The sequence below is a fragment of the Passer domesticus genome, chromosome 21 (genome assembly GCF_036417665.1).
Source record: "Passer domesticus isolate bPasDom1 chromosome 21, bPasDom1.hap1, whole genome shotgun sequence".
NCBI classification, from domain to species: domain Eukaryota; kingdom Metazoa; phylum Chordata; class Aves; order Passeriformes; family Passeridae; genus Passer; species Passer domesticus.
In genome coordinates this window covers 471,183-737,354 of record NC_087494.1, presented here as the reverse complement: position 1 = coordinate 737,354, position 266,172 = coordinate 471,183, and the positions used below count along the sequence as shown (strand labels likewise).

General features: G+C 55.2%; 14 protein-coding genes across 28 annotated transcripts in view; 7 read left to right on the top strand and 7 right to left on the bottom strand.

The window, feature by feature from the left end:
• Positions 1–3,976, bottom strand: part of ISYNA1 (inositol-3-phosphate synthase 1) — a 4,641-nt gene extending 665 nt beyond the window's left edge. The window contains exons 1-10 of the mRNA XM_064396037.1: positions 3,694–3,976; positions 2,657–2,781; positions 2,417–2,578; positions 1,369–1,498; positions 1,105–1,298; positions 874–1,023; positions 581–796; positions 340–504; positions 157–270; positions 4–64 (exon numbers count right to left, since the gene is read on the bottom strand). Coding sequence (XP_064252107.1) covers positions 4–64; positions 157–270; positions 340–504; positions 581–796; positions 874–1,023; positions 1,105–1,298; positions 1,369–1,498; positions 2,417–2,578; positions 2,657–2,770 — 1,306 coding nt within the window. The 5' untranslated portion in view covers positions 2,771–2,781; positions 3,694–3,976. The remainder of the gene's footprint in view (positions 1–3; positions 65–156; positions 271–339; positions 505–580; positions 797–873; positions 1,024–1,104; positions 1,299–1,368; positions 1,499–2,416; positions 2,579–2,656; positions 2,782–3,693) is intronic.
• A 7,776-nt stretch (positions 3,977–11,752) lies between these two features.
• Positions 11,753–61,958, bottom strand: ELL (elongation factor for RNA polymerase II). Its single transcript, XM_064396071.1, has 12 exons — positions 61,781–61,958; positions 38,129–38,176; positions 33,230–33,351; positions 31,783–31,946; positions 28,679–28,932; positions 25,579–25,703; positions 22,646–22,742; positions 19,463–19,964; positions 16,947–17,013; positions 14,226–14,397; positions 13,357–13,401; positions 11,753–12,372 (listed from the first exon to the last, which is right to left on the bottom strand). Exons 1-12 carry the CDS (start codon positions 61,913–61,915, stop codon positions 12,268–12,270), a joined length of 1,836 nt encoding a protein of 611 aa, XP_064252141.1. The 5' UTR covers positions 61,916–61,958; the 3' UTR covers positions 11,753–12,267.
• Positions 61,959–63,778: 1,820 nt separating this feature from the next.
• FKBP8 (FKBP prolyl isomerase 8) lies at positions 63,779–70,354 on the bottom strand. Its single transcript, XM_064396629.1, has 9 exons — positions 70,231–70,354; positions 69,440–69,736; positions 69,155–69,324; positions 68,775–68,863; positions 68,382–68,599; positions 68,136–68,308; positions 67,977–68,054; positions 66,020–66,157; positions 63,779–64,145 (listed from the first exon to the last, which is right to left on the bottom strand). The coding sequence occupies exons 2-9, from the start codon at positions 69,720–69,722 to the stop codon at positions 64,059–64,061; spliced, it is 1,236 nt and encodes a 411-aa protein (XP_064252699.1). The 5' UTR covers positions 69,723–69,736; positions 70,231–70,354; the 3' UTR covers positions 63,779–64,058.
• On the top strand, positions 70,218–72,695 carry KXD1 (KxDL motif containing 1). Its single transcript, XM_064396635.1, has 5 exons — positions 70,218–70,429; positions 70,716–70,816; positions 70,899–71,051; positions 71,685–71,731; positions 72,232–72,695. Exons 2-5 carry the CDS (start codon positions 70,722–70,724, stop codon positions 72,465–72,467), a joined length of 531 nt encoding a protein of 176 aa, XP_064252705.1. The 5' UTR covers positions 70,218–70,429; positions 70,716–70,721; the 3' UTR covers positions 72,468–72,695.
• A 1,165-nt stretch (positions 72,696–73,860) lies between these two features.
• Positions 73,861–75,254, top strand: UBA52 (ubiquitin A-52 residue ribosomal protein fusion product 1). 2 transcript variants are annotated; one of them, XM_064396638.1, is made up of 5 exons: positions 73,861–73,972; positions 74,332–74,449; positions 74,544–74,630; positions 74,719–74,821; positions 75,114–75,254. In XM_064396638.1, the coding sequence occupies exons 2-5, from the start codon at positions 74,347–74,349 to the stop codon at positions 75,205–75,207; spliced, it is 387 nt and encodes a 128-aa protein (XP_064252708.1). In that variant the 5' UTR covers positions 73,861–73,972; positions 74,332–74,346; the 3' UTR covers positions 75,208–75,254. The 2 variants fall into 2 exon arrangements, with proteins under 2 accessions (XP_064252708.1, XP_064252707.1); XM_064396637.1 differs by having other exon boundaries at positions 73,906–73,981.
• Positions 75,255–76,014: 760 nt separating this feature from the next.
• Positions 76,015–78,394, top strand: REX1BD (required for excision 1-B domain containing). Its single transcript, XM_064396636.1, has 5 exons — positions 76,015–76,034; positions 76,614–76,696; positions 77,131–77,335; positions 77,410–77,498; positions 77,874–78,394. Exons 1-5 carry the CDS (start codon positions 76,032–76,034, stop codon positions 77,944–77,946), a joined length of 453 nt encoding a protein of 150 aa, XP_064252706.1. The 5' UTR covers positions 76,015–76,031; the 3' UTR covers positions 77,947–78,394.
• An 88-nt stretch (positions 78,395–78,482) lies between these two features.
• On the bottom strand, positions 78,483–86,634 carry CRLF1 (cytokine receptor like factor 1). 4 transcript variants are annotated; one of them, XM_064396628.1, is made up of 8 exons: positions 86,499–86,634; positions 81,960–82,238; positions 80,802–80,931; positions 80,336–80,505; positions 79,961–80,118; positions 79,721–79,889; positions 79,299–79,481; positions 79,000–79,155 (listed from the first exon to the last, which is right to left on the bottom strand). In XM_064396628.1, the coding sequence occupies exons 1-8, from the start codon at positions 86,578–86,580 to the stop codon at positions 79,139–79,141; spliced, it is 1,188 nt and encodes a 395-aa protein (XP_064252698.1). In that variant the 5' UTR covers positions 86,581–86,634; the 3' UTR covers positions 79,000–79,138. The 4 variants fall into 4 exon arrangements, with proteins under 4 accessions (XP_064252695.1, XP_064252698.1, XP_064252697.1 ...); XM_064396627.1 differs by having other exon boundaries at positions 79,303–79,481; XM_064396626.1 differs by having other exon boundaries at positions 79,013–79,481.
• A 4,142-nt stretch (positions 86,635–90,776) lies between these two features.
• TMEM59L (transmembrane protein 59 like) lies at positions 90,777–96,902 on the top strand. 2 transcript variants are annotated; one of them, XM_064396630.1, is made up of 8 exons: positions 90,777–91,023; positions 92,068–92,173; positions 92,385–92,482; positions 94,021–94,167; positions 94,260–94,365; positions 94,656–94,768; positions 94,865–95,005; positions 95,178–96,902. In XM_064396630.1, exons 1-8 carry the CDS (start codon positions 90,853–90,855, stop codon positions 95,337–95,339), a joined length of 1,044 nt encoding a protein of 347 aa, XP_064252700.1. In that variant the 5' UTR covers positions 90,777–90,852; the 3' UTR covers positions 95,340–96,902. The 2 variants fall into 2 exon arrangements, with proteins under 2 accessions (XP_064252700.1, XP_064252701.1); XM_064396631.1 differs by having other exon boundaries at positions 90,778–91,023; positions 94,656–94,767; positions 94,888–95,005.
• Positions 96,903–104,281: 7,379 nt separating this feature from the next.
• Positions 104,282–123,453, top strand: KLHL26 (kelch like family member 26). 2 transcript variants are annotated; one of them, XM_064396624.1, is made up of 3 exons: positions 104,282–105,299; positions 117,904–118,086; positions 120,664–123,453. In XM_064396624.1, exons 1-3 carry the CDS (start codon positions 105,253–105,255, stop codon positions 122,243–122,245), a joined length of 1,812 nt encoding a protein of 603 aa, XP_064252694.1. In that variant the 5' UTR covers positions 104,282–105,252; the 3' UTR covers positions 122,246–123,453. The 2 variants fall into 2 exon arrangements, with proteins under 2 accessions (XP_064252694.1, XP_064252693.1); XM_064396623.1 differs by lacking the exon at positions 117,904–118,086 and having other exon boundaries at positions 104,410–105,299.
• An 11,111-nt stretch (positions 123,454–134,564) lies between these two features.
• CRTC1 (CREB regulated transcription coactivator 1) lies at positions 134,565–180,505 on the top strand. Of its 5 annotated transcripts, XM_064396618.1 has the most exons (15): positions 134,566–134,756; positions 153,349–153,465; positions 154,798–154,845; positions 157,485–157,622; positions 159,033–159,094; positions 159,829–159,923; positions 161,018–161,103; positions 161,470–161,513; positions 162,741–162,958; positions 166,316–166,449; positions 167,339–167,590; positions 169,660–169,761; positions 175,578–175,664; positions 177,007–177,187; positions 178,536–180,505. In XM_064396618.1, exons 1-15 carry the CDS (start codon positions 134,580–134,582, stop codon positions 178,745–178,747), a joined length of 1,953 nt encoding a protein of 650 aa, XP_064252688.1. In that variant the 5' UTR covers positions 134,566–134,579; the 3' UTR covers positions 178,748–180,505. The 5 variants fall into 5 exon arrangements, with proteins under 5 accessions (XP_064252691.1, XP_064252690.1, XP_064252688.1 ...); XM_064396621.1 differs by lacking the exon at positions 169,660–169,761 and having other exon boundaries at positions 134,565–134,756; XM_064396620.1 differs by lacking the exon at positions 175,578–175,664 and having other exon boundaries at positions 134,565–134,756.
• Positions 180,506–184,428: 3,923 nt separating this feature from the next.
• COMP (cartilage oligomeric matrix protein) lies at positions 184,429–219,836 on the bottom strand. Of its 3 annotated transcripts, XM_064396617.1 has the most exons (26): positions 219,729–219,836; positions 217,730–218,826; positions 216,999–217,120; positions 215,685–215,808; positions 205,983–206,086; positions 204,717–205,743; positions 201,091–201,141; positions 196,752–196,829; positions 194,922–195,007; positions 194,028–194,079; positions 192,938–193,110; positions 191,412–191,549; positions 190,500–190,577; positions 189,951–190,118; positions 189,032–189,136; positions 188,807–188,914; positions 188,265–188,424; positions 187,733–187,851; positions 187,403–187,455; positions 186,900–187,093; positions 186,288–186,466; positions 186,079–186,127; positions 185,694–185,890; positions 185,415–185,587; positions 185,112–185,251; positions 184,429–184,968 (listed from the first exon to the last, which is right to left on the bottom strand). In XM_064396617.1, exons 9-26 carry the CDS (start codon positions 194,985–194,987, stop codon positions 184,922–184,924), a joined length of 2,199 nt encoding a protein of 732 aa, XP_064252687.1. In that variant the 5' UTR covers positions 194,988–195,007; positions 196,752–196,829; positions 201,091–201,141; positions 204,717–205,743; positions 205,983–206,086; positions 215,685–215,808; positions 216,999–217,120; positions 217,730–218,826; positions 219,729–219,836; the 3' UTR covers positions 184,429–184,921. The 3 variants fall into 3 exon arrangements, with proteins under 3 accessions (XP_064252687.1, XP_064252685.1, XP_064252686.1); XM_064396615.1 differs by lacking the exons at positions 201,091–201,141; positions 204,717–205,743; positions 205,983–206,086; ... (2 more) ...; positions 217,730–218,826; positions 219,729–219,836 and adding an exon at positions 199,597–199,697; XM_064396616.1 differs by lacking the exons at positions 196,752–196,829; positions 201,091–201,141; positions 204,717–205,743; ... (3 more) ...; positions 217,730–218,826; positions 219,729–219,836 and adding an exon at positions 199,597–199,715.
• Positions 219,837–220,345: 509 nt separating this feature from the next.
• On the top strand, positions 220,346–244,744 carry UPF1 (UPF1 RNA helicase and ATPase). 2 transcript variants are annotated; one of them, XM_064396613.1, is made up of 24 exons: positions 220,346–220,889; positions 227,255–227,397; positions 227,773–227,862; positions 228,342–228,509; positions 229,306–229,486; positions 229,944–230,105; positions 230,684–230,768; positions 230,902–231,000; positions 231,189–231,306; positions 232,065–232,224; positions 232,352–232,470; positions 232,721–232,885; positions 233,057–233,171; positions 233,680–233,823; positions 234,832–235,045; positions 235,881–235,998; positions 237,752–237,908; positions 238,797–238,939; positions 239,592–239,766; positions 240,414–240,495; positions 241,311–241,472; positions 241,559–241,776; positions 242,097–242,219; positions 242,426–244,744. In XM_064396613.1, exons 1-23 carry the CDS (start codon positions 220,665–220,667, stop codon positions 242,214–242,216), a joined length of 3,363 nt encoding a protein of 1,120 aa, XP_064252683.1. In that variant the 5' UTR covers positions 220,346–220,664; the 3' UTR covers positions 242,217–242,219; positions 242,426–244,744. The 2 variants fall into 2 exon arrangements, with proteins under 2 accessions (XP_064252683.1, XP_064252684.1); XM_064396614.1 differs by having other exon boundaries at positions 220,347–220,889; positions 231,198–231,306.
• GDF1 (growth differentiation factor 1) lies at positions 244,052–248,987 on the bottom strand. Its single transcript, XM_064396639.1, has 2 exons — positions 248,441–248,987; positions 244,052–247,487 (listed from the first exon to the last, which is right to left on the bottom strand). Exons 1-2 carry the CDS (start codon positions 248,985–248,987, stop codon positions 246,691–246,693), a joined length of 1,344 nt encoding a protein of 447 aa, XP_064252709.1. The 3' UTR covers positions 244,052–246,690.
• A 1,677-nt stretch (positions 248,988–250,664) lies between these two features.
• On the bottom strand, positions 250,665–265,773 carry CERS1 (ceramide synthase 1). 2 transcript variants are annotated; one of them, XM_064396632.1, is made up of 7 exons: positions 265,380–265,773; positions 256,286–256,445; positions 254,757–254,937; positions 254,006–254,167; positions 252,232–252,379; positions 251,230–251,342; positions 250,665–250,803 (listed from the first exon to the last, which is right to left on the bottom strand). In XM_064396632.1, exons 1-7 carry the CDS (start codon positions 265,602–265,604, stop codon positions 250,761–250,763), a joined length of 1,032 nt encoding a protein of 343 aa, XP_064252702.1. In that variant the 5' UTR covers positions 265,605–265,773; the 3' UTR covers positions 250,665–250,760. The 2 variants fall into 2 exon arrangements, with proteins under 2 accessions (XP_064252702.1, XP_064252703.1); XM_064396633.1 differs by having other exon boundaries at positions 251,230–251,366; positions 265,380–265,767.
• Positions 265,774–266,172: the final 399 nt, after the last annotated feature.

The following is a 266,172-nucleotide window of genomic DNA, read 5'->3' as shown; positions in this document are numbered from 1 at the left end:
TGCGCTGGCACAGCTCCGTCAGGATGGCCAGGTCCAGGATGATGGGGCTGGCCAGCAGCGAGTCCTGCGGGCAGTGAGGGCTCAGCAGCCGCCGTGGCACTCGGGGGGCACCCGGGGACACCCCGGGGACACCCCGGGGACGGGCCCTGCACGCACCTCGCAGGTGTTGTGGATGACGATGGTGTTGGTGCCGCCCATCATGATCTCGGACGTGTACTCGTCCAGCGCCCGCTTGCTGTCCCCCACGTAGGGCACGTACTTGATCACCACCTGCAAAGCACGGCCCGTCACCCCCGCCGTCACCCCGTGTGTTTGTGACCCCCCGGGCCCCCAACTCACGCAGTGGTCGGGCTTGTCCTGGGGGCCGTAGAGGACGGGGTTGGCCTGCACCGTGTCGTCCACCACGTTGCTCTTGGAGATCTCCTTGGAGCGGAACTGCTGCGGCGCCGACAGGTTCTTGCCGTCGTTGTTGCCCAGGTGGTTGTAGCTGACGATGGACTTGGTCTGGGCAGGGGTGGCACGGGCGGGTCACCCCCTGTCCCCTGCAGGCGGGGACACCCCCCCTTGAGCCCCCACGCACCTTGAGCCCGGCGCCCACCAGGAAATCCACCAGCACCGACTTGAGCTTGGTCTGGCCCGACTTGAAGTCGTCGCCGCCGATGAAGACGCGGCGCTGGGCGGCCAGCTCCACGGCCCCCGGCACGAAGGTGTTCTGGGGGGAGCCGTTGATGTAGGCACAGCCCTCCAGGATGCTGGCCACGGCGAAGAGCGTGGACGGCGACACCTCCAGACCGCGCTGCGGGGGCACGGGGCGGGCTCAGCGCCACCGCGGCCTCGGTGCCCCCCTCCCGCCGCCCGCGCCCGCCCCCTGACCTCGATGGCCCTCAGCAGGTTGTCGGCGGTGTCGTTGAGCCCCGGCACGATGTCACAGAACCTCTCCGTGTTGGCCGTCCACAGGACGATGACCTTGTCCACCCCGCTGCTCTCCTTGAAGTCTCGGATGTCCCGGCGGATCTGCTCCACCTGGGACACGCGGGGGACGCGTCAGCTCGGTGTCACCCCCCGTGGTGGCCCTGTCCCCTCCCCGCTGCGCCCTGCCAGGACCTGCTCGGCCATGGAGCCCCGCAGGACGTTGTCCGCCCGCTCCTCCTGGTTGGCGGCGATGAACTCGGGGATGTAGATGGAGGCTCGGGGCTTCATCTTCTCCATGTGCGGCCAGAGCTGCTCCTGCAGCGGCCACTCCAGCACCTCCGCCCGCCTCATGGCCTCCGCCAGGTTCAGCGAGGAGATGTCCCAGCCTGGGGGGCACGGCGTGACCCAAGCGCCCGGGCGCCCCGCGCCGCCCGCGTCCCCCCCGCGCCCACCTACCGTCAAAGACGATGTCGTTGGGGTGCACCATGGGCAGCAGGTCCCGGAAGGGCACGTGGACGTCACCCGAGGGGCCGGTGCCCAGGCACACGGTGGAGGCTTGCAGCAGGGAGCCGTAGTAGTTGGCTGTCTGGGAGGGGACAGGCGGGGATGGGGCGCTGGCAGGGGGAGGAGGGGGCCCTGCTGGGGCTGCAGAGCCCCCCCGAAAGGGCAGGGAGGAGATTGGGGTGCAGGCAGCAGTGCAGCTGAGCTTGGGGTCCCCATCCCTGTGGGATGACCCCAGGAGATCACTGGGGTCTTTCTGGGGACACCCCAGGGACATGGGCCTTGCAGGGGTCACACTGAGGACACCCACCCCGCTGGGGTTACTCTGGGGACACCCATGACACTGAGGTCACTCTGGGGACTCCCATGCCACTGAGGTCACTCTGGGGACACCCACGCCACTGAGGTCACTCTGGGGACTCCCTCTTAACTGGGGTCACACTGGGGACACACCTCTTGCAGGGACCCTGCTGGGGACACCCACCTGGCTGGGATCAGCTTGGGGACATCCCCTTTGCTGGGGTATCTCTGGGGACACCCACCCTGCTGGAGTGACACTGGGGACTCCCCGCTCCCCGAGGTCACCCTGGGGGGACACCCACCTTGGAGGGGTCACCCTGGGGACACCCACCCCACTGGGGACACCCACCTTGCTGGGATCAGCCTGGGGACACCCACCCTGCTGGAGTGACACTGGGGACACCCACCTTGCTAGGATCAACCTGGGGACACACACCTTGCAAGGGTGACACTGGGGACACCCACCTTGCTGGGATCTCTCTGGGGACACCCACCTTGGAGGGGTCACCCTGGGGACACCCACCCCACTGGGGACACCCACCTCACTGGATCAGCCTGGGGACACCCACCCTGCTGGAGTGACACTGGGGACACCCTCCTCACTGGGATCTCTCTGGGGACACCCACCTTGTAGGGGTCACCCTGGGGACACCCCTCTCACCCAGGTCACCCTGGGGACACCCACCTCGCTGGGGACACCCACCTTGCGCCCGGTCTTGGTCATCCAGGACAGCCCCAGCCTGTTGGCCAGCACGGCCGCCGTCACCGTGGTGCCGTTGTTGCCCCCCCAGCCCACCAGCATCACCCCCAGGCGCGGCACCTGCCGGCCCGTGCGGAAGGTGAAGCGGGTGGAGCACGGCCGCACCTGGGGACACACAGAGGGCACAGCTGGCGACAGCGGCGACGAGCAGAGCCCCCCCAGCCCCCCGGAGCCCGTGCCCACCTTGGTGACGCCGTTCTCCTTGCAGACGTGCACGGTGCTGTAGGTGTACTTGGCCTCGATGAAGTCCTTGCTGTAGGTGACGTCGGGGCTCTCCACGAGGAAGGGCTCTGCCATTGTTCCTGGAGCTGCGGTGGCAGGAAATGGGTGTCAGCGCCGCTGGCCTGGCACGCCGGGCCCCCCCCCGGCCGTCGCCGGGCCCTCCGCCCTGCTGGGACGTGGCTGTGCCGCCCGTGGGGACCTTGGCTCGCCGCCCTGCGGGGTGGTGGTGGCGCTGGCACGGGCACCGCAGCCCCTTCCCACCCGGGCCGCGGTGGGTTTTGGGGGGGGCAGCCTCACCCCAGGAGCTCACGGGGGGCCCGGAGAGACTTGGGGGGCACGGTCCCCGTCCTGCTCCGGGCAGGCAGGGACTGTCCCCGGTGTCCCTTCGCTGGGGGTGGCACAGCGAGGCGTGGGGACCCGGGATGCTCCCAGGGGACAGGGGTGTCCCTGCACGCCGGGGGGCTGGGGGCGCAGGGGGCGTGGGAACTCGGTCTTCGCTCCATCCCTGGGGGTGGCAGAGGTCGCTTCCAGGTGACGTGGGGACAACCCCGCACGCTGCGGTGGTGCACAGGGGACACGGGGACAGAGCGGGGTGTCCCTGCTCCTGAGGGTGTCAGCGTGCAGGGGACATGGGGACAGAGGCTGTCCCAGCTCCAAGGCATGCAGAGAATTTGGTGACAGGGGCGGTCCCTCCGCCCTGGGGTGACAGATGGGGCAGGGGACGTGGGGACCAGGGCTGTTCCCACTCCCAGCGCTGTCCCAGGGGACATCGCGACCGCGACTGCCCAGCTCCCAGGGGTGGCACAGGGGACACGGGGACACAGGCTGTCCCAGCACCCCGGGGTGGCACAGGGGACGTGGGAACAAGGGCGGTCCCTCTCCAGGGGAAAGGGCACTTGGGGACAGCGGTGTCCCAGCACCCCGGGGTGGCGGGGCACGGGGGGACACGGATCCGCGAGCCCGGACCCCTCCGGGGGTCAGTCCCGCCCCGCACTCACCGGACCGGGCCGCGCCGGGCGCGCAGGAGCCGGAGCCGGTGGCTGAGTCTGTGTCGGTGCCGGTGCCCGGTCCGCGGTGCCAGTGGTTGTGCCCGGTGCCCGTTGTCCGGTGGCGGTACCCTGTGCCCGGTGTTCGGTGCCCAGTGCCGACAGCCGGTGCCCGGCGTTCAGTGCCCGGTGTTCAGTGTCCGGTGTTCGGTGTCCCGTGCCCGGTGTCGGTGCCCGGTGCTGCCTCGCGGGGACGATGCGATCGCGCCGCGGCCGCCCCGGCTCCCGCCGCTTAATCGCCTCCGCGGCCCCGCCCCGGCCCCGCCCCCGCCCGGCCCCGCCTCCCGCACGTGCCCACCGGCACCGGCAGCCCCGGACCCCCGGACCCCCGACCCCCGGTCCCGGGGCACGTGCGGGGCTCCCCGGCCCGCGCCGGCCGCTCCTACCGGGGGGTGACGGGAGCGGGAAGCGGCCGCTGACCCGGGAAGGGGAAGTGTCGCCGGGGCCGGTGCCGGGCCGGGAGCGGGGGTCCCGCCGCCGCCTTCCGGCCATTGACAGCCCCGGGCCGGCGGCTTCCTGCGCCCGGGACCCGCGGGCGCCTTCCCACGGCGCCGCTCCCACGGGGCACCGGCACCGCGCTGCCCCGGCAGGGGCACCCCAAAAATCACAGCGCGCTGGAGCCCCCGGCGTGGGCACCCCGGAGGTCATGGCACCCCGCAGCCCCCGGCACGGACACCCCAGAGCCCCCGGCGTGGGCACCCCAAAAAGCCAGGGCTCTCTGGCAGCCCGGGCACCCCGGAGCCCGCAGCGCCCTGCCCGGCTCCCCGGGGCGCTGCCGGGGGGCACCGACCCCTGTGTGCGGCCGCACCCCCCGCGTGGGCCCGGGGAGGGCGCAGAGAAAGGGGTCGTGGCCGCCCCCCCGCTGGCGGCCCCCGGGGTCCCGCTGCCTTTCAATGGCCCGCCCCGCTTCAAAGGGGCCCCCGGAGCCGCAGCAACGCCCCGGCCCCCTCCCCACCCTCGCTCCCCGCAGACACGGCGAGGACAGCTCTGCCCTCCTCCGCCACCCACCCCGCTCCTCGGGGCTCGCTGCCATCGCCACCCACCCTCCGGCACGCAGCGGGACGGGACCCACCGGGACCGAGCCCCGAGGGCACCTGCGGCCGGGCGGCCGCGGGGAGAGGCGGCGGTGGAGGGCACGGCGGTGCCGGGGGGCCGCGTCCGGCCCCTCGGCCATGGAGGAACAATGATCCCTTGGTGCCGGGCTGGAGGACAAAACGAGCCCCGCGCTGGAATGCCAGTGCCTCAGCAAATTATTGAAACAAAAATAACATTTCTTTGTACAATAATCCTGGGGCGGGGAGGGTCCGGGCAGCGCTGCCAGGGGCCCAGAACTGGTATTTTTCCACTGCTTTCCTCTTTTTTTTTTTTTCTCCTTATTTTTTTCCCCCTTTTTTTTTTTTCGCCCCCCTCCCAGAACTCCCACCATTGTTCCTTCCCCCACTCCCTTCCCACTCCTCCCACGCTCGGCACCGCATGAGCGGGGCTCCCTTGTTCCCGCTCGCCCAACGCGTCCATGGGCCGGGAGCCCGGGCCGGCCGCCCAGCGCCTTCGCTCCCCAGCTGCCGGGGGCTGGCCGGGGGCCAGCGGAGCCGCAGCGGAGCCATAGCGACCGGCCCCGCTCCCCCAGCAACGGAGCCCACCCCCGCTGCCGGCAGACCCCCCGCCCCGGCCCGGGACGGGGATCCAGGCCCCGCAGCCCCCCCGGGCTCCCCAGCGCTTCGTTCCCAGCAGGTTCAGGGGCTGCTCCTGCAGCAGCCCGAGGTGCCGAGTGCTGGCACGGGCCGGGCCGGGGGTCCTGCCTCTGTCCCCCCACCACAACAGGTCGAGGCCGACCCCGCCAAGCGCGGATTTGCGCCTTGCAGCAGCCTCGGCCTTCCCTTGCCACGTTTTCCTTCCTCCACAGTTGGGTTTTTTCCCCTCGTGTAACACAATCCCAAGCCCTGGCCCTTCATTATATCCCTGCTGGCAGCTCCTCATCCTCCTCCCTCTCGCTGTGCCATCGCCCTGCCGGCGCTGCGTGCCCAAGGTCGGACCCACGCCTGCAAGGGAGGGGGCAGGGGGCGGTTTTGGGGGTCGTGCCCGGCGCTGGAGGTGCAGCAGCTGCCCTGGGAGAGGGACCAGCGCCATCGGAGCGTGGCGAGGACAAATTATTCTAATGAGCTTCCTCCTGGTAAACGAGCCACGAGCGCTGAAAGGTGCCCAGGGAAAAAACCCACGAGGGAAAAATCCACAGGGGAAAAAACCCATGGGGAAAAAAACCACGGGGGAAAAAACCCCACAGCGCTGCCATCGGTTTCCAGCATCCCTAAAACCTGGCCAGGGCCTTCCCACGCCTGCGTGACCCCAGAGTAGGGGCAGTTTGTACAAGATGCGATGCAAAGTGACTTTTCCCAAGTGTGACCTGAGTCATCAGCGGATCACCGAGCCCAGGGCTCCTCCCGAGCCTGCAGCCGGCTGCGTTTGCCGCCGGGGGACCGGGGATGCTCCCGGTGCGGCGGGGCCGATAAGGAGGCGGCGGCGGCAGGAGCCCGGCCGGCTCTGGCACAGCAAACGCAGCCAGTAAATTTCCACTGGGGCAGCTCCGAGTTAATGAGCTCAATGCGTGACCCCGGGCAGCGCCGGAGCTGCCAGCGGTTGGGAGGAATTCCCCAGGAAAGCTGGGAGGGGATGGGGACCCTTCCCGTGCGAGCCGCTCAGCGCCCCGGGGGAGCTCAGAGGGTGAAGGGGGCCTGGGGTGCAGAGCTGGGCTCAGAAGCCACGTCTGAAACTGAAACTGGACGATTTGGGGATTTGCAAGAGCCTGGGCTCAGCTCCTGCTCCGTGGCCGAGTCCCTCCGGTGTCAGCTGCAAGGACAAGGACACCTTTTAAAATACAAACCAAAACGTTGTAAAAGGTTATTTGACCCCTGGCCGATTGTCACCTTCTCCGCAGCGTGCTGTTTGGGAGGGACAATCCCGAATGCAGCACTTTCCCCAAGGGAACACGTTATGGGCACAGGGGATGCAGGGCCAGCAGCTGCGGCCTCCAGCCCCGGGTTTGTGCTGCTCCCCCTGCTCCGGGAGGGAGGCAGCACCAACACAGCCACTGCTCCAAAGCCAGTGCACTCCTGGGTAGCTTCACCCTTGGTTTTATTTCGGCTGCTCCATCCAGCCCCAGGGATGCTGCTGAAGGCAGGCCCAGAGCAGCCCCCGGGGACAGCAAGGGACGCTCCCGGCAGCAAGGGACACTCCTGAGAGCAAGGGACACTCCCGGCAGCAAGGGACACTCCCGGCAGCAAGGGACACTCCTGACAGCAAGGGACACTCCTGAGAGCAAGGGACACCTCCTGAGAGCAAGGGACATTCCCGGCAGCAAGGGACAACTCCTGAGAGCAAGGGACACTCCCGGCAGCAAGGGACACTCCTGGCAGCAAGGGACACCCCCGGCAGCAAGGGACACCTCCTGACAGCAAGGGACACTCCTGAGAGCAAGGGACACCTCTGACAGCAAGGGACACTCCTGAGAGCAAGGGACACCTCTGACAGCAAGGGACACTCCTGAGAGCAAGGGACACCTCTGACAGCAAGGGACACCTCTGACAGCAAGGGACACTCCCGGCAGCAAGGGACACTCCTGAGAGCAAGGGCCACTCCCGACAGCAAGGGACACTCCTGACAGCAAGGGACACCTCTGACAGCAAGGGACACTCCTGACAGCAAGGGACCCTCCTGGCAGCAAGGGACCCTCCCGACAGCAAGGGACACTCCTGAGAGCAAGGGACGCTCCCGGCAGCAAGGGACACTCCTGACAGCAAGGGACCCTCCTGACAGCAAGGGACACTCCTGACAGCAAGGGACACTCCTGACAGCAAGGGACACTCCTGACAGCAAGGGACACTCCCGACAGCAAGGGACACTCCCGGCAGCAAGGGACCCTCCTGAGAGCAAGGGACACTCCCGACAGCAAGGGACACTCCCGGCAGCAAGGGACCCTCCTGACAGCAAGGGACACTCCCGGCAGCAAGGGACACCTCCTGAGAGCAAGGGACACTCCTGACAGCAAGGGACACTCCTGACAGCAAGGGACACCTCTGACAGCAAGGGACACTCCTGACAGCAAGGGACACTCCTGACAGCAAGGGACACCTCTGACAGCAAGGGACACTCCTGACAGCAAGGGACACTCCTGACAGCAAGGGACACCTCTGACAGCAAGGGACACTCCTGACAGCAAGGGACACTCCTGAGAGCAAGGGACACTCCTGAGAGCAAGGGACACTCCCGGCAGCAAGGGACACTCCTGACAGCAAGGGACACCTCCTGACAGCAAGGGACACTCCTGAGAGCAAGGGACACCCCCGGCAGCAAGGGACACCCCCGGCAGCAAGGGACACTCCTGACAGCAAGGGACACCTCCTGACAGCAAGGGACACCCCCGGCAGCAAGGGACACTCCTGGCAGCAAGGGACACTCCTGGCAGCAAGGGACACTCCCGACAGCAAGGGACACCTCTGACAGCAAGGGACACTCCTGACAGCAAGGGACACTCCTGACAGCAAGGGACACCCCCGGCAGCAAGGGACACTCCTGACAGCAAGGGACACCCCCGGCAGCAAGGGACACTCCTGAGAGCAAGGGACACCTCCTGACAGCAAGGGACACTCCCGACAGCAAGGGACACTCCCGGCACAGCCCGGGCCCGTCTGCATCCCGAGCTTTTCTGGGGTGGTCCAGCCAGGTGGGAGGAGGTGAGAGCTCCAGCAGGGCCCGTGCCAGGCTCGGCCCCAGCCCTGCTCCGGCAGCACCCCCGGGCTGAGCCTGTCCTGCAGCACCCCTGGGTGCACCCTGAGCACCCCGGAGCCTCCTCCAGGGCAGCTTTTCCTCCAGGAAGCCGCGGGGGCTGCGCTGGGAAGCCCCCGGCAGGGCTGGAGGCTGAGCCAGCGCCGCGCTCCCCGCTCCAGGCACCTCTTCCCTCTCCTCTTTCTTACCTAGTCCCTGCTCTGACACTGAGCTCGCTCAAGTGACCCGGTTCCTTCCCGTTTCCTGCTTCCAAGCTCCACGCCAGCCATTTATCACCTTTCCCTTTTGAGTCTCCTTGCAGGGAGAAGCACTGAAAAGAAATCCACAACCTTATTGTCTGCTTGTTTTCCAATACAGTGAATTTATTATATGTTGCAAAATCAGCATTCAGCTTTTTTAGTGTACAAAAAAAGGACACTAGCTCTTAAGAAAAAAGATTAGGAAAGCTGAAGACTATGCTGCCTTGAAATTGTAACATTTTGGCAAAGTGAAAAGCTCTTTTGTAAACTCCAACTCCATGGCTCAATATAGTTTTTATCCACAGTACAATATTACAAAGTAAAACACAGTATCAATAAGTTAAGATCATACTTAAATCACCTAGAACTGGTTTCTATTAACCCAAAAAGCACAAAATTTTGCCTAAGCTTCGTCGTCTCTAAAAAGAAAAAAAAAAAAAAAGGAAAAAAAAAAAAGGCAGATTCGACTACAATTCTTTAACACAGTCCAAAAGAAAAGTGAAGCAGGAAGTTGGTGGATGCTAATTGGGTCTCACAGTTTGGATAATTAATTAAATATTTTCAGGTTTTTTTTATATTCAAATTTTTTAGAAGTTCCAGAATATACATGTAAATGTACACAATACATCTTTGTATACAACTCTGTTTGCAAAAATATCTTATAGCAGATGTATAAAGATTGAGATCCATCTCTATCCCCCCCCTCCCCAAGCAACAACAACAAAAAAAACCCCTCCTTTCAAAATCTTAAGGATCAGGAGAAGTGTTTCCATGGAAGAATTTACTCATCCTGGCTTTGGAGCTGCTGCCTCTTCTGCCATCCCGAGTTCCGCCTCCTCCGCAGTCGCAACGAAGCCCCCACCAAGCACTGGGGAAATTCAGATTTTCCACCCCAAAATCCCAGCCTTGGGCAGGGCCGGGCTGTGCAGTGACAATCCCAGAGCAGGGCTGAGGATTTGGGATGTGCCAGGTCCCCCTATCCCTTCCCACTGAGGATTTGGGACAGGCCAGGTCCCCTCATCCTGTCCTGGATCCCCAGATTGGGGCTGAGGATTTGGGATGTGGCAGGTCCCCCTATCCCTTCCCACTGAGGATTTGGGACAGGCCAGGTCCCCTCATCCTGTCCTGGATCCCCAGATTGGGGCTGAGGATTTGGGATGTGCCAGGTCCCCCTATCCTCTCCCAGATTGGGGCTGAGGATTTGGGACAGGCCAGGTCCCCTGGTCCCCTCATCCCCTCCCAGATCCCAAATGGGGCTGAAGATTTGGGATGTGCCAGGTCCCCAGATTGGGGGATTTGGGACAGGCCAGTCCTCTCATCCCCTCCTGGATCCCCAGACTGGGGCTGAGGATTTGGGATGTGCCAGGTCCTCTCATCCCCTCCTGGATCCCCAGATTGGGGCTGAGGATTTGGGACAGGCCAGTCCCCTCATCCCCTCCTGGATCCCCAGATTGGGGCTGAGGATTTGGGACAGGCCCGTCCCCCCACCCCTCCCAGTCCCCTGGCTCCGCTCCAGGCCGGAATTCCCAGCTGTGATTCCTGGAGCACCAGGACTCCCAGCCCCATCTCCCTGCCCCCAGAACTGCCGTGGTTCTCCAGGAGCACCAGAGGCAGGAGGTGCTGCCCCAGGGCTCCCGGGAGCAAAGCACTCCTGACCCCGGCGATCCCAGCAGCAATGCCCTGGGGGTTCTGGGGTGCTCCCCCTGTGCTCCTGGGGCAGGAGGAGCCTTCTCCACCCTCCTCCTCCACAGGTTTGGGGCTGAGGACTGGTGGCATTCCGAGGGCCACCATGTCACCCTGGCTGTCACCTTTCCCTTGGAGAGGGGGATGGCAAAGCCCTGCTGAGCACTGGATGCACAGGGAGAGACCCCAGAATAAAGTGACAAAGCAAAAGCAGTGGCCCTGGCTGTGTGACAACAATGAAATTATAATATAATAATAATAATTAGTAATTTTATCTCCTATTTTTAATACAGCAGATGGACCCACGTTTTGTTTGGGGCAAGGGAAAAAAAACCAACCCAAACTCAAAATAACTCCTTGTTGTAAGGAGTGTTTCCCTCCTGAACTCTGCCATTCCTCTCCTTGAAAGGGTGAAAGGCTCTTCAGTGCAACCTCCAAGGGAAGGAGACTCCACAGGGAAGGAATCCTTTACTTTGAGATAAACGGAAGCAGGGAGAAGTCAAATCCCACAGGCTGGCAGGATTAAAAAGGGGAGAGGGGAGAGAAAGAAAGGAACAGCAGAGTTAAAGGACACCTTTGTGCTTTTTGGAGTGTTTCTCACACCCTGGCCATACTCTGAAACGTTCCCTTCAACCCAAAGGAAAGAATTAAATAAAAAAATCAGGAAGCAGGACTGCAGGGAGAAGCTGGCTGAGATAAAGCACACCAGTGGAAGGGATCTGCGTGGGAAAACAGCACCTTACTGCTCTCACAAGGATTTGCTGCTGCCTTGCAAAGACACACACACAGACACAAAAAAAAAAATAAAAATACCCCAGGAGAAAGCAGAGCACCCCCACCCCCTCCTCTCATGGATCAAGGAATAAAGTCACTCCTCGGGTGACTCCTGGGTCAGTTTTAGCAGTAAGGAAAGGGTCCCAAGCACTTGGCCTAAAAGGAAAAGGGAGGCACAGTTTTACAAAAAAGATGCTTTTTTTTTCCTTTGATATATAAAAATAGACCATAGTCTCATTAGCAATTAACAAAATTGGCTGCCTTGGTAGAAAATTAGAAAAGTCAAAGCCAGACAGGTCTCCATCTTCCCAGCACTGGAGGCTGGAGGTGAACTGGGCAGACTGGGCAGGAGGTTTGCACCCAAAACACAAAGCAGGTAAAAAAAAGGGGATTTGGGGTTTGGTTTTTTCTTTTTCTTTTTTTTTGGGATCCACCTCTGCCCTGGCCAAAGTGCTGAGCCCCAGGGGACCCCCCGTGCTGGCAGCACCCCCCAGCCCCAGGAAGGCAATGACAAAGCAGGGCCAGACAAGGAGAGCTCGGGGAACGTGGTGTATTTCCGCGGAGCCGGGAGCACAGCTCTCATTCCAAACAGTCCTAGCAGCAATTCCAGTTCCTCACCATGTGTAGGACAATTTGTAACCCACGTGGAGCTGGGGAATTATTACAACTTCATGCCAAACTTTTAATCCATGAAAACTACAGATTCTTAACCTTTGGGAGCTTCGGTCACTTTAGGCAAGTTTTCCCTTAAGTGTCAAACGCTGGCTTCAAATAAGCAGAATTTTTTTTTGTTTGGTTTTTTTTTTTTGTTTGTTTGTTTTTTTTGTTATCCATTTGTTACATTCCAACATTCAGAGAGGCTTAAAAACTCGGGAGGAGCGTGCTGGACGTGGACATGACAGATCTGGCATCTTAAAGTCATCCCCAAGTTCTTCAACCACGAGGAATTAATGCTCGTCTCTGAAAGGGATTTTGGGTGTATAAAAGGGAACGTAACGTCCAGGGTGACTGGATTTTGGTTTGCCCTACCCAGTCCAGGGGTGAGTGGCAGCTAAAACTGCTGCTGGTCATACTCTGCTATCAGTTTTTTGATGTGGGCCAGTTTGTTGTGGAGGTATTCGCAGCGGTTCTTCTCTTGGCTGTAGTTGGGGTTTGTCTGCAAAATAAAACAAAACAAAAAAAAGGAAGTGCAGAGGTGGGAAAGGTTCTGGACAAATCAAAGCTGAGCCTTGAGAGCACAGAGCAGATCATGGGATGGTTTGGGATGGAGGGAATGCACAGATCTCATCCCATGGGCAGGGACACCCTCCTGTGCCAAGCCCCATCCAAGACTTCCAGGGATCCAGGGGCAGCCACAGCTTCTCTGGGAATTCCCTCCCAGGGAAGAATTTCCTCCTAAGATCCCACCTAAACCTCCCCTCTTTCAGCTTCAAACCATGGAAAGAAGCTTTTGTAGATCCCTCTTTAAAACAGTCCCGCTCTGATCAAACCCAGGCAAGAATCAAATCCCTTCTCAGCATCATCCAGCTCCAGGAGCCTCCTCACGGGGAGGGAGCACACCTGAGTCAGGCTCAGCCTGACTGGGCTTCCAACAATCACCACCTGCCCTCTGCCCCCACCTCTGGAACAAAGATGGACTTCCAGCATGCAGGGAACATCTTCAAAGAGCTCCTAAATCCCTCAGGACAACAGGGCTCAGGACCACATTCACTTATTTAAAATAAAAAACCCCAAATCCCCACTGGTGCGTGGATGCTCCGCATAAAAATACTGAAACTTTACGTGGCCCAAACTCCAAAAATGTGGGGACAGAGCTCCAGACAGAGGCTGATCCCAGCTGGGATCCTGTTATCCCTCAGCCTGTGCATCTGAAACACAAACTGTTCCTTCCCTGGAGAGATAAAGCCTGGGTGAAGGCAGCCATCGTGCCACGGCCACGGCTCAGCGAGCCCCAGACCCAGGGGCACTCCCAGCTCCCCCCAAACCCTTTCTGAGCTGCTTTTAGGGACGGGCTGGAGCTGAACAAAGATCTGCTGGAATTGCCTCAGAGCCTGGGCTTGCTCTTGGCAAGGGCCCATCTCTTTCAGTCACACCAGGGGCACCACCCAAAAGCCTTCTGTGGCCAAGGACATTCCCTTACCTTTTTAATTTTTCGATATTCCTGTAAAATTTGATCGTGGATGGTCTAAAAAAAAGAAAAAGAGAAAATAAATAGGGCGTTATTTTCAGTTCTGCAGTAGGTATTTACTCAATGTACACAATTCCTCCAAATTCCAAGCAAAATCTGCTGCCTCCATGGCTTCCCTGGGCAGATCCAAAGGCTACAGCCAGCTCTGAGTCCAGGGATATCCTGGAGCTCACACAGAAGGGTGAAACCCCCGTCCCCACCTGTGACAAGCACCTGGATTCCAGGATAATTCACATTTCCAAAACCCCAACTGATCTTTTTTTTTTTTCCCCCACCAAGATCTAACAACAATCCAGTGAGGAATTTTGCAAGGGGAAGGGCAGGAGGTTTGAGGGAGGACGCTGTGCTTAGCACAATAGGTGCTCTGTAAAAATCTGTTTATTATCCTCGACGAGACTCACTTTTTCAAGCTAATGAATAGCTAAAACTCTTTAAAAATCACCCTGACAAGCCCAATAATGCTGCATTATTAAGATCAAAGATTGCAGAGGAGCAGATGACCCCGTGCTAACTCCCCTTCCAGCCCTGATACGCTCCCATATGTGCAAATATGAGTTTTTCTGGCTGGGATACACTAATAGCTTCCAGCAGCTTTTGGCTAAGGACACCAATTGTCTCACTGAGGCCTTTCCTTGTCAACAAGTCCCATGATGTGGCTCCAGCCTGAGAAAGGAGCAGCACAGAGCTGGGTCAGGAGCACTCCCCGGAGCTGTCAGCTGCGCGCACGTTCCCCAGCAGCTCCGGGGCTGCAACTGAGCCACGGCCCAGCCCCGAGGGAGCAGCTCAAAGAGCCGCAGCCCCGAAAGGAGCCCTGCTCCCACCTTGTACTCCTCGGAGCCCTGCAGAAGCTGCTTCAGCTTGGCATCCAGCTGGGTGAACCGTCGGGTTATGCGCTCTATCCGGGCGTGCAGGTCCCGGTACTCGCTGTACTCCGCGTTGAAGTCGTTCTTGTAGCTCTGGCGCTGCTCCGAGGAGGAAATGGCTGCGTATTTTCTGCAGGGGAAAGGCTTGGGCAGTGGGTTCTGAGGGGGGCATTGGTTTGGGGGCATTGGTTTGGGGGGGATTGGTTTTAAGGGATTGGTTTTTGGGGGGGATTGGTTTGAGGTGGGGGATTGGTTTTAGTGGGGGATTGGTTTGAGGTGGGGGGGATTGGTTTGAGGTGGGGGGATTGGTTTGAGGTGGGGGGATTGGTTTGAGGTGGGGGGATTGGTTTTAGGGGGGGGGGATTGGTTTTAGGGGAGGGGGATTGGTTTTTTGGGGGGGGATTCTCTCCGGGTTGCCGAGCACGGGGGGATGAGCATGGAAATAAAATCATGGATAATCTGGGATCATCTAAATGGGGTTTTGGGAAGGAATTCTTCACTGGGATGGAATTCCCAGAGAAGCTGTGGTTGCCTCATCCCTGGGAGTGTTTGGAGCACCCTGGGGTAGTGGAAGGTGTCTGTGCCCGTGGCAGGGGTGGGACTGGATGGGTTTCAGCTCATTCCAGCCCAAACCATGCTGGGATTAAAGCTCAAGATCAAATCCCAGCACTGCCAAGGCCACCACTAAACCATGTCCCCAAGTGGCTGAAATCCCTGCAGGGATGGTGATTCCCTGTCCCAGTGAAGAAATTCTCCCTAATATCCCATCCAAACCCCCCTGGTGCAGCTCGAGGCCGTTTCCTCTCATCCTGCCTTGCATTAAAGTAGCAAATTATGGAGGCAACCACCAAGGATTGTTGCCTTGACCTCCTGCAAAACAAACAATGTTTGCTCCCAAAACTTCCTATCTCTGCCAGATAGGGTGGAATGGGCAGGTACAGCCAAGGCTGGGGCAGCTGGGGTGGAGGAGGACACTCAGATAGTGCTGCTACAGCTTCTCTGGCTCCTGCTGGCCCGCAGAACATGGAGTTCTGCATCTGTGCCAGGCATTGGAACAGCAGGAATATGATGCTTCCAGTGTTAAGAGTCTTGAAAGGAACACAAAAAGCATTGAGCCATCGTTGCAAAACGCTGGCAGGGTGATTATGTGGCAAGAACACGACAAGAAAGCACGGTGAGGAGTTTTGTGCAGTTTTTTTTTTTCCACCAGCAACTCTATTTCCAGCACCTTCTAGAGACACTTGATGTGTCCTGAGCTCAGGTTGAACTGATGTGCCTTTGGGGGCCTTTTGGAAGTTATTCTGCTCAACAAAAAGCCATTAAAGCTGATATTTACAGCTCTCTCTGAAGGTAAAAGTCATCTTTTGGTAGGTGATGGCTCAAATTTGCCTCCCTGCTCTGGCTGCAGCAGGGCCAGCGTGGTGCCTGAACATGGAAAAGCTGATTTAGGCCTCAAATTAAGGGGAAACTTCCAGTTTTTTTAACATTTTCTGTGCTCTAAACTTCTAGAATGGACTCCTTGCCAGGGGCTGGGATAAAGAACCATCCACTCAGGATAACAGTGACAGGTCTTAGAATTTGAGGAGCTGGGCACAAACCACTCAGATCACACTGGGTGAGAGCACAGAGCTCCCAGAGCTCAGAAACCTCTCCCAGTTTCTTTGGGAGGGGCCCAAGGAGCTGCAAGATCCCACTCTCCAAGATCCCACTCTCCAAGATCCCACTCTCCAAGATCCCACTCTCCAAGATCCCACTCTCCAAGATCCCACTCTCCAAGATCCCATCTTGGGAGGGATCAGCACGTGGCTGAGAGAAAAAAACCACCCCCAGCCACATGAATTCAGTGGGATAACCCTAAAAAAGTCACCTTGAAGGGGTTGTTTGTATGGCTGATCCAGCCCAGCAGAGCAGAAACCACAGCAGAAACCTTTATCTGCCCTGGAGCTTCCTCCTCCTCCTCCTCCTCCTCCTCCTCCTCCATCCCTTCCCTCCCAGCACTCCCAGCACAGCCAAACCAGCTCTGATGGAAACAACCCCAAGGCTGGGACATGCACAGGGAATTTTCCCCCCCAGATACAAGTTTTTCCCTGCCCCAAAGCTCTGTTTAGAACAGGTTTGGGTTTATGCAGATTCTGGGCTTCCTTCACAGGGATTTTTGGGCTTTGGTTGTTTAATTAACCTCGAGGGGATCTGATTAAAGAGTCAAGAAACAACTCAGATCCTAACCCAGGGGTTAGAGCCTCCCAGGAAAGAATATTTCACTGCTTTATGGAGAGGATCTTGGCTCTGAAGAGGGCAGGAATTAACAAAGCACCCCAAATCCTTCCTTGCCCTGCCTTCCCCAGCACAAAAGCAGATTATTCCCTCTCCAAGTTCCCAGCTGGAACGTGGAGATGTTTAATCCTCACAAACCCCTCTAAGGTATGAAATGTTTCTTGAAATGCTTAAACAATTTCTAGGAGATAACCTTGAACTCCTCAAGGAGGTAAAAACCAGCTTTGATATCAAGTTTAGTCTCAACTATTAATCTGCAGAGCTGGGTTTGCTCTTTCCTTTACTCCCACCTAACAAAGTTCTATCAAATAACACAAAAAGTCCAACAAAAATCTCCAGCACGTTGTGATTTCTTAGCCTGAAACATGATCCCAAAGTGATGAAGCAACTGATAAACATACTTACAATAAATAATCTGGCATTTCTGAAGTTGATGTTGGTACACTAGAATTATTGCATGTTCCATTTAAACCTGAAAAAATAAAGATTTGTTTACAGACGTTCTTAAACTTCAAAGCTTTTTGCAATTCAGCTTCAAACTCGTAAAACTTGCCTGCAATATAGAGTTTATGGAATTCTAAAGGATTTCTGTTTTGCTTGGAACTGACAGAGGCAGAGGAGCCACAACAAGGTGGCTGAAAGTTCAAGGCTCCTCCAGTATTTGTCTGTCAGCAAAACAACACCAACAGCAGCCTGTGCACCGAGCAGGGAAAAAATCTGAATTTAATTGGTGGGTAAACAGTGCCTGGAGTGGGAGAACACTGAGAGCACCACTGGGGAGGAGGAAAACACAGCCCTGAGCCCAGAGAGCTGGGCTGGGCAAGGGGAACCCTCTGCTCTCCTGCTCCTACACTCCAGAGATTCCTCTGGCATCTCCAGGGTGAGAATCCTGAATGAATATCCCAGAGCCCCACAGAGAGGGTTTTAGGGAATGCAGCTCCAACCACAAATCCAGGCATTAAAGAATGGTCAGAAACCGAAGGAAGAACAGAATAAACCTAAAGCAGGCTCATCTCCACATCCACCAAGCAGTGCAGGGTAAATGTGGAGGGGAAAGCAGCTGGATCCACGTTTGGAAAGGGACATTTTCCACAAATTATTATCTATGTGTCTTACATTCCAAACCTCAGCAGATGCAGCTGCACAACCTGAGTCAGCAGTACCCTGCCTGCATCCTTAAAAAGATGGAATTTCCTCTGAATTTCCTGGGAAAAGCTTTCCTGAGCAGGATGGGAGAATGGCACAAGCCCAGTTTCTGAAACCATCCCAACCCCAAACTCCTGCTGCAGCTCCTCCTGCTTTTCCTCCCTTCCTGACCACAGTGTGGAAGATGCAGAACGGGGTTTAAGGATGGTGGAAGGGACACAGGAGGTTTATTTTGCCTGTGAGTGCCACCTACTGACTGAAAGGACCCCAAAGGTCCCTCCAGAGGCTCTGGAACAAAATTCCTGGGAGAAACTCCCACTCCTGGCAGGTGGTGGAACCAGAGGAGCTTTAAGGTCCTTCCAACCCAAACTTTTTGTGATTTTCTGCTTGCCTACAGCTCCAGGGGGGACTGTGGGGAAGGAGCAGGAGGAGGCTGGTGCTGCCCACAGAAGGAAAACATCCCAGTTGTGGCTGTCCAGGATCCAGGCAGGACTGACCACATCCTGTTTATGATTGCTCCCAGCCCAGCTCGTGTTTGTTACCTCAAAACAGCAGCAGGAACAAACCCCAGCTCCCAATAATTAACAAAAATCCAGGAATTAAACAGTAAAGTGAAGCAGAAAAGGTGGTGGAGGAGGCTCAGCAATTTCCCAGGAATTTGGGTATTTATAAGTCAAAAAGAGAGAATGTGTGAGTGTCTCTCCAGAACCACTCCAGAGGCTCATGGGGAAGAGAAACAACATGGAAAAAACACAACATCCACAGAAAAACCCTGGGATTGACACAAAAGTGAAGAATTCTCAGTCCTGCAGTGCCACAGCCAGCAGCCCCACGGACTGTCCTGAGCCATCAAAATGAATTTTGTCACTGCTGCAAAGCCTGTGGGGAAGGGGAGGGCTGGGAGCAGCTCAATCCCAACAGCCTGAGAAGTTCCCCCTTTCCAGGAATCCAGCAAACCAGTGTCCATTTTAAAATATTGTCCTTTTGGAGCCAAAGCTGGAGGATTTTCATGCACCAAGGAGGAAGGGAAATGTAGAAAATAGTAACAGGGTGAAGGAAAATGCACAAAGGAATTTAACAGATATTCCCAGAGGCTGCAGGGAAAGTCCCAGTGCTCTGGGGAGCTGTAACCAACAGCAGAAAACATGGAAACAGCAGGAAAAGGAATGGATGGGATCAGCCAAAAATACTCTCTGCTCTGACTTCTGAGAGTGCACGGACCTGACTTTGGAATAGTGGCTTGATGGAAAATGTTTTCACCCCACCTCAGTGAGATTCACTGCTGTGTCAGCCCTTGGATAAATAAATCCCCAGCCCAGTGGGACGTGAGGAAGCTTTTCCAGCCTGGAAGAGCTGGTTCTCCACTGCTCTAACAGCATTTATCACCAGCTTTATCTATCATTTCTTTTGTAGCCAATTTTAAAAGCTTTTGTGAGTAACTTTTCATTAAAAACCCAAACAACAGTCATCACAACAGCCAACACAAGCGCTGCACTGCTCTTCCCACTGCTCCCAGCCTTTCATCCCCACACATTAGCCCAGCTTTTAATTGAACCAGGAGAAACATGACACGCTCTGAGGCAGCTCCAAAAGGTTAAACAGGAAAAACCTGATAGCCTGTGTGGAGAGGAAGCACCTCTGGTGATTTGGAAGGAGGACAGCGCTGGCATTTGGGTCCCCAGAGCGCCTGGCGTGGCCCAGGACGTGCCCATTCCTCCAGGGAATCCTGGCATCACACCCAGCCAACACCACAGCACCTCCGGGCCCCCACTCACCTGGGACCTGCTCCTGGGCAACACTAACTAAGTCAGCATTTTTTATTACTTCACAGTTCTGCTTCTCCTCTTTGCACTTCTCGTCGCCCTTCTTCTCCTTCCTCTCCTTCTCCTTGTCTTTGTGCTTTTTGGATTTTTTCTTGGATTTGACGTAGGAGCCGCAGTTGTGTTTGCTGCTCTGGGCACAGTCTGTGGGCAGGGGGTGACTCAGTCTCTCGGGAGGCTCCGTGCTGCTCTCACAGTCTCTGCCGTTGTGAGCCAGGTCGTTGCTGACATCCGAGAGGGGGTCGTGGGGCCTGGGCAGCTCCAGGGCCGGGAGGGAGGAGCTGGAGCTCACGGGGGGCTCCAGCGCCGGGGGCAGGGCGGGGGGGGCCAGGCTGTCCTTCCCGTTGGAGGAATTCAGCTTCCCGTTGAGGGTGGGTTGGGTTCTGTGAGCCAAATGGGAGATCCTGGGCTTTTTGTTGGCCAGGGGGTCGATGAACTCCACAGGTAAGGGTCGTTTCTGTTCGGGAGAGGGGGGAAAAGGAGGAATAAATCGGGGTGAAGGCGCAGGAGTGGAGCTGGCTGCTGCCACTAGGTGGTGGTGCAGCACAGGGGAGAAGGATGAATGTCCCCGGGAAAAGCAGATTATCCATCCCAAACTGCTTCCCGGAGCCCACGCTTTGGTGGGACAGCTCAAAGAGTCCCATCAGCAATTCCTGAGCTGCCCTATTATCCACACACAGCCCCAGCCCGCTCTCACTGCAGCTTCTTCCAAACCCAGCCCTCTGGAACTCAAACTGCAGCCTCCCTGCCCCTGTCCCAGGCAATCAGAGTGGAAATATCCCTGGAAGTGTCCCAGGCCAGGCTGGACAGGGCTTGGAGCAGCCTGGGACAGTGGGAGGTGTCCCTGCCCATGGCACGGGTGGCACTGGATGAGCTTTAAGCTCCCTTCCAACCCAAACAATTCCAGGATAAAAACATCTGTCCTGAGCACTGCAAAATCCCTGTGAAGGAAAAACGTGCTCAGCCCTCTGGAGCAGGGAGGGATTCATCAGTTCTGCATTTTATTCCCAGCTCTGTGGCCAAGAGCTTCACCCCTTCCCTGCTCCTTCCCCTTGTCAAGAGCGCGGCATTGCCCGGAAGGGGGGAGGAAGTGCCAAGTGCTCAGAACTTCAGTTCTCAGAAGTTCAGGCAAAAGGGGACATCGAGGAAGCCACGTCACAGGGGCCAACGTGACCTGAGCAGCCCTTTTTTGAGCAAGGGTAGGGAAGGAAGTGGTTCCCAGCTGTGCCCACAGCTCGGAGGCAGCTGCCTGCAGCCTGGACAAGCTGCTCCATGGAAGAACCCATCCATCAGGCTCAGCCCAGCCAAAACCACCCTCACTGTGTGCCCACCTGGCAGCCTGGGGCTGCAACAGCTCTCAGCCAAGGAGGATTTTTGTGCCCAGAGGAAAACAAGCGATAGCTCTGGGTATTTCTTTTGGATAATCCATTATTTTCTTTCTGTCTCAGGCAGGATGGCGACGTGTTTGCGAATGGAAATGTTGTTCCACCCAGCTGCATGGTGGCTGCAGCAGCCCCCAGTTCCCTCTTTTTCACCTGGATTTCTCTCTCTTTGCTAACTCAGGGGTCTGGAGGACACTGCTCAGTGCCAGGAATTCTTTCCACCTGTCAGGGTAATTAAGGAAGAGCTGCTGGTTCTGCCACTGAGCTCAAGGGGCAAGGACAGCACGTCCGACCGGCTTGGCAACATCACCTCCCCAGGAGGGGCCATCTCCCTCTGCAGGGCTCTGAACGGGTGACAGAGCTCCAAATCTGCCACATTTTACAACCTTTCCTCTGAAAACAGCCAGTATCAGCTTCTCCAAACTCAGCTCTCTGCTTAGGAGGGTTATATGCATCCATTTTCTAGAATTACCAGACCAATCCTCTTCACCTTCGTTCCACAGCTGAACCTTCCCAAAATATTCTGCATTCCAGCCTACCAAATCCCAATCCTCTGCTGGCACTGCACCCCTTACAAACTATTTCTCTAAATAGAAACTACAGCCAGGGAGTATTAAAAAAGTGACAGCTCACAATGCTGTGGTTTGCTGTCTGACACGACAGAATCATGCTGGAAACATTCATATTCCACGTTGGGTTGTCCCTGTTTCACCACCTTTCCTAAATCCAAGCCAAAGTTTCAGCTGGGTCATTCTGAGAGATCAAAACCTCACCCTAAAGACCTCTGAATCTTTAAAATATGGACAGCCAGAGAAACAAGATGATTTTTCAGCCTTAAACAACGACACAAGCCCAGGATCTTTCAGAGCTAACTTGAAGGTGATCATTCTTCATTCACCAGGAACAAGCCCACAGCAGAGCAGCAGAGGATCTGGAATCAGCTACCTGGCAAACAAGTTACACAGTCCTTGTTCTCCACAGAGAATTGCCTCTCTCTCAGTGCCAGAGAGCACATAATTTCTTTACCTGTTAATATTCTTTGCCACTAATCCTCGGTGCGTCTGTCCAGACAAGCAGGCATTACACATTCCATTGGCAGGAGAAGAATAAATACTCAACTTGTCTGGGCTGACCCACACTGGAAGAAGGGAAGGCAGAACGTTTCACAATGCCAGCAATGCCTGTGCTGGGAGATCCTGGGAGAAGTGGGGACAAAGCTCTGCTTGACACGCGTCAAACGTGGCTCCTGGGTGGTTTATGGTCATGGAAAAAACAGGCAAAATGTTCTTTTCACAGCTCCCTGCTCTGGCTTCTCCCAGGCAGGAGCAGCCCAACCTGCCCCTGATCTGTCATGGCAATTAGGCTGCAAAAGGTCAAGGGTTTTAATAACTCAGCCATGTTTGGGAGCTGCTTATTACAGCTTCGTTCCACTCAATTATTAGTAATGAGGAAAACACAAGCTCCTTCTCCCAGGAACTCCAGGAGGGATGGAGGCACTGCAGAAGGAATTTAGCCCTTAAAACTAAACCTGAGCCTCTTTGTCAGAGATCCTCCCCACAGGCCCTCGCTGAGCCACGGCCAGAGCAGAAACAGATGCTGAGCAAAGCCAGAAGGAGACTCCAAGTTAATAAAAGAGAAATAAAAGCCCAAGGAGCTCCTGACCCGGCAGCAGGTGATTCCAGGGTGCAGACAGGCCCAGCTGAGCCTGGAGCCAGGGCCAGCAGCCAAATCAGGGGCTGGCAGGGGCATCACCCACCTGAGGGGGAGAGCTGGAGCTGAGGGTGTCCTTCGGAGGGCTCAGGGAAGGAGCTTCTCCCTGGAAAGCGCCGCTGTTCTGGGGCTGGCACAGCTTCCTGCAAAACACAAAGGGCTGCTGCACCCTGTGCCCAGCTGGCACTGCACACCTGGGGCTCCTCCTGGGCTCACACCCTGCTGGAAGGTGCCGTGAAGGAGCCGGGTCAGGCTCTGGTCTCGGACAAAATCCGGGGAGGAGAAACTACTATGGGAAAATGTCAAGGAGAAATTGGAATTTCTCATCTCCTCCTTGCTTTCCCATGAGTTTTGTGGCTCTTTGGCAATGGAAGGAACACCTTGGAGCTCTTGGACACATGAAAGGAGTCCCTGTTGAATTTGGAACTCATTTTTTAACAATTTTACTTTTCTTCTCTTGAACTGGTGACGTAAGAATTAAAACAAATTAATTCCAGCCTCAGACACATAATTCACAGAGAGATCAGTGAAAGTGGCACTGAATTTGAAGGTGTAAAGGATATCAGATATTATTGCTGCTGATTGAAATACAGCTCAGGGAGACATTAATTAAACAAATTTCTGCTGAGTGTTTGCTTTCTGAGACAGCTCAGAAAGCAAAGCCCACTGAAGAGGGGCTGAAACTCAAGCTCAGATGAGGAGGAATAAGTTCTGTCACTCATTAGCATCATTAAAACAACATTTTATGGCAACAGGAACCCTTTCAGCAGCGAGCTCCTCTGGGTCCAGGAAAAGCAGCATTGTAACAGGAACTGCTGAGGTATTATTGGTCCACCAGGATTTACATTTTGGGCTTCCCAATAATACTTTTAAGTTGCATCATGCACAACAGAGCTACTCTGGGCTGTATTTGTGGTATTGGACAAATAAAAAAAACTTTTGTAGCAACAAAAAGCACAATTAGAATCACTTGAATTCCCCTCCAGGCTGGGTCTCTGCTCCTCTGCAGATCTCAGAGTATTCTGACACCAGACTGCCCCTCAATTAATCATCCCCCCCAAAAAAAATCCCCTACTCTTGCATCAAGTTGCAGCTGACAAAGTGAAAAAAAACCAGAATTCAGGGTTAAAGGTTTTAATAAAGCAGCTCTGCAGTCAGTTTGTCAGGAGCTGTGGAGCCTGAATAATCCCACTTTTAGATTGTCCCACAAGCACCTGGAATCAGCATTAAAGCTCACTCATATCCTTTAAACACTGGAAGATTTATCTCAGAGATAACGCCCAGGACTTGACAAGATCTGGCTTTTACCCTGAGCTTGAACCTTGGGCTGTGCTGCAGCAATATTTAGACATCTGCAGTGTCACCACTGTCCTGGCTTTGTTTAGTTTTATTTAAAACAAGCTCAGCAGCCACAGATCAACTCAAGGAAAGGACCTGGGGATTGTGAACACGGGGCACTGATACTGCCCACACAGCCCAGTGAAAGTGGCTTTTGGAGCAAGCCTGTCACACCTTCTAATTGTTAATTAAGGATTTAAGGAGTCATGAAAGCACTGAGTTCAGCAGAGGAAAGATTTCAGGGAGTCCTGGAATGGTTTGGGATGGAGGGAGCTGAAAGGCTGGGACACCTCCCACAGCCCAGGCTCCTCCAGGGTGACAGAGGGAAACATGGAAAACATAAAAAAGGAGAAAAAACGAGCTGGTTTAACCCAAGCCTAGTTAGACCCAGCTTTAGTAGCTGCAGAAGTGTGAATTACTGCAGCTGCTGAGTGGCCACTGGCCCTGCAGTCCAGGAGGAGCTGGAACCATGGGCTGGTGATGCACCCCTGTGCCTCCTGTGCCCTTTTTTTGCTGTTTTTCTCCTGTCTTCAACCCAACATGTTTTGTTCCCATTTTGGAGCCTCATTACCTGCACAGCCTGAGCAGGGTTTTGTTTGTACAGTTGAATACATCCTTCCCAAGGTCTATTTTTAGACCCTCGCCCAAGTGAATGCCACAATTCTAGAAAAAGGAGTAAACATGGCTTTTCTACAGGGAGAAATTCACTTTGGGTATTTTTTTGTTGAAAGCCATAAAGATGGCATGGCAGCTGTATTTTCCCTTTTAATTATAATTTCACATAAGGCCATTTAAATGATTTTGATTTTCCCTGAGCACACCTTGGAGTGCAAGTTTTCTGTTGTTTAAAAAGTCTCATCTCCAAGTCAATTGTGCTTTTAAATCATGGGAAGTGCTCAAACAGAGCATGCTGTGCTTCAGCTTAACCAAAAGTGCAATAAAATAAAGCACAAGTAAAAGCTCTGCCTGCATGACAAAATCTGAACCAAGGCACTGAAAAATACCAACACTGAGAGCAGAATTCTGTGTAAAACTGGAGATTTCTTTCCCTGCCAGCCAGAAGCTTCCAAGCTTGGAGCTTCACCTAAGGAAAATATCTCTAGAGGGAAAAAAATTTCAGCAGTAAGGATGAACTGAGTCAGTTAAGGGCTGCTCCAGGAAGGAACATGGGAACAGAGATCACACTCCAAGCAGGACAACCAGCAGCATTTGAAAGGATTCATCCCTACAGAACAACCTCTTGCTTTTCCACACATCCATGATTTCAACCCAATCTCAGATTTAGGGATGAAACACTTCAGCCTGCACAGGAAGATGTGGAAAAAAGCAAGGAGAGTTTCAAAGGACACACTTCATCACCTCATCTCCCAGGATTTCAGACCAGCAGTGTTGACCCTGCCAGCTCTGCTCCCTGGCAGCTTTCCCCCAGGCTTTGCCTGTAATGATTTAAGGACAGCCCAGGATGATGTGAAGAGTGGCTCCACTTGGATTTTCAAGTTTATTCCACTCCTACAGGTGCCTGGGTGATGGACAGTTTAAAATGAAGTCAAAAGAAGTCACACACTCAACTTCAGACCCTGGTGACCCTGATTCACAGAACCTTCCCTGGGTGATATCACAGGGAAGAAAATGGATAATTACCTAACGAGGATCCTCTTCAACAACTGCTGATCTCCTTCTGAGTAGCCAGGCCAGTCCTTCTGCACCTCTTTGTATACACAATCTTTCAGAGTGAAAGTGCTGTCCTTGGCACTCAGATTTGCCACCTGCAACAGAAGGAATTTGGAAAGCCATCATCAGGGTTTCATTTTCTCACTTCCTCCACCAAACAAGAGCTAAGATGAAGGCAAAATGTGAGCAGACTTAGCAGCTGTTAGTAGTGTCAGAGAACAAGGAGAGACTTTAATATTTCATTTCCTTATTATTAAGATTATTTAATCAAACTGTGCCTTGTCACTGCAATAATTCATAATGAGCTTCTAAAGCACATCCAGTTGAGTGGGAAATAAGTCACATCTAAAAGAGATTATTCAGCTGGGGGAGCCTGGACCAGCACAACAGCACTTGATGGAAACACCTGGAAATGAAGCCTTAATGGAACAGGCAGTTCACTTATCACACCTGTCCCACAGCCAAAATGGGGCAGTTTATGGCCAAAGAGGAACTCTGGGGCGATAACTTGGTTAACAATTGCCAGGAGATAATTTCTCACTAATGAGCCAACAAAGCAGGCCCCAGAGAGCTGCTTTCTCAGGGAGCTGTGAGGAGAATGCCCTGGGACCACCTGGATTTTATGGAGAACTTCAGAACCTGGCATTTCCAGCCTCAGGCCAGCAGAGCACTGCAGCAGCTCAGCACACTTGCAGCAGCAGCTGCCTGACATTTTATCCCACCCTGCCCGTGGATTTCCCCACAAAAGCCTGCATGGTGCCTGCACAGAGAGGAGAAGCTGCTGGAATGGGCAGAGCTGGATTAGAATGGAAACAAACTGGGAAAGTGTTACCCCACTTGGATCAGTCTTTCCACAGCCTGACTGAAAATTTAATTTCTTGCTGTTGGTACATGAAAATCCAGAGTTGGAACAAAGCAAAGAGCCCCAGTGAGGCTTTCACAGAGAGTGAGCCTCTCCTGGGTGATGCAGTGTCGTGGAATGGTCTGGTCCCATCAGATTCCAAGGGCAGGGACACCTCCCCCTATCCCAGATTGCTCCAACCTGGCCTTGGACACTCCCAGGGATGGGGCAGCTTCTCTGGGCAACCTCAGCTTGCAGAGCAGTGCAAGTTTCAAATGAAAATAAAGCCTTCAAAGTGTTTGTGAAGGGGGATAAGGAGGCCCAGGTGCCAAATGCTCTGCCCACAGCCAGGCACAGCCAGCAGCTGCAGCCCCAATTCCCTGCTGGAGCCCCTCAGCTCGGGGACTGCTACCCTTGAAAGTGGAAAATGCTTTTATTCACTGCTTGGAGATCTTGTGCATCTGTTTAGGGATTACTGTTCTCCATTCAGGACCTGGCTGTGCTCAGGGATTTCTATTATCCACACAGCAGGAAAATGCCTCAAAAACAAGCAAAGGAGTGTGAAGTCTTGAAAGAACTGAAGATGCTGCTGATTCCCCTGCTTCTGCTTTAGGGAGGCTACAACCTAATATAAAAATATTAAAAATCTAGGCATTTCACAGCAAAAGGCTGCACAACCACCGTGGCAAACTCTCCTGATAAGCAAAAAATAGAAAGCCCAGTTATCAGTTTACATGACAAACACTTTGTTTTTCCTTTCAGTCCTGTCAGCTTTCCAAAATCCTGAGCCAAAATACAACGAGAATTTGAGCTGTGTTTTACATCGAGGTATCCCTGTAAACACACCCAGGAGACAAATGCCAGCCCAGGTTCTCCTCTACCAGAAAAAAACCCAAAAACCAACTCTCCCAGAATTTCTCTGTTTCCTGCCTGTTCCTGGAGCCCAGGAAGAACAACTTGGATTTTTTTCTCTGCACAGAGGCTGAGAGCTGCTACCTCCTTGTTTTGCTCGTGTGGGACTCTGCAAGCTCCACCCCAACCCTCCCAAAAATAGAAACCTTGCAAAATGAGGCAAAAAGGCCGCCAGGAACACGGAGTCCTGCGAGAGAGATGCAAGAGCACAATGAAACCCACACCTAGACAGATTTAGCTGGGTAGCTTTAACACAGCCTGTAATTTTTAGCTTATCTGTGTCTGCCTGTGGATGGGAGCCCTGGGAGGGCTGAGAGGGATTAACTTTAGGAGCTCCACGTTCACAGCCAAAGCAGCGTTCAGCCCGAGCAGGGCAGCACCAGGGCCTGGGCACAGCATCCACCAAAGCCACCAGCAGAAACAGACTTTTCTACTCTGAAACTCAGGGAGAGAATTGGAAAAAGTGCTGCAAAAAGCTGCTGGGAAATGAAGGGCTCTGGGATTAAAGTCTAAGGAAGGAACGAGTTGTGCCAGCTGTGACTCTGTTCTTAATACGAGCTGCCCTGTGCCCTTGGGCAAAGTGAACTCCTGTCTCACTCTTTGTGAAAAGCAGGAAAAAAGAACAAAAATAAGGGTTTTTTTCCAGAATCTATTCCAATCCAGAAGAAGGCAGCTGCAGCATTTAAGTAAATAGCCATGATGTGTTTAATAAAGCAATGAAGGTGTTTACTGCCAGGCCTAAAATGGCACCTTTAATGTGACTCAAGTGCTAGGAACTGATTCAGCTGGGAGACAGCTTTCACACTTGACACACAAATAATGTGCTTGGCAAGGAGCTGCATGATCTTCACACCTGACCACTGGCACTTCCAAGCAGGAAAGGCTCTGAGGAGTACAAAAAAAACCTGGGGACATCTTTTCCTTCATACACAAAACTTGTACCAATACAGAGCGTTGCTCCTTTACATCCGTGAGAATAAAACAGAGATTTAGAGGTTATAATCAAATAATTTATAGATCCTCTGTTAAGAGAATCCTCCCCATGACCAAGCAGAAGTGTCCCTCTAAAAGGGACTGATCTGGAGAGCCAAAACCCTCCAGCTTGGTTGCACCCCCAAAACCCGAGGCGTAGCCAGGGGAGGCTCCTGCTATCTCTGCACCAGCACTGGGAGCTGAGAGCTGTGTCCCCCACAGCCTCCAGAGTCACATTCAGCTGCAGCCTGGAGATAACATTCCACTGCCACGGGAGGGTGGGGGGTGCTGAGAAGACATTTTTTTTCCCTTTACCTAAATCGTTGCCTTCATCAGAGTACAAACCTGTTGCAGAAGGTTATCCAGCAAATCCTTGTCCTGCTGAGAAAGTCCATCCTTCTGCAATCTGAGAATAAGTTCAGGTTTCTTATAAGGCTTTAGTGCCAGTAAGTGCACAACCCTATCTTTGAAGGGTCTCTGGGAAATGGCACTATTGCCTCTCTTTATTGCACTGGCAAGGTTGACTGGCGTTGGGCGCTTCCTGGAGGGAACAGCATCGGAAGCTCCTGGTGCAGGTTTACGCACCTGAACCTTTTTGCCTAAAATGAGATGAGAATAGTGAAGTGCAGCAGTCACCTCGCGAAGGCCGGTGGGCTGTCACCACCAATCTGGAGCTCAGCACAGCCCTGGGAAGGGCCACGAGGTGACAGGGAAGGACAAACACCACCAGCACACCCCCTCGGTCCCGACGAGCATCCCGTGAGGTTCATGGTTCATGACAAGCTTGTAACAAGCAAACAGCAACACCAAGCTCTGGAAACCTGAGCATTATTGGCCACCAGCTCACATAAAGCTCCCTTTGTCTGCCAGCTTTTCATTTAGCCCAAGTGCACGTATCCCCCACGGTTAATCGAGCTGGTTTTTGCCCTCCCTACGAGAGGAAAATTCTGCATTATTATGTAGAAGAGTGGGAAATACGGAGTGGAAAGCCCAGAACTGGTCAACGAGCGGCTCCCCGCTGCTGAGCTCAGCAAAAACGCTCCTCCAGCAGATGTTTCTGCTTTTAGAACAATAGGAACTTTATGGGGCTGGGTCACCTCCCTTCCCCCTCCAAACAGGCCCCATGAATGGGGCTGACATGGGCCATCAGCCTATTCATGAGGCTGCTGATGGAATAACCCCTTCTCCTCTGCAGATAAGGGACAGCATCAAGCTGCCTCTGAGGTGCATCTCAGCTCCATCCCCACCGAGCTTCTTGGCTGCTGACAGCACGATCCAACACCTCATTTTTCCCATTCCTACTGAAAACCAGAAGCCTCACACCATTCTCTCAGCAGAGCCCAAATCAAGGCACAGGGACTGCTTCAAATACAGGAGCAGGTTCCTGCCACCAAAGGCAAACCAAGCAAAGCTGAAAACAAAACGTGTGGGTTCCAAGGTCTGGAAACCTGGAGATCCAATCAATAATCACTCGGGCTGGAGAAAGTGACCTTCACCAGGACAAACAACATCCAGCATTTACTGCAAGTGTTTGGGAGGTTTATTCCAGCAGGGCACTGCTCCATTGCTAGGAAGCAACGTTTGCAACTGAGTCATCTGAAGATACTGGGGATTGTCTGCACTGTTTGTTTTACTGAGCTGCACATTGCGTAACCCAGGCCCCATTTCCTGGCTTTTTATTATACACCACAGTGCTGGGAGAGGAAGCACGAGCCATCCTCAGCAGGGCTGAGGGGAGGTGAGAGGGGGAACAACAGCAATTCGCACGTTAAACATCCCACAATCCAGAGGGCAACTGGATTTTGTTTCCAGAAATGGGACAAGAGAAGATTCGTCAGCTTTCTAGAACTGCCTTAACTCCTGCCAGGTCATGAACAGTAAAAACATCACGTTGGGAGGTTTCCATTTAAAGGCTGGAGCCAAAATGTGCAGTGATAGGAAAAGAAAAAACCAAGTTAAGCCAGGACACAAAGGATTTTCAAATATTTATACACGTGCATGTCCACGGCTGCGTGCACACGTATTCAGTGTGGCTCCAAGCACACATCCCCTGCAGCTTTACCTGCAGCTAGCTATTTACATATCTACTTATTCAAGTGTCAGCTCACATCTGTAAGCTCTGCTGCTCTCCAATTTCAACATTTCCTATAAATTTTTCCACATCTGAGCTGCCTGGAAGGACTCCACAGGCACTCGAGTGCTGAGTGCGTGTTCTCCTGGAAATGTGAGAGGCAGCCCTGTCCCTCCAGCCAGGCTGCAGCAATCAGCTGATGCTGCTGGCACACCAGGACCTGCAGATCCCACACCACCACTGTCCTTCCAAGCCCTTCCTTCTTGGACCAGAGCTCTCCTCCTCAAACACTGACATCTTATCTAGGAGCAGTGTGAGCACAGGCTCTGCCCCTGCTGCTTTCACAGGCTCTGTCTCCATTGCAGGGCAGTAAAAGGGTTTTAGCCAGGAGTATTTTTAATTTTAAAAAGTTTTGCTCCATCTTTCCAGGAAGCAAATTGCTTTGAGAATCTTCTCCCTCAGAAGCTTTAACTTCAGGCACTTACTGTAATGTTCTCAAAGAGGAGCTAAACAAAATAATCTTCTGGCCTACGGGAAATCAATGCATTTCCTTCCTGATTACTATCTCCTTTCTCAGCTTTGAGCACTTGGCTGCTGTGACAATGAGTCTGGGTCAGTTCTACATTTTGCAACTCAATCCTTCTCATCACAGATCCTCTGAGAAGAGACTGGCTGCAGATCACATGGGCTGCAGGAGAAGCAGCTGCCTCAGGAAAAAAAAATAGTGAAACTGCATTCTGGTTTCTGTTTGTGCCCAAAGTTTGTGAGCTGAGCTTAAGCAGGGCCCTGAGCCCTGGCTCTCTGCAGCCTCCCTGTTATTTGCCATGGTTTTATCTCCTCTGCTAAGGCTTTCCTGCTGCTGTCACGGTGAGAAGGGCTGTGCCAGGCTGCTTCAGTGCCAGTGTTTATGAACAGAGGGCACTGCTGCCTGTGTCCTCCCTGCCAAGGTCCCGTGGGGCACAGCTGTGACACGGTGGTGGCAGTTTGAGCTGAGCTGGCCAGGAGCAGGGACACTGGGAGGGCTCAGCAGGGAGCATGTGACAGCCGTGACCTAAGGCCAGAGCCACTGCACATGGACAGCCCCCAGTGCTCCAGCCTGGGTGGCACCTTAAAACCACCCAGTGCCACCCCCTGCCACGGGCAGGGACACCTTTGGGCTGCTCCAACCTGATCCTGGACACTCCAGGGCAGCCACACTTCCCTTGGGGTGACGATGGAAGTGAAGACACCACAACACAAGAGCAGCCCCCTAAATCACCCACGAAGAACTACCAGAACCTTCCAGACTGCCACAATCAAGCCAACACCATCAGGATTTGCCTCCAGAGCCTGCCGAGCCCCACATGGAGTGCAGAGCCCAGGAGGAGTGGCTGCTTACCTACATATCTGCCCCCAGGTTTAATGACTATGGCGCTCCGGCTGCGGGTCTCCTCCTCGGCCTGGGCCATGCTCTGCCTCGCCTTCTGGTAGGAATCATCCGTAGCACACACGGTGATTTTATCCTGTATGCTTCCCAGGCAATCCAAATGGATGTTGCCATTGCTGCAAGAGAAATGCAGTGGAGAAGGTACTGCTGGCACTGCAAAGGGACAGCAGGCTGGCACGGGGGACACGGGGGGTTAGCTGAACAACAGGGGGGACACACGGGAGCTGAGAGGGAACCAGGTGCTTCCCAAATAAAACCACACCAAAACAGATCAGAAAGATTCTGAAAATGAAGAACGTGCATTAAGCTTTGTTAGGGGAAAGATGCTCCAGAAGAGAGGGTAAAAAAAAAAAAACACCAAAACAAAACAAACAAAAAACCCCCCAAAAACAAAACAAAAAAACCCCACCAAAAAAACCCAAACAAAACAAACAAACAAAAAAAAAAAAAAAACAAAAAACCAACCAAACCAAAAAAAAAAACCAAAAAACCCCCAAAAAACCAAAAAAACAAAACAAAATAAACAAAACAAATAAACAAACAAAAAAAAAAACAACACAAAAAAAACCAAAACAAAAAACCAAAACAAAAAAACAAAATAAACAAAACAAACAAACAAAACAAACAAACAAAACAAACAAACAAAACAAACAAAACAAACAAAACAAACAAAACAAACAAAACAAACAAACAAAACAAACAAAACAAACAAAACAAACAAAACAAATAAACAAAACAAACAAAACAAACAAAACAAACAAACAAAACAAATAAACAAAACAAACAAACAAAACAAACAAACAAAACAAACAAAACAAAACAAACAAAACAAACAAAACAAACAAAACAAACAAAACAAACAAAACAAACAAAACAAAAACAAACAAACAAAACAAACAAACAAAACAAACAAAACAAATAAACAAAACAAATAAACAAAACAAATAAACAAAACAAATAAACAAAACAAATAAACAAAACAAATAAACAAAACAAATAAACAAAACAAATAAACAAAACAAATAAACAAAACAAATAAACAAAACAAATAAACAAAACAAATAAACAAAACAAATAAACAAATAAACAAAACAAATAAACAAAACAAATAAACAAAACAAAAAAACCAAAACAAAATAAACAAAACAAAATAAACAAAACAAAATAAACAAAACAAAATAAACAAAACAAAATAAACAAAACAAAATAAACAAAACAAAATAAACAAAACAAAATAAACAAAACAAAATAAACCAAACAAAATAAACCAAAACAAAATAAACCAAAACAAAATAAACAAAACAAAATAAACAAAACAAAACAAAACAAACAAAACAAACAAAACAAAACAAACTAAACAAGCCCAAAAGCGCTGGGTTTTCCCCGGCTGCCCACTCACCTGGACACGTACTGCTGGATGCAGTCGAAGCTGCCCTGGGGGCTGTCCTTGCCGATGTTGGAGAGATAAAAGGTGAAGGTCCGCACTTCTGCCGGGCGGTCGGGCCTGGGGATGGCGATGTGCTGCTCGGGAGAGGAGGGCACACGGACAGCATTGGTCACTGGGCTCGGCCCAGCCTCAGCTGAGCCCGGCTCCCCTGCAGCACAGCACGCTGCTCCAGGCGTTGTGCAACAGGGAAAGCACCGGGCTGCTGCACTGAGGAATTCACTGCGTGCAGGGCAAGGAAAGGGTGGGCAAGAGCAGCTGAAGGTGGATGTGGCTGTGAGAGAACAGAGCTGAGAGCCCACAGCCACCTGGTTCTAGGAATCTGACCCAATCCCACTGATCCAGCCTCTAAACAGACTCGCTCCCACTGTTTGTATTCCATGGAAACACTCGAGGCTCGTTTCTTTACAATTACTGATCCAGCACTAAACATAGCACAAGCCAGGTCACTAGGTAGCATGCTCATTCTTTTTTAAGAAATTATAATTCCATAACAAGATTTCATGGCTCACAGTAGAGTGTGACGCTGCTGCTAAATTAAATATTTAATCAAGCATTAAGTGTGCTCCACAGACAACTCCACAGCCATCCTGCATTGTTTTTTTCACCCCCCCACAGCCATTCATTTTTCAAAAGGGAAAACTGTCTCCCCTCTGCATGCAGGATCCAACAATAAATGTCAGCATCTGAGCTCTACTATCACATCAATATTTGATAATTAAGATGGCTCCCAGAAGCTGAGACAGAAGGAACACCAGCCCCAGCCTATTTTAGGCCAGGCTTTACCACACGGGTTTATATTTACCCAGATTGCCACATCTACGCAGAAAATCCACACTCGCAGCAAGGCAGCCCGTGGCATCCACACATGACTGAGCTGGGACAGGAGGGGTTTTGGGTGGTTTCCCTCAGACCTCGGGCGTCTCCAGCAGCCTGGAAAGTCCAGGGATCTGTGTCCCTGTGCTAAACCACAGGATGTTCTCAGAGGCAGCAAGAGGCTCTTGAGCCGAGCCCGTGCACGGCGTTCCCTGCCCTCAGACAGAGCTCCCTTCTTCCAAAAGGAGCCAGAAACCCAGACCTGTGCCTTGCTTCATACAGGAGGACAAGTCATCCCCGGGATCCAGGTCTGAAAATACTGGGAGCAGATTTTTTGGGTGCTGCTGGACCCACCCTGAGCAGCCTCATTATCTCCCCTGCCAAACGTGTGCCACAGCCCTTGAGCCCTTTTAATCTTTCCTGGCATCCTCTGCCCCCACCCAGGCAGGGGGAAGAAAATTCCCTTCTGCTTTGCCAGAAGAGGCAGAAAGGCAGAGTTATGTAAGCAGCAGACTTGGGGGGGGATTTTGCAGCTGGAAATTTGGTAGGGATGGGAAGAAAGAGGAAAACTCAACAGGATTGAGCTGTGCTGCACCTGAGCCTGGAAAATAAAACCTGCAGGATGTCACCAAATCACAGCTCCACACACCAAAGAGCTTTCTTTGCTTTACCCACTGGAAAAAGCAGCTGCTCCAAAAGGCCCAGGTTTGGATTTTTGTAGGGTTTTTGCAGCGTTTCAGAGGCTGTAAAATGAGGCAGAGTCACTTTAGTACTGAAGTCTCTCATGTGCAAGCCGGCCGTTATCTAGGAATTATTTTTAGCTGAAAACAGAAGGTTTCTCAAGCCACCAAATCAGCATGGTGACTGCTTTGAGGGAGCCCTAATTTTGGTGCTGGGTACTGCACCAGTAACCAGAGACACTTAAAAATAGCTCAGTACAGATGTAACTTCTGTTTTCTTCTTTCAAGTAACATTCATCTGTGGACAGCTCGCCCTGAACTGAGATTTCACCTCCCTCCCTTAATACCAAAACTTCATCCCAAGAAGCAGGGGAAATGCTGTGTTTCCCAAGCACAAAGCAAAGATGTTTTGCTCCCACCAGTCATTCTAAAAATGCTGCACACACACGTGGGTCTGGCACCTGAAGGGTATTTTTCCCCACTCAGTTCAATTCTGCCCCTGCTTTCACCACCCCACAAGCACCTGCAGATTTCAGCCAGCCTAAGCTCTGATTCTGCATGTATTTTCACCAAAATAGAAGCATTTTCAGTAATTCTAGCACAGTTCTGCACACAATTTGTAATGCTGTGGTACTCCAGCTCTTAAATTCTAATTTACGTGCACACTGAAATGAGAAAAATGCTCAAAACTCCACCAAACTCATGAAACTACCCAAGAAAATCCATGAGGAAATACTGCCAGCCAGGTGCTGCTCCTAAGGAACTTCCACGGTCCCACTTTAGAGGAACACTGGTAAAAACAACCTGGTTATAACAACTGAAATTCTGATTATTACACAGAATAGAAGCCATTAACAAGAGCAGCATCCCTACAGAGAAACACATCTCAAAGCAAAATCCCCAAAGTTTTTATCAGCTGCTGTGAGGCTGGAGCCAGAGCAGGATCCAGCTTTTGTCCCCTGTCACTGGAGCAGCTGTTTTATTTTGGGCTACAACCACTGGCTTCCTCCTTTCTGCTGCCACCTTGCTGACCCTGGGTTTTATTCCAACACTTCCCTTCCCTGGTTAATTAGTGTCTCAAACATGGAAGTTTCTTTTTCTGTGTATTAGAAACTGAAAGCATTTTTGACAGCTTTTAGAGTAACACTGGAACAGGGCAAAACACATGGACACAGTAATTTAAAGGCTTCTGGAGAATTAAATTCAAGAAGCAGCACCTTGTTTAAATTCTTATTTGATGTCCTGCCTCCCTAAATCATCAAGTGAAGCTTTTCCCTCTTGAGAGGGGAATACTTGCACAGAAATTCCCACTATTAAAACCTCACTGCTTTAAATCACACTGACACTTGTGCTGTGCACAACCTTCCCACCCCAAAAAATTAATGGGATTCTCCAGAGCTGCCTTTTTTTTTATTTTGTAAACAAAAAGGAAGGCAGCAAATTGGGGAACTGAGGAAAAGTGGAAGAAATCATTTAAAAATAAGCAAGTAAAATGTTTTAATGTTTAAAAGTAAAATATATTTTAATGCCCTCCTCTGGATGAGAGAGCCTGGCAAATTCCTGGAATTCTCTCTTCAGCCCAACGGATGGAGGATCCCTCGAAAGCATCTGAGGCCTCAGCTCCTTAAAAAGCAGCAGAATCCTGACGTGCAGAGTCCTACCCTTAAAAGCAGATGGTTCCCAGCTGCCAGCTCCTTGTCATACCCAGGAAAAATAACAATAAAGGGACAAAGAGCTCTTTCTGTGTGCTCTCTTCAAAGCTCTACCTTTGGCCCTTCCTCGTCAGTGCCACTAATTAAGCACTGAGGAGGAGCAGGCAGAGGGCAGCTCTGGCTGCCACCTCCTCCCTGAGCCAGCCCAGCCCTCCTGGCTGCTCTCCTTCCCCAGGCAGTGACACTGCAGGGGCCAGGCAGCTCCTCACCCCTGGCACTTCAGGGCTCCAACAGAATTCAGTTTTGTGTTTTTAAATAAATTTTGTATTTTTAAATAAATTTTGTATTTTTAAATAATTGTATTTTTCTATTTCTAATTTCTAGAAGCAACTGTAGCACTTGAAAATATGTTAAATTAGCCCCAGAAATTAATACTTGTTGTTAATCCTTGTCCATATCAGATCCATGTGGAACCCACCACGAGCAAAGGCTCAGGGCAGAGGAGCATTTGAAGCTGTTTTCATCTCTTTTGCTGCATTTCCTTGAAGGAAAAACATTCAGAGGAGGCATTTCCAAAACTTAAACAGCTTTACAGGAAGAGTCAGGTGTAGATCCTGCTTCCAAAGGGAAAGGAAAGCACTCCCAGAGCTTTCAGCCTCTTTATTCCTTGAGCAAAGCTCATCAAGTAAAGACTCCTCAGCCACCCTTCAGCTCTCCTCCTCTCTTCTGACTGTGCCCAACCTCAGTGGCAGATTTTAATCTCAACTTTCATGCTGAGCTTTCAGGGAAGTTTAAGTCTAAACAAAGTAAAAAACCTGGAAATTGCTCCTTTCTTTATTTCCCAGGACAAGGAGTTTGTATTTTTCTTCTAAACTTACAATAACAATCATGTCTTTCCTGCTGTATTTTCTGTGGGCTGTTAGTGAGAATAATATCACAAAGTAGGATGTGGGCAAGGACAATGTGCTGGGTTTAATGTCCACTCAACCCAAGCCTTTTTAAAAGCTTTCATGTGCCAGTGCATAAAAAATAACCAGAAGTTACAGCTGAATTCAGATTCTTGAAAAAAGAAATTTAAAAAATTAAACTCCCCTTCTTTGTGCAGAAACTAAAGTTAAACACGGGCTTTTTTAGAAATAAAAGGTATCTAAATGACATTTTTCAAGTTCACTGAAGGGCTGCATTGCTTTACCAGAAACACCAGCACGTAAATCTCAACGTTGTCAGCACTGGCATGACAGAGTGCTCCAGGGGCTAAAAATATCCCAAGTTCTGTCATGGGAGCACAAGTTGGGGAAGGAAAACTCCTAAATCTAAAATAACTTCTGGTACTCCCAGAACTGCAGCGACACTAAACAAACCCCCAGGACACCCAGAGCAGCCTCCAAGCTCTGCTGCTGGAAGGAACTGGGACCCAAGAAGTCTTGCAGTGAGTTCAGCACGGTGTTTTCTTGGGATGCAGCATTCCGTGGATTTCTGCTTCCTTTCCTTTTCCCTGCTCTACCCAATTCATAAATCTGAATTTCCCATGGATTTAGCAAGGTTAGGAAATAAAAAGGAGGGAAAAGGTTTTAGAGAGAGAGACTCTGAGCAAACACCTTCCTGGAGCTGCATCTGAGCAACCACAGCATCACTCCTTGAGCTGGAGCAGCCCAAGTTCCTCACTCCCATTACATGGAAAAAAAACTTTCCAGGGACAAACTTACCCCTTGGCTTCCTTGAAACTGGATGACTGGTTTTGACGTCACAGCATCCTACAAAAACAAGTGGAAAAACAAAAATTACCTCAGAGAAATTCTAAACTCAGCCAAGTTCACCAAGCCACGCTCAAGCTTGATTTTTCACCTGGATTTTTTACTTTGCTTATTTATTTTTTTCCAAGGGGAAAGGTCAGGGAAGTGTGTATTTCAAGTAAGAAAGCAAAAAAATTCCTGAAGTAGTGATTTGTACCAGGAAAAAGGAAAAGCTAAGGTCACCCTGAGCTCAGGAGAGGAGCAGCTCCTGGTTCCTCCTGACCCCTCCACCACATTTTGGGCACAGAACAGCTCAGCTTTGGTGCTTATGTAAGTTTTGAGTTAAAAAATGGACACTTGAGGGGAAAATTTATTCCAGTTCTCTGCCTGAGAGGACGCAAAGAGAATTTTTTCCAGGAGAAAGCTGGCAATCCTTTGGAAAAGCAAACTGCAGCTCCGTTGCAAAATCCTGTTGTTACTTTGCCTGTTTCAACAATTGGCCTCTTCCTCCAGGCTCAGCTGCTTACATTTAAAAAATTGTATTCCTGTGACTCCAGAACTGCTCCATTTCAGCCTTTTTGCCTCGCTGTCATCTTGGAGATCCCAAAGACATTTCAATTCCAGGTCTCACCTGAGGTTTTAACCGAAGCAAAAAGAACCAGAGCCAACCCAAGGCAGGCTGAGTTTGGATTTCTCCAATTCCAGCACAATTGGGGCTGTAGAGGTTTTCCTTCCTAAATCACAAAGCATCCAAGACAGGAATTGTGCTCCTTGGGGCTCGTGGCACAGAAGAATTTATAAATAAGTTGAAAGCATCATTTATAAGTGAAAATATTGTCATGTGTATGGGAGACACATTTCCATGGGAAAACCACCAGGAATTTGGGAAAACGAGCCCAAACCACGAGTTGGATTGTGCTGTTTGTGTCACCCAATTTCCAGTGGATCAATTTCCAATAGATTAGAGAAATAGATATTTAAATTTTAGCAGCAAGGAGTTAAACAGCTTGGAATTCATGAAGTTAACCTCATAAAACTTTTCCAGCCCAGCAGTGAGGAATCTCAGGCACGACATCAACAAAAAAATGGATAAATTCACCAGCAAAATAAAAATCCTTTCAGCCCAGATAAACCCGAGCAAACTTGGATGGATAAACCCAGCCCAAGCCAGAGTCTGAGTCTCTGAAGAGCCCATCCAATGGGATTTCCCAGCTCTGCATCACACCCAGGATCATTACAGGACATTTATGATGCTGAGGAAAGCAGGAACACGCTGACAGCACTCCCTGAGTGCTGGATAAAGAATTTTATAGACCCAGAAGAACCTTTAGAAAAGCACCAATAAACAACATCTTGCTCTTGGTACAGAGATCACTGAATTCCTCGAGTGCCACGACACTGCATTCCTCAGCACTCTGTTCATGGACAGCCTGGCCAGCTTTTTGTTCCCCCTGTCCAGAAATTCACAGCAACATACTTGAGCAAACAAGCATTTGAAACACGATAAAAATCTGGATTTAAGGAAAAAAAAACCCAAACCAACTCATGTGGTTCTTGTACAGCAAATTACAGATTTGGGAAGTTCTGTCCTTTGGTCTGGGAAGTTGTTCAAGGGGAATAAAAAGGGGGTAAGGAGGATGGAAGTGGAAGAAGGAGGCAGGAGCAGAAGTCCTGATGCACAAATCAGACACGGTTTAATTACAGAACTTATAAATCCCACAACCTACAAATACACTGTGAAGTTAAGTGGGTAATATCAGCTTTATGCAAGTTCAATGGCAAAGCTGAGCTGCATTTCCCAAAATTCAGCGTTTCTGCTGTGCCTGTTTGGGATCCCTGTGGGGAACAGCAGTGCTGGAGCTCCCAGGCAGGCTCTGAGGAACACAGGGGACAGATGGGTCTGATGGACACTGCACATCCCAGGCCCCTTGGAGGCAGGGAAGGATTTTTGGCATCTCAGCAGCACATCCCTGAACCTCCCCTGATGTCCAGGTCCTGGGCTACAGCTCCTCCAGGATGCTCATGGACACCCTGAACTAATGAAGGATGTGACTCTAAGTACCTTTATTAGGTGAAATTAAATCCCTGCATGGACACCTTCATTCAGAATAAAAAGAACACATGAATGAGCTAAACCAAATTAAAACCACGTTTCCATTTCTATCTTCATTTGGATTCACTTCCTTGGATGTTTTTGGATGAACAACCCCGACTATCAAGAGTTCCTGCTGCCCTTTCCAAAATCCCTCTGGCATTTTCTGAAGAGTCACCTCAGAGTCACTCCATTCCTCTTCCCCAGTGATGCCATGACTGAATTTCCTGTGTTCCAGTTCCCAGAAATGCCATTCCACCCCTTCTGAGTGGGAACCAGGTCTTTGCCCCTGCCTTTCCAACCACAGCAAGTCACCTCCTCAGCCCAGGGTGCAGTGAATCCCTGGCAAATCAAGGATGCTGATCAAACCTCATCTTTGTGCTCAAACAAGAGGAAAACAAGGCAGATTTGTCCAAGCAAAGGGGCACAACCTCATCCCCTCGCAATGAATTCCAGCTTTATCCCTCCAGGACACCCTCTGGGGTTAAAAACAGCTGCTGGCAGCTGACTGAAGATAAAAACCTGAGGAAGAAAAGCACAGCTCAGGTACTTCCAGCAGGAAGAAAAGCACAGCTCAGGTACTTCCAGCAGGAAGAAAAGCACAGCTCAGGTACTTCCAGCAGGGTTTATGCTGCTGCCAGGTACCAGGTACTCATCCCTGCAGCTCAGCCATGAGGGTGGATGGAAGGAGCTCAATTCCTGAGATTTGTGGGATCAGGGAACACAATTCCTGGGATCTGTGGGGCCAGAGAACACACAGGAAGGAGCACAATTCCTGAGATCTGTGGGATCAGAGAACACAATTCCTGGGACCTGTGGGGAACCCCACAAGAGAATTTGCATTTTCCAGAGGCAGCAAAGCCCCTTTAGACACAGCCCAGATGCAGGAATTCCATCCCTGCCCATGCCATTGTTCCAGCTGAATGCTTCCTGAGCAGCTGGAAGGTTGGCAAAGCATTCCCCAAGCTCCAGAGGCTGCCAGGTCCCACAAGGAGCTGCTCAAACTTCCTCTGGAACAGCCAAGGAAGCAGGGCCCAGGCTGCAGCCCAAAGCTCTGCAGGAATAACTCCAAAGGAACATCTGAGATCTGCCCAAACTGGAATTCCCAGCTTCAGCCTCTCCACCTGACTGCAAGCAGACCCTCAGAAAGAGCCTGGGTACACCCCGGCATCTAGTCCATAAAATTTCATTGATTTCTCATCCAGAAAGAGAATTTCCTCACATCCATGCCCAGCTCCCTGCTTTCTCAGCTCCTGCTGCATTCCCTGGCAGTGATGGAGAAATGAAGCCCTCAAAGCTCTGCTCTGGGATGCCAACAGGAATAAAACCCCACAGACCCAAGAGGTTTTTGTCAGTCCTCCACATACCGTAAGATTATTTCAAAAGTCATGAGATTAAACCAGAAAAACCCCAAAACTCATCCCCAAAACTCCCACAGGATCTTTGGCTTTCATTATCACAGTATTACGCTCATCCTTTGGTTTCCCCAGGCTAGAGGGGAGCAAGAAACCCTAAAGGGAGGCTCTGAAAGCTCACAGAGGTGGTGGCAACACACAAACAGCTCCTCACACTTCAACATTCCAGGTATGGCACATGGAAGCTGAGGAAAGAACAGGAAGAACAAGAAAGTATCAATAAAATATGGAAGAATTGAATGTAAAATGAATTATTTTATCAGGGCTGATTGAAGCTGGCAAAGGGTTTTCAACACCTTTAGAGGAAAAGCTGGATGGGATCAGAAAGGACACTGGAAATACTCAGGTCAAGGAGCCAACTGGAAACCTCTCTGTTTCTTCAGGGAAATACATATAATTAAAGAAGACATCATTTTGGGAAGTTCTGTCATGTATTTACTGGAATTTATACTGCAGGCTGTGTTCTATGGAAAATATTTGCCTCAACTTAGTATTGATGTCTTTGTTGGATGTTCAGAGCCACCAATGCCCAGAGTGCAACTGAAAATTTACTCTTATTTGTGTTGGAACAAGGGGATTATATTCAGAATTTAAAGCTTCCTACAAACAGTTAAAATTAGTAGCAAGAATTCCAATAAATACGCAGAGAAACTCTCAAACCCTGCTAAGCAAGGCTGGCATCAATGGCACGTTTCCAACCACCCTGTGCAATTCCAGGTAAAACCAGTGCCCAGGTAAAGCTGCTGCACCTCAGGAGGCACTTACAAAAATGGGAACAACCAGAAATTGCTTAAAAAGCACAAATTTCTGACTCTGTAGTGCCCCAGACTCCAGGTTCCTCTTTAATTCTTTGGTTATGACTGGTTTATGTTTCTTTAGCCCACACAGCAAGGACCAAATATAGGCAAGGCTCCCTCCCCTGCTTCCTCTGGCACAACTGGGCCAAGGGAGGGATAAAAAAGCCCCAAACCCAGGAGGATCCTGAATTTAAGCACACCTGGATACCTGGCAAAGCTCCTGCAGAGCTCCCCAGGTTTCATTTTCCATCTGTGTTTTTGCTTTAAGCACCCCAAGAGCTTGCAAAGCAAAGCAGAGGCCAAAGGCAAAGCAGATCCACCCTGTCCCAGGAGCCAGCTCCGAGCCCCTGAGCTCATTAGCAGCAAGAAACACAAATCCCAGGGGGAGGAAGACCCTGGAACAGACCCACAGCCCCAGTGGGGCTGTGTGAGGTTTGCTGGCAGCCAATTAGCCCAGCTGGCCCACTGAGAGCCACTGAGGCTGCTCCCAGGCTATTCCACTATTCCAAGGCTTGTATTTACCTCCTCCCAGAAACTCAGCAGCCAAAAAAGCCTCCTGAATATTCCTTTTTTCATGTCCCATCTATTACTTGTGGAATTCAAACGCCGTCTCCCTGCAACACAATTTCCATCTGCAATTTGGGGCCTCTCAAGGATCCTGTTTGAAGTCGAGCACAGATGGGCTGGAGTTCTGCTGTGACTCGAAAATGACAGTTTTGCTATTCAAATCCAACATTCTCATGGAAAGAGCCTTGGAAATTCCATGGAAATCCAGCACTGGTTGAGGCTTTCCACTGGAGAGAGGTGCCAGCAGCCCAGGTGAGCCATGGGGATGCTGCTGGAGGATTCAGGATTTAGGATTCACCCACCTCCTTCCAGGGATGCTGAGGGGATCCTGCAAACCCCAGGGAGCAGAGCAGGGTGTGACAGGAGCTCCTCAGGCTGCAATCCCCAAATTACCCCACAGACACCTCTGCTCACTCCTCCTCTCCAAGATAATCCCATTTATCACCCTGATGATCCAGTGCTCTCACAGACCCCCCTCATTTTCCTCTCCCCAACATTTAAAAGAGTTTATTTGGGGCACAATTGAACACTCCAGCTTTTAACACAAATAATTATTTAAAATGTGCTTTTGATGAAGGTTTAAGGGCTGGACTCTCACCAATTACTCTAAACTGTAGTTTGTATTTATTATTTATCATTTGCCTAATAGGCATTAATGGCCACATTATCACCATAACATTAAAGCACCTACAAATCCTGCCCAGAAGTACAAGCAGCAATAAAATGCTCAAAAGCTTTTATGTCAGCCAAAATGCTAGGCTGTATGTTTGAAAGTTTTTAATTGCTAAACTGCAAAAGGCACACTGGCTTCTTTGGTTCTAATTGCATCATTGAAAGTGGGCTGTTACAGCACAAATGTTGCTTCCTCAGTAGTTTAATTTTCCAGGGTTAAAAATCGAGTGTGTTTCTATAAGATCGAAAACAAAGGAGTTTAAAGTGTCAGCTCAAAAAAACCCTCAACTTGATTTGCTGAAATTTATAGTTATGTTAAAGAATTTTACCATTCCCAGCTCCTCAAACTTACAGAATTTCATTCACGATTTCCAGCTCCAAAGTTACAGAATTTCACCATTCCCAGCTCCAAAGTTACAGAATTTCACCATTCCCAGCTCCAAAGTTGGAGTTTCACCATTCCCACTCCAAAGTTACAGAGTTTCACCATTCCCAGCTCCTCAGAGTTACAGAATTTCACCATTCCAATAAAATTACCAATTTTAGCAGGAAGCACCAGCAGCAGGCTTTGACACCAGCACACACTGAGCATCTCAGCTATGGTCCCGCTTGAAATGCGGCAAAACTCCACCTTTGTGGAAAGTTTAGAGAGCAAGACACATGATCAAGTTAAAAACCAAACTGTAGCCTAATGGAAATGCTTTGTGCTGCCCTGTCCAGCAGAAAGCCAGGCCCTAAATGGACAATAGCCTGTATCAGCAAAGCAGAGAGCAATTAAACTCCACTGTCATCAAGATGTCACCCCACAGGCACGAGAGCTGAGCCAGCCGTGCAGCCGGTCCCTCTCGCATGCCTGGAGCTTCTGATCTCAGCTAATCCGGGTTCAAAAGCTCCTCCTGAACGAAATGCAGGGCATTTGTTGGGTCCCTGCTGCAGAACTCAGCTGGGGCTCCAGCTGAGCCGGGCTGGGCAGGGGTGAGGCACCCCCAGAGCTGCTCCAGGCAGGAATCAGGGCAAGGAGATGGAATCAGGGTCCAGGAACCCCACGGCTCCCCAAATATCCATCCCAAAATCTCAGGGCAAGGGATGGAGGTGGAGGCTCTCCAGCCTCGGCGATGGGCTGCAGCACATGGTGATTTTTGCCAGATTCCCACTGTTTTTTTCATGGAATAACAATGATTTGTGTTGGCAGGGACCTTAAACCCCATCCAGATCCACCCCCAGCCATGGGCAGAGACACTGCCACTATCCCAGGTTGCTCAAGCCCAGCAAAACTTTTCTTGTTTCAATTTGGTAACTCCAAGTAAAACTTTCCAGCACTTCAAAGGAATCTTCTGCTTCCTAGCACATCACTAAGTGATGATTTTTCTGTATTTGCAAGGAAAAAAAAGCTTTAAACTCCCGAAGAACAGACAGCTCTGACACAGTCTGATCCTCTGGTCATCCTTGGGAAAGGTGGGTTTGGGAAGGGAGCTCCAGCTCCCCACACACCCCAAAACACCCTGGGACAAACCTGGGGCTCTGCTCCTGACCATCAGGATGCTTGGCCAGCACAAGGTGCAGTAGTTTTCCACCAGGAAGGAAAGCTGGGCACAGAGGCAATTTAGGCAATGCTTTCAGGAAGAAAATTAAAAGGAGGTTCGAATCCTTGGAGAAATAATTAAAGTATTGTGAATTGGTGTGGAGTTTGCTCAGCCCGCTGTGGAGCAGAGCCTGGCCCTGGCAAACAGAGCAGCCCCATCCACGGGGCTGAGCCTTCCCCAGAGCAGGAAGCACCAAATTCTTCCTGCAATCCCTGCTCCCAAAGTTCTAAGGCACTGCAGACACAAAAACTGAGGAACTCTTTCATGAGCACAGTTTTGGACAGGGATTTGCTCTGCAATAAATACAAACACACAGAGAAGTGGCTGCAGGGAGAAAATGCTGCCTCCAAAGGGAATTCCAGCTTGTTTGTGCAGAGCAGGCACCTGCAGAGGACACTGAAGAGTTAAATCCACCTGGCTGCAGGGAAAGGCTCCCCTGCCAGGGCGTGGGGAGATACACTGCAAGAGGACAAGAAGACAGGTTCATTTCAAGAGCTACAACATTTTTATTCCCTTTGGAATGGCCAGTCAGCCACTGGAGTCATTGCTGCTTCCTGGACACCCAACTGCACTGCTGGATGGGGCTCTGTCTGCCTGGAGATGGAAAGCAGAGGAAAACCACCCCAAAACCAGAGGGGACCCCAAACCCAGCCCCAAAACCAAGAGGGCTTCAAGCCCAGCCCCAAAAACAAGAGGGCTTCAAGCCCAGCCCCAGAAACAAGAGGGCTTCAAGCCCAGCCCCAAAAACAGAGTGGTCAGGGGAAGGTGGGTGGCAAGAAAGAGGAAAAGATCCAAGAGGGTTTGGGGCTCCCCAAGAACTCAGCCACGACCCCAGAGCAGAGGCAGGAGCTGGCCTCCTGTGGGAATCCAGCTTGGGAGACTCCGGGCACGTTTCCCAACGGGACAGTTCTCCTTTTTTTAACTTCGTGTTTTCCCTCTTTGCTTCTGCACTGAGTTAAGGCAGAGCTGCTCATTAAGGAGAGCAATAATCATAAAGTCTCATCAGCAGGCTGCCACAAGGGCTGTAAGGATGATTATCTGCAGTTTAATCATGACAAACTCCCACCAATCCCACTGTTAACAAGACGGGGCTGCTCAGGGAGGCTTTGTCAGAGGACAGGAGCCAACTCCCACCACTTCCAAAGGCTCAGGGAGGGAAGGTTTTTGGAAGGAAAAAAGCTCCTTTGCATCCCTGGGCAGCTTCCAGTGTTTAGAACTGATGAAAGCAGGCAAAATCAATTAAAAATGTCTATAATGAAGGAATGACTAAGCCACAGAACACAGCGCCCATTTTTTAGTGCAATAACCCAGGAGTTTCCTTCCTGCAAGTAAAAAATCCTCCCAGTTTTGATACAATTACTGCATCTCCGTGAAAAGGAAGTTTCATTTGTGTGAGTGGATTTCTGCATCCGGTACTCCCTGCAGAAGGGTGTTCAGCCCCTCCCTGACACTGAGAACCAGCAGCCCTCCTTAATGAAATTAAGCTATTTTAATTTCATTACCCAGTGCTGCATTCTTGAGTCAAGACTGTCCATTCAAACACCTTCACCTTTATTTCATCTTGTCCTATTCTCCTCGAGACAGAGGTTCAAGGATCCCTTTCCCTTTTCCACAAGCACACCAGAAATCAGCAGAATTCTGCACTAACTCTTCTTTTTATCACCCTTTTTCCTGAAGGGATTTTTCTCCTCTAACTCTGACTGAAAGCAATAAAAGGTAAAAGTGGGAAAGCATAAAACAAGTTGCAACAACATTTCCCAAAGCTCTCCTCCAAAGATAATGCTGTGCTGGCAAATTCATTGCAAAAAAAAAAAAAAAAAATCAAGTACAAACCTAGAAATAAGTCCCATTGTTTTATGACTTGCAACTAATTTGAGGAAGAGTTAAATGAACAAATCCCAATGCTCATCCCTTATTAAAAGTAGCAAATCTAGAGTAGGTTGCTTACACAGGAAAGGAGGAGTGGCTGAAGTAAAATTAATTTGAATTTAAGTCTGCTCACATGGCCTGAGTCTGCCCCTCTCTTGCAGGGCTGCACTGCCTGGCTTTGAGCAGTTACAGTAAATTAAAGACAGGGGAGAAAAAAGGAAGGTAAATATTGGTATTTCTAAAGTGCAGGCAAAGCAAAGCAAACCCTTACATTTGTTTTTCTAACACATGGATTTGCTTTGAAGCACTGTTTTCAACAAAAAACAGTATTGCAGAATGAAGTTTCCTGTTCTGCCTCCCTACACTGGAAGTACTAATAATATTAAATATGATATTAAATAAGATATTAAACATGATATTGGATATTCCTCTCAGAGAAGTCCAGCAGTGTCTGCACACATCTGCATTGCAAGGCAACTCAGAGCCCTCATTTTGGCAAGAATCCACTGAGACATCCGTGCCCAACATTCCCTGGGTAATCAGCTCTTGCATGCAACACTGCTTGTTTTTGCAGCAGCGTTTTACTGGAGTTATCAGATGATCCTGTTAAATTGGGAAAGGACAGAGGGGAAGAAAACAACACCACAACAACAGAACTGGCAGAAGGAAACGGAATCATCCAAAATTCCCAACTCTGCTAAAGGTGACCAGCAGTGCTGGTTTTCCCTGGAGGATTCACTTGTTACGAGCCAAGAACTCAGGAGGTTTGGATGTTCTCAGATTAATACTTTAAGAGTCATTCCTGTCAAACAAGACACCTTGAGTGAAGCCTTCTGAGCTGTCTCTGGCACAAGAGGGAAGTTTGCTGATTTTGAGGTGCTGGAGTTGTGGCTGCCTCTGCAACAACCCCAAAACCTTGTGGAAATGACAAGAAAAACAAATTTCCATCCCACAAATCACTTGGCTCGCTGCTGTCCCTCTTGGAGTGGCACTTTTCCCTGATTTTAGCCTTTCTGAAGCAATGCAGCAATACAGTTTTGGGGCTCAGAGGGTAAAATAATTAAAAGCTTTTCCAGAACCAGCTGCATCGAATGTATCTACTACAAGTATTTTGCTTTCTGCACTGTACAAAACGCCCAACTGCCAGAAGAAAATGTTTCCCAAATTAATACAGAAAAGTGTGTCACGATAGCACATCTAAACTCCCCCTCATCCCCACCATGGATAAATAAAGCTTCCAGAACTGATTAAGACACCCAAGCTCCTCCTGAGGGCCACACGAGAGATGGGAGTGACTGCAGAGGCACACTGAGGCTGGGATTGGCTCCACTGGCCCCTCCAGAAGCTTTCCTCAAATAAAGCATTTCAGCCCAGGTTCCAACTGCCCCACCTGTCAAACACAGGCGATGTTTCCCAGATGGAAGGCAAGAGCTGGATCAAACTGGTACCTGCAAACCAGGGATCCTGAAACCCTAGGAAAACTACAGAATCACTGATTCCCTGAGCTGGAAGGGATTCCTCACAAGGAATACCAAGGGCCAGCTCTGGCCCTGCACAGACACCCCAACAATCCCACCCTGGGCCTGCATGGGATCCTTGCAAACAACCACAGAGCAGCAGGAGACACACGGAGGAAGAAAATTAAAGTGTATTAAGAACAGCTTAATAAACAACTTGGAAACAACTTTTCAGAGACAACAGCTCGGGCACAATTTTAAAACCACAACCTTTAAGTTAGACTGAAAAGTAAGGATTCATTTAAATCCCATTTATGCTGGAACGCCCAAGGATTCCAGCACTGGCTGGCTCCAAGTCTGCCTGAGAGAAAGAAAAAAGGAGACTCTTGAATTACACCAGGTGGATTCCACTGAACACTGAGGCACCTCAGCTCACACTTCAAGTACCATTCCAAGAATAGTTTTATAAAAACACTGAATGGGTCCAGTCAGCTACAACTCAGTTAAAAATAAATCTCTTAAATGCCTTCCAATATAGCTGCATTGCTGTGTTCTTCAGCAACCTGTGGGTTTCCAATTACTATTATTATTGTTTTTAAGCTGTTTTTATTTAACCCATCAGGTTACAAAGCCACACAGGCACAAAGAGCTGGCTAAGTACAGCTCCAAAATTACCAGCAAATGTACACTTGAGAGAGAGCTGGTGGAAAAGTCTGTCAGTTTGGCATTTCCAGCATTGTAGGTAACAAAAGCAGGTAATTCACCTTTTCAGCCCCAATCGAGGTAACACGGCTGTTACAGCAAATGTTATTTGGAGCAGTTTTACTGTGTCAGGCTGCTCAGGCAGAGCGAGCTGAGACACTTCATAGGTGAAAATTAAAGCAAGAGATTAAACACAGCAACACTGGGTTACAACTTATAAAACAGGAACAGTGAAATATCAGAAGCTGACGGTTGTTTCTGCCCTAGTTTTCACTGGAGAACAGTCAAAGAGCCCAAAAGGCTGAGGCGAGGCTGAAGGTGCTGAAATTCCAGTAGTGCTGGGGAACAGGATTAGAGGAAAAGCCGTCAGACATTCAAAGGACTGAGGGAGTGCCACGCAGAACAGGGAGGTTCAGGAGCTTGGGATCAGTGGCAAGTGACATCCTGGGGAGCAGCAGGGACAGCAGGGCTTCGGCCAGCTGGGGGTGAAGTCAGAGGTGTCGCAGGACCTCCTCAATGGGGCAGCAGGAGGCCAAGGTGGGGAGGAGAGAAAACCTCGAACACAGGAAAGAATCATTTTCAAAAAACATCGTGCCTGGATTTTCAGGAGGTATTTTCGTTGCTTTTCTTCTGAGAACACAAATGTGCTGTCAAACACCTGGGCTCATTTGAATAACAAGAGGAAAAATTAAACCCCTTTATGCAAGAGAACTGCAAGTACCCAGGAGAGATGCAGGGAGGGGGGCTGGTGTGAGCAAAGCCAGGTGATCCCATCCCAGTGAGCTGTTCACATGTCTCCCTCTATTCTGCAGCTCCAAATTTATTTCCACCAGGCAGCTCCACGCTGGTTTTAAGCCTCATTAAGGAGCAGTATGTTGCTGGGCTGACATGTCAGATTTTTAAATGACCTTTGTACCGACAACAGCGTTACCAAGCTGCTAGGAACAGGGGGACAAAAAAAAAAAAAAATAAAAGCCAAACAAGTGGTTTTCCATGATTAGGAGAGGTACGTGGTGGCTGTTTGCATTTATCTGAGTTCCAAAAAAACTCCCACCTGTCAGTAAAGCCAGCCATAAAAAAAAAAAAAGCAATTCTCTCTGAAGGGCAACTGTGACGGCATCAGCACTGCTGGCCATTCTTAACGTGGGACTTATCACACAAGGTAAACAGGAGTGACTATCAGTTAATGAACAACACAACCCCGAGGCTGAATTTTAAAGAGCGTTTTCTCCACTGCAATCTTTTAATGAAAATACAGCAGTTCAAACCCACCGAATTTGCTTACGAAAGTCTAATTTATTTTAGGACATATGAAGACACCAGGGCTGATTCACTTGCCTATGTGCTCATAAGGTGGCTTAAATGAGCTGCTGAAACATCAGAACGATCCTTATCTTCCACAGGGCTTTACTCCTTTTCTTGCAAGGGAAAAATATAGAAAGACAATTGAGAGATCAGATTGACGAACCCGTTCAACCATCCCGGAACAAATCTCGCCTCACACTGCTGAGCCCAGGAAAACAAGCCTGGACCAGTTCTGTTTTCCTTGTGCCCAGCTATATCCTATTGACACTCGGAGGGAAGGGTAATTACTAGTCTGAGAAAGTTCTGCTGAAGATGATCTTCAGATGTTCCTCACACAGTCACAGACAGTGCTGCTGGAAGAGGCTGTGATAAACCAGTCAGAGCCTGGATCCTGAAGGATCCCAGAGAAATCCCACCAGCAGCACCCCAGGAGCCAGAGCAACCTCAACATCTAAAGCAAGATGCTCACACTCAGATTCTTTTGGCCTCCAGGCAAACAGAGGTGCTCCGATGCCAACCAGGACAGAGGGAATACAACCTGACAGACACCTGGAATTCAGCAGGGCTGTCACCCAAACCTCCTGCCATCTCCACAGGGGAGACAGCAATAAAGCACTCAAATAGTCCAGATTTTCTCCTATCACTGAGGGAAGCTGCCCAAGAAAAATCCAGCTGAACATGCTGAGCAAGAGAACCTCTCTAGATTCCCTATGATAGAGCCTTGTGTTACATACCCTCTGCTAAGAGCCTCCTCCAGCTTCCAGGGATGCTTTCTCCAGGAGAAAAGTGAAGGCAGTTGCCTGAAGAAGTTAAATTAGGTGCTGCCTTCACTTCAGCAAGAAGCACAGAACCTGCACTGTTTCAGCTACCTCTGTATTTGCACTGCCAGGCTGGTCAGTAACAAACCTGGTCCAAAAATAAAGCGACAAACAGTGAAAGAAAGAACACACTCTTCTCAACTGGCAAAAATCTACCTAAAAAATAAGTTAGATGTTTCTTTGCTCTCCGCAAGGACACCTGAGAAAGTTCAGGTTACAACGAATTCCAAAAATAAACATGAAAAATTTTCAGATAAGAAGAGGAAAAACATACCAGGGCTGCTGACCAAACAGGGAGCGACCACAGTGCCACGAAAAGACTCCCCAGGTCTGAGCCCAAAAAGCCGCAGAGAATTCAGACATTCAGACAGAGAATCTCTCTTGCCTGACACAGGCAGCTCAGCCAATTCACACATGCAAAAGAAGTGGTGTGGCCACTGAGCCGGCACTTAATTGTCTGACCAGAATTTTTGGTCTAAATTTAACAATCCAGGCAAGTCATAGTCAGCTGGAACGTTTTGCTCTCTTAGCCCATCTGAGTTAGGGTAAATGTGTTTCTTCCTGCTGTCAGCGTCAGTAAATTTAGTCTTAATGACAAGTAAAAGGTCTGTAGATGCAGTTAAATGGCTTTAATTGTAAGAGAGCTCAAACTTGCAGCCTGATGCAGGCAGCACCCACATTAGGTACAGCTCCAAATGGTTGCAGGAAGGTTGTGGAAACATGCCTGGAACTATAACATCAAACCTTCCAGGTAATAAATCTATTTCTGCTCCCCCTTCAAGTTAAGAAACCCCAAAGTGCTCTAGATTTTAATGCATTAAGAACAAAGTCCGTAATTCATGAGCAGAAAAATGTTTGCTGTTGGTTTTAATCACCACCACGTTCCACGTCAACCCCAGCGCCTGCTCCAAAGAGACCCAAGATATCCCATTTACGTCCCTAAAGGTTAAATATGTTTTACTTTACCCATTACTGCCTCCCTCTTCCCATTTCCACATTTGCAAAGATTAAACACGAAGCCGCTTCCTGAGCAGAGCTGGGTGTTTGGGGACTCTCCACCAGCCCCAAGACTCCAGGCTGGGAGAACTGGTTTGTGACAACGCCTGGCTGCATCATTCTCCTCTAGAAAACCACACTATTTCTGGAATAAAAGCAAGGATTGGGAGCTGTGACATGTGTCAGGAACACGGGAGCTTTTAGGTGCTTAGCCACCTCAGTGGCATTAGGGAATGAAGACCTCAAGGAGGCAGGAGGCATTTGGGATTTGCAGCAGGAAAAGCAGCAGCAGCTTCCCACAAAACACTCAGATAACCAAAGGTTCTTTTCAGCGTTGATTAAATGAGAGAAGGAAGCAGAGCCTGTGGCCAGGACCACCAGGCTCCCATGAAAACACAGCTGCCCTGCAAGGACACGGGGTGGGAACAGCGAGCAAGGTCACAGCCACGGGTGTCACTGAAAGCACTTTTCAAAAGAAATTGGTCACAGAGCTCCTACGCACTTCTTAAGGGACTATTTATGGGAGCAGAAGTTGTTCTTAATTCTGCGAGAAGCAGAAGCAGAGGTCAGGATTGGGGCTCCGGCAGCTCTGAGGGCTGAACATCCCTGGCAGGGGGAACAGGTGCTGCCAGGCTTTTCAAAAATCTATTTTAATGCCACAGGAACTGTCGTTTCAGAGCAAAGTCCTGCTCAGCACTGGCTGCAGTCAGCAGGATCTGCCTCAGACGCTGCTGAAGGAAATGAAGACACCCTGTGACAGAGGCTCCGACCTTCCCAGCTCCGTCATTTTACAGCAGTTTCACTCTGAATCACGAATTTCCGCCTCCGTTTGGGGCCGGCTGCTGGAGCCCCACAAAAGTCGGGGAGTTAATGAGCTGCTGTCACCTAATCAGGGCGTCCCTCTGGCAAGTGGCAGACGCACAGGGAGCACTTCAAAGGGCCTGCAACTCTCCCTGGGAGCGAGGGCTGCTCCCTCGCCAGCATCCTGCTGCAAGGTGAGCCCAGCCAGAGCCGGCTCCCCGGCCTTATATGGCTTCCAAGGCAAAATTTCCGCTTGCCCAAGCTCGGGCAGGGTGGAAAAATTTGCTTCCTTGCTACTCCGCCCATGCCGGGCTCCAAAAAGCATCCACCGAATCCTGGATGGGGAAGGAACGGAAGAATTGACTCTGCTCAGCTCCCTGGAAGAGGTGAAGGCACGGCTCTGGCAGCACCCTGGCTCACCTCAAACACCGGGGGAGCAGAGGGAGCCCGACGTGCAGGGAGAAGCTGGAACACTGCTTGTATTCTCTGCATTCCCTGCGAAAAATTCTGATTTTTCTTGCTATTCAGCTGCACTTAAGCCTTTCACATTTGATGGCAGCAAGCTTTACAGGTTAACAAGGAGTTGGGAACATGATTTCCTTTCACTGACTTTGCCATAATACACTTTATTATATACCAGGAGCACAGAAAACAGCCTTGGCTCAGGGCTCCACAGTTTTCTGCACAAGTCAGTATTGTTACGAACAATTCTGAAGCCAATTCTACCTCCTGGTCACAGTGAGGTCCGTGTTATCCAGGTTTGGTGTCATTATCAACTTCTCTGAGCATCACAAACTGACCACCCCTCCTATTCACTAAACAAACACAGCCACATCCATCATCCTCAATATCCACAAGTGCTCGCAAAAAACAAAGCCCAGTGCACGCAGGCAATTAAAAAGCTGCTTAATTTTCAATAAATGCTCTCCTTCCGTGGATTATAAAGTTGTTTTTTACCAAAAAAGTCTGCACAGTGACTTTCTTCCCAGCCTTGCTGGTCTGTATCAAGATCATCCCTTTTTTCACAGCACATTTCTCTCAGGGCAAGAAGCAGGCAGAGATCGATCTGCAGCCATCAGTGGCTTGCCCTGGCTCTCACCTGCTGGCCACCAAATGGCAGAACCCAGCTCATCCACACACAGATTTTCTCAAAAGACAGAAAAATGGTGGCAAAGGAGCTTATAAAACCAAGTTGTACCCATTCCCTTGCTCCCTTCTTTTTTGGGGACTGGGAAAGGCAGAAACACAGCCCGTTTGATTTTCTCATAGAAACCAGGAGCCAAAACCAACTGAAATCAGCGCCGGAGCTGGAAAGGTACAACAAAACTCACACAAACATAAAGTCTAGACACTGAAATGTGGAAATATGATTCAAATAACCACAACTGGCACATAACACACTGATTGCAGCCCATCGCAGAATGGGCCTCAGTGGGGAGGAATAGAGAAGGAAGATTAAATTAGTTCTTCCACCTCAGCTCTAGAAAATATGGATCCTGTGGGCACAGTGATATGGATTGAGCCGGAGTTCCTTCCGTCCTGCTGGGATTTTTGTTAGGATTTTAAGTAACACACGTCTGCTCTTGCTAAGTAACAACAATCAGCTTAAACTGTCCTACAGAATCACAGAATGGTTTGGGTTAGAAAGACAACTAAATCCAGTTTATTCCACCCCATGGGGACACCTTCCACTATCCCAGGCTGCTCCAGGCTGACCTGGGACTCTTCCAGGGCTGGGGCAGCCCCAGCTCCTCCAGACCTGCTCCTGTCTCCCCACCACTGATCCCACATGAACCTGCCCCAGCTGCCACACGGCTGCTCTTATCAAAGCATAAATGAAATATATGAGCACATACGAGTTCAAAGCTGAACTCATACGTGCTCAAAATAAAGAGCCAAGTAGCCAAGAGGATGTTTGTGCTGATGAAATCTAAATACTGCAAAGATTTAGGCAATTGGTCGCTCTCAGGAAGTTTTGTGGTACCTGCTGAACTGCATCACGTGTGGACACGAACCTCAAGGACAAAGTCTGCGTCTGCCATTAAACCCAACAGCACAGAGTGGAGCCCAAAAGGAGAAATATCTCAGCTTTCCACAAAAATGTGCACTGAAGTGTCCTCTCCTGCATAAAAGCCTGCACAGAGGGAGAGCAGAGGGTTAACCACGATCAGACTGGACCAGACCAGGGAAGATTCCAGGTGGGTGGAGGTGGGCAGCTCAGTCAGCCCTGCTCACCAGAGCTGACCTCTTTTTGAGTTAAACAAATGCTGGTTTCTTTAAATTAGAAAAAGGCACTAGTCCAATGTAAAGAAAGGAGAGACCAAGTGCATGGAGCTGTGTTTTTTCTAGACTGTAATGCAAAAAGGATTGGATTTTGGGAAGTCTGCTCTCCCAGTGCAGCAGGGATACACAAAGCACTCAGCAAACCAACTGCTGAGGGGTTTAACATGCTCTTTAATATATAAATGCCTGAAAAAAAACCCAAAATCCCCAGTCAGAAGGCAATACCAGATTACCAGGGTGTGCAAAAGTTGCCTTATAGCACATGGGATGTTTCTAAGCAACACAGGAGCTACTCCAGAAAACTCTTATCAGCAAATCCAACCTCCTTTCCTGGGTAATTCATCTAGGTCAAGCTAAGGCACGTTGAACACCAAAGCCCAGTTCTGGTGATGCCTCCTCTGTATCCACCCTGGATGAAATATTAGCACAGTTCAGGTTATCAGCATCTTTTCACAAGCACTAAGTTCACTGCAGATCATGGTTCCTCCAGAAACAGCATTAACCTTAATTATTCAGAGGTAACTCGATCCCAACCTTCCTGACGTTGTGACGCCGAGTGACCGCTTTCCCCTCCCTCCCCAAAAATCCAAACAAATCCGGGATATCACACACTGTGATCCCAAATGAGGGGATCCAGCACAGATCCCAGACACAGGGTATCCCTTCAAAGTCTACCTAAACCCGTGCAGCCACTCCATCCATTCAAACGCATTCTCCTGTGCATTAGCAGCAAAACCACCAAGTCAGCCAAAATGTATTCTTCTCCCATGGATTAGCTGGCACAAATTAGTACGGGAGTGACGCATGCAGTCTGTCCCTTCCCATTTTTCAACATGCACAAACACCAGGGATTTGGAGACGCTTCACAAGTTTCTGCTTACAAGTTACAGGCAGAGTTTAAATGGCCTGAAACGTGCAAATCGTTCGGGAGATAACACGGCCATTTACCGAGGAGACCTCAAATGCTCCCTCCGACAAAAGCTCCCCTCCCTCGGCAGCGATAAAGGAGCTGCTGCTGTCCCAACAGCCACCAGCCCTGTGCCAAGCTGCACCAGGACAAAAACCAAGTGAGCAGGACAGAGCACTTCACACGGCCTCAGAAAAGCCCTGATGCTGCAGGAGCACTCCGAGCTGACCAGCAGCAGCCACTCCACGGTCCTTGGAGACACATTGCTCTGAAGAGACTTCTATGCTTCAGACTGAAGTTAAAAAGGTATTATAATAGCTTTGCTTTCTGCTGTTTAAGTGGAGTAAGAAATCAGAATATGCTGAAAAAGAGAAAGGTTTAATTTTGCTGGGTAAGGAACAGAATCACCACATCCAGCTGCTACTGATACAACTGATGAAATATCCCACCTGAATTAAAAAAAGAACAACAGAGCCCCATGTAAATAACATAAAGGGTTAATCTTCTACCTTGCTTCCCCCTGTATTGCCAGAGAGCAAAAATTACTAATTCAAATTCAACCTCTCCAATTAATGGTAGGGTATGTTTTGCTGATAAAAAGCAGATCACGTTTGATTAAAAAAAAAAAAAAAAAAAGGCAAGCCCCATCAGTCACAAGGATTCTGTCACAAACTTTCTATTTTCCTTTGGCACATCACCAATTAGACCTAGTTCTTTAGTCTGCTACCACCAGTATAAAAAAAAGCATAATGGGTTTATAATTTGTCACCAAATCCCATAGCAACTGTACGTCACTTTAGATGTAAATTACAGACAATTCCTTCCAACGCCGTTTGAAAACTATAGAGATGAATCTATAATTTGAGCAGATCCAAATGCTGTATGGCTGAGAGAAAAAGCTTCCCTAAATAATTGAAAGAAAACTGCCACGGGCCAAAACATTCCTGGTGCACAATGTTCAGTGTCTCTGTGTCCCCTTCCTTGCAATGGGAGGTGCCACACTGGGGTCAACGTGAAGAACAGCGAGCAGGAGCTGGGCAGTTCAGGGTGTTCTGCAGATCCTGTCCCAGTTCTGCTGATGAGCCGTACGTGTGCCATGAGCTTCCTCTCCAGCCTCTCTGATTCATGCAGTCATGTCACCGACTCATGCTCCCGATGTCGTAAGAGCCTCAATTTTGACGGACTACAGCATCAGTGAATTAATAGGACAGGAAAAAACAGGTTACAGGCAAGGAGGAATGATGCAAAAAGCTCTGAGATAATTCAATGAATTCTGATTGGAAAGGCGGATTGTTCTTCTCCTCCTGACACCTGCAAGCAGCTTTCAATTCTCAAGTCAGCATGAATACGCATTACCCTAAAGACCCTGTAATGACAGCACAGCCTTCATTTTGTGTGTCGTGCTTTGAACACAGCAAGATGAAGGAATCTCCACAACCTGCTCCAAAAGCCAAGGCTGGAAAGTTATTTCAATAAATAGCAACTCCAAGGGGTCGGGTTAACCCTCATTTCCAAGGGATTGTTTCTCTCACGGTTGGTCTTTGAGCAGCATGGGGAAGATGATTTGGGAAGCCACATCCATCAGACCACAGTCCCAAAACTCAGCTGGGCGAGCACAGGGACAACGTGCTTTGGTTATCTCAGTTATCCCCAATAAATATTTGTGCATCTGCCAAAGTTCACCAGCGAATCAAGCGGTGCCTGCAGTTCAAAACACTCTGGGGTAGCAGGGGCACAGAGGGACCACGGGAGCAGGGCGTGCTGCTCAGCTCCACCACCACGGGATGCTACAACCTCCTTTAACCCTCCTAAAACCACCAGGCAAGGCAGGACCAGAGCAGAGTTCAGCCACTGTTAGGTCAACACATGAAGTGACAGGGAAAGGTGTGCAAGTGCATCACGTTGCCTGTAATCAAAGAAACACCTCTCAGCCACAGAGAGGTTTATAGAAATACGTGGAAGTCGGGAAATTCCCAGGTAAGGGTTCCAGGAACAGCCCTAACACTGCTTATGTGACATCAGCACCTTCGCTGTAAGGGAGACAGAGCTACTGCCAAGGGACACTCAGGTCTGCCATGTGGCATCTGAATCAGGCAGGATGATGGGGACTTACCCAGGATGCTGCTAAAAAAACCAGATGTGAAAAATAAAGGATGAATGATAACTAAGGGTATAAGGTGAGGATGGTAAAATATTTCCTCACCAAGGACAGGAATGAAAGAGGAAAGCAAGGCACAGGTGTGAGGAGCTCCCTTCTGCCTTGACAGGGGCAGGAGCAAAGTTGGGGGGCACACAAGAAGTCACAGAATCATCTAATCCCAGAATGGTTTGGAAAGACCTCGAAGACCACCCAGCTCCACCCCCTTGCCATGGGCAGGAACACTTCCCACCAGATGAGATTGCTCCAAGCCCCATCCAACCTGGCCTTGGCCATGCCCTGCCTTTTTGGGGGGAGTGGCAATGCCTAGCCACACACACACCCCCAAAAGGAAGGCAGCAAGCTGCAGGCTGCTCTAGAATTACACTCCAGGAGAAGCCAGAGCTGTTTTAGGTGAGCACACCAGACTGGCTCCATTTCATCAGTGGACAAACCAACTTGGGACACACTTCCCACTGCTCAGCCCTCTGAGCTCAGTAGCCAGAGCTCTCAGTTTCACAACTGTGGGGAAACAGTTTCAGGGACAGCAAGTTTCACAAGGAGCAGCTGGGTGACATCTCACTGTGTCCCCTGTGAAGGCAGTGCTAATTCTCTTGTTAAGGCTCCTATTTCTTTCAGGTGAGCTACCAAAAAACCCTTCCCAGGATCAGAAGCCAGCAGCCCTGTGAGCTGGAGCTCCTCAGCAGCAGCTCCTCTGTACCCGACACAGGAACAGCTTGCTGGAACATAAGAGTTGGGGATCAATAGCTCAAAATCACAGAATGGTTTGGGCTGGGAGAAACCTTAAAGCTTGACATGTTTCAACCCTTTCCACGAGCAGGGACACCTTCCACTAGACGAGGCTGCTCCAAACCCTATTGAGAATTTGGATCCCTGACCACTTCCTTCCCTAGGACGCAGACAATTCAGCAGAAGCGCAAGAGCACAGCTCAGCAGAGGCCCAACAAGACAAATATCTGTTTCTCCACAGCCCTGCTGCCTGATCCACACATGGTGCAGCTCCACACCAAGCCTGCAACTGCTCTGGCACCAGGGACACTCCAAACAAATGGCAGCTCGCCCGGCTGGGTGATCATTTTTGGATTATGTAATCCCAATACATTATTATTAGACCAAGAACAAACTCAACCAAGGAACTGAAGACATTTCCCTGCCCGTTCTGGCAGAGGGACAGAGCCCTGTGGCAGGAATGGCACGGACGTGCTACCCCGCTGCCCCGAACAGGTCAGACTGCACATGTTGGGCTGCAGGTAGCACAAAGAGCAGCACTGGATTCCAGGCCATTATCCACATTACACAACCGGCGCTTCCACTGCGTTTCAAACCAAACCGAGCAGAAGGAGCCTGAGCACATTTTTTCCATTGGACTACGGCAGCCCCAAAGGAAAGCAGGGCTGGAGTGGACAAACAGAAGCTGCAAAGGTGTGTTGGAGGTGGCTCCTGGCAGGGCCGGGCCGGAGCTTCCGAGGAAGCTGAGATGTTCAACAAGCTGGGGAAACTGTTTATAGAACCCATGCAGAATGAGCATATGTGTTTAATAGCCCACTAATTGTTGCGTTATTCACTACACAAACAAGCAGCTCTTCTGCCCTTATCCCTTCCTGCCCAGTTAATCACCAGGAGCCTCTGACTATTTCTCTTTTGGGTGGCGGTGAAGGAAGCAAAGTTCATTAGTGGCCATTGGCCACCAAACAATCCCGAGCCCAGACTTCATTTAGAAAATAAACACCACTATTCATGTGTGACATGGACTCGGAATAGCTTCCCAAAATATTTAACGCAGCTGCCTGTAGTCTTCCTACTCTCCCTCGCCCAAAATAAAAGGCTTTCCCAATATATAGGTAAGAATTATTTGGATTATTTGTTTCATTTCTCAGAGAGAAAAAAAAGCTAATAATTCACCCTACCCAAGTCACTTATTTCTTCTGACTTCTCATAATGCTGATAAACACTCATTAAAATATAAGTTGATAAAACCCTGGTACAGTCATTACCTTCGTCCTCATACAGAGATTGCCCAATTCAGTGATGTGATGTAACCAACACCCTAAATTAAAAATAGTGTTGTGACAACATATGGTTTATCCTACAGAAGCTGGCAGGCAGGACGCTCCTAATGACAAACGGGTTTAGGCTCCCAGCTTCCCCCAGCAAGGTGAGGAGACAGAAATGCTCGTCGCAGGATCAGAGGCGGAAAGAAAAAATAAAATAAAAATAAAATTACACTAAAAAAATGACAGTTTTGAACCCCTCTCCGGTCCATCCCAACACCAGCTGCCGAGCTCTGCCATTATTCTCTATTTACATGACTAACAAGCTCTCTGGATGCATTTCAAGGAAACGGCACGGAAAAGACAATCTGGAAATTTCAAAATACGGTCTGAACGTGTCTCCCCCCACCACTCCCGGGAGGGGAGCACCGGGCCGGCGGGGGATGAACAACCGGCCGTCCCGGCGAGGGGACAGCGAGGGAGAGACCGCCCGGCCCGGGATGGCAGCACCGGGCACGGACCCGCCGCCCCCCCGGCTCTGGAAACCCACGTCACGTTCACCGGGGAAACGGGGGGGGCACCGACGTCCCTTCGCCCCCCTCCCCGGACACTTGCGGGGACTGACGGCAGCTCCTCGTCACCTCCCGGGGGGGCACCGAGCGCCCACCCCCGCACCGACACCCGGGGGGGGCACGCGGGGGTCCCCGCGCACCCACCGGGGGGGCGGCACACCGGGGGTCCCCCCATCAGCAACCACCGGGCTGGGGGGGAAGCACCGACACCTCCCGGGGCCCCTCGGGCACTCGGCGGAGACCACGACCCCTCCCCGGTCACTCACCGGGGGGCCCAGAAACGCCGCCGGGGACGAGGAGCACGCCGGGGCGTTACCGGGAGGGGCACCGCGGGTCCCCTCCGGTGCCCCTCAGGCACCCGGCACCGGGATCGCCGCCCCCCCCACCCCACTCCCGGTTCCCCGGTCACTCACGGACGGACGGGGAGGGGGGGCCGGGAGCCTCCGCACCCCCTCAGCCCCCCACCAGAGCCCCCCCGCCCCCAGGCCACGCACCCGCTTCACGAGGAGCTCCCCCCTCTCACCTCCCCTCACCTCCCCGCCGGTGCCGCCCGCAGGGCTCCGTCCGGGGGCCTCGTGGCGGCCGCCCGCTCGCCCTCGGCGGGGCCGTGCCCGCCGCCCCGCTCCCGCCAGCCCCGTACCTTACAGGCCTGGTAGCTCTCGAAGGCGCGTAGGGCGCTCTCCGTGAGCTTGACGTGGAAGACGGAGACGCGGGTGCCGCGGCCGAGGCGGCCGCAGGACAGCCCGTACCCGCGCTCCGCCTGCAGCGCCGCCATCTTGGGACCGTCTCCCCCTCCGCGCCTGGGCCGCCGGGGCCGCCCGCTGCCGCCACGCCCCTCCTTATGAATTATTCATGAAGCGCAGCTCCGCCGGGCCACGCCCACGCCGGGCGCCTGTTGCTGGGGCGAGGAGGTGGGCAGCGCGCGCGGCGATTGGCTGGGTGATACCCGGCGCCGCGTCGGATTGGTCCGTAGGGAGGGGGAGGCGGGGATATGTAAATAAGAGCGCGGGGCATGCTGGGGAGGGTGGTCTGGTGCAGCCGGGAGCGCTGCGGGAGCGTGGGGAGGGGGCGGCGGGTGGGGGAGCCCGGGATGGACCCCCTGATGGACCCCCTGACCCACCCCGGGCACCGAGCCCTCCGGGACGGAGCCCCTGACCCACCCCGGGCACCGAGCCCTCCGGGACGGAGCCCCTGACCCACCCCGGGCACCGAGCCCTCCGGGATGGACCCCCTGACCCACCCCGGGCACCGAGCCCTCCGGATGGACCCCCTGACCCACCCCGGGCACCGAGCCCCCCGGGACGGACCCCCTGACCCACCCCGGGCACCGAGCCCCCCGGGATGGACCCCCTGACCCACCCCGGGCACCGAGCCCTCCGGGATGGACCCCCTGACCCACCCCCTGACCCACCCCGGGCACCGAGCCCTCCGGGACGGAGCCCCTGACCCACCCCGGGCACCGAGCCCTCCGGGTGCGAGCTCCCCGCAGCCCCTTGGCATCAGTTCCCCCGGCATGAGACCCCCAGGCATAAACCCTCTGTACCCGCTGGGCATGAGACCCCCGGGCGTGAACCCTATGGACCCCCTGGGCATGAGACCCCCGGGTATGAGACCCCCAGACATGAGCTCTCTGTACCCCCCTGGCCATGAGACCCCCGGGTGTGAGCCCCCCGGACATGAACACTCTGGATCCCCCAGGCATGAGACCCCCGGGTGTGAGCCTGGAGGTTCCAGGCTCCCTCCAGGGCTGATTTTGGGGTGCCAGGCTCCCCCCAGAGCACTGCCCCCCCTGCAGACTCCATGTGTCCCCACGCGTGGCAATAAACAGGCCCGAACGTGAAGGAATTGTCCTTTATTTGGGAAGTTCACAGTCAGTCTGGGGTGCAAGGACAGTGCTACGACCCCCCCGCGAGCAGAGCTGAGGCTGGGCAGCGGCAGGCCGGGGGGCTGCGGGGCAGGGAGGGACCCCCGAGGGGCTTGGACCCACAGCAAGGCAGCCTGGGCAGGGGTCCCCAGCGCTCCCCTCCTCCATCCCTCCCACCATGGGTTCTTTGGCTTCCTTTGGACACTGCACGCTCCAGGGCTGTGCACAGGAGGGCAGCGGGCACCTCCAGGAGGGCTGAGTCCCTGGCAGCCCCCCAGGAGTCGGGGAATGTCGCTGCATCTCCCCCCGGGCACATCCACATGGCTTCCCACGGCTCCCTTCTCCATGCCTCCTCCCGCTGCCCATCCTGTCCTGGCAGCAGGGCCACAGCACCCGGCATGGGCACGGCCAGGACGTGCGGTGAGAGGAGCTCCTGCTGCCCCCGACACCCTCGGGGCTGGGGCTGGGACCCCCCCAAACCCTCGGGGCTGGGGCTGGGACCCCCCCTGATACCCTCGGGGCTGGGGCTGGGACCCCCCCGATACCCTCGGGGCTGGGGCTGGGACCCCCCTGACACCCTCGGGGCTGGGGCTGGGACTCCCTGACACCCTCGGGGCTGGGACCCCCCCAAACCCTCGGGGCTGGGGCTGGGACCCCCCCGATACCCTCGGGGCTGGGACCCCCCTGACACCCTTGGGGCTGAGGGCTGAGACCCCCCGACACCCTCGGGGATGGGGCTGAGACCCCCCCAAACCCTCGGGGCTGGGGCTGAGATCCACCCAACACCCCGGGGCTGAGACCCCCTGACACCCTCGTGGCTGGGGGCTGAGGCCCTGGCTGCCAGGAGGGTGCCCGGGGGTCCCTGCACCCGCCCAGCCAGGGGGGATGTGGGGAACGTCGGGAGAGAGATGCGGCACTCCGGCAGGGAAAGCATCCGTGCTGCGGGGGCTGCGAGCCCGCGGCAGGGCTGGCAGAGCCCCGGGGAGCCCCTCGGCAGGGCGAGGCGGGAGCTGGCGCCGGCGCCGTGCCAGGGGCCGCCCCGGCCGTGCCACCCTCAGTTCCTGGCCGCGATGACCACGGACAAGGCCACGCCGCCGAGCGCGATGGCCGTGGCGCCGAAGAGCCACTTCCAGGGGATGGACTGCGGGGCAGAGCACGGGGCCGTGAGGGGCTGTGCCCAGGGCAGGGGACGCGTGCCGCCCTGCCTGCCCTGCCTGCCCTGCCTCGGGACAGGGCAGCCCAAAAAGGCAGGGCCGTGCCCGGCGTGGCGGCAGGGACAGGGACAGCGTGTGCCGCCAGCTGACAGAGCTGGGAGCAAAGTGCAGAGCCTGCAGCTGGCATGGCTGGGATCCACAGCCAGGACACAGGCAGGACACAGGCAGGAGCACAGGCAGGAGCACAGGCAGGAGCACAAGCAGGGACACAGGCAGAGCACAGGCAGGAGCACAGGCAGGAGCACAGGCAGGACACAGGCAGAGCACAGGCAGGACACAGGCAGGGACACAGGCAGGAGCACAGGCAGGACACAGGCAGGGACACAGGCAGGAGCACAGGCAGGAGCACAGGCAGGAGCACAGGCAGGACACAGGCAGGACACAGGCAGGGACACAGGCAGGAGCACAGGCAGAGCACAGGCAGGGACACAGGCAGGACACAGGCAGGAGCACAGGCAGGACACAGGCAGGGACACAGGCAGGAGCACAGGCAGGGACACAGGCAGGAGCACAGGCAGGACACAGGCAGGACACAGGCAGGAGCACAGGCAGGGACACAGGCAGGAGCACAGGCAGGAGCACAGGCAGGAGCACAGGCAGCACACAGGCAGGAGCACAGGCAGGAGCACAGGCAGAGCACAGGCAGGGACACAGGCAGGACACAGGCAGGAGCACAGGCAGGACACAGGCAGGGACACAGGCAGGAGCACAGGCAGGGACACAGGCAGGAGCACAGGCAGGACACAGGCAGGAGCACAGGCAGGACACAGGCAGAGCACAGGCAGGACACAGGCAGGAGCACAGGCAGGGACACAGGCAGGGACACAGGCAGGAGCACAGGCAGAGCACAGGCAGGACACAGGCAGGAGCACAGGCAGGACACAGGCAGGAGCACAGGCAGGAGCACAGGCAGGACACAGGCAGGGCACAGGCAGGACACAGCAGGAGCACAGGCAGGACACAGGCAGGACACAGGCAGGAGCACAGGCAGGAGCACAGGCAGGAGCACAGGCAGGACACAGGCAGGGCACAGGCAGGAGCACAGGCAGGAGCACAGGCAGGAGCACAGGCAGGACACAGGCAGGGCACAGGCAGGACACAGCAGGAGCACAGGCAGGACACAGGCAGGGACACAGGCAGGAGCACAGGCAGGACACAGGCAGGAGCACAGGCAGGACACAGGCAGGACACAGGCAGGAGCACAGGCAGGAGCACAGGCAGGAGCACAGGCAGGACACAGGCAGGAGCACAGGCAGGACACAGGCAGGACACAGGCAGAGCACAGGCAGGACACAGGCAGGAGCACAGACAGCACACAGCAGGAGCACAGGCAGGAGCACAGGCAGGAGCACAGGCAGGGACACAGGCAGGACACAGGCAGGAGCACAGGCAGGAGCACAGGCAGGACACAGGCAGGGCACAGGCAGGACACAGCAGGAGCACAGGCAGGAGCACAGGCAGCACACAGGCAGGAGCACAGGCAGGAGCACAGGCAGGACACAGGCAGGAGCACAGGCAGGAGCACAGGCAGGGCACAGGCAGGACACAGCAGGAGCACAGGCAGGACACAGGCAGGGCACAGGCAGGGACACAGGCAGGACACAGGCAGGAGCACAGGCTGTTATCAGTGATGCTTTCTGGGCACAGCTCCCAGAGCACAGCCCCCTGCTCCCAGCGGGATCGCTGTCCTGACCAACCACATCCTGCTTGGGATGTGTTAAAACGGGCTGTGTCCCTCCTGGGGAACACTGAGACACGCCCTGGGGATGCCCACCCGCTCAGCCAGCCCCACCAGCCTTACCCAGGGCAGTTTGTCTTTGCACTTCCTGGGGGTGCTGGCGGCGCTGGGGTTCCCCAGCATCTTCCTGTACATCTCCGTCTCCACGTTCCTCTGGTCCGCGTGCTTCTTCACCAGCTTGGAGAGCTCGGCGTGGATGGTCTGGGGAGGACAGCTGGTGTTACCAGCCCTGCACCATCCCTGCCTGCCAAGGAGGGGACCTGCCACCCAGGAAGAGCTGAGGGGGTGATGTGGCCTCATCTCGCCCCACATCCCAGCGCCATGGGGCTGCACCAGGGGACACTCTGGGGCTCCAGTGCCCCTCTGTCCTGCTCGAGCCACTCCCCGCCTGGCAGCAGGGAGCAGAGCCCAGGGCTGGTGCCAGACACCAGGAAAGGGATTTTATCCTTTAATCGAGACAGGAAAGTGTCTGCCTTGAGGACAGACATGAGCCAGCTCTCCCACTTCTGTCTGGGAAAAAGGGCTTAAAACTCAGCCTGGTGTGAAGGGGGATTGCAGCAAGACCTGCAGCGTGTCCACACCTGCTGGGGCAGGACAAGGCTCCGAGTCCTGCGTGGGGCCCACAGGCTCCCCAAAAGCAGCAGGAAGCACCAGGGAGCTGGGCAGGGCAGGGTGGCAGGAGGCTGTTGTGGTGGCCCTGGTGGCACAGCCGTGCTGTGCCCTCTGCTGGGGGACACATCCCGACAACACCCGCTCTGCCAGCCCAAAACGCTGCCTCCAACACGAAAATTTGGGCGTCTGGAGGACAGAAAGCTCCTGCTCAGAGCTCACCAGGGCTGTCTGACAGCCCTCAGCATCCCACAGTGCCCCCGGAGGGGTCAGGAGAAGGGATGTCTGTGCCAGCCTGGCGGCAGGCAGGTGGAGCCAGCATTTCTGGAGTGTTTTCAGCACCGGTAGCCTGGCCCCTGAGTCACCCACGCCGCGACTGGAGAGGCAGCACCACTTCCCAGGAGCCCGGGCAGAGGCTGGGGAGGGCAGCAATTTGCTGTACTTGTGGTTTCACTGGACACGTCACTGCCGGGCACTTGGATTTTCCAGCCCTCTCCAATTAAAAGCTGCATCGGAACTCCTGGGGAGCAGCTGCCCTGCCCAGGGATGTGCCAGGGGAATGGCTCCCAGTGCTGCTCCCTCTCCACCCTGACCTTGATGGGAATGGAAGGGTCTGGGGTCCTGCTCAGCCCTCCAAGGGTGCTCAGATCACCTCTGAAGGTGCTGTGGGGCCACCAAGCACCTGCTCGTGCCACATCTCACCCGTGACCTTCAGGGGCTGGACCACGACATAAATCCAGACAGTCTGGTGAAACCCCCATGAAAGGAATGGATACAGGAGATCCAGACAAGGATCAAAGCCCATCTGGAGAGCCAAGACCCCCAGGACGACCCCTGTGCAGGCAACAGCTCCCTGTCTCCTCCCAGCCTCGCTCCTGCTGGGGTCATTTCCTGGCACTGGTTTTTGATTTCTCCCGAGGCTCCAGTCCTGCAGCTGATCATTAACTGACAGGAAATTCCTGACCCAGAGCTCGCCCTGCCCGGGCGCTGGACCGAGCTCTGGCTGCTCCCAGCACCCGGTGATTCACTCTTGGGCTGCTCAGCGAGTTTGTGGGGACTCAGCTCTGCTCCACCTCCCCCAGCCACAGCACAGAGTGCCCGAGGCACCTGGAGCAGCCTGGACCCTCCCCACGGCACGGCCGGGCTGGCAGGGAGTCCTGCCACCGTCAGGACCGAAGGTCAACAGGGAACCTCACAAGGTGGAGATAAGGCTGGAGAGCAGCCCAGCCACGCTGCACGTGGGGCATCACTCCCAGGCTCTGGGGGCTGCTCCCAGCCTCCCTTCACAGGGCTGGGGGCAGCTCCAGGGAGTCTCAGCCTTCCTGCTGGGGTTTGTAGGGACATGGAGAAGGGAGAAGAAGCAGCACCCAGGAGACCCCCAGCTCAGGGGGAGCACACACCTCCAGCCTACCTTGTTTGAAGGCTCCAGCTTCAGCGCTGCCTTCAGGATGGGAATGGCCTCTCTGTACTCCCCCTGCTGAGCCAGCACCTGCATGGTGACACAGGGATGGAGCAGTGAGGCCTGTCCCCCAGCCCCCCGCCACGCCGTGGACACTGACCCCCTCCTCACCTTCCCCTTTCGGAAGAGAGCCTTGATGTTCCCCGGCTGGTGCTCCAGCACCTGGTTACAGGACTTGAGAGCTGCCTTGAAATGGTCCAACTTCAGCTGCGAGGCCGCCAGGTTGTTGAGACACTTCACCTTCACGTCCAGCAGCTCGGCCTCCTCGTCCGGGCTGAAATGCACTGCACGCAGCCCGCGGCCAGGTCACAGCAGGGCCGGCAGCCCCGGCCACCCCGCCTCGGTGGGGACAGGTACCTTTGGAGCTGGAGCCCAGGATCCTGAGGGCGATGTCGTAGGAGTTGACGGCCAGCACGTAGTCTGCCTGCTGGTAGAAGAAGTTGCCGCGCTCGCGCTTGCGGTTGGCCAGGCGGATCTTCTCCGTGCCGCTGAGCAGCTCCAGGTCCGGCGCGTCCCGAGCCGCCAGCAGCTCCACCTCCAGCGTCAGGGGTGCATTAGGGGGCACGTCAGGGCTCCTAAAAGCCAGGCCGCCACCGTCACCTCTCTGGGGTGTGTGGGTTCAGCACCCCGGCTCAGAAATTCCAGGGGCAGGGAATGGCGTGGGTTTTTGAGGCAAGCCACGAAGCAGAGGTCGGACAGGGGGCTGGGGACAGCTCCCCCACCCTGCCCAGGTGGTGTGTGCCAGCTCACCTGCCCTGGGCTCCGTAGCAGTACTTGGCATCTGCCACGATCAAAGCTGTCTCCCCCATCTCCAGCAGCTGCACGCACAGGTCCAGAGCCTGCAGGGGACAACGCGGCAGAACAGGAGGGGCTGTGAAGGTGCCCCCGCTCCAACCTGCTGCCACGGGCAGGAACATCTTCCACAGGACCAGACGGCTCCAAAGCCCCTCAAACTCGGCCGACACCATGGGGAGGGAGCACGAGCAAGGACAGAGGGGCCACTGCGACCCACAAAGGGGATGTCACTTCTAACCTTTATAGATTTATAGGTTCCCCCACCACCGACCCAGCCCTCCCCGCGCCCCTGAGGGGAGGTCGTGCCCCCACCCCAGCTGGCACCCCCTGTTCACCTGCAGGACATCGCAGTCCCCCAGCGTGAAGGTGAGGCCGGGCTCCTCCTCCACCACGGTGCCATCCTCCAGCGTGGCCTTCAGGCGGATTGTCACGTCCTGCCCCTTCTGGGGACGGCTCTCCGCACCCCGACCCGGCACCAGCGTCTTCTTCTTGAGCAAACCATTCCCTGGCACAGAAAAACCATGGGCACCCGGCGGGGGGGGGAAGCCCGAGTGCCCCCGCCCTTGTGCGGCCCCGCGGGAGCCCGAGAGGCCCCGGTACCGGGCCGCCGGTGCTCTCACCCAAAACATCGAGCCACTCCTGGGGGTCCCCGGCCCCCGCGCCCCCCGCGCCCCGCTCCGGGTGCTGCGCGTCCTCCCGCGCCGGGGCCGCCGGCCGGCCCACGTCCTCCAGCGGCGGCAGCTCGCTCAGGTCATCCTCATCCTCCTCATCCTCCTCCTCCTCCTCCTCCAGGACCTCGAAATCCTCCGCCGTGTCCGGCTGAGCCGCGTCCGCCGCCGCCCCGGCGCCGGTGCCTGCCGGGCCCGGGGAGCCGCTGCTCGCTTCCTCCCCGCTGGACGCCATGGCGGCGGCGCAACCTGGAGCGGGGGCAGACGGCAGCGATCGGGGCTGCTCCTACCGGCAGAGAGGCTCCGCCGGCACGGAGACCACCGGGACCCTGCGGGGGCGGGGGATGCGCAACGGGACGGGGCAGAGCCGGGAGGGCCGGGCCCGGCGGGGCGGGGCTCGGGGATGGGGGGGTCCCGGTGGGATGGGGGGTCCCGGTGGGTTGGGGGGGGGTCGCACCCCGGCCCGGTACCGGGAGGGGGGGGGGGCGGCCCCGCGCCCCCCGCCCGCCCCACGTGACCGCCGCGCGCCCCCCGCCGCTCCCACCTGCCCCGCGAACGCGCGGGCGCGGGCCCCGCCCCCCCGCTCCTATTGGTCCGGCCGCGCCCACCGCGCGACGCCATTGGGCGGGGAGCACGCTCGTCAGCCGCGCGCCCGCGGCGCGCCCCGACGCCTTAAAGGGGCCGCCAGCAGCGCGGCCGCCCCGGCGCGGCGGGCAGCGGGGGCCGGGGCTCGGCACCGGTACCGGAGAGGCTCCGTGATGCCCGCAGGCGTCGCCACCCTCTCGGCCGGCCGCTCTCCGGGACTTCCGGCTCGGCGCGGTGACGCGGCGGGGTCGCGCCGCACGTGACTGCACACCCGGAAGCGGCGCGGAGCGGCCGCCGGTGCCGCCCCCGGTGCCGCCGCCGCTCCCGTCATGTGAGGCGGCGGGACGGCTCCCGCAGGTGCGCGGGCACTGCTGGTGGGAGGCCCCGGGGACGCCACGGGCGGTCCCCCAGGGAACGCGGCGCTGCCGGGACCGGGGGCGGCCGGGGCACCCCCGTTACCGGCGTGCGGGGCCGCCCCGAGACGGGGCACGGCGGCGCGGTACCCGCTGCTGGGCGCATGGCAGGGCGGAGGGGTCCCGCTATCGCGGAGGGGAAGGCGGGGGGGGGGGGGGGGTCTCCGTTACCCCGTTACCGGCACCGGGGGCTCCGGTGCCCCGGGCTGAGCCCCGCCGCGGTCCCGCAGGTCACGATGGAGCCCTCGGCCTCGCAGGTGTTCTGCGGGCGGGTGCTGGGCATGGTCAACGCCGAGGACGTGAACGCCATCATCCTGGCGCAGAAAAACATGTGAGTGCCCGGGGGGGAGCCGGTACCGGTACCGGGAGCCGGCCGGGATCGTTGGCGAGCCCCGCGTGCCTCCCCCGCGCAGGTTGGATCGCTTCGAGAAGACCAACGAGATGCTGCTCAACTTCAACAACCTGTCGAGCGTGCGCATGCAGCAGATGAGCGAGCGCTTCCTGCACCACACCCGCAGCCTGGTGGAGATGAAGAAGGACCTGGACAGCATCTTCCGCAGGATCCGGTGGGCAACGGGCTGGGAGCCCCCGGGAGGGCTGCGGGGGTGGCAGAGCAGGGCACAGGTCAGAGTTTGGGGGGCTCTGAGGAGGGAGATCTCTTGGGGAAGGGAAGATGTGTGCTGCCCATCTCCCGCAGGATCCGGTGGGAGCGGGCTGGGAGCCCCCGGGAGGGCTGCGGGGGTGGTAGGGCAGGGCACAGGTCAGAGTTTGGGGGGCTCTGAGGAGGGAGATCTCTTGGGGAAGGGAAGATGTGTGCTGCCCATCTTCCGCAGGATCCGGTGGGCAACGGGCTGGGAATGCCCCAGGAGGGCTCCGGGGGGCCGGGTGGGGTTTGGGGGTGTTAGAGCAGGGCACAGTTGGAGTTTGGGGGGCTCTGAGGAGGAAAATCTGTTGGAGAAGGGAAATGTGTGATGGAGTGGAGGCTGGAGCTTTGGGTTTCCAGGGCCCTGCTCCGGGTGGGATGGGCTGGGGTGCCCACAAAAGGTGGGATTGAGAAGCCCCCCGTGCTCTGGGCAGGGCGGAGGGGCTGCTCTGGGGGTTTGGGGTGGGAATCCCTCAGCCTCGGGGTCTGCTTGCGGTGCCAGGGAGCCGCGGGGCAGCTGAGCTCCCCACGGACTGCCCTGCTCTCCCCTCGCCAGGGCGCTCAAAGGGAAGCTGGCAAAGCAGTACCCGGAGGCTTTCAGCAGTGAGTGCTTCCTGATGTGCACGTTCGTGGAGCTGTCGGGTGGTTTGGGTGGGGAGGCACCTCAGAGCCCACCCGGTGCCAGCCCTGCCATGGCAGGGACACCTCCCCGTGTGCCAGGCTGCTCCAGCCTGGCCTTGGCACTGCCAGGGATCCAGGGCAGCCCCAGCTGCTCTGGGAATTCCATCACCCTCCCAGGCAGGAATTCCTGATTCCCAATATCCCACCCATCCCTGCCCTCTGGCACTGGGAGCCATTCCCCTTGCCCTGGCACTCCACGCTCAGTTTCCCTCCTGTGGGAAGAGTCTCTGTTCCTGAGGCATCCCTCAGGAATCACAAATCCACGTGCTGGACCCAGAAAACTCAATCCCATTAAATCCACTTACAAGAAATGACAACCACCCCCTAATTTACACTCTGGCGGCTCGCTGGGTTTTTTTAACCCCTGCAATCACTCTCCTGCCGCCCCAGCACAAACCCACCACCTCCCTCTCCCCCGGCAGACATCCACGAGTCCCCCATCCTGGAGGACGACGACGACTTCGACCCCGTCCCCAAGAGCACCACGACCACCATCGCTACCTCGGAGCAGAGCACGGAGTCGTGTGACAGCAGCCCCGACGTCATCTCCCCCACCACCAGCCAGGATTTTGAGGATTTGTCCCAAGGCCAGTACGATGGCCCTGCCCTGAACGGACAGAGTCTCACGGACGAGGACACGGCCAGCGGCCTGGACTAGGAGCCCTGAGCTGCCCCTGCGGAACTTTCTAGCCTGTGTTTTATATTGGTGTGTCGCTCTTTGGGTTTTTGGGTTGGTTTTTTTTTGGTTTTTTCCTCTCTCTCTCGGGAAGAGGAAAGCCAAGGCTGGGAGAAGCTGAGGGAGGAAGGTGCTGCCTCCAGACTGCTGCTGAGGTGTAAAGGCAGCGCTGGCTTCAGGGGGGATCAGTAAACCCTGGGTTGGAAATGCCTCTGCTCCTGTGCTCCCTCCGCTGCGCCCAGGACAGCCGCTAACCCTCACCCTCCCTGTAGATTTCTGGGTGCACAAAAGCCGTTTCCGGGGCGCGGATGTTCGTGTTTTGTAAGGAGCGCTGGCTCGGGGGCTCTGTGAGCCCACCGGGGTCTGTCCCTGCTGCTGCTGGGCCCGTGCTGGCTGAGCTCTGCGCCGCTGGGACGGGGCAGCGCCCGGGGAGAGCCGCGTTTGCCCTGGTGCCGACGCTCAGCTCCTCACGGCGCTGCTGGCAGCTCCACGGGAGCAGGAGCTGCCCAGATCTTCCTTTTCCACCAGCACTGCGCCGTGATGGAGGAGCTGTGCGGGTCTGGGGTCCTGAAGGGCTGGGAGGGGGTGGGACTGGGGCTGATCCTGCTCCACGGGCAGCCCCGGGAGCAGGAGCTGCCCCGGGTGTTCCTTTTCCACCAGCACCACACCATGATGGAGGAACTGTGCGGGTCTGGGGTCCTGAAGGGCTGGGAGGGGGTGGCACTGCAGGGCTGGGGCTGAGCCTGGAGCTGTGGGGCCCGTCCTGGGGTGGTGGAACAGCGTGGGGATGGCTCCGGGGCTGTGGGGCCGCTCTGGGGCCCGGGGGTCAGCGTGACCTGGTCTGGCACTCGGGGGCCGGTCCTGGGTCCAGTCCTGTGGCCGTGGGGTCAGTGTGGGGCTGGTCCCAGGGGCTGTGGGGTCAGTGTGGGTTTGGGGGGGTCACTCCTAGGGTCACTGCCAGGTTTGGGGGGTCAGTCCTAGGGTCAGTGTCAGATTTGGGGCTCAGTCCCGGGGGCAGTGCCGGGTTTGGGGGTCGCTCCTGGCCCTGTGCTCAGGGCGGGGCGGGTCCCCGGTCCGTGCAGCCGCTCCCGTGCCCTGTCCCGCGGTGCCGGTGTCACCCCGGCAGTGACGGAACACGCGGGGCTGTCACGGGGCGGTACCGGAGCCCTCGGGGGCGGTACCGGAGCTCTTCGGGGGCGGGGCCGCTGTCCCCGGGGCGGTACCGGAGCCGCCGGGGGGCGGGGCCGGAGCTCTCGGGGGGCGGGGCCGCTGTCCCGGGGCGGTACCGGAGCCGCCGGGGGGCGGAGCCACTGTCCCTCGGGGGGCGGAGCCGCTGTCCCCGGGGCGGTACCGGGGCTGTCAGGGGGCGGTACCGGGGCTGTCAGGGGGCGGTACCGGGGCTCTCGGGGGCGGTGCCCGTGCCCCGCCGGCAGTGACGCGGGCGCGGTTCCGGCCCCGCCTCCCTTTCCCTCAGCAGCGCGGCCGCGGTGCGCGCGGTGCGGGGCCGGAGCGGGCCCGGGCGGGGGGCCTGGATCCCGGGATGGGCCCCGGAGCCCGGGAGGGGGGCTGGGATCCGGAACGGGGGCTTGGGACCCGGGAGCGGGGCTGGATCGCGGGGCGGGGGCTGGGAGCCCGGGAGGGGCCCGGGGCCGGGTCTGGGTCCCGCGGGAGGGCCCGAAACGCGCGGTGGGGGCTGGGCCCGGGAGAGCGGGGCTGGGTCCCGGGAGGGATGCTCGGCAGCGGGGCTCTGAGGGGCTCTGAGGGGCCGGGAGCGGCGGGGCCCGGCGGGGGCGGGACGCGGCGGCACCGGGCCCGGCCCGGCGTGACGCGGCCGCCGCTCCCGCAGTGACACGGTGCCAAGATGCAGATCTTCGTGAAGACCCTGACGGGCAAAACCATCACCCTCGAGGTGGAGCCCAACGACACCATCGAGAACGTGAAGGCCAAGATCCAGGACAAGGAAGGTAGCGGCGGGGCCGGGAGCGGCGGGGCCGGGAGCGGCGGGGCGGCCCCGCGGGGCCCCGCCGGTGTCCCCACGGCCGTGCTTGTGTCCCGCAGGGATCCCGCCCGACCAGCAGCGCCTGATCTTCGCGGGGAAGCAGCTGGAGGATGGCCGCACCCTCGCGGACTACAACATCCAGAAAGGTGCTCCCCGTGGGGGGGCTTTGGGGGGCGTTTTTGGGGTGCCAGCTGCGGTTCCCCCCCCCGGTGTGACACGGATCTCTCCTCGCAGAGTCCACCCTGCACCTGGTGCTGCGCCTGCGAGGGGGGATCATCGAGCCCTCCCTGCGCCAGCTGGCCCAGAAGTACAACTGCGACAAGATGATCTGCCGCAAGTACGGCCCCGTGTCCCCTCCCCGTGTCCCTTCCCCGTGTCCCCTCCCGTGTCCCTTCCTGTGTCCCCTCTCATGTCCCCTCCCCGTGTCCCCCCGCCATGTCCCCTCCCCGTGTCATTTCCCCATGTCCCCTCTCATGTCCCCTGCCCATGTTCCCCCTCCTGTGTCCCCCTCCCGTGTCCCTTCCCCGTGTCCCCCCTGTGTCCCCTCCCCATGTCCCCCAGCCCCATGTCCCCCCTGTGTCCCCCCCGTGTCCCCCAGCCCCGTGTCCCCGCTCACCTGTCCCCCCCAGGTGCTACGCCCGCCTGCACCCCCGTGCCGTCAACTGCCGCAAGAAGAAGTGCGGGCACACCAACAACCTGCGCCCCAAGAAGAAGGTCAAGTAGAGCCTCCAGCCCTGCCCGCGCCGCCCAATAAAGCATCGCAGTGCTCAGCCCCCTTTTCTGGTGGTTTTTTACCCAAAGTGTGGTTTTCAGTAAAGGGGGGCGGTGCTGGAGCAGCGTGGGAGGGTGGGGAGCGGGGATGGGGATGGGGGTGCTGGTGCTGGGCAGGGCCTGCAGCAGCACTCACTGGGCCAGCAGTGGGACCCCTGCCCACCCACGGGACCCCCGGCCGTGTGCACACAGCAGATGGACACGGGGACCCGGCTGGGGACTGGAACAGCACCACACACAGAACCCCCTGCTCATGGACTGGGACCCCCAGCCATGGGGGTGTCACCAGGACCCTCTACACACCCTGGGACCCCCAGCCATGGGGGTGGCTGTCACCAGGACCCCCTACACACCCCTTTTTACACCCTGGGTCCCCCAGCCATGGGGGTGTCACCAGGACCCCCTACACACCCCTGCTCACGCCCTGGGAGCCCTCTGGTCACTTCTGCAGGGTCTGCATGGACACTGCCCCCCCTGCCCACTGCTGGGACCCCCGGCCAGCCGTGCACGGGACTGGCTCGGTCCTGGGCTCTCCCTGTTCGGCGGCAAACCCACTGGGACCACCTGTCCAGGGACCGGCACCGGGACCCCCTGCTCAGGGAGCCCCCGGAGCCCCCGCTGCCCATCCACCGGGCCCCCGGCCGTGCGTGCACAGCACCGGGCAGCCGGGGCAGGGCAGCGGGAGCGGCGGCGCTGCCGCTCGGTGCCTGCAGGTGGCGGCGGAGCCGCGCTCCGCCCCGCGGGGCCCGGGCCTGCGCCGTGCGGCCGGGCCGGCCATGGTGAGCGGCACCGGGAGCGGGACGGGAGCGGCCCCGGGGGTCGGGAGGGGCGCCCCGGGAGCGAGCGGGTCACGGAGGGTCGCGGATGGGGGGTCCCGGTGCCCGTGCGTGTTGGGAACCGGGGGATGCCGGTGCCGGTCCGTGCACACGTGGCCGGCGGGCTCCCGGCGCGTTTGCGGCGGGCCGGGGGCACCCCGGGGCCGGGGGGGTCCCGGTGCCCGCCTGGGCTGTGTGAGCGCGGCCGGGGTCCCGGTGTGCATAGAGAGGGGTCCCGGTGCCCTTCGGTACCGCGGGCACGTGTCCGGGGGGGTCCCGGTGTCAGTCCGGTTCGTGCACGGGTGGCCTCGGGTCCGGTGGGTGGGCAGGGGGATATGAGGGGTCCCGGTGCCCGTCTGTGCTGTGCGCACACGGCCGGGCGGCTCCCGGTACCGGTACCGGGCTCAGCTCAAGCACCGCGGCCGGGAGCCCCGGAACCGGAGCTGGGCGAGACGCGTTGCCCCAGCACCGGGGTGATCCTCCTGCCCGGTGCCCGTTACCGGCTCACCGGTGCCGCCGCGTCCGTGCCCTCCTGTCCCGCAGACGGGCGAGGCCGTGCGGGAGCTGCTGCAGCGGCTGCGGGAGCTGCAGAGCGAGCGGGTCGAGACGTACCGGCTCTTCGAGGAGTGAGTACCGGCACCGGCACCGGGGGGCGGCACCCACCGGGACACGCGGCACCCCCGGCAGGGAGGCGGATCCCCCGCGCCGATTGTTTTGCATCCTGTTGGGTCGGGGCCACGGATGGCTGATGAGCTCCAGCTGGCAGCGGGGCTCTGCGCTGGACACCTGAATCCTATTTCAGCATCCAGCACATGAGGGACTTCCCGGGATGCAGGGCTGAGAGTGTAAAGGGTGAAAAAACCCAAACCCCCGACTTTCCCCCCACAAAAAGCAGTTTCCAACGCTGTCCCGCGTGAGGGGTGGGGCTGCGTGGTCCTGCTGCCAAATCCAGGCAGGAAAACCCAGGGAAACCCTGCTGGTGCTGCCTGTGGCGGGCTCAGCTCCAGGATGGGCACCCCGGGGTGGTGACAGTGGCTTCTCCCCCCCGACCTGCCCGCAGGGGCCACCGGGCGTACCTGAGCAGTGCCCCCCACTATGACTTCCCGCGGTACCGGCAGCTGGTGCACGAGGTCACCGTGGCCTTCAGCGGCATCTCCCGGGAGGTGCTGGGCATCGCCGGGCGCCTGCGGGACCAGCTCGGCCGCCCCGACCTGGCCCAGCACCTGGCCCGCCTCCAGGACAGGGAGCAGGAGAAGCTGCAGCTGGTGGGTGCTGGGCTTGGGGGGGGGTCCCTGGGGCTGCCTGGGGGGGTCTCAGCTGCCGTGGTGTCCCCCCGCAGACGGCGCAGCTGCAGCTGGCGCGGCAGCAGGCTCAGGAGCAGCCCGAGGTGGACGCCCATCAGCAGGAGGTGCAGGAGCTCAAGCACAAGTAGGTGGTGGCCCCGCTGCTGTCCCCCCCCCTCATTTTGGGAGGGCAGCATCCCCCTAGCCTAGAACCCCCAGTGCCATCCCCTTGTGCCCCCTGTTTTGGGTGGCACCCCCTCCCCAGCCCGCGGGATCCTGGCGTGTCCTGAGCTGGAAGGGACCATGGAGTGCAGGCCAGGAGCCCCTTCCCCGCGCTCCCCCGCCCTCCCTCTGGCCCAGGGGGGCCCAGATGGTGCCTTCAGGGTCTGGCGGCGCTGCGTGGCCGCGTCCCCTCGGCCTCCCCAGGCTGAGTGTTTCATAAACAGCGCGGGGAAGGCGAGGCGGCCCACATAATACGCTCCATATGGGCTTTATTTATAGTTTCCATCCGCTCTCGTAGGCTAATTAAAACCATTGAGGCAATCAGCGAAATTCTCCAGGACCTTAAGTACGATTCGGAAGAAGTTGAGTGATGGGTGTCCCCGTGGGAACGGCTGGAGGGGCCGGGCTGGTGGAACGGGGGCCCCGCTCATCCCCCACCCGCTCCCGGCGCACCTTGGCAAGGTGGGCATTGTCCTCGGGGCCCCTTTTCTGGAGAACCGGCTGGAAGGGGGGGAGCAGCTCCCTCTGGGACAAGAGGGGTCCCCCTAAATCCTGAGTCCCCCTCAGCAGAGTGGGGACTGGTTCCAGTGGGGCTGGTCCCCCTCCCCGGCTGTGCCAAAGGCAAACCACACCCTGCAGTGCCAAGGGGCTGCCACGCTGGGCCTCCATCGAGCTGGGCACTGTCCCTGCTGCCAGCTGGAGCCCCATGGGCAGCAGCCCCCCCAAACCACGCCTTGGGGACCAGCTGTGCCCCCAGCCCCACTGCAGCTCCGCAAGCGCTTTTTCTACGGTCACCCCAAATAAACCTGTCCCCACGGAGCTGGCCTGAGCAGTGTCATCTCAAGGGTTCGTGTGGCCCCCGCTGCCCCAGTGCCACCCCCTCCGCCCTGGCTGGGTCCCCTGGGAGCCCCGGGCTGGGGTGACAAGGGCCACGGGCCCCACTTGGCTGCCCGCTGCATCCCCGTCCCCGCGCAGCGCTGCCGCTCCGCTGACGCAGACCCCGCTGGGCTTTCAGAGGTTTATTGGCATTAAGCTTAAATCTGTTCCTAATTGACTGAAATGGAACCAAAATAAGGCTGGTTTGAATCAAAACTGGAGCAGGCACTGGGCAAACCCCAGCAGCCTCCAATCAGCCCGCGTGGCTCCCTGGGGACGGACCCCTCCGTGCACTCGCACGTGGGGACCCTGGCGAGAAAAAGGCCAAAATCGCTTCCCGGGGGGAACTGCGGCGAGGGAGGGGTCACCCGGGAAGCCCCCGCCGCCCCTTTCATCCCAGAGGCTGCTCCGGCTGGCGGAGCAAAGCCTCGGTGCCTCCCCCGGCCGGGCAGGGCTGGGGGGTCCCCTCGCTGCCGCGGGGCCAGGGTCCCACAGAGCCCCCGGGGCTGGGCCAGCCCGGCCCCCCAGCCTCAGCCCACCCCATCCGCCAGGGCCGCGGGGCCGCGCTGCGCCCCGGCCGCCTCCCAGCGCCCCCGCGGCGGGGCCGGGGCGGGCGCGGGCGGTCCCGGGTGGGCGCCGGGCGCCCCGTGCCATCCTGCCGGCGCTCGCTCCCCCGCGGGCTACAACTTATCGCCGGGAAGAACCTGCGGAGAGGAGCAGAGCCCCGCGTCGCCCCGGGGTCGGCGTCACCCCCCAGCATCCCTGGGGTGGGGGGTCACCCCGCGTCCCCCCCCCCCCCTCCCCGTCCCCACCCAGCCGGGGAGAAGAAGTGCGAAAGGCTCCTTACCTACCTGGTTGCGTGTTTTGTGCGATTTCTGCAGCCACACGCGCCACTGGTCGTAGAGTTTGATGCCCAGGTTGGAGCAGCCGTAGGCGTGCTTCTTCACCCAGCCGAAAAACTGCTTCAGCTCCCGCCGCAGCGTCGTGTTCTGCTCCCCCCCTTTGGCGTCGCAGCCCCCCGCCACTCGCTCTGCGGGGACAAGGGGCTCGGTGGCACACGGGGGGGACGCGCCTCGCCCCCTCCCCATCGCCGCCGTGCCGCGGATGAGGAGGGCCCAGAGGAGCACGAGCAGGTTTTGGCTCCCGGCTGGGAAAGCCGAGCTCCGAACTGGCTCCTTTGGGAGAAATCCGGGTGCCGGGCAGGGCCCCGCGGCCCCGGCGGCCCCGGAGGCACCGGTGGCACCGGCGGGCGCTGCCGGCCGCACTCACCGCTGCGCGGCGTGGAGGCGGCCGTGGGGTTGCTCCAGTCGCTCCAGATCCCGGCTTTCTTGGAGCCGTAGATGCTGAAGGGGTTACAGCGCACCTGGACGAAGTAGACGGTGCCGGGGCGCAGGCCGGCCAGGCGGCACGAGGTCTGGTTGCCCACATCATCCACCACCTGCGGAGCGAGGCCATGGGAGCGCCCGGCCCCTCGGCCGCCCCCGCCGCCCCCCGGCCGTGCCCACGCACCTTCCACTCGGAGCTGTCCTCCACGCGGTATTGGATCTGGTACTTGGCTTGGAAGAGGAAATCCTTGAGGGCCGGCGGGGAGCTCCAGCGCACGCTGAGCTGGTCCTCCAGGTCGCCCACCCTGCTGACGTGCACGTCCGACGGCGGGTCCGTGGTCACTGCGGGGACAGCGCAGGGCTAGCGGGGCAGCGCCGCGGGGCCGCGAGGGTTAAGGAGCCGCGGATGTAAAAGCGACTCGGAGCAAAGCAGCCTAATTCGATTAGGAGCAATTCTGCTCACATATCGCCCATTTCCTGCTGCCCCAGCGCAGCGCAGCGCGGCCCCCCCGCCGGGTCACCGGTGACACGGTGACACGGTGGCGGTGGCGTGGCTCACCCACGTCCAGGATGTCCAGCATGACCACGTCGGACACGGCCACCCCCAGGCGGTTGGACGCCTCCACCCAGATCTCGTAGGGCGTGAAGAGGGCCAGGTCCTTGGGGATGTGGCAGGAGTAGGTGCCGGCCGTGTGGTACTCCTGGCAGGTGTTGTCCTGGCCGTACCACCTGCGGCAGGGATGGCTGAGCTGCTGGCACCGCTCCCCCACCCCCGCGATGCTCCCGTGGGTCACTTCTTGGTTTTTCCACGCTGCCGGAACTGGGGGAGCGGCCCCGTGGCTCACTCAGGGATTCCCCACCCGACCAGACCCACAGCAGCTTCTCCTCACCCTCCCCAGCTCCAGGAGGAAACTCATCCCAGAAGCAGCACCCCAGCCAGGAGGCACGGAGCTGCCCCTTCCCTGCTTCCCGTTGAATCCCACTCCAAATTTTTTAACAAAACAGGGATGGAGGGGAGAACCCACCTGCGCTTGTACTTGAGGGTGTAGTTGGTGTGCAGGAAGGTCTCCCCTTCTGTCCCGGGCGCCCACTTGCAGGTCAGGTCCTTCATGTTTTTGGACCAGCAAGTGATGTTGACTGGTTTTTCTGGGGGTACTGGGAGAGACAAAAACCAAAGAACAAAAGGTTCCAGAGCTGTTTTTTTTCCAGCCACGGAGACGCAAACCCCAAATCCCAGCTGCATTCCCAGCTGAGCCTCTGCATTCCCGGGAATGCGTAGCGACCCAAAAAACAAACCCGAGCTGCATTCCCTGTTCTGATCCCATATTCCTGGGACACAGCATTGTCCTTAAAATAGCCCGAGATAAAATCTTACGATTATTGGTTCGGACAAGCGCGTTTTAACCGAGGCTGTGCCGAAGCAGCCTCTCAGCTGCCTGCGGGTCAGGGCTCCACCAGAGCAGCTCCTGGCACGCTTTGGTGAGAACCAGGACGCTGATTCCTCTGTGGGGATCCCTGGCTTCTCTCCCATGGGGGAGGCACAGCCCAGTGCTGGCCAGACCCCGGTACGGAGCGGCTGGACCCTGACACAGAGCTGGACCCTGGCACTGAGTGACCAGACCCTGACAGAATGACCAGACCCTGACAGAGTGACCAAACCCCGACACAGAGTGACCAGACCCTGACAGAGTGACCAGACCCCAGCACAGTGACCAGACCCTGACAGAGTGACCAGACCCCAGCACACAGACCAGACCCCAGCACAGAGTGACACAGAGCAGCCAGACCCTGACACACAGTGACAAGACCCTGACAGAGTGACCACACCCCAGCACAGTGACCAGACCCCAGCACAGAATGACCAGACCCCAACAAAGAGTGACCAGACCCCAGCACAGAGTGACAAGACCCTGACAGAGTGACCAAACCCCGGCATACAGCGACCAAACCCCAGCACAGAGTGACCAGACCCTGACAGAGTGACCAGACCCTGACAGAGTGACCAGACCCCAGCACAGTGACCACACCCCAACACAGAGTGACCAGACCCCAGCACACAGTGACCAAACCCCGACAGAGTGACCAGACCCTGACAGAGTGACCAGACCCCAACACAGAGTGACCACTCCCCAGCACAGTGACCAGACCCCATCACGGCGCGTTATGCACACCCCATCACGTACATCCAACATAGAGACAGGAGCCGGCCAGGATGCCGCCGTCTCTGCTGTGGCACACCAGGTTGTCCCCCGACTGCTGCCTGGAGCCGTTGAGGCGGGCCAGGGCCACGCTGAGCGTGGAGGGGCCCAGGGCGGCGTAGGAGGCGGCCGGGAGGCGCCGCCCGTTCAGCGTCCAGTACAGATCCTCGGCCTTGAGCGGGATGTCCGGGCTCACCGTGCACGTGGCCACCAGCGAGGAGCCGATCAGCAGCGTGGGGTCCTGCGGGGAAATCACCGCGGGGTCTGCAGCCGGGGAGACAGAGAGCACGGCGGTCAGGCAGGGAGGCTTTGGTGCTGAGCTGAGCTGTTTAAGCATGTCTCGTGTGTGTTTGAATACATTTTATATCTGGTTTGCATTGGTTTCAACGCCTTGGTGTCTCTTCTGTATTCATTTAAATACGTTTTATATCTGTTTCAGCGCATTGTTTTGCTAGTTTACATCAATTTAAATCATCACGTCTATATCAATTTAAATCATCATATATGTTTTGTGTTAATTTAAATACATTGTTTGGCTATTTTACATCGATGTAAATCATCGCAAGCCTATACTGATTTAAATCACGTATCTATTTTGTATAGATTTAAATCATCACGTATCTATTTTGTATCAATTTAACACACTGCTTTCCATTTTACATCCATTTAAAGACACTGCTTTCTATTTTACATTGGTTTAAATGTGTTTCATGTCTATTCTTTACTTCTGCATATTTTATATCCATTTTATACCTAAAGACATTTTATATATTTTATATCTCCTTAAGTAGTTTTTGTATTTATTCTGTATCTCAATACACACCTATTTTTTATCTATTTAAATACGCTTTACACCTACTATTATCTACATACATTTTATCTCGAAACACATTTAATATCTATTTTTTATATCAACATCTATTTTTTTAACTTTTAAAATACTTTTCCTATCCACTTTTTCATCTTTTTTTTTTTTTTCCCCAGGGCTGGGGCGGGGCTGGGCTGCAGCTTCGGAAGTTTTTCCGCGACAAAAGCATTTCAAAAAAAAAGAAAATTGGAGGGGATTTCCCCCTCCCCATTTTCCCAACACTGCCAAGGTCCGGCATTCTTCCCAAGAGCTCCCTCCTCATCCTCACCATGCGCTCCCCTCGCCATCCCGGGGGTGCCGCGGGCTGGGGGGAAATTCCCCGCTCCGCCGGGAGAAATTCCCGGCGCGGCTGGCCCCGGGCCCCCGGCGCGGGGTGTTCCGTGTCCGTCAGCCCTTCCCGGCTCCCTCCGCACGCGCCGGGCTAACAACATCCCAAATTACCTCCCGGAAAGTGCCGCGACCTCCCCGCCCCTGCGACCCGCCGGCCCCGATCGGCTTTCAGCGCCCGGCTCCCTCCCGGCCACCCCAAAATCCCCGGCACGCATTAGGAGAGACCCTAATCAGCGCTCCGCAATTAGCGCTCAGGGCCCTCCTTGTGCCGGGGACGCTTAATTGGGAATCGCCGCCAGCGCTCGGGGGATGCTGGAGGGAGGAATTCCAGGGGAGAAGCGGCCGGGGGTACCCCAGAGAGCCGAAAGAAGAGAGGGTACCCCAGAGAGCCCAGAGCAATCGGGGGTACCCCAGAGAGCCCAAAGCAATCGGGGGTACCCCAGAGAGCCAAAAACAGCCGGGGTGCCCCAGAGAGCCCCGGATTTGTACCAGGCACCCCAAGCACCCCCGGATTGGTGCCAGGCGCCCCAAACACGCGCGGCACGGGGCTGGGTACCCCGGACACCCCGAGCACCCATGGGTGACCATGGGTCCATGCCACCCCCCGGAGCAAACCCTCCCCAAGGCCAGCCGGGCCTCTGGAAACCTCAGCCCCCCCTCGGTGCCACCCCGCCGATATCAGACCCTGCACTCCCGGCCCTGATTCTCCTCAATCTTAATCTAAACAGCCCCAGAAACTCACTCGAGCACCGTAAAACAGACACGTTTCCCATCCTCCGAGCAGGACCCTCTGGAGGGGCCAATTTTCTCTCTCTCGGTATTTTTTTTTCCCCTGGATTTTGGTGTTTTTTCCCTTCCTCAAGCAGGAGCCTCTGGAGGGGCCAATTATATACATATATATATTATATTTTTTTCCCCCTGGAATTGCTTTCCCCCCTCAGCACGGCCGCAGCGCCGAACATGTGTTTTAAAAGGGAAAAGTGTGAAGTTTTCCGATCGGAGAGGAAAGGGCCGGAGAGACGCAGGCGGGCTGTGGAATGTGCAAGTTGCAACGAAAATACCTGCTCGGGGGTTTTATGGCTTCTCTATTGCAAAAAAAAAAAAATGCTGATCAGGTGCTAAGTAATGCTATAAAGTAAAACCACATTTCCAAGGTGTCGGGAACGTTTATGCTTTTCTTCCGAAGGGCCGGATTTCATTTTAGTTTTATATCGGAGTTTGAAGGGGTTGGCAAAGAAAAGGGGGGAGGAAAAAAAAAAAAAAAAAGCTCCGATAAGTGTCAGAGATCACGCAGTTAAAAAAGATTTATTGAGCTGTGCAGGGGGTTAAAGGAAAATAGAAATAATTGCCCTGAAGAACAAAAGGGAATTTGGGAAGCTCTGGATTCCACAGGAAAAATAAAATTAAATATATATGTGTAGTTTGAGCTCTTCTAAAACTCGAGCAGCGAGGTTTGCGGGCAGACACGGTACCCAAAAACGCTTTATCCCTCTTTTGTGCTCTGCTCTCCGGTCTTTTTTTCCCCTTTTCTCATCCCCGACTGGCATTTCTCGTGCCCATCCCTGGGCTCGAGGAGGGATTTATAAAAAGCCCAGGCATTCCAGCGCGGCCGAGCTGCACCGAGGGGAAACTTTCGCTCTCTAAAAGGAGATTTGGCTTCGCCTTCGCCAGCGCCGCACGTCGAGGGGCGGCGGGGCCAGCGCTGCCCCGGACCCCCGTGGGGAGGGGGAAATGGGGGTCCGGGGGGGAACCCGGCCCTTTGGGGGGAGAAAGGAGCGGGCCCAGCCCCAGCGAGGGTCCGGCCGTGGCCTCGGCGGCTGCCAGCGGGATCAGCCCCGCCGGGCACCGCCTGGGCACCGCGCTGGGCACCGGAGCCGCCGGGACTGGCCGCGGAAGGGGTTTGTGGAGCGCTCCTTCTCCCCGCCCGATGGCTCCAGCAGTTCCTGCCCCAGTTAAGCCCCGCAGGAGCCCCCGATAAGGACGTGGGGGGCTCCGGGCTCCGCGGCGTGGCCGGGACCCCGCGGGAGCTGCCGGGCGAGCCGTGCCCGCCCCGGCCGGTGCCGTCCGCGCGTCGGAGCGAACATCCATCGCCTTGAGAAATTCCCATCATAGGGAGGAAGCCAAACTTCCTGCTGGGGGAGCGGGGAGCGGGAGCGGGACCTCGCCCTCCCCCGGCTCGGGCCGCAGCGGGGGCAGCGCGGCCGCCGCCGGGACCGGGGGTCCCTGGGGTTTGGGGCTCTGGGGAAGGGGGGATCCCTCCCCCGTGTGTGCCCCCATGGACCCCGATCCCCGCGGGGCTGGGGCCGCTGCACAGCCCAGCCCACAGGTGGCACCTCCCGGACCTGCCGCCGCCGGGTGGGGCCCCCAAATTGGGCATCACTGCGGGGCCCCCAGGGGGATTATTTTTTTTTTGGGGGGGGGGGGGTGGGTCGTTGTTTTTCGTGGGGCGGGGAGGGAGATCCTTATTGTTCTGGGTGGGAAAAGGGGATTCATTGTTCTCTGGGATGGGGGGGCGGCTCTCCCGGGGGAAGGGGGACCCCGCTGCTCTCGGCAGGGGGAGGGGGGGGTCTCAGGGGCTTTGGGGGGGGAAGAGGGGGGCGATGGCCCCCGGGGGTGCGAGGGGGTCGCGTGGGGAAGGGGTTGGCTATTGTTCTCCGGGCGGAGGCCGGGGGTTTCCATTGTCCTGGGTGGGGAATGGAGCCGCATTGTTCCGCGGGAGGGGGGGCTGGACGGCGGGGAGGGGGACAGGGGGGGACCGGCCCCTCTCGGGGTCCCCGTTCTCCGTGGGGAGAGGGAGCACTCGCCGCTCCGGGGGAGGGGGGCTCTCCTCGCTGCGCTCGGGGATGGGGGTCAGCACAAAAAAGGTTCCTCTATTGTTCTCTGCGGGGAAGGGGCGGGGGGGTCCCGGCTGGGCTGCGGGGACGGGGATGGGGGGTCCCGGCTGCCTGTCGGGAGGGGATGGGGGGTCCCGGCTACCCTCGGCGGGGGGGTTCCCGTCCTCCTCCGCAGCAGCAGCCGAAGCGCAGCCCCGAGGTGCGCCCGGCGGTGCCCCCGCCGCGCCCGGGACCGCTCCGCATCCCGGGCCGGGGGGGACGCGGGACACGGAGGGGAACGGGCAGCCCCGGGGGGCTCCGCATCCCCGCACCGCTGGGGGGAACGGGACACGCGGAAAGGAGCGGGGGAACCTCGGGGGGCTCCGCACGCCGGGGCCAGAGCCGGACGGGAGAGCCCCGGGGGGCTCCGCGCAGCGCCCGCGTGGCCCCGACGGGACCCCCGCCCGCCCCGCGCCCACCTTGCGGGAGCCGCCCGGTGCTGCCGGTACTCACAGGAGAGCGGGTCGGCGCGGGGCAGGCGCGGCCAGAGCAGCAGCAGCAGCGGCAGCATCGGCAGCAGCAGCGGCGGCGGCATGGCCTGCTCCGGTGCCCGTCGGTGCCCGGGGCGGCGGAGCGCACCGGCACGTCCGGGGAAGTCCCGAGCAAGTCTGAGCAACCCCCGGTTACCAAAGCCCCAACTGCCGCCCCGGCCCCGCCCCGGGACCGCCCCCGGGGGGGCAGAAAGCCACCGGCCCCGCCACCCCCCCCCCCCTCCATCGTCCCGCTCCGGTACCGGCCACGGGACAGACCCCGGCACCGCCCCGGGACCGGCCCCCGCCCGGTGCCCGCTGCCGCCGCGGGATGCTGGACCCCCCCAGCCCTCCCCGGGGCCGGTGTCCCGCTCCCCCCGACCCCCCCTGTAGGTGAGTAAGAGCCGCTCCGGGGCCGCCGGCCCACGGGTGACTCACGCGGGACCCTCCCGCGCCCCCGGGGCCGCTCTCGCCGCCGAACGGGCCCCCCCGCCGCGGCTCCCCCGCGCTCCGAGCGCCCTCGAGATCCAAAGCCCTGGTTTTGCTTATTTCTGGGCTGAAAACAGGAACATCATCCCATAAATCCCGATGTTTTCTAGCGAATCCATCATCTCGGGGCTTTCCTCCTCAAAACCCCGAAGAAGTGGAAAAACCACCCCAAGTGGCTCCGAGTCCCCCCAGACTGGCGGTGTCCCCAGGGCTCGTGGCATGCCCGGTAGTGCCACCAGCATCGGGACAAAGCCACCCACTTGGGCACCCCCAGCGTCCCCCCCCGTGCCCCCTCCCGGGGTCTCGGTGGCACCGAGAGCTTTGCAGACCCCCAGAGAGGTCACAGACCCCCGGGACAGCAGGTCCTGGTCACGGCACGGCCACTGTCCCCACGTGTCCCCAGCTGGGAGGGGAGGGGACAGCGTTCCCTGCCGGGAACGGAGCGCGGAGGGTGGCAGGGGACACCTGGGTGGCCCCGGGTGCCCCACGGACTCGGGGTGGGGGGGTCGGGGGTGACCCTGAGTGGGGCTCCGAGGTGTTGGGCACCAGCGGGAATCGCAGAGATTAGAAAACACAATAAAAAACGAGAGGGGGAGGCCGCCCAAACAATGCCTTTTCCCATCGTCCTGTTTTTTGGAAGCTTCTGAACTGTTTTTGTTGAAATTTCCCAAAAATGTCAGGCTCCGGGAGCCACCCAGCCTGAGAAACTTCAGCCCCAGCGGCCGCAGTCTGGCCGAGTGAATCACGGCTGCCCCGGGGCCGGCGGCCGCCCGCGGTCCCGACCCACCGCCCGCGTCCCCCGGGAGCCGCCGGGGACCGCGGCCAGCGCTGGGTGCCGGGGAAAAGCAGAAATTCCCCCTCCGGAGCAGCGGCCACCGAGGCCGCCCACCTGCGCTGCCAGACCCTGCCCCCAGCGCCGGCCAGGCGTGCACCCCCAGCTTGTGGGGTTCAGGGGAGCCGGGCGCGGGGGGATCCCGGGGAGGGGGTGACTCCACCCTGGGGCTGGCAGAGGGGACGTGGGTGGCTCTGGGTGGCAGAGGAATCGTCAGGAGGTGGCTTGAGGCGTGCTTGGGGTGCAGGGGGAAGATGGGGGGACAGTGGTGTCGGGAGGGGAGGGTCGGTCCCCTCTGGGACATGGTGGGCTGTCACCCCGGGCGGCACAGGGACCTCGCAGCTCGCAGCAGCGCCTGTGGCACGGGGACAGGGCGAGGGGCCGGTGGTCCCCAACCGCGGGCAGTGCCCGGGTGGCGTCAGGACCCGTCCGGGGGCAGCCGGGGGTGGCCGAGCCGCTGTCCCGCGCTCTGAGTCAGCGGCGGCCGCTCGGCGCAGCTGCGCTCAGCGCTGCCCTTTGACGGTGACCTTTAAAGCTGCTCCCTCCGGCCCACGAGCCGCAGGCACCGGCCGGAGGCAGGAACCAGCCCGGACGCCCCCTCTGCCCCCCGGCCGGGGGTCCCCCGAGGCCGGCGCGGTCCCGCTGTCCCCCGGGGTGGCTCGGTTCCCAGGGCCTCGCTGCGGGGCAGGATCTGCCCGTGGGGCCCAGCTCCCTGCCACGAGCTCTCTGCTCTGCCCGGCCGGGACGTGGCTCCTCCCCGACGGACGCGGGTGGCCCTGGGGACATCCCCAAAGCCGCCCGGAGCATCCTCGGTCCGGCTTCCCACCAGCCGCCACCTTCCCTCCCTCCCTCCCTCCATCATGTGTCACCAGGGCCCTGAATTAATCTAATTACTTGATTTCCCAGCCAGAGCTCACTCCATAAAATCCTTGGACGCAGACAGCATCTGGCTCAAGGGCCAGGGTGTAAAAAACAAACAAGGGAAAAAAACCCAAACCCCGGGAAAAGCGGGAGGAGAGGCGCAGCGGAGCTGCCTCGACTGCCTGCATCCTTTTAAAGTGACCTGGGGGAAAAATAAAGAGGCAAGAAATGCAAAGAATCCAGCAGGCAGAGTTTGCTTTCTATTCCTCTCAGTCACATTTCCACATCCAAGGGTAATTTATAACCCGCTTAACCCCTTCCCTGCCGCCCCCCCGCACCCTCTCCCTGCAGAGCATCCTCGGGGCGGCCGCACCTTCCCGCCTCTGTTTGCTTTGGGAAGCACAAAGAGTCCCGTGACGGAGCCTGAGCTGCTCCAGAGGAGGGCAAGGAATGTCAAGAGGGTGCTTGAGCACCAGGGATGGGCTCTGCAGGGCTGGGACACGGAGTGAAGGGTCCCCTGCCCGTGCGAGAGACATCCCGGGCAACGTGGGGGGAGCCCGAGGCTTCCCGAAAGGCTCCGAGGAGAAATGTAGGTCAGTAGTGATAAATGCCAAAGGCACCGAGTGCTCCTGGAGCGGGGAGGAGGGAGGGCGCCGAGGATTTGCCAGCTCGGAGGTTTTTGCCTGGGAAAGGCTTTTCTTTTTTTTTTTCCTGTGGAAAGGTGAGCGGAGGGAGCGCGGGCAGGTGCGGCGGGAGCAGCGCCCACCGGCCCGAGGCTCCCGGTGCCGCCGGGGGTCCGGGCTGCGGCTCCCGGTGCCCCCGGGGGTCCGGGCTGCGGCTCCCGGTGCCGCCGGGGGTCGGGGCTGCGGCTCCCGGTGCCCCCGGGGGTCGGGGCTGTGGCTCCCGGTGCCCCCGGGGGTCCGGGCTGCGCTCTGCCCCCGCCGCCGGTGGAAGCCCCACCTGCGCCGCGGTGATTTACGGTGACAGCCCCCAATCTACCCCATTTACTCGGCCATCCGTCAGCGGTGGCGGACCCGGGGCCGGGGCTGGCGGGGCTCCAGGAGGGGGAAGGGGAGCAGCCCCGCCGGCCCGGCCGCAGCTCATTTTCTGCCGGCCCTGCTTTGATTAATAAGATGAATAAACTGGCGGGGAGAGGGGAGGCCCCGCTCGCTGCTCCCGGCGGGGGGGGGGCACGGGCTGCGCCCCCCAGCACCCCCAGCCCACCCCAGGGCACGGAGCACCCCTCAGTGCTGAGCGGGGACAGGGAGACCCCCCCTCCCCGCGCCGGGGTCTCGCCATGTGTTCCCCATTAGGGCCGGAGGTTAGCGGAGCCCCCAGCCCGCCCCCTCCTCCCCCCGGGCCCACTCTGGGGTGCTGCCATAAATGAGGGGAAGGGGCAGGGGTGAGGGGGTGTGGGGGTGCCCCTGATGTCCTGTAAAGCCGGGGAAATCACAGCTGTGAATCCGGGGTGTCAGGGAGAGCCCAGCACCGGCCGGGGGCCCTGAGGAGTGAGGATGAGGATGAGAGGCGTGAAGGTGACTTGGGGAGTCCTGGAGGCACACAGGGGTGGCACAGTGGGGTCCGACACTGGCTGGGGACCCTCCTGAGGGGTTGGCCCACGCGGGTGGCATCGAGGCAGCCCTGTCCCTCCGTGTGGCACCAGTGCCAGCGCGACACGGCTCCCGGCCATCCCCTCAGTGCCCCCTTCAGCCCCTCTGTGTCAGGGTGACCCCAGGTCCTGCTGTGTCCCCGCTCCTCCTGATCCCTCCCGCATCCCCCAGAGCCTCCCTTAGCCCGGGGTCCCCTCCGCTCTCTGGTCCCCATGAATCTCCCGGTTCCCGCGTCCCCTTTGTCCCCCCCACTGCATCCCCGATCCCGCTGCATCCCCGGACCTTGGACCCCCCCCTTCTCCGCACCCCTGGGTGCCCCTCACCCCGCGCTGCCCGGGCATCCCCCATCCTCCCGCACCGTGCTCTCATCCCCCCGCCCGCTGCCGGTGCCGGTGCCGGTGCCGTGGATCTGCGGCAGGCTGCGGCGGCTCCCCCCGCCCCCGGCTCCCCCCGCCCGGCGCACAGCGCGTCACGGCGGGGCCGGCGGCGGCGGCGGCGGTGGCTGCGCTCGGCTCCGCTCCGTTCCGCTCCGCTCCGCGCCCGCCATGGCGGCCCCGGCCCGCCGGCCCCGGGCCCTGCTCGCCCTCGGCCTGGCCCTTCTCGCCGCCGCCGCCGCCGCCGCCGCCGCCGCCACCGACCCCTTCTCGCCGCAGCTGGGAGACACCGGCGGGTGCCGCGGGCAGTGCGGCCGCAGCCTGCAGCGCCGGGCCGCCGCCGTGAGTCGGGGGGCACCGGGGCACCGGGGGCACCGGGAGCTGGGGGGGCAACGGGGGCGTGGGGAGCATCAATATCATTGGGGGTACCGGGAGCATCGGGGCACCGGGGGCACCGGGGGCGTGGGGAGCACCAGGAGCATTGGGGGTACCGGGAGCATCAGGAGCATTGGGGGGACTGGGGGGCACTGGGATTACTGGGAGCACTGGGGGGCACCAGGGGCGTGGGGAGCATCAATAGCATTGGGGTACCGGGAGCATCGGGGCACTGGGGGGCACTGGGGGGCACTGGGGGGCACCAGGGGCGTGGGGAGCATCAGGATCATCGGGGTCAGTATTGGGAGCACGGGGAGCACCAGGAACAGCTGGCACGCTGAGTACCAGGAGCAGCGCTGGCACCGGGGGGGCACCGGGGGCACTGGGAGCACTGGAGGGGACTGGGGGCAGCAGAGGCAGCAGGGCCCCCAGGAGCAGTGGGGGCACCCCTGGCAGGCATCTCTGCCAACGCAGCCCCGCACTGGGGCACCCCCCGTGGGACAAACACGGGGGGCACCGGGGCACCCCCAATGGTCTCCTCCAGCAGCTTTGGGGTGCCCCAGTGAGGGCATCCCCACGGGTTTGGGGTGCCCACAGTGTCACCCCTTTACCCCGAGCCTGCCCAATCCCGGTGACCCCCGTGTGGGCTCTGTGTGCCCCCCACACCCCCTCAGTGTGTGCCCGGCCCCCCAAATCTGTACCCCTGCCCCAGAGCAGTGCACCCCACCTCCTGCCAGCCCGTGCCCGGCCTGGCTGCTGTCAACAGATTCGGGGGGACCCTCCACACCCTCCACGGGGACTCGGCCCCGCGCAGACCCAGCGTGGGGGGCACGCGGGGGGCTGCAGGCAGCTCTCCCTGCTTTGGGGTGCCAGCCCTGCCGCGGTCCTGGGCGGGGGCGGCGCTGCCCGGTGCCCCCCCGCTGGATGCGGGGGCCGCGTGGGGGTGTCCGGCCCCGCCACCGGGCTGAGCCCGGTGCCAGCTCCGCGCTCTCCTCCTCCTCCTCGCCGCAGGATGCTGTTCTCAACGCCTGTTACCGGGGCTGCCGGCTGTTCTCCATCTGTCACTTCGTGGATGCGAGCGCCGAGCTCAACACGACCAGAGCCGAGTGCGAGGCAGGTGAGAGGAGCCGCTGGCCGAGCGGCCCCCAAACGCCGTCCCGGGGGCATCCCCATCCCCAAACCCCACCGGGAGCAGCGCCACACCCGACACCCGACACCTCTGGAGCGTCCCGCCCCGCTCAGCCCCGCAGCCCCGGATGGCAGTGGGGAGGGGCACGGGGGTCGCAGGGACTGAGCACCCCCCCACGCTGACCCCTCCTCTCCCCCAGCCTGTGCTGAAGCCTACGGAAACGCAGAGGAGCAGTTTGGGTGCGTGACCGGGTGCCGCAAGCAGCTGCCCGAGGTGGAGGAGAGCAGGAAGGAGAAGGTGAAGGGAGATGGGGGAATCCTTCCTCGAATGGAGCTCAGCACAGTCCCCCCTTCCTTGGGATGGGGGACACCCCACATGTGCAACCCATCCATCCCCTCATCCATGGATCCATCATCCATCATCCATCATCCATCCATCCATGGATCAATCTGTCCATCCATCCATCATCCATCCATCCATCCATCCATCCATCCATCCATCCATCCATCCATCATCCATCCATCCATCCATCCATCCATCATCCATCCATCCATCCATCCATCCATCATCCATCCATCCATCCATCCATCCATCCATCCATCCATCATCCATCCATCCATGGATCAATCTGTCCATCCATCATCCATCCATCATCCATCCATCCATCCACCCATCCATCCATCATCCATCCATCCATCCATCCATCCATCCATCATCCATCCATCCATCCATCCATCCATCCATCATCCATCCATCCATCCATCATCCATCCATCCATCCATCCATCCATCCATCCGTCCCTCCATCCCTCCATCTGGATGGGATCTCCAGATGTGCCAGGCTGATCCAAGCCACCACTGGTTGCTTTGTCACAAATCTAAGGAGCAAATTAAGGGGGCTGGGCTTGGCTTGGGCCAGGCAGGGAGACCACGGGGAATTCCTGGGGGAGAGGATCTGACAGACTCCCCCAGTTTTGATTTGTTATCCTTCCCAGCAATCAGCAACGCTTTCCCCTCCTACATTTAATTAATTCAGCTTTTGCCCAATTAATGAAATTAGACTTTGGCCCAAGGAAGAGGCTTTTGGCTCCGTGCACGTGCGGGCAAAGATGAATCCGCGCCATAAAAGAGTGAAAAGCTCCTTTGAACCCCCTCCTTTGCAGCCCCGTTTTGAGACCTTCCCAGGGCCTGATCCCACTCCCCAACCCCTCTCCGAGGCCAGGGATGAGCATCCGGGGGTGACTGGGGGTGACAGGGAGGGCCCTCACCCCGGCCACCCACCCGAAGCATTTTTCCTCAGGTTCCCAGACGAGCAGGCAAAGCAGATTTAGCATAATAATTAGATACAGAATCTGACCTATTTATTTCCTGTTTGCTGGTTTGACCGTGCAAGGGGCTGTCGGAAAATGTTCGGAGCCAGTGGCAGGGAGCAGCCAAGCGGATTCCAGCAGGGATGCTTTAAAAATAACAAACTGCCGCGACGGCCAAGAATCCAGGGCACCGAGAGGCTGCCAGCAGAGGAACGCCCTCGGCACCGCGGCCGCTCCGCTCCATTGTCTCCGGCAGAGGAGCGTGATCCCGCCCCAAAGGGACGCTCCTGGGGCTGGGTGATGGCCCCAAAGCTGGGTGGTCACCCCAGGGATCACAGCCCCCGCTGGGTGACCCTCCTGGGAGTGGAGCATGGCCCTGGCACATCCCTTTCTGTGCCTGGGAGAAGCAGGCTGAGCCCAGACCTGAGCAGCCGGCTCAACCCAGCCACGACCTCGGGGTGGGATGTTCCCCAGCAGGGTGGTGACGAGGGGACAGCGCTGAGGTGATGTCCCCGTTCCTTTGCAGAGCCTGGAGCTGAAAGCGCCGTCGTTTTCCATGTTGGATTTGGTCTCCACCTTCTGCAACGACATCGTCAGCTCTGCCCAGAGCTTCATCTCCTCCACCTGGACCTTCTACCTGCAGGCGGACGATGGCAAAGTTGTGGTGTTTCAGGTGGGGGTGTCGCCAGGACCCCCTCTGTGGGTGCCCAGAGGGGTGGGGACCCCTTTCCTCACTGCCTTCTCCCTCTCTCCCTGCCCATGCAGTCCCAGCCCGAGATGGAGTACCCAGCACCCGAGGCCCTGGAGATCCAGCCAGCGCAGCCGGGGTCGGGATCGGGACCCAGCCCTGCTGTCCCCCAGCCCCACACAGGTGCGGGGGGGTCTGGGCTGCTGGGAGGGGCTGGGAGCCTCCGAGCCCTCCTGGCTCCCTTCCGAGTCCTCCAGAGCTGAACAAATTTCCCATTCCTCGGGTCTGATCAGCTTCCCACACCCCCACCCACGCCGGGGGGGCTCTGGATGGGACCCTGCCCCACGGAGCTGCGGGGATCCTCTGTGCCCCCTTAGCGGAGAGAGGGGGACCCCCACCACGCTGGCACGGGGACGGAGAGGGGAGGGTGTGCCCACATGGGCGCCCATGTTCAGCATCCTCTCCCCTCCCAGGCCCCCGGGCAAAGGGGGACAAGCCCCCCGTGAAGGAGCCGCGGGGCAAAGCCAAGGCGCACCCCCCGGAGCCCCCGCAGCAGGAGCACGACTTCCTGGGCTGCATGTCCAAGTAGGTGCTCTGGGACCTGCTGGACGTGGCACAGCAGATCCCCCCCAGCCCCAATTCCCAGCCCGTGCCCTGCCATAAACTCGTGCCTCCTCTTTGGCGGGGGCTGGTGGGGTGCTACAGGCGCTCGGGCCTTCCTCGCTGGATCCTGGCCGCCTGCCTCTTCCTCTCCGTCATGGTGATGCTGTGGCTCAGCTGCGCCAGCCTGGTGACCGCCCCCGAGCAGCACGTCAAGACCCAGGTATGGGTGAGCGCAGCCCCCCGGGTGTCAGGGACAGCTGGCACGGCTGGGTGGGCATTGCCGTGCCCCGGTACACCGTGTGGGGTGTGAGGTGCGCCCACAGCCAGCCCCAGCGTGTCCCCAAGCCGCACCCCGTCCTGGGGCTGCACTCTTGTCTCTGCCTCTCTTCCAGCCTCTGAGCATCAACGGGGACAAGGAGTACCTGGAGGACCTGGGTGGCCCCGGCGCCTTCCCCCTGCCGCCCGTCATCACCGTCACCCTGTGCCCCGCGCACGGCGGGGACGACGCGGGGCCGCTGCCCCTCAAAGTCGACCTGGACAAGACCATCCTGTAGCGCTCCCGCCCCTTCCACCGCCTCCTCCGACCCCTCACATCCCCACGGCATCGCCCCCGGCCCCGCCCGGCTCCCCGCGCCCCCGGCCCCGGACGGGCACCTCCCGCTCCCCTCCCGGGCACGGCCGCTCTGGGCAGGCTCCGGGAGGGGCAGCGGCTCTGCCTCCCCCAGGGATGTGCCGAGAGCCGGGATCCCGGCTCGCAGGGCCGAGAGGGGAGCTGCCGGAGCGGGGAGGCCGGAGGGAGCCCGGCCCCGGAGCGGGACTCTGCCTCCTCCCGCCCGGAGCCGCCGGGGCCCCGCAGCCCTCCGGGCACGGCTCCAGCGCTGGGCAGGAGGGAGCCGGCTGCGGTGGGGGATGGAGAGTGTCTGCAGCCTTCTGAGCTTTGGCTCGGCACATCCCCGGCCTCCCACCTTGGGCTGAGCCTCCGAGGCGCCGGCCCCGGCCCTGGGAACTCCCTTCCGCCGGCCGGAGCCGATTGCCTCGGGGAGCCGAAACGTGGCGAATGGATTTGGCGTTGGCAGCCGGAGACGGGAGCGGATCCCGCCGCCTCCGTGCCCACGCCAGCACCCGGCCAGCCCCTTCCCGGAGCTGTGCAGGGGCCCTGGCATGGCTCCTTGCCCTCCCTGCCCCGTGATGCCCTCGGGGAGCTGGCCCTGGTGCCAACAAGCAGGGGATGAGGCGGCGTTTCCCTGACTCCGAGCTCGGACGGGAGGTGGGAGCTGCTGGGACGGCTCCATCCCGGGCTCGGCATCCCGTAGGGATGGCTCCATCCCGGGCTCGGCATCCCGTAGGGATGGCTCCATCCCGGGCTCAGCACGCCTGCCCCGTGCTGAAGCAGCCTGCGGAGCTGTAGCTGAGGCACGGCCGTCTCTGTGTCCCTGGGCTCACAGCGCTGCCCTCAAAGTGGGCGGTGGGCCCAAGCACGGCTCCCCTCGGCTCACCTGGCCCAGCCCCTGGCCATGGAGGTGCCTCCCCGCTCCCCGTGTCCCCCCATCCTGCACCACTCGATCTCATGCATCGTTCCGTGGTTTGATTCGCACCGGCGCGCGGCTCCTCGCGCCCCACAGGGACACCCCTGTGCCGGTCCCGCCACCCCCGTGTCACCTAACGCGTCTGTACAGATTAACTTATTACCCCCGACCCTCCCCCGGGTGCTCGGGCTCTCTCTGTGCGCCGCCGGCTCCCGGGGACCGTGGCGAGGTGGGGCCGGGGGCTCTCGTCCCCCTCCCCGCCGGTTTTGTGCTGCTCCGTGTCACTTCCACCCATCCAACATATCTGGCTTTGGGGAACCGGGTTGGGGGGAGGCGTGGGGGGGTCTCGTGTCCGTTTTGGGGTCCACTTTTCGTTGTTGCTTTCCGGCCGCGTGTGAAGCTCGGTGGAGTCTTTGATGTTCCAGCCACGGCAGCTCCCCCGATCCCCGGGCAGCAGCTCCGGGCCCCGGTGGAGCCCTCCCGGCCCCGGTGGAGCCCTCCCGGCCCGGCGGAGCCCTCCCGGCCTCGCCTCCGAAGGGCAAACCCAGCCCTGAGCTGCGAGGGGGAGTAGAATAAAAGGTTTGTACCAGAGCTGGGCGAGTCGGTGGCTTCGTGGGGCGCTGGTCCGGGGATGGGAGCGGGTTTGATCCCCCACGTGGGGCCGGCAGGAGGGCGCGGGGCTGTTCCCGTTCTGCAAACTGAGCCGGGATGAAACCTCTGGCAAACCAGAGAGAAATCCCTGCTGGGCTGTTTGGCATGGGCACAGAACAAAGCTCCTCTCTGCTGCTGGGCTGAGAGATTCAGCATGGAGAGCAGGGGGAGATGCCGTGGGGCAAGCCCCCCAAAGCATCCCCCTGCGAGCTGCAAGGAGGGGCTGCAGCCTCAGGGAGGGCTCCGTGCTCGTGGAAGGGTTGGGAAACGAGGGCTGTTCTCACTGAAAACACCCGTGGGCACCGTTTTGAGGAGGAAAAGTGTGAATCAGGCCGGGCTGATGTCACCCCCGGTGTCACACACACAGCACTGGGGGGCTGGCGTGTCCCACCTTTCCCTTCCCCGCGGCGCGTGTTTGTCCTGGCGCCGTGCCCGCGGCACAGCCGAGCTCTCCCGGTGCCAGGCACGGCAGGCCGGCTCACGCGAGGGGCTGGAGCCTCGTCTGCAGCACTTCAGTAGCTCAGCAGGGTCCCCAGCTCGGAGCCAGCGGCGGCGGGGGGCCCCCGAGGAGCCCCCGTTCGCCCCGGGACGCGGAGCCAGGGCTGCGGAGGTGCCGGGGATGGATGCCGGCGTGCTTGGCAGCAGTCACGGCCAAGGAAGGCTCTCCAAAGGCCTGCTCTGCTCCCTGCCAGGAGCACGTCCCTGCCTGTCCCTCCGTGGGGGTGCGGTGTCACCCCTGGCCGTGCTGGGGAGCGCGGCTCAGCGCTGGCACCGCGGGGACAGGAGGGGCTGTCCCTAAATGGAGCGCAGAGGGATGGCGTTCCCGGCTTGGGGGAGGATGCTCGGGCAGCCTCGGCCCTGTGGGGCTGCCATGGCAGGCACTGCGGGCGCCATGGCCACGTTTCCCAGCCCACAATGGGATTTGGGGTGTCCTCAGCAGCGCCTCGGGATGGGAGGCAGGGAAAGAGGGAAGGGCTGGGGGATGCAGCACGGAGCAGCTTTTGAGGGGGGCACAATGAGATGACTCCCCCCGGCCAGGCCCAGGCCACCGAGTGCCCCTCAGAGGGCAGGGACACTCTCAGGGGGTGTCTTTGTGCTGAATTTTCACAGGGGCTGGTGCTGGCAGATCAGTGCAGACAGCTGGCAAACCCAGCCCAGCACGGGCAGAGCCCCGAGCGTGTCCCCTCCTGGGATGGGAGCGGGCTGCAGACCGTGGACAAGCTCCTCGCCTTTAAACTGGAGTCAGATTCCTCCCTGCTGGCTCGGGGGGCAGGAAGCTGTGCCCAGGAGCAGGTGAGGAGGGACCCCACTCTAACAAGAAGGAGACGCATGAAATCCGCTGGTTCCACTCCCCCCAGCAGGCAGCCAGGCCTTTTCCACCCGACGCCTTTTCCTTCTCGCTCCCTCTTTCATTTCTTCGCAGGGGAAGGGAAATTCGTGGTGTGTGGCCGTGGAAGCACCCTCCAGGCCCTGGTGGTGGTGGTGAGGGCATGGGGGCACCCAGAGCCTTGGGGTGAGCATTTGTGTGCCCACGTTCACACCCATGTGTCCATCACCGTGTCCTTGTGTCCATCCTCCTGTCCTCGTGTCCTTGTGTCCATCCTCCCACCCTCGTGCTCACCCTGATGTCCTTGTGTCCACACTCACCTTTATGGCCACACACCCTCGTGTCCACACTCACCCCCGTGTGTCCACGTGTCCAACCACAGCTCCACAACTAATCCCACACGCGTCTCTGGCAAGAAGTCGCCTCAAAAAGTGGGAAAAATCCAGCAAATTCCCCCTGCACTTCCACCACAGACCCCTGTGGCCTCTCCCCCCTTGGCTGTGGCTCGGTCTCCGTGCCAGCAGTGGGTGCTGAGGGTTGTGGGGGTCTCACCAGCTGTAATCAGGGTCAGCAGCCCCCCTGGCTGCTCTTGGTGGCTGCACTGGGCTGCTGTTGTCCCCTCCAGAAAATCTCAGCTGCTGGGAGCTGGCCTGGCTCCACCAGGCTGGGCCAGGCACGGATTTCCCTCCCTCTGCCATCTGCTCCCCAGCGTGCCTTTGTCCCTGTTTCTCACCCGTCCCCCCAGGAGCACTCACAGCTCCTTGTCCCGGAGCCCTGGGGTGCTCCCCCAGGATGTCTCTGCTCTGGGGGAGCACTGGGGTCCCCGGGATGCCTCAGAGGGCAGAAATCCCAGGACTGGGTCAGCAGGGAGGAGGAGTCCATGCGCCAATCCCCCTTCTGATGGTTTGGGACCAATGATCCCCTTCCCTCATCCCAGGGACATTCTGCAGGACGCCAAGAGGTCAGGGCAGGTTTCTAAGTCCTGTCTTGTAGGAGGAAGGGGGTGCTGGCTCTCATTCTTCCATGAGAGTCGCAGGTTTGGAGCTGCAGGGCTCCTGGAGGTGATGGAAGCAGAGCTGGGCTCCTCTCTCACATGGGAAAGGATATTTTCCAGCAGCTCCAGCTGCCTCTCCCTGCTCCTGGCCCAGCTCCTGGCAGCACAAAGCTGCAATCCCGAATTCCTGACCAACACTCAGAGCTGTAAATTCACTTTTAACCCCAATGGAGATAAATCCCCATCCAGGGACGGAGCGAGGATGAGGAGGTGAGATGAGGAGCTGGGCAAGGCCTCAAAGCACCTTTCTGGCCCCACGTGTGGAGCTGAGCCCTTTCCCTTACAAATTCTCCTTTGAATCGTGCCTGGAGCCACCACAAAGCCCACCAGGCCTTCAGAGATGGAAACCCCAGGGAGCTGCTGGCGCTGGCCAGGGCAGCACCATGCCAGGGATGGGAAAACACAAACACATCCATGGCTCTGCCCTGCCCGTCCTCCTCCCGTGACCTACCCACCGAGCCGGAGCCACGGGCCATTCAACAGCAACAAACCCAAGGAAAAACAATCTCCTCGTGCTAATGGGATTGGTTCTGTCCCTACCACGCACATTCCAGCTCGGCTCGAGGGACCCCTCGGGGGGCGGGGGGGGATAATGAAGCCAAATTATTCCTCGTCTTCAAATGTCAGGGCTGAGCGCGGTGCCGCCGGCCGGGCCTGGCGCAGCTGCTGGCCTGGCGCTGCCGTGGGGACGTGGAGCACCCTCGGAGCTCAGCCAGCCACAGGCATTTTCCATCGCCTGGCCCTCGTTTCTGCTTGGAACGCCGCGAGGGGCTCCTTCGAGTGTTCTCCTGCCAGGTGAGGAGCGCAGCCAAGCTGGTCGGGGGAGCTGGGCTTTGATGGGGCGGATGGGAAGCAGGCTCCCGATGGGCTGGGGGTGCTGCAGCACCTGGAGCCTCCCTGCTTTTGGGGGATGGCACGTGCTGGACACGGAGGGGACCTGCGGGGTCGTGGCCGTGGTGCTAGTGGAGCTGGGAATGGGCAACGGCGCCAGCTGAGAGGGAGCCAGCCCCGAGGGGTCAGCTCTCCGTGTGGGGCTGGAGGAGCCCAAGATTCCTCCAGAAGGTGTTGATCCTTCCCCCAGGGCAGACCCACGTGCTCTGTGCTCGTGTCCTGCAGTGGCACAGGGCACGGCACTGCCACACTCCGCGTTCCATCCCTGGCACCGCTGCTCCACAGGGTGGGGGGCACGGCCTGGGGTGGGCACCCAGCCAGAGAACCAGGCTGGCTCCGTCCTGGCACGGAGGGGATGCTGCTGTCCCCGTGTTCTGTGCTGGTTGTGTTGGGTTCTCTCTGAAATTGGGGAATTTGGGACCGGTGGGGCTCGGCTGCACCCCAGGATGGTGGGAGCCCACAGAGCTCCTCGGAGGGACCCTGGTATCCCACATCCCTGGGGGTCCCACATCCCTGGGGGTCCCAGATCCCTGAAGGTCTCACATCCCTTGAGGTCTCACATCTCTGAGGGTCCCACATCCCTGGGGGTCCCACATCCTGGCCTGGTGGCCGCTCTCCACCGTGGAATTCTCCCTCTGCCGTGGTGGAGCTGCAGGGGGAAGGAGGGGCTGATCCCCCTCTGCCAGCCCACAGCAGATCAAACATCTCCTGGGGAAACGCATCCAGGATAAAAGGGACAGGGGGAAAGGCTGGAGCATCCTGCTGGCACAGCAGACACCCCCAGGCTCTGCTTCCCCGGGCTCCCACTCTGTCAGGATTAGCAGGGATTAGCAGGGAGCAGTGGAGCAGAAATCCAGAGGGAATAAAAGCAGGGAGAAGCACTGGCACTGAGAAACCCCGGCACACCCTCCGGGCAGGCAGGAGGCAGAGCTGGGATATCACCAGGGAAGAGACAGCGAGGTCACGGCAGCCTCCTCCGCAACAAGGGAAAATAAAGCAGCCAAAAATGTAACAAGAATTGGGAAAAAAAACCCTGTGCTGGGAAAAATCTAACAAAAATTGGGGGAAAAAATCCCTGGATGCTGGTGCTGGGAGCTGTGAGGAATTCCTGCTCCTGAGCAGATGAAATGAGGTCTGAGGGAGAGGCAGAGCTGCCAGCTCATGATTTTGTCATGACTCTCCCAGTGTTGGCTGTGGATTTTAAAGTCCAGCTGTGGGAGCCGTGGGATACACAAGAGCTTGGCTTGCAGCAAAAGGTACATGGAGAGACCTCATGTTTTGCAAGGGGAAAAACAAATGAGAAAAAAGGTGAAAATATGACTCAAATAGATCCTGAAGGCTTGAAATCAAGATCAGAAAGAAGAAGAATGTAAATAGTTTGGAGTTTATTCCTTTTTTTTTTCATTTTAACCCAGTCCAGCTAGAGTTGGGATTTTCCAGGCAGACCACTGCTCTCCACAGTAGGAATTCCAGGCCTGCCTGGACGTACTGAGTGCACAGGATAAATATATTACAGTTGTGTGAGTTGCTCGGATTGCTGTGCTAACACTGGTCATAAAATTCACCTTAGATATAAGGCAGGCTGCTCGGGGAAGGGGGCTAAGTGCACTCAACAAATAATGAAGAGAAATAAAAATAAATATCAAATGGCTCATAAAATCAAACAATAATGGTAACTAAAAAGTTCCTGGATTTGCTGCCAGAGGTAAAATCCCATCAGCAATATGAAATAACAAGAAATACCCCCCTTGGTTCCTTCTCCACATGACACAAGTCAGCACGCCTGGTCACCAGAGTCGTTATGGAATACATCTTCCTTCCAGGGTCTTATAAATGCATTTTTCCTGCTTTGAGAGACCTTCTGGGGTTCAGTTTAACTGGGATCTGGGGAACATGTGAAAGGCATTTACAGCATCCAGCCCGGCCCTGCTTTTCCTGCAGGGGAAGCAGAGGTGTAACATTCACAGCTCCACTGCCACCACACCTGGGACGGAGAGGGCACAGCCCTTCAGGGACAGAAATAGCTGCACTTCAGATATCGGGGTGGACCTAAAAATACCAGGGTGGACCTAAAAATATCAGGAGGGACCTAAAAATAGCAGAGGGGGAGCGTTTGTTTGGAGTCTTTCGCAGATCAGGGTGTGCTGATCAGGTCAGGGGAGGCTGAGGGAGCTGGGGAAGGGGCTCAGGAGGAGAAAAGGAGGCTCAGGGGGGACCTTTGGGGTCTGCACAGCTCCTGACAGGAGGGGACAGCCAGGCTGTGCTCCCAGGGGACAACAGGACCAGAGGGAACGGCCTCAGGCTGGGTATTGGGAAAATTTCCTCATGGAAAGGATGGAAAGGATGGAAAGGGTGGAAAGGATGGAAAGGGTGGAAAGGATGGAAGGGATGGAAAGGAGGGAAAGGGTGGAAAGGAGGGAAAGGATGGAAAGGGTGGAAAGGGTGGAAAGGATGGAAAGGATGGAAAGGATGGAAAGGATGGAAAGGACGGAAAGCAGGGAAAGCCCTTCCTCTGGAAGGGGCTGCCCCGGGAGGTTTGGGGTGCCCGTGCCTGGAGGTGTCCCAGGAACTCGTGGAGGTGGCACGCAGAGCTCTGGGCTGGGGACAAGGGGGGGATCAGTCACAGCTTGCACTCGGTGGTCTTGGAGGTCTTTTCCAACCCAAATAACTCCGAGATTCCACAAAGTGACCCCCAGAGAAAGGGGGAGGTGTCAAATGAAGCCGAGCTGGAAGCGGGACAACCACAAGGTGTTGGGAAGGAGGGGCAGGACCCCCCCAAACACCAGAACAACAAAAAGAGCACCCCTGGAGAGGGGGGACAGCTGGTGGGAGCTCCAAACTCCAGGAGGGACCGGGGATGGAACACCAGGAGGGCCCGTGGTGGCCTCTTCCCCTGCTGACATCTCCTCCTCTGAGCAGGTCCTGTCTGGAATAACAAGGCCCCCAGGTCCTGGCCGGGGTCTCGGTGTGCTGCAGCAACACAAATAGCAAATTAATAAGCACTGCTTCCCTTTCTCCCCAAGGTTTTGCGAGGCTTAATTAATGAATGTCTGTAAAACGCATTTGGAGCTGGGAATGAAATGTGCTGTGGAAATGCCAAATATTTTTAATGCTCCAGCAGATTTAGGGGGTTTAAATAAGAAAAATACACAGCTTTTCCTCTTCGAAACAGATTGCTCTCCTTGAAGCAAAGAGCTCCAGAACATGAAGTTTTCATCAGGCTGACTTGAAAGGGAGTTTTCACGGCTTTCCAAGCGCGTTTATTCTCATGTACGAATTCCCCCCTTTCCCTGCTACAGATGTGGACACCGAGCCTGGGAAATCAAAGAACTCTACCCCCGGCCGTTGGCAGGGCCAGCGCTACGAACAATTTCCTGATTCCCCCTGATGGCTGGAATGCCCCCCGGAGCAGATGCGAGCCGGCTTTAGGAATTACACGGACCCCGCGTGGCCTCGGTGGCTCCGGGGAGGACGGCAGGGCTCTGATGCCGACCATGTGTGGGGACGGAGGCGGATTTTGGCAGCGGGACGCGCACGGAGCTCCGGTGACAGCACTGCACCCTCTGGAGGGTACTGCTGCTCCTGCACGTGCGGCTGGCGGCCAAAATCCCGGCTCCACACCGGCCCGGGTGGCCTTGTCCCCGCAGTCCTGGCTGGCTGCACGTGTGGTGGGTCCTGCAGGTGACACTGAGTGACCGCAGGTGGCACTGAGTGACCGCAGGTGGCACTGAGTGACCTGCAGCTGGAATCCCGAGGGACATACTGGGATTTCCAGGGCAGGCTGCAGCAAAGGACATCGGCTGGACGATGCTTGGAGGGACCTGGTGGCATGCGGGGTGGGGACAGAGCCCTGCGGCCCCGCAGCTGCAGGGCGGTGACATCTCTGGGGACATCCCTGCGGACAGAACCCCAAGTCCTCTCAGCCAGGAGGCAGCGACAGACCCCCAGTGTCCTCAGTGGGGGGTGGCAGAGTCCTGGTCCCCGCAGCCTGGGGGTGACAGAGTCCTGGTCCCCACAGCCTGGGGGTGACAGAATCCTGGTCCCCACAGCCTGGGGGTGACAGAATCCTGGTCCACACAGCCTGGGGGGTGGCAGAGTCCTGGTCCACACAGCCTGGGGGGTGGCAGAGTCCTGGTCCCCGCAGCCTGGGGGTGACAAACACTTGATCCCGTCTGCCTCGGGGAGGTGACAGCCCCCAATCCCCCAGCCCTGGAGGGAGGTGCCGTTCCCCGGTTCCCCGGCCCGGGGAGGGGTGGGGTGCCGTTCCCCGGTTCCCCAAGCCCCGGGAGGGGTACCAGCTCCCGGTTCCCCGGCCCCGGAGGGTGCCGTTCCCCGGTTCCCCAAGCCTCGGGAGGGTGCCGTTCCCCGGTTCCCCAAGCCCCGGGAGGGTGCCGTTCCCCGGTTCCCCAAGCCCCGGGAGGGTGCCGTTCCCCGGTTCCCCGGCCCCGGAGGGTGCCGTTCCCCGGTTCCCCAAGCCTCGGGAGGGTGCCGTTCCCCGGTTCCCCGGCCCCGGGAGGGTGCCGTTCCCCAGTTCCCCGGGCCGGGAGGGTGCCGTTCCCCGGTTCCCCGGCCCCGGAGGGTGCCGTTCCCCGGTTCCCCAAGCCCCGGGAGGGTGCCGTTCCCCGGTTCCCCGGCCCCGGAGGGTGCCGTTCCCCGGTTCCCCAAGCCCCGGGAGGGTGCCGTTCCCCGGTTCCCCGGCCCCGGAGGGTGCCGTTCCCCGGTTCCCCAAGCCTCGGGAGGGTGCCGTTCCCCGGTTCCCCAAGCCTCGGGAGGGTGCCGTTCCCCGGTTCCCCGGCCCCGGGAGGGTGCCGTTCCCCGGTTCCCCGGCCCCGGAGCGTGCCGGCCGCGCTGTCCCGCGGGGCGGTGACACGGCGGTGGCGGTGGCGGCGGGGCGGCGCCAGGCCCGGCGGGCTCGGAGCGGAGCCCGCGGCTCCCGGTGCCGCCGCTGCTGCGCCTTTAACGCGGCGGCCCCGCCGCCTCCCCCGCGGCTCCGGCGGCTCCGGCGGCGGCGCTGGGCGATGGCGGAGTCCGGCGGGGCCGAGTTCGGCGCGGAGCGGCCGAGCAGGTGAGCGGGGCCCGCGCGGCCTAGCCCGGGCAGCGGCGCCGGGCCCGGCGGCCCCGGGCTCCGCGCCTTCCCCGGGCCGGGTCAGGAGCGCCGGCCGGGCCGCGCCCACAGCCGCTGCCCGGGGGCGCTGGCGGGCGGCAGCACGGCCCGGGGCTCGGTGTGCCCGGTGCTCGGTGTGCCCGGTGTGCCCGGTGCTCGGTGCCCGGTGTATCCGGTGCTCGGTACCCGGCGCTCGGTGTGCCCGGTGCCCGGTGTACCCGGTGCTTGGTGTGCCCGGTGCTCGGTGTGCCCGGGGCTCGGTGCTCGGTACCCGGTGCTCAGTGCCCGGTATACCCGGTGTATCCGGTGCTCGGTGCCCGGTGTATCCGGTGCTCGGTGTACCCGGTGCTCGGTGTGCCCGGTGTATCCGGTGCTCGGTACCCGGTGCTCGGTGTACCCGGTGCTTGGTGCCCGGTGTATCTGGTGCTCGGTGTACCCGGTGTATCCGGTGCCCGGTGTACCCGGTACTCAGTACCCGGTACCCGATGCCCGGTGCTCGGTACCCAGTACTCGGTGCCCAGTGTACCCGGTGCCCGTGAGCGGGCCCGCGGGAAGGGAGCGATCGTGATGGGCAGCGAGGCTGTGGCTGGTGGGGTGTGTGAGGAGGGAGGCTGAGGTTTGGGGGAGGCTCCAGAGCAGAAAATAGTGTGAATCCTATAGTGGATCCTATAGTGAATCCTATAGTGGATCCTGTAGTGAATCCTATAGTGGATCCTGTAGTGAATCCCATAGTGGATTCTATAGTGAATCCCCACTGTGAATCCTATAGTGAATCCACACTGTGAATCCCGTAGTGGATTCTATAGTGAATCCACACAGACACCTATAGTGAATCCCATAGTGCATCCTATAGCGAATCCACACAGTCAATCCTATAGTGAATTCCACGGTGAATCCTGTAGTGAATCCACACTGTGAATCCTATAGTGAATCCAGACAGTGAATCCTATAGTGTGCCTGCAGACACCCCAGTCCCTGATTTTGTGGGGTCACTCAGGCTTTGGATGGAGCACAGGGGGAGGTGGTACCTGTCGGGATGATGTGATACCTGTTGGAGTGATGTGATTTGGGGTGTATGACACCTGTCAGGGTGTGTGGGGTACCTGTTGGGATGATGCTCTGGGTGTTGCAAGTGGTACCTGTTCACGGAGGAGTTTCTGTTCCCGTGGTTTCCCTGTCTCCATCCCGGGTTCCTGTCGGATGGTGCTCGGGCAGTTTGGTGTCTGTCTCGGGCAGTTTGGTGTCTGTCTCGGGCAGTTTGGTGTCTGTCCCGGGCAGTCTGGTGTCTGTCTGGGGCAGTCTGGTGTCTGTCTGGGGCAGTTTGGTGTCTGTCTGGGGCAGTTTGGTGTCTGTCCGGGGCAGTTGGGTGTCTGTCTGGGACAGTTTGGTGTCTGTCTGGGGCAGTTTGGTGTCTGTCTGGGGCAGTTTGGTGTCTGTCTCAGGCAGTCTGGTGTCTGTCTCAGGCAGTTTGGTGTCTGTCCGGGGCAGTTTGGTGTCTGTCCCGGGCAGTCTGGTGTCTGTCTCAGGCAGTTTGGTGTCTGTCTCAGGCAGTTTGGTGTCTGTCTCAGGCAGTTTGGTGTCTGTCCGGGGCAGTTTGGTGTCTGTCCCGGGCAGTCTGGTGTCTGTCTCAGGCAGTTTGGTGTCTGTCTCAGGCAGTGTGGTGTCTGTCTCAGGCAGTTTGGTGTCTGTCTGGGGCAGTCTGGTGTCTGTCTCAGGCAGTTTGGTGTCTGTCTGGGGCAGTTTGGTGTCTGTCTGGGGCAGTTTGGTGTCTGTCCCGGGCAGTTTGGTGTCTGTCCTGGGCAGTCTGGTGTCTGTCTGGGGCAGTTTGGTGTCTGTCTGGGACAGTTTGGTGTCTGTCTGGGGCAGTTTGGTGTCTGTCTCAGGCAGTCTGGTGTCTGTCTGGGGCAGTTTGGTGTCTGTCTGGGGCAGTCTGGTGTCTGTCTGGGGCAGTTTGGTGTCTGTCTGGGGCAGTTTGGTGTCTGTCCCGGGCAGTTTGGTGTCTGTCTGGGGCAGTTTGGTGTCTGTCTGGGACAGTTTGGTGTCTGTCTGGGGCAGTTTGGTGTCTGTCCGGGGCAGTCTGGTGTCTGTCTCAGGCAGTTTGGTGTCTGTCCCGGGCAGTTTGGTGTCTGTCTGGGGCAGTTTGGTGTCTGTCTGGGGCAGTTTGGTGTCTGTCTGGGGCAGTTTGGTGTCTGTCCGGGGCAGTTTGGTGTCTGTCTCAGGCAGTTTGGTGTCTGTCTCGGGCAGTTTGGTGTCTGTCCGGGGCAGTTTGGTGTCTGTCCCGGGCAGTTTGGTATCTGCCTGGGGCAGTTTGGTGTCTGTCTGGGGCAGTTTGGTGTCTGTCTCAGGCAGTTTGGTGTCTGTCTCAGGCAGTTTGGTGTCTGTCTCGGGCAGTTTGGTGTCTGTCTGGGGCAGTTGGGTGTCTGTCTGGGGCAGTTTGGTGTCTGTCTGGGGCAGTTTGGTGTCTGTCCCGGGCAGTTTGGTGTCTGTCCCGGGCAGTTGGGTGTCTGTCTGGGGATGTTTTGCTGGTTCTGTCCCGGGCAGTCTGGTGTCTGTCTGGGGATGTTTTGCTGGCTCTGCCTGGCTGTCACTTCCCTTCAAAGCCTCGTTTATCCCCAGCTTTGCTCAGCGCTGCCTCCTGAAACAGCCCCCCATGTGTGTCACACCACGGAGGGAAGCTCTCCCAGCATTGTTCATTCTGGAGAAGCCTCTCTGAATGCTCACCTATAGATATATTCAATTTTCCCCCGTAATAACCATCTGTGCTCTGTGGAGCTCCATGCTGTGTCACCTGCAGCATCTCATTTTATCCCTCTGCGCCTCCCTTTCCTTTCCCAGACAGGAATCCCAGCACTTCTCACTCCAGGTGTTGGTAGCACTTCTCCCCTGGCACTTGGGAGTTCCCTGGGTGTGCAGCAGTGAGAAATGGAAGTAATTTGTTCCAGGGCTGTGATAAATCACCCAGGCTGGAGCTGCAGCAGTTGTATTCCCCCGAGCTGCAGCTCTGTCATGTTCCCTATCGCCGCGTGTTTATTTTCTTTGGTAATTTTAAAGCAATGCCCGTTTAGGTTTGGATCCTGCTTCTTGTTGGTCGGCAGTTTAAAGGTTTTTTTACTTGTTTGAGGGTGGATTTATTGGGGAATACCAGGAGAAACCTGGTGGAGGACTTTGGATGCCTGTGGAGCGTGAGGAGGATTCCAAGGGCATTCCCTGTCGGCGGTGATTCCTTGTTAGGTGCTTCCACTTGTGACTTTTTGCACTTCTTTGCTCTCTGAGGCAGGAGGACAGAGGCTCCGGGGCTCTTTCACACATGCCATTTGGATGGTGCACTGCAGCTCCAGCACCACGGGCACAATTTCCATCTTTGGAATTGCTACTGCTTGCCCGGGAGCTGTGGCTGCCCCGGAGCAGGAAAATTCACTTCTCTGCTGGATCCTGCCCTTTCATTCAACACAGAGCAGGCTGTGCAGGACCACGGGGACAAAATGATGATGGCATGAGATAAAGCCACTCCTGGGCATTGAAAAGCAAATTGCCCCAATCTTCTATTTTGAAATAAACTTGGGGTTTGGGTGGTTTTTTTTTTTTTTTCCTCTCTCTTCCTCTTTGGGTAGAATTTCATGGCTTACAATTAGGTTTCATATTTTACTCCCAGCCCTCTTTATTACGTAGAGGGAGAGTTTCAGGCTGCAGCATTCTGCATCAGTGGGGATGTGCTTTGGGATCAGGGAGAGGAAACGTGGAACCCTTCGGGACCCTCAGCAGGAGAAGCTTCTGTGCTTGATCCATCGTTGCTGCAGCCTTGGTGAGGTGGGGTTGTGCAAAGCAGGGTCACAAAAATCTGGGAAAAACATCATCCCAGCTGCTGGAGAGAACGTCCCTTTGCAGGCCTTTCCGTGGGAATCAATTGAGGTGTCCAGACAAGCTGCTGAGGAATTAATTGGGAGTTACCCCTTGAAGGACACAGCAGAGTGTTTGCTGTGAAAACCAGGATGAACAGGCAAGGTCCTGTCACCAATGTCTGGCTTCCCATCAAGGGGGTGCTGACCTGAGCTTCCCAAACTTTATTCCTTCTGAGAAAGGGTGGGAAGGAGAGGAATGTCCAGGGGGATGGAGTAAAACCACAAAGGGGGGAAGACAAGGGCCGTGAGCCTGCCTTGCTTTGGTGTTCCTGCCATCTCCTACAGCCTCACCCTTCAATCAGCCTTGGTATTTTTTCCCTTTTGGAGCTGGAGTTTTTGTGGGGTTTCTATGATCTATCCTCTGCCACATGGCAAGTTTCAGACAGATTTAGTTGTTAGATCTGGTAGACGTGGTGTAAATGTTTATGCTCGAACTGAATCACTGTAAAAATAACTGCTGCCTGCTCTTGCAGTGTTGGGAGAGTCCTGAGCTGGGGTTTTATTTAGACCAAAATGAAACTTGGGGGATGCTTTACAGGTTCCTGTGCTACCTCTGAGTGTTGTGTGGCTTTGTAAGGAGGAGCCTTGCAGAGCAGGACGTGGTTAAAGTGCCTCTCCCACTTTCTCATTTATTAAGAAATGCTGGAGTTGCACAGAAATTTGGGGTCTTTAGGAAAAGCTGTTCTGGTGGCCTTGGGTGGCTCTGTTCAGGGCAGGGTGGCACAAAGCCTGTGCAAGGCACAGCTGGGAGAGAAAACAGAGTTGTGATGGGGACAAACCTGAGTGCAGAGGGTTCAGGCAGGAGAGGAAGGGGCTGCAGGCAGCTTTGAGCTGGAATTTGATGCCGAGTGCTGGAAAACACCAATTCCTTCATTTGCTGCTGCTCTCTGCTGTTCCATCACCTTGTGCTGGCTTTTCCCGAGCTCCCTGGCTGCTGCCAGGCTGTAATCTGCAGGGTGGAGGAGCAGGGAGGGCAGAGCAGCCCTGCTCTGCACGTACCTGCTCCTGTTTTATTGCCGCACTGCCCGGCTGTGCTGCACGAGCAGCCTGGCACAAGCTCTGCTCCTGCACCTCGGACATCTGGAACTTTCCCTGGTGCTCCCCAGGTGTGCGGCGGGGGGGTGGCGTGGGACAAAGTGGGCATGGTCTCCTTGCATGGGCACCCTGCCAGAGCTGCTGGCAGAGCTGGCACGGGCTGTCCCCACAGGGAAGGTGACCCAGAGGTCGCTGACCTGTGCAGAGCCCGGGCAGGTCCTGGCAGATTTTGGGATGGGCATCGTGCCATGGATGAGCTCTGCAGAGGGGCAGGGTGGCACTGGGGCTGGCACAGGGCAGGAGGGCAGTGTTCAGCAGTGTCTGTGTGGCAGATTTTGGGATGGGCATCGTGCCATGGATCAGCTCTGCAGAGGGGCAGGGTGGCACTGGGGCTGGCACAGGGCAGGAGGGCAGTGTCCAGCAGTGCCTGTGTGGCAGGTTTTGGGATGGGCATCGTGCCATGGATCAGCTCTGCTCGGCTCCCAGAGGTGACAGGGTGGCACTGAGGGTGGCACTGGGGCTGGCCCAGGGCAGTGCCCAGTAGTGCCTGTGTGGCAGATTTTGGGATGGGCATCATGCCACGGATCAGCTCTGCAGAGGTGGCAGGGTGGCACTGGGGCTCAGTGCCCAGCAGTGCCTGTGTGGCCCAGGTGACACTTCTGGGGTGGCCTTGGTGGCTCTGCTGTGCTCCCTGACACCACTAGGTGCCTCCCGGCCTTTGCACTGCTGGAGAGGCTCGGGAGCGCCCGCTGCTCCCTCGGGCTGTGCCAGAGCAGGGCCCTGCTCGCTGTTTTGGGTTATTTTGGACATGGCACCGCTCTGATTTCACTTTTTGCACTGCAGGGTTTGACCCTAGGCTGGGGAAACGTGCAGTGTTTAAGGCAGAGCTGTCAGGGAGTGCTGGGTGTGAAATGAGCCCCAGCTTGGGGGTGTACATGGGTTTTACGGGATGGAACTCCACGCTCTGGGGTCCCTGTGTGCCCGGCTCTGCCACTGCTGCCACCCTGCCTGGGCCTGCCACTGCCATGGACACGCTCCGAGTGATTTTTGGGTTTGCTCTGGTTGTTCCTGGCTCACAGGGATATTTGTGGCTGACAAAAAGCAATCATCAGGTTTGTGGGGTGGGGGAGCATCTTCCTGTTTTCAGTCGAGGTGTGACAGGGCAGGGATGGCTGGTGGTGCTGTCACCTCTGCAGCTCTCACCTGCACTGGGGAAAAGCCCAGCACAGGACAAACCCCTCTGTGGTAGCTCTAAATATGGAAAAAGAGAAATGGCAGATCCTTGTCATTAATCTCTCTGTGACGTTTCTGCCCCTCCAAGCCCTGGTGTCCAAGCCTGGCCTCAAGGACCTCTCTCTCACCTGAGGGTGCACTGCTCCTGAAGAACCAGCACCAAACTGCTTTTCCCACTGCACCAGCACAAAGATGCCTCTGGCTCTGTCACACAAACATTTAAAAAATCCGATTCTGGGGTTTTTTTGTTGCTGTTTTTCTCTCCCCCCACAATTTGTCCTGGGTACAGCATGTCCTGCCCAGAGCCTCACGTAGGAACCCCGGGCGGTGGCAGAGTTGAACATGTTCACATCTTTCACCCTCCACTTTCTTGCTGCTCTGTTTTACCAGGCCAGCCAGCTTTTTGACAGCTATCCAGTTTTATTAGTGCAGAAACCAAAATCCCACCTCCTTTGGCTTGCAGACAACCTCCTGATTGATGCCTGGGAGCAGAATAAAATTCGTGTGTGTCTGCTGGGCCCCGAGCGAGCCTGGCTCAGAAGAAAAGAAAAACAGAGATTTTGGAAATGTCTCAGACTTCTAAGGACATAAAAAAATAACATTTAACAAATAAATAAATTGGAAAGCTTCTTGCTGCTGTACCTTTGGGCTCCAGGGTGTCCTTGCTTCCAGCCTGGAGGAAATGGGATGCAGATAAAGAAGTCAGGGGATCAGCAGGACCTGAGGCAGAAAGCACTGGCAAATGAACCTGGCTTCTGTAAAATCCAGCTTTAATTGCTGTTTTCACGAAGTCTCAGGGCTGGGTCAGCCTGGGCTGGCCGGCAGTGGTCAGTGTGGGAGCACAGCAGTGCCCAGCCCCATGCCAGTGCTGACCAGTCCGGCTGCTGGGAGAGGGACCAGCCTTTGGGGCCTGAAACAGAACTCAAGAAAAGCTTTGTTTGCTGGGCTTTGTCCTTTTTCTGTCTTAAATAGTGAATGTTTCTTTGCTCTCCCTTTGCCAAACAATAAATTCACTTAAACTTTGAGGCTGGAGACTTTTCAAAGTTTCCTGTTGCACTTGAGGCGTTTTCCAGAGGTCCATTATTTTCACACAAAGTATCACTCCTGAAACTCAGCCCCATTTGTAATCTCTTTATTTGAGCCCTGCAAATTGCCAGGCACTTTTAAACAGCGATATTAGTCTCAGGCTCTCTCCTTTTATTTCTTGCTTTGATGAAAGAGATGGTGTCAGGAGTGGAAAATGAGTGGAGGCAGAGGAGGGAAATGGGAGAAATTAAGGGAAGGAGTTGGAAAAGGGAACAAAGAAATCGATTAAACACTTTTTTTTGGTGCCCATATCTTTCTTGAGGATGATTATGTTTCGCTGGAAAACATCCCCTTCATTCAGAGTGTTAATATTTAATTAGTTGCTAATCATTAAGTGCTTGTTGTGGTTTTCTGATTTGGCCAGGAAACGCTGTCAGTGCTGTTGGGAACAGAAGTGGGTTATCAGGGCAGGTATTTTTGTGCCTCATCTTCCTTGCCCCCAAACTTCCAAGGAAACTCCTTGCTGTGTCTTCCTAGAGGGATGCAAAGGCCACAGGAACACCTCCCAAAATCCCAAATGAGAGTCTGGGAAGCAGCAGATCCACAGTGGAGGGCTCAGCCCTTCTGCCCTAACTCTCATTTGAGAGTGTGAAGTGCTGAAATCTCATTTTCATCGTTTGGGCATGTGATATAAAGCCTCAGGATCTGAAATATTACAGTCACCATGGCTACCAGTGACTTATCTGAGGGAGTTTGACTTTTGTTTTGATTTTAAGTGTCTTAATTGTAGTTTAAAAATCAGAATCTAAATGTGTTTTTTTACTTAGGCATGAAACTAAAGGCATTAAATGATTTGCATTATTAAAATATCTATAATGCTGCCTGTCAAAGGTTCCTAAAGAAGGTCCTTAATATTCATACCTTATGTTCTAAATAAAGTTACTCTCCAGCTTTATGGGAGTTCTGCTTCTCTCACCACAAAAAATCCCTTGCAGGTGCCTCGCTGGCTATTTTGCAATCACAACCCTTTTTATTAGCCTTGGAAAAGCTGTGCCCCTCCATACCTGGTGCTTTCCCACACATTCTGCTGCTTTCCCCCTTCCCCTCCTGTCCCCCAGCCGCTCCCTGCAGGGTCCCACCTCTGGAGCTCTCGTGGAAGAGTTTGGCTCTTGGAAGTTTGCCCCGCTCAGGAATCCTGCCAAACCCCCTCGAGTTTCTCCTGGATGAAAAATTACCCAGCACCACCTGCCCAAAAAGTGGGGAAATGTGGGGATGCTGGGCTGGGATGGAGAGCACCAAGCTGCCCCTCCTTCCATGCTGCAAAAGAAGAGGAGGAACACGACAGGCAGTGGCGCGGCCAAAGACTTTTCTCCCTTAATTCAATCACTGAAATGTTACAATCTGTCCTGCTCCAATTCTCTCCACTTGTGCAGTGGTTGCAAACATGCTGAAATATGAACTCATGCTTGGTAAGCCTTTAATTCCAGCTTTGATGTTTTTAATCATCAGCACAGATTTGGTAAAAATGATTCATTAGCTCCAAAGGCATCTTGGGTTCCACGTGACGCCGTGGGGGACGGAGGAGGCAGCGCCAGGGGCCGCTTCTTCTTGGGATGTTCTTTGTGCCTGAGCTGATTCCCGAAGCGTGGCCCTCAACATCTCAGCCTCAGAGGCCTCTGGGGTGTCCAGGTGCCTCCTCTCTGCATCTGGTTTTGGTCAAACCCCGCGTTCCCTGCTGGGAAATGCGTGAGCCAAGCGCGAGCGCGGCGAGCCGGGCTGAGGGCTCCTCTCTGGGTGCAGCAGCAGGAGGATTTCTGGCCCTGCTTGCCTTCCCTGGTGGAACCACTCCCTCAACCCTCCTGGGCCACCTCCACGCCCTGCCCGGGCAGGGGCTCAGCCTGGCCTTGGCTCCCCCACGCTGAGCTCCATCCCGCAGAGGGGATTGAAAGCAATCTGGCTTCAGCGCAGCGGCTGCAGACAAATCCTCAATCCCGTTACTCGTCCCTGGCTGCATGAGTGCCAGGATGCCAGGGGTGCTGCAGAGCCTCCGAGGCTGCTGCCCAAGGGCATCGCCCTCCTGGCTCGCTGTGGGACTCCAGCTGCCCCCGCCGTGCGTGCCAGGGCTGCAAAGATCCCTTTCACAGCTGTTTCCATGTGCAAAGTGGCAATCCTGTCCCTGCAAAGCCTCCTCTGTGCCAAAACAGCCACGTGAGAGGCCCTGCTGCTGGCAGGGAGCTGGGGTGCCCGCCGTGGCACGGTGGTGTGGGTGTGATTTTTGTGTCCTGCAGTTTCCCAACAGAGAAATTCGGGTGCAGCCCTGTGCCTGACCCTGCCCTGAGCCGAGCTGATGAAGGATCTCTGAGCACAGAAACACCCATGGAACTCCAGGGTTTTGAGGACTCCGACCACACAAACCCCCGTGAAACTCCAGCTTTTTGAGGATTCTCTGACCATACAAACCCCCGTGAAACTCCAGCTTTTTGAGCACAAAGATGAGCATCCCAAGGAAAATTCCAGAAGCTCTGCAGCCCTGCCTGCCGAGGAAAGGGAAGCAGCGGAATAAACACTTTCTCCCTGTTGTGCTGAAAGGCTTTTATCTCCCGGGGCACGTTCTGAGCTGCGAGGAGGAGACAAAACTCTTCCCAAGTTTTGTCTTCCAGGCTGTTCCTGCTGTAACAAATTGTTGAGCAACAAGTACACGGCATTTGGAGATCTGGGATGAGATAGCGACAGCCTCACAAAGGCGCTTCACATGTTCAAGGCTTCCTTTTGTGCTCCGGCGTTTTATATATTTATTTTTCACTCTCTGGCATCCCACTGCTGCTCCTCTTCTTCCTTCATTCCCAGTGCTGGAGTGGGAGCCAAGGCCGTGGATTCAGGGTGCTCCCGTGTCCAGCCCAGCCTGCTCTTATCACAAATCCCTTTTTTCTCCCCGCAGAGCAAACACTGCCTGGTGCTGTTCTCTCACCTCTCCTCCTCCCTCTTTGTTTTCCATAAATCCCTTACTTGATTTTTCGTGCTTTGTGTGGATTTTGTTTTGTTCCCAGCTTTTTTTTTTTCTGCCTTAAAATCCCTTTGGGTTTTTTTCCTCCTTAAAATCCTTTTGGTTTTTTGCTGGACATCAGCGATGCTTTTCTTTTGTTTTATTTTTTTTCCTCCTTCAGAGTATTGTGTAATCATTGGATCCTTTTATTCTGTCCTTGTAAATAGACAGAGGAAGCAGAACACGGAGTTTTTCCTGGAGTAGCTCTTCCATTACCTGTTGACATGAATCCCACATCCAAACACCTTTATTCCACACAGATGGGCCAACCCGCCCTGAGCTAATCCAGTAGAAGTGAATTGAGGAGAAGGAAAAAAAAGGAATATTTGTGCAGGTGACCCTCGTTGTTTGAACCTGTGCTGCCTGTGGATCCAGGGACAGCATTCCCATAGGGATGAACCCCAAGGCTGGGAAGAGGAATGTTTGAAATCAGTACCAAAAAAAAATAAAAAATTTGAGGAAAATTCCCACGAGGAGACTCCTGGAGGAGATGGAGTGTGGCAAAGTCACAACAAACTCAGGAATTTGGGCTCCTGCTGGATCCATCCCTGTGGATTTTACCTGTCCAGCCTGGAGCTGTGGCTTTGCTGGGTGCTGATGCTGTGGCCAGAGGGAGCATCGCTCTGTGCTGCTGCTGGACCTCTCCTCCTTCCTCCCCAGCAAATCCGGGTTCCAGCGAGGAGAGGAAAGGGGTTTGACGTGCTGAGAATCCCTCCAATGTCTCCCCTCTGTTTTCCTCAGGAAGAGCCGGAGTGGACAGACATTTCTTGGCTTGCAGAGTGTGGATAAAGGTCCTGTCAGCAGCTGCCTTTTTGCTAATCCTTTTTATTCCAGCGAGGAATGCTCCACGCTCTGCTCTGAGGCTCTCCAGCGTGCTTTGATTTTAGGGTGGGGGTTTCAGACCACCCTGGCCCAGCTGAGCACCACCAGCCATCCCAGCAGGAGCTCCCATGGATTTGGAGGCGCATTCCCAAGGCTGAGGAGCTGGACCAGCCTGCCAAGGTTTGCTCTGTGCATCCCAGCGAGCTCCAGAGCCGCCTCCCAGGGCTCTGATGGACATCCCAGATTTCCCCTCGCTCCCTCTCCCCAAAGCTTGCAGGAAATTGCAACCCGATAGGAGCGAGCCCCGTCCCTTGTCCCTCATTGTTTGAGGATTGTTTACATCCCCTTTTTTGTTATCCCATCTCCCTGACTCTTCCCTGACCTCGCCGGCTCCTTTGGTCCATTGTGTGTGGCTGTTGTTGTTCCAGGGAGTTCTTAGGGAGGAGCGTTGGAGCAAACCCTGGGATTACTCAACGCAGCCTACTCCTTTTTGGCTCCGTTGCTTTATTCCACCTAAATAATAATAATAATAATAATAATAGTGATGATAATTCCTCCTAAGTGCAGTCCTAAGTGCACTCTCCCACTGTGGATTTGGGAGCAGCTCACACACCTTCCCAGACTCGGGATAATCTCCTTGGGATTTTTTTTGAGGTCACGTTTCCATAACACATTCCTCAAAAACGCAGGGACCAAGCAGCAGGATGCTCCTGGAAACATCAGCCCCATCCTGAATATTGATCCCTGTGCTTTCTCCCACAGGGCCTTGATCCTGAAAAGTCGGTCAAAGCTGGATTAAACTCGCAAATGCATTTGGGATTTCCCACGAGTGGGAACCTTGCAGTGGGTTCTGAGTTCTTTGCAGAGCATCCCACAGCAGGGCTCCTGCTGTTCCCCCTGACAGGTGCATCCGAGGGCAGGCAGACCCTGGGATGCTGTGGGGAACACGTGTGAGAGGCTCTGGGGAAAGCAGGGAGATGTTTACGCTGGGAGGGGATGTGGACAGTGCAGCTCAACCAGCTGACGTTGTTCAGGGCAGCCAGTGCCGTGCAAGATTTTGCTTTTTGCTGCTCTCGTGGGGGTCAGGCAGCAGGGAAGGGTCAGATGGGGCTGGCAGGGCTGTCCTTGGCCGGAGCAGGGAGTCCAGCAGCTGCAGCAGGGACGGTGCTGAGCAGAAGCAGCCGCTGGGACTGGGTGCTGTGGTTGAAGCCGAGCTCAGGGTGGACTCTGGGGCAGCCCAGACACCACCATTCCTTGGAGGCTGTGGCCCCAGGAGATGTCTGGGTGGTGTCTGGAGCCCCGTGTGTGCTGCAGGGCTGCCAGCAGTGATATCTGCAGAAGGTGGAAGTGTTTTGTGCTGGGAGAAGGGAGCTCGAGGTGCTGGTGTTCTCTGGTGGGGATTTGCCTCCAGCTGGTGCCAGTTACCGTGTGTGCCCGTGTGGCTGGGTGGGTGTGTGACATTCTGTGTTCATCTCACAGCAGCCTGTCTCTCTTGTTCTGTTTTTAGCATGGCTGACAAGAACAGCACCCTGAAATGCACGTTCTCTGCTCCTGGCCACAGCACCACGCTGCTGCAGGGACTGGCCTCGCTCCGAGCCCAGGCTCAGCTGCTTGATGTCATCCTCACTATAAATAATGAAGTGTTTCAGGTTCATAAAGTTGTCTTGGCTGCCTGCAGTGACTATTTCAGGTGAGAATCCCATAGGGAAGCAGGCACTTTCACCTTTCCCCATCCTCCCCACCCCAACCTCCCCACCACACCCCAGCAGTCCCACCCTACAGAAGCCTTTGGAGGTTTGGTTTGCTCCACGGGTGTCCTGCAGGCAGGCAGAGGCTCAGGATCAGTCCCTCTGCCCTCAGGTTTGTTCAGTGCAGCTGCTGGGCCGAGGCAGAGCCCGAGCTCAGGTTTTGACCCCACCTGGGCAGGTGTTGGTGCTGTTGGAGCCACTTGAGCTGATTGGGAAGTGGCAGTGAGGGCTCCAAAATGAGGCAGCCCATCCTCCTGCTCTCTTCAGCCAGCACTGCTCTGTCTGGAGGGCTCCCTGCCCTGGGCTGAGAGCCCCAAGTGTGGTCCCAGGTCTGGGGGAATATCCCAGCTGGTGTGGGCTGAAAACCAAAGCACTGCCAGGAGTTCCTGCAGCCAAATGAATGCACAGGGAGCCAACTGCAGGACAGGGAATTCAGTCCTGAGAGAAAATAGGTGTTTCATCCATCTTGCCTCTGTCACAGAAACACAGAATTGTGGTTGAGGTTGGGGAAGATCTCCAAGGTCATCAAGTTCAACCTTGTCACCAGCCCAGGGCACTGAGTGCCATGTCCAGGAATTCCTTGGACACCTCCAGGGATGGGGACTCCAAGCTGAGCTGGCACACGATTAATCCTGGAGCTGCTGTCCCCCAGGTGCTGATGGCACTGTTTCATCCCTCCCTGCTGGGTGCAGGGCCACTGCCAGCGTGGTTCCACTGTCAAAATCCAATTGCTGAGTGGTTCCTCCTTAGAACTTCAGTGGTGCTCAGGAAGGTTGTCCTGGGGAGCAATTGTCCTGCCAGAATAATCCAGTTTCTGAAAACACTCTGTGGTGTTTTTTTCTGCGGGAAGGGGGAGGGAAAAGAGTGAAATCGAGGCATTTATATAATCAGCATTTTAGAACCATAACACTTTGGAAGGGAATTGCATTCTAGTTGGTGATTTGTTCTTCAGCATGGCAACAATAAAGGCTTTCCTCTCCCTGCTCAGCTGGTGCAGGAGCACAGGCGTGCCTGGGTGTCCTCTGGGGCGAGGGAGCAGGGCTGGGACAGGGGATGTGCTGGGATTTCTGCGGAATGCTCTCATCTGCTGCACGGACAAATAATTGGGAACAGCGTTCCTGGTCACTGGGTTACAGAGGCTGATCTCACGTGCAGATATTTCCTCATTTAGGTCATGTAGGATTTCTTGGGTTTGTGCTGGACGGCAGCAGGTTTTCTAGCCTGGCTTGGACAGGAAACTTGGAACTCCTGTCTTTTGACAGTGTTCCCAAGATATTCCTTTAGTCCCGTGTCGATGCAGGGTCTGGTCAGCATTTTTTGGGGCTGACTCTCACCTTGGAGTCGGCACAGGCAGCTCTGGTGACACCACGGATTTACCTTTCCCATGGAAAAAAGCAGGTGGAAAAAATCAGCCCAAAAAGTGCAGTTTTAAGACCTTTTGTGTGACATTTCATGGCTGGGACGCGTGTGCAGTGGCAGGGAGTGGTGACACTCCACGTGTCACTCCGTGTCACCTGCTCTGACTTTGCCTGACCCACAACTGCTCTGCCACCATTCCATGAGCACCACGGGGTGCAAACCTTCACCCCCTGCCACCCCTGGGCAGCAAAACCCTCTGGAAGGGGCTGGAAACGGCCCAAAAGGCCAAAAAGGGCCCAAACCCCACAAGTGCAGCCCCGTCCCCATCCCGCCCCCGGCGCTGGGGGCTGTGGCCCCCAGGCCTCGGCGTGGAATGTGCTTCCTGTGGAATTTAGGAGCCTCCCAAGGAGGTGATCCAGGGCCTGAGCTCTGCGTGGCCCGGGCGAGCGATGTGCTCGCAGCTGTGCTGTAACTGAGCCTTTCCCCCCATTTTTGTTTAATTGCCTGTCAGCCCCCTGCTGCAGGGGCTGCAGCTCCCATTTTTTCAGGCCTTGGGAAGGAGCCTTGGAGGGGAGGTTCTGCTGGAAGAGCAGAGCTGTGCCTGAGATGTGTTGCACCTGCAATTTTTGAGCCATTTCGTAGTTCCCTGCGAGGTAACAGGAGAACAGGGCCTAAAGGCCTCGCTGCCAGGAATCACTGGCCTCCCACCACAGGTGTGTTCCCTCCTTGTGCTCCCAAATCCTAAACCTAAGCCTAAAACCCTTCAGGGTACAGCAGCCAATCTCTGCTGGTGCAGATCCCGTGGGACCCTTTTTGGTTGGATAGCACGGATTCTTGGTGTCCAGAATTGTTCACTCCCTGCTCTGGCAGCTCTGCCTCTTGCTGGAGCTTGGTCCTGTGGTCTGCTCTTATTCCTGCTGCCAGTGGGATTGAAAAACTTCTCCAGTTGCTGAATATTCCTCCTCAGTGCGCTGTTTATGCAAGCCTTATGTAAGGCATTGCACACTCTCATTTCTCCTGGCTCGTAGAGATTTAGCCTTGATTTATTCCCCCCTTCCCCACCCCGAGAGAATCAGAGCATTAAATAAAATCCAGTTCCGAGGTGCTGCATCTTTTGCTGAAGCTGGGGGGATCTTTTTGTTTGTGTTGCTGACCTGCAGGGCGATGTTCACGGGCGGGATGAGAGAGGCCAGCCAGGATGTGATCGAGCTCAAAGGCGTCTCTGCCAAGGGCCTGAAGCACATCATCGACTTCGCCTACAGCGCCGAGGTCACGCTGGACCTCGACTGCATCCAGGACGTGCTGGGAGCCGCCGTCTTCCTGCAGATGGTGCCGGTGGTGGAGCTGTGCGAGGAGTTCCTCAAGTCGGCCATGAGCGTGGAGACGTGCCTCAACATTGGCCAGATGGCCACCACCTTCAGCCTCGCCTCCCTCAAGGAGTCCGTGGACGCCTTCACCTTCAGGCACTTCCTGCAGATCTCCGAGGAGGAGGATTTCCTCCACCTGCCCCTGGAGCGCCTGGTGTTCTTCCTGCAGAGCAACAAGCTCAAGAGCTGCAGCGAGATCGAGCTGTTCCGCGCCGCCGTGCGCTGGCTGCAGTTCGAGCCCGCGCGCCGCGCCAGCGCCAGCCAGGTGCTGTGCCACATCCGCTTCCCGCTCATGAAGTCCTCGGAGCTGGTGGACAGCGTGCAGACCCTGGACATCATGGTGGAGGACGTGCTGTGCCGCCAGTACCTGCTGGAGGCCTTCAACTACCAGATCCTGCCCTTCCGGCAGCACGAGATGCAGTCGGCGCGCACGGCCATCCGCTCGGACGTGCTGTCCCTCGTCACCTTCGGGGGCACGCCCTACACCGACAACGACCGCACCGTCAGCGCCAAGGTCTTCTGCCTGCCCGACGCCGGCGGGCGCCAGTTCCGCGAGCTGAGCGAGATGGAGGTGGGCAGCAGCCACTCCTGCGTGGCCGTGCTGGACAACTTCGTCTACCTGGTGGGAGGGCAGCAGCTGCAGTACCGCAGCGGGGAGGGCGCCGTGGACGTCTCCTACCGCTACGACCCCCACCTCAACCAGTGGCTGCGCATCCAGGCCATGCAGGAGAGCAGGATCCAGTTCCAGCTCAACGTGCTGCGCGGCATGGTGTACGCCACGGGCGGCCGCAACCGCTCGGGCAGCCTGGCCTCGGTGGAGAAGTACTGCCCCAAGGACAACGAGTGGACCTACGTGTGCTCGCTGAAGCGCAGGACGTGGGGCCACGCCGGGGCCACCGTGGGCGACAAGCTCTACATCTCGGGGGGCTACGGCATCTCCGTGGAGGACAAGAAGGCGCTGCACTGCTACGACCCCGCCGCCGACCAGTGGGAGTTCAAGACCCCCATGAACGAGCCCAGGGTGCTGCACGCCATGGTCAGTGCCAACGGCAGGATTTACGCCCTGGGAGGCCGCATGGACCACGTGGATCGCTGTTTCGATGTCCTGGCCGTGGAATATTACGTCCCCGAGACGGACCAGTGGACCACGGTGAGCCCCATGCGCGCGGGGCAGTCGGAGGCCGGCTGCTGCCTCCTGGAGAAAAAGATCTACATCGTGGGGGGCTACAACTGGCACCTGAACAACGTCACCAGCATCGTGCAGGTCTACAACACAGAGACGGACGAGTGGGAGAGGGACTTGCACTTCCCAGAGTCTTTTGCTGGCATTGCCTGTGCCCCCGTCATCCTCCCGCAGGCGACGAGCCAGAGGTGACTGCGGGGGCCCGGGGCTGGGCAGAGGCAGGGACAGAGCAGCCCCAGAAAGTCCTGCTCCTGCTGGGGAGTGCAGCTCCAGCAGCAGCGCTCCTCAGCCAGGCAGACTGAACAGACGTGAGAGCTGGGGAAAGCTTTGCTCTCCTCTCTCAGCCTTTGCTTTGGTGGGGGTGCGTTTTGCCAACTTTTCGTATTTCTAACGGCGTCACGCACTGCAAACATTGGCAGCTCAGGAGTCACTCAGCACTGGGGTCTTGTTTCCAAGAGATCAGGTGAGGGTTTTTTATCAATAGCTCCAAAAATAAAAATCGGCGTGCGTCGCTTTGTCGGGTTTTTAGCAAACAACAGAAAAACGAAACTCAAAAGCTGTGTAACACACTGACCTCCAGAAGCAATAAAAGGACAGTGGGAGCTACAGGAGCTCAGGTGCTTGGATTGGGAAGGCAGATCCCTGTTTTTCAAAGGTGACTTTTCCTTTTTTTCCCTGCCTGAAAAAGGGAATATTTATCCCTGCACACCTCTGGTCTTCACTGCTTGGATCACGCTGCAGTTCCTCGCCCCCTCCAGCTCCTCTAGTGCAGAAATTCTCCCTTAATTGGGGCATGCAGAGTTTGCAGCACTAAAGCCATGGTGAAAGCTTGATTATATATAAACAGGCGTGATTATTTGGGTTTAGAAGTGCCAAAAATTTGTCTGCCCTGGCAATAAAAGCTCTGCAGTCGTCCATCAGTGAAGCCAAGAGCTCCTGCAGATTCTGGGTCCGGGTTTTCACCTCTCCCAGCACCTTCATCCCAACTCTTCCTCCAGTGAAGGAGGTGGGTGCTACTCCTTCAGCAGCTGGAAGGTTTTCTTCCCTGCCATGGGAATGAGCTGCTTGGCATCCCAAAATGATGGGAGTCCCAGTGGAACGTGGCTTTGTTGTTGTGGTGGTATTTTAACTTAGAGGTTGGTTTGAGATGGCTCTGCCATTTTTGTAAAATCTTCACTGCACAGAACACTTCCTGAACTTTCCTCCAAGCCATTCTCCTTGTTTAATTTGATGAATGAATTGCAAAAATCTCTGCTTTTTTCAGGAATTCTGTTTCCAAGGGCTTTGTTTTGTATCTGTGTCAGCTTGATTTGGATGCACACGGTCTCCTTTTGTAGAGAAGCTGTTGCATTCTGCTCTGAAATAAATCCTGGGCTGCAACCTTTAGTGACAACTCATAATGTCTGGTGTGCTGATGAATCCTTGAGAGGTTTGTGTGAAGCATGAACTCCACAGCTCAGAGATTTTTCTGGAATCCACGGGACCAGAGCAGCTCCGGGTAGGGCGCAAGGTGCTCGTGTTCTGAATTTCAGATAAAAGCCATGCAGAATTTCCTCTGTTCCTCTGCGTTTGCTGGTTTGCCAGTAATAAACTGATGAAAAGGACGTGTTGCTGTGTGGAATCTGCAGTTGGAGGGCTCTCAGGCCTTCACTGACTCCTTTGCTCTGCTCCTTTGGCCCGGCCTGGCCGCCAGAAACGCCCGGGATGGGCTTGGCAGAGGCAGGAGATGCTGAGAGGCTGAACTGGAACTCAGTTCAGGCCTCACAGTTCCAAAAGAATGGATTTTCCTTGCTGAGTGCTTCCACATGTGTATAAAGTGGTGTTGCTCAGGTTGGTAGCAGGGGAGTGCTCCTCCCTTTGCCGAGCACGGGATTTGCCCCATCCCCTCCGAGGGTGTCATTCCTTCATCCAGAGTGGCAGAGAGGGCTTCACGTGGGATGTTTGGGGTGAATCCTGCCCTGGCAGGGTGGGCAGCCCCTGGCACAGTGCCCAGAGCAGCGGGGCTGCCCCTGGGTCCCTGGCAGTGCCCAGGGCCAGGCTGGACACGGGGACAGTGGGAGGTGTCCCCATGGCAGGGCTGCCCTGGATGGGCTTCAAGGTCCCTCCCAGCCCAAACCACTCTGGGATTCTGGGATTCTGCAGCACTTAAATATTCCTCAAATAAATAGTCAAATATTTTATTTGAGCTTTTCCCCAGTTCCTGGGGCAGCAGTGGATGTTTGGGTGCTCTGATCCCTGAGTTTCCCTGCATGTGCAGCCGTGGTTCCCACCCCAGGGATCCATGTGGAGCCCATCCCTGGAATCTCTTCCTGAGGAAACCAAACTTTATTTTTTTATTTTTCCCTTCAGGTTTCTCAGGTAGGTGTGTGTGTGTGCTGGGGGGAAGAGGAACATCCTTGGAAAACCTGGAAAAGCCTCTTTGGTCTCACTTCTAAGGACAGCCTTGCAAAAAGAAACGTAATCCAGGTCTTCATTCCTGTTGGAAGTGTTGTTTTGCAGACAGGAGGATGCACAAAACCCTTCAGGAATTCTATTTATTAAACAATTGCCTGCCATGAAGCAAAGCTGGCCTGGGATTGCCATTCCTATTCCCTGCCACTGAGGAGCCGGAGCTGGGAAAGAGTCTGGAGGTCTCTGGATCAGAGCACTGCAGCTCTTTGTTGCTGGAATGTTCTTTTTATAGCAAAGTAAATAATTATTTCTCATCAAAAGAGCTGGAAATCTTCTGGCCGCTCTAAATTTAGCAGAGACTCAAATATTTGCGGACCATAAATATTTTGGATCATAAATTTTGCTTGACCCCTGTGCAGCGGATGGAGTTGTGGCTCCGGGCTGGGCACAGCCTCTCTGATATTCTGACAATAAATGGGTTTGGTGCATTCAATAATTGATGGTTTCAGGAGGGTTTTCCCGTAAATATGGATGGGATTGTGTGGAAACACTTCCCAGGATCCCCACATGGAAGGGAGGTGGATTGGGCTCCTCTTTTCCTGAGGAATGAGCACAGCCAGATAAATGTTTGATTGCACTCAGAGTCCTTGATGGGTCTCGGAGCAGCCATAAAAACCCTGGGGGTGAATTGGGTAAATTTGGAAATGCCCCCGAGCAGATGGGGAGCAGGAGAAGCTGGAGCATCTTTAGCACAGAGCCCCTGTGTCCCTCCAGAGGCTCCTGTCAGGCCTGGGATAATAATTCCTGTCTCCTCTGATGTTTTACGGGCCTGAAATTGTGCTTAAAACCATAAAGGCAGCCCTGGGAGTCTTGGCAGGGTGGAGAGCAGCGAGAGATGGGGATGTCTGCATCCCATTAATGGTGTCACTGACCCTGCTCCAGAGGCTCTGCCTGCTCCCAGTCCCGTCACTTCCCCCTAGCCCAGAACCCAGATAATTCGCTCAGACGTGGCTGCAGCCCTGCAGGATCTTCAGCAGCACTGGAAAAACCTCCCTGTCTTTGATTCAGACACAGGCAAGAGACTCCCAGCAGCTCCCAGTCAGCCTGGTGCTGGTTTGCAGTGCTGCTGGGGGAGCCACATCAAACCAGGCAGAAATTCCCACTTCAGGCCTCTGATAAGGGCTGGAGCTGCTGGAGCTCCACAAACTTTCGGGACATTTATCACAGCAGGATTGTTGGAGCCAGACTACTGTCAGGATAAATAAAACATGTTCCCCAGTGCAGCTCTAATTATGATTTTTAGCCAGTTGTGTAATGTGCAGAACTTTATTTACAATAAATCTTCCAGTTGCTCGCACAAATGAATGGGATTTCATCACTGGTGGCTGAAGGAGCAGGGAAAGTGGAAGTGGCTGCAGAAATTCCCAGCCTGGGGGTGTTGGCAGGAGAGGGGGGAGCAGAGCTCCTGCTCCGGCCTTCCAAGGAGGGCTCATCTCTGCTGGATCCACCTGGAGCACAGGAATCCCCCCGAGGAGTTCTGAGCTCTGCAGGCTGATGCTGAGTGGGCACAGCAGCATCCCACAGCCTGCAGAGCCTTTGCTTCTCCTTCCCAGCTCCTCGCTGAGCTCCAGGAACAGGCACTTCTTCCTCCTGGCACTTCTGTGTTTGATAGCTCAGCTCCAGGGAGGAGCTGCAGCTTTTGTTTGGGGGGCAGGTACGAGTCTGGCTGCTCCAGCTCCGAGGATTCCAGAACATGAGCACAAAATGAGCTTTTCTGCTGGGAAACAGCTGTGCCCAAAACCCCTGTCCCAAAATCAGCCTCAGAGCTTCAGGAAGGGCTGAGGAGGAAGAGGAGGGCGGCAGTTCCCAGCCCTGGGGTGGTGGAAGGTGCCCCCCGACGATCTCTGTGCAGCCCACACCACCCTGGGACCCTCTGGGAGCAGAAAAGCTGCCGGGGCAAAAGTTTTCAGAAGGTTTTACAAGCTGGAGAGGGAAATCAAAGCTTCTTGGCCGGGTCCCTGAGGCTTTGCAGTTGCTCTTTCACACCCAGGCCCCTTTAATTAGCTCAGAGTGGTTTATGTGGCTTCTTAAGAAATGAAAATCTCTTTTTTTTGGGGTTGTTTGTGCAGGCCAGCAGCCCAGGCTGCTGCTGGCTGCCCCCCAGCCCAGCTGGAGCCTTTGAAGGCACAGGGCTCGCCCCACATCAGGAGCACCTAAAGCAGAATGGATCCTTTAATACATTTCTTTTTTTTAATTTTTATTTTTGTCATCTGGGTCCCAGCGCTTTGCAAACTGCACTAAAAGTTATTTTCCATGTGGTTAAATGATGTCTGTAGCCAGGCTGCTGCTCTGGGCCTGCCCACAGAGCTGGCAGTTCTTTAGCTTTAAATGCAAAGTTCTTTTTCCCCCTCTGCTGTGGCCTGGGCTGGTGTTTGATCCTCCTGAGACCCTGGCAGGGTCAGGGCTGGCATTCAGCTGCTGCAGGAGAGTTTTCGGCTGGGTTTCGGGGGGTTCCAGCTGGATTGCTCAGGAATGTTTGAATTTCACCAGGGTGAGGGGGAGAAGGCTGCCCCGGGGTGCAGGCGACGTGCCTGGGCTGCTCCTCTCTGCAGGATTTGGGGTTTGCACGTCAGGGGAGGCTGCCAAAAGCCTGGGCTCGGGGGTTCTCAGGGAAAAAATTCCGTATTTTCCAGTTTTCCCCACGGAGAAGGGGCAGGATTAACCCCTGGCTGGGCAGAGGTGCCCTCCGGGCTCAGAGGGAGCCTGGCAGGGGATTCAGATGGGATTTTGGGAAGAAATCTCTCTGGGAGGGGGGAGGTCCTGGAATGGAATTCCCAGAGCAGCTGTGGCTGCTCCATCCCTGGAAGTGCCCAGAGGTTGGGTGGGATTGGGTTTGGAGCACCCTGGGACAGTGGGAGGTGTCCCTGGGCAAGGGGAGCAGCTGCCAGGAGCCACAAAAGCAGGAATTCCCTGCTGGCTGCTGGCTCTCCTGCTGGAAAATCAACTTTGGTGATGCCCCCACTTCCCACTCCCACTGAAATGAGGGAAACCCCGCTTGGTTTATCAGGATTTCCTGCAAAAATCACCTGTGACTGCAAAAAAACCCACCCTGAGTTCTCCTCCACGCCTTGATTTATTTATTTTAACTCCTTTAAGTGTGAAAATGGGGCTCTGGCTCGGGGGAGGGATGGCAGAGCAGGAGCGTGGAATGGTTTGGGGTGGAAGGGACCTCCAGGGTCATCCTGCCACGGCAGGGACACCTCCACCAGCCCAGGCTGCTCCAGCCTGGCCTGGGCACTGCCAGGGGCCCAGGGGCAGCCCCAGCTGCTCTGGGAATTCCATCCCAGCCAGGAATTCCTCCCCCGAATCCCCCCCACCCCTGCCCTGTGGCCGTGGGCAGCCATTCCCTATGTCCTTCCCTTGGAAATCTGTCTGTCCGTCCTCCCCGTGGCTCCTTCTCCTCCTGGGCTGTCGGGTGCCTCCTCCCGAGTCTCTGGCAATTCCCACAGGGAATTCTCTGCCTCCCAGCCCTCGGGGAAGGCTCGGAGTGGCTGCTGCTTTCCCAGCTCCCCACATCACCTCAGCACCCTGGGAGTGCTCCCTGCATCCCAGGAGTGATCCCAGGAGTGCTCCCTGCATCCCAGGAGTGATCCCAGGAGTGATCCCTGCATCCCGGGAGTGATCCCTGCATCCCAGGAATGATCCCTGCATCCCAGGAGTGATCCCTGAATCCTGGGAGTGATCCCTGGATCCCAGGAATGATCCCTGCATCCCAGGAACAATTCCTCCATCCCAGGAATTCTCCTCCATCCCAGGAATTCTCCCTCCATCCCAGGAATTCTCCTCCATCCCAGGAATTCTCCTCCATCCCAGCAATTCTCCCTCCAGCCCAGGAATTCCCCTCCATCCCAGGAATTCTCCTCCATCCCAGGAATTCTCCTCCATCCCAGCAATTCTCCCTCCAGCCCAGGAATTCTCCTCCATCCCAGCAATTCTCCTCCATCCCAGGAATTCCCCTCCATCCCAGGAATTCCCCTCCAGCCCAGGAATTCTCCTCCATCCCAGGAATTCTCCTCCATCCCAGCAATTCCCCTCCATCCCAGGAATTCCCCTCCATCCCAGGAATTCTCCCTCCAGCCCAGGAATTCTCCTCCATCCCAGCAATTCTCCTCCATCCCAGGAATTCTCCTCCATCCCAGCAATTCCCCTCCATCCCAGGAATTCCCCTCCATCCCAGGAATTCTCCCTCCAGCCCAGGAATTCTCCTCCATCCCAGGAATTCTCCCTCCATCCCAGGAATTCTCCTCCAGCCCAGGAATTCTCCTCCATCCCAGGAATTCCCCTCCATCCCAGGAATTCTCCTCCATCCCAGCAATTCCCCTCCATCCCAGGAATTCTCCCTCCATCCCAGGAATTCCCCTCCATCCCAGGAATTCTCCTCCATCCCAGGAATTCCCCTCCATCCCAGGAATTCTCCTCCATCCCAGCAATTCTCATCCATCCCAGGAATTCCCCTCCATCCCAGGAATTCTCCTCCATCCCAGCAATTCTCATCCATCCCAGCAATTCCCCTCCATCCCAGCAATTCCCCTCCATCCCGTGAGGAACAAAGCCAAGCCCCGGCCCTGGAGAAGGGAGCAGGAGCAGCCCCCTCCTCTCCAGCAGCAGGAAGCTCCGAGGTGTGGAAAGGAGGGTGAATTCCTCTCGGCTGCTTGCTTGGCTTTCTGTGGTTTGGGACGGAGCAGGGCTGGAAGGGTGACAAGGGAACCTGGGTGCAGGGAGCCCTGCCAGCCTTCGTGCCAGGGGCTTTGGGGGCTCGGGGGGACAGTGCTTCAGGTGCTCTCATTTGCCCTCTGGAAACAGGGACATCTCCAATTAAAGACATTTTCAGCAGCTCCAAGTGAAACAAGAGAATGTTTTCCCACTCCAAGCACGGCCTGGAGCCCGGTTCAGAACAACTGGGGACTCTGAGGATATTCTTCTCCGAGGATAATGGGAATGTCAACAGCAACATTAAGTAGGAAGTGTGAAAGATCAAAATCTCGTGTCTGGGGCAAAGAAAGAGGAGCAGCCAGCTGGTGTGAGGATCCCAGCACAACCCCAGCGCTGCCCGGGAGCTCCTCGGGCTGGCTCCTTCCTGGGAACGCTGCGGGCAGAGCCTGGGGGAGCTGGGCTTGGTCTGCAGGGGGGGCTGGGGGGAGCCTGGTGAGGAAAGGAGAAACTGCAGCAGCTCCTGCCTGTAGCAGATCCTGCAGCTCCTCCTGCAGCTCCTCCTGCAGCTCCTGCAGCTCCTCCTGCAGCTCCTGCAGCCCCTCCTGCATCTCCTCCTGCAGCTCCTCCTGCAGCTCCTGCCTGCAGCTCCTCCTGCAGCTCCTCCTGCAGCTCCTGCAGCTCCTCCTGCAGCCCCTCCTGCAGCTCCTCCTGCAGCCCCTCCTGCAGCTCCTCCTGCAGCTCCTCCTGCAGCTCCTGCCTGCAGCTCCTCCTGCAGCTCCTGCCTGCAGCTCCTCCTGCAGCCCCTCCTGCAGCTCCTCCTGCAGCCCCTCCTGCAGCTCCTGCTGCAGCTCCTCCTGCAGCCCCTCCTGCAGCCCCTCCTGCAGCTCCTGCAGCTCCTCCTGCAGCCCCTCCTGCAGCTCCTGCTGCAGCTCCTCCTGCAGCTCCTCCTGCAGCTCCTCCTGCAGCTCCTGCCTGCAGCCCCTCCTGCAGCTCCTCCTGCAGCTCCTCCTGCAGCTCCTGCCTGCAGCCCCTCCTGCAGCCCCTCCTGCAGCCCCTCCTGCAGCTCCTCCTGCAGCTCCTGCCTGCAGCCCCTCCTGCAGCTCCTCCTGCAGCTCCTGCCTGCAGCTCCTCCTGCAGCCCCTCCTGCAGCTCCTGCAGCTCCTCCTGCAGCCCCTCCTGCAGCTCCTGCTGCAGCTCCTCCTGCAGCCCCTCCTGCAGCCCCTCCTGCAGCTCCTGCAGCTCCTCCTGCAGCCCCTCCTGCAGCTCCTCCTGCAGCTCCTGCCTGCAGCCCCTCCTGCAGCTCCTCCTGCAGCTCCTGCCTGCAGCTCCTCCTGCAGCTCCTCCTGCAGCTCCTCCTGCAGCCCCTCCTGCAGCTCCTCCTGCAGCCCCTCCTGCAGCTCCTCCTGCAGCCCCTCCTGCAGCCCCTCCTGCAGCTCCTCCTGCAGCTCCTGCCTGCAGCTCCTCCTGCAGCTCCTCCTGCAGCTCCTCCTGCAGCTCCTCCTGCAGCTCCTCCTGCAGCCCCTCCTGCAGCCCCTCCTGCAGCACACCTGCCCGGGGAGGATTCCCCGGCTCTTTCTTTGCTCCTGAGGCTCAGTTCCCAAAATCTCTTCCCAAACACGGCTGGAAGGAGGAGTGGGGATCCCTGAGGGGCTTTCTGGGGAGAGGGGGAAGGGCTGGGGAGAAGGGGGAGTTCAGCTCAGGGGAGATGGAGCTGTGCAGGTGAGATGGAGCTGTACAGGTGAGATGGAGCTGTACAGGTGAGATGGGAGCAGTTCAGGTGAGATGGAGCTGTACAGGTGAGGTGGAACAGTTCAGGTGAGATGGAGCTGTACAGGTGAGATGGAGCTGTACAGGTGAGATGGAGCTGTACAGGTGAGATGGGAGCAGTTCAGGTGAGATGGAGCTGTACAGGTGAGGTGGAACAGTTCAGGTGAGATGGAGCTGTACAGGTGAGATGGAGCTGTACAGGTGAGATGGAGCTGTACAGGTGAGATGGGAGCAGTTCAGGTGAGATGGAGCTGTACAGGTGAGGTGGAACAGTTCAGGTGAGATGGAGCTGTACAGGTGAGATGGAGCTGTACAGGTGAGATGGAGCTGTACAGGTGAGATGGGAGCAGTTCAGGTGAGATGGAGCTGTACAGGTGAGATGGGAGCAGTTCAGGTGAGATGGAGCTGTACAGGTGAGATGGAGCTGTACAGGTGAGGTGGAACAGTTCAGGTGAGATGGAGCTGTACAGGTGAGATGGAACAGTTCAGGTGAGGTGGAGCTGTACAGGTGAGATGGAGCAGTACAGGTGAGATGGAGCTGTACAGGTGAGATGGAGCTGTACAGGTGAGATGGAGCTGTACAGGTGAGATGGGAGCAGTTCAGGTGAGGTGGAGCTGTACAGGTGAGATGGAGCTGTACAGGTGAGATGGAACAGTTCAGGTGAGGTGGAGCTGTACAGGTGAGATGGAGCAGTACAGGTGAGATGGGAGCAGTTCAGGTGAGATGGAGCTGTACAGGTGAGATGGGAGCAGTTCAGGTGAGATGGAGCTGTACAGGTGAGGTGGAACAGTTCAGGTGAGATGGAGCTGTACAGGTGAGATGGAGCTGTACAGGTGAGATGGAGCTGTACAGGTGAGATGGGAGCAGTTCAGGTGAGATGGAGCTGTACAGGTGAGGTGGAACAGTTCAGGTGAGATGGAGCTGTACAGGTGAGATGGAGCTGTACAGGTGAGATGGAGCTGTACAGGTGAGATGGGAGCAGTTCAGGTGAGATGGAGCTGTACAGGTGAGATGGGAGCAGTTCAGGTGAGATGGAGCTGTACAGGTGAGATGGAGCTGTACAGGTGAGGTGGAACAGTTCAGGTGAGATGGAGCTGTACAGGTGAGATGGAACAGTTCAGGTGAGGTGGAGCTGTACAGGTGAGATGGAGCAGTACAGGTGAGATGGAGCTGTACAGGTGAGATGGAGCTGTACAGGTGAGATGGAGCTGTACAGGTGAGATGGGAGCAGTTCAGGTGAGGTGGAGCTGTACAGGTGAGATGGAGCTGTACAGGTGAGATGGAACAGTTCAGGTGAGGTGGAGCTGTACAGGTGAGATGGAGCAGTACAGGTGAGATGGGAGCAGTTCAGGTGAGATGGAGCTGTACAGGTGAGGTGGAACAGTTCAGGTGAGATGGAGCTGTACAGGTGAGATGGAGCTGTACAGGTGAGATGGAGCTGTACAGGTGAGGTGGAGCTGTACAGGTGAGATGAGGCCATCCAGGTGAGATGAGGCCATGCAGGTGAGGTGGGGCTCAGAGATGGCCCCAGGCAGGCTCGAGGTGAGGCAGGAGGCAGAAATGACCCTGGGGAAGAGCTCAGGCCTTGTCCAAGGAGTGCCACAATTCCCAGTTCCTGGGGACAGGAGGACACCCGCCCCCCCAGCCTCTCCCTGCAGGGCAGCAGCCCCCAGAGCCCCCCCAAACTGGGGCTCTGCCTGTTCCAGCAGCCCCAAATCGGAGGAGTTTGGCTGCAAAGCCGGGTGGAATGTGGGGATCTCAGGAAGCAGGCTCCAGGTTCACTCTGGAATTCCATCTGATAAGGGGAACAATGAGAACGAGGGGAGGTTTTCACGAGGAAGCTGCAGCCCCCTCCCCTCGCCCCCATCTGCATTCCTTCCCAGGAGCAGATCCCATCTCGGGAGATCCAAAAGGGGAGAATTTATCCAGCTCCATCTCAGGCACTTCACTGGAGGGAGCAGAGTGGCAGCTGGGGCTGGAGATGGTCGATATCAGCACCTTCCTCCGGGATGAAATCCAGGACAACTGCTCCCATTATTTATCACTGTCCCGCTCCCGAGTGAAAACAATGTGCACACTCGGTATCTCCCCGGAAAATCTCGGTGATTGATGTGCTTTTAGCATGACAGGCCCATCTTGCAGGCCAGGGCTGCTCGTGCACACAGCCAGAGGGGATTTTAGGGAAAATGGTGTTTATTCCTGCTGGGGAAGGCCAGGAGGGGAGCACATCTGCCAGGAGGGAGGGAGGGCTGGTCCTGCCAGGCCTGGAAGAGCTTCCCGAGATGGTATCAGCCCTGCTGGAAACGTTAAGTGCAAGCTGGCAGCCAGCATTTGGGGCAGGACGTGACTTTGTGGCTGATCCCGAGCCCGGGATGAGCCCTGAGCCATCCGTCAGCCGGATCACCGCGGGACCGGGTGGGGAACGCCGAGACATCGGGGCTGAGGTGGCTCTGGGGCGGGGACAGGCTGGGACAGCGATGGGGACAGGTTAGGGACAGGTTGGGGACAGGCTGGGACAGGCTGGGACAGGTTGGGACAGGCTGGGACAGGGATGGGACTGAGAAGGGGACAGCGGGGGACAGGCTGGGACAGGGATGGGGACAGGTTGGGGACAGGCTGGGACAGGCTGGGACAGGGATGGGGACAGATTAGGGACAGGGATGGGACTGAGAAGGGAACAGGCTGGGACAGGGATGGGGACAGATTAGGGACAGGGATGGGACTGAGAAGGGGACAGGCTGGGACAGGCTGGGACAGGTTGGGACAGGGATGGGATAGGTTGGGGACAGCGGGGGACAGGCTGGGACAGGCTGGGACAGGCTGGGACAGGTTGGGACAGGCTGGGACAGGCTGGGACAGGCTGGGGACAGGTTGGAGACAGGTTGGGGACAGGGATGGGGACAGGGATGGGGATAGGAACAGAAATTAGGATCAGGGACAGGAACGAGGATGGGGACAGGAGCAGAACAGGAATGGGGACAGGACCAGGACTGGGACAGGACCAGGACAGGATCAGGACCAGGATTGGGATCGGGACAGGACCAGGACCGGAATGGGGACAGGACCAGAACCAGGACCGAGACAGGGCTAGGATGGAGACAGGAATGAAGATGGGACCAGGACCAGGACTGGGACAGGATCGGGACAGGACCAGGATGGGGATAGGATCGGGTCCGGGATCTGGATGGTGCAGGACAGGACGAGGACCAGGACAGGACCAGGACCAGAACTGGGACAGGACCAGGACCGGGACCAGGATGGGGATGGGGACAGGACCAGGACCAGGACCGGGACCAGAACTGGGACAGGACCAGGACCGGGACCAGGATGGGGATGGGGACAGGACCCGGACAGGGACAGGACCCGGACAGGACCAGGACCAGGACCCGGACAGGGACAGGACCCGGACAGGGACAGGACCAGGACCAGGACCGGGATGGGCTCCGGGCCGGGCCGGGCCCCGCGCGCGCCCCCGCCCCGGGGGAAGCCCCGGCCCCGCGCACGCGCGCGCGCCCCCGCCCGCGCCGTCCCTCCCGCGCGCGCCCGGCCCCGCGCATGCGCAACCTCCGCCCCCTCACCGCCCCCTCCCGCCCCGCCGCGGCCGCCGCGCAGGCGCCCTGCGGCCGCCCCCCCCACACCTCCCTGGGCCGGCGCATGCGCGCGGCTCCCCCTCGGCCGCGGGGAGGGGGATGCGGACGGGGGAAGATGGCGGCCTCGAACAACCCGCGGAAATTCAGCGAGAAGATCGCGCTGCACAACCAGAAGCAGGCGGAGGAGACGGCGGCCTTCGAGGAGGTCATGAAGGACCTGAGCCTGACCCGCGCGCACCGGGTGAGCCTCGGCGCCGCCGCCCCCGGCTGAGGCGGGCGGGGGGGCCGTGAGGGGCGGCGCCCCCCCCGCGGCGCCCCTCGGGCCGGGGGCAGCGGCGGCGCGCGGCGGGCGGGGCGGGCAGCGCCCCCTGGCGGGGGCGGGCGGCTCCCGCGGTGGGGGGGGGCCCCCCCTCACGGCTCCCCCGTTCCCCCCCACCCCACCCCCGGTTTGGCGGCACCGGGCCCGGCCCGCGCCGCCCACCGGGCCCGCAGCATCCTCCGGAGGCCGGCACCTGCCGCGGGGGGAGGCCCCGGGCAGCGGCATCACGGCGCGGGCCCGGCGGGGAGGGGGCTGCGGCGGGGGCACCCCGAGTCCCCTGAGGGGGGGTCCCGGTTCCTCGCAGCGGGACAGGCCCGGCTCGGAGGGAGGGCGATCGCGGGTGCTTTGCCGAGGGGAGATGCCCATTGCATCAGCCCGGGACGGGCCCGGCTCTGAGGGATCCCGTTCCTCCGGGCCCGGCTCTGAGGGATCCCGTTCCTCCGGGCCCGGCTCTGAGGGATCCCGTTCCTCCGGGCCCGGCTCTGAGGGATCCCGTTCCTCCGGGCCCGCCCGGAGCCGTCCCCGCACCCGGCACAGGCCGGGGGCTGCGGGCGCTCCGGCTCCGGGCAGGTGTCGCGGTTTGTTGCTGCTGCCTGAGCCGGGGCACGGCGGGCCGGAGCCCCCCGGAGCCCCCCGGAGCATCCCCGGCGGCCCGCGGGTGCAGCAGCCGCGGGCGGGAGCCGCCGGGCTCGCCGTGGCCGCTGCTGTTCCCGTTCCGCTCCGCTTGTCGTAGGTGCAAATTGCTGCACTTCCAAGGGCTCCCTTGGCTGGTGATGTCTCTGCAAAGCCCATCAGCAGAAATCGCCGGCGTAACCAATGCGAGATGCCTTTCCTGGTCCAGATTCAGGGATCTCGGGGCTGTTGTGTTCTTGTCTCACCTGCTTGTGTCAGTGTTCTGTTTTTAACTGTTTCAAGACGATTTACGAGCCTGTTTGCGGCGGAAGCTTTGCAAGAACAACAGAGCGCACGGGTGGATTTGCAGGAGGAGGTTCCCTTTTATTCCTGTGTGTCAGGAGAGGGTAAATATTTGTTTTGAATTGGTGGTGCTGCTGGTTGGATGGAAAGGACAGGCACCTGCCTGGGAAGGTGGGGCTGGAGCTCCTGCTCACCTGGATGTTGGATGTTCCTGCTGGAGTTAGCTGGCACCAGAGTGAGGATGATTTGGAGGTGTTTGTAGCCACTGGAATCATCTTGTGTGGCTCGGTATCCCTTGGGATTTTGCCTTCAGTGGTCAGTCCCTGCTGCCACTCCAGAGCTGGGTGTTCCTGAGGGACTTCCTGCAGGCTGCAATTACAGGTTGTCCTCCAGTTAACTCACACGTTGAGCTCTCACCTTCTGCAGGAGGAGTCAATATCCAGATTCATTTCTGAATCCCATTTAATTTTCTCCCAAACCTGAGCGCTCCCAGCCCAGGTTTTGCTCTTGGAAGCCCATCACACTTTCAAGAACCGGGTTTTGAGGAAAGAACCCAAGATGAAAAACTTTTCTGAGCATTCTGGGTACTGAAGTGGTGGAAACACTGACCAGAGAGCTGAGTAAAATGTCTCCTTTGTAGACTTTTTCTTTCAAATTCCATGATTTCATCGGGGTTTAAAATGCAGCATGAAAGCAAAAAGGGGTTAAGCACAACTTTGCTGTTTGCTCCCATTTTCATTTGGCAAGCAGCACGTTGCTGTCAGTTTGAAAACGCCTTACTCAGTTGGTGGAAGCAGCCCAACATTTCTGTTGCCTTTTCATTATTAGTAATTGTCTTTTTGCAATGTTTACCATCTTGTCTGCTTTATTGTTGGTTACTGCTCAGAGCAGAGGCAGAAATTCTGAACTTCCTTTCTGCCCTGGTCATCTTCCACCTACTTACGGTGCTGGATCCGTGTGAGATTTTTAAATTCTTCCACGCCCTCCTTTAGTCCCCTCACCAAAAACCCCCAAAATCATTTGAGAAAGAAGAAACTGGGTGTTGCAGGGGTGTCCCCGTGGCGGGGAGCAGCAGTGCAGCTTTGCAGCTGGCACAGAGCATTGCTGGCACTCCAGCTCTGTGCAGACCTTGCAGAGCGGGGGTGGGTGGTCGATGGAAGCTCTGGAGCTGCTTGATTGTCTTGTGAGTGGGACCTTGGTGTTCATAATCCAGAGCTTGCTGCCAGCCCCGTAGTAACAAAGTGGCTGAGGACAGCACAGGGGAGTTACTGGTTTTTTTCTCTGACACTGACTCCTGGTTTTTGTTTGTGGCTCTCCTCCTTCCCGTTTTTTTCTTCTTTCTGTAAGGTTTGGAATTTCAGGACTGCACTGATTTCTGGGCTTGTTTACCAGGGCTTGTCTCAATTTCTCCACCCAGGGATGCTTTGATGCAGCTATTTACTCATGCAATGTTGCTGCTGCCCTTTCAAATTGTAATTAACCAAAAAATGAACATACAGATACTGCTGAGCCCTTCAATATGTGACTGTTGAAATGCTAAAAAATGTAAGATTTTTAAAGACAATTTGTGACCTGCATTTTAAGGCTTGTTCTTGTTGGAGCTTTTCTCAAGTTTCCAGGATTTTTTAAAAATCTTAATATTCACCTAAAGTCACTTAATTTTGAGGGCTTTCAGCCAGAGCTGTGTTTGAGCTCCCTCTGATGGGCCTTGCAGTCTTACCTTGGAAAAAAAGACCCCCAGAACTCCAAAAGCTGCCAGTGGGTGCAGTCTCCCACCCCACCTGTCCTGGAACAAACCCAGGGAATTAAACCCAGCTTAATGGTGATGTTTGGAGACACTGTGCAAGATTTCATCACCCTCTGTGTATTTTTAGGTGTTATCCAAAGTTCTGAGTGGCTTTTGTTGAGTTCCTGAAAACCATGCAAAGTGAAAAGTTCGTGTTTATGTTTTAAACCTGGCTAATTTCAATACAAAATCCTGTTGTGGTTTAATTTTGTCAAATGGAAAATGTTGTAATAGCCTAGATTTGATTTTTATTTGAAATAAAAACGAAGTAAAACCCCACAGTTTGTGATGGAGTGTGTGTAAAACCCACACACATCCCCCTGCCACAGAATTTGTGCTCAAGAATGAGGCACTCAGTGGTTTTCTGGTTCCTGTAGAAGAGATCAAAATGTCTCTTTGTACATCCCCAGCTCAGCGCTGGATGTAGATAATATGCAAAACAGTATTTAAAAGCTTAGTTAAATCAGGAATGCTAATCTGCTTTTAAAAATGAGAAGCACTAATGATGATGATGATGATACAGAGCTGCAGTGGTTCCTGATGTCTTCAGCAGGTTTTTATTAAATAATGTGATACAAAAGAAATTCCTGGTGACGTAAGAGTGGTTTTGAATGTCTGAGAGATATTAAAGAAATGCATCAAAATCAGGGCTGAGCCCTCCTGGCACAGAGATTGATGCTTCCAGCTGGCAGCTCAGCTTAGAAGTGACTTTCAAACACAAAGGTGAATTTTCCAAGCTGAAGGGGTAGTTTTTTCTCCATTAACTCTCCCATAGTTTGCACATGTCCAGACCGAGACACGAGTGCTTTGTGCTTCACCTGTGCTCACCTCTGGTGGATTTCCTTCTCAGGTGATCCCAGGGTCACCGAGGCTGGAGAGCCCTCGCAGCCCGGCCTGTGGCCCGTGCCCAGCTTGTGCCCAGCTTGTGCCCAGCTTGTCCCCAGCCCGGGCACTGCCCCCTCGTGCACCCAGCACCCTTTCCCTGCAGCCATTCCTGCTGGGCCCGGCCTGGCAGGCTCGAGCTGCTCCTGTCTCTGCGGCCCTGGGAGCAGGACCCCAGCAGAGCAGGGCTGTGGAGCCCCGGGGTGCTCCGGTGCCACCACCTCGGGCTGGGCCAGCAGTGCCTTCATTCTTGGAAGGAATGTTTGTGAATCAGCAGGGCGAGAGGCAGAGGGGACTGCCAGGGCACAAAGAATCTCTGTTCTTGTGCAGCCCTTGGCTTCCCTCAGCCTGCCTGAGCTGTCCAAGGTAAACACAGAGCTCTGCTGTGCCATCCTGGGAAACTGCACTGAGCACGGCAAGCTTTCTTCTGGCCAACCCAGGCAGCTTTTGTTCGATTTTTTGGAATTTGTTTTTTTTTAAGGAGACAATGACTTTTTTACTGATTGTCCCATCACTCCCACACAGCACAGCTGCTGTTGGACAAAGTCTTTCTGTGTGCAGTGGCCAAATCCCTCGGCGTTAATGATGTAGCAGGGCCGGGAAGGCTCTGGGAGCACGTGAGGCTGAATTGTACAACTGCTGCATTTCGGGTGTTTGGTTGTAATTCTCAGGGTGAACATGTGGGACTCGGCTCCTGCTGCTGCTTGGGTTTTATTTAGCAGCAGCACTGGGTGGTAATTTGCATTTATAGAAGGTGCTCATTTAGGAAGAGCATTTGTTCTCAAGGTGAGGCACAGTCAGTTCTTCCAGTTCTTTGGGGTTGATTCGGGGTTTTCCCCTCAAAACAAGCTGCAGAGGGGGGCTGAGCCTGTGGTTACACTGGAAAGGGGGAGGTGTGGACGCTGAATCTCTTGGTTTATCAGTCAGAAATTGAAATTTGTGGTGCAGTCTTTGAGTTCCAGCTGTGGCTGTGGAAGTGCCAGAGGTGCCAAAGGCCTCGGGGACAGGAGGGGCTGCTGCTGAGTTAATCTGGGTTCTGTGCTGGCCAGAGCATCTCTGCGTGAGCAAAACACCTCCCCACAAAGCACAGCCACAGCAATTGTGCCTCCAAGTGATTTTCAGGAGTATTTGGTATTGAAAAATGATTTTAGCAGTGTGGCCTGGGGTGAGCTATGTTCGGGGTCTGTGAGGTGGAAGGGAAAAGGAGCTGCTCCTCCCAGCAAGGGGACACGGAGGGGCAGCCCCAGGGCCTGGGCAGCCCCAGGGCCTGGCAAGCCCAGTGTGGCTGTGCTTGTGTGAGGACGTGGCCTTGGGAACCATTTTTACCTGCTCTTGGGTTTCTCCATCAGATTGGTTCTTATCTAATCTTGTATCAAGTAAACTGCATTTTTATTTTTCTCACTATCTCAGAAACAATGTTTATTGAAATCCCCCCGCTCCTCTCCCTGACACCTCATTCTCTATTTTATAATCAGTTTATCAGTGCATTGATTTTGCTTGGGAAGCTCTTCCTGCACTCAGGAGTATCCAAGCTCTGACTCTGCTGAGGCAGCAGCACCGGGCACTTTTCAGTGAGAGTTTTCCCTCCTGTGTCCAGCACTGTGTTCAGTCCAGCGTGGCCACGTGTGGCTGCAGCAGGGCTGGACCAGATTAAACCAAACCATGGGTTTGGGGCTTTTGGGGAGTTCTGACCCAGATTTCCTGCACTGTGTGAGTTTTCTGTAAGAAATCCCTCCCTGTGAGGGTGGGGAGGCCCTGGCAGGGGTTGCTCAGCTAAATTGTGGATTTCCCGTCCCTGGAAATGTCCAGGCCAGGGGCTTGGAGCAGCCTGGGATAGTGGAAGCTGTCCCTGCCTGTGGCACGGGGTGCAATTTGATGATTTTAAGGTCCTTCCAGCCCAAACCAGTCTGGGATTGTGTGAAATTACCGAGTGTTATTGAGCACTTCCATTGTCGTGGTAATCAAACACTAATTTGGCAAAAACCAGACATCCTCTCAAAAATGATCAATAGGGATTTAACCAAAATGTATCAAAGGCTAAATATTTATCTGTGTTCTCCAATATCCCTCTGTGATTGCAGAGGAGCATTTTCTTGAGCAGTGCAAGGGCAGTTTGGTCCTGGCCCCGACGGCATCGATCACTCCCTGATGCTCTGTTCCACTCTGGCATCGATATTTTTGTGCCTAATGCAGGATCTGAAACTCGAGTAGACTTCAAGGCACTTCCCAGCAAATATAAGGCTGTATCTTGGGGAAAAAAAGTAAAGGAGATAAGCTTTTCTGGTCTAAAAGCATTCCTGGTGTGCCAGCTGGAATTCTGCGCCGGTGTTTTTGTAGCCGTGCTGGAGGAGCTGGGGGGCTCCTGAGGGCTCGGAGTGGGGCAGTGAGCAGCAGCAGACCCAAAAGCACCGGGGTGGTTTGGGAACAGGGTGCATTTTGTGACAGTGTCCAGCTGTCACCTCGCTGCTGCTTCACTTCTGTTCTCTTTTGGGCTCACCTCCTCCCGTTTTGTGAAGCAGATGTGGTGCCAAGGCTGTGCTGCCCCATCCCTGGGGCTGGGCAGGGTCAGGCTGCAGCAGCCTGGGGTGGCACTGGGTGGTCCTTAACGTCCCTTCCAAGCCAAACCAGTCTGGAATTCCGTGAGCTTCAGGTGGCAGCTGGATGTCAGTCTTTATGATCAGCATCTCTGCAGTTAATATTTAAAATGTTGCTTTGATTTGGTTGAGATGATTGCGTTTTGTGGTGTTGGAAGTGGAATCCAGGAATGAGGATCCGTGGGGATCTCCAGCAGTGTTTGTGGAGCCCTGGACAGCCCCTCTTGATCATTTCGTGTTTTATGTTTTGGCCTCATCTCCTTGGGACTTTATAAATTATAAAGTTGTAAGCAAGTGTTGATAACAGCCTTGTTTTGCAAATTATTTCTCAGGAATCGAAAATTCTTCCCCTTGTACCAGAACAATCCTTTGCAATCAAACAACAACACCACACACCCACAAAAACAGCTCTTAAATAATGAAGTGGAGGAGGCTGAAGTGCTGCAGCAACAATTCCCCAGCCCTGGCTGAAAGTCTCTGCTTCACAGGCAGATTTTCTGCAAGTGTCTTTTCCTTCTTTGCCTGGTCTATCACTTTTGCTGATGATTGGGAAAATCTCCTCTGTGCTGTCCCTGCTGAGCTGCTCGCTGGTGGCTTTGCTCTGCTTACTTATCACTCCAGAGCAGTAAGATGTGTTAACTGCACACTGCAGCTCTGTCAGATGAATTTGCAATTAATTTTGGTACCCAGCTATTACTATTTATGTGAATATTATTTTCCTTGGACGGCCGAGGTCTCGGAGGGGAGGGAGTTGGAGTTGATATCCCAAAGATATGAATTTCCAGGCAGATGCTGATAGCTCCCAGCTCAGACAGAGGAGCAGTTGTTGGTGACAGGATGGGGCCTCCTCAGACCTCTTGGAGGAGCAGCTTGGGAAGCTGTGCAGGAGATTTTTCCAGCTCTGGAGCCTCAAAGTGGGATTTCAACATCTGTAAGCTGGATTAAAGGAATAAAAAACCTCCGTGGGAGAAGGGAAGGCAGGGATTGCTTCACACCCTGACTTCTCACTTTTTGATTCCTTGCAGAGTCTCAGTGTGGATTGTGTTCCTGGCAGCAAGAGGGATAGAGAATATCTGATTTAATATTTATTTAATACCTTAAATATTGCACAAGTTTCCAGCAGCCAGCTCGGATTCAAATGTCTGATTGACCTTCTCCTTGTAATTAGATTTGCCTCTGGTTCAGGGAGATGATTGTGCTGAATGAGCCTCTTGCATTCGAAGAATTTGGACTCTGATGATGTTTTGGCTATTTTTGATACCTGCAGGGTTGGCTGATGCCACATCTTCAAGCCACAAACAATTTTCTGTAGCTTTTGGCCACTCTGAGGGCAGAGTGAGGTGGCCCTGAACCCCAAAGAGTGCAAACATGCCCTGCTTGGCTCCTAATTTACGAAACTTGTAGGGTTACATAACTGAATTTTCATTCTTTAGCTAAAAATAAAAAATGGAACATAAAAGCTATTTTCATCTTACTTAATGAGGGCATCTCTGCTTTTATTCCAGCTTTTCTGAGGCATTTCAATAGAGGAATGGGGATGGTTGAGGAGCTTTTTGTTGAAGCTGGACGATTGTTTCCTGGCATTCTCCATCAGATCCCTGCTCAGAAGGAATGTTTGCTTTAAGAAAAGAAGGTCCCTTTTAACTCAGCCTTTTCTGTGAGGAATTAATTTTTAGCTTGGTTTGTAGTAATTGGTGCTGTGTTGCACCCCAGCTGTGTGGGGTAGGGCTGTGTCTCTGCCTTTTGGGGTTGCTTTTTGGGGTTCCTTTCTGGGTTTGCTTTGTCTCGTGCTCTCCACGAGTCACCAAGTGCCCAGAGTTTGGTGATAACAGAGAAAAAGTGACCCTTGCCTCCCAATTCTCTGCACAATTCACTGCTAGCTAACAACACTCACACAAATAAACAAAACTTTGAGAGTGTCGAGCTCCATCTAAATATAACCAAAAAGAATTCTTTCCCTTCTGGCTATCGAACAATCAACAGGCTCCAGGCAGGAACCCTCTCCTCTGCTTTCTGCTGAATTATCAGCATCACCCACTCGGGGCAGCCTGGCAGGGAGGGAGCTGCCAGGGGCTGCAGGAGCTGCCAGGAGCTGCCAGGGGCTGCCAGGAGCTGCCAGGGGCTGCCAGGGGCTGCGAGGGCTGCCAGGGGCTGCCAGGAGCTGCCAGGGCTGCCAGGGGCTGCCAGGGACTGCCAGGGCTGCCAGGAGCTGCCAGGAGCTGCCAGGGCTGCCAGGGGCTGCCAGGGGCTGCCAGGGGCTGCCAGGGCTGCCAGGGGCTGCCAGGGCTGCCAGGAGCTGCCAGGAGCTGCCAGGGCTGCCAGGGGCTGCCAGGGGCTGCCAGGAGCTGCCAGGGCTGCCAGGAGCTGCCAGGGGCTGCCAGGGGCTGCCAGGAGCTGCCAGGGCTGCCAGGAGCTGCCAGGGCTGCCAGGAGCTGCCAGGGGCTGCCAGGGGCTGCCAGGGCTGCCAGGGCTGCCCTGTGTTTGGCAGAGCTCTCGGCTCAGCTCTGGTGCCTGCCGTGGCTCCCTGCCGCCGATAGAGCCCAGCTCAGAAGAATAGGCACTATTTTAAGGCTCCACTTTGCTGTATCCTGTTTTTGCTGCTCAGTTGTGACTGTGGAGTTTTAAACAGTAAACCTTTGTTCACCAGAAATAGCAGAGTGTTTTTAAACGCCGAGTCGCAGCCTGTGCATTGAGTTGAATTCTTTATTATGATGGCTTTGTTTATTTATTTAAATGCTGCAAGGTGGGTTCCTCATGGTTCTTTGCCCCCGACCACCCGGTGATTTATATTCATTCATTTTGGGGAGAAAAGTGTAGTTTTTCTCTGTTTTCACTGTTCAGAGATCAGAAAAGAAATAAAACAGAAATAAAGAATAAAAAATAATCACAGCATTAAATGCTGTAACCTCTTCTCTTCCCTCCTCTTTCTGGTTCCTTTTCTTTGGGTTCACAAAGAAAAAATTATTTTTCTTGTGAAAAAAAAAAAAAAAATCTTGTAAAAAAATTATTTAAAAAAAAAAAAAGATTTGAGCGCAGTGTGGATTTTGGGGGTTGTAAATAGTGCTGGGGTGTGAGATCTCTCCACTTTGACAGCAATTGGAGGAGGCAGCTGGGGGAGAGCTGCGAGCCTGGGTGATTTTCCAGCCCCGTTTCCTCACGGTTTTATGGCTCAGGCAAGCTGGGGAGCTGCTTGCAGCTCCTGAAGGAGACTCTAATGGGGCCTTGGAATTTGGAGATGACTCATGAGAGGACAAAACAATCCAGTTAAGTGATTTGAGGTCTTAAATAATCTCTTCAACAGGAAGGTGAAGAAAACATGAACTCATGAGTAATAATTGGCTCTCTTGGAGTGCTGAAAGTGCAGCGCTGGGGCTTGGCCAGGGCTCAGCTGATCCTGCTCTGCTGATCAATAACACCTCAGCTCTCATCAATGGCCTTGCTGGGCTGGGCTCTGCTGCTCTTAGCAGGGGATTACTGGGATTGCAGTTCTGACTTGGGATTCTTGGGGTGTCCTGTGCACGGCCGGGAGCTGGGCTTGGTCCTGGTGGGTCCCTTTCATTTCAGTGTAGTCTGCAATAAATTCATTTTAGCTTGGTCCTGGTGGGTCCCTTCTAACCCAGCCTGTTCTGTGAAAAATTCATTTTAACCTGGTCCTGGTGGGTCCCTTCTAACCCAGCCTGTTCTGTGATAAATTCATTTTAACCTGGTCCTGATGGGTCCCTTTTATTTCAGTGTAGTCTGCAATAAATTCATTTTAGGTTGACCCTAAAGAAATAAATGTATTTTAGGTTGATTTGTAGTGAGTGCTGTGTTGCACCTCAGCGCTGTGGGGTAGGGCTGTGTCTCTCCTTTCTGGGGTTGCTTTTTGGGGTTGGTTTTTGGGTTTGCTTTGTCTCCTGTTCTCCAGGAGTCACCAAGTGCCCAGAGTTTGATGTTAATAAGGAAGAAGTGATCCTTGCCTCCCAGTTCTGTGCCTCCCGGGCATGCAGCCTGCAGAAAGGAGTGGTGTGAGTCCCAGATCCAGAGGCTGGGATGCCTTCCTCAGGTTATCACGGGCTGGAGATACGAACCTCTATCAGAGCACAGAATTTGCAGCTCTGCCTTGATTTTGGAGAGGTTTTGCAGCAGCTGCAGGGGCCTCCTGCAGGTGTGGCAGCCTTTGAGCCCTCAGGATTTTCCTGGGAAGCCCCTGGAAGTGCAGGATTGAGGCAGTGCTATCAGGTAACCTTAAAAATAATCAGATTCACAAAGTCTCAAGTCAGCTGCCTGGCAGTTTTTATTGCTTTCACAACGAAAACACCTTGTTCTGAATCCCAGTTTGTTTTTCCATGGAGCTCCTGTTTCATTGCAGGAGATGCAGGAGGAGGATTTTGCTTCCCCTCTGCTCTGTGCTGGGCTGGTGGGAGCTGGAACAATTCCAGGCAGCAGCACAACCCTTTGCCCCTGGTCCTTGGAGGTGTCACCTCCTGTTTTGTTGTTAATTTTTGAAGTTTTGGAGAAAATTTGGGCGTTTTAGTGCATTGGGGGTGAAAATTAAAATCCCTGAAATTCAAGGCTGCCTGAGGAAGGAGTTGCTTGGGAAGTGTCTCAGTGGCAGACACAAAACTGCTGCTCTTTTCTGGCTGCTAAATTCCAAGATATTACAACAGCTTCCTTCCCTTCAAAAAAAAAGAACCCAAAAAAGCAACAAAAATGCTTTTTTTTGGCCTTTTCCTGCATTTTTGTTCTTCCTGGCTGCGTTGGCTTGGCCTGGGAGCTCTGTTTGTGTCCTGACACGGGATGGGATAATGGAACAAATCCTTAGAAGTGACTGCAGTGACAGTTGTGGTGCTGGAGGAGTAAACAATGATGTAGCAGTTCCACGAGCCTGGGGTCACATCCAGTTCAGCCCATATGTCTGCAGTTTTTCGGGTAATTTTCACTTGGTTTCTAGTAGACATTTGGCTTCCTGTTTTGGCTTTGCTCGTCCCATTCCCTGCAGAATCCATCTCCAGGACACCAGGGTCCTTGAAGAAACAAGGAAAACTTTTGCTGGGCTTGTCCTCCCTCCTCTGCCCAGAGCCAGCCTTCCAATCTTCACTTTCACGACACCAAAAACACCCAGAAAATTCAAAACACCCCCCCCCAGCCATTGCAAAACATTTTATTCCGAGCTGCTGCTGGAGTCTCTGGAGTCCCCAGGGGCAGGCAGAGCAGCTGCTCTCGCTGTGGATTATCCCTTTCCTCTCAACTTCAGCCTTCATTTCCTCTCCCTCCTTTGCGGGAGGAGCAGCTGCGCCTCTGGAGCAGGGCTGGGAGCTGCAGGAAATCTGGGGCTGTGCAGATCTGCCTCTTCCTGAGTGCGAGCCGGCCCAGCGAGGCACGGCTGCTCCTCATCCTCCCAGGTGGGGCTGGGGCTGCTCTGGGTCCTGTTCCCGCTTCCTCGTGGCCGTGAAATGCTGATTATTCCCAAAAAAGCCCGGGCTGAGTCCCAGACCCGCGAGGTGGGAGTGCCTTCCTGGGGTTGTCACAGGCTGCAGATAAGAGCTGCTCCATCACCTCCTGCCTGGCAGAGCACGTTTTGCAGGTCTGCCTTCAGTTTGGAGAGGAGTTCCAGGGGCTCCTCTGTTCTCACAGGCCCTGGTTGGGATCCCTGAGCCCCTTTGTATCTCCCAGTGACAGCAGCCTGCTCACCTCGCTGCAATTGCAGATATTTTTTATCTCCTGAGTCTCAAGGCCTTTCCCAGAGGACCAGGGTGTTTAGCACAGAGCTGGAGCTGTGGTTTGCTGTTATCACACCTTTTTCTTTCTCCGAAAGACAATTTCAAACATGTGGCTTTGCACTACAAGATTGATTTCCCTCGTTTATCAGGGCATTGAAGATAAACTCCATTATTTACATTACAGGTGCCTGCTGAGGTGAAAATATTGCCGTTGTTAGATTTCATAGTATTAATTTTTAATTACATGGGAAATTAAAATAAAAAGCTAAACTTGCAAATCCATCTCTTCAGCCACCTACTGAATATTTGATAACAGCATGGGTGAATTTATATCAGTAACATGTAAATAATGGAAGTATTTGTAATTATTTGCAGTAAATTATCCAAAACATGATAAAATTATAAAAAAAATCAGTATTCACCCAAGCTCTAAAAGCATTATAGAGATTAAAAAGTCCAAAAGTCTTCCCAGCCTTCATTCCTGTCCTCTGGGAGCAGCAGGATATTTGAATTCATTTATCCCCAGGTGGGATCCAGAGGTGCTGCTGGCTGACTGGGAGCCTCTGGAATAGTTGGAATATTTTCATTTATCCCCACTTTCCAGGCTTGGGGCTCCACTCAGACTTTGAGTTGCTGACGGAGAGTGGAACCTGCAGGGCAGGGCTGTGAGGAGTCCCAGGAGAGCCTTTCCAGAATTCCCCTGCTGGGATTATTCCCATTTCCCTGAGGTGGGAACAGTTTGGGACCTAAAACCAAATCCTCTGCCCCTGAACTTGTCCTGTGCTCAGAACTTTGTGTCTGCTCAGTTTAATTTTCATTTTCAGCTTGGGCATGTGGAGAGGCTCCGGCAGCTGCTGGAATTAACAGAATGAACAGAAATTCCCTTTTCCTTGGTTTTCCAGGATTTTCTGTTTCATTTGTGGTTCTTTCCTCGTTGCATGAAAGAAATCCCAGGCAGTTTTCAGGGAGGCTGGGTTCATAACGAGCAGTTATTTGAATGTATTCATTTCAGTAATTATTTGAGTAGCAAGCGTTGAGTTTTTAAAATCCAAATTTTAGTGTGAATTTTGAACTGTTAACAGAAAAAACATTCCCTTGAGAGCCAAAGTCTGGGTGTCTGGAGACTTTTTGGCACCTCAAAGAACTTTGAAATAATTAAGGGGTTAATGAGGTGATTTGTAGCTCGAGGCAGCGCTGCCACTGAATCTAAACCCGAATCATTAAATCGCTGTTAAGGTCTCTTTCTTGTTCAGCTTTTATTTGCTTTTCTTACCAACAGAGTTCTCCTCTGGAGCCAGCTCTGTGTGCCTTGCTCCGTTCCAGCGCAGAGACAAGGCTCAGCTTGGGAGCCCTGGGAGCCTCCTTCTCTTCTGCTTCCTCTCTGGGGGTTCTCTCATCCCAAATCCCGACCCCAGCCCCAAATCCTGCCCAGGCCTGGGTGCTGCAGGTGACAATCCAGGGAATTTCAGCCCTGCCCAAGCAAACTCAGCTGGGCACAGAGGGATTTCCCAATAATGCAGCCTCTGAAAGCCCACCAAGTCCTGCCTGCAGAACTGAAGGCCCAATTAAGCTTCAATAATACTTTTCTAATTTTAATCTGTGCTGCTTTTGCTGCTCATTAGGCTGGAGGTGCTGAAGAGGAAGGGTTTGTTTAAAGGGTAAAAAATGAAATTGTAAGAAAGCTCGGTGAGGAAACTGCAAGGCAGTGCAGAAGCTGTTATCACCAAATCTGTGCTTCCTGCAGTCATCAGCTATCTGGGCTTTTATCAAACGGACACTCCACCCTTTGATTATCGTGCTGGCACTCCACATTTCATCTGTTAAAAAAGACATTTTAAGAAAAAACTTTGCTGTGGATTTGGGTTGATTTACTGTGCCAAAACTGCCAAACTGCCCACAAATTTGTAATTTACTCAGAATTTTTCAGGGGAGAATTTCAATAACTTCAAGTATTGAATTCTTCGTAAATGCTTCATTTAATTCCCATCTGCATATGAGAAAATCTGTAGGAAAACTGGATTTGTATTTAGGGTTTTGCTTCTCTATTTATTATTTTTTTAATTGTAGAACTTGAATCTCTCCCTACAAACACAGCTAGGTGTCCAACAAGTGGTAACCCAAGTGGAAAAACTGATGTATTTCATATTAATGTTCACATAAATTGTGATTTTTTGTGATTACATTGGATTTTAAAGAAAAAAAAAGAGAAGATTTAAAGTTAAGTGGAGTAAGAGAAAGGCTGGTGGAAGGAAAATTACAGATTCCATTTGGATCTGGTGTTTGGGGAACATTTCTTCAGAACAAGAAAACCGAGTGGAAATGAAGTGGTTTAAGAAGCAAAAGCTGTTTTCTTCCCAAAAGCTTCCTTGGGAAGGAGCAGGGGTATTTAGCAATATTTTCAGCTGTCAGGGAGCTGCTCCTGGCCACACCACAGAGAAATGCAAAAGCTGCAGTGTGGAGTCACCGAGTTCTCGTGGTTCATGAAATTAATAAATCTGGTGAGCGCTCACTAATTCCTTATCATCCTCCCCTGTCTAAATTCATCCAGGATCCAAATTGCACTAATTGAATCCAGCCCCAGGAGATAACCCTGCGGCTGCCCTGGGACTTGTTAACATTTCCAGAGTAATTGGAATTTTTCTGTTAAGAAAAGGCTTTTCCTTTTTCGTTATTTTCTTTTAAAATCAAACCTCTCTCAAAAGCTCATCCCCAGTTGTGCCATGTACCTGCTCCACCTCGCAGGGTGGATGGAGAGGGAAATGAAATCATTTCATTTTAGTCACAGCAGCTGTTTTCCTAAAGTGTGGGGAGGCCCTGGCAGAGCCTGCCCAGAAAATTGTGGATTTCCCATCCCTGGCAGTGTCCTGGAGCAGCCTGGGATAGTGGAAGGTGTGGGGTGGAATTAAATAATATTTGAAGTCCCTTCCCAAACTTCTATTCTGGATTTTGGTGCTGCTTCCCACTGAGGTATCTCAGAGAAATTTGAATCTCTTTTTTTTTTCTGAGAAGGGAAAAACCGGAGCTGATTTCACTCCTGATTTCCTGCTGGAATGACAGCAAGCTCCTAAGCCTCAAACCAACTTTTCTTCCAGCTAAAAAGCCAGAGCTTGGAGGCTCAGGACACAAATGCTGCTCTGGTTCCTCTTGATCTCTGCAGATTGCAAGTGGCAGCTGTTGATGGGCTGCAGTGAGGGAGCAGAGCAGAGCAGAGCAGCCAGGCCTCCCTGTCTGGCACGGGAGCAGAGAGCAGCACTCCCTGCTCTCACTCCTGGCACACATGGCTCACAGCCATGGTGCAGCCAGGGCAGAGCAGCACTCCCTGCTCTCACTCCTGGCACACATCTCCAGCCCTGCTATCCCTGCTCACAGCCATGGTGCAGCCAGGGCAGAGCAGCACTCCCTGCTCTCACTCCTGGCACACATCTCCAGCCTGTCAGCCCTGCTCACAGCCATGGTGCAGCCAGGGCAGAGCAGCACTCCCTGCTCTCACTCCTGGCACACATCTCCAGCCTGTCAGCCCTGCTCACAGCCATGGTGCAGCCAGGGCAGAGCAGCCCCAGCTCCTGGCACACATCTCCAGCCTGTCAGCCCTGCTCACAGCCATGGTGCAGCCAGGGCAGAGCAGCCCCAGCTCCTGGCACACATCTCCAGCCCTGCTATCCCTGCTCACAGCCATGGTGCAGCCAGGGCAGAGCAGCCCCAGCTCCTGGCACACATCTCCAGCCTGCTGTCCCTGCTCACAGCCATGGTGCACCAAGGCAGAGCAGCACTCCCTGCTCTCACTCCTGGCACACATCTCCAGCCTGTCAGCCCTGCTCACAGCCATGGTGCAGCCAGGGCAGAGCAGCCCCAGCTCCTGGCACACATCTCCAGCCCTGCTATCCCTGCTCACAGCCATGGTGCAGCCAGAGCAGAGCAGCACTCCCTGCTCTCACTCCTGGCACACATCTCCAGCCCTGCTATCCCTGCTCACAGCCATGGTGCAGCCAGGGCAGAGCAGCACTCCCTGCTCTCACTCCTGGCACACATCTCCAGCCCTGCTATCCCTGCTCACAGCCATGGTGCACCAAGGCAGAGCAGCACTCCCTGCTCTCACTCCTGGCACACATCTCCAGCCCTGTCAGCCCTGCTCACAGCCATGGTGCAGCCAGGGCAGAGCAGCACTCCCTGCTCTCACTCCTGGCACACATCTCCAGCCCTGCCATCCCTGCTCACAGCCATGGTGCAGCCAGGGCAGAGCAGCCCCAGCTCCTGGCACACATCTCCAGCCCTGCTATCCCTGCTCACAGCCATGGTGCAGCCAGGGCAGAGCAGCCCCAGCTCCTGGCACACATCTCCAGCCCTGCTATCCCTGCTCACAGCCATGGTGCAGCCAGGGCAGAGCAGCACTCCCTGCTCTCACTCCTGGCACACATCTCCAGCCCTGTCAGCCCTGCTCACAGCCATGGTGCAGCCAGGGCAGAGCAGCACTCCCTGCTCTCACTCCTGGCACACATCTCCAGCCCTGCCATCCCTGCTCACAGCCATGGTGCAGCCAGGGCAGAGCAGCCCCAGCTCCTGGCACACATCTCCAGCCCTGCTATCCCTGCTCACAGCCATGGTGCACCAAGGCAGAGCAGCACTCCCTGCTCTCACTCCTGGCACACATCTCCAGCCTGTCAGCCCTGCTCACAGCCATGGTGCAGCCAAAGCAGAGCAGCCCTGGCTCCCCAGCTCCTGGCACACATCTCCAGTCTGTTCAGCCCTGCTCACAGCCATGGTGCACCAAGGCAGAGCAGCCCTGGCTCCCCAGCTCCTGGGTCGCCTCATTTCCATGCAAGTACAGCAGAAAGACAAATGCTGCTGACCTCCCTGTGCTGGGCTGCTTTGAGGTGGGAATAGCCTGAGAAAAACCCAAAATCCTAAGAAAAACACAAAGCCACCCCCTCCTCCCTGGGTGCCTTTTGGAGGTTCTTGAAAGGAAACCAACACCTGTTGAAATAGTTACTTCAATGTTTGGCCCAAATCCCAAACAAGGCTTTTTTTTTTTTTTCTTTCTATTTTTTTTTTAACAACAAAAACATATGCAGGGGCCAGGGAAAAAGCACAGCTAGTTCTGATATTGTGCTTTTTGTGCTCTGAGTTGGAGGGGCTGTGACTCATTAAGTGATGCTAACACAGGGTTTCTCTAATTTCATGTCTTGCTTCAGGAATTGCGTGGCAAAATATTGCACAAGAAAAGCAAAGGGGCCTTTCCTGCTCCTTACGTGGGACCTTTCCGAGCCATTTGACAGGGAAAACTGGAAATGTTTTATAAATCTTCAGCCTGAGGGGATTATCTGCCCTTTGCAGCCACTTTGTGGGTGGTGTCTTGCCCTAAGAACTGAGGTTTTGGGAGCTCCCTGGCAAAGGCTGGCCACGACCCTGGAGCTGTTTTCCTCCTCAGTGATCCTGGGGTTCTGTGCTCTCCAGAGCCAGCTCCCAGCTCAGGGATTAGTTTGGTCCCTCAGCTCAAGCCTGGAGATTTTAATGTCTGTGCAGTTGGAAGTGGCTGGCTTCTGGGGGAAATTCTGAGAATAAAGTTCTTTGAGTTTTCTAGGAATTGTTTGAATGTCAGGAAAATACATCCTCAGGGTGAGTTTGTACTCAGGGACTATTTGAATATAAAATTCCTCCCTGGGAGGGTGGGAGGCTCTGGAATGGAATTCCCAGAGCAGCTGGGGCTGCCCCTGGGTCCCTGGCAGTGCCAAGGCCAGGCTGGAGCAGCCTGGGGTGGTGGAGGTGCCCTGCCATGGCAGGGGGATGAGATGAGCCTTAAGGTCACTTCCAGCCCAAATCATTCTGGAGTTCTGTGATCCTCCATGTATGGGCATGGAGTAAGCACACTCCCCAGAGTGTGGGCATGGAGTAAGCACACTCCCCAGAGTGTGGGCATGGAGTAAACAGGCTGGGCCTTTTCTCTGCATCCTGTCTGGGGGCTGGCAGCGTGGTGTGGGCACCTGGAGCATCCCTGAGCAGCCCTGAGCATCCTTGAGCTCTCCTGAACATCCCTGAACATCTCTGAGCACCCCATAGCTCCTCTGAGCTCCCCTGAACACCCTGAGCTCCCCTGAACACCCTGAGCACTCCTGAGCACCCCTGAGCTCTTCTGAGCACCCCTGAACACCCCTGAACACCCTGAGCACCCCTGAACACCCCTGAACACCCTGAGCACCCCTGAACACCCTGAGCACCCCTGAGCACCCTGAACACCCCTCAGCATTCCTCAGCTAAACATCCAGCAATGTCTCCAGCTCTGGGCAAGCCCCTGGAATGTTTTACTGGAGAGTGATACCTGGCATTCAGTGAAGCTCTGCAGACCATCCGTGTCCCACGGGGAATTCTTGGTGGTGGTTTGGTTATTCCTTGGCTGAAGGGTTTTCTGTGAAACCTCTCTGTCCTTTGTTTGAGAACCTGGCTCTGCCTTTTCCTTGGAAATCTCTCCCTGCCCTTTCTCTGGGGCTTTTCCTGCTGCAAGAAACTTGTGGAGAAGGTCGACCCTCCTTTGGAAAAGCTGGATTGATGCCTTTTAATGATTTCCATTCTCAGTCATCACAGTGTCAGCTTGTGCTGGTTATAACAGTTGAAATTGTATTTTCCTCCTCCTTTTCTTTCAGCTACAGCTGCAGAAAACCCAATATCTGCAACTGGGGCAGACTCGTGGCCAGTACTACGGGGGGTCACTGCCAAATGTGAATCAGATTGGGAACAGTGCCATGGATCTCCCCTTCCAGGTGAGTTCAGGGGCTTTTCCCTGGGGTTTGGTGCTGGATTCTGGCCTTGGCTGCTGGTGTGTCCTCCCAGGCAGCTGCTGGCCCAGAAGTCAGCACCCTGGTTTGGACACTGCTGGTGGGTGTGGGCATTTTGTGTTGGTTGTGGTAGATTTGAGTTGTGGCCCTGGTTGTGAGGCCTTGGGGTCAGGAGTACTCTGAGATGCAGTTCCTGATGGAACCTGGGAAGATGCTGCAGATTCAAAGCAAAATGGGAGGGATTGAAGGTGATGTTGGGGTGGAGGAATTGATGTGCATGTTCTGTGGGAGGCATTTGGGAGAGGAGAAGAGCAGTGGGACACAAAGTGGTATCAGAATAATCACTTTTTTTTGGGCTGGCTGGAAAGGAAATGCAAGAGTGTCCTGGCTGGGTTTTGTACTCCAGGAATGATGCACCTTAAACAGAAAATCAGAGTTTCAGGTGAATATTTTGCTGTTTGAAGCCTGTTTGGACAGAGGATCTTGTCCAAGGACAGGATCCCTTGGTGGATCCTTTGTGGACTCCTGATTTCCACGTTTAGTTGGTTTAGAGTGCTCAAAATCATGAACATTTCTGCATTGGTTTTCCTTTTTTGAGCAGTCAGAGTTACAGTTGAGCTCACGAGGATGTGGTGGGAAGGAAATTTTGCAGTTTGTGGTTTTCTGATGAAGGCTGCTTAATAAAGATGGAGAAACTCTTGCTGACCTCCTCTAACTGCTTCTTGAAATAGGTGCAGACAGCTGAATTTGGGCAGGTTAAAAGCTTGAATCTCGTGCAAGAGCACAGGCAAAATTCTGTTTTAATCTTTAATTCTTCAGGGAATACAGAGCAGAGGTTTGTAGTGGATTGAAGTCCCCAGTGTCACTCCACAATGTCTGCTCTGTTCAAGCTTTTGTTAAGGAGGTTACGAATTCTTTTTAAACAACAGCATTTCAGTATTTCTGTGCTTGATGGCCATCACTGGTGGGTTTTACCTGGACTGTTTTAATCCTGACTGCTGAAAAGGGAATATTCAAAAATTTATGAATGACTGGAGGAGGAGACAGAAACAAACTATCCTTAAACCCTGGGGTTTTCTAGATTTTCACACACACACACTCTAAAAAAAACCCCAAATTGATGTTGTTCCAGATAACAAATGGTGACAAGCAACAAAACAAGCCCGTGTTTGTAGCAGGGGGAAAAGCTTGCCAGGTTTTTCCAGCGTGAAGCTCAAGCACGACTGCAGGCTCTGGGTGGTGTGAAGGCAGAGCCTGGGTGGTTGTGCCTGCTGGCAGCGTTGGTGTCTGAGCATCTTCTGCTTCTTTGATTTGCAGCACAACGGAGCTCTGGCTGAAGCCTTTGGAGCAGTTCCTGTCTCTTTGGTAAACAAGTTTTTAGGTTTGTGCAAATACGTATTTAGGACTGGTCCTGTTAGCCCAGGTGGATACGTATTTGTGGCCAGCTCTGCCCTGCACAGGAGTTATTGGGTCAGCCCAGCACTGCAGGGCTGCCACACAAACCCCACGTTTTGCCATGCAGCCCAGTCTGGAACATGCAAATAATTCCTGTGCAGGCTCCCTGGACTTGCTGTCATGTGGTTATCTCTGGTTTTTGGGGGTTTTTTGGTGCAGCCAGGGGATTATTCAGTCTTGGCCTGTGGTTTCAGCAATCTCTGAGCATGTGCACTCAGCCTGCATGTTTCAGTCCATGGGGAAGGCAGAATGAATTCCCAATCCTGCTTGGCACCAGACCAGCAGTAGGGAGCACTCCTCCTTCCCCCTCACCCACCTCACCTGGGAGGAATTCCTGAGGATCCTGAAAGGACACTTGGGGAGCACTGAGCTCTTTCCTTCCTGTCTGTATTGAGCTGCTGTTTTTCATGGTTTGGGGGGTTTGGGGTCTGGTCTCAAGCCTCTGAATGTTTTTCAGGGGAATGAAACCCTTTTAGTTCTTCATTTTCCCAAATACAGTCAATGCTCAGATCTATTAATTATTTTTTATCCATTTTTCCCCTAGAGTTAAATATCTCATGCCATGCAGAGATGGGCAATTTTAATTTTTAAAACAGAACATTGTCCTGGTGTTTGGCCCTAAATAAATTTTATAGGAAGGTTGCTGAGAGAAGCCAGACCTGTTGGAGGTGAAATCCATTTCCTCAGCTGTTTTCTGTTGCTCTAAATTCAGGATTCTTTTGGGATCTTGGTTCCTGGAAAGCCAGGGAACACCAAAATCCCCATTTCTGTAAACTGTAGCCCTGATTTGGGACACATTCCACGATTGTTTGTGCCACTGCTGCACTCAGATGAGATTTTTATTGTGTTTTTGATAAGGAAATTGAGCCAATAAAAGGTAAAACCTAAGAAATAGCTGTTTTTACAGGGAACTTTTTGTCTTTATAATTTTGTGCTTTGGCCTCCCTTTAAATTCCAGGTGAGCCCTGTGCTCAGGGCTGGCTGCTCCTTTTTTAGCAGCACTGTGCTGACACCACTGACATAGGAAATTGCTTTTCCTGTTGACCTTCCAAGCACGTATTTGCAAATTTTGCTGCCTTTTGGGCTGTAACAACAGAAAAAAGGAAGAGTTTGAGACCTTTTGTCGCTTTGGAATGATGAATATTCCCACGTGTGTGTGGGGATTGTTGCTCAGTGCTTGCAGCAGAGATTAAAGCACCGTGTTTGAGTTTAAAACCCTTAAAATTGAGATTCTATTTGAGATTTCTCAGCCAAGTGAGGAAGTGAAGCACAAACCCCACGATCTGAAGTGCTGAGAGTCCTGTAAAAAGTCACTGTGCTCCTTTCTAGTCCCCTGTTGCCTTAAATATTCTGCTGCATGTAAAATGTTGGCCCTGAAATGAGAAAATAAACACCACAGCCCCTCTGCAGCTCTGTTAACACAGCCTGTGTGTGCAGAGAGGGCGAGGAGCCCAATATTTGCTGAAGAGAAAAGGGTTTAAAATAGTAGAAAGACTCTTTAAAAAGTTCATACAAACAAAGCTTTTCAAAATAAATGCAAAGCTTTATAGAAATAATCTTTTCAACAGCCAAAGCTGACACTTGGGAAAAAAAGAGAAGCAAAAAGCAAAAGCAAAAGGGATGAATGTGGAGGCCAGATGGTTTCATGGCTTGGCAGACAGGACAGTGCATTTGCCACGTGCAGCACCTGAATGGAGGAGGAAATTTTGGATTTCCAAACAGATGGTGTTGAGGGACTGAGCAAAGCTGTTCGCATTGGCAGGGAGCGCAGGGCTGGGGAGGGCTGTTCTCCCCGGAGAGCCGTAAATCGCTGCTGCAGTACGAGCAGAGACCGAGCCCTCGGTGCTTCCTCTGTCCCCCGGCACACACTGGGAAGGGCTGTGGAAAATGTGAACCTTTTCCACTTGAGCCTGGGAATTCATCTTGCCTGTCCTTCCCTGCCATCCTCCCGCTCTGAAATCATCTGCTCAGGATGTCAGTGAGATAAGGCCCAGGTGGGATCGTCCCACCTCGGGTCACTGAAGGAGCTGAGAATCACTTCAAACCCACCCGACAGAGGAGGAAGGAAACTGCTTTCCTTTTTCTTTTCATTCTCTCAGTGTCCCCTTCAAATAAATCTGCTGCAAGGAGGGGTGAGAGGCAGCCCGGGGAGCAGGCGGCGTGTCCTGGGAATGCTGAGCTCAGCGTGCAGCTCCTCCTGCATCTCCCGGCCCGGGTCAGGCTCTGGATGTCGGCATGTTCCTCCCGTGCTCCCTGCATGCTGCACCAAGGGCATGTGGACAGCGCCTGGCAGCTCCTGCCACGCTCAGCCCGGGGCTTCGGGGTGCCAGGGAGAGAGGGCAGCGCTGGGCCGGGCCAGGCCACCCCAGCACGGCCCCTTCTGGAGCAGGCAGAAGGAGAAACAAACCCATGGACGCGCACACCTTGTTTGGAGCGACTCCTCAGAGCGAGCCAGCCTGGCACAGGAGGAGGAGGAGGAGGAGGAGGAGGAGAGGAGGCTCGGGCAGGCTGGGCACTTTCCCTGTGGGTAACCCCCGTGTCTCTCCCAGACCCCGTTCCAGTCGTCAGCGCTGGACACGAGCAGGACCACGCGGCACCACGGGCTGGTGGACAGGGTGTACCGGGAGCGGAACCGCCTGGGCTCGCCGCACCGCCGCCCGCTCTCCGTGGACAAGCACGGCCGGCAGATATCCTTGGCAGCAGGCTGCCCCTCCCCTCTGCTCCCTGCCCGTGGGTGTCACACCACCACCATGCCTTCTGCTCCCTGCCGTGAGGCTGCCACACCTCCCCAGCCCCTCTGCTCCCTGCCCTGTGGGTGTCACACCACCCCATCCCCTCTGCTCCCTGCCTGTGGGTGTCACAGCATCCCATCCCTTCTGCTCCCTGCCCTGTGGGTGTCACACCTCCCTCTCCCCTCTGCTCCCTGCCCTGTGGGTGTCACACCTCCCTCTCCCCTCTGCTCCCTGCCCTGTGGGTGTCACAGCATCCCAGCCCCTCTGCTCCTTGCCCTGAGGCTGCCACACCACCTTGGTCCCTTCTCCTTCTCTGTGGGTGCCACCACCTCATCCCTTCTCCTTCCCTGAGCCTGCCACACCACCCCATCCCTTCTGCTCCCTCCTGTATGGGTGTCACACCCCCCATCCCTTCTGCTCCCTCCCTGTGGGTGTCACACCACCTCAGGTCCCTTCTCCTCCCCTGTGGCTGCCACACCACCTCAGGTCCCTTCTCCTCCTCCCTGGCTGTGCAGTCACTTCCCAGCTCGGTGTCCCTGCTTTCCCCAGGCCCTGATCCATTCCATGAACACCTCCTGTCTGTAAGGGAGGAGCTCCCCTTTCCTCAGCTCTCCCTGGGGTGATGGTCCACGTGGAGCTCAGGGATGCTTGGATGGACTGGGACACCCAGCAGGGCTTCCCCAGGCCAGAGGTGCCCTGGGACTGTGGTGGCCTTCTCTGGGTGAGGCATTTGGCCCTGTCCCATGGATGTCCAGTGTCTGACCTGGATTGGATGGGTCAGTGGGTCAGGAGCTGGCTGGATGGGTGTCTCCAAAGGGCTGTGGTCACCAGCTCGGTGTCCCAGTGGGCACCAGTGACACGTGGTGTCCTCAGAGCTGGTTTGGGGGCATTTAAGGGTGGATTGGGTGCACCCCCACTGCCAGCTCTGGGTCCTCCCATCCAGCCCAGCCCATTCCACAATTCCCTGGAAGGTCAGGGCTGGCCTGGGAAATGGAGTTTCCCTTCAGAGCTGAGCCAGCCCAGCCCAGGGCTCTCCTTTGCAGCTCCTGGGCATTTCAGTGCAGGTTGATTCCTCCTGTTGGCATCTGGGCTGGGCTGAGCTGAGCATTTCTGACAGCTGGAAATGGGGCTGGAGGGGATGTGTGACAGCAGGGTAGAGGCACCAGGAGTTAAATCCAAGGAAAGGAGGAAGGATTTCTACTGCTCAAACAGCCCAACAATCCACATAACACTTTGGGTTGAGCTCCCTTTACAGCTCCCCGTAGATAATCTGTGAGCTCAGTGGTTCTGACAGCATAACTGGGATTTTTCTTGGGAAGAGATTCCTGCTGGAGTGCAAGTGTTGCTGCCTTAACCCTGGCCCACGTGGACAGCTGCCCCTATGGCACCGTGTACCTGTCACCGCCGTCGGACACCAGCTGGAGGAGGTGGGTGCCACCCTGGCGGGGCTGCTCTGGCCTGGGGCAGCTGGCAGCGTGCCTGCAGGAGTTCTGAAACTCATTTGGAGTTCAGCAGGGCTTTAAAATTGAGGTGGCTGCAGGTGATACTTTGATTTAGTGATACCTTTTTGAAGGTAAATCCTTAAAGGTTAATCTTGAAAAGTCTTTGAGAATGCAGAAGTTCTCAGGCACAGCCCAGGACTTGGATATTTCCCCTGGTGCAGAAGCTGGGCTGGGAATGTGCCAGTGGAAGGAACACAGAGTTACACTTTGAGGGTGGCCACACTCAAAAGTTCATCCTGAGATGTGCTGGCCATGAAAATTCCCATCTCCACAACATCCTGAGCCATTCCTTTTCCTCCTCCCAACCAGGAATGTTTGTCTTAACCACCACAATAACCAAAGTGTGGCTAAACAGCTTAAAAATGATCATACTTAATCTGAACAAAGCAGATAAAACTGTTCTAACAAGGGCAACCAATTTATCCTGTGTTCCTCTCAATCCCATTATTGAAACAATTGCTCTTCAAACTTGAACTAATTTGTTCTGCAAATTGATTGTTTCACAAGGAAATTCTGCCTGGTTTCTGCCATGTAGAGATTTTTGGGTTTTAATGCACAATATTGAGGTTTTACCGAGTTGTTGCTTTTATCTGAGAGGAAAATTCTTTTTATTTAGTGAAGCTGGCAATAAAAATATTGTGGGTTTTGCTTTCTCTCAGGACAAATTCTGATTCTGCCTTGCACCAGAGCACCATGACTCCAGCTCAGCAGGAATCCTTTTCAGGAGGCTCCCAGGACATGCAGCAGAAAAGAGGTGAGCAGAAAAAAATATAAAAAGATTTATATCATGTTTGTAAAATTGAGGAGTGCTGACACTTCCTGTGACAGCAATTGGAGCCCATTCACCTTTCTGGCTGCTGAAATCCAGGAAAAAATGACACAAAACGAAGGGAGAAGTTTTTCCTGAGCCCCAGATTTTATCATCCTGCCCTGGGGAGGATCCTCTGGGCTGCTGGGGCTCTGGAGGAGCTCCTGGAGAGCGTGGGGTTCCAGAATTTCAGCAGGGACCTGCAGGGAGGGAGCAGGGGCTGCACCCAGGGTTTGTTCCTGCTGGGGGATCCCCAGGGAGAGGCAGATTCCAGAGGATTCCAAAGGATCCCAGAGGATTCCAAAGGATCCCAGAGCAATTCCAGGGGATTCCAGAGGATTCCAAAGGATCCCAGAGCAGTTCCAGAGGATCCCAGAGCAATTCCAGGGGATTCCAGAGGATTCCAAAGGATCCCAGAGCAATTCCAGAGCAATTCCAGAGGATCCCAGAGCAGTTCCAGAGGATCCCAGAGCAATTCCAGGAGATTCCAGAGGATCCCAGAGCAGTTCCAGGCTGGAGCAGCCCTGGCACCCCCTGCCCTGGCACCCTCAGCCCTGGCACCCCCTGCCCTGGCACCCCCAGCTCTGGCACCCCCTGCCCTGGCACCCCCAGCCCTGGCACCCCCAGCCCTGGCACCCTGAGCCCTGGTGCCCTCAGCCCTGGCACCCCCAGCCCTGGTGCCCTCAGCCCTGGCTCCCCCAGCCCTGGCACCCCCAGCCCTGGCACCCCCAGCCCTGGTGCCCTCTGCTGGGCCCTGCTCCTGCTCCTGCTCCTCTCGGGAGTGGGAATTGCTCATCCCGAGGGCTCCAGCCGCCCTCAATCCCCGATCCCGAGGGAGCCTGAGGGCACCCTCTGCAGCCACCCCGACAGCACCCCAGAGCTTCTGGGAACTTCCAGCACTCAAAGAATTCTCTGCAGGGTTGGATCTCCAAAGCACTGTTTCATCCTCCGTGGGAATTTGAGATTTCCCCAGAGGTTAGACTTCCCAGAAGCTGAATATTATTGATTATGAATGATTCCTTTTAACCTGGTTTATTTAGTTTTATTGCTGACTGTCCCTGGAATGGAGGAGAGCACCTCTGATGCAGACAAAGCCCTCTCCAAGCAAGGCTGGGACACTAAAAAGGTGGGAATTGCCCTTTCCAAGTGTAGAAATGTTCTTGTCTGAACAAATTTAGAGACATGAATGCTTTAGTCACTGTTAATTTTAATAAACCACTTGAGATTGGAGATGAAATGCTGTGTTTAAAACCAAAGGATGAACATCAGAGCATTTCCTGTGGGTGTGAATGCCCAGGCTTGGTTATGTGAGGAGAAACTCTGGAAATTGAAGATTTGTTGGACCAGTAAAGCAAAAAAAAGATAAATACCTTCTAAGAACTCCCAGACCTTACACAGAAGTGATTAAATTGAAATTATACATTGGAATATTTCTGAGGCAATAGCCTCCAGCAGCATTTCTGCCCTTAAATCTCTCTCCCTTCTCTTTCAGACTGGGTCATCGAGACCCAAATCCTGTGAAGTTCCAGGAATCAAGTGAGTTCTCAGCAATTTTTTTAAAAAAAATTATTTTAAAAGCACTGAGATCTTTAAGCAGAATTGTGGATTGAATATCCTGTTGCTTTGGAATTTTCTGGGAAGGTTCTAGGTACAGAACAAGACCCTCTGAGGGTCAGAAATACTAAAAATATCTATATGGAATTTCTTGTTAAAGATATTTTAAAAGGCTAAAATAATCTTTTTAATTGTTAAACACTTTTTAAAAACCTCAAAAAAGTCTTCTTTATGAAATTTTCTTGTTAGACACATTTTAAAAAGCTTAAAAAAATCTTCTTAATGAAATTTTCTTGCTAAATACATTTCTAAAGGCGGAAAATGTCTTCCTAATGAAATTTTCTTGTTGAATACATTTTAAAAATCTCAGAAAAAATCTTAATAAAATTTTCTTGTTAAATACATTTCAAAAAACTAAAAAAATCTTCTTTATGAAATCTTCTTGTTAAATACATTTTAGAAAGCTCAAAAAATTCTTAATAAAATTTTCTTGTGAAATAAATTTCAAAAAGCTCCAAAAAATCTTCTTAATAAATTTTAAAATCTTGAGAAAATCTTAATAAAATTTTCTTGTGGAATACATTTTGAAAAGCTCAGAAAAATCTTAGTAAAAATTTCTTGTGAATTACATTTTAAAAAGGTAAAGAATATCTTTCCAGTGAAATTTTCTTGTGAAATACATTTTAAAAAGGTAAATACATTTTAAAAAGGTAAATATATTTCCAGTGAAATTTTCTTGTGAAATACATTTTAAGAAGGTAAAAAATATATTTCCAATGAAATTTTCTTGTGAAATACATTTTAAGAAGGTAAAAAATATATTTCAAATTAAATTTTCTTGTGAAATACATTTTAAAAAGGTAAATACATTTTAAAAAGGTAAAGAATATATTCCAATGAAATTTTCTTGTGAAATACATTTTAAAATGGTAAAAAATATATTTCCAATGAAATTTTCTTGTTAAATACATTCTAAAAAGGTAAATACATTTTAAGAAGGTAAATATATTTCCAGTGAAATTTTCTTGTTAAATTCATCTTAAACCCTTATTATTTTATATAATAAATAAGGCTCAAAAACCCCTGATTATTCTATATAGTATAACAATATTTTATACAGTACAAGAATTTCCTTGTGACGTAATTTCAGACCCCTCTGCCAGCCCGAGCTCTCCATAATCTGGATTTATTTTTTCCTCCTGACTGCAGCATCTTCCCGTCGGCGGAGCAGGAGAGCAGCCCGGCCCTGATCCCCGGCGCGCACAACACGGGCGGCTCGCTGCCCGACCTCACCAACATCCACTTCCCCTCGCCCCTGCCCACGCCCCTGGACCCCGAGGAGTCCTTCCCTGCCCTCAGCAGCTCCAGCAGCACGGGCAACCTGGCTGCCAACCTGACCCACCTGGGCATCAGCTCTGCCAGCCAGGGTGAGCGGCTCAGGGCTGCCATTGCAGCCAGGACAGAGATCGGGGTGTTGGTTCTGCTTGGCACGGTTCTGTGTTTGCCTGCTGCCTCCAGGTCGCTTCTGATTCACAGGGTTGGTATTTTTCCTTGTCCAGAACGTTCTGGTTCTGACCCACTGAGGTCTGTGTGGCAGGTTTGTTCTGCTTTTCAAGATTTTTTATTTTTCCTTGTCCAGAACGTTCTGTTTCTGACCCACTGAGGTCTGTCTGGCAGGTTTGTTCTGATTTTCAAGATTTTTTATTTTTCCGTATCCAGAACGTTCTGTTTCTGACCCACTGAGGTCTGTGTGGCAGGTGGGTTCTGATTTTCAAGATTTTTTATTTTTCCTTGTCCAGAACGTTCTGTTTCTGACCCACTGAGGTCTGTCTGGCAGGTTTGGTTTTGTTTTCAAGTTTATTTTTCCTCATCCAGAACATTCTGTTTCTGACCCATGCCATCAGTTTGGCTCCACTGCTCCTGTGTGTTGTATGTACAACAAAATGGGGATTTTTTTATTTAGACACAGGACCTTTATCTCCTGTTCTTGATGCCCAAATCTGCTTTTTTGGGATTTAGTTTTGGGTCTTTTTTATGTTTATTTTAAAATGTTTTCTTTTTATTTATTTATTTTTTAATGTTTTCCTCTCTTGAAATTCCTTGTGCTGAACCCCACCATCCCTTGTGTTATGGGAATATTTCCAACAGCCCTTTTATTTCCATTCCTTTAGAACAGCATTTGTTTTCATGTGAGGATCCTTTTAGAGCCTATTATTGAATAATATTTTAATTATTAATTGCTATTTTTAAAGTAATTCCATTGATACTCAGATAATTACGAAGAGGGTTGTTTGTTTATTTTTTAAATTATCAGTGACAGTTGCAAGTCTGTTGGTTCCTAGAATAGAAATGAGGAGTTGTATCCAAAAATACAAACCCATTTCCTGTGCTGGGCAGGATTCCCTCTCCCACTTCTCCTGGACTGGGAGAAGGAAATGGCTGGAGTCAGGTGAGTTTGGGGAGCAAGGAGAGGATTTAACCATTTAAAGGATTTGGCCATCTGGGGACAGCACTTTCAGCATCCTTGCAAGAGTTTTTTGGGCCCCAAGGTTTCAGGGATGGGTTTAGAAGTCAGGATTTCCAGGCACAGTGATCTCCACATTTTTCCCCATAATTAGCACAGTAAATGGTACAAACCCAAGTGGTGAGTGGGAACCTGCCTTGAAAAGGTTCCCTGGTCTGTCAAAGGCAGAACAAACTCAGGATTGCCTCGGTGACCCATCCCAGCTCCTCCCTGGGATGGTCCCACACTTCACCCGTGCCCGCTCAGCCCTGGCTGCTTTCCAGGCTGGGTTTGCCAACCTTCCCTCCCTGCTGAGAGCTCCCTGTGGGCTCCTGCCCCGTGCCCTGCCCAGGAGTGCCCCGGGCCCGGGGCTGTGCCCCAGCACCCCAGGGAGGGGACGTGGGCACGGCAGCACCCCCAGGTGCCAGCACCCTGCAGGGAGCCAGGGAGCCAGGCTGGGCTGGGCACCTGCCTGGGCACCTGCCTGGGCACCTGCCTGGGCACCTCCAGGTGCCAGCACCCTGCAGGGAGCCAGGGGAGCCAGGCTGGGCTGGGCACCTGCCTGGGCACCTCCAGGTGCCAGCACCCTGCAGGGAGCCAGGGAGCCAGGCTGGGCTGGGCACCTGCCTGGGCACCTGCCTGGGCACCTGCCTGGGCACCTGCCTGCCTGAGCCCTTCCCCTGCTGCTCCTGGCAGCCTGGCCTTCCTGCCTCCCTGGCAGCCTGCCTGGAGCCCTGAGCCTTTGCCAGGTGCCCGGGAGCTGCCCTGTGAGATGCTGCTCCTGTGAGTAGCTGCTCCTGTGAGTAGCTGCTCCTGTGAGTTGCTCCTGTGAGTTGCTGCTCCCTGGCAGCTCCAGGAGCAGCTCACGCTGCCTTGCCCTCACATCCTTCCCTCGCTTCCTCTGGGGTGAAGCAGAAAAAAAGGAGAGGTTACTAAAGTCCCAGGTTTTTGGCTGGATCTGGACAAAAGGACAAGATTTGGTTGGTTGTGCTCAGCCCAAGCTGGGCTGTGGCACTCCCGGGTTTTTGGCTAGATCTGGACAAAAGGACAAGATTTGGTTGGTTGTGCTCAGCCCGGGGCGGGCTGTGGCACTCCCGGGTTTTTGGCTGGATCTGGACAAAAGGACAAGATTTGGTTGGTTGTGCTCAGCCCGAGCTGGGCTGTGGCACTCCCGGGTTTTTGGCTGGATCTGGACAAAAGGACAAGATTTGGTTGGTTGTGCTCAGCCCGAGGCGGGCTGTGGCACTCCCGGGTTTTTGGCTGGATCTGGACAAAAGGACAAGATTTGGTTGGTTGTGCTCAGCCCGCGGTGGGCTGTGGCACCCCAGATTTTTGGCTAGATCTGGACAAAAGGACAAGATTTGGTTGGTTGTGCCCAGCCCGAGGCGGGCTGTGGCTCCTGGGAGCGTGGTGAACATTTCCTGCCCTGCTGTGCCATTAAAAACGGGGCTCTTCCTGCAGAACCAGTTCTGCTCCTGCTTTTTCCATTGAAGAGGTGTTTGCCTTTGCAGTGCCCCGAGTGCCCTGTGGTAAGGCTGGTGCCAGGCTCTGTTCTCCCCCCGAGCCCCGGCCCACACGAGGAGAGCAGAACCTGCTGTTCTGGGCCGAGCGCGGTGCCCGCGGTGCCGGGAGCTGCCGAGCTGCTCTGCCCCTTCCAGCTCCTCCTCCTGGCCTCCAGCCCCACCAGCCGTGCCTGGGCTGAGCCAGGGCAGCCCGCAGGGCTCTTCCTCTCACCCTGATGCTCTTCAAGCTGACAAAATTAATTACAAATCGCCTAACGAGCTCCCGCGCCATCGGCCGAGGGTTCTGCAGTGCTGCCCGCTCAGGCCGCGCCTCTCTCTGGGTTTAGGGAATAATTTTGGGTACAGAGCTCAGCAGGGCCCTGCTGTGTCCCTGCCGTGTCCCTGCCGTGTCCCTGCCATGTCCCTGCTGTGTCCCTGCCGTGTCCCTGCCGTGTCCCTGCCATGTCCCTGCAGTGTCCCTGCTGTGTCCCTTCTCTGTCCCTGCCGTGTCCCTGCCGTGTCCCTGCTCTGGCCCTGCCGTGTCCCTGCCGTGTCCCTGCCGTGTCCCTGCTGTGTCCCTGCCCTGTCCCTGCCGTGTCCCTGCCGTGTCCCTGCTCTGTCCCTGCCGTGTCCCTGCTATGACCCTGCCGTGTCCCTGCCGTGTCCCTGCCGTGTCCCTGCTCTGTCCCTGCCATGTCCCTGCTCTGTCCCTGCTGTGTCCCTGCCGTGTCCCTGCCGTGTCCCTGCCGTGTCCCTGCTGAGGGTTGCTGTCTCAGCAGGAATGACGACGACGCCGGCCCCGTCCCAGCACCGCCAGCCCAGCGTCAGCCCCCTGTCCTTGGGCGCGGACTCGCGGCGACCTCAGTCCCAGCAAATGTCCCCCACGCTGTCCCCGCTGTCACCCATCACTCAGGTAGGAGCTCGGGGGCAGTTCCAGCTTTCTAACCATGGCCTCATTGCTTTAATCTGCTTAATCAAAGAGCCGCAGGGAGGTTGGGAAGGAATTCCTGGCTGGGATGGATGGGATGGGATGGGATGGGATGGGATGGGATGGGATGGGATGGGATGGGATGGGATGGGATGGGATGGGATGGGATGGGATGGGATGGGATGGGATGGGATGGGATGGGATGGGATGGGATGGGATTCCCAGAGAAGCTGGGGCTGCTCCATCCCTGGGAGTGCCCAGGGCCAGGCTGGACTGGCCTTGGAGCAGCCTGGGAGAGTAAAAAGTGTCCCTGCCCATGGGACAAGATGAGCTTTAAGGTCCTTTCCAGCCCAAACCATGAACTTCATCTCCTGTTCTGTAATTTCCTCCTTTAAAGGTGTTCCTTAATTGAGAGCCTTAAAACAGGAGAGGTTTGTAGAGGGGACAGATTTTACTTCCTCTTTTCTAGAGCTGTGATACAAACCATCTCTTAGACCACATTTCTTTGTGTTGTCCCAAAGTGAGCTGTGAAATTTGAAAGCCATTTCTCTAATTTGTGACAGAAACTCAATTAACTTTTAAAAATCAATTTTATTGTGGCTCTGTGACTGCCCAGGTTGGTGATTTCTGACCTTGAGATTCAACTGGGTTTAAATTAAATTAAAGTATTGGTTTATACAGGATAGTGTGGCTTGGAGGGAACCTTAAACCTCATCCAATCCACCCCTGGCAGGGACAGGAACATCTCAGAGCAGCTTCTTGCCTCTCTGAACCTTTAGGAGCCATTTTTACAGCACCAGCCAAGCCTGACTCCCTTCTCTTGGTGTGAAGAGGACTCCCCTCTCAGCGTGGCTGATCTCCTCCTCTTTTGCAGGCCGTGGCTATGGATGCATTGTCCCTGGAGCAGCAGCTGCCCCCGTACCCCTTTTTCACCCAGCCCAGCTCCCAGCAGCAGCAGCAGCCAGCGGTGGCCAGTTCCCTGCCCCAGCCCCCCCCTCTGCTGCAGAGCTCGGGGCTGCAGAGGGGCCCCCAGCTGCCCCCTCTGGCTGTCACGGTACCTTCCAGCATCCCCCAGTCACCCCCGGGGAGCCAGAGCCAGCCCTCCATGGGCATTGACATCAACTCGGTGAGTTTGGGGAGGGCTTGCCTGGGGAGGGCTGGGAGTGGCCACTGGGGGCTGGGAGTGGCCACTGGGGGCTGGGAGTGGCCACTGGGGGCTGGGAATGGACACTGGGGGCTGGGAGTGGCCACTGGGGGCTGGGAATGGCCACTGGGGGCTGGGAGTGGCCACTGGGGGCTGGGAATGGCCACTGGGGGCTGGGACATGAGCCTGGACAACCCCCAGCTCAGGAGGATTCCAGGGAGGCTGAAGTAAACTGCAAATGGTTTTGGTTAAATGAACATTTAGGTGTTTTCTAGAGGGAAATTTTTATTAAGTTTTGTCCCAGGTTTGATTAAACCCAGCTTAAATCTATCGGTGTGTACTGGGAGATTTTCAGGTGTTCAGTGTCCCCCCAACACATCATGGTACAGACTGGGGAGCTCCAGAGCCTTGAGAGGGGGTCCAACCACAACAACCATTTCCCAATAAAATACCATCTGGAGAATTTACTTCCCAAAAGTTGTCTAGAGCCAGGTGCTCTCTGCAGTCTCACTGCTTAGAACCCTTTTATTTTGAGGACTTTCAGGGCATGGATTCCAGAATGGGATTTGTGCCTGCCTCCAGTGCCCGGAAGAACTGGAGCAAGGATTTATGGACAGATCCCTTTTCCTGCTTGTAGGAAAGCAGCTGAAAATCCCAGATGAGGACTCACAGGCCAGGAGAGAAGGGAAGTCCCAGCTCCCCTGCCCCTCCTGCCCGGGGGGTCCTGGGTGTCCCACCCGTGGGGTCCTGGCAGGGCTGCAGTGACAGGGATGGCTTTGGGAATGAACCAGATCAATTCTGCTGATCTGCCCTGCTTGTGGATGGAAGTTTTAACAGCTGGTGCTCCTTGAGAGCAGCTGCTTCCCTTCCAGGTGGGAGGGGGAGCAGGGAAGGACAGTCCAGCAGTGGAAAGGATCCCACCCCACTCAAATCGTGTCCCTGTTTTGATTCTAATCCTCATGCAGCACCAGCACAGACAATTCTGATCTCATCCTTTGCTTTCTGTGTTGCTTTCCTCATCCTAAACCTCTTTATGACCTGAACTTTTAGGCTGCTGTGTTTATCTTCTAAAGCAACTCAGTAATTCCTAAATAAACAGACTTAAAGCCACTTTATCAAAAAGCTTTGGAGCTGTCACGGCCTCGCTGGCAGTTTCTGCACAGGTTTTGTGAAGCAGAATTGAAGTTTATTTGTAGTTTGTATAACCTTCTGACAGGTTGTAAGTGGCAATGCAGAGCAAAAAGAAATTTTCTCGGGATTTACAGAATTTAGGGTCAAAAATTGGCAGTGCAGAGTTCTCCCACACTGCAAATGTGTTAAATTCACTGGATTGCAGGTTCTCCTCAGTCATCCCTTATTTTCTAATGGGAGTAAAATAAGAAGAGCTGGGCTACTCTTGATGTTAATTAGTGCAGCATTATTTAAATCCCATTAATATTATTGATTTGTTCCAAACCAGGGTTCTTTATAATGGGAAAAAAAATTAAATCTTTGAAAATAACTTCTCAAGACAGCTGAGAAGAGTATAAAAATCCCAGCTACAAGCCTGCAGAGCACAGTGGGGGTTCCCTGAGGGTGCCTGCTCCATGTCCTGGGTGCAGTGGAGGTTGGGGCTGTGTGGGGACAGCTTTGGAGCCAGGTTTGTCCTTCAGGTGTTCTCACCTGCACTGTGCTGAGAGCACAGCTGGAGGCAGAGCAGCATCCCAGGGAGCACATCGTGGGGCTGGCACTGCAACTGAAGCATGAGTGACATTCTTTTTGAATTATTCCCAGCTTCCAAGACTTCTTTGCCCTAAATCCTTGGCTGACCTGATTTTTGAATATATTTTGAACCGAGCATAAGTGAGAACAGGCAGGAAATGCTCCCAGCTGTGCCTGCCCCTGCCCTGGGGCTGTCCCAGAGCTCTGCCCACGTTTTGGGGACCCCATTCACATAACCCTGTCTTCCCACAGAGCACGTGAAGAGGATGGTTTCTCGCAGGAGAGCAGAAGCTGTTGGTGTTTTGCAGGGCTGCCTCAGTGGCAGTGTTTAATTCTGTGTTGTTCTGTAGGCCTCACTCCAGCAGTACCGCAGTAATGCTGGCTCCCCAGCCAACCAGTCTCCCACCTCTCCTGTCTCCAATCAAGGCTTCTCTCCTGGCAGCTCCCCTCAAGTAAGGGACTCTGTGCTTCCACAGGCCTTGCTTCTCGTGTGTGTTTTGAGCTGGATTTCTCCATCACTGCCCCATGGTTGTCTCACTGTGACTCCGTGTGTGCCTCATGCATCACCGACGTCCCATCTCCATCCCCACTCCCCCAGGGCTTCAGGAGCTGCTGAGCTGCCTTTTGGAGTGAGCAGAGAAGCACAGGGTCAGGCTGCTGCTGGCACACCGGGCTGCTCTTTGTTTGGGGGCAGAACCCCCAGGTAGAGCCCTTTCAGTTGCCAGCATCCCAGGGGAGCTGATGGGGCTGAGGTTGGGAGGGCAAGAAAGGGGGAATTCCAGTGCCTCCTGCATCAGGAAAACTCCTGGGCACTAAATGTTTAAATATTTACACTAAAAATCCCAAACTGATTTAGATCAGGACCTTTTTTATGTGAGAACACACCCAGTGAGAGAAAACACTGGAGAAAATGCTCTTAAAATGAGCAGCTTGTGGCTGGCAGGATTGGGTTCCCAGCACACTCCCTTGCATGCCAGCTGCTTCTCCTTGCTCTGCCTGTAGCTCCTCACACATCCACGTGTCCTGGATGGAAATCACAGCCTGGGGGAGTGTGTGAGCCTCTCAAGGGGAGATTTGTACCTGCCAGCAGCGAGGAATTAAAACCAGGCAAAACTTGAGGGTGCCCCAATGTAAGAAAGTGCATTTTCAGTGCCTGATGCTGCTGAAAGAGCCCCAGCTGGCTGCTCTGGAGAATCCCACCTGGAGAAAAGAAGTGCAGGGAATTCTTCCAGAGCATCACAAGAGTCTGAAAATCCATTTTCTGTTTCATCACTGAACATTGAAGGCTGTAAAGAGGATCCTTTCTAAATAAGTGCTGCCCCTTCATGGTTGCCAGGCAGAAGCTCCTTCATTAGCCAGGTCATGGTAAGCTCAGCCCTGGATCCGAGTGGCAGGAGCTGTCTGCATTTCCTTAACCCTGCCTTAACTGCTTCCTAACCTCTCTCTTCTGCCTGCTCCTGTGAGTTCTGCTGTGCTCTGTGTGCCTCCAGACACCAGCTCTGTCCCCCAGAGCAGAGCATGCTGCAAGCTCTCAGTTCTCACTGCACAGCACCTCCAAATTTGGGGTTTATGTTGATTCCCCCCCTTTGATTTCTCAGTCACTGGCGTGGTTTTGTCCCCGCTGGTCAGTGCCAGGACCAGAGCCCACACTGGGCTGTGGTTTTTCCTGCTGGTTTCATCCTGTAAAAACTTCCTCAGGTTTTGCTCTGTTTGACAGGGACACCACAGCTCTGAGAGGAAGGCAGAGGATTTATTAATTCTGCTCTCTGTAGTTTGGGCCTCTTAAATCCCCACAGAATTCCTTAGTTTTGCTAAATTAAAACCGAGGTGGATTCGGTGCCTCCAGGAATGCCCCAAAAGCCGGTGGTGGTCACAAACATGAAACGTGGAGAGAAGAACCAGAGTGGAGGGGAAGCTGGGGCTGGTTGTGAAGGTGGGGCAGAATCCCTTCCTCTGCCCAGGGAGAGGCAGAGCCCTTCCAACAGCAGAGTCCCTGTGGAGCAGCCTGGGTGGGCTGCAGTGACCGGGCAGTGCCTCCAGTGCTCCTCCTCCCCCCCTGGACTGGGGCTTGCACCCCGCCGTGCCAAGGGACATTGCCTAAACCACAAAGCCGGGCTTTGATTTGTGTCCCACACCCACCCCAGGGTCTCCTCCGTGCTCCCACCTCCCCCCAGCCCCCTGCTCCCCTGTCCCAGCCGTGTGTGGGTCCCACCAGAGCTCCCAGTGCCCACAGGCATGGATGGATGGATGGATGGATGATGGATGGATGGATGGATGGATGATGGATGGATGGATGGATGGATGATGGATGGATGGTGGATGGATGAATGATGGATGGATGGATGATGGATGGATGGATGGATGGATGATGGATGGATGGATGGATGGATGGATGGATGGATGGATGGATGGATGGATGGATGATGGATGATGGATGGATGGATGATGGATGGATGGATGGATGGATGATGGATGGATGGTGGATGGATGAATGATGGATGGATGGATGATGGATGGATGGATGGATGGATGGATGGATGGATGGATGGATGGATGATGGATGGATGGATGGATGGATGGGTGGATGGATGGATGATGGATGGATGATGGATGGATGATGGATGGATGGATGGATGATGGATGGATGGATGATGGATGGATGATGGATGGATGGATGGATGGATGGATGGATGATGGATGGATGGATGATGGATCATGGATGGATGGATGGATGGATGGATGGATGGATGGATGGATGATGGATGGATGATGGATGGATGGATGATGGATGGATGGATGGATGGATGGATGGATGGATGGATGGATGGATGGTGGATGGATGAATGATGGATGGATGGATGATGGATGGATGGATGGATGATGGATGGGTGGATGGATGGATGGATGGATGGATGGATGGATGGATGGATGGGTGGATGGATGGATGATGGATGGGTGGATGGATGATGGATGGGTGGATGGATGTGTGGATGGATGGATGGATGGATGGATGGATGATGGATGGATGGATGGATGATGGATGGATGGATGATGGATGGATGGATGATGGATGGATGATGGATGGATGGATGATGGATGGATGGATGGATGATGGATCATGGATGGATGGATGGATGGATGGATGGATGGATGGATGGATGATGGATGGATGATGGATGGATGGATGATGGATGGATGGATGGATGGATGGATGGATGGATGGATGGATGGATGGATGGTGGATGGATGAATGATGGATGGATGGATGATGGATGGATGGATGGATGATGGATGGGTGGATGGATGGATGATGGATGGATGGATGGATAATGGATGGATGATGGATGGGTGGATGGATGATGGATGGGTGGATGGATGTGTGGATGGATGGATGGATGGATGGATGGATGATGGATGGATGGATGGATGGATGGATGATGGATGGATGATGGATGATGGATGGATGGATGATGGATGGATGATGGATGGGAGGGAGGGAGAGCTCTGCCTGCCCCCAGCTCTGTGTTTGCATGGCTTCCACCCCAGTGCCTGGGCTCTCTTCCCTGCTCTCACCCTCATTCCCGTTCCAGTCAGACACAAACTTTCCTGCTCTAGTGGCTCTGCCCTGGAGGACCTGGTAGGTATCCTGAGATGGATCGTCCCAGCCAGGGTTTGTGCTCGGGGCTGGTTTTTCCTCGCAGTCACTCCGTGAACCCCAGAAGATGCTCTGGTGGCTCTGCAGTGCTTCTGGAGATGGTGTTTGCACAGTGTCGTTCCTGAGTTGTTGATGGATTATTCTGAGGCTCTGGAGTGTTGAAGGAATGACACTTCCAGTGGCAGTTTTGGGTTTCCTGTGGGAATTGCTGTGCTTGCAGCTGTGGGAACCAGCACACCTCACAGGGGGAGCAGACCCAGGCTCTGACCTTGCACATTCTGCTCTCCTCGTGATTACTTCTCGTGTTCCCCAAAGTTTATTGGGATGGAAACAGTGCTTGGTGAAACACAAAGATTTTTGGGATTGTCCTCATTTTGGGAATTGTCCTCTTATTCCTGTTGTGTGGAATGAAACCACGGGAGTGAAAGGGACAAAATTCCTTGATCCTCTTTGGAGCTCTCAAATATCCATTGGATTTTAGTGTTGGTTTTGCTTCCTGTCAAGTCCGTGCCATCCCAGAATTCAGATTTTCCTTGGAAATGGTTGTAAACAATAGGTTGGACCGGGTTTAGGTTGGTTAAAAAAACAGATTGGGTTTGGGTTGGTTGGGTGCCTTGCTTTTCTCTTACCAGCATCTTAGCAGTGGCTCTTGTGGTGTTTGATCCTCCTGGTGTTTGATCCCTTTTTCCTGGGATCCAGCAGCTCGGGGGTATTGATGATCAGGTGCTAAATTGGAAATTGAATTGGAAATTTCAGTTCTGGCTGCACACGGGGCAGGGATTGTTGGGTGGGCTGGCTGTGACAGCCCGTGGATGCTCAGGACAGGAATCCCAAATCTCTCCTCCAAGTGCATCCAAACCCTCCCAGCTCAGAGCAGCCCTGGGACCGAGCAGGATCTGCTCAGCCAAGGGGCAGTTCGGGTGATTTTTGAATTAGTTTTTCATACAGAGTGGGTTTATTTAGGGTCTAAAACCCGTGCCCATTCTGATTCTTCCTAAACTTCTCCTGAGTTTCCCATGCTTAGGTTTTTAAGGAGGAAATTTCTGGCCTTCTGCTTTTGCCATGTGCATAAACCAGCAACTGAATTTTGTTTTCCAAGACTGAGACAACCACTCCATGGGAATTGTCTTTTAGAGATGTTCTCTTTGTCAGTAATTGGTTTTTATTTTCAGCTGCAATATCAGAATTTAGAATTTGAAATCGGGAGTGATGTTGCTGGTTTTGATCTGGCATTTTTGACCAGGCTTAAAACACGGACCTGAAATTCTTGGTCACCTTTAGAATAATTGATAAACGGTGGGGAATAACTGAGGGACTGGGCAGCGATGTAGCAAGGCTGAGGAATTCCTCCTGGAATTCTCACTGAGTTTCCCCCTGACCTTTCCTGCTCTGCAGCAACCTTGGAATGATTTAAATCAGGAATTTTGCCTTTTGGGGCTGCAGACCCAGAGCCAGAGCAGCCCCTCCCGCCTCAGTGGGGGGAAATGCCATAAAATCCCACAAAATCTCACAAAATCCCCAAAAAGCAGAAATTGTGCTTCTGTCCCTGCCCAGCGCAGTGTGGGGAAATCCCAGTTCTCCATCTCCTGCTCAGGGAGAGGCCTTTGGGGTCCTGTGGGATTCCCTCCTGCTCCGTGAGGGTCCTGGGGGATCTTCCTGGTCCTGAGGGTTCCTCCTGCTCCGTGAGGATCCTGGGGGGGTCCTGTGGGATTCATTCCTGTTCCCTGTGGATCCTGTGGGATCTTCCTGGTTCAGAGGGATTCCCTCCTGCCCCATGAGGATCCTGGGGGACCCTCTGGCATTCTCTGGGCCCTGTTGGGATCCTCTGGGATCCTCAGGGTCTGGAGGAATTCCCGCCTGTTCCGTGTGGGATCTTGAGGGATCCTCTGGGCCCTGAGGGATCCCCCGGGCCCTGTGGGATCCTCTGGGCCCTGAGGGATTCATTCCTGCTCCCTGTGGGATCCTGTGGGATCCTCTGGGCCCTGAGGGATCCCCTCTTGCTCCCTGTGGATCCCCTGGGCCCCCGTGAGGGCCCCAGGCGATTCCCGCCCGCTCCGTGCTGATTTCTGTAGAATTCCTGGATTTCTCTGGAATTCACAGATTTCTCAGCATTCCCAGATTTCTCAGCATTCCCGATTCTCCAGCACTCCGGGTTTCTCTGGCATTCCCAGATTTCCCAGCACTCCGGGTTTCTCTGGCATTCCCAGATTTCCCGGCATTCCCAGATTTCCCTGCACTCCGGGTTTCTCTGGCATTCCCAGATTTCTCAGCATTCCCAGATTTCTCAGCATTCCCAGATTCCCCAGCACTCCAGGTTTCTCAGCATTCCCAGATTCCCCAGCACTCCAGGTTTCTCGGCATTCCCAGATTCCCCAGCACCCCGGGTTTCTCTGGCATTCCCAGATTCCCCAGCACTCCAGGTTTTTCAGCATTCCCGATTCCCCAGCACTCCGGGTTTTTCAGCATTCCCAGATTTCTCAGCATTCCCAGATTCCCCAGCACCCCGGGTTTCTCAGCATTCCCGATTCCCAGCACCCCGGGTTCCCGGCTGTCGGCGGCCCGGCCGGGCGGGCAGTGGGGGTTGTGCACCATGAAGCCTCTGTTTTGTTTCAGCATTCTTCCATGCTGGGCAGTGTTTTTGGGGACTCCTATTATGAGCAGCAGATGACAGCTAGGCAGGCTAATGCCCTCTCCCACCAGGTGAGCAAATTCATCTCGGGCCTCCTGGCCCTCCCGCCTCAAATTAATCCCAATTAACTCCTGATTAATTTACGTCACGTCCCCGTTTTGTCCATGTAGAGTTCTCCTGCTTTTTGTTTGTTTCTTGTTTTGTTTGGTTTCCCTCCCACCCCCTCCTTACTCTTTGTTCTCCCCGTCCCACGCAGGTTCTGCCAAAAAATGGGAGATCAATTAAAAATATATGTAATAATTAAACTTTTAAAATGGGAGAGCAATTAAAAATATATAATAATTAATTTTTATGGGAGATCAATTAAAAATATATAATAATGAAGCTTATAAAATTGGAGATCAATTAAAATATATAATCATGAAGCTTTTAAAATGGGAGATCAGTTAAAAAAAATATAATCATGAAGCTTTTAAAATGGGAGATCAATTAAAAATGTATAATAATGAAGCTTATAAAATGGGAGATCAATTTAAAAATGTATAATAATGAAGCTTTTAAAATCGGAGATCAATTATAATGAAGCTTTTAGAATTGGAGATCAATTAAAAAGTAAATAATAATCAAGCTTTTAAAATGGGAGATCAATTTAAAAATGTATGATAATGACGCTTTTAAAATGGGAAATCAATAAAAATATATATATTAAAATGAAGCTTTAAAAATTGGAGATCAATTAAAAAAATATAATCATGAAGCTTTTAAAAGGAAACATCATGGGCATGCCTTGCGGAGTAAAAATAATTCAATATTTCAAGCTGGAGTTTCTGGCTGGAGCTGCCGTTGGGAAGGATTCCCTTGTAGGAATCTGGGAATAATCCATGGCTGGTTTCATCTGGGAATAACCAGTCCCTCCCTTGGTTTGGCCACCCAGAGCATGGATGAATTAAATGATTGAATTAAATTAATTAAATTGGGGAATTCTTAAAGTGGGATGAACCCTGGCAGGAATTCTGCTGGGCAGAGACCTCGGGGCTGCCCTGGATTCCCTTTTTCCCTCTCCACCCTCCACCAGAGCATGGATGAATTGAATTCTGGAATTAAATTAATTAAATTGTGGAATTCTTAAAGTGGGATGAACCCTGGCAGGAATTCTGCTGGGCAGAGACCTCGGGGCTGCCCTGGATTCCCTTTTTCCCTCTCCACCCTCCCTCTTCTGTCCTTGCCCCCAGTTTGGTGCCTCCCTCTCCCGAATTGGGCAGGGACTGTCCCGTGCAGCTCGGGGCCCGCAGCCCCTTTTTGAGCAAGGAAAGATGAATTTGTTTGCCTGTCCGTGTGTCCTGGAGCCGTGTCCGTGTGTCCCTGGCCCTGTCCTGCTGGCTGGCAGCTAACCGCTGTGGTGTCGCCCTGCAGCTGGAGCAGTTCAACATGATCGAGAACGCCATCAGCTCCAACAGCCTGTACAGCCCCTGCTCCACCCTCAACTACTCGCAGGCTGCCATGATGGGACTGACGGGCAGCCACGGCAGCCTGCAGGACTCGCAGCAGCTGGGCTACTCCAGCCACGGCAACATCCCCAACATCATCCTGACAGGTACCTGAACCCCCCTGGCAGGATCCCCAACATCATCCTGACAGGTACCTGAACCCTGGGGCAGGATCCCCAACATCATCCTGACAGGTACCTGAACCCTGGGGCAGGATCCCCAACATCATCCTGACAGGTACCTGAACCCTGGGGCAGGATCCCCAACATCATCCTGACAGGTACCTGACCCCCCTGGGACAGCCCCAACATCATCCTGAACCCCTGGGACAGCCCCAACATCATCCTGAACCCCTGGGACAGCCCCAACATCATCCTGACAGGTACCTGAAACCCCCCCTGGGACAGCCCCAGCATTGTCCTGACAGGTACCTGACCCCTGGGGACAGCCCCAACATCATCCTGACCTGGGGACAGCCCCAACATCATCCTGACAGGTACCTGACCCCTGGGGACAGCCCCAGCATTGTCCTGACAGGTACCTGACCCCTGGGACATCCCCAACATCATCCTGACAGGTACCTGACCCCTGGGGACAGCCCCAGCATTGTCCTGACAGGTACCTGACCCCTGGGGACAGCCCCAACATCATCCTGACAGGTACCTGACCCCTGGGGACAGCCCCAGCATTGTCCTGACAGGTACCTGACCCCTGGGGACAGCCCCAACATCATCCTGACAGGTACCTGACCCCTGGGACAGCCCCAACATCATCCTGACCTGGGGACAGCCCCAACATCATCCTGACAGGTACCTGACCCCTGGGGACAGCCCCAGCATTGTCCTGACAGGTACCTGACCCCCCCTGGCAGCATCCCCAACATCATCCTGACAGGTACCTGACCCCCCCTGGGACAGCCCCAACAGTCTTCTGACATTGGGGTCAGTGTCCCCTTCCTTCAGCCATTCCTAACTCCAGTCCAGGTGTGTCCCAGTGCTCACCTGCACACAGGTGGAGCCCCAGTTTTCCTCTGCATTTTTCCTGCCTCTGAATTCCCTGGATCCTCTGCTGCAGTGAGGCAAAGCTGTGGCAGCCAAGCTCCTTCCCTGGCCAGCACGGGCTTGGAGTGTCACATATGGTGGCCAATCTGCTCACAGTGGGATTTTGGAAACAATCCCTGCCTGGGATCCTGTGCCTGCAGCCAGGGATTGCTGATGGGAATGGTGGAAATTGAGGTTACTCCTCCTAAAGCTGAGGGAGAGAAAAGGCTCCAGTCACACCAAACACGAATTTTGGGTTGTGTTTGGTGGCTTGGAGGTGCTGTGAGGACCCTGAAATCTGAAGGAGAGTGGATGTTCCTCATCTGAGAGCTCCACAAACGTTTCCAGGGTTTTTGGGAGCTGTTTCCTGACTTCCACGCTGGAGTTTGACCCCTGTGTGTTTTGTCCCCTGCAGTGACAGGAGAATCCCCCCCCAGCTTATCAAAAGAACTGACCAGCTCCTTGGCAGGAGTGGGGGACGTCAGCTTCGACACGGATTCCCAGTTCCCTCTGGATGAACTCAAAATTGACCCCTTGACCCTGGATGGACTGCACATGCTCAACGACCCCGACATGGTCCTCACCGACCCCGCCACAGAGGACACGTTCCGCATGGACCGGCTGTGAGCCGCAGGGCCCGCCCGGGCCGCCCCTCCTGGGGCTCTGTGCCCTCCTGGGGCTCTGTGCCCTCCTGGAGCTGTATCCCCTTCTGGAGCTGCATCCTCTCCTGAAGCTGCACCCCTCCTGGAGCTGTATCCCATCCTGAGGCTGTATCCCTTCCTGGAGCTGCATCCTTTCCTGGAGCTCCATCCCATCCTGGAGGGTCTATCCTGAAGGGTCCATCCTGAAAGGTCCATGCCACCCTGAAGGGTCCATCCCGGCGGGTCTGTCGCACCCTGGAGCTCCGTTCCATCCTGGAGGGGCCATTCCACCCTGGAGCTCCATCCCACCCTGGAGCTCCATCCCAGCCCGGAGGGTCGATCCCACCCTGGAGCTCCGTTCCATCCTGGAGGGTCCATCCCAGCCCGGAGGGTCCGTCCTGGGGGGTCCATCCCACCCTGGAGCTCCGTTCCATCCTGGAGGGTCCGTCCTGGGGGGTCCGTCCCAGCCCGGGGAGCAGCTCTCGTGCCCCTGTACAATCAGTAACCAGAGCTTGTTGTCCGAGCTTGCCGCGCTGCCGAGCCCGTCCCCGCGTGTCGCCCCGAGCCGCTCGTTGCCGTCCAGCAGTCAGGACTTGTCCGGTTTGTCCCGGTTTGTCCCGGTGGTTTTTCCCGGTTTGTCCCGGTGGTTTTCCCGGTTTGTCCCGGTGGTTTTTCCCGGTTTGTCCCGGTGGTTTTTCCCGGTTTGCCGTCGGCCTTTCCCTCTGCAGAGCCCCTCTGCCCGGGTGGGACCTTGTCCCTGCCCTGTGCCCCAGGGAGGGGCTGGGGGCAGTCACGGGGCCGGGGGGGCTGGCACTGCCCGGAGCGGGGCTGGGGGGCTGGGGGGCCCTGCCCCTCGGGAGCCAAGCCCTGCCGTGCCGCCGTGCCCTGCACTGGCAGCGCCCGTGCCGCTGCCGGTCCCAGGCGTGTGCCAGCCCCTGCCCCTCCCTCCGGCCCCGGCAGTCCCGGCACAGCGGAGCCGCCGCGGCCGCCAGGCCCCCAATCCACCTTCAACACTATTTTTTTCTAAGCTTTTTATGGTTTGTTTTGTTTTGTCTTTTTAAAAAAAATATATGTGTAATATATATCTATTTCTATATATGGCTGCATATATAGAGAGCATTTCTGAGCACACATGAAAGTTCTATAATTCATTACTGGATTAGACAGAGGATCAGAACATCTTAAAGCAGCTAAAAAAATAGAGACTAACCTGCATAATCCTAATTTTTACTTTGTGAGAGATTCCTGGGCAACAGGAAGGGCATTTCCATAGCAATGCCAGGCTCGTAGAATCATGATTTTTTAATTTTTTATTCTTATTCATTACTTATTCTGTTACTTATTTATGATTTTTTTGGTTGTTGTTGTTGTCATTTATTTTTTTTTAAATTTTATTTAAATATTTGGATATTAGGAAAGTAGCTCAACTACATACAGCCAATGGAAGCACTCTACATAATATTTGTACAGTACATTTTTTTTGTGGTTTTATTCCAGAAATATATTATATATATATATTATATATGTAGGTATTTTTAAACTAACTGGAATTTTACACAGATGTTAAGCAGGAATAAGGAAGCCCAAGGCAAGTTTAGATATTTTCCTTTGGAAAGGCAAAATAGGGTGGTTGGAACTTAAAAATTCCTTCATTCACCCGGGGGAAAAAAAAAATCTCTTGCTCCACAATGGCCAGGATTGAATCCTCCAAAATTCTGTTTAATTAAATGGAGAATTGATTATTTCTGATGGTCCTTGTGAATATTTTGTGCTGCAAATTAAAAAAAAAAAAAATCCCACCCAGATTCCTCAGGCTGGGAACTGGGGGTTTCGCTCTGGCTGGAGAGAATGATTCCCACATTTCTGGGAATGAAGGAATTCAAGGGCGCTGCTGGAGCATCCTCATTGCACTGGGATCTGCAGGGGAGAGGCAATTCAGCAGCAATTAACAGGATTTGGAGCCAGTAACTAATTCACTAATTAACTCACCCCGAGGCTGTGCTGCTCCTGGAGAGGGAGGCGCCTCCAGCCTGGGCTGGAGCAGCCTGGTGGACTCCAGGCCCCAAAATCCCCTCCCAGTCCAGTTCCAGTTCCCAGTCCAGTTCCAGTTCCCAGTCCCAGTTCCAGTTCCCAGTTCCAGTTCCAGTTCCCAGTTCCCAGTCCCAATTCCCAGTTCCCAGTCCCCAGTCCCAGTCCCAGTTCCAGTTCCAGTTCCCAGTTCCCAGTCCCAGTCCCAGTTCCAGTTCCCAGTTCCCAGTCCCAGTCCCAGTCCCAGTTCCAGTTCCAGTTCCAGTTCCAGTTCCCAGTTCCCAGTTCCCAGTCCCAGTTCCCAGTCCCAGTCCCAGTCCCAGTTCCAGTTCCAGTTCCCAGTTCCCAGTCCCAATTCCCAGTTCCCAGTCCCCAGTCCCCAGTCCCAGTCCCAGTTCCAGTTCCAGTCCCAGTCCCCAGTCCCAGTTCCAGTTCCAGTCCCAGTTCCCAGTCCCAGTTCCAGCAGCTGGGTTTTGTTCTCCCTCCCAGGCTCTGTTCTCCCTCATGCCCCTCCTGGATTTTCCTTCTCCTCGTTGGGAAGGGCTCTTAACGAGTTCCCCCGCAATTAACGAGAGCCCCCTGCAGTTAACGAGGGCTCCGTGCTGGGTTTGATGAGTTATACCAAGTTTCTGTGTGCTTCCAGAAATGCGGGCTGCCCGTCTGGCTGCTCGGGGCCTGCCCAGCCCGGGCTCCCCTCACCCTCTGTGCCATTTGTTGACCATTTGCACTAAAAATGTGGAATTTTTTCTTGGCTTCCCTGTGTCTTTTTTTATTTCTTCGTTGTTTTTTTGTTTTGTTTTGTTTTCATTTTCTCCTTCTCCCCGCCCTCCAGAGGTTTCCCTGCATCTCTTGGGAAGGTTTTGGGATTTTTTGGCAGGGTTTGAGCTCGGTAGGACACATCCACTCCTGGTGGCTGCTGTCAGACCCCTCACGCTTTTTCAGTTTAAGGAGGAGATAAAAGGCAGCTCAGACAGGAGGAGGCCTGGAAAAAGCAGGAGGAATTTGGGCCGGGTGCCTCGGAGCCCTGGCTGGAGGGCAGTGGGAGCTTTGTGCAGCTGCCGGTGGGATTGTGCTGCTCTCCCCCGAGGGCTCCGTGCCTGTGCACTCCCTGTCACCAGGGCAGGAGCTGGGGGTGCTCACGGCAGGGAGCCCCTGGCTGGTCCTTAACTCCGGGTGTAAATAAGAGCTCTTTGTTTCTTAGACTTGTAAGTAGACCTTGAAAATCGCCTTAATTCCAAACTAACACACCTTGGATGCAGCGGTCACAGTCAGGGACCCTCCAGCTGGGAGAGATGCAGGTTGAACCCCTCGGAGGGGCAGGAGCTGTCCCCGGGGCAGTGCTGGGGGTGACAGGATGGGCTCCAGCTGTGGCCAGGGAGGAGCTGCTCTCATCCCGACCCTGGGGATCCAGGATTGCAGCAGCTCCTGCCTTTCCCTTCCCCAGGGAGCCTTTCACGTGGGAGCTGCCCCAGAGGATTCCCCCTTTCTCACTCCTCCAAACTCCACTTGTTGTGGCATCAGGCTGGTCTGGAAGCAAACCCAGAGCAAAGCATGGAGTGGATCCCAAGTGTTCCCAGAACAAATAATCTGCTTTTCTTCCAAATGGAGCAGCCCTGTGCTCATTTCAGTGTCTGGGGCTCCCTCCCCACGGGTGGGGGCAGAAAGGGAAAACCATCACTTAGCAAAAAAAATAATTCAAGGAGAAAATGGTGTTAATTGCTATCATTGCTAAATTGATTTCCGTGGTGGTGAAGCTGTCTGGTGTCTCCAGGGGTGACTGTCCCACCCTCCCTCCTATCCCCCCTCCCTCCCTCCCTCGTGTTTTTCTATCTCCACAAGGAATTAACCCCCAATTCCCAAGCTAGACTGTTGCATTTGCCAATACAATGGGGAAGAGCAGGAATAAACCCTCGGTGCATCCAAAACTGTGATTTTTTCCAGCAGCCAGCCCAGCCCTGGCGCGGGGGGCTCCTTTCCCTGTACATAGATCCCCCCTGGGCATGCCCGGCTCCCACGGCTTCTGCATGGCAGGGAGCGCTTGCCAGCCCCCCCTGTGCCCCACGCACGGCCGGGGCTGGGCTCTGCCCCCCCCGGGCTGATTTTTCATTTTCCAGAGGGGAAAACCTTTCCAGAAAGGGCCGCGAGGCTCCTCGGAGCCGTCGGGCGCTCACGGCCTCCGCGGGGGTTTCGTGGATTATTTGGTGAATTCGTTTTTAGGAGCGCTCATGGTGAACCTTCAGCTCAGAGGGAGGTTGGGTTCCATGGTCCTGCAGGTCTTTTCCAACCTTGATTTGGTTGTTCCTTCCCAACCTTGGTTCCAGAATTCTTTTCCGACCTTAATTTGGTTTTTCTTCTCCCACCTGGATTTGGTCGTTCTTTCCAACCCTGATTTGGTGATTCTTTTCCAAACTTGATTCAGGTTCTTTTCCAGCCTTAATTCAATGATCCTTTTCCAACCCTGATGCAGTGGCTCTTTCCCAACCTCAATTCCATGATTCCAGGAGCAAAAGCTGCCCTGAGTTTACCTAAAAGCAGTTTACCTAAATTTCCCTCAAAAACGAACCTAAAACCTTGGATTTCTGCCAAAACAACAATTAAGGCTTGAGCTTCATTTCCTTAATTCCCTTAAGGAAAGACCCTGGCACCCCCCTCTGGACAGGAAGGAAGCAGGAAGGCCCCTCCTCCCCCGCAGATCCCGACCTTGGCTGTTTTTTTCGGGAGAAACCCCAAAACCAGCGCGTTTATTCCTCGGAGCAACGGCCCCCCCGTCACTGTGATGGCAATGTGAAAGCGCAGGTAGCCTTTGTTACGTGTGTCTGTCCTTTTTAAAAAACAACCAGGAAAAAGAAAAAAAACCCAAAAAAACCTCCCTCCCTCTTAGAATTAAACTTTGTAGTGTTCCTGTTCTTTGTATTTTGAGTTGCATCTTATTTATACGGCGCAGTGTAGGCATGGATTGCATGTCGGTTTTCTATGCGGGCACCACGACATTCTGACTGTGTATTATAAATCATTTTTACCTTTTTAAACAGGGGAAAAAAAACCAACAAAACAAACAAAAAAAAAAAACAACAACACAACAGAATCATTGTGTGGAATTTCTATACTGCAAAGCCAAACACTACATGGAGTCCTCTTGGTTTGTGTTATTTATTTTCCGAGGCGGTTGGGGCGGGCGGGGGGCGGGCGGAGCCGTGTGTGCGTTGCCTTATGTGGGCTTGACCAATTTTATCAAAATAAAGGCCTGAAGGGGTAAAATCCGCTGGCTCTTGTCTTCAGGGGTGGAGGGGTGGGATGGGAAAAGCGTGGAAAAAAGGGAGAGAATCCTGTGGAAAAAAGGGAGAGAATCCTGTGGGGAAAAGGGAGAGAATCCCATGGAAAAAAAAGGGAGAGAATCCTGTGGGAAAAAGGGAGAGAATCCTGTGGGAAAAAAGGAGAAGTTTTAATTGTTGTTCCAGCAAGAAGCGGGCAGGGCAGGGCAGGGCTGGGGAGAGGGAGGCTCTTCAGGAAAAGGTGCCTCCATGCATTGGCATTTCCAAGAACATTCCCAATCAGCCCCACTGAGCTCAGCCCTGGAGGGTTCCTCCCTTCCACATCTGCAAGGGAAAAGCTTCAGAAGAGTGGAGAGAACCACACATGAACAAGGAGAAATCTAGAATTTATTATCCAGCATTCCAAGTGTTTCTTTCCAACATTCCAGAACAAAGATACTCTCCTTAAAGTGCTTTTTCATTTCTTAAAACGAGCAACTTGTACCGAGGCTGCTCCACGTGTCCCTCTCAGACTCGTGCTGAGTTTGCTTTGCAGCAGGTCTTGAAAAGGAAAACAACATTGACACTCGGGAGCCTTGGAGCAGGGAGAAGATTCCTGGGACTCATCCACGCCGAACGAACTCCAACCATCCCAGCTGCTGCGGGGAGCTGCGGCTTGCAGCAGCTCGGGCTTCTGCTCACACTCCCTGTCTCCACCTCTGCCCTTCCCAGAGGGTTTGTGTAACATTGTCAGGGATTTGCTGCTGGGGAAGGGGAGCTGGAGGCTGCGAGGGCGCGCTGGGAGGTGCTGACAGCTCTTGGGGCAGGATTCCAGAGCGGGAGCGGGCGGGGGCAGGACGGGCTGCGGGACGCTCCCGGGATTAGTCCTGCTGGAACCGGAACGTCTCGTAGTCCTCTGGGATGGTGTCTGAGGTTAAAGCAAACACAGATCAGGGGCAGGAACAGCAGGGAGAAGCAGGCTCGGGTCCTGTTTGCTGCCCCAGTCCCGTGGCTGTGCAGGTGTCCACGACTGGAAAATGGAGAATTCCCAGTCTGCCTCTCCCAACTCACCGTTGCAGCGGTAGCGGAGGTTGGACCAGATGATGTTCTCCTGGGAGAAGCAGAAGACCCCGAGGCGTCCCCCTCTCATGGTGGTGTCCAGGACAACTCCGGTGTCTGCCACGACCTCGGGGCCCTCGTAGAACCGAGCCCTGGAGGGGAACAAGGCAGGGAGTGGCAGGAGCTCCCCGGCCTCAGGGCTGCTCCGTCCCTGGCCGTGCCCGTGGGTGAGCTCCCCTCCAGACCCGTCCTGGGGCTCCCTGGGGCTGACTGTCCCGGTGGGAATGGTGGGAATGGTCCTGCCCTGAGCCTCACCTGATGTAGCCGACCTGGGGCCGGTGCTGCAGGAACCAGCGGTAGGAGGTCTTGTCCTTCCAGCCCGAATTCCGGGGGTCCTTCCAGAGCAGCTTCACCTGGTCCGTGGTGTCTCCCGTGTGCCACAGGGAATTCCGCAGGTACTCCCCAGGGCCCGTTTTGGATTTCACTGCCTGGGACAGAGGAGAGCCTGCTCAGTGTGTGCACAAAGGATTCAACGCAGCTGCCTATCCCAAGGCAAAACTCCAGCAGGGAATTGCTGCTGCAGGGCTCCTTCACCTTCAGCTGAATGCCAGGCTCTGCCACGGCCCGGAAGGGGTTTGCCTGCCAGTAGGTCTGCTCCATCTGCTTCCACATCACCACGTAGAAGCTGGAGCTGTCCTGGTAGCCGAAGATGAAGCCGGCGTAGTCGTCGTCCGTGGCCGTGTTGACGTGGAAGGTGCCCTCGAAATCCACACCGTTAAAGGCTGTGTACCCTGTCAGGGCCAGCAGAGCAGAGACTCAGCGTTCCAGCACAGAACAGAGCCAGGACTCAGCCAGGATTTTGCCAGGGGGAATTTGGACTCTCTGCACTACAGGGAGCAGTGGATGGAGTCATTAAGCAGTGGCTGATCAGAGCAGCACTGAGTGATGATTTCCCAAAGGGAGAAGGGGAATTCCTCACCTACAGCCAGGCCAGGGTCGCTGTTCATGGTCTGGACAATCTCCATGCCCTGGGAAGGAGGAATTGGGACTCTTTAGAGCAATTCCAGACACACCAAACTCCCTCTTGTGCTGCTCCAGGGCTGTGACTCAGGGATTTGGGCACTGCAGAACCACGGAGCCTTTCAGGGAAAACCCTCCAGGGCCGCTCCCAGCTGGAGCTCTCCCCACCTGGTTGAGGACGATCCAGTTGGGGTCAATCTGGGCGTCCCCCTCGGGGTCCAGCACCACGGTCTGGAAGGCCCTGAAGTCCGTGAGCGTCACCTCGGCGTTCTCGGGGCAGACGTCGATCCTGTCGATCACCATGTCCCTGTCGAAGTCATCCTCACACAGGTTCCCCACGCCGTCCCCTGGGCACGAGGAGGAGGAGGAGGAAGGAGCCTGGAGCAGCAGCTCCTGCCCTGGCTTTGCTCAGCCTCAGGCAGCACCAGGGACAGCTGAGGGCACCAAGGGGCTGGGACACCCTGAGGAGCTGCAGAGAAACCTGGAGGCTTCTCCTGCTGGCAGAGAAACCCCTCAAAGCCCAGACACTGCTGGGAGAGAGAGCCTGACCCCAAACATGATCCCAAATGTGATCCTAAACCTGATCCCAAACATGGCCCCAAACATGATCCTAAATCTGATCCCAAACCTGACCCCAAGCCTGGCCCCAGCGCTGGCACTGTGAACATCTGCCATGCCCCAGCCCTGGCTCAAGTCGGTGCCAATAAAACCCAAACTCCTGCAGATCCCAGAGTGACCCCAGGACCCCCAAAGGACCCCCGTCCCTCCCTCCCCCCTCACCATCCGAGTCCTCCTGGCCCGGGTTGGGCACCAGCCTGCAGTTGTCGGGGCCGGGGGGCCTGAAGTCGGGGATGCCATCATCATCATCATCCTCGTCACACTCGTCCCCCAGCCCGTCGCCGTCCGTGTCCACCTGGGAGCTGTTGGGCACTGTGGGGCAGTTGTCCCTCGAGTCCTGGTGCCCGTCCCCGTCGCTGGGAGAAGGGACAGGGACAGGGACAGGGACAGGTCACCCAGGGCCACCAGCACGGGAGGCTCCCGGGGCTGAGCTGCGGCTGCATCGCTGATTTCAGCCCCAAGGTCACACCAGGAGTGTCCCTGCTGAACGTGGGCAGCTCTGGGGGGCTCCTTCCTTCCAGTGGTCGCTTTTTGTGAGGCCTGAAGAAAATCCTGAACCTCCATTTTTTATAGGATAAGGCCAAGCCAGGCTTTCACAGCCCTTTGGTTCCTTCACCCCCAGGATTTCATGCAGATAAATAGAATTTTTAGTTTCTGCAGCTCACCTGTCCTGGTTGGTGTCACAGACATCTCCCACCAGATCGTGGTCAGTGTCTTTCTAGAAAAACAAAGGAAGAATAATTTAAATTTTCCAGAGGAAAAGGCAAGGAAGAGAACAGAGAGCTGCCAACAGCAGGAGAATTTCAGTGGGAATTTTTGGGGGATTCTGAGGAACTCCAGCAGTGGGACAGGGCAGGAAGGGAGAGCCCAGAGTGCCCCATTTCCTCCCTGGCTCCAGAGGGAATTTTCCTTTGTGCCACGGCAGGGTGCAGCTGGAGCTGTCCCCAGGGGTGGCTGGGTGGCAGCAGTGGCCCTGCAGGACCCTGGCTCTGTACCTGGTCGGGGTTGCTGAGGGTGGGGCAGCTGTCACAGGCGTCCCCCACGCCGTCCCCGTCCCCGTCCCTCTGGTCAGGGTTGGGCACTCTCCTGCAGTTGTCCATGGCGTTTTTGATCCCTGCAAAACAGGGCAGAGAGGATCCACAAAAACCCAGGGGTGATTGATGGCTGAAGCAAGGATTTCAGGGTCTGGGGGTGGTGTTTGCTGGGAGCCCTGGCTGCTGGGAGCAGCTTTGTGCCAGCTGTGATCAGCTCAGTCTCCAAAGCCAGCCAGGTTTGTGACCAGCCCAGGGGACAGCTGGCCCAGGAGCTGCTGGCAGCTCAGATACTCCCAAATTTCCCCCTTGAAATGCAGCACAAGGCAGTCAGGACGAGGCTGGGTGTGACAGTGAGCAATAAAACAAAAATAAACCAAAGGCTGAGAGCAGCAGCCGGGGGAGGGGACAGGGGACAGGGGACCGCCCCGTCTGTCACCCAGGAGCGGAGCTGGGGCCACCCCGCAGGAGGCAGCCGGGGCCGGGCCGCCCTCACCGTCCCCGTCCATGTCATCGTCACACTCGTCGCCCCTGCCGTCGCCGTCGATGTCCCTCTGGTCGTTGTTCTTCACCTGCCGGCAGTTGTCACACGCGTCCCCGAAGTTGTCCTTGTCGGCGTTGCGCTGGTCCGTGTTCCTCGTGTACACGCAGTTGTCCTGCAGGGCCGGGACACGCTGGGGACAGCAGCTCCGCCCGGGTGTCCCCGGCCTGGAGTCACTGAGGACAGGCTCCCAGCCCTCCCGGGGTCCCTCCGGCCTCGGGGGGTTCCTCAGACGGGTTTGAGACCCTCAGAGCCCCCAGAGCGAGGCCTGGGGACCCTGAATTCAAACTGGGACCCCTGAACTCCCACTGGGACCCCTGAATTCAAACTGGGATCCCTGAACTCCCACTGGGACCCCTGAATTCCCACTGGGACCCCTCAATTCCCACTGGGACTTCTGAACTCTCACTGGGACCCCTCAATTCCTACTGAACCCCTAAATCCCTGCTGGCAGCCCGGATTCCCGCTGGAGCCCGGCGGGGCAGCAGCAGCCCAACCTCGGCGTTTGGGATCCCGTCCCCGTCGGCGTCGTCGTCGCAGGCGTCCCCGATGCCGTCCCGGTCCGCGTCCTCCTGGCCCGAGTTGGGCACGGTCACGCAGTTATCCTGCCAGGACAGGGACATGGGCATGGGACGGAGCCAGCCTGAGCTCCGAGCCCTCAGCAGCACCCAGGGCTGGTCCTGGAGGGAATTTGGGGTGGAATTCCCGATTTCCCCCCTCACCTTGCGGCACTTCTTGTCGGAGCAGCGCTGCTTCTCGTCGGGCACGCCGTCGATGTCCGTGTCCTTGCCGCACACGTAGCCGTTCCCTGCCCAGCCCACGAGGCACTGCAAGGCAGCAGAGACACAAAGTGAGCCCCGAGAGGCCGGGATTCACCAGGGAACGGCACGAAGGGCTGCACACCCGGGGACGGGAAACCCTCGGGAACAACCCCCGGAGAAACAGCTCGGGAATTCCACCAGCCCGGGTCCGACTGCTGGGCCGGGAGGAGCAGAACTGGGCTCAGGAGCAGCAGAACTCGGCTCTGAGGATGCCGAGCGGATCCTCCTGCTCAGCTCCAGGGAATCCCGCACCCCACGGATTCGGGGAAAAGCAAAACCCCAAAAAGCCGCAGGGAGCAGCGCAGGGAGGAGCGCAGGGACAGGGACGAGCAGGGACGGGTCGGGAAGGGCGCTCTCCAGGAGGGGGCAGTGGCAGAGCCGGGAGAGGAGCGCGGGACGAGGGAACGAGGAGCGAGCAGACCGACCCCAACCCCAGGGAGCTGGGATTGCACCCGACCCCAACCCCAGGGAATTTGGGATCAGAGCAGACCCCAATCCCAGGGAATTTGGGATCACACCCGACCCCAATCCCAGGGCATCTGGGACCCTAACAGTGCAGGAATCAGAGCAGACCCCAATTTTTGGGGGGTCGGACCAGACCCAATCCGCAGGGAAACTGGGATTAAACCCAGACCGCAGGAGGGACCCGACCCCAGCCAGCCTCGAGAGGGTCAGACCTGACCCCAAACTCAGGAGGGTCAGACCAGTCCCCATTTGCAGGAGGGTCAGAGCAGACCCTTCCATCCCACGGGATCAGACGCGGTCCCGGTCCCGGTCCCGGGTGGCACCGTGCCGGTGCCAGGGCCAGCGGCGCCCGCACCTGGCAGGACAGCGAGCCGTCCCTCTCCACGATGCACTCGGCTTTCTCGTGGCACGGGCTGATCTCGCCGTTGGGGCAGCGCCGCGCCCCGGTCGCCGTCGGGCTCCTGCAGCCGCTGATCTGGTCGCCCACAAAGCCCGGCTTGCAGGCCCCGCATTTGTAGGATCCCTGCGGGAAAACGGGGACGAGCAGCTCGAGTCCGGTAAATCCCTCGGCAGCCCCCCCCGGACACCTCCCCTGCCCCGGGGGTGGCCTGGGACGCTCCCAGGGATCCAGGGCAGCCACGGCTGCTCTGGGAATTCCATCCCATTCCCTGCCCACCCTCCCAGCCAGGAATCCCTTCCCAAAATCCCACCCCAATCTCCCTTTTCCCAGTTTAAATCCACTCCCCGTGTCCTGTCCCTCCATCCTTGTCCCAGTCCCTCCCCAGCTCTCCTGGAGCCCCCCGGGCTCTGAGCTCTCCCTGGATCTTCTCCTCTCCAGTGAAGCCCCCAGGGCTCCAGGGGGGCTCCATCCCTGGACCCCCCCCCCGTGCCCCCGAGGCTTTACCCGGGTGTTGATGCAGATGGAGTTCGGGACGCAGTTGCTGGCGGCCCCGGTCTCGCACTCGTTGATGTCGGTGCACACCTGCCGGCAGAGCAGGAGCTGCCCCAAGCCAGCCCCGGCAGGGCCGGGGGCAGCTCAGCAGCCCGGCAGCACGCAGCTTTCCTGCTGAGCAGCCTGAGGCACAGCCCGCCGGGCTCCAGAGCCTCCCCAGAGCCAGGAGATTCCAGCCGGGAGCAGAGCTGGGCTGCTGGAATGCCCTCACTTCCATGGGTTTGGAAGCTCAGGGGCTGCATCCCACCAGCAGCCCCGAATTCCCAGAGCCACACGTGGGACAATCACCCCTAAAAACCCCAAGCAGCACAGGCTGTTGGGATTTTTGATCTGCCTGGAGCTGTCAGAGAAGCGGGGAGGGGGTGGCAGAGCTGCAGGAACTCTTCTGTGTCCAGCAGGAAGGATTCCCATTCCCATTCTCGTTCCCATTCCCATTCCCCTTTTTGTTCCCAGCCCCAGGATGGCCCCACAGCCCCAGAGGCGTTGGGATGCTCTGCCCAGCCCCAGTCTGGCACAGGGAGGCTCTGGGGCTCAGGTGCCAGGACACCCTGGGCACTCTCCTCTCCCTGCACTCCCAATACTCGGAACCACGGGATCCCAAAACGCTTTGGGTTGGGAGGGACCCTTTAGGAGGGACCTTTCCTCATCCCATCCCCACCCCCAGGAACACCTTCCACTATCCCAGGCTGCTCCAGGCTGGCCTGGGACACTTCCAGGGCTGGCAATTCCCTCCCATCAGCCAGGAATCCCTTAGCAGCCATCACCTCGTGTTTCCCTCCCGACTCTTCCCACTCCTGTGAGTCCCAGCTGCAGAGGGGAGAGAATCCCCAGCTCCCGAGGGACACAACCCTTGCGGGCCCTCACCTGCCTGTTGGCCCTGGCAAAGGCCAGTCCCACCCCTTCCAGCAGCTGCCCGGTGAAGCCGGGCGGGCAGGGGTCGCAGCGGAAGCCGGGGTTGGTGTTAATGCACTGGACTTTCGGGAAGCAGGGGTTGGCATTGCACTGCAACAAGAGAGAGGGTGCCCAGGGCTGTGCCGGGGGCAGCTCCAGCCCGGGGCACCTCCAGCTCTTGCAGTTTTAGTTTGAGGGGAGATAAAGAGCAGAGGAGTTCCTCAGAGGGATGCCCCAGACCGGGTGTGCCCTGGGGTGCAATAAAACAAAGCCACTTTGGGCTCTGCCTGTCCTCAGGTGACACCAGAGCCCCCAGGGAGCTGCTCTTGCTTCACCTCTTCCTTGCTGGAATGCTCAGAGTCCAGGGACAGTTCCTCCCCCTGGCCTTCAAACACAACTGAGTTGTTTGTTCACCACTCTTTCCAAAGTAGCTCTGAATGCTTTGCTTCCCCAGCACTTCATTATTTCCCCTGGATTTTATGCTCTGTGCTGGCAGATGCATCACAGAACACAGTGGATCCCGTATTTTGGACTGACAGTCCCAAAATCTCCCATGGAGCCTTCAGCAGGTTTCTAAATTGAAATGCAACTGAGGCACTGCAGGAGTGGGACAATCAAGTTCATGGTTTGGGAGGCACAGAGCTCAGGAGCCCTACAAAAAATCCACGGATGAGCAGAGCTTTGCACACACACAGAGCTTAGAATTGGTGGAATGCCACATTTCCTAAAAAAGAGAAAATTTCCTAAAAATACTACACGGTATCTGCCCAGCAAGGCTTGATTTAAGGGCAGAAACAAATCCCTGTGGTTGAGATCTGCTGTCTCAAGGATTATCTGGGAGCTGCTTGGTCCCATTCCACCCTAATAAATCTTATCTCCAACAACTCCTCAGCGGAGGATGCAGCTCTGGTGCTCCCAGCTCCCCTCCCTGCGGGACAAACCTCAGCGTTCATCCTGTGGGGCTGGGCTGGCCCTGAACCTCCCGGGAGGGCCAGGCACAGAACTGCAAAGCCCACAGGGATCCCAGTGTCTGCCAGGGGCAGCACTGCAGCTCCTGCAGGAATTGCAGCTCCCGCAGGAATTGCAGCTCCTGCAGGAATTGCAGCTCCTGCAGGGATCCCAGTGTGTGCCAGGGGCAGCACTGCAGCTCCTGCAGGAATTGCAGCTCCCGCAGGAATTGCAGCTCCTGCAGGAATTGCAGCTCCTGCAGGGATCTCATGTGTGCCAAGCACAGAATTGCATCTCCTGCATCTCCTGCAGGGCTCTCGCAGCCCCGAGGAGCTCCCAGGCCTGGGGCCGAGGCTGTGCAGGTGTCTCCTGTGTCCCTGTCCCCGGTGTCCCGTGTCCCCCTGTCCCGTGTCCCTGTCCCTGTGTCCCTGTCCCTGTCCCATGTCCCGGTGTCCCTCGTGTCCCCGGTGTCCCCTGTCCCGTGTCCCGTGTCCCTGTCCCGTGTCCCTGTCCCTGTCCCGTGTCCCTGTCCCTGTCCCTGTCCCCGTTACCTCGTTGATGTCGGAGCAGTGGGTGCCGTTGCCGGAGTAGCCGGCGGGGCAGGGCCCGCAGCGGAAGCCGCCGCCGCTCTCGGTGCAGGGCACGCCCGGGAAGCAGGGGCTGGGGACACAGCGGCTGAACTGCGTCATGGTGATGACAGGGCCGGTCACCTCGGGCCGCATGCCTGGGGACACAGCGGTGAGCCAGAGCCAGGAACACCGGGGTGTCCCAGAGCCACCTGGGGTGTCCCAGAGCCACCTCGGGGTGTCCCAGAGCCACCAGAGCCACCACGGGGTGTCCCAGAGCCACCACGGGGTGTCCCAGAGCCAGGAACACCGGGGTGTCCCAGAGCCAGGAACACCGGGGTGTCCCAGAGCCACCTCGGGGTGTCCCAGAGCCACCTGGGGTGTCCCAGAGCCACCTCGGGGTGTCCCAGAGCCAGGAACACCGGGGTGTCCCAGAGCCAGGAACACCGGGGGTGTCCCAGAGCCACCTCGGGGAGTCCCAGAGCCACCTCGGGGTGTCCCAGAGCCACCTGGGGTGTCCCAAAGCCACCAGAGCCACCTCGGGGTGTCCCAGAGCCACCAGCCCAGCTGATGGCCCGGGGCAGAAGCAAAGGCTGGGGCAGCAGAGGGGCAGGAAGGGGGCAGGGGGCAGGGACAGAGGGACAGGGACAGAGGGACAGGGACAGAGAGCAGGGACAGAGGGCAGGGACAGAGGGACAGGGACAGAGGGACAGGGACAGAGGGACAGAGGACAGGGACAGAGGGACAGGGACAGAGGGACAGGGACAGAGGACAGGGACAGAGGGACAGGGACAGAGGGACAGGGACAGAGGACAGGGACAGAGGGACAGGGACAGAGGGACAGGGACAGAGAGCAGGGACAGAGGGCAGGGACAGAGGGACAGGGACAGAGGGACAGGGACAGAGGGCAGGGACAGAGGGACAGGGACAGAGGGACAGGGACAGAGGACAGGGACAGAGGGACAGGGACAGAGGGACAGGAGCAGGGGGCAGCAGGGACAGAGGGACAGGGACAGAGGGCAGGGACAGAGGGACAGGGACAGAGGGACAGGGACAGGGGCACGCGGGCTCTCACCGCAGGCGTCGCACTCCATGACCGTGTTCTTCAGGAACGTGATCTCCTTGATCTGCAGGGGAACAGCGCGGGCTGAGCCGGGAGGGGGTCCCGGCACCCGGGGTGTGCCACGAATGGAAAATAATAATAATAATAATAATAATAATAATAATAATAATAATAATAATTAAAAACTACTAAACCAGCGCCGGGCTGAGCCGGGACTGGCACCGGGATCCTGGCACTCCCAGCCAGTGAAATCAATAAATAATAAATAATCATCATAATAATAAATGAATGAATAAAAATTTGAAATTAAATGAAATTAATAAATACTAAAAATAAACATATAAAGAAATAAATGAAATTATTTTTAAAAATACGAAATTAAATTAAACTTGAACGGTTTTTTCCTCCTTTTGGTTTTTCCCAACTTGAGGGATTTTCAGCTGGAATTCTTTCCCAACGTGAGGGATTTTCAGCTGGAATTCTTTCCCAACTTGAAGGGTTTTTCACCTGGAATTCTTTCCCAACTGGAGGGTTTATTTCACCTGGAATTCTTTCCCAACTGGAGGGTTTATTTCACCTGGAATTCTTTCCCAACTGGAGGGTTTATTTCAGCTGGAATTCTTTCCCAACTGGAGGGTTTATTTCACCTGGAATTCTTTCCCAACTTGAAGGGTTTTTCACCTGGAATTCTTTCCCAACTGGAGGGTTTATTTCACCTGGAATTCTTTCCCAACTGGAGGGTTTATTTCAGCTGGAATTCTTTCCCAACTGGAGGGTTTATTTCAGCTGGAATTCCTTCCCAGCCTGGCAGTTTCCCCACCCCCGGCTCAGTTTGCAGCAGGATCTGCTCACGGGGCAGGCAGCACAGAATTCCCAGAGCTGGGGAAATCAGGAATTCTCACCCACCTGCTGCTTCAGCAAATCCCGGACTTCCAGCAGCACCTGCTTGGTTTCCCTCATTTCCTGCAGCATTTCCGGCCCGACTTCTCCTCCTAAAAAACCCAAAAGTGTTGGGGAAATCCCAGAAGATCCCGGGTTTATAATCCAGCTGATTATAAACCTGAGAAGTTTATCATCTAGGTGGTTATAAACCTGGGAAGGTTTCTATTCATATATATTATATGAATATATATACTTATATAATATATATATGAATACATATGAAAATATGAATATAATATATGTATATGTTTAAACACTAATATTAATATATTAATATACAATGCATATTAATATATTTATGTATTAATATGATTAATAATACTTTACTATATGAGCATATCTATTTATATGAAATATATTCTTATATGGATCTATTAGAATATATTTATATATTTAAATATTTATATGAATATATAAGAACAGATAATATATATTCACATATGAATAATGATCATATTAATAATGCTTTGTAATCATATATATTCATATATTGATGATAACAATATTAATAATGCTTTGTAATCATATATATTAATATATTAATGATAATCATATTAATAATACTTTCATTATTATTCATATACTCTTTTCTATTATATGAACAATAATTATATGAATATAATAATTATATGGATAACATTCATACATTATTATATCAATACTTTAGCATTCAGGATTCAGCTCCATCCCGAGGAGTTCCTGGCTGGAACGGGGTTTAGGAACATTCATCTGTTATTGTATCAATAATTTAACATGATCAGGACTCAGCTCCATCCCGAGGAGTTCTGCTGGAACGGGGTTTAGGAACATTCATCTGTTATTGTATCAATAATTCCACATGATTCCCTGCTGGAATGTGGGGCTGGAGTGGGGTTTGGGAACATTCATCTGTTATTGTATCAGTAATTCCACATGATTCCCTGCTGGAATGTGGGGCTGGAGTGGGATTTGGGAATATTGATCTGTTATTATATTAATAATTTAACATTTAGGACTCAGTCTCCATCCCGAGGAGTTCCTGGCTGGAATGTGGGGCTGGAGTGGGGTTTGGGAATATTAATCTGTTATTGTATCAGTAATTCCACATGATTCCCTGCTGGAATGTGGGGCTGCAGGGGTGTGGAGCAGCTCCTTGGCCCCGGCCCTGAGCCGCACTCGGGGGATTTGGGGCCAAAAGCGGCAAAAGCGGGGCCCGGGGCGGGGCAGCTCCGCCCGGGGCGGGGCGGGACCGAGGGGAACCGCCCACCCGGGGCCCTCTCACCTGCTGATCCTCTCACCTGTGCCCTCTCCCCTGTGCCCTCTCCCCTGTGCCCTCTCACCTGCTGATCCTCTCACCTGCTGATCCTCTCCCCTGTGCCCTCTCCCCCGTGCCCTCTCTCTCACCTCTCCCCTCTCCCCTGTTCCCTCTCCCCTGTGCCCTCTCACCTCTCCCCATGCCCTCTCTCCCCGTGCCCTCTCTCTCACCTGCTCCCCTCTCCCCTGTGCCCTCTCACATCTCTCCCGTGCCCTCTCTCTCACCTGTGCCCTCTGTGCCCTCTCCCCGTGCCCTCTCTCCCCTGCTCCCTCTCCCTGTTCCCTCTCTCCCCTGTTCCCTCTCTCCCCGTGCCCTCTCTCTCACCTGCTCCCCTCTCCCCTGTGCCCTCTGTGCCCTCTCTCCCCGTGCCCTCTCCCCTCTCCCCGTGCCCTCTCTCTCACCTGTGCCCTCTGTGCCCTCTCCCCTGTTCCCTCTCTCCCCTGTTCCCTCTCCCCTGTTCCCTCTCTCCCCTGTTCCCTCTCCCCTGTTCCCTCTCTCACCTGCTCCCGCGGCACTCCCGGTACCGCGGCTGGAGGCGGGGTCCCTGCGGGCGGCGCTTGGGAGCGGCCGGCTGGGATCTTGGGGACACAGAGGAGAGGGGCTCAGCGGGAAAAACCGGGAATGAACCGGGAAAAACCGGGAATGAACCCGGGAATGAACCGGGAATGAACCGGAATGAACCGGGAACGAACCGGGAATGAACCGGGAAAAAAACGGGAAAAAAACGGGAATGAACCGGGAACGAACCGGGAATGAACCCGGGAATAACCCGGGAAAAAACCGGGAATGAACCGGGAAAAAACCGGGAATGAACCCGGGAATAACCCGGGAAAAAACCGGGAATGAACCGGGAACGAACCGGGAATGAACCCGGGAATAACCCGGGAAAAAACCGGGAATGAACCGGGAATGCTGGGGGTGAGCTCCGGGAACACTGGGAATTCTGGGGTCAGGATGAGCCCCAGGGGATTCAGGAATTCTGGGGTCAGGATGAGCCCCAGGGGATTCAGGAATTCTGGGGTCAGGAGCAGCCCCAGGGAATTCAGGAATTCTGGGGTCAGGAGCAGCCCCAGGGGAAAACTGGGAATTCTGGGGTCAGGATCAGCCCCAGGGGATTCAGGAGTTCTGGGGTCAGGATCAGCCCCAGGGGATTCAGGAGTTCTGGGGTCAGGAGCAGCCCCAGGGGATTCGGGAATTCCGGGGTCAGGAGCAGCCCCAGGGGATTCGGGAATTCTGGGGTCAGGATGAGCCCCAGGGGATTCAGGAATTCTGGGGTCAGGAGCAGCCCCAGGGAATTCGGGAATTCCGGGGTCAGGAGCAGCCCCAGGGAATTCGGGAATTCTGGGGTCAGGATGAGCCCCAGGGGATTCGGGAATTCCGGGGTCAGGAGCAGCCCCAGGGAAGGATCCCCGTTGCTCCCTCCCGCTGGGATTTGGGGTTTGTGGGGTCCCTCTGGGATGGGGTGAAATTCTGGGGTGTGCCCAAGGCAGGCAGGGAGGGAGGGATGGAGCTCGGGCTGCTGGATTTGGGGATTTTTAGGGATAATTTGGGAGTGAAAGGTAACTGGACACAGAGCTGGACTCAGGGATTCTCCCAAAATCCCAGGTCCAATTCCTCCTTGGCCACAAGGATGCACAACCTCATTTCTCGGGGCTTTTTCCTGTAATTTCTCATTTTATTCCTATAATTTCTCTATTTTTCTCTCTAATTTCTCAATTTTCCCTATAATTTATAATTTTCCCCCCATAATGTCTCAATTTTTTCTATAATTTTCTCTCTTTTCCTCCTATTTCTCCATTTTCCCTGCAATTTCTCAATTTTCCCCCCATCGTTTCTCATTTTTTCCCCATAATTTTTCTCTTTTTTCCCCAGATTTGCCAATCCCCTGACAGACACCACCCCATACCTAGAGCAAAGAGAAAACCAGGAATAAATCCCACAAACCCCTCTGTGCATCCAGGGAAAAACCAGCTGGAATTTGGGCCCTGCACCCCTGAGCAGGGAGAACTTCCCAGCACTGATCTCATAAAAATTCCTCATTTCCACAGCACAAACAAACCCAAAACCTCGTGGATCTTCCCCAAAAAATAAAAATAAATGGTGAATATTTGTGAGCTCTGCAGTAAATTTTGGATTGGGGATAATCTGGATTGCCAGAAATCCTCCTGGAGCTGGGAATTCCCCAAAAGCAGATTTGGAGAAGTGGAATTTGAACATTCCTGGAGGGCAGGAAATCCAAGGATGTGCTGGGACCTTCTGGGGGATAATCTTATTTATTTCCTTGATTTTCCTTCAATAAAGTTTCAGGAGGAAAATGAGGGAAAAAATCCCACAGAGCATTTACAGTTTTCCTACAAAATCCCCCTCAACATTTTCAGGAAAAATCCTCCTCTTTATCACCTTCCACCCCTCAGCATTTTCAGAGCGGCCTAAAAAACCCTCAAAAAATCAGAATTGAGTCAGGATTAAAGTGGAGTTAAGGCAGAGTTAAATCAGAATGAAATCAACATCAAATCAGAGTAAAATCAGAATAAAATCAGGATAAAATTGGAGTTAAAGCAGAGTTAAATCAGGATTAAAGTGGAGTTAGATCAGGATTAAAGCAGAGTTAAAGCAGAATGAAATCAGCATTAAATCAGAGTTAAAGAAGAGTTAAATCAGGATTAAAGCAGAATGAAATCAGAGTTAAATCAGAGTTAAAGCAGGGTTGGTTAAAGAAGAGTTAAATCAGGGTTAAATTAATGTTAAATCAGAATGAAATCAGAGTTAAATCACAGCTAAATCAGAGTTAAAGAAGAGTTAAATCTGAGTTCAAGCAGAGTTAAATCAGAATTAAAGAGTTAAAGCAGGTTTAAATCCGAATGAAATCAGAGCTAAGGCAGGGTTAACTCAGAATTAAATGAGAGTTAAAGCAGAATTAAAGAAGAGTTAAATCCGAGTTAAAGCAGAGTTAAATCAGAACTAAAGAGTTAAAGCAGAGTTAAATGAGAATGAAATCAGAGCTAAGGCAGAGTTAAATCAGAATGAAATGAGAGTCACAGCAGAGTTAAAGCAGAGTTAAATCCAAATGAAATCAGAGTTAAATCAGAATGAAATGAGAGTCACGGCAGAGTTAAAGCAGAGTTAAATCCGAATGAAATCAGAGTTAAATCAGAATGAAATGAGAGTCACAGCAGAGTCAAAGCAGAGTTAAAGCAGAGTCCAAGGAGAGTTAAAGCAGAGTTTAACCAGCATCAAGCCAGAGTTCCAGCAGAGCTCAGCCAGAGTTAAACCAGAGCTGAACCGGAGTTTTAACCCCGCATTAACCCGGCATTAACCCCGCATTAACCCCGCATTAACCCTTACCGATCCTCCTCTGCTGGCACCAGGAGCGGGGACAGGCCAGGAGCAGCAGCAGGAGCAGCGCTGGGACCATCCCGGCTCTGCGGGAGCTGCGGGAGCTGCGGGAGTGCAGGGGTGCAGGGGTGCAGGGGCTGCGGGAGTGCAGGGGTGCAGGGGTGCAGGGGCTGCGGGAGCTCAGGAGCTGCAGGGGCTGCAGGGGTGCAGGGCTGCAGGGGCTGCAGGGGTGCAGGGGCTGCAGGAACTGCGGGAACTTCAGAACCCCGGGAGCTGCAGGAGCTCAGGAGCTGCCGGCGCTGCCCATGCGGGAGCCGCTATTTATGAGCCTCCGTCCGTCCGTCTGTCCGTCCGCCCGTCCCGGGCCGGCCCCGCGCTGCCGTCACCGCTGGCCGCGGCTGCGAGAGCAAACAGCGCCACGGCCCCGCGGCACAGAAATGCAAAAATTTTAATTTTTGCCTTTTTTTTGGTGCTAAAATAGGCAGGGAAAAAAAAAACTGAAGAAAAAAAAAAAGAAAGAAAATTCCTTTTTTTTTTTTTTTTTTTTGTTTTTTGTTTTTTGTGGTTTTTTTTTGTTTGTTTTTTTTGTGGGTTTTTAAACTTTTTTTTTAGTGTTAAAACAGGCAGGAATAAAAAGACCTGGAATTAAAAACTGGAAGAAAATTCCAGTTTTTTTTTTTCTTTCTTTTTTTTTCTTTTCTTTTTTTTTTTTTGGTGCTATAATAGTTAGGAAAAAAAAAGGAAGAAAAAACTGGAAGAAAATTCCATTCTTGTTTTGTTCTGTTTCCTTGGGGTTTTTTGTTTGTTTTGGTGTTTTTGTGCTAAAATAGGGAAGAGAATTTTAGATTTTTTATTATTATTATTTTGTGCTAAAATAGGGAAGAAAACTCCTTTTTTAAAATTTGGTGCTAAAATAGGGAAAAAAATCAAGATTTTTTTTTCTTGTGCTAAAATGAGGAAAAAAAAAATCCAGATTTTTTTTTTTTTTGGTGTTAAAATGGGGAAGAGAATTCCAGATTTCAAAATGCCAATTATTCTTTCCTGGGGGTTCATTGGGCTGCATTTCCCACGGAACATCTGAGACACCTCAGAGCTCCAGAACTGCCCAGAAATTCTCTTTAAACTCCCCCGGGGGGGAAATCCCCCACCCTGAAACTGGAGCCATTTCCATTTCCCTTTCCCTTCATCCCCAAATCCTTTTATTCCATTCCCGAAGGGAGGGTGAAATGCAAAAATGAGGGGAAAAAGGAAATTTTGCAGGTTTTTCTCCCCATCAGGAGTGAGAAATCAGCCCTGGGGCAGCTGAGGGAAAACCGGAAAAATTTCCAAGAATTTCCCCAAAATTCCAGGAGGGAGCTGGAGGAGGCCTGGAACATTCCAGAAATACAGAAAACCCGGGAGAGGCTCAGGGAAAGCCCAGGAAACAGAAGCTCAGTCTTCAGAAAGTGGGAGCAGCAGGAATTTGGGACATTTACAGCAAATGGGATTTTTTATTGCTTTTACCTCAGACCTCCCAAGCTCAGGTCCCGGAGGGCGCTGCTGGCCCAGCCAGCCCTGAGAGAAAGGAGAAAGAATTACAAATATAAATATCGATATAGAAACACAAAACTTAAATACTATAAATAAAAATACATAAATTAAAAAGAAATCATATAAATATACCAAAATTAATAATTAATAATTAATAATTAAAATAGATAATAAATATTCCCAGTTTGCCGTGCCAGGAATGTTGGAATTTATGGATTTTCCCCCTTTTTGTGCAGCAAATCCCCACTGGAAGGAAGGAATTTGCACTCAGGGACATTTGGGTGGCTCTGCCAGGGGCTGCAGGCTTTGAGCCTTGGGGGATCAAAACTTTGGAATTTCCCTGGGCTTCGAATTTCTGGATAAATCAACCCCCTGTCACCACTATTACTGTTATTAAATCAACCCCCAGAGGTATTATTATTAAACAAATCCCTATTATTACTATTATTATTATTATTCTATCATTATAACTTTCATTATTATAATTATTATTGCTATAATTTCTATTTTTATTATTAATAATAATATTAATTACCATCATCATCATTATTAACAGAATTATAACCATTATTATTTTCATTATTACTGCCATTTTTACAATTATTATTGCTATTTGATTATCATGATTACAGATAAGGGAGGAGATTTTTTCCCACTGATATCCTGGGGACAATCTGCTTTATAATGTGACTTTCCCAGCACCAGCTGGGCAGGGGGGGACGGACAGACCCTGTCCCATTTCCTCAGGGATGGGATCTCACCTGGAGCTGTGAGAGCTGGGGCTCACCCAGCTGGGCAGGGATGGACAGACAGACCCTGTGCCCTGTCCTGGGGTGGGATCTCAGCCCAGTGAGAACTGGGGCTCACCCAGCTGGGCAGGGATGGACAGACAGACCCTGTGCCCTGTCCTGGGGTGGGATCTCACCTGGAGCTGTGAGAGCTGGGGCTCACCCAGCTGGGCAGGGATGGACAGACAGACCCTGTGCCCTGTCCTGGGGTGGGATCTCACCTGGAGCTGTGAGAGCTGGGGCTCACCCAGCTGGGCAGGGATGGACAGACAGACCCTGTGCCCTGTCCTGGGGTGGGATCTCAGCCCTGTGAGAGCTGGGGCTCACCCAGCTGGGCAGGGATGGACAGACAGACCCTGTGCCCTGTCCTGGGGTGGGATCTCAGCCCTGTGAGAGCTGGGGCTCACCCAGCTGGGCAGGGATGGACAGACAGACCCTGTGCCCTGTCCTGGGGTGGGATCTCAGCCCAGTGAGAGCTGGGGCTCACCCAGCTGGGCAGGGATGGACAGACAGACCCTGTGCCCTGTCCTGGGGTGGGATCTCAGCCCAGTGAGAACTGGGGCTCACCCAGCTGGGCAGGGATGGACAGACAGACCCTGTGCCCTGTCCTGGGGTGGGATCTCACCTGGAGCTGTGAGAGCTGGGGCTCACCCAGCTGGGCAGGGATGGACAGACAGACCCTGTGCCCTGTCCTGGGGTGGGATCTCACCTGGAGCTGTGAGAGCTGGGGCTCACCCAGCTGGGCAGGGATGGACAGACAGACCCTGTGCCCTGTCCTGGGGTGGGATCTCAGCCCTGTGAGAGCTGGGGCTCACCCAGCTGGGCAGGGATGGACAGACAGACCCTGTGCCCTGTCCTGGGGTGGGATCTCAGCCCTGTGAGAGCTGGGGCTCACCCAGCTGGGCAGGGATGGACAGACAGACCCTGTGCCCTGTCCTGGGGTGGGATCTCAGCCCAGTGAGAGCTGGGGCTCACCCAGCTGGGCAGGGATGGACAGACAGACCCTGTGCCCTGTCCTGGGGTGGGATCTCACCTGGAGCTGTGAGAGCTGGGGCTCACCCAGCTGGGCAGGGATGGACAGACAGACCCTGTGCCCTGTCCTGGGGTGGGATCTCAGCCCTGTGAGAGCTGGGGCTCACCCAGCTGGGCAGGGATGGACAGACAGACCCTGTGCCCTGTCCTGGGATGGGATCTCAGCCCAGTGAGAGCTGGGGCTCACCCAGCTGGGCAGGGGGGATGGACAGACAGACCCTGTGCCCTGTCCTGGGGTGGGATCTCCGCCCAGTGAGAGCTGGGGCTCACCCAGCTGGGCAGGGATGGACAGACAGACCCTGTGCCCTGTCCTGGGGTGGGATCTCCGCCCAGTGAGAGCTGGGGCTCACCCAGCTGGGCAGGGATGGACAGACAGACCCTGTGCCCTGTCCTGGGGTGGGATCTCAGCCCTGTGAGAGCTGGGGCTCACCCAGCTGGGCAGGGATGGACAGACAGACCCTGTGCCCTGTCCTGGGGTGGGATCTCAGCCCTGTGAGAGCTGGGGCTCACCCAGCTGGGCAGGGATGGACAGACAGACCCTGTGCCCTGTCCTGGGGTGGGATCTCCGCCCAGTGAGAGCTGGGGCTCACCCAGCTGGGCAGGGATGGACAGACAGACCCTGTGCCCTGTCCTGGGGTGGGATCTCAGCCCTGTGAGAGCTGGGGCTCACCCAGCTGGGCAGGGAGCAACAGCACAAAAATCAGAATTTTCCCATCCCCAGCCCCAGGAAAGGCAGCGCAGAGAAGGAGAAGCACGTGTCTTATCACAGAAGAGGAGTAAAAAAGGGATTTTGTAAGGATTCATGAAAAAAAAAAAGAGGTTTTTTAACCGTGGAGAAGTCCTAAAAGTGCAGAAAGAGCGAGCTGGAACTGCCATGGAGTGAGAGGGAAACAAACCCAGCCAGGGCCACTGGGGAGAGGTGAGCTGAGCAAAAATCTCATTTTGGGGCAAAGAGAGCCCAAAATCCTCATCCTGCAGGAAAACCCCCTGGGGTCCTGGAGCAGGCACGGCCGGGCTTGGAAGGGACCTGAAATGGCCAAGCAGAGAGTTCAGCTTTGGTTTCTGCATTGAACAGACTTGGGTTGATTTTTGTGTTTATTGACCAAAGAAATCCACATTACCAATGAGCACCCGGAGTTCCCTCTCCAGTGAGTGCTGAATTTCTGAATTTTCCCTCTCCAGTGAATTCTGGATCCCAAATTTCCCCTTTCCAGTGAATTCTGAATTTTCACTCTCCAGTGAATTCTGGGTTCCAAATTTTCCTTTCCAGTAAATTTTGGGTTCCTAAATTTTCCCTCTCCAGTGAATTCTGAATTTCTAATTTTTCCCTCTCCAGTGAATTCTAGGATTCTGAATTTTCCCTCTCCAGTGAATTCTGGATCCCAAATTTCCCCTCTCCAGTGAATTCTGGGATTCTGAATTTTCACTCTCCAGTGGATTTTGGGTTTCCACATTTTCACTCTCCAGCGAATTCTGGGTTCCCAAATTTCCAGTGGCCCGAGTGGCACCAGTTTTGGAGAGCCAAAAGCACTTTGGGGCTCCTCTGTGACCTCCAGCCAGGCAGGGAGGGATTTTTTGAATTTAAATTTAAATTTAAATGCCATCAGGAGTTGTCTGCTGCCCTGGACAGAGCTCAGCACTCCCCAGATCCCATTTCCAACCCCAGGAACTGATGAGAACAATAACAGATCTGTTATTATATGTAATGGTGGTCACATGATACAGAAAAACAATCACATTTTCTGTTATTTCTATTGTCTAACAGCCAAATTTACTCACCAAAAGCACATTATTGACAAGTCAGCTCATTTCCTTTGGAATTTTTGCTCCAGGCTGCAAGAAACCCCAATAACTGACATTAAAAGGAATTAAGGCTCCTCCACATAAAGGCAAATTTTAATTTTTTTTTTAATTTTAATTTTTTTTCTAGTTTTTATCCTTTTAGAAAGCAAAGGGATTTTTCTTTAGGCTGCAGCAGACTTTTGGGATCAGCTCTGGCCACTGAGAGCAGCAAAGCCCAGCAGAGCTGCTTGGGCTGAGCTCATTCCCACCTTTATTTTCCTTGGATTCCTCTGATTCCTTCCTGAGTCCCCTGCAAATCACCTCCAACAGGAGGCAGAGCAGAAAACTCTGCTTGTTCCTCTTGAGAAAAACCCAAATTCAGAAGGAGCTGATGGGGAAACATCTCCCAGCTTGGAGCAGGATGGTTTCTGAAGCTCTGCTGATTGAAAAAAACCCAAAATATGCAGCAGAAAATGTTTGTTTGGGTTTTTGGGGCTGGGCACTGCCAGGTTTGTTGCACCTTTTTTTCCTGCCTGGCCTTGACATCACAAATGAGAGGAGCTCACAAACAAACAGCGAAAAGAGGAGCTCCTGCTGCCTGCAAGCTGAAATATTTTCCATTTCTCTGTTTTGAAGGGGCCCTGCCAAGAGAAGGACAAAAGTCAGAAGGAGGAAAATGTTATTTTTCAGCCTTGGAAGGTCAGGGTCTAAAAATAAGTGGAAAACATCTCCGGCCTGGAGCTGGGGTGAGGAGGGGCTCGGAGGCATTGCTGGGGTAAAACCCAAATTCTAGAGGAGAGACAAGGAAAGCCCTGAAAAACTTCTCATTTCCCTCCCACTCTGGCTTCCAAAGGTTTCCCTTCCAGTCAGGGGCATCCAGGCAGTGAAATTCTCAGTTTTAAGGGAATTTTCAGCTCATTCCTCCTTTTTTCATTCCTCATGAGCTCCAGGAGAAGATTTGTCCCTTCACCCTGGTTTGGAAAACTTGCAGGGCAATTCCATGATTTCCTAGGATCCTGGAATCCTAAAAAACCCAATAAACACAAATAAACCCCCAAAAAGCCCAATGAGCACAAATAAACCCCAATAAACACAAATAAATCCCAATAAAACCCCAATACACACAAATAAACCCCAATAAATCCAAATAAATCCCAAATAAACCCCAATAAATCCCAATAAATCCCAACAAACCCCAATAAACGCCAATAATTCCCAATAAATCCTAATAAATCCCAATAAAATGATGCTTGGAAGCCCAACCTTGCTGGCATGAACCATCCTGGCCCCAGGTGCCAGGCCCTGCCTTCCTCTGCTGCTGACCCAGCCTTGCCATGGCTCAAATTCCATCGGGGGGAAGAAAAGGGCTGGGGAAATAAAGGACAGAGAGAAAAAATGAGGGGTGAAGTTAAACAATCAGGGGTGAGGTTAAAAAACTTAAGGATAAAGTGAAAAAGTTAAGGATAACATTAAAAAAATTGGGGATAAAGTGAAAACATTAAGGCTAAAGTTAAAAAAAAATGAGGCTAAATTGCACAATGGAGCTGTCTCCAGGTTTAATTCACTCTGCCACTGATTAAATGGAAAAAAAAGCATTAAAATGATTTAACAAAGGTCTTTAATCCCTGATTTCCTGAGGAATTCAGAGCTGGAGCCACGAGCCGGCTGCAGCAGGCTGGGAGTGCTCAGGGTGGGTTCCATGGATGGGCTGCCCTTCCAGGGATTTGTGGATTATTTCTAACGTCTGCATCACTCCGGGTGTTTATCTCACATCGTTAATTAATGAGCGTCTCCGGGTCGTTAGCTGGGTGCTGCCAGCAGCTCTGAGGGGATCCTTTTGGGATCTGTTTGTTGGGGTTGTTTTAGCAACGGTGGAACTGGGTTTGAACACCATCAAGCTGGACAATCTTGGATTTTTAAAATCCTCGTGGTGCAGGCTTTGCAAAGCAGGGTTTTGTTGGCTCTGGGCACAAAGGTGGGCAGGGAGGAGGGTCCTGCCTCCAGCTGCTGCCATGGGGGATTTGGGGACTGGCAGGGGGAGCATCCAGCGTGGGAAGCTCTGGGCTCTTCACGGGGTTTCTGACGGCTCCTGGTGAGGTGGCTCAGGCTCCATCAGGTCACAGAACTGCAGGCTGCTCCGGGTGGGAAGGACCCTAAATCTCATGGAGACCCTCAGGTGGGCTGGGGTCACCTGCAGCACGTGCTGGGAATCTGCTCAGGACAGGAGGGGACAGCAGGGACAAGTCCCAGCTCCCAGGTGTGTCCAGACCCAGGGATCCCAGATAATGCCGGATTCCAGGAGAACACCTGGAATTCCTGTCAGCAGGATCCTGAGAACACCTGGAATTCCTGTCAGCAGGATCCTGAGAACACCTGGAATTCTTGTGTCAGCAGGACCCTACCCCAGAACACCTGGAATTCCTGTGTCAGCAGGACCCTGCCCCAGGAGAACACCTGGAATTCCTGTGTCAGCAGGATCCTGTCTCAGGAGAACACCTGGAATTCCTGTGTCAGCAGGATCCTGCCCCAGGAGAACACCTGGAATTCCTCAGCAGGACCCTGCCCCAGGAGAACACCTGGAATTCCTGTGTCAGCAGGATCCTGAGAACACCTGGAATTCTTCTGGGTTTCACCAACCCAGCCCTGTGTCAGCAGGACCCTGTTCCAGGAGAACACCTGGAATTCCTGTGTCAGCAGGACCCTGCCCCAGGAGAACACCTGGAATTCCTGTCAGCAGGACCCTGCCCCAGGAGAACACCTGGAATTCCTGTGTCAGCAGGACCCTGCCCCAGGAGAACACCTGGAATTCCTCAGCAGGACCCTGCCCCAGGAGAACACCTGGAATTCCTGTGTCAGCAGGATCCTGAGAACACCTGGAATTCCTGTGTCAGCAGGACCCTGCCCCAGGAGAACACCTGGAATTCCTGTGTCAGCAGGACCCTGCCCCAGGAGAACACCTGGAATTCACCCGGGCTTGGCCAAGGCGGGGCCAGGGGGCCCAGCAGGTCCCCGGACTCCCCCGGCAGGACAGGGTGACCAGTGCCGGGGCTGGCAGCAGGAGCCGTGTCCCGTGTCCCGGAGTCCCCCGAGCCCCGGGCCGGGGCCCCCCGCTCCTCCGCGGATCCATCCCGGCCGTGGCGCAATCCCGGCCCCGCAGCCCCGCAGGAAACGTCCCGCATTTTTTCCTTCACTATTCACGGCCTTTCCTAGCAGGACAGTAAAGGACTCGGAGCCGGGCTAGGGGGCTGTGACAATGAGCTGCTCTGCCTCCAGCAGCCAGCGGGAGCTGCGGCACGCCGGGGCGAGCGGGAATCGCTCACCGGGATCGCGCCGGGAAACCGGGGAGGGCTCGGGGGTGTTTTGGCTGAGAGAGGGGCAGAGTGATGAGAGAGCAAAGGCATCGCTGCTTGCCGGGAATTGCTGGGACTTTCACGCTCCGAGCCTTCAGCTTTTCCCACTAAAAGTCCTTTGGCTGTGATCTCTCCTTTTTTTTTTTTTTTCTTTTCTTTTTTTGGGATTGTCTCCTGGAAAACACTTCCCAGTCATAATGACAATAACACAGATCTGCTGCTCCGTGTTCCCAAAACTCCTTGGGACGGCAGAGCCCAAAACCCAAAGCTCTTCGAAGCAGAGGCTTTCCCTTTTCCCCTAAATGATGCATCCCCCGCTGCCAGGTCAGAGCTGCTGGGCTTTGGGAGCCAGGGGTCTCAGGCAGGAGCAAACAGGAACAACAGGAACTGGCTCCTGCAGGCAGGACTGCAAGTGCCCAGGGCTCGGGGGTGGGCAGCCAGCACGTCCACGCTTTAACAGCTTTGGGACCTCTCTGGGGGAGCTCTGAGCTGCCCTTGAACGCATCCCAAAGATCCCCAGCTCCAAAGGAATGCCTGGCACTGAGCCCTGGACAGGCAGAGCCCTGCAGCTCGGGGATCTGGGGATGTCCTCGCTGCTGGAGCGGCCTGGCCTCTGGAGCTGCACAAAAATTCACATTCTGGGGAGGAAAAAGGCATTTTTGTGACCTCCAGGGTGGCTCAGGCGAGGATTTGGTGTCCTCAAGGCTGCTGGCTCCTGGCACAGCTGGGGGCATCCAGGACAGAGCTTCCATCACTCCTTTCCACGGGGAGGATCCCAAAGAACCTGACAATGTTCACCCTGAAAACAGGGACAGGGAGCACAGGCAAACCCAGGGGAAAGGGAAGTACTCAGGGCGGAACTCCAGGGAAAATCCTGTTTTTCCCAGGGAGGTGAGGAATGGATCCCCTGGAGATGGAGCTGGGCACATCCCCAGGGAAAGTGGGCATTTCTCAGCCTGTCCTGCCCCACAGGGATGAGAAGTTGGGAATTCCCAGGAATTGTGGCCATGCTGCCCCCAGAGCTGCCCTCTCCATGGGCATCCCGAGGGAACCCCAGAGATTTCCATGCCAGGGCTTTGCTCAAGGGAACCTGCCCAAATCTCCTGAATACACAGCGAAAAGCAACTTTTAATGGATTAATCCAAAATGAATGCCACTTCTCTTGCCTCTTCCTCTCGCTGACTGCAACAGGGCTGGCTTTCCCCTCCATATTTTCCCTTTTTCCATTAAAAAAACCCCTCAACAAATCGAGCAGGAAGATATCTGGGGGAATTGAACAGCTGGAAAAAGGCAAATGCAGCAATCAGGTCTTTTCAGGACACCAGGGATCAAAGAGGAGCTCTGTACAAATGATTTTGCAGCCAGCTCTTGGCAGGAGACAGAAACCTTTTCCCTGCTGGAAATGAGATTTGAGTTGTAAGAAGAGGAAGAAAGGATCGATCACTGTGTGTTAATTCCCCTCTCCCAACTGGAAATACTGAGTGGGACACAGAAAAGGGGGGAATAAATTGATTATTGAATGTAATGTTCTCTGTCTTGTCTCAGGAAGAGATTCAATTCACTTAAATTCACTTAAATTTAGTTTTAATAGGAGTCATTTAACACTTGTGTGAGGAAAAAGGGCTTTTCTTAGATAGGAAAATGGGGGAGAAAACCTTTCTGAGTTACAATGAGAACTCTCCAGGATAGGTGGGGTGGTTTTTTTTGCTGTGGAATGGGGACATTTGTGAAGAACACAAAGAAAAGAGGGGCAGAGGAAGCACAGGCAAATTCTCCATGTTGTTCTTTGAAGTGGTCTCGTTGTCCTTCAGGAAATTGAGGATCTTGAATAAGAAAATGGATTTATTATCAAATTCTTCCTCTCCTGGGTGGTGGAGCAGAGCTTTGTCTCGATCCTTTCTGCCTGTCCCCCTTTCAGCTGATATTTCATCCCCAGCACACCAGAGGAAGTTTTCTTCCCCAAAATCTGCTTTAAATTCCTTTGGGAACTGCTCCCAAAATTGCAGCTCCTGGGGGCTGAGCAGAGGGACAGTCCCAGGACAGCCCTGGGGTGTCACTCCCCCACCCTGTGTCCCCCTCCCAGGATTTCCTGAGGCATTCCAGGGGTTTTCCAGCAAGGAGAGTCCTGGCTGTGAGCAGGATGAATGCACAGAGATGCCCAGGGCGTGGGGAAGGACAGGGACACCTCAGGATTCCTCACCCTGGCCTTTGTCTCTCTCCAAAGAAAGATTTCCTCCAATCAAAAGATGAATTTCCAATTAAGAAGCAGAGGAAATTCCAGCAATAAAACCCTGCAGCAGTTGGGGACCAGTGGGAAACACTTCCATGCAGGAGGATCTTCCCAGTCTGGAGCTGCAGCTCCTTCCTGAAGGTAATTAACAAATGTATAGCAAAATAATTGATTAAAGAGGCTCAAACCAACAGCTGCACTGGTGGAAATGCTCATTTCACCCCCTCATGGCTTCTGGGACAACCACTGGCTCCCAAATCCATTTTCCCCTGGCTCCCACCCCCTCAGCTCCCCTTATCACCCATCTCTCCTCTCACACACGTTTTATTTTGCTCAGCTTTGAGACATTACAGATTCTTGGCCCCATCTGCAAATGGTGCTGCTTTGGACATCCTCGATGAGCTCAGAGGAAAATTCAGCATCATCCAGGCTCTGGGCTTGTTTTGGGGTTTTTGGTCACTTCCAGAGAAATGGAAAAACGGCGTGTGCAGGCTCACAAGGGGTGGGAAGCTCTCCAGAAAGAAGGAGGATGGAGACTGACCCAAACCTCTGGAGTTTTCCAGAAAATCTCAGCCCCAGAAATCTCCCAGGAATGAACTGGCCCTGGAGAGAGCTGGCAGTGCCTTCTCCTGACCCCACCCAGAGCTGCAAAACAGCCTCAAGGGCAAAGCTGCTTTTTCCATAATAATTTTCAGGATCATGGGCTGTGGAGAGATCCAGAGTCAGCCTTGCTTCATCTGAGCTGCTCTTCCCACCCAAAAGCTGCCAGGGCACAGGTCTGGCCTGACTGTGATGGTCCCAAATGCCTTTAATTTGAATTCCAGATGGAAGCCACATCAGTCCTGTGCATTTTTGCAGCGCTGCCTCCATGAAATTCCAACTCCTTTTGGCCAGCACAGGCTCAGGCTCTTCCCTGAACATCCCCTCGAGCCAGGGCACGTTGGGTGCTCATCAAGAAATACCCACCAGGAGAGAGAATTCCAGATTCCAGCTGCCTCCTGGACACCTCTGCAGCCTTGGAGAGCTTTCTGCACAAGCCATTCCTGCTGCAGCACTTCTTCCAGGAAAAGCTCCCCAATTCCAGGAACCCCAAGCCTCAGGTGGAGAAATGGCAATGACAAAAGCAACTTCTCTGCTGGCAGAGCTGAGTGTCCCAGCAGCAAAAGCTGCTCAGAGGGCCCAGATTTCCCAAGGAAATCAAATATCCAGGCATGGCTTGGAGAGGGGAACTTCTGGAAAAGAGGAAAGAACAAGCCTAACCCTGTAGACTCAGCAAAATCTGATCTCACAGCCTGAGCTCATTCCTGGCTCCCAGCACAGCGGGAAGAGAACTTGTTCCTGGGGAGCTCCAAGTCCTAAATCTCCTCCTAAAACAGGAGCCTTCTGTCGTTTCCAGCTGCAGGTGCCCCTTCCTTTGCTTGCTTCGTTGGGTTTTTTTTCCCCAGCTGAGGTTTGTGGTGGAACAGGGAATGAAAAAAGGACAAAATGTGCGAGGCTTTATCCAAGGCTGAGCAAGGCTCAGCTTTCTAAGGCTGGGTTAGTGGGAATCCATTTAAAACCCCACAGGAAGGGCTGATCCTCCAGCCTGGCCTGAGGGGGATCCTCCATTTCAGCCCATGAGGGAGAAGCCCCACGGAGCAGATTTTAGGTATTTTTGATGCCCAAACCCACTGCAACAACGTCCCTTGGTCGTTTCAGCCTTCTGGCCTCCTCAGGCAAGGAGGTGGATGCAGCTTCTGGCTGGATTTGGGTGAAATGCCAGGAGAAGGCTCGGGCTCACCCTGGGATCACAGTCTGGGGTCACACCAACCCTTCAGGCTGTTCCTTGCTCCAGCACTTCTGACTTCCAGACAGAGGAGTGAAAACCCTGTCCAGGGTTTGGACATCTCCTCCCCTCCATTTCCTTGGAACCCTCATGCTCACAGAAGATTCCAGGGTTTCCATCCACCTTTTTGGGGGTTGTCCTGATTTGGTTTTCCACCATGACCTTCCACACTTTGGCCTTTCCATTTTGCTGCAGTTCCTCCCCACCCTGGCTGCTGGCCCCGGGCTCTGCTTGCCCAAACTTGAACATTATTTTTCAGCTGAAATGACATCATGGCTGAAGTGCTGTTTAAAATTACTGCTCTCCAGACCTCCCTCACGTCCCCTTTTGCAATCCCCTCTCCCAGCAAAGCCCTGCTCTCATCTGGAGCCAGGAAGGGTGGCCTAGGACTGGGATGTCTTGTCCACATCCATTCCAGGACATTTGCTCTGTCCTCATCCTATAGCCAAAATAAAAAATTCCAATTGAACATCTCAATTTTTTAATAACACTTGCTAACAACCCCATAAAAATAATTCTGTGTTCTGGGCCCTCTCCACATGACATCAGGCTCATGGATTTCTGGGCCAGGCTCCTGAGGCCGTTTTAAAACTTCTGTTTGCTCATAAATCAAGGCCAGCGGTGCCGTTTTTAGCAAAACCAGCCCCAGTTCAGAGTTTCCAGCCTCCTCCAGGCTTTGCTGTGCTGCCACAGGCCCTGCTCAGGATGCAGCAGTCCCACCAGGCTCCACTTCCACCCCAGCACCCGTGGCAGCCCCTGGAGTGTGAATCCCAGCTCTGCTGCTCTCCCTGCAGGGACCAGCACGGGAAAGGTGCTTATCTCTGAATTTCCACGGCTCTTCCCAGTGATGATCCCTGTCCAGCTGGCTGCCCTCCCCAGGGGAGCTCTGCCTCCTCACAGCCCCTGCAGCAGCCAGCAGGCGCTGGTGGCTCTGCAGGAGCCTGGGCTGGGGCCAGGGAGGTGCTGAGGTGTTTCCATCACGATCCTCGCTGCCACATTTCCCTGCACAGAGCAGAGCAAGGCACAGCTCTTCCCAGGAATATCTCGGGGTTTCACATTCCCCAGCTCTCACTGTTTGCTGTGCCTGTGTTTGTGCCAAGGCTGAATGAAATTGGGATTGTTCACCCACAGTCAGGGTGTTTTGGTTCCTTGGCCCGTCAGGCCCGGTGTGGAGCCCCACATTTCCCTTCACAGGGAAAAGCAAAGCACAATTCTTCCCAAGAACCTCACAGAATGATCAAAACAATTCTTATCTCGTTTTCTGTGCCTGTGTTTGTGCCAAACAGAATGAAACTGGGATTGTTCACCCACAGTGAGGGTGTTTTGGTTCCTTGGCCTGTCAGGCCTGGTGTGGAGCCCCACATTTCCCTTCACAGAGAAAAGCAAGGCACAGTTCTTCCCAAGAATATTCTTACCTCGTTTGCTGTGCCTGTGTTTGTGCCAAACAGAATGAAACTGGGATTGTTCACCCACAGTGAGGGTGTTTTGGGGTGTGTGTGTGTCAGGACAGTCACGAGATTCTGGGCAGTGTGTGCAGGGTTGGGAGCTTGGCAGGTTCAGTTTAGATACAATGCAATACAGTACAGAATAATACAGATTAATCAAGTCATTAATTCTGCTGAGATGGACTCAGATGCATCCTGAACTCCCCTGTGAATCCCACAGGCCTGGGGTGGGGCAGCAGCCAGCAGCCCCAGGCTGGGGAGCATCCCTCCCTTTCCCTTGGAAAAGGAAAAGGGATCATCCTGGCAAGGGGAGCAGCTGGAGCAGTCCTGGGCACGGGGAGAGGGGAAGCCCTCCCAGCACACGGGCAGAGTTCAGGGGTCCCTGTTTGCCACGGTGGGAGGGAGTGCTCCCCTCTGGGGATGTGGGACAGCCTGCGAGCCCACAGCCCCCTTGATCCTGGCCCAGGCTGTCTGATGGCATTCCTGGGTTCCTTCCCAAGGAGCTCCTCATTTCTGGGAAGGCCTCACAAAACTACACTGGGACCATTCATGGCCTGTGAGGGCAGCCCTGGCTGGATTCCTCCTGAAATCCACAGAATTCTGCAAGGAAAACATTCCTGGCCCTTCCTAAAGCCATCCCCCAGACACAAACACAGCTCCTTGGAAGGCCCTGCACGATGGCAAAACAACTGCAGCACCCAACACTGCTGGGTTCCCTCCATTCTGTTTGCTTTTTATTCAGCAAAACATGAAAAAGAAACTTCAACTTGATGAAACATCACCAGCTCTTCCTATAGCTGTGGAAGCATAAATGACTTTACACTCCTTGTTTTCCAAACTTGGAGTATTTGCAAGGTAAAGGTAAAGCCAAGCTGGGCAAATTTAACATCAAAAGGGACTGAAAAGGAAAATTCTTCAGGGATGGAGGCCAGAAAATGAAATGTTCCTGTTTCAGGCCATTTCTGGGTGAGGCTGTTTGGTCCTGGAGCCCTCCTGGAAGCCCTGGTGTGGCCAAACACACCTTGGACACGTTGGGACACTCAGCCAAACCCCAGGTACTGATTCCTTGCATCCTTTCATCATTAAGAGCCAAATTAACATTTCTCCACAGAGGAAAGAAGGATTTCCTTGGGAGGATTTCTTTTCTATGCAGAGAATGTAAACATGTTATCCCCTTCCACCAAAAGCCAGGGTGGGACTCCAGAATTCCTGATTTTGAAGCGCTTTTTTTTCTCTTTGAAGACACAAACCCAAGGTCAGGTTTAACCCTGAGCCTTCTGCCTCGCCCCAGAATGGAACACCTGCACCAGCACAAGAGCTGCAGGAGCTCCCGGGGTGAGCTGGCACCCCATTTCCCCTCTCTGGGGAGGAGCAGCAGCCCAGCCCTGAGGGAGGCTGCGGTTTCCATTACTCCACCACCCCATCTGCCCAGGCCGGCTGCCAGCAATCCCAACAACAGGGACATTTTGGAGCCCATCAGGAGCTCCAGTTTGTTTTTAAGCTCAGCTCCAGCAACATCTGCTTTGGAGAAATCCCTTTTTTTGAATTTTATTTTATTTTATTTCCCCAGAGCTGTCGATGCCCCGTTGGACATGGAGGGCTTTGAGCAGCTCTGCTCCCTCAGAGGCAGCTTTAACAGGGAGCAGATCCTCCCAAAGACCTCCTCCAATCCATTCAGGAATTCCAGCAGTTTTCCTTGGATTTTAGGAACCCTTGGCTGTTTCTTAGTGAGTTTTAACTTCACGTGGTGATTCTGAACCTGCAAAGGCACAAGTTCTGGCCATAAAAAGCTTTTTTCTCTGCATTAATTCCTTGGATCCAGGTCCTGTCCTGTTGTTTCAGCTCTTTTCAAGGAAAGGGAATTTTAACACAATTTTTGAAGGGAAGGATTTCAAGTTTCCTGCTGAAACTCAGTTTTTAATTCTTATTTTAATATTCAACCCCAATTTATTGGAATTTATATATATATTTATTTTTAGTATCCATTTGGAGCTGGTTTAGAGCACCAAGTTTCATTTCCTTTTCATCTCCTGCTGTTATCTTTTATTAGTTTTTATTATTTATCCTTTATTATCTGCTATCTTCTCTTATCTGCTATCTTTTAATGTCACTCACCATTCATTTCTGAGAACTTTCTTCATTCAAAATCCCTGGATTTTGGCCCAAATCTTCTCCTCCTTTTCCTTCAGGGAGTTACATCCCCGTGTCTTGTTCTGGGAATATTTATCCCCAGTTAAACCTGCAGGTAAATCAAAATTAATCAGATTTATCACAATCTGCTGAGGGATAAAAGCAAAAAAAATCATGAGGAAAACCCCTTTTCTGTGAATTTTCTCCACTGAAATCAGAGCTGGATTTGCATTTCCTGTTGCACTAAAATGTCTGGCAAATTAAAGAAATCCTTATATTAATTTAAAAACACTTTTTGGAGATGTTCTTAGCTTGTGAAAACATTCTGGGCATTAAAGGGCTTGGTAAAAACACAAAAAATAAATATAAATATATGAAATTGTAAAAAGAAATATAAAATCAGGAATACACAGCAATATAAATACATAGAAATGCAATAGTATATAATAGAAATATAAAATAGAAATAGATATATAAATATAAAACTATAAAATATAAAATACATTGAAATGACCACTCAGTGTCCCAGCACTCCCTGGACCTTTCACTGTGATGTTAAAATGTTGTCACAGAAATGTGAGGTCCATAAAGTTACAATTTTTTAAAATGAGGATTTTTCCCCTCCCATTTCCCTTTTCTCAGCATTTCCACCCCAGTCCCAGCCTGGCCAGCAGGGCCCTGCTGACACTGAGGATGGATCAGCTGCAGATCCCTAAAACTCCACTCTGCATCCATTCCAACCCAGGCCAAGCCAGGACTGGGACTGTTAATTCCACAAGAAACCCTCAAGATTTACTTCAGGGGCTTTTATGGGGCCTTTGTTCCGTGCAGGACTTTTATGGGATCTGGGATTTCCTGCCATTTGCATCACCAGCTGGTAATTAGTGAAAATTCCCTGGGAATAAACAGAAATACCTCCCCGACCTCCATACACAAAAATTCACTGGGAATAAACAGAAATACCTCCCCAAACCCACAAAATCCTGTGGGATTTGCTGCTCCAGGAGCTCAGGATGGAAAAAAATCCCAGCCAGCCCAACCTCTCCCTGCCCTGACATTCTAAAGGGAAAAAGCTGAGGGAAAATGGGGAAAATCTGGGGAAAAAAAACCACAAAAAAACCCCAAAAAACAATTATTTGAACTATTCGCATTTCTTAGCCCATTACCTGTGAAGACTTTTTAGGATTTTATGGGATGAATTTAGGATTTTAGGGATTTTTTTAGGATTTTAGGGGAGCTGTAGGAATGTGTGATCCCAGAAATTCCCAGCCAAAAGGGAAATTGTTGCTGTGATCCCACCTCGAGCTGCTCCTTGGATTTTTCCTTTCCTTCTGTGTCCCTCTCGTGGTGACTCAGGAGAAATGGCCCAGCTGCACTGGAAAAATTAATTCCCAATTTTTTTTTCCCCTATGGATTTAGCCCTAAAAAAAAAAAAAAAATTGTCAGCGTAGAGAATATTTTTATTTTTTAAAAAACAGATTTTTTTGTTGTTGCTCTTTCATTTATTGATATTCAGGTGTGGTGAAATGAGTAAAATTTTAAGGCATTTTCATTTAGGATTAGTTTTAAGGAACAAGGAAAGAAAAAGGCAATAAACAGAGAGAGCAAATGAAGAAAAGGGAGAATTTGGATGAAATTCTTTATTACGAAAGGCACTGGAAGAGATTGGTGTGGACTGCCCATCCCTGGGAGTGCCTGAGGACAGCTTGGAACAGCCTGGGACAGTGGGATGGATGGGGTTCTGGAATTCAGAATTCCATCCTGGCATTCTGTCATTTTTTAACCCCCTGAGCTCTAAATAAAAAGATGTGAGCGGAGCAGGGGGGAATAAAGTGATTAACTTGGTTCATTTATTGTCCTTCATGAAGCCCCGGGTGCATTTGTGGCTCTGGGTGGGAGCCTCCCCTGCCCACCCTCACCCCCCGAGCCGGTTTTGATCCACCCCAGGATAAAATTCCCCATTTCCCCGGTTGTGGCCAGCCCGGGCTCCATTGGCTGTGCCCCTCACGTCAGAGCCACCCCAGCCTTACCTCCAAGGCTGGGAATTCCTGGAGAGCAATCCCTGCCAGCCCCGCGTGGAGCAGCATGCCAGCAAACCCCGGGCTGCTTGGCATTCAGATCAGCCTCGAGGAAAGGCCTCTCCTTCCTGCCAGGGCTGCCATTCCTGCCCAGCACCCGGGCTTTGCCACCCCTCAGCAGCAGCTGGGGATGCACCTGCACGTCTGCAGCAGGAGTATCTTTGAAGCCTTGATGCACTCACGTTTCTCCTCTCCTCGGGAGTGCCAGCTCCTCTCTGCAGGGCACAGGAGTCAGCACCGCTGGCAGGGAGCTGTGCCAGTCTGTGCCAGGTTCAGTCCCACAGCAGGTGAGCCCAGTGAGTCACAGCCTCCCCTCTGCAGCAGGAGAGGGGAGAAAACTCACACAGAACACAAAACACCCCAGCCCGGGAGCTCTGCAGCCTGCCTGGGCATGCACGGTGTCCTCAAGGCTCCCAGCGCTGCGCTGGGGCGGAATTATCCCAAATCCACAAAGAGAATCCCCACTGCAGCTTCTGCAGCTCCAGGCAGGCCGTGCCGGGGGCTCTGCAGCTTCAGCACCTCAGACAGCAGCCCCAGAGTGTCCCCAGGGCCACCTGAGGGGACACATGCAGCGCTGCTGGCACAGCAGGGGCTGTTCCACAGCCCCACTGCCCGAGCTGAGGCAGGGACAGCCAGAGGAGCCCTCACAGCAGCACAGCTTTGATCCCTTCCCAAGACTTCTGAAGATTCTGTCGAGCAGCCAAAGGTTTGGAGACTGTTGTGTTCATTGATAAATAAAAGTGTTTGCAGCAAGCAGCCACCTGGCTTTGTAGTGTTTTCTTTTTTTCCCCTCCCCTCTGGTTCCACTTTCATCCTCAAATGTTATTTCACGCTTCCTCCCCGTTACTCTTTGCTCTGAACAGTTGATTCTGCTTAAGAACAAGATGAATTCAGTCTCTGCACAAGTGGTGGCTGCTGTGTTCCCTGGATTTGGTTTTTCCCCTCCTTTTGCTGCCCAGTATTCCCAGGACAAGGATGTTTTCCAGCCTCCATCTTTTCAGCCCCCCAGCTGCAGATCTGGAACACATTGATTCAGGCCAGGCCTTACCCTACACCAAAGCAAGAATATAAAATCCAAGTTATTTATAAGCGAAGATGCATATTTGCATCTTAACATGGCAGAGGGACTGAATATCCAGCCTTTCCCAACACGCAGAAGTTTTCTCTTAAAAGGGATTTACTGCGTGCTGATCGAATGGAATGAGGGTAAATCCAAAGGTTTTTGTAGAAATGAGGTGCATTTCTAAAGGCAGAAACAAGGCGCTCCCTTCTCTGACCTCAGAGAGCCCCCAGTCCAGCCCAGAGCAGCTTTCACTCGGGGCTGGGGGCTCTTGCAGGTGACAGGAATTACAGCTGGAGCAGGAATTCCTGCAACTCCCCACCCTTCATTCCCGCCGGAGCCCCAACAGGTCCAACGGGAACAGGCAGAGCTGGCAGCTCGTGGTGGCCACAGGGGACTCCAGGGCCACCTCAGGGTCACCCGCCTCAGCCCCCCATCCCCTCACGAGGGTCAGTGCCACCTCAGAGTGACCTGTCCCCACCTCAGCCCCTCATAAGTGTCCAGTGCCACCTCAGAGTGACCTGTCCCCACCTCAGCCCCTCATAAGTGTCCAGTGCCACCTCAGAGTGACCTGTCCCCACCTCAGCCCCTCATAAGTGTCCAGTGCCACCTCAGAGTGACCTGTCCCCACCTCAGCCCCTCATAAGTGTCCAGTGCCACCTCAGAGTGACCTGTCCCCACCTCAGGCCCCTCGTAAGTGTCCAGTGCCACCTCAGAGTGACCTGTCCCCACCTCAGGCCCCTCATAAGTGTCCAGTGCCACCTCAGAGTGACCTGTCCCCACCTCAGCCCCTCACGAGGGTCAGTGCCACCTCAGAGTGACCTGTCCAGGACCTCAGCCGCCCCATCCCCTCACGAGGGCCCAGTGCCACCAAATTCCCCTCAGAGTGACCTGTCCAGGACCTCCATCCCCTCACGAGGGTCCACTGCCACCTCAGAATGACCTGTCCACACCTCAGCCCCCGCCGCTCATCTCGATGTCCCATTGGCTGCCACAGCCGTCACTCACCGCTATGCACCGCCCACACGTAATCTCAATAACCCATTGGCTGTCAGGGCCGTCACTCAGAGCTAAGCCCCGCCCATCAACGCGCGCGACGGCGGGTGCAGCGCGGACTCTCGCCCTCATTGGCTGCTACGCCTGTCAGTCAGAATCAACCCCGCCCCTCCCCGCGTGCGTGGGAGCGCACCCCCTCCCGCCAGGCGGCTCCGGACGCTGCCAGCCCCGCCCCTAACCCTTATCTCGATGGCCCATTGGCCACCACACCCATCACTCAGCGCCAGACCCCGCCCCTTCCCCCCGCGCGCAGCGGGCGGGCGCGGCGCGCCCTCCCCACCACCTCAACAACCCATTGGCTGCCGCAGCCGTCACTCGCAGCCAGGCCCCGCCCTTCCCCGCCAGGGCGGCGGGGCGCGCAGCGCGCCCCCTGGCGGCCGCGCCGTGCGCCCGTACGTGCTGCCTGTGCGTCACCCCCCCCCCCGCTGCCCCCGCCCGCCGTGCCTCCCGCGCGCGCGCGCTCCGCGTCACCGCTCCGGGCCCTGCGCGCGGCGGCCGCGGCCGGACGGACACCCGCACCCGGCCGGACAGCGGGACGCGGCCCCGCTCCGCTCCCTTCTCCCGCCCCTTGGCTCCGGGGCCGCCCGGCGAGCCGGGCCCAGGGCGGCGGCGGCGGCGGCGGGTTGGTTTTTGTGTGCGGGGGGGGCGCGCGGCCTGGTGCGCGCGGCGGAGCCCGCCGCTCGCGTAGCGCGGCCGCCCGGGCTCGCTGAGGGGTGCTGCGGGGCGGGGGGGGCGCGGCGAAGGCTCCCGGCCCGAGGACGCGCCGCCGCCATGAGCGTGGAGGCGTACGGCCCCAGCTCGCAGACCCTCACCTTCCTGGACACCGAGGAGGCCGAGCTGCTCGGCGCCGACACGCAGGGCTCCGAGTTCGAGTTCACCGACTTCACCCTCCCCAGCCAGACGCAGACCCCGCCCGGGCCCGGCCAGGCGGGGCCGCCGCAGGCCCAGGGCCCCCCCGGAGCGGGGCCGGGCGCCCCGGGCCCGCTGGAAGCGCAGGTGAGCCGGGGGCGGCGGAGCGCAGCGCGGCCGCGGAGGGGCGGGCGGGGCGGCGCTCGGGCCCCGCGTGCGGAGCAGCCCCGCGAGGCCGCCTCGGAGCGAGGGGTTCGGGGGGAAGCTGCGGCCGCTGGCCGAGCCGCGATAGTCGCGCTGTTGCGATAGGGAGGTGGGGAAAAAACCAGCTCGCTTCGGGTTCTTTCTCCGTAAAACAGGCGCGGGCTTTGGGTGGTGTTTGCTTATCGAAAGTTGGCTGCTGAGGAAATTCGGCTTTTTTTTTTTTTTTTTTTTACTTCCCCTTCGCTGAAATGCGCTTTAATTTCTTCTTGTTATTACTGTGAATGTGAATTTTTTTTTAATTTCAGTTTCCACTTTCTTTGCCGGTTTGTTTGGGGGGTGTGTGGCAGGGACAGGCCTGAGACAAGTTCTGAGCTCTGGTTCCTCGTGCCTTAAAAACAGGTTTTAGTTTTGTTGGTTTTTTTTTTTTTTTTATCATTCCAGCTGATAGTTAGTACCTAAAGACAGTGAAATTGTATTTATTTAGCAATTCACAGCTCGTAGGCAGGGGAGGAATTAGGATTACAGCTCGCAAGAAGTGCTGCAAATGAAGATAACAATCTCACTGTGCCCGTAGTAAACAACAGAAACAGCGGGGAACTCTCCCTTATTTTTAAAAAAGGCACACTTTTCTCCAGTTTAAGATGATGGGAGTTCAGGTTCCTCTCAGAAATCCCATTATTAGCCACGAAATGCTCGTGTTGAGGGATGAGTTTAGAGAGGAGCTGGGAGCCGCAGGTGAGTTTTCATCCCACACCAAACATCCTGGAGCTGGTTTTTGTCCTTTCCTTCGCAAAAGCTGCCCCGGTGGCTCTGGGCAGGGGGCACACCCAGCTCCGCAGGTGGGCAGGGCGGGGTGAGGGAGGGTTCCTGGCCCGGGGCTCAGCCCCGCACAGATTCAGTCCGGTTTTGTGCTTGGCAGTGCTCGGCGGCGGCGGGTCCTGTGTTCGTGGCTCACAGAGCTCAGAGCTGTTGGGTTGTTTTCTGTTCATTTGCAGCTTTTGGATTTGGTGGAATGGATCCAGTTTGGGCACTGAGAGATGGGAATTCTTTTCTACCAGCAGTAAAATCTCTGTGGCTATACTTTAGAAGAGAATTCTAATCACGTTTAATTTTAAACCTTTAATGGGTTGTGATCACTCCAGAGCTCCCAGGAGGGAATTTGTGGCCAAGGAGAAGAAAAACCACCCCAAAATCAGCCTCATAAGCTGAAAGTCCAGACAAGAGGATTATTAATTGGCTTTTTTTTTTGTCTAAACATGTTTGAAAAACCTTTGAAGTCAAAGTAAAAAAAAATAATAGAAGCTGTAGAGAGCACCTTCAGGTACTGGTTTTGTCTCCTGGCTAAAATAAGGGGATTTTATGTTGATTTTTTAAAAAAATCAGTGTGGTTTTGAGTTTCTGCAAACTTTTGTGGTCGTGCTGGTGCTCATTTTGAGGTTAGAAATGCCATTTTTGGGGAGGGACTCCCAGAGGTGGAACAGGCCCCGTTTGCTCCTGAGTGAAGTAAAACAAAGCCAGGACCTGCTCAGACCTGCCCCTCTCAGGGCTGATAAAATCACCAAATCTGGGGCTTTTTAAAACGTTCTGGGCAAAAGTTTTGCTGCCCTCACCAGATAATTGAAGTTTGTTGTTCTTTTTGGCAGGAGGCATCTTAAATAATGACTTCTGCAATTGATCAGGTTTTGCTTAATGAAATGTTAGCCCTGTGATTATAATTAAAGCTCATTAAATTTTAAAAAAATTGGAGCTGAGGAATATTGGAGGTGGAAATTTCTGCTCTGCTGTTTCTGGGGTCTTTTTGAAATGATGAGTTTGCAGGTGCAATGCAGGGCACCTCATGTTTTAGGAAAATCTGGTGTGTTTTGTGTAAAAAAATGTCCTTTCCCAATATATTTCATAGTTTCATAGTGTTACAAGTGATAAGTGGTCAATTGCCAAAAGTAGGAGTAGAGCACAAACATTTTCTGCAGAAAACTCTCTTTCCATTGTTTCCTAGAATTAAAGAAACAATCGATTTTCTGAAGTGATTTCAGAGGAATTGAAAATCCTCAGAGCAGCTGTGGCTGCTCCTGGATCCCTGCAGTGCCCGAGGAGCCCCCCGGGATCCTGGGGGTGCCCCTGGCTGGGATTTAGGGCCCTTCCCACCCCAAACCATCCCTGGATCCCTGCAGTGCCCGAGGAGCACCCCGGGATCATGGAATGTGTCCCTGGCTGGGATTTAGGGCCCTTCCCACCCCAAACCATCCCTGCAGTGCCCAAGGAGCCCCCCGGGATCCTGGGGGTGCCCCTGGAAGGGATTTAGGGCCCTTCCCACCCCAGACCATCCCTGGATCCCTGCAGTGCCCAAGGAGCCCCCCGGGATCCTGGGGGTGCCCCTGGCTGGGATTTAGGGCCCTTCCCAGCCCAGAGCCTCCCTGCAGTGCCCAAGGAGCCCCCCGGGATCCTGGGGGTCCCCCAGATGAGCTTTAGGGCCCTTCCCAGCCCAGCCCCTCCCTGGATCCCTGCAGTGCCCGAGGAGCACCCCGGGATCATGGAATGTGTCCCTGGCTGGGATTTAGGGTCCTTCCCAGCCCAGCCCCTCCCTGCAGTGCCCAAGGAGCCCCCCGGGATCCTGGGGGTGCCCCAGATGAGCTTTAGGGCCCTTCCCAGCCCAGCCCCTCCCGCATTCCCTGCCCTTTCGCTCCTGCCCGGTCCCCTGCTGTGGGTGGGATTTCACCCCTGGGTGTGGCTGAGCTCAGCCCCTGGCGAGCCTGGCCCAGCTCCTGGGCTGGCGCTGCGGCCTGGGCAGGCTGGGTTTCATTTCCAGTGCTGACAAAGGCTGTTTTGTGCGGGCCAGACGGGTCCTTGTTGCTCAGGTCCCAGCTGGAGGCTGCTCCTCCCAGGGGCGAGGCTTTCCCAACTTCCTCCTCGGGAAAGGGAAAGCAAATCACCCTCGCTGGGGATCCCAGCAGGGCCCTGGAGGGAAAATCACCCACAAGAGCAGCTGCCTTTGCCTCCCGACCCCAAAGTGTGGGGTTTGGTGGTGAAAAGCCGTCAGCAGGGTGGTGCTGGAGCCTCGTGGCAGGAATTTCCTGGCAGAACAGCTGCTGCAGTTCAAGTGCAGTTGCAGTTCTTGTGGCAGCTGGAAATGCAGCTCCTGAAAGCAGAGCGGGTGAGGAGGCTGCAGGTGTGCTCACCTGGGGCTCTGCTCCTGGCCTGGGCGGCTGTGGGAGCTGCAGTGTTCTGTTAGCTCTGATCCAGCATTCACAGGATCCCAGATCCCGGCGTGACTTGGGTTGGAAAACCTTAAATCTTTCAAGTCCCAGAGGGAGGGACACTCCCACTGTGCCAGGCTGCTCCAGCCCCATCCCCCTGTCCCACCTCCCACAGTCCCATCCCATCCCACTGTCCCATCCCATCCCACTGTCCCAACTCCCACTGTCCCATCCCACTGTGCCAGGCTGCTCCAGCCCCATCCCACTGTCCCATCCCATCCCACTGTCCCATCCCATCCCACTGTCCCACCTCCCACTGTCCCATCCCATCCCACTGTCCCATCCCATCCCACTGTCCCAACTCCCACTGTCCCATCCCACTGTGCCAGGCTGCTCCCAGCCCCATCTCACTGTCCCATCCCATCCCACTGTCCCATCCCATCCCCCTGTCCTACCTCCCGCTGTCCCAGGCTGCTCCAGCCCCATCCAGCCCACCCTGGGGCACTTCCAGGGGGGGAGCAGCCCCAGCTCCCTGTCCCCGCTGGTTTCTGTCCCCCAGCTCTCTCTGGCGCTGGTTCTGTCTCCCAGGGAGTGTTTGGGGGCAGCAGGGGAGCGAGGCAGGCCCGGCAGATTTTGGGAGCAGTTTTTGTGGCTCAGCAGCCCGGAGCTGCCCAACTCGCCGTGCCAGAAGTTGCAGCCAACATTTTTCCAGGCAGAGCAGTGGCCCCCCTGCCACCACAGCTGCCCGTGCCAGGTTTCTAATCCCGTGCACACAGGGCTGACATCACGGGAGGGTTCAGAGCAGCCACTTCCTCGTGCAGAGCCTGCCCAGGGCTGGGGCAGCACTTGGGCACAGTGACATCACTGCTGCCTCCCCGGGGGCACAGTGACATCACTGCTGCCTCCCTGGGGCACAGTGACATCACTGCTGCCTCCCTGGGGCTGGGGCACAGTGACATCACTGCTGCCTCCCTGGGGCTGGGGCACAGTGACATCACTGCTGCCTCCCTGGGGCACAGTGACATCACTGCTGCCTCCCTGGGGCACCGTGACATCACTGCTGCCTCCCTGGGGCACAGTGACATCACTGCTGCCTCCCGGGGGCACAGTGACATCACTGCTGCCTCCCTGGGGCACCGTGACATCACTGCTGCCTCCCTGGGGCACAGTGACATCACTGCTGCCTCCCGGGGGCACAGTGACATCACTGCTGCCTCCCTGGGGCACCGTGACATCACTGCTGCCTCCCCGGGGCACAGTGACATCACTGCTGCCTCCCTGGGGCTGCACTTGGGCACAGTGACATCACTGCTGCCTCCCGAGGGCACAGTGACATCACTGCTGCCTCCCGGGGGCTGGGACAGCACAGCCACTCTTCCTTTTCTGCCTTCAAAAATCCCAAACCAAACCCAAACTTTACTGCTTTTTTTTTAAAAAAACACCACAAAGGCAGTTTTTTATGAGCACCCAAAAATGTATTAAAGTCAGCCAACCTTAAAATAAGTAATTGTGGTAGAAAAGCCTGGGAATGCTGTAGGGCGTGCAGCTGAGCCCCAGGCTCTGGGATGCCACCTGGGCCAGCTCAGGCTTTCTTTGCCTTTCCTGGAGTGGCTCCGTTGGGGGCAGTGGGATTTGAAGCGCACGTTTGTCTGTGACACGTGTGCAGTGCTCACAGCAGCTCCGGGGTCTGCCCTCACCCACTGTGGGGCTGTGCTGCTGCTCCTTTCATTCCTGTTCCCATCTTCCCTCTTGCACTTTCAGTTCCTTTGGGCCGATTGTTCCTATTAAAAGGCAGAGCTTGGAGATAACACCGATAAAAGCCAGCCCATTTATTTATTTTGCTTTGTTTAAATGCTCCTCACTTCATTTGCAGAGCTGGAAACAGCTGGTGGCTTTGAGGGCAGGTCCTGATGGCTCAGGGCAAGTGGGCAGTTGGCTTTGCACTTTGACTCTTGCAATTGGCTGTTGCATTTTTAATGTGCATCTCTAAATGAGGAATAAGCTGAGTTTGTTTCACTACAGCTTGAAGAGGGCAACTTTTTAATTTATTTTTGATGTCTTTCACAAAAGGTTTTGTGTTCTCAGCTTTCTGTCAGAATTAAGTTGCACCTCCCAGAGAAATTGCATTAAACCTAAGTTGTTAAAATATTCTATTCAGAGACAAAGGCCTTGTGACTTTTGTCCTGTTTGGCTGCTTAAAAATTATAAATCAATCTTTACAAACATTGGGGGGTGTTAATTACCCCTTTGATAGGGAAATGACCCCAGCACTCCCCTCAGATGTGTTGTGAATATTCCAGTCACTTTGGTGGCCCCTTTCCCACATTTTCCACTCAAAATAAACAGGGATTAAGATAAACTTATCCCTGTTCAGCTTTTGGTGGGATCTTGGCTAAAGAAGGCAGAGAATAAACCAAATGTTGGGGTCTTTCCCAGCTCAGTGTTGAGGTGCTAAAGCCCCTCAGGGCTGCAGGAATTAAACCAGGACACCTGGGAAGCCCAGGGGGCAACACCTGCAGTGGCCATGCCAGAATCCCAGCGTGACCTCCACACCTCCTGCTGCTAAAAGTGCCAGAAAATGGAGTTATTTTGGTCAGGAGAAAGGCTGGGGGTGGGAAAGTTGCTGAGACAGCACCAAATGTTGCAGAATTCTGTGGTTCTGGCAGTCCATGGTGGATGCAGGAATAGGTGGGGGAAATTCCTGTTCCCAGGTAGATCTCTGGAACAAAAAACAGGGTGAGAAAAGAGCTGCTGGAATTGTTGAGCTGGAATTTTGTTATGTAAGGCTGTGGAAAAATGTAACTGCAGAAAAGCAGTCTCCTTGTTCTGCTGCTTATCAGTTGGAGTTTAAATAATCCTGTGGAACAGGAGGTGATGGAGCAAGTATTGATTGTGGGATTGGATGGAAAAATACAATCTGCAGGAAAGCAATCTCCTCCTGGAAACTTGATTCCAACTTGTCAGTTGGAGTTGAAATAATCCTGGAAAACAGGAGCTGCTGGAGCAGATCCTGCTTGTGCAGTGGGTGTGTGCAGAGTGCCCTGGGCTCGTGGCTGGGGGGTTTCGGTGCCACACAGGGTTCTGGGGCTGATTTTGGTGTGCACCCCATGCCAGGTGAACGGCCCTGATGGGATCCTGCAGAACGGAGCTGTGGATGAGAGCGTGGCCAAGACCAGCCAGCTCCTGGCAGAGCTCAACTTCGAGGAGGATGAGGAGGACACTTACTACACCAAGGACCTCCCCGTGCACGCCTGCAGGTGGGGCTCGGGGGGAAAGGGGCTTTGGGAACACTCCCTGGGCTGCTCTGGGGTCTCTGGAACAGATTTGGAGCTGCCACGTCCACTTCTGGCCAGCTCAGAGCTCCCTGGGGGAGGAACCCCAGGCTCAGCCACCCCAGTGATGAGAACATTAAATATCAAGAATTTTTGAGATTAATATTTAAAATATCAAATATTAAAATATTTGTGACTCACAGCAGAAGTTTGGCTCCTGTTTGATGCTTCTCCCAGCCCTGATGTTCCCCAGTTCCCACTCCCCTTATTTTGGTGCCCTGTGAATCCAGTTGGAGCTTGGGTTTGGGATTTCCTCTCAGCAATAACCAATCACTCGCTGCTGTCCCTTTGCAATTGCAGCTACTGTGGGATCCACGACCCTGCCTGTGTGGTTTACTGCAACACCAGCAAGAAATGGTTCTGCAACGGCCGTGGAAACACCTCTGGCAGGTAAAGGAGGAAATCATGAAATGACAGAGTACCCATTTGTACCCATTTCTTCTTCTTTTCACTCTCAGAGCACCCGTGCACTGAGGAATGTTCTCTGCATGGGTGGAAAGAGCCAAACACAATTTTATACCCACTTCTTTTTCTCTCAGGGCACCCCATGCACTGAGAAATGTTCTCTGCATGGATGGAGAGAACCAAACACAACTTCATACCCACTTATTTTTCTCTCAGAGCACCCATGCCCTGAGGAATGTTCTCTGCATGGATGGAGAGAACCAAACACAACTTCATACCCACTTATTTTTCTCTCAGAGCACCCATGCCCTGAGGAATGTTCCCAGCTGGGATGGAGAGAGCCACATCCTCCCAATGTGTGCCACGATAAATAGATTTATTCACGTGTTCCTAGTTGCTACCAGAGGTGTTTGTGGTGTGAAGGTGCTGTCAGTCTGCTGTACACCTGTGCTGCTTGCTTGCAGCCACATTGTGAACCACCTGGTGAGAGCCAAGTGCAAGGAGGTGACCCTGCACAAGGACGGGCCCCTGGGAGAGACCGTGCTGGAGTGCTACAACTGCGGCTGCCGCAACGTCTTCCTGCTGGGCTTCATCCCAGCCAAGGCTGACTCCGTGGTGGTCCTGCTGTGCAGGTGAGGCAAGGCTCTGCTCCCAGCTCTCTCCCCTGGCTGGTTTTGTGAAAAGCAGCCCTTGCTTTTGTTTTGGCCCAGTGTTCTCTTTGCCACCCTTTTTCCTTCAGTGGTCGCGCAGAGTTCAGGGGTGCAGATGGATAGTGCAGCAAAGGGGGTTCTGTTATGGTGGGCAAACATCTCAGTTCTGTAGAAAAGTGGGGTTTTTTTTCCTAAATTCTGCATTCCTTTATTTCAGAAAGGTGTTTTCCCCTCTTTTTTGAGCTTTGGGAGAGCCACAGCTCCCTTCAGGAAGTGACTGCAGCCATGGAACAGTGACTCTCACTCAGGCTGTTTTTCTCTCAGCTCACAGAGTCATTTGAGGCCACAATAAATGAGAAATTGTTCTGACAGGCTAAGGCAGAACAGAAAATTTATAATTGTGTGTGTTTTAATTCGGTGCTGTCACTGTGTGGTTGCCAGTAGAAGTTGTATTTCTGTGGAGGGAGTTCTGTTTGGGAAACAACCTCTCTATCTGGTCTGTGTGTGCACACTCTTCATGGGTTCTAACCACCTCCAAAGGTGTCATATTTAATATTTTAAATGCATTTTCAGTCCTGGAATCACCCAAACAACGCTTCTCACAGTACTGAAATAAGAACTGAGAAATGGGTTTCCCCAGCAGGCTGGGTTGTTGTGCTTGGAGTTTCCCTGGTTTTGAGCAGTTTCAGGAGCACACCAGCCCAGTTTGCCCCCTCCACACCAGACTCTGCCTGGCTTTGTGTGATGTCCCAGTCCTGGCTGTGCTTTGGTCCTGCAGGCAGCCGTGTGCCAGCCAGAGCAGCCTGAAGGACATCAACTGGGACAGCTCCCAGTGGCAGCCCCTGATCCAGGACCGCTGCTTCCTCTCGTGGCTGGTGAAGATCCCCTCGGAGCAGGAGCAGCTCCGCGCCCGCCAGATCACAGCCCAGCAGATCAACAAACTGGAGGAGCTCTGGAAGGTACAGCCTGGGCTTTCTGGTCTTTGTCTTACCACTTCTGAGGGGTTTTTCAAAAGAGGACAAGGCTTTTGGGAGCTCTGGAAGGCAGAAGTCACACGAGGTTTAAATCCTGCAGTGCCACAGTGGGCAGAGCATTCAGGAAATTGTTGAAAGCTTCACCAAGCTGAAACCCAACTTTCCTTGCTCATATCAGGACTTCCAAGTATTTCTGCTGTAAGTGGTGCCCAGCAGAGCAGGGAATTGTTGCTCATTCCCTTATGGAGTTTTTGAGAGGTTTTTTGTGCATCCTTTAAAATTTAAACTGGGTTTAATGTGATCTGTAATGCCCTGGTGTAGCTTTAAGGGTGGTTCCACCTTGGTATCACTCCCTGTATCAGTAAAACACAGTTTTACCAGTCCTGATGTCAATTTTCACATTTCAAACTGTGAAACAAAACATCTCTGCTTTTATTTCCAGGAAAATCCATCTGCAACCCTCGAGGACTTGGAAAAACCTGGTGTTGATGAGGAACCCCAGCATGTCCTGCTTAGATATGAAGATGCTTATCAATACCAAAATATATTTGGTCCTCTGGTCAAGCTTGAGGCAGATTATGACAAGAAACTCAAGGAATCTCAGGTAAAATATGTGAAATGTGCATTTTGAGGGACTCCTGACCAGTGCTGGGGTCAAACACGGAATTACAGCCCCAAATGAAACCTCGAGTGCAGTAAATAAATGTTTGAGTTGCTGTAGCAGCACTGGGATATCAGCAGAGGTGGTGCTGTGAGAGCAGAGACAGAACCCTCACAGTGAGGGGTTTTGAGAGCTTGAAACACTTGGGACCTTCTCACCTTTCCTGTGTTCAAGCTTTTCTTTCCAAAAACCACCTTCTGTCCCACAAGTGCAGCTGTTTGTTACCCTCAGAAGCTGGCAGGGAAAGGGGAGTTCTGAGAGCTCCTGGAAACATTTAATGGGTGTTTGAAGAGGGCCAGAATTGCACAGCTGGTGAGCAGGACTTTGTTTCTCATCATTAGCTCTCAGAACAGAACTCACCTTCTGCAGGTGCTGTGAACTCAGCCACAGCAATGAATACAGATTTTTGTGACATTGGAGCAGCAAGTTTTGTCATTTCTGCACCGTTCTGAAACACAGGACTGTGGTGCTTGGCAAACAATTCTTCAGGAAAATAATAGATGCTCTTTTTGTACCCTCAGACCCAAGATAACATCACAGTCAGGTGGGACCTGGGCTTGAACAAGAAGAGAATTGCTTATTTCACTTTGCCAAAGACTGATTCAGGTGAGGACACCTGCACTGTCTCTTTGCCAGGGTTTTTTTGTACCTTCTGAATAAAACCAGCTCTGAGGGCAGGCCTGGGGAGGCTCTGCAAGGTTTTTGTGGCTGCTCTGAGCTTTCTCCCCTTCCTTTGCAGACATGCGCCTCATGCAAGGAGATGAGATCTGCCTGAGGTACAAGGGAGACCTGGCCCCCCTCTGGAAGGGAATTGGGCACGTGATCAAAGTTCCTGACAGTATCCTGTGCTTGGAGAGCTCAGCAGGGCCAGCCCGCGGCTGCATCGTGAACAAGTCGTTAATTACGCCCAAAAATAATTCTCTGCTAATTTCAAATTCGGGGTGGGCAGGGGATCTGCTGAAGAAAATCACCAAAATTGGGGGAGAATAAAATTCCAATTTTTGCTCGAAATTACTACTTAACGAGGTTCTACAGATTATGGTGATGAGATAGCCATCGAGCTGAGGAGCAGCGTGGGAGCTCCCGTGGAGGTCACTCACAACTTCCAGGTGGATTTTGTCTGGAAATCCACTTCCTTTGACAGGTATTGAGGCAGCACCTCGCTGCACTCACTCGCTGTAGAGTTTTTGTTCTTTGCCTTCACTGAGTGTTTTTCAACCAAAAAATTGGTCTTGGTTTGGCAGCACCCATCAGAGATCTCAGTGCCTGGCACCTGGTTCAGAAATGGAATTAGTGGCACAAAATGGCCAGTTTTTCCCATTTTGAAGGGTTTGTTGCAAAGACATCAAAGGGAGACATTTACCTTCTGTTTAATAATACTTGAAACAGAAGAAGAAAAACAGTTTTATAACTGAGCTTCCTGAAATTGCTTTAAACTGTTAAAATGTCAGAATTTGGCTGTGGGGCCCACAGGCTTCAGCCAAGACTGTGTTTGGTAAGACAGGAGTTGGCTTCTTACCCTGTTATTAGAATTTCCTATTAGTAATACATCCTATTATTATTATCTCCTCTTATCCTATTATTTTATTCATTATGGCTGCAAGTTTTCTTCAAATCTTGCACCTAAATTCCTGTCTCAGGTTCTTGCACCTCAAATTACTGTCCCAGATTCTGTCCCCAAAGCTGGTGTTCCTCTCCACATTTCTCTGGGAGTGCCTTCTAATGTTCACATGGGGAAAAAGCAAAATCAGTGTTCTCAGAGTGCAATTTCTGTGATTCTAACTCTGTTAATAAGTGTTGGCTGTTGTTCTTTCCCATTTGTGTCTGATACCTGCTGTAGGACACCTGGGGTGCTTCACACTGATCTTTAGGAACAATTTCCCTGCTTTTCCTTCATTTCAGGATGCAGAGTGCCCTGAAAACATTTGCAGTGGATGAGACCTCAGTGTCTGGGTACATTTACCACAAGCTGCTGGGCCACGAGGTGGAAGATGTCATCATCAAATGCCAGCTGCCAAAACGCTTCACAGCCCAGGGGCTCCCTGATCTCAACCACTCTCAGGTAACCTCATCTCCTCTCACTGCCAGGGATGACAGAGAGGATTTATAAATAGAGGTTAAACAGCTTAAATCCTGTGCTGGGAATGTTAAATAACAATAAACCTTTTTTTAAATTTAATTTTTTTTAGGTTTATGCTGTCAAGACCGTCCTGCAGCGTCCTCTGAGCCTTATCCAGGGTCCCCCTGGCACTGGGAAAACAGTGACATCAGCCACCATCGTGTATCACCTGGCCAGGCAGGGCAATGGGTGAGAGCTGCTCTCTCTGGGCCTTTATGCATGAGCTTGATTCATGCAGAGAATCACCTTGGTTTAAAGAGCAAAAATACTTTGTGTCATTGAACTGGATTTTCTGGGGAGACTTGGGCTCCTTGCACAAAATTCCCTTTCCCTGCACATTCTGAGGGGATGTGTTACTACTTATATATTATTTCAAGTCTAGTGGAAAGGAGTTCCAGTTAATTGAGATTTGTGGCTGATTTGTGGCTGGCTTCCCCAGGCCTGTGCTGGTGTGTGCCCCCAGCAACATCGCGGTGGACCAGCTGACGGAGAAGATCCACCAGACTGGCCTCAAGGTGGTTCGTCTGTGTGCCAAGAGCCGCGAGGCCATCGACTCGCCCGTGTCCTTCCTGGCCCTGCACAACCAGATCAGGAACATGGACAGGTGAGCGCTGAGGGAAAACCTCCACTCCTGGTGTCCCTGAGGGGCTGAGGGTGTTGGCACCGCAGCGCCGTTGTTTGCTTGATGGGGTTGTTTTGCTGTAGTTAAAAATGGCTTTCACTGCAATCCTACAAAGCTGCTTGGGCTGTAAAGCAGAATTCCTGGGTTTTTCAGCATGCCAGAGCTTCAGAAGCTGCAGCAGCTCAAGGATGAGACTGGAGAACTTTCCTCTGCTGATGAGAAGCGTTACCGGGCGCTGAAGCGCACGGCAGAGCGGGAGCTGCTCATGGTGAGGGCCAGGGCTGCCCCCCAATCCCCAGGGCTGCCCCCCCTAAATCCCTGTGCCCCCCAAATCCCCGGGGCTGCCCCCCTAAATCCCTGTGCCCCCCAAATCCCCGGGGCTGTTCCCCCCAAATTCCTGGGGCCGCCCCCCCAAATCCTTGCTGCCCCCTCAAATCCTTGCAGCCACCCCAAGCCCCTGCTGCCACCCCAGATCCTCGCTGCTACACCAAATCCATGCCGCCCCCCTCCCCGTGCTGCCCCCCCTCCCAGTGCCCCCTCCCAGTGCCCCTCCCAGTGCCCCTCCCCGTGCTGCCCCCCCTCCCAGTGCCCCTCCCAGTGCCCCTCCCCGTGCTGCCCCCCCTCCCAGTGCCCCTCCCAGTGCCCCTCCCCGTGCTGCCCCCCCTCCCAGTGCCCCTCGCAGTGCCCCTCCCCGTGCTGACCCCCCTCCCAGTGCCCCTCCCCGTGCTGACCCCCCTCCCAGTGCCCCTCCCTGTGCTGACCCCTCTCCCCCCCAGAACGCTGATGTGATCTGCTGCACGTGTGTGGGAGCTGGGGACCCCCGGCTGGCCAAGATGCAGTTCCGCTCCATCCTCATCGACGAGAGCACGCAGGCCACCGAGCCCGAGTGCATGGTGCCCGTGGTGCTGGGGGCAAAGCAGGTAACCCCCCTGGATTCCCTGAAGGAGTCTGGGAACACAGCAGGGAGCAGCACTGAGCCGCCACGCTCCCAGTGCGGGCACACAGCATTTTCCTTTCCTGTAACATAAACTCACCTGACTTCATTTAGGGTCAGCCCTGTCCATTTAGGGTCAGCCCTGTCCATTTAGGGTCAGCCTTGTCCATTTAGGGTCAGCCCTGTCCATTTTGGGATCAGCCCTGTCCATTTTGGGATCAGCCCTGTCCATTTAGGGTCAGCCCTGTCCATTTAGGGTCAGCCCTGTCCATTTAGGGTCAGCCCTGTTCATTTGGTCAGCCCTGCTAGTTTCTGTTTCCATGGCCTGGAAGGTGTTGGTGCTGTTGGAACAACCTGGAGCACTACCAAGATTTTCATATAAAATGATCCTCTGAAAAGAGAGTGACACTAAAGGTTTCTGAGCCTTTGGGGAGAGCTGAAGCCTATCACAAGTTAGAATGATTAATTCCTGATACGTCAGGGACTGGTTTAAACTGACAGAGAGTGGGTTTGGATTTTATATTTAGGGGAAATCGTTTCTGTGAGGGAGGGGAGGGACTGGGATGGAATTCCCAGAGAAGCTGTGGCTGCCTTGTGCCTGGGATTGTCCAAGGCCAGGTTGGAAAAGAGAAGTTCCAGGGAGAGCTCAGAGCCCTTCCAGGACCTAAAGGGGCTCCAGGAGAGCTGGAGAGGGACTGGGGACAAGGAGGGACAGGACACAGGGAGTGGATTTAAACTGGGAAAAGGGAGATTGGGGTGGGATACTGGGAAGGGATTCCTGGCTGGGAGGGAACGGGATGGAGTTCCCAGAGCAGCTGTGGCTGCCCCTGCATCCCTGGCAGTGCCCAAGGCCAGGTTGGAGCAGCCTGGGAGGGTGGGAAGTGGCACGGGGTGGGATTGAAGATCCCCACATCTCCATCCCCGTAGGACATTTCTGTTACTCCAAACAAAGCTCCAGCACCCAAACCCACCTCTCCCCGAACTGTTCCCGCAGCTGATCCTGGTGGGTGACCACTGCCAGCTGGGGCCTGTGGTGATGTGCAAGAAGGCAGCCAAGGCGGGGCTGTCGCAGTCGCTGTTCGAGCGGCTGGTGGTGCTGGGCATCCGGCCCATCCGGCTGCAGGTGCAGTACCGCATGCACCCCGCGCTCAGCGCCTTCCCCTCCAACATCTTCTACGAGGGCTCGCTGCAGAACGGCGTCACGGCAGGTGAGGGGCTGCTGCCAGCCCCACGGGCACAGAGCAGGGCCCTGGCATCGCCTCGGAAATGAGCCTGGGCACACAGCAGGGAGCAGTGCTGAGCAGCCACCTTCCCGGGGGAGGGACACCAAATGTTCCCCTTCCGTCATGGAAACCTGGCTGGCTTCATTCTGTGATAGTCCTGTTCACTTGGGGTTAATCCTGTTCAATTTGGGGTTAGTCCTGTTCATTTGGGGTTAATCCTGTTCATTTGGGGTTAGTCCTGTTCAGTTTGGGGTTAGTCCTGTTCAATTTGGGGTTAGTCCTGTTCAATTTGGGGTTAGTCCTGTTCATTTGGGGTTAGTCCTGTTCAGTTTGGGGTTAGTCCTGTTCAGTTTGGGGTTAGTCCTGTTCATTTTGTGATAGTCCTGTTCATTTGGGGTTAATCCTGTTCAGTTTGGGGTTAGTCCTGTTCAATTTGGGGTTAGTCCTGTTCATTTGGGGTTAGTCCTGTTCAGTTTGGGGTTAGTCCTGTTCAGTTTGGGGTTAGTCCTGTTCAGTTTGGGGTTAGCCCTGCTAGTTTCTGTTTCCGTGGCCTGGAAGGTGTTGGTGCTGTTGGAACAACCTGGAGAGTGAATAATATTTTATATTGAAATGATCCTCTGAAAAGAGAGTGACACTAAAGGTTTCTGAGCCTTTGGGGAGAGCTGCAAATCTTGAGCAGGGATCAAAGCAGGCATTCTCTCATCTGGGTTTGGTTTTTTAATAAAAAAATTTGCATCACGCCTCATTTTGAGGCTCTTTGATATGGAAATTGCCAAGTGGTGTTGCTGATTTGCTCTGCTCCTGTTGCTGTGCTCCTCAGCTGACAGGGTGAAGAAAGGCTTTGATTTCCAGTGGCCCCAGCCTGACAAACCCATGTTCTTCTACGTGACCCAGGGGCAGGAGGAGATTGCCAGCTCAGGCACCTCTTACCTGAACAGGTGAGCACAGCTCGGGCACCTCTCTCTCACCTGAACAGGTGAGCACAGCTCGGGCACCTCTCTCTCACCTGAACAGGTGAGCACAGCTCGGGCACCTCTCTCTCACCTGAGCAGGTGAGCACAGCTCGGGCACCTCTCTCTCACCTGAGCAGGTGAGCACAGCTCGGGCACCTCTCTCTCACCTGAGCAGGTGAGCACAGCTCGGGCACCTCTCTCTCACCTGAGCAGGTGAGCACAGCTCGGGCACCTCTCTCTCACCTGAACAGGTGAGCACAGCTCGGGCACCTCTCTCTCACCTGAGCAGGTGAGCACAGCTCGGGCACCTCTCACTCACCTGAGCAGGTGAGCACAGCTCGGGCACCTCTCACTCACCTGAGCAGGTGAGCACAGCTCGGGCACCTCTCACCTGAACAGGTGAGCACAGCTCGGGCACCTCTCACTCACCTGAACAGGTGAGCACAGCTCGGGCACCTCTCACCTGAGCAGGTGAGCACAGCTCGGGCACCTCTCTCTCACCTGAGCAGGTGAGCACAGCTGTGGCTCGGCGGGCGGGGCTGGGCTGCTGCCTCCTCGTGGTGAATCCCCTCTGTGCTTCCCTAACAGCCTCCGTCGGGGCTGCAGCCCGAGCTGCCTCTCAGAGCTGCCTCTCCTCTCAGAGCTGCCTCTCAGAGCTGCCTCTCCTCTCAGAGCTGCCTCTCCTCTCAGAGCTGCCTCTCCTCTCAGAGCTGCCTCTCCTCTCAGAGCTGCCTCTCCTCTCAGAGCTGCCTCTCCTCTCAGAGCTGCCTCTCCTCTCAGAGCTGCCTCTCAGAGCTGCCTCTCCTCTCAGAGCTGCCTCTCCTCTCAGAGCTGCCTCTCAGAGCTGCTCTGCCCTGGGCTCCTCTCACTGCACGCCAGGAGGAGAAGGCACCAGGGCAGCTCAGGCTGGGCTGGGCTGCTGTGTGGAGCAGCTCTCCCTCACTGGGTGCAGAAGGAGCAGGGCATGATGAAATGCCTGCTGTGGATGAATTTGGGCCAGCAGGAATTGCTGATCAAGTCACATTTTGAATTCCAGTAACTCCTCAAGCAGACTCCTAAATCTCAGATTTACTTCAGAAGGGATTGAGATGAACTTTTTTTTTCCTATCCCTTTTATGCACATTCAAACTTTTATTCAACAAATAAATGTAAAATCTGCTCCTCTTGGGTCTTGGTTGTTCACGTGCCTGGCAGGGAAACCAGCCCAACTTGTGAAAAAAATATCAGCTGAGATATTTTTAATCTCAGTCTGTTTCCTGAGCAGCATGTGCAAGACTGGATGCAGTGGAGCAGATTGTGCACAAACAAACACCACAATGCTTGGCTGATAGGGGGCTTTGACATTCAAAACATTCTATATTTAAAGCTTGACGATAAAGCAGCTGAAGGATCTGGGGGATGTTTGGAATGATGTTGATTTTAAAAGTTCCACGTGTACGTTTAACTCCAGCAAGAAATCCCGTTTGGCGCTGAGGAGGTTTTGCTGTTGTTGTGCAGCTCTGAGAAGGTGGGGGTGCCATTTGTGTGGTTCTCAGGCCTTTGGGATGTTGCTTTTGGCCCAAATTCCTCTCTGCATGTCCAGAGTGAGGAGCTCCAGCTGAATTAATTGCAGTGCTCGAGCACAATTGATCTTTCCATTGAAGCACCCTCACGTGGGAGGCTTTTAAATCCCATTAACTTGCTGAAAACTGAGCCCTGGTGGCCCGAGCCTCCTCGGCTGACCCAGTGTGCTCTGCAGGACGGAGGCTGCCAACGTGGAGAAGATCACCACCAAGCTGCTGAAGGCTGGGGCCAAGCCTGACCAGATTGGCATCATCACCCCCTACGAGGGCCAGCGCTCCTACCTGGTGCAGTACATGCAGTTCAGTGGCTCCCTGCACACCAAGCTCTACCAGGTACTGCCTGCACACACAGACTCACAGGCTCGCAAATCCTCAAGGCTTTTGAATGCTTATTCCATCTTCAGGCTCAGTGGTTTTGAGTTTTTCAGTTGGTTTTGATTAATATTGATCGATTTTATGGAGTTTTTAAGTTGGTTTTGGTTAAAATCAAGGAGAAGAGTTAGGAGGTACCAGTGGGAACAGGGACGGGAGGAAGGCCTGCTAAAATCTGTGTGGGAAGAGGCTGCAACAAATCCTGTGAGACACAGAAGGGAAAGGTCACTGTGGAAAACCTTGGAGCTCCATCAGCCCTCCGTGCCAGGGGACGGGCAGGAAACCAAGCAAATAAATCCTGGTGGCCACACAATTTATGTGCCTGGGAACGCATCCTGCCACCAGTGGAACTCCTCCACCAAACAGAAAAATGGGCTGCTGCAAACAGGACAGCTCTGTGTTTAATGTGCTCTTGTTTTGCAGGATTGAGAACTTGAGCAGTGTTTTCACTGCAGGGAAACTTGGTGGAAATATTTTTCCCTGTGCCAGGAATGATGTGTCCCTCTCACTGAGGTTTCTCAGAGCTAATTTGGACCTCTCATCCTACAAAATTTTGGAACAGTCAGAACTTTTTGGCAACCTCCTCAAGCAGAGAGCTGCTTTGCACAGTTTTGGGGAAACAGGAGAACCATAAAACTCTGAACATGAGAGGGATTTCTGCTAAACTGAGACTCCCTGTTCCCCCTGGGGAAGCTGCTCAGTGCCCAGAGGAATTACCAAATCATTCCTGCCTCCAAAACCAACATTTTTCCCAGCTGAGGGGAGGCTCGGTGCTGGCCAGCCTCTGGCAGTGCCTGCTGCTGGCAGAGCTGTTCTCTGCCCTGCCTGAGGTGTTGTCCTGTGTCCCAGGAAGTGGAAATTGCGAGCGTGGACGCCTTCCAGGGCAGGGAGAAGGATTTCATCATCCTGTCCTGTGTGAGGGCCAACGAGCACCAGGGCATTGGCTTCCTCAACGACCCCAGGAGGCTCAACGTGGCCCTGACAAGAGCCAGGTGAGGAGTGTGGCCGTGGGGGGCTGCAGGAAAAGGAGAGGATGGAGGGACAGGACTCGGGGCTGGGTGGGAGATGGGGAAGGGATTCTTCCCTCTGGGGGTTGGGGTGCCATTCCCCAGCAGCTGTGGCTGCTCCACCCCTGGAGGGGCCCACGGCCAGGCTGGAGCAGCTGGAAGGTGTCCCTGTCCCTGGCAGGGCTGGCACTGGATGAGCTTTGAGGTCCCTCCAGCCCAAACCATTCTGTGCCATTTTTATCTGCTCTTCTCAGCCCCTGGCACCATTTGGCATCAGTAAATTTGGGAAGTCACCGTGTCCCTCCCATTTTCAGCACAGATCCCTTCCCTTCATCTGCTGCTTTCACTTCCAGCAAACATTTTGTGCCCGTTTGGCTTTTTTTAATGGCTTTGACTCCAAAGGCTGGGGTGGAATCCAGCACAGGGGGTTTGGTGGGACACAGAGCGAGCCTGAAGGAGCAAGTCTGTGCTGCTGCCTGCAGCCATCTCCTTCCAGCTGCTGAGCCACATCTGGAATGGTTGCTGTGAACAGTTCAGCTGCCTCAGGCTCCTCCTGCAGCTCCCAGAGAGCTCCAGGGGCTGTGGTGACACCAACCTGCCTGTAGCATCACCAGCTGTGGTTCCTCTGTGCTCCCAGGTACGGGGTGATCATCGTGGGGAACCCCAAGGCCCTGTCCAAGCAGCCCCTCTGGAATCACCTCCTCAATTACTACAAGGAGCAGAAGGTGCTGGTGGAGGGGCCCCTGAACAACCTGCGCGAGAGCCTCATGCAGTTCAGCAAGCCCCGCAAGCTGGTCAACACCATCAACCCTGTGAGTGAGCCCTGCTCTGACAGCAGCCACTTAGCCCCTGCTGGCTTCATTAATGCTGAGTGGGTGGAGTGAGCCACCCACGCAGCCTCACACCCCCACCAGTTTCCATTTTTGAGGAGTTTCCATTTCTGGTGCAGCATGACTTCAGGGAGGAGCAGCTGCTGCTGTCCCAGGGCTGAGCAAACTTCATTATTTCTTTTTAATTGCAGGGTTTTATTAGGGGTAAACCTTGAGGTGAATGAAATGAAGGAAGTGGTTTGTGTAGAAAGGGCAAAGTCAGTTTTAACCCTCAAGCTGCAGGTTTTAGACTTGATTTTGGACATAAGTTGTTACTGGGGGAGCCTGGCAGCCACCACAGGACAGTGAATGGAGCAAGGGAATTGCCAGGGCCTCAGAATAGACTGAAAACTCAGCAAACCTCTCACAGTTTGGGACAGGCTGCTGGAAAATCTTATTTTTGGTGCTCAGGATGTGGCTGAAATAATAATTAAAAGTTTTCTATGTGTTAGAATTAATTTCCACAACATTTGTGCCATCTGTGGAATTTTATGGATTTTTACCCAAAATAGCTTCCACTGAGGCTGCAGTGCAAGGTTTTCTGGGGGGAGGAAATGAGGATGAATGCCTAATTGCCCAAATCTCTGCAGGGAGCCCGTTTCATGACCACTGCCATGTATGATGCACGGGAGGCCATCATCCCCGGCTCCGTCTACGACCGCAGCAGCCAAGGTAAAGCACGTCCCCAAAATTCACTTTCAGGCCTTGCTTTTCCCTGACCAGCCCCTGAGGGGTCACATCTTACACACTTCAAACTTTGAAACTCCTTCAAAGCTTTTATACTTGTGCAAATTTTGAATTTGTTAAAGATTTAAACTTCAGACTACACAAATGGAATTAGAGAATGGAATTGATGGAGTTGGAAGACTGAAAGTGTTTGGGATGAGTGTAAGGGCTGAAAATGGAATGAATTTAAGGACTGAAAATGTTTGGGATGAAGTTGAGCCTGAAATACTTGGGGTAAATTGGAGACTGAAGTGTCTGGGATGAATTTGAGACTGAAATGTTTGGGATGAGTTTAAGGGCTGAAAATGGAATGAATTTAAGGACTGAAAATGCTGTGGGTGAATTTGAGGCTGAAATGTTTGGGATTTAATTGAACAACTGAAAACGTTGAGGATGAATTTGAGGCTGAAATGTTTGGGATTTAATTGAACAACTGAAAATGTTGAGGATGAATTTGAGGGCTGAAAGAGTCGAGCCTGGATTTTGCTCTCTGTAAAGAGAATCCCAGCCTGACATGTGCAGAGCAAGTGCAGAATGAGGGGGAAGGGAGTGTGAGAAGCACTTCAGGGATCTCGGGTGGTGCTGTGAGGAGGGGCTGTGGTCGAGCCTGTGCTAGATGGAGTGGTGGAATCTCCAGGTGTGGGATGAGCAGCGAGGCACCGGCGCTGCTGCCTTGGCAGGGGAGCTCGTCCTTCCCCAGGGCTGGGATTGATGCTGGAGCAGCCAGATCTGCAACCCCTGTGCTTTCCCCTCTCTCGCAGGGCGCCCATCCAACATGTACTTCCAGACCCACGACCAGATTGGGATGATCAGTGCTGGCCCCAGCCACGTCACTGCCATGAACATTCCCATCCCCTTCAACCTCGTCATGCCCCCCATGCCCCCCCCGGGCTACTTCGGCCAGGCCAACGGCCCCGCTGCAGGTGAGGGGCAGAAAGGGCCCGGGAGGGACCCCGAGCCCTGCCAGGGCTGTGCCTGGCTGTCAGGTCTCACTGTGGGCTCCTTGCAGGCCGTGGGGCTCCCAAAGGGAAGACGGGCCGAGGCGGGCGCCAGAAGAACCGCTTTGGGATTCCTGGCAGCAGCCAGTCCAACCTCCCCAACAGCCAGGCCAGCCAGGACGTGGTGTCCCAGCCCTTCTCCCAGGGCCCCCTGACCCAGGGCTACATCTCCATGAGCCAGCCCTCCCAGATGAGTCAGCCTGGGCTCTCCCAGCCGGAATTATCCCAGGTGAGTGTGGGTTTTGGGAGCTTTTCCTGGGATTTGTGTTGTGATCTGTGCCTGCACCTCCTCCCTCCTGAGGGAAACGAAACTGAAACTGCTCTCAGTGACTCAGCTGCAGCATCTACAGCCTGCACTGGTGGGGCCATGAAAGTGAAATGTTGCTTCAGCTGATAAACAGCTCAAAAACCTTTGATTTAGGGACATTCTGCACCAAAAAAAGCAGATTTTAAAAACCCAAATGCTCTCAGCTTTATGATGAACCTGGTTCTGCCTTGCACTTGAGCTGGACACTGACGTTGAGGCTTCCCTCACCTCTCCCCTTGCAGGACAGTTACCTTGGTGATGAGTTTAAATCCCAGATTGACGTGGCGCTGTCACAGGACTCAACTTACCAGGGGGAACGAGCATATCAACATGGTGGAGTGACGGGACTGTCACAGTATTAGAGTGTAAGGACCCTGTCCCTTCCCTCTGATTCAAACTGCCCCCTCCCTAATTTAAACTATCCCCTCCTCCTCATTTAAGCTGTCCCCTCCCTGGTTGGAGCTGTCCCCTCCCTGATTTAAATTGTCCCCCCCCATTTAAGCTGTCCCCTGCCTGGTTTCAGCCTGCCTGGCCAGCCCCTCCCCTAACTGAGCTCTCCTTCTGCCCCCAGGTTGAGGAAGAAGAGCTAAGCTTGTGTGGAGCTTAGTTCATCAGCATTTTATTCTGGGTAATAAAAAAAATAAAATAAAATGGATACCTGTTTTCCACTGCTAAAACTGAAGCACCACTGTGTGAGAGCAACAGGAGAAAGAAACCAACCAACAGAGAGGAGAGAGAGAGAGAGGAGCACGCGAGAGAGCCACTGCTGGAGCTCACTGGGACAAGGAGACTGACAAGGAGAGGAGACAGAGCCCTGGAGGACTGGCTCACGGCAGGGAGCTCAGCCAGGAGCGCTCAGCTGGGCCCCTGCTCCCCCAGCCACCCGGCTCCGGAGAAGGGCCTTAACAAAGCAGGTTTCACTTCATTCCATACTTCTCTGTGCGAGCAGGGCAGGAACTTTTCAGAGCAGATGGGGAGAGGAAAACCCTCATCTCAGAGTTGGGCTCGTTTTGTCAGGGGTCCTAAGAATATTTTAGCAGGAACTTGTTTACATTTTAGAAGCAGAGTATCTGAGAGAAGGGGAAAAAAGAGAGAGAGAGAGAAAGTCCCTGCCTGGGTGACAGCCAGCCAAGCAGAATCCAGCTGCTGCTCAACTCTGAGGTGCAGGTTTTGTTGTCCAACACTGGCTCTGAAATTTGTTGTCATCGTGTCGCCCACATTCTGAACGAGGTGGTTTTAAAGAGATTCTTTCAAAAAGAGCACTGAATTTTTTAAGAAGTTTTGTCTCTGAATTCTTAGTGGTGGACCTGGGAGATTTAGATCCTTGTTCTGAGAAGCTTATATTACAAAAAAAAACTTTAAAAAAAAAAACCAAAAAAAAATTGTTTCAAACAAAAATTAGAGCACCATCCTTGAGAACTTTCAGTGTGATTTCAAGTTGCAGCAATCAGCCTCTTCTTCCTACATGGGATAGGTTTAGAGTGAGAGGAGCCTGCGTGCTCGAGCAGGAGGGTTTCAAAGTGTTTTCTGTATGCTTTAATTGGCAACTGTCTGGACTCTACTCTGTGAAAAACAGCCTTTCTGTAAGATGAACTTTATGCTTGAAGGGGGACGGGTTCCTGTGCCCTTCGGCCCTGGAGAGAAGGTGCAGCCAGGCCTGCTTTGGTCCCCACAGCTCTTGGGGAGGAGTAGTGGAAATTGGGGATTATTTTGGATGGAAGGAAAGACTCCACGCCATTGCAGGAGCAGGATGGACAGACGGACAAGGCAGGCAGGTGGTGGAAGGTGGTGGCCTCTGAGAGACAGAGCTGGGTTTGATTTGGGACAGTGGGTCAGGCTTTGGGGTGGCTTCGTGGCAGGAGAGGGGCAGGGTGAGGAGCTGGAAGCTCTGCTCAGCAGCAGAGGGCTCAGCCCAGCTGGGGTCAGGGCTGGGAGGTGCCAGCCACGCTGAGGTGGAGCCACGTCTGGAACGCTCACAGGGAGCACTTGGGAGCTTTTCATTTCTGTCCAAACCTTTTCTAGGAACCGAGAGAGAATTGACTCCTCCAGCCCCGTTCTAGACCCTGAATTAGAGTAACCTCTGCCTCCCCCCTGGCAGCAGCAGCAGAGACTGAGCCAGAGCCTGGCAGTTCCTCGGCCTGGAGTTAAGCTTTACACTCAAAGGGCTCCAAGTGTTTCTAGTCCTTTTTTGGGGGGAAAAACTCAAAATACCTCTCATCTGAATGTACTTCAAACAGCTCAGACCCCGTTTTGTACCCGGGGAGGGGAAACCCTTTCATTCCTGTCCTTCCTGGAGATCCCTGCCCTGGATTTGCAGGATTTGCCCCAGAGCAGCCCTGGCGTGGGACCCCAGCCCAGAGGGACCTGCTCCCCCAGCCCCGGGGGGGAGCTGCAGAAACTGCAAAAACCACAAAAATCTCAACTCACAAAACCCATTCTTTTCTCATCCAAAGCCTCCAGAGTTTAGATTCTAAAACAGTGAAAGAATGGAGACACAGGCCACCTTCCTTCCTCGTGAGATGGACTTGTTTTATTTATTAACATTGCCGAAGGGCTTTTTAATTTTTTTTCCTTGGTAGGCAGCGTAGTGGCGTAGACTTTTCGGGTAGGTTTAAGCTGAACCCCTCTGTGCAAAGCTTTCCATGAGTAATGTAGCCCCCTCCTCTCCCCTCACCCTTTATTTCACTGCTGGGAATGCTTGCCTCTGCTTCGTGCTGGTTTTTTCCTTTGTAGCAGTTCAAACTCTTTGAGTTTTACAAATCCAGACATCAGTGCTAGCACGGTGTTAAAACTCTTTTTTTTTTAATTAATTAATTTTTTTGTCTCAGTTTTGTTTTAAAACCTGTTTGTCATCAATTAAAAAAAAAGAATAAACAGCTCTTGCATTCAAGGTGGCCCTTAAGTTTCAATGAGGAAACCATGCAACGTTCATTAAAGCTTTAGTCTGATTGTATAAACTTCAAGTTTATTACTTTTTTTAAACACAAGACTAGTACAAAAGTGGGGGTGTGCATAGCAGAGGGGTGAGCGACTCAACTGGGAGAACTGGGAATACTGGGAAGGGCCCCCCCTCTTCCAGCGCCAGGATTTGGGAAGAGCTCCCAGCCTGGAGGAAACACAGAAATGGCTTTGCCCTGCCAGGCTCGGGGCTGGGGGCTCAGAGCTGGCTCTGGGGGGTTTAGGCCTGGCCTTGGCACCACCCTGGGCTCAGACTCAGGCCAGGCTGAGCCCGGGTCCTGTCCTGGCTGTCACTCCCCCCCGGGTGGCCACAAACCCAGGAATGCTTCAAGGTTTTCTTCCTCTGCCCGTCTAAAATCAGAATGAAATGGCTCCTGCTGGAGTTGAGCCCTTTGAACACTGAAATGGAGCAGAGCCGGGCGGGGTGGGTTTGGGAATGGGAACCCAGCTAAAGCTGCTCCAGGCTGGGTCTTCAGCTCCACATTTTGGGTGTGAAAACAAAAAAAAAAAACCACCCCAAGGCACCCCCAGTGGTGAAACCCTCAGAGCTTCCCCTGGGGGGAGGAGGTGAGAAAACATCAGAGCCCAAGGAGGAAACAGCAAAAAACCCAAAGCTGCACCACGGCTTCACAGTTCAGAAATAAAGAGAAAAAAAATTCAAGTCTAACTGGGATTCCTTTTCGGTGTCCCCAAAATCCCCAAAGCCTGGCTCTGGTGGTTCCAGAAAATCCCCAAAGCCTGGCTCTGGTGGTTCCACACTCGGGTCCAGCTCAGCTGGGCTCGGCTCAGCCCCTGCAGTGGAAGGGCAGAGCAGAGCTCGGGGATGGGAAAGGGCCCAAATTGGGGTCCCTGCTGCCCCTCAGTGACACCACAAAGGGCCCGGGGCTGCCCGCTGCCACAAAACCCAACAAATGCACCCAAAACAGCCTGGAAAAGCAAAATGTGCAGAGCTCTGAGCTCTGCCCTTGCCCCAGGCTCGGCTGGCTCCTGCCCTGGGACACTCGGGGACAGCCTGGGCTCATCTGTTTGCAAATGAGGTAAATTAATAAATTAATACTGACTCACAGCAGGCTGGGAGGGGAGAGCCACTGACCCAGCACAGCCTGGGTTCCCTCAGCCACGTTCCCTGCAGGGTGCTGCCCCTGGATGCAGCTCCCAGAGGATTTCTTAGATAAAATCTCCTTTTTTTTTTAATTCACCATTTTTTAGGGAAAACAATTTTTTAGGCAAAACCTCCACTGCATTTGGGCACCCAACTGAAGCCCTGCCCCCAAACCACCCCATCACCACCCACACCCTGCAAACAGCACAGAGGGAGCTCCTGCCTGCCTCTGCCTCCCCTGCCAAGGGATTTGCTCGCTCCAGCCCTGTCCCTGCAGCTGGACCCCACCCCAGGCAACCCCCAGCCCCGATCCACCCAGAAAAGTCATTTATGCCCTGAGAAATCTGCAGGGTTCAGCCAAAAACCCCAAAAAGCTGCAAGGGGGGAAACGTGGGATTCACAGCGCGGTGCCAGCACCCCCTGCCGAGGAGGGGCCAGCGCCAGGCTTGGTCATAACCCCACAGCCCCCTCGCAGCTAATCCTGAACCAGCAGCACCCCTTAGTGCCAGAGGGCAGCCCTGGGCACAGCGGGGCTTTCCCAGCGGCGTTTGGTCCCTCCTCTGTCCATCATTCCCCCCTTTGTCCATCGTTCCCCTCTTTGTCCATAATTCCCCCTCTGTCCACAATTCCCCCCTCTGTCCATAATTCCCCCCTTTATCCATTGTTCCGTCTGTCCGTCGTTCCCTCTGTCCGTCGTTCCCCCCTTTATCCATTATTCCCCCCTCTGTCCATCGTTCCCTCTGTCCGTCGTTCCCTCTGTCCGTCGCTCCCTCCCGCTACCTGCAGCCGCACTCGTCCACCACCATGTCCTCGTAGTGCCGCAGCACCACGTTGTCGCTGTTGTCGTAGTAGAGGATGGAGATGGGGGAGAGCCTGACGGGCACGCAGCAGGGCTGCGGCGTGCCCCGCGGGTCCAGCGAGTGCACCATGGTCTGCAGCACGGCGTGGTTGGTGCTGTTCAGCTCGGCGGCCAGCGGGAAGGGGCAGTCCCCGCGGCAGTAGTTGGCCAGGTAGCCCTGCGGGGCGATGATCCAGTTCTCCCAGCCCACGTCGCTGAAGCTGATGTAGAGCCGGCGGGGCTTGCACAGGGGGCTGGGGGTCAGCGCGGGGCCGGGGGCGCTCCTCCTGCGGCGGGCAGCCCCGCACTGCGGGCCCAGCGTCACCAGCAGCAGCGAGGTGGCCGCGAAGGCGGCGGCGCTGCCGCAGGGGCTCCGCGGGCTCCCGGCGGGGCCGCTCAGCGACAGCTCCAGCACGAAGGACAAGCCCCGCGCCGGCAGCCGCCCGGCCCGCAGCGCCGCGCTCAGGTCGAACAGCAGGGACTTGCGCAGCTGCAGCAGCGAGCGCTCCAGCAGCGGCCGCCGGCCGCGCCGGGGCTGCCCCCGGGGCGACACCGCGTACAGCCGCAGCTCCAGAGCCTGCCCCGGGCTCGGGCCCTGGTAGGAGTTGTGCTGGAACTGCAGCTCCAGCTGGGCCATGGTCAGGCGCTCGCCCTCCTGCAGCGCCGAGAGGTTGAAGAACAGGAGCTTCCGCAGGCACAGCCAGCCCTGGGGCTGCCCCGCGGGCAGGAAGCGGCCTGGCAAAGGAGAAACCGGGCTGGGGTGGCTGAACGCGGGGCTGGGCAGGGCCGGCTCCCGGGATGGGCTGGGGGAACCCCGGGGTGAGCAGGATCAGCTCCAGGGCTGGGGGAACCCCGGGGTGAGCAGGATCGGCTCCCGGGATGGGGAATCCCTGGGGCTGGGCAGGATCGGCTCCCGGGTTGGGGAACCCCGGGGTGAGCAGGATCGGCTCCCGGGATGGGGAATCCCTGGGGCTGGGCAGGATCGGCTCCCGGGATGGGGAATCCCTGCGTGAGCAGGATCGGCTCATGGGATGGGCTGGCGGTGAGGGGGATCGGGGAAAAGAGGGCAAAAAGCAGCGAATTTGGGGAGCCTGGTTCAGCCAGCCCGAGCCAAACTGGAACCAGGAGAGAAAAGAGCTCTGGGGTGCCTTGAGACCTCAGGGGCACCAATCAAACAGTCCCCAGGGGACTGAGAACGGCTCGGAGCAGCCAGATGTGCCCTGGGGTCAGCCAGATGTGCCCTGGGGTCAGCCAGAGGCGCTGGGACAATGGGGGGGGGGGGGGTCGAGCATCCCATCCCTGCCCGAGCTGCTGCTGATCCCGTTCCTGCAGCCACATCCCACTCACCTCCAGCACCGGGCACCCCAAAACCTGGGATCGGGGCTGGGATCGGGGCTGGGATCAGGGCTGGATCAGGGTTGGGATCAGGGTTGGGATCAGGGTTGGGATCGGGGCTGGGATCAAGCCAGCACCTCGGGAGGGATTTAGGGGCTCCAGGACAGAGCCTGGCACGGCTCCCCCCTCACGCCCCTCCTCGGGGTTCCAAACCCAAAAACCATCACCGGCAGCACCCACAGGGACTCCAGCCCGCGGGGATTTCTCCCGGGATCCAGCTGCGGCCTCGGGACACGGGGAAGGACGGAAGGAGCGGAGCCAGGGCTGGAGCCCGGGATGCCCAGAGGCTGTACCTTGGTCGGCGAAGACTCGGACGATGTTCCCGGGGACATTGAACTCCTCCACCCGGCAGGAGTCCGGCTCGCCGGGCCAGGGCAGCGCCCTGCTCTTGTGGAAGATCCTCCAGAGCACGGGCGGCACCGGCGCGGGGCGCTTGGGGCTGGGCCTGGCGCGGAGCCCCAGCGCCCGCAGCAGGGAGCGCTCCGGAGGGCTCAGCCCGGGGCTCAGCCCGGGGCTCAGCCCGGCGCCCAGCCCGGAGCTCAGCCCGGGGCCCAGCCCGGAGCCCAGCCCGGAGCCCAGCCCGGGGCTCAGCCCGGGGCTCAGCCCGGCGCCCAGCCCGGGGCTCAGCCCGGCGCCCAGCCCGGGGCTCAGCCCGGGGCTCAGCCCGGCGCCCAGCCCGGGGCTCAGCCCGGGGCTCAGCCCGGGGCCCAGCCCGGAGCCCAGCCCGGAGCCCAGCCCGGGGCTCAGCCCGGGGCTCAGCCCGGCGCCCAGCCCGGGGCTCAGCCCGGGGCTCAGCCCGGCGCCCAGCAGCGCCCAGGCCAGGCTGCGGAGGAGCCACATCCCGCTGCGCTCGCCCGGACAGAGAGCAGCCGGCCGGGGCTGGGGCCCTGATCGCCGCCTTTGATGGGCCCCGAGCTCAATCAGCACCGCGGCGCTCCCGGCTGGGTGGGATCCTGCAGCCCCGGCACCCCTTAACCCTTTCAGGGCCTCCGCCGTCTGTCCCGCATCTCCGGAGCGCCCGCTCCAGGGGTGGGGATGGGAATCCAGCGCTGCTCCCAAAGGCGCTGCCCGGAGCTGGGGCAGACCCGGAGCCAGCTCTTCTTCCTCCCAAAAATCCCTTTTTTAACTCAATCACGGCGTCCAACGCTTCTCTCTTAAAGCCATCAGCCTCCGGCACATCAAACCATCAAAGTCCTGCTTCACAGGGCCCCAAAAACCATCGGCCCCAAAACCACTGACCCCCAAAACCAGCGGCCCCAAAACCAGCGGCCCCTGCCAGCGCCGGGTCCTGCCCCAGCCAGGCACCCCCAGGTCCCCCAGCCCCTTCCTGGCCATCACAGCAGAGATGCCACCAGTCACCCCTCGATGCCACAGCCCCCAGGCCAGCTGGAGCCACCCAGCTCAGTGCCAGCACTGGAAAATTCATTTTATCCCCCCAGGTCACCCCCGCTCTGCTCCGGCCCATGCTGGGGGATCAGGGCCCTTCCTGCCCCACAAATCCCACGGAAAACCAAGGAATTCCAGCACTGGGGTGCTCCTCTGACACCCCAGAAGTCACAGGGAGGGACAAGGTCCTGCCACAGCTTGGGGACATTCCCACCAGCCCCACTCAGGCTCAGACACAACAAGCCTGGAGGGGAATCACCGTGAGAGACCAAACATGGAAAAATCCCACAAATTCCCACCTGGAACAGCCCTCTGGCTGCTGGGGGAGGGAGCTGAGGGTCCTGGCCTGGGAGGGGACAGCGAGGGGACAGCGAGGGACCCGAACCCACCGAGCTGCCCAGGGCAGGGACCCGGAACCTGCAGGGCTGGAGCTGCCCAAAAACCCAGCCCTGGGAGCAGGAATTGTCTGTTCTTCCCAAAATCCCAGCCCAGGAGAAAGAATTGTCTGTTCTTCCCAAAATCCCATCCCAGGAGCAGGAATTCTCTGTTTTTTTGGAAATCCAGCCCAGGAGCAGGAACTCTCTGTTCTTCCTTCAGCGAGGGGACAGCCCTGGGGGGAATCCCCCAGCAGGGACCTGCAGGACCCTTTTTAGGCCACTCCAAAACCTGCACAGGTTTTTCCCAAGGAAACTGAAGCTCCTGGGCCTCCTCCAGAGGGCTGGGCTGCAGCTCCTGAGCTGGATTTCCTGCACTGGGAGCTGCAGGTGACAGTGACTCCTGCAAGGCCACCTCTGCAGTCCCTGGGTGGCAGCTGGAGCACAGCTGGAGCACAGCTGGAGCACAGCTGGCCTCGGGGCCCCCTGCCCAGGCAGGACAGGAGCTCCCTGCCCAGGCTGGAGCTGGAGCAGCTGAGGGGGCTCAGAGGGAGGGTCCAGGGGGTGTCACAGCGGGGCTGAGAACGTGGAGCAACACCAGGGACACAAAGGCAGCCCCAGCCCCACCTGGGCCAGCACAGCCCACCGGGGCCACAGGGAGCCCCCGGCCCGGGCACAGGGCACGGGGCACTGCCCAGCCCCCAGGGGCCCTGTCCTGGCAGTGGCGTGTCCTCCCGGCTGCGGGCAGGGCTGGCAGGGGGCAGGGGTGAAGTTCTCCGTGGGGCTGTCCTTGGCAGGCTCCCCAGCAGGGTCCTGGCAGTGCCAGGCCCTGGCAGCCGTGGCCACGCCGCCCTCACAACCTCTTGTCCTTCACGAGGCCGTTCTTGAGGTGCAGCCTGGGGAAGAGCAGAGCCCGGGTCAGCCCCGTGCCCACAGCAAACCCTCCCTGCCCGGCAGGGCACACTCCTGTCCCCGGGGCTGTGCACTTTGATGGACCCAGCACGAGGGAGCAGCTCCAGGGAGAGCTCAGAGCCCTTCCAGGACCTAAAGGGGCTCCAGGAGAGCTGGGGAGGGACTGGGACAAGGCGTGGAGGGACAGGACACAGGGAGTGGATTTAAACTGGGAAAAGGGAGATTGGGGTGGGATATTGGGAAGGGATTCCTGGCTGGGAGGGTGGGCAGGGAATGGGATGGAATTCCCAGAGCAGCTGTGGCTGCCCCTGGATCCCTGGCAGTGCCAAGGCCAGACCCTGGGGCCATGGGAGGTGTGCTGGATGTGCTTGAGGGTTTTCTGACCCAAACCAGTCTGGAATTGCACGTACCCTTCCTTCAGAGCCTGGGGCAGCTGGATCCCAGCCTCCTTCCCGGGTTTCCTGCTCTCCTCCACGTCGTACTCACGGACATCGTTCACCTCCTGCATCTGCCCCAGCAGCACCTTGGCCACGAACAGCACGATGTACTGGGGGCACAGGGGACAGGGACCCTCAGGCACGGGGGGACCTTTCCCTGCTGCCCCCTCCCCATTTCGGGCAGGGCAGCTCCCCCCGGGACGGCCACAGCCCCGGGATGGGGTTTGTGACTCGGAGCAGAACTTCTGGGAGAATTCCTGCTTTCATCCCAGGGATGAGGGAATCAGCACGGATCTCCCCTCTCCAGCCCTCCCGCAGCCTGGGGCACGCAGGAGCATTCCCAGAGCGTTCACACCTCTCCCCAGTCCCTTTCTGGGGCAGGAGCATTCCCAGAGCGTTCACACCTCTCCCCAGTCCCTTTCTGGGGCAGGAGCATTCCCAGAGCGTTCACACCTCTCCCCAGTCCCTTTCGGGGGCAGGAGCATTCCCAGAGCGTTCACACCTCTCCCCAGTCCCTTTCGGGGGCAGGAGCATTCCCAGAGCGTTCACACCTCTCCCCAGTCCCTTTCTGGGGCAGGAGCATTCCCAGAGCGTTCACACCTCTCCCCAGTCCCTTTCTGGGGCAGGAGCATTCCCAGAGCGTTCACACCTCTCCCCAGTCCCTTTGTGGGGCAGGAGCATTCCCAGAGCGTTCACACCTCTCCCCAGTCCCTTTGTGGGGCAGGAGCATTCCCAGAGCGTTCACACCTCTCCCTGCTGTTATCACTCCCCGCGGGGTGTCAGACACTCTGAATTCCCCCCAGCCCTCCCCCTCCCCTGAGCCCCCAAACCTCCTCCATCGCTGCCACGCCAGCAGCAGCGAGGACAGGGCTGTCCCCGAGGGGAGGGGACATCTCCCTGCTGTCCCCAAGGGGAGGGGACAGGTCCCTGCTGTCCCCAGCCCAGTCTGGGCAGGGCAGCTCCCGGGTCACCCACCAGGAACCAGTAGATGTTCATCAGGGTGAGCACGAGCAGCAGGGCGTTGAAGAAGAAGTAGAAGGGGATGTTGGGGACGGACTGCAGGCTGGAGTGGCAGGTGGCGTAGAGCACCTTCAGGGGGAACCAGTAGAGACGGAACCAGAACCTGCCGGGGATGGGCACAGCTGGGTCAGGGTCCCCGGCAGAGGGCAGAGCCAGCACAGCCTGCTGGCCCCTGGACCCAATTCCTGCTCCTGGGAAGGGACAGAGCCAGCACAGCCTGTTCATCCATCCATCATCCATCCTGTGTCCATCCCTGTCCATCATCCATCCATCATCCATCCTGTGTCCATCCCTGTCCATCATCCATCCATCATCCTTCCTGTGTCCATCCCTGTCCATCATCCATCCATCATCCATCCTGTGTCCATCCATTCATTGATCCATCCATCCATCCATCCATCCATCCATCCATCCATCCATCCATCCTGTGTCCATCCCTATCCATCATCCTTCCTGTGTCCATCCCTGTCCATCATCCATCCATCATCCATCCTGTGTCCATCCCTATCCATCATCCTTCCTGTGTCCATCCCTGTCCATCATCCATCCATCATCCATCCTGTGTCCATCCCTGTCCATCATCCATCCATCATCCATCCTGTGTCCATCCCTATCCATCATCCATCCATCATCCATCCTGGGTCCATCCATTCATTGATCCATCCATCCATCATCCATCCATCCATCCATCCATCCATCCATCCATCCATCCATCCATCATCCATCCATCCATCATCCATCCATCCATCATCCATCCATCCATCCATCCATCCATCCATCCATCCATCATCCATCCATCCATCCATCCATCCATCCATCATCCATCCATCCATCATCCATCCATCCATCCATCATCCATCCATCCATCCATCATCCATCCATCCATCATCCATCCATCCATCCATCATCCATCCATCCATCCATCCATCCATCCATCCATCCATCCATCCATCATCCATCCATCCATCCATCCATCCATCCATCCATCCATCCATCCATCCATCCTCCACCTCTTTGTTTTCCAGGATTAGCTGGATTTTGGGACAGCCCTGCCTCCCTTTTCCTGCCGGGAAGAGCACTCCTTGCTGCCGGGAAGTTCCTCCTCCTCCTCCTCCTCCTCCTCCTCCTCCTCCCCCCTCCCCCCTGCCCGTTTGTCGCAGCGCTGCCACAGGAATTTCACAGGCACTCGCTGGTGACAGACCCGGCACTACAGAGGGATTCCAGAGGGATTCCAGAGGGATTCCGAGCCCAGCAGGAGCTCGGGCCCTTCCCAGCCGAAATCCCCCAGGAGATGGTGGGGGGTCCCAAAAACCGGGAGGAGAGAGGGGACTGGGAGCAGGGGGACAAAAATCCGCCAGGGAGGGACAGGACTGGGATCAGGGACAAATCCGGAAGGGAGGAAGGTCGGGATTGGGATCAGGGACACAAATCCAGCAGGGAAGAGGGTCGGGATTGGGATCAGGGCCCAGACCCAGCAGGGAGGAGGGTCGGGATTGGGATCAGGGTCACAAATCCTGCAGGGAGGAGGGTCAGGATTGGGATCAGGGCCCAGACCCAGCAGGGAGGAGGGTCGGGATTGGGATCAGGGTCACAAATCCTGCAGGGAGGAGGGTCGGGATTGGGATCAGGGTCACAAATCCTGCAGGGAGGAGGGTCGGGATTGGGATCAGGGTCACAAATCCTGCAGAAAGGAGGGCCGGGATCGGGGTCAGGGCCCAGGCAGACGCACCAGCTGACGCTGAAGGCCAGGCAGCCGATGTTGGAGACCACGTCGTTGAGGCGGTGGTAGACCCCGCCGCGGTGCTTGAAGTACACGTTGAGCTTGGTGAACTCCAGCTGCACGTCGTTGACATCGTGCAGGAACAGCACCAGCACGCCCACGTTGTGGTACCTGCGGGGAACAGCGGGGAAATGGGGGAAAATGGGGAAAAACCACAGGGAAATGGGGGAAAATGGGGAAAAACTGCAGGGAAATGGGGGAAAATGGGGAAAAACTGCAGGGAAATGGGGGAAAATGGGGAAAAACTGCAGGGAAATGGGGGAAACCATGGGGAAATGGGGAAAACCATGGGGAAAACCAAGGGGAAATGGGGAAAACCATGGGGAAAACCAAGGGGAAATGGGGAAAACCACGGGGAAAAGCCACAGGGCAATGGGGGAAATCAATGGGGAAAAACAGGGAAATGAAACGGGGAAAACCACGGGGAAAGAGGGAAAAATGGGAAAATGAAATGGGGAAAAATGGGGAAATGGGGAAAAGGGGGGGAAACGAAGGCATAGGAGGAGGCCAGGAGGGAGGGTCAGGATTGCCTAAAGGGAGGGAGGGTCAGGCTCACCTGGGGGCAGGGAGGGCCGGGCTCACCTGAGGGGCAGGAGGAGGCAGGAGGGAGGGCCGGGCTCACCTGGGGGGAGGGAGGGTCGGGCTGACCTGGGGGGAGGGAGGGTCGGGCTCACCTGGGGGCAGGGAGGGCCGGGCTCACCTGAAGGCGTAGGACGAGGCCAGCAGGGTGAGGGTGACCAGGTGGTGCAGCAGCATCACCAGCGAGTCCTTGCGCCACGTGTCCATGTAGGCCGTGGCGTAGAGCGAGTGCCCGTAGAAGCTGCCCTGCAGCAGGTACGCCACCGCGATGTCCCCGGGCACCGCCATGCCCCGCTGCCAGCCTGGGGGGACGGGGACAGCGGGAATGGGAGTGGGAACGGGAACGGGAATGGGAATGGGAATGGGAGTGGAAATGGAAATAGAAATGGAAATAAAAAATAAAAATAGAAATAAAAAATAGAAATAAAAATAAAAAATAGAAATAGAAATAAAAAATAGAAATAGAAATAGAAATAGAATAGAAATAGAAATAGAAATAGAAATAGAAATGAAAATAAAAAATAAAAATAAAAATAAAAATAAAAAATAGAAATAATATAGAAATTAAAATTAAATTTAAAATTAAAACATATTATTGTTATTATTATTTATTTATTATTTCTTTTGCAATTATGTATTATTTAATATCAATAATAATACCCATCATCATCTATATTATTATAGAAAAATAAAAATACTCTAAATAATAATAATCATCATCATCCTCATCATTGTAATAATAATAATAATAATAGTGCCCTGCTGCCAGGCTGGGGGGAGCAGGAACCACTCCGGGTTGGTTTATGTTTGTAGTAATAATAATAATAATAATAATGAGAATAATAACTATCATCATCATCATTACCATCATCATGATCATCGTCTACATTATTACAGGAAAATTAAACCCATCTATATTATTATAGATTATTAGAAAAGAAGAACCTATATTATTATAGATTATTATTATTAAATAATAATCAATGTTATTACAGATTAGTTTTTGCCAGTTGTTATCAATCACAATGGGTTTATATATGATATATATGTGTGGGTTTGGGTTTTATATATGATATACATGTGTGGGTTTGGGTTTGTGTCCCTGCCCACAGCACTGGGGGGAATGACGAGATTTTAAAGTCATGATTTGTGCAGGGTTGGAATGAGGAGGTTTTTAAATTATGATTTGTGCAAGGTTGGAATGAGGAGGTTTTTAAACCCTGATTTCTGCAGGGTTGGAATGAGCAGATTTCTCAGCCTGACTTGTGCAGGGTTGGAATGAGCAGATTTTTAAATCATGATTTAGTGCAGGGTTGGAATGAGCAGATTTTAAATCATGATTTAGTGCAGGGTTGGAATGGGCAGATTTTTAAATCCTGATTTAGTGCAGGGTTGGAATGAGCAGGTTTCTCAGCCTGACTTGCTGCCCTGCCCAGGGCCATGAGCTGATCTCCAAGATCCTTCCCAGCCCAGCCCATTCCATGATTTAATTGCCATGATTTAATTATCCACGATTTCATTGTTTCCTGATTCACTCAGCCCCTCCAGCAGCCACCGACTGACTGAAGGACAGGAACTCTCATTCACCCCCCGGAGCCCTTTTGCAGGATAAAAAAAAGGGGATTTGGGGGCTGGCTGTGCCATCCTCACCGTAGAAGACGGAGGGGGGGTCGTGGAAGAAGGGGTAGTCGGTGCAGAAGAGCAGGTAGGCGCCGTAGGACCACGACACGGAGTAGAAAAGCAACTTCCAGGCACTCTCGGGCATCTTGGCAGCATCCTTGGGCTGCAGCTGGCACCACTCCCCGAAGGGCTGCGGGCGACAGGGGAATTCAGCAGCGGGATTGCACCCCAGGGCGGTGCAGCCTCGCTCGGGGCCCCGAGGGAGGCTGGGGAAGGGGAAATCGGGGGGTGGAGACCCTCCGGGGGCTGTGCAAGGGGAGCCCGGAGCATCCTGCCCCTCTCCGGAGCATCCTCCTCCTCCCCGGAGCATCCGCGGAGTATCCCCGGAGTAACCCCGGAGCATCCTCTCCCTCCCCGGGGCACCCCGGGCACGGCTGGCGCGGGCAGGGTGGGGTCGGGAACCCAGAAAATCCAACTAAAGCGCAGGAAAGCCCCGAGAGGAAGCCCTAAGGGCATCATCCGGGCGGACGGAGCGGGCGAATCCCGGGACAAAGGGAAATGGAGGCGCAGGGGAAGGCTGGGCACAGCCCCGGGCACTGCCAGCAGGTGCCAGCAGCGCCGGGGAGCCCGTGCTGTGCCGCCCCTCCCCGCATCCCGCCCCAATCCCGCCGGGATTTCAGAGACCAAACCTCCCCAAAGCTGCCCCAAATCAGGGCAGGGAGGACGGGCAGCTCTGCTGGGGGATCATCAAGATATTCCTGAAATTCCTCGTCCTGGATCCCCGGGGGGACAGGGACAGGCTGGGAGTCACAGGGAAACGTGGAACGGCCTCGGGTTTGGGAGAATAAATGGATCCAGCCTCGTGTTTTGGGGGAATAAACTCACCCAGACTCGTTTTTTTGGGAATAAATGCAGCCAGCATGGCACAGCCTCATTTTTGGGGCGGAAAAAATGTGTCCAGCCTGGCACATCCCTGGGTTTTTGGGAATAAACTGACCCAGCATGGTACAGCCTCATTTTTTTAGGGGGAATAAATGGACCCAGCCTCGTTTTTTGGGGAATAAACTGACCCAGCAAGGCACAGCCCCAGGTTTTTGGGAATAAAGGGAGCAGGGGTTCTGCCCTCCCCGGTGCCCCAGGGAGGGTTTCCAGCCCCCGCTGGCAGCTGAGCCATTCCAGACCCCATTCCTGCCTCCCATCAGGGCAGGGCCAGCACCGGGGTCCCTGAGAAATCCCAAACCCCCCAGAACCGCCCCGGGAGCTCCGGATGAGCCCTAGGAGAAAACAAAACTCTGCAGGGTAACAGGACCCTGCCTGGGTCAGCACTTTCTGCTCCTAAATTAAGGCCCCAGCTGTCCCCGGTGCTTGGCCCCTTCTCCAGGGGCTCCAATCCCAAAAGCTCTGGGGTTTCTGGGCTCCAATCCCAAAAGCTCTGGGGTTTCTGGGCTCCAATCCCAAAAGCTCTGGGGTTTCTGGGCACGTCCCATGCTGGGAGCTGCTCCCAAGGCCTTTTCCAGGGGAAAAGAGGAGCAGGCTCAGAGCGGGATCAATAATGCACAGAAAGCTTTGGTTCCTGGGGTGTCCACACGGCAGGGACACGGGGACAGCCCAGGGGATTTGGGATCCTCAAAGCCCTGCTCACCCCACAAGGGTCTGAGGGGAGAGGGACCACAGGGATCATCCAGTTCCAGTCCTTGCCCTATCCCAGCGTGGATTTGGCACCTGAGCTTGGCCTCAAATCCCCGCTCATCCCATAAGGGTTTGGGGTGGGGGAGATCACAAAGATCCGTGGGGTCCCTTCCCCTGTCCCAGGCTGGATTTGGGATTCGAGCTCAGCCTCAAATCCCAGCTCACCCCAGGAGGTTTGGGGAGCCCCAGCCCGGGGCTCCAGGAAGGGGAGGTGGCCCCGGAGGGGGACAGGGGGGACAGGGGGACACGGGGGTGTCCCTGGGGCTGCCCGCTCTGCCCCGGGGGGGGGGAGGGGGGCGGGGATGTCCTCCCATCACCCGGCTGCCGTTGCCATGGTGACGGCGCAGAGATGCCTGTTGCTACGGGCGACGGAGCCGCGCCAGGAGCCGGGATCCGGCTGGGCTGGAGCAGCCAGGGCTGCTGGCTGTGAGCCACGGGGCCCTGCTTGAAGGGCAGCGTCCCCCTGCCTCCCCTCCTCCTCCTCCTCCTCCTCGGGGGAAGGGGCTGGCACAGGGGTCCGGAGGAGCTGGGGCTGCCCCGGGGTCAGGAGAGGAGAGAAGGCAGCTGCTCCCTTTGCCAGCCTCCAGCACAGCCGGGACCCCTAAACCCATCCCTGGAGATCCCTAAATGCATCCTTGGAGATCTCTAAATCCATCCCTGGGATCCCTAAATCCATCCCTGGGATCCCTAAATCCACCCCCAGGGATCCCTAAATGCATCCCTGGAGATCCCTAAATCCATCCCTGGGATCCCTAAATCCATCCCTGGGATCCCTAAATCCATCCCTGGGATCCCTAAATGCATCCCTGGAGATCCCTAAATCCATCCCTGGGATCCCTAAATCCATCCCTGGGATCCCTAAATCCATCCCTGGGATCCCTAAATCCATCCCTGGGATCCCTAAATCCATCCCTGGGATCCCTAAATCCACCCCCAGGGATCCCTAAATGCATCCCTGGAGATCCCTAAATCCACCCCTGGGGATTTCTAAATGCATCTCTGGGACCCCTAAATCCTCAGTGGGGATTGCTGAATCCATCCCTGCATCCCTAAATCCACCCCCAGCTCCAGGAACCCCTGAACCCCACCCCAGCCCCATCAGCAGGGCCCAGCAGAGCCGGGCAGGGGGAAGGGCAGTCCGGAGGAGCCGGATGCCCCAGGGCTGGTGCCAGGGCTGGAAGGAGCCCGGCGGTGCCAGGGCTGGTGCCAGGGCTGGCCGCGGGCACAGAACGTTCCCCAGGGACACAAAGGAGCGGCTGGCACGGAGCATCCCCGGGAACTGGCAGTGCCAGCAGGGAGGGATGAGCCAGGACAGCTCCCGAGCCCGGCCCGGGGCTCCTGCCCCTGCCCAGGGCTGGGGGTGCCCTCTGTGCCCCCTGTCCCCTCTGTCCCCCCGTCCTGGGGCACTGCCAGGGACAGGGCAGCTGCAGCTTCTTTGGGAATTCCGCCCCAAGTGGAACCATTCCTCCCCAAAACCCCACCCAGCGCTGCCCTGACAGCCTGAAAAAGGAAAATCCAGGGAAAATCCCTGATCTGTGAGGCCAGAGGAGCCCGGGGACACAGGGGCAGGGACTGTCACCCACCCCACTCCCCTCTCCCCGTCCCCACAGCAGCTCCGTGCCTCAGTTTCCCCACACTGTGCCAAGCTCTGGCCAACATTCCCCAGCTCCACCAGTGGCAAAAGGCGATTTCCCTCCCCAAAAAAGGCGATTTCCTCTCCAAAAAGGCGATTTCCCCCCACCAAAAAGGCAATTTCCCCCCAAAAAAAGGCGATTTCCCCCCCCAAAAAGGCGATTTGGCCCCCCAAAAGGTGATTTCCCCCCAAAAAAGGCGATTTCCCCCCCAAAAGGCGATTTCCCCCCCAAAAGGCGGTTCCCCCAGACACCGAGCAGAAGCCATGGTTTGAGGCTCCTGCAGCAGCAGGAGCAGCAGGAGCCGCTGTCGCTGTCCCGGCGCTGACACAGCAGAGGGCACAAAGGGCCCTTTGTGGCTTCTCTCCCTGCAGCTCCGGCCTGGTGCTCGCAGCAGGGAAGGCAGAGCTGCCCCAGCTCGGTGTCCTCTGCTCCCACACGGGGCTGGGGACACTGCGGGGACACCCCCACACCGGGCTGGGACTGGGAACGAAACCCTGCCAGCGCTGCAGGGGGGACAGCTGCTTCAAGGACACCAGGAATCCTGAATTCCTGGATCCTCAATTCCCAGGATCCTGAATTTCCAGAATTCTGAATTTCCAGAATTCTGAATTCCCAGGATCCTGAATTCCTGGATCCTGAATTTCCAGAAACCTGAATTTCCAGAATCCTGATTTTCCAGAAGCCTGATTTTCCAGAATTCTAAATTCCCAGAATCCTCAATTTCCAGGATCCTGAATTTCCAGAATCATGACTTTCTAGCATCCTGTTTTTCCAGAATCCTGATTTGCCAGAATTCTGAATTCCCAGAATCTTCAATTTCCAGGATCCTGAATTTCCAGAAACCTGTTTTTCCAGAATCCTGAATTCCCAGAATCCTGAATTTCCAGGATCCTGAATTTCCAGCTCCCACATCCCCCTGGGGCTGCTCTCCTCCAGCCCTGCTGCCCCAAGAACATTTTCCAGCATTTTTCCCTGCAGAGGACACTGGGATGTCCTAAAAACCTGGACACCAGCAAGTGTCCAGTTGGGTTGGGTTTGGGTTAGGATTAGGGTTAGGATTAGGGTTTGGGTTAGGGTTTGAGTGAGGGTTTGCTTAGGGCTTAGATTTAGGGTTGGGTGAGGATTAAGGTTAGGATTTGAGTTAGGTTTAGGCTGAGTGTTAGGGTTAGAGTTAAGGGTAGAATTAGGGCTAGGATTAGGGATTGGGTTAGGGTTTAGATTTAGGGTTAGGCTTAGGGTTGGGTTAGGAGTAGGGTTATGTTTAGGGTTAGAACACACTCCTGCCTGTGGCTGGCGCACAAATGGAGAAATTCTCCCTGTGCAGAGCAAAGCTCTGGGGACAGAGGGGGCACCTGAGCCCCCCCAGCCCAGCTGCTCCTCCCAGGGCATTTTCCTCCCTCCCAGGTCATTTTTGGGGCTTCCAGGGGGGTCTCAGCCATTCCAGCTGTGCCCCAGTCCAGGTGTGCTCCTGGATTTCCCTGCCCCAGGGGACGGAGGCAGCTCCAGGGGTCTCTCCCATTTTTTTCCCACTTTGTTTCCAGGCCCGGGTGCCCTCCAGGGGTTTTAATTAGCACAGATGTGCTCAGGTTGCTGCTGTTTAATCCAAGTGCTCAGCCACCCTCGCAGGGACACGCCAGGGGCAGGGCTGGGCCACCAAGGCAGCCCCAGAAGCCTTGGAATTCCCTGAATCCCGGGATTCCAGGCATGGCACGACTTTCCTGGAGCTCAGTTTTAATTTCTGGAGATGCTCTGCAGCCCCAGGGAGATCCTGCAGGGGTTTGTGCTCCCAAAATTCAGCAGGACACAGAGCAGGGGCTGTCAAGGAGGATGAATCCCACAGGGATGTTTGTGCTCTGCTGGCTCTGAGGCTCTTTCCTGACATTTTAATCCACATTTCCTCCCCGGACTGGGATCTTTCCCACCCCAACACACCCCCCTGGCTGTGTTTGCACCGAGGATTCTGTGAGGAAGCAGCAAAAGGATGAAAAATTGCTCTGAGAAGGATGAGGAGAAAACCAGAGCTGGAAAACCCCCTCCAAAGCAAGGGGAAAAAAAACAAAAAACCCTTCCCATCCCCGCTGGGAGCTGCTGGGAGTGGGGTTTGGGGGCTCAGAGCCCGAGGTGACCCACAGGGAGCACCTGCAGAGGTTCCTCGGGTTCTCCTGGAGGCCAGAGCTGAGCTGAGCCCTTGTGCTGGCAGCATTTCCCCCTCAGGGCCATTCCTGGCTCCTGAGCAGGCAGGGAGGCTCTCAGGACTCATTTCAGCCTCCAAGTCAGGAAGGATGCCCCGAGAAGCAAAATCCTGAGCAGGGGAGAAGGTCCCGGGCTCAAACAACTTTTTCCCCCCCTTGAACCATCCTGACCCAGCCCTGCCCTCCCAGGGGCTCTGGAACCCAAACCTGGCAGCTTTTCCAGAAAATCCACAGCTCCCATCCCTGCCCACAGGAATTCCAGCCAGGAAATTTTCCAATCTTTTTAAAATACAGCCCTGGAGACGGAGCTGTCCCTCCCTCCCGGGGGAAAGCTGATGCCACCAGAGCCCTGCTCAGCATCTCATCAGCATCAGCACGGGCAGCCGGAGCCACAGGAACCCCTCAGCCCCCCTGGCCCTTCTGCAGTTACAGCAGTGACCCATTTCCCCAGGAACGGCACCTCGGGGCTGCCAGGACCTGCCAGGAGCTGCCAGGGAAATCCAGCCTGGCACAAATTCCCAGCACTTTCCTCACCCCCAGCCCCCTTCAACCCCTCAGAGGCAGAATGGGAATGGGGGAAATCAGGCCTGGCACAAATTCCCAGCACTTTCCTGACCCACAGCCCCTTTGACCCCTCAGAACCTGACAAGGAAGGAGGGAAATTCAGTCTGGCACAAAATCCCAGCACTTTCCTCACCCACAGCCCCTTAAACCCCTGACAGGGGATGGGGGAAATCCAGCCTGGCACAAATTCCCCTCACAAACTTCACCTCCAGCCTCTCTGACCCCTCAGAGCCAGACAGGGCATGAGGGACATTCTGTCTGGCACAAATTCCCCTCACAGTTCTCACCCACAGCCCCTTCAAGCCCTCATGGACAGACTGGGAATGGGGGAAATCAGGCCTGGCACAAATCCCCCTCACAAACTTCACCCACAGCCCCTTTGACCCCTCAGAGCCAGACAGGGCGTGAGGGAAATTCAGTCTGGCACAAATTCCCCTCACAGTTCTCACCCACAGCCCCTTCAAGCCCTCATGGACAGACAGGGGATGAGGGAATCAAGCCTGGCACAAATTCCCCTCACAATCCTCACCCACGGCCCCCTCAATGCCTCAGAGCCAGACAGGGGATGAGGGAAATCCATCCTGGCAAAAATTCCCAGCAGATTCCTCACCTACAGCCCCTTTGATGCCTCATGGACAGACAGGGAATGGGGGAAATCAGGCCTGGTGCAAATTCCCCTCACAGTTCACCCACAGCTTCTTTGACCCCTCAGAACCTGACTGGGAATGAGGGAAATTCAGTCTGGCAAAAATTCCCAGCACTTTCCTCACCCACAGCCCCTTTGACCCCTCAGAGCCAGACAGGGAATGGGGGAAATCCATCCTGGCACAAATTCCCCTCACAAACTTTACCTCCAGCCTCTTTGACCCCTCAGAGCCAGACAGGGCGTGAGGGAAATTCAGTCTGGCAAAAATTCCCCTCACAGTTCTCACCCAAAGACCCTTTGAGCCCTCAGAAACTGACAGGGGATGGGGGAAAATCCAGCCTGGCAAAAATTCCCCTCACAAACTTCACCCACAGCCCCTTTGACCCCTCAGAGCCAGACAGGGCGTGAGGGACATTCAGTCTGGCACAAATTCCCCTCACAGTTCTCACCCACAGCCCCTTCAATGCCTCAGAGCCAGACAGGGGATGAGGGAAATACATCCTGGCAAAATTTCCCAGCAGATTCCTCACCTACAGCCCCTTCAAGCCCTCATGGACAGACAGGGAATGGGGGAATCAGGCCTGGCACAAATTCCCCTCACAATCCTCACCCACGGCCCCCTCAATGCCTCAGAGCCAGACAGGGGATGAGGGAAATTCAGTCTGGAGCAAATTCCCAGCACTTTCCTCACCCACAGCCCCTTTGACCCCTCAGAGCCAGACAGGGAATGGGGGAAATCCATCCTGGCACAAATTCCCCTCACAAACTTCACCTCCAGCCTCTTTGACCCCTCAGAGCCAGACAGGGCGTGAGGGAAATTCAGTCTGGCAAAAATTCCCCTCACAGTTCTCACCCAAAGACCCTTTGAGCCCTCAGAAACTGACAGGGAATGAGGGAAAATCCAGCCTGGCAAAAATTCCCAGCAGATTCCTCACCTACAGCCCCCTCAATGCCTCATGGACAGACAGGGAATGGGGGAAATCAGGCCTGGCACAAATTCCCCTCACAATCCTCACCCACAGCCCCTTCGACCCCTCAGAACCTGACTGGGAATGAGGGAAATTCAGTCTGGAGCAAATTCCCAGCACTTTCCTCACTCACAGCCCCTTCGATGTGTGGGGACAGCGGTGGGGACAGCAGGGGACAGCAGGGGACAGCGGGGGACAGTGTGGGGACAGCAGGGGACAGTGGGGGACAGTGTGGGGACAGTGGGGGACAGTGTGGGGACAGTGTGGGGACAGCAGGGGACAGTGTGGGGACAACAGAGGGACAGTGTGGGCACAGTGTGGGGACAGCAGGGGACAGTGTGGGGACAGTGGGGGACAGTGTGGGGACAGCGGGGGACAGCAGGGGACAGCGGGGGACAGTGTGGGGACAGCAGGGGACAGTGTGGGGACAGTGGGGGACAGCAGGGGACAGTGTGGGGACAGCGCTCCGCGGCTGCGGGGCCCGGCGGCAGCGCTGCATCCTCGCGCTGCAGCAGCGAGCCGGGCACGGAGATCTGCTCCAAACCCGCAGGAATGTGTCCCCTCCGTGTCCCCTCCGTGTCCCCTCCGTGTCACCTCTGTGTCACCCTTCTTCCCCCCCGGGCAAGGGAAGAGCTGGGAGCGAACGGGAAGGAAAAGATCCGTGACCTTCTGGGGATGCGGGGATGGGAACGGAGCGGGGGAGGAGCAGGGGGGGCTCAAATCCTTCGGGAAGCGGCCCCGGGAAAGGCACAAAAAATCCGGGAATAACCGGGGAGAAATAACCTTCAGCCTTGTGGGGATGGAAACGTGGGGGAATAAGGGGGAAAAGGAGCAGGGGGGCCCTGCCGGTGCTCAGGGATGCTCAGATCCTACAGGATGCAGCTCCCGGTAAAAGGCACGGAACAACACGGGAATAACCGGGAAGAAATAACCCCAGCCTTGAGGGGATGGGGGATGGATCCGGGGGGAAGGGGCACGGGGAATCGGAGCGGGGGGGCTCTCCCGGCGCACCGGGATGCTCCATCCTCAGGGATGCAGCGGCGGAGGGAGGCACGGAACAACCTGCCAGTAACCTGGAAGAAAATCCGCTCAGCCTTGCGGGGCTGCAGCGCCGGGGAGGCGGCGGGGGGAGGCGGCGGAAGGCGGCGGGGGGGCTCTCCCGCTCCCGGGGGATGCTCGGTGCTCGGGGATGCGGCTCCGGCGGCAGAACTGGGGCGCATCCCTCGCCCCACAAACGCATTTCCCTACATCCCCAACCCCGCAGCGGGGGCGCCCGCTGCCCCACGCCTTCCCCCCGCGTTCCCCCGCGTTCCCCCGCGTTCCCCCGCGTTCCCCCGCGTTCCCCCCGCGTTCTTCCCCCGTTCTCCCCGCGTTCCCCCCCGTTCTCCCCCCGTTCCCCCGCGCTCCCCGCTCCCGGCGGCCGGCACTGACCCGAAAGAGGCGGCGGGAGCAGGCGCGGCGCAGCGCGGTCCAGCCCAGCGCGCAGAGCCCGCACAGCAGCACCTCCGCCCAGCCCAGGTGCGCGTTCTCGGCCCAGGTGCGCAGCGCCAGCTCCCAGCCGCAGTCCCCGCAGCTCCGCGCGGCCGCGGCCAGGCTGCCGTAGCCGCGGCGGAGCAGCTCCCCGTAGCCGGGCATGGGCTCCGGAGGAGGCGGCATCGCGGAGCTGCCACGGCCGCGGCCCCGCGCAGGCTCCGGCGGGGCGGGCACCGGGCTCCCCCCGCGCCGGTACCGGGCTGGGGCCGCCCCCTGGTACGGCCCGGCCCCCTCGGCCCGGCCGGGGCTCCCGGAGGGGGCGCGGGCAGCGCAGGGCAAGGAGCGCGGGGGGAGCGCGATGGAGGCGCCGCGGGAGGGGGAAAAAACCCGAATTTCGGTACCGGGGGTGGTGGGAGAGGGGGGAGCGCTGTGCGCAGCCGGGGGAGCGCGGGGGGCGGCTGGGAGGGGCACGGCCACGGCACGGAGATGGCACGGCCATGGCACGGCCATGGCACAGCGCGGAGCCGCCGCTACGGGGACTCGGGGGCGGCTTTGGGGTCTTGAGGGCCAATTTTGGGGTCTCAGATGCCAATTTTGGGGTCTCAGATGCCAATTTTGGGGTCTCAAGTGCCAATTTTGGGGTCTCAGGTGCCGATCTGGGGGTCTCAGGTGCCGATTTTGGTGGTTTAGGCGCCAATTGAAGGGATTTGAGTGCGAATTTGGGGTCTCGGGTGCCACTTTGGGAGTCTCG

What these genes read in the sequence shown, in the direction of transcription:
- CERS1 (XM_064396633.1), bottom strand. Translation starts at nt 265,604, where the DNA reads ATGCCGCCTCCTCCGGAGCCCATGCCCGGCTACGGGGAGCTGCTCCGC. An exon ending in GCTCCCGCCGCCTCTTTCGG is followed by an intron (nt 256,446 to 265,379) that starts GTCAGTGCCGGC and finishes TGTCGCCCGCAG; the next exon opens with CCCTTCGGGGAGTGGTGCCA. An exon ending in CTGGCCTTCAGCGTCAGCTG is followed by an intron (nt 252,380 to 254,005) that starts GTGCGTCTGCCT and finishes CATCCCCGGCAG; the next exon opens with GTTCTGGTTCCGTCTCTACT.
- UBA52 (XM_064396638.1), top strand. Translation starts at nt 74,347, where the DNA reads ATGCAGATCTTCGTGAAGACCCTGACGGGCAAAACCATCACCCTCGAG. An exon ending in GGACTACAACATCCAGAAAG is followed by an intron (nt 74,631 to 74,718) that starts GTGCTCCCCGTG and finishes CTCTCCTCGCAG; the next exon opens with AGTCCACCCTGCACCTGGTG. An exon ending in GACAAGATGATCTGCCGCAA is followed by an intron (nt 74,822 to 75,113) that starts GTACGGCCCCGT and finishes TGTCCCCCCCAG; the next exon opens with GTGCTACGCCCGCCTGCACC.
- KXD1 (XM_064396635.1), top strand. Translation starts at nt 70,722, where the DNA reads ATGGAGCCCTCGGCCTCGCAGGTGTTCTGCGGGCGGGTGCTGGGCATG. An exon ending in ATCCTGGCGCAGAAAAACAT is followed by an intron (nt 70,817 to 70,898) that starts GTGAGTGCCCGG and finishes TCCCCCGCGCAG; the next exon opens with GTTGGATCGCTTCGAGAAGA. An exon ending in AGCATCTTCCGCAGGATCCG is followed by an intron (nt 71,052 to 71,684) that starts GTGGGCAACGGG and finishes TCCCCTCGCCAG; the next exon opens with GGCGCTCAAAGGGAAGCTGG.
- COMP (XM_064396615.1), bottom strand. Translation starts at nt 199,666, where the DNA reads ATGGTCCCAGCGCTGCTCCTGCTGCTGCTCCTGGCCTGTCCCCGCTCC. An exon ending in CCGACAAGAAGTGCCGCAAG is followed by an intron (nt 188,915 to 189,031) that starts GTGAGGGGGGAA and finishes CTGTCCTGGCAG; the next exon opens with GATAACTGCGTGACCGTGCC. An exon ending in TGTGACACCAACCAGGACAG is followed by an intron (nt 187,094 to 187,402) that starts GTGAGCTGCAGA and finishes CCCTTCTCCCAG; the next exon opens with CGACGGGGACGGGCACCAGG.
- UPF1 (XM_064396613.1), top strand. Translation starts at nt 220,665, where the DNA reads ATGAGCGTGGAGGCGTACGGCCCCAGCTCGCAGACCCTCACCTTCCTG. An exon ending in AACTGGAGGAGCTCTGGAAG is followed by an intron (nt 229,487 to 229,943) that starts GTACAGCCTGGG and finishes TTTTATTTCCAG; the next exon opens with GAAAATCCATCTGCAACCCT. An exon ending in GCAGAACGGCGTCACGGCAG is followed by an intron (nt 235,046 to 235,880) that starts GTGAGGGGCTGC and finishes TGTGCTCCTCAG; the next exon opens with CTGACAGGGTGAAGAAAGGC.
- ELL (XM_064396071.1), bottom strand. Translation starts at nt 61,915, where the DNA reads ATGGCGGCGCTGCAGGCGGAGCGCGGGTACGGGCTGTCCTGCGGCCGC. An exon ending in GCTCCAGCTCTCCCCCTCAG is followed by an intron (nt 19,965 to 22,645) that starts GTGGGTGATGCC and finishes TCTCCCGAACAG; the next exon opens with AAACGACCCTTACCTGTGGA. An exon ending in GAAATGCCAGATTATTTATT is followed by an intron (nt 14,398 to 16,946) that starts GTAAGTATGTTT and finishes TTTCCCCTGCAG; the next exon opens with AAAATACGCAGCCATTTCCT.
- CRTC1 (XM_064396618.1), top strand. Translation starts at nt 134,580, where the DNA reads ATGCGCGCGGCTCCCCCTCGGCCGCGGGGAGGGGGATGCGGACGGGGG. An exon ending in GAGCAGTTCCTGTCTCTTTG is followed by an intron (nt 154,846 to 157,484) that starts GTAAACAAGTTT and finishes TGTCTCTCCCAG; the next exon opens with ACCCCGTTCCAGTCGTCAGC. An exon ending in CTAATGCCCTCTCCCACCAG is followed by an intron (nt 175,665 to 177,006) that starts GTGAGCAAATTC and finishes GTCGCCCTGCAG; the next exon opens with CTGGAGCAGTTCAACATGAT.
- FKBP8 (XM_064396629.1), bottom strand. Translation starts at nt 69,722, where the DNA reads ATGGCGTCCAGCGGGGAGGAAGCGAGCAGCGGCTCCCCGGGCCCGGCA. An exon ending in TGCTACGGAGCCCAGGGCAG is followed by an intron (nt 68,600 to 68,774) that starts GTGAGCTGGCAC and finishes CCTGGCTTTTAG; the next exon opens with GAGCCCTGACGTGCCCCCTA. An exon ending in GCAAAGACAAACTGCCCTGG is followed by an intron (nt 64,146 to 66,019) that starts GTAAGGCTGGTG and finishes TCTGCCCCGCAG; the next exon opens with TCCATCCCCTGGAAGTGGCT.
- TMEM59L (XM_064396630.1), top strand. Translation starts at nt 90,853, where the DNA reads ATGGCGGCCCCGGCCCGCCGGCCCCGGGCCCTGCTCGCCCTCGGCCTG. An exon ending in TGCAGCGCCGGGCCGCCGCC is followed by an intron (nt 91,024 to 92,067) that starts GTGAGTCGGGGG and finishes TCCTCGCCGCAG; the next exon opens with GATGCTGTTCTCAACGCCTG. An exon ending in CAGAGCCGAGTGCGAGGCAG is followed by an intron (nt 92,174 to 92,384) that starts GTGAGAGGAGCC and finishes CCTCTCCCCCAG; the next exon opens with CCTGTGCTGAAGCCTACGGA.
- CRLF1 (XM_064396625.1), bottom strand. Translation starts at nt 86,580, where the DNA reads ATGCCGCCGCCGCTGCTGCTGCCGATGCTGCCGCTGCTGCTGCTGCTC. An exon ending in CCGCGCCGACCCGCTCTCCT is followed by an intron (nt 82,239 to 86,498) that starts GTGAGTACCGGC and finishes CCCCGGCTGCAG; the next exon opens with ACCCCGCGGTGATTTCCCCG. An exon ending in CTCCTGTCTCTATGTTGGAT is followed by an intron (nt 80,932 to 81,959) that starts GTACGTGATGGG and finishes TGTCTCTCCCAG; the next exon opens with TACCCCCAGAAAAACCAGTC.
- REX1BD (XM_064396636.1), top strand. An exon ending in ACGTACCGGCTCTTCGAGGA is followed by an intron (nt 76,697 to 77,130) that starts GTGAGTACCGGC and finishes ACCTGCCCGCAG; the next exon opens with GGGCCACCGGGCGTACCTGA. An exon ending in GTGCAGGAGCTCAAGCACAA is followed by an intron (nt 77,499 to 77,873) that starts GTAGGTGGTGGC and finishes CCGCTCTCGTAG; the next exon opens with GCTAATTAAAACCATTGAGG.
- KLHL26 (XM_064396624.1), top strand. Translation starts at nt 105,253, where the DNA reads ATGGCGGAGTCCGGCGGGGCCGAGTTCGGCGCGGAGCGGCCGAGCAG. An exon ending in GGCGCGGAGCGGCCGAGCAG is followed by an intron (nt 105,300 to 117,903) that starts GTGAGCGGGGCC and finishes TTCTGTTTTTAG; the next exon opens with CATGGCTGACAAGAACAGCA. An exon ending in GCCTGCAGTGACTATTTCAG is followed by an intron (nt 118,087 to 120,663) that starts GTGAGAATCCCA and finishes GCTGACCTGCAG; the next exon opens with GGCGATGTTCACGGGCGGGA.
- GDF1 (XM_064396639.1), bottom strand. Translation starts at nt 248,987, where the DNA reads ATGTGGCTCCTCCGCAGCCTGGCCTGGGCGCTGCTGGGCGCCGGGCTG. An exon ending in CCGAGTCTTCGCCGACCAAG is followed by an intron (nt 247,488 to 248,440) that starts GTACAGCCTCTG and finishes CTCCTTTGCCAG; the next exon opens with GCCGCTTCCTGCCCGCGGGG.